Source organism: Alligator mississippiensis, chromosome 2, assembly GCF_030867095.1.
Source record: "Alligator mississippiensis isolate rAllMis1 chromosome 2, rAllMis1, whole genome shotgun sequence".
NCBI lineage: Eukaryota > Metazoa > Chordata > Crocodylia > Alligatoridae > Alligator > Alligator mississippiensis.
The window spans coordinates 21,629,175-21,902,460 of record NC_081825.1 but is presented as its reverse complement, the minus strand read 5'-3'; the positions used below and the strand labels follow the sequence as shown (position 1 = coordinate 21,902,460).

Genomic DNA, 273,286 nt, shown 5'->3' with positions numbered 1-273,286 from the left:
TCTGTATCATAATATGCCTCATGTAGGTAAATTAAGGTGGCAGAGGCTGACCTTAATTTTGAATGTTTACCTCTGAAGCCTTAACTTATTAGATTTTTAATTTAACATAATATTTTACTCTATTCTGAAGCAGTACTATTTATTGAGCAACGGCAGGGGCAGATCCAGAGGGGGCATAATAGCACAGCTCCACCCTCCTTTTGGATTGGACTGCACTGCAGGAGCCTCTTGGGACTTCTTAAAGTTCCTAAAGCAGGCAAAAATACTCTCTCCCTTCCCCTTCCTGCTCAGAGCAATGCCCCCTTTCCCACCATCCCTGCCTCTCCTCCCCCTCTCTCTTCTCCCCTGCCTTCTCACACTGTCCCAAGAGAAAAGAAGCACCAGAGGCATTCCTGCCTGCTGCACAGGGGCTGGGCTTAGCTAGGGATGGGGACATGGTCAGCAGGGATGGACAGGAGTTCCCCTTCCCTGCACTGTGATGGGGCAGGATGGAGGGAACTCTCCAGGACCTCTCTAGTCTCCCTGTTGCCGCTGTCCACTCCCCAGCTGAGCCCAGTCCCCCTGCCCAGCCCAGCTGGCTCTGGAACTTCCCCTGCCAAGTGCCAGATTATAGTTTAGGCTGAGGCCCTAAACTGTGTCCAGCTTAAGAGGCCCCATATGATAAAACTAATCCAGTGTATGTACATTTTTGTTATATTAGAACAAAAATGTCCATATTTAGAGAGTTGTTTTCCCATATCTCCTTTATTTACCATCTGATTATTATAAAACTTGATATTGAGTCAGGTTTTTTTTCTTATTTAGAGGCCCCTCATATTGTGAGGCCCTAAGATGTAGTTAAGTAGTTTAAGCCTAAATCTGGCACTATCCCTATTCCCCAACCATGGAGAATGCAGCAGGGGCAGGCAGGGGTCAGGGTGGAAGGAAAGAGGAGGGGAGAGAGTTGCTTCCGATCAGGAAGTGGAAGGGAGTGGGTATTTTCACCTGCTTTTTAGGACTTTAAACATTTCCCAGAGGCTCCCACAGGCTGGTCTGCCCATACTGATGGTGCAGAAGAGGCTGGGAGCATGGGATGCAGCCACCCCTGCAGTGTAGGTTGCTGCTCCTGCACCCCCTTTGGGGAATCCTAGATCTACCCCTGAGCAATGGAAACATAGGCTTTCTTCCAGAAAAGCCTGAGAAAAGGTCTGAGTCTTTCTTTATATCCTGAATCATGAACAGACAAACAGGGAAAGCAAATGGCAGGTTCAAGAGCATTTCAGTAGCATTGCAATCTTAGCCAGGATTCATTGCAAGGAATGTTACTGCAGTTGTGGTTTCATGGGGATCCAGTTTAGCAGGACTGCTCCTAGCTGTGAATGTCCATACACTGTGAAACCTCAGTGGCTTCTTATCAAGTGAGAGAGCACTAAACCATGGGTGAAATCCACTGGCTTCAGTCCACAGTAGTGAGATTCATCCCATACACTATTTATTCATTTGAAGCATGGCTGAATGATGCTGGACGTAATAATTAAGACCTGATTCTACTCCCACTGCAGCCAGTAAAAAAAAATTTCTAGTGACCTGAGCAACAATAAGCCATGCTATTTAGTAATCAATAATAATCAATAAGATGGCATCTGAAGTAACTCGGCACATTTTTCTACCAGAAACCATCTTGCATACAGTCAGCAAAAGGTTACTTGGAATTGTATTTGATAAACTTGAGCCTGTTTGCAATATAACACACTAGGCTTTTATGATATGTCTTTCTGAAATGACTCTAAGGCAGGGGTCAGCAACCTATGGCTCATGGAAAAGCTTTCAAAGAATATGAATGAACTTGAATATCTCACTATTCATACTTGTTTTGGTTTTATTTTTTCTCTCAGGGACTGGCTTGTGGGGTTAAAATAAGAAAGGACCAGGACTTGAAAAACTTTCCTTGAAAGTTTTTCCGATGATTGACTACCCCGAGATCACCTGACTGCATTACTTTGGACAAACAAATTTCTATCTTTTTAAAATTAAAAACAAGCACAAACACACACGACCAAATACTACCCTTTTTCTTGCCTTCCCTCCCCATCACACATTAATATCCAAATTAATGGACTATGCAGCTCATGGAAACAAAAGTGAAATCTGGTTTTGCCTTCAGATTTGCATCTCAGATGGAAGTTGTCTGCATCTCTCATGAAGTGAGATGAAATAAGATAAAAGATGGGAGCATGGGGATATAAATAGACCATATGTACTTCGATATAAGACAACCCCCTTAATAATTAGATTGTATATATGGAAAATGTATTAATTTATTATAATTTTTCAGGTACAGAATCTAATTATTGTCCCCTGTCCACTGCTACAACAGGGAAAAGAAATCTGGGGCATCAGGTAGCCTCTTGCTCTATCCCCCCACTCCCTAACTTCTTTTCTGCATCCCCTTTTGTGAACACATGGAAATGAGGGGCAAATTTGAAAACACCTTGAAATAAACATACCTGTAGTAATTTGTATATGGACAGTTCATCCAAAATTGAAACAATTTACCTTTTTGAAACTGCTGCAAGTTTTAGCACAGTACTCCATAAACATACTTTTAAGCAGTACTTTCGAACCAACTTATATGCAATATAAACTAAGCACAATTTTAGTCCAAAGCCAAAGGCTCATGATTTACCATATGGTGCATTGGGCTGGGCCCTACCAGGGTCAAGCCATGGTGACCCCACAGCTCAGCACTGCTCAGTATATGTGTGCGTATTCCAGACACCCCCAACAAAGAGTCCATGTACTAATTAGCCCCCCACTCATGACTCGTACCAAGTGTTTTTGTCACAAGTCCTGGGATCCTGCAGCATGGAGGGTGGGGCCACACTAATATGCAACAGGCTGAAAAGAGTGGGCGGCAGAGGGATCCTGGGTGAACTATTTGGGGCCATGTTTGGAGACATTTCCCATACATTTAAGGCTGGTGAAGAAGCAAGAATCATTGGAAATGTGAACAAGACACAGCTCAGCTGTAGAAGTGAAGAAGCCAAAATATAGTCAGCGTAGTAGCTGACCTTGACTTACCAAAAAAATCGAGGGGCACTGAGCACAATGGACACTACCATGTGTCTTATTCGGATAGGCTGCACAAGCATATTCTCATGGTAGAGAAGCCCATTAGGCTCCTCGTGTTTTAAAGTAATGATAACGGTCCTTGCATTTAATCAACTTTAGAGTTGATTTCCACTTTGAAGCACATGCCGCTTTTGGTAGCAGTGTAATGATAGAAAATATGTTTAATAAGCTTTCTTTGTATGTAAATGTAAGATGAGGGGCTTTTTTCCCCATGCTGATAGGGAGAGGAAAAACTTTGTCTTATATTTGAGTAAATAGGGTAGGTGTAGATATATCTACTTTGATTAGTGTACGGGCATGGCTAAAAGTGATGCGTTAATGCGCATTAGCCTAATTTAATGCACATTATGGGCGCACATCTACACATGCACGCCCTTAATGTGCATTAAAAGTGGCAAAATTAGGCTAATCAAGCCTAAATTTGATGCCTGTGAATGCAGGTTTTTTCCATGCTGAATGCCAGTTAGTCTCAACTACATTCCTGGTACAGATGAAACAGCTAGTTGTCCAGTATTTTCTCCAGGTTATGACTGGATAATTTGGTTTTTGCTGGAATAAGGTTTGGGCTGCCACCTGATGGTTAAAGAACATTACTAGTCTCTGTTTTAGCAACTGTCAGCCTCATATCCCTCAAGTAGCAAATACAGAGGTATATTTTCAGTCTGTGGCTGACAGCTTTATTCTTATCTGCTGACACACTGGCAGCAAATTTCACGCAGTGACTGGTGCAATTGGGCCAAATATAGGCAAATATTTGTCTGGGACAGGGGTGATCCATCCTTTTAGCTAGACCTAGATGGTGTCTTGAGGTTCCTGCTAGCTCCCTCCCCTTCCGCCCCCCCAATCAGCAATCCTGACACCAAAGGAGCAGCTTATCTAGACTTTGCTGTTAATGACTTGCAGCCTTTGCTAAACTGAAGGGATTGATATCCTGATACCCTGTTAAGATTTTTGCAGACGTCATGGCAGGATGGCACCTTGTGACCCTCTTGCTCCCCCATACACTTCACCAGGTATTGTCTTTGCTTGAATCGACCTGGCCTTAGAGTTTGAACATCATCAGACAGGCTTGTAGTATTCTCTGTTTAACTGGCGTAGCTTCCTACCAAGATCATAGGTACCTGACACCTGCTGAAACTGTAATCCATTTGAAATCAAGTCCCACTACTGGGACTCTGGTTGATAAGTTTTTTGTATCTTTGACAGCTGGCTGTGGTGTGTCATCCCAGAGCCACAGTATCTATTTTAAACAGTCCATAAAGAGCCTACTTATGTCAGATATGCAAGGGAACTATCATGCAATTGCCATTGCTGCTCTTTTGCCTTGCATCCTCTATGCTAAGTCTATTGCTAACATGACTTCTTTTCCATTGGATAAGGCACTTGGTAGTTTTCTGTTGCTAGAATGTTTTTTAGCAACAGCAACTATATGTTCTTATTAAGAGACTGCAAATTGGCTAGAGGCAATGTCAGAGTCTAATACTCTGCTTTCTGAGCCAACTTGGACTTAACAATACCAATCAAACACAAGCACGTCTTGACTTCTAACACAGGAATGTTATAGATTCTCTCCTTCACTGCATTTTTTTGGTTCCACTCCTTTGTTGATTTATTCTACGCACTGGATCAAATGCTTCTTGCTGGGGGGGTTAGGGAGAGGGGAAAAACTAAGCAGACGCACTAGTTTACAGAGTCAGTGTACAAGCATAGATTGCTAAATGGGTGCACAACATAAGGATCGAACTATTCGCCCTACCAAAAGAAGAGGGGAAGCCTGAAGGAGGTGGCACATATTCCACGTAACACTCTGGGGTTACGTCTACACATGCACGCACATGCGCTTGCAGCAGCTCAAATAGAAGCGGTGCACATTTGAGCCGGGCTTTTTGCTTCAGCGCACATGCTCAGACGCGCACTTTGTTGTGGAGCAAATTGTGCCAGTAGGGGCAAAATAATCCTGCCTGGCTCCTGGATCTTCAGCCAGGGGGAGCTAGAGCCTGGAACCAGCACCTGTGCTGTCCCCAGCAGCGTAAAAAGCTGCCCTGTCCTGGCCCTAGCAGTATAAAAAGCCACCCTGGTAAGTAGTTCAGGGCTATTAGCTCTCAGCAGTTTCTGAGGCCTGGTCAATTGGTACCTGGGGACACTACCCCTTGTGCCAGCTGGACTGGTGAAGCAGCCCTGAGAGTCCCCTGCACCCTCTACCCACTGCAGCAGTCTGGCAGTGGGTGCTGCTGCTTGGCTGTGACCTGCTGTGCACCTGCCAGACCCGGATGGGGACTGCACAGCCAGTAGAGGTATCTACCCCTCTGGGCCAGCTGCCAGTGGACTGCGGTTGCAGGGTTGGCCTTTGTGCGGCACTACTGCCATTTGTGCCCCATGCCTGGCCATCTGGGCAGCTATCACCCGGAAGATGTTCTGGATGTGGTGTCCTGCTTTGAACTGTCAAAGCATGTCCTCCTGGCCCCATTTGGCCAGGAGGTCAGCCACAGCCAGCTGGGTCCAAGGTGCCAGCTCTGAGCAGGCAGGGTCCTGCCACTGGCCTCCCTAGCAGGAATTCTGGTGCTCCCTATTGGAAAACTGAAAAATCCTTGATTAAAAAAAAAAAATCCCACAGTCACTCTGTAACATACCCCCAAATGCATGTTCCTCCACAAGTAAAACAAAGCACCACTATAAAGCAAGAGAGTGAGCCAGAAACAGTGATCAGTTGGACAATGTTTTATTGATATATCTACAGTGTTAAACCAAGTCTCTTATTGCAATAATAAAGTGAACTCTAAATACAGGTTTCATGAACTCATGAATATATATTTTGCTACCCTCCCACAGGGCAATGGCCCCCACACAAGGACTATGGCCCCCCCAACACAGGGTTCAGCCCCCCACACAAGAGCTATGCCCCCCCAACAGGGTGTTCATCCCCCCAATGGGGTTTGTTCCCCTACACAAAGGGTTTGGCCCCCCCAAAAGGGGGTTCAGCCCCCAAAAAGGGGGTCAGCCCCCCAACAGGGGGTTCAGCACTATCACAAGGGGTACAGCCCCCTGACAGGGAGTTCATCCCCCACACAAGGGGTACAGCCCCCACAATGGGTGCCAAATGGCCCTGCAGGGGGTCCCACCCCCCTGCAAGGCCCACCTGCCCCACCCTAGCCCCCCGATTGCTGCCCCACCTGGCCCCATCCCCCACCAGCTGCTGCAGCCCCAAAATGGCTGCCCCACCCGGCCCCACCCCCCAATTTGCACCCCAAGGCTACCCCCACAGCCCCAGGCACCATCACTTAAAAAAAAAAACAAAACCCAGAAAAAGAACAGAAAAAAAATGGGGGAAAAAAGCCTCTGCTTACCTTAGAAGTAGGGGTGGGGGTGGGGGTGCTCCGGGGCCCCCTGAGAGACCACCAGGCAGCACAGGACAGCGCAGGGGCAGGAGGACTCAGGCTGGGGCCACTGGGGCTGTCAGCCTGCCCTGCACTGTGAGGGCGGGGCAGACAGACGGCAGCTTCAACTGACGGTAAGTGCCGGGGGTTTTTAAGCATGGGGGGGCAGGGATAGGGGGATTTGTGGGGGCTGGGGCCAGACAGGGCAGGGGTCCGGGGGCTCAGGGGGGGCTGGCAGGGGGAGGGGCTGACCATGACAGGGGGTGGGGCCTCGGGGGGGCGGGGGCTGGCAGGGGAAGGGGGGCTTGGGGGGGTGGGGACTGGTGGGGGGAGGGTCCATCCCCAGCAGGGCTCGGGGGGGGGGGGGGGCTGGGGGAGTAGGCGGGGCTGGTAGAGGTACCCCCCACAGTCCCCTCCCCCTCCAGCCCTCCTGACCCCTTACTCACCGGAACCAGAGCTCTGGTGCTGAAACGTGTGGCCTGGCCGGCAGCACGGCCACCAGGATGGGGGCAACTGTAGAGATGCTCCGGTAGCCAGAACGGGTCTTTGGAGGACCCAACCTCCGGTTGCCTCAGGGCACTGTCGGGGACCATGCCCTGCCCTGCATTTTTTTTATACTTCGCTTTTTTTAGACCCCAGGGCCTAATTTTTCGCTGAGCTGCAAGTTTGCAGCACAGGGAACAGGTTTTTGTTCCCGCACGTGCCCTTTGTTCTCGCACGTGCCACACAAGGCACGTGTGCACTCGTGTGGCTGCCCCCCAGTGGTGTGTTTCTGTACTATGTTTACCTCAAAGAACCACAAAGCTTTTACACCCCTACACATGATCCTCTGCAGCAGTCCAGCCACTTCTGTGCTGGTATATGGTGCCAAGCCATTAACAGCAACCTAGAAAATAGCTGGGGTTTGTACCGAGGGTCCTAAGGAATTGTGCTGTAGCACAGATGGAACTTGGACTGAAAACCATCCCTGCATCTCGTGTGTGTGTGTGTGTGTGTATTATACATACATATATCTAACAGTTTTTATTTTTTTTTGCTGAGGGTGTGGGGGGGGGAGGGAAGGAGCATCAAAGATTTGCCAGTGTTCACGCTGTCACTCTGACGCCAATCTCATTTAGTCTTCTGAAACCTCAGTGGTTTACATTACTGTTAGACACTGAAGGTGAGCTGCTCATGAGAGACCCGCTTTACCGCTGTTTTCCATCCATCTCTTGGAAAATATATTGCTGCAGGCTGCCTTCCTTGACCAGTAGGAGGCGATCATCATTATGTTGGCTCTGGTTACAAAGATGCAAAGGGATACAGCAAAGGGAGTATGTTGTCTAAAGATGAATCCCGTAGAGCAGGGTTGTCCAATGTCAAAGCATCTGGGGATGGCATGCTACATGGTCACATGCCCAGGGGGTCGCAGCAGTGTGAGCCTCGACTGCTGCATCTCATGCACAGGCAGCACTTGCACTTCCCCCAACTGCTGCACTGCATGCATGGACTGTGCCCCCCGTTTCGGCTCCACAGCAGTGGACTTTCCTGGTACGCTGTGCCATGGGCTGCCCCAGTGCTGCAGGCTGTGCCTGATTGAGAGCAGTCAGAGGAGGAGTTGGGAGACTAGAGAATCTGGCTGCAAAAGCAGGTGCAGTGAAAAGGAGGCTGGTTGGTGAGTAGCAACCTAGGGCTTGCACATTAACCCTTAATTAGCCCCATACAACCCATGAGCTGCTAGTTGAACATCCCTGTCTTTAGAGCAGGGGTTGGCAACATTTTGCAAGGCAGAGGCACTTCAACAGTGTTTAACTCCAAGCACAGGCCATGGTCCAGCCCACATAGTTGCCTCTCCACCTCTCCATTACAACTTCTGGCCACCCCCCCAGGAGAAGTCCTGCACTACTCTAATAGCAGGTGAATTAGAAAACCATGCAGCTCAAAGGAAGCTCACATTTTTCCCTGTGTTTGAATCTTCTCATTTCCTTCAGTGAGCCACAGATGTCTTCATCCATTCAATAGCATAATGATGGGAGGGCAAGCAGGGCATGAACCTTGCGGTGGGGATCCCAGATAAGGATCTTGTCCTCTTGTTCCCCCAGCATCCCCCATTACACCCTTCATTTTTCCAGCACCAGCAAGGAGGGCAGCAGGAGTGAGTGAGGCTTCAGTGAGAGGCATTCTGGGAAATGTAGTTCTAAATGCTGAGCTAGTTCACCAGGGTTTTGTAAGGTGGACTCTGAAACAGGCATAATTGGCAGTGCACTGTGCAGCAGCAATGGCTGCTCTTGTAGGAGAAGTTACCTCCTTTTTACCACCTCCCCTGCTTTTTTTCTTTTTCACCACTGGACACATGTCAATGGCAATAAAAGAAAAGCAGAACACCTCCCATCGCTGCTTCAGCACCACACAATGCTGCCGTTGCTGTGCCCTCCCTCTGCACGGCCAGAGGTGCTGCAGGGAAAGAGGAGGGAGGACAGAGACTTTCCAGGACACAGTGGCAAAAACCTTTCATAGGTCAAAGGTTCAAAATGAGTGCACCAAGGGGACTGAGAGACAGGATACCAGTCAAGATGGACCTGTGGTCTGACCCAGTAAATGGCAGTTCTTAAGTTCTTATAGACTCAAAGAGTTGGAGGGTCCTGTGGAGACACCTAAGCCAACTCCTAGATGCCTACCCAACCTTTTCTTGAACAACTCCAATTCAGATGGGAAATCGTAACTCTCCAACCCTGGTTTTCAAACCAAAAGGAGAAAGCATTAGAAACATTGGGGAGGAGACGTGTAGGGGAGTAGACTGTGATCTTGAAGTCTTTGTTCTTCCTACGCAGTATCAGCAACATTCTGCCCTGAAACAGCAGCCAAGATTAAGTTTATCACTGATTTCACTTGAAACAGATTTTATTTATTGAAAAGGTGGTAACACAAACCTTTAAATAGAAAATAAACAGGATGTGCCTCAAAATAAACCATGTCCCACCTGTAGCTGAGAAACTCAGATCAAATCTACTGTGAGCCTAAAGAAAAGGCAAATGTATTATTTCTGTAAATAAGACTTGAATCAGCATTTTAAAGGGATTTGGGTGCCTAAACTGGCAGATATGCCTACCCTGTAAGCAGTATTGCCAGTTTAAAGCCTCATCCCTAAGTTTCTGCCAGTCACACACTCCTAAACTTTGTTGTCACCCCTGTTAATGTGCTGCTTGGGGAAAGCTGAGGACCCAAAGCAGTTTTTGCCCCAGGCAGGACTCCTGGGGGCAGGAGGTGCCCCAGGCACCTCTAGTATTCTGTAAGCGCAGCCATGACTGGATAATTTTAATTGCGCGCGCGCGCACGCGCGCACACACACACACACACACACACACACACACACACACTTCTCTGTAGGCAGACCAAATTTAGGCCACCAGTATATGGAGAAAGCACAGACGAGCGTGCATGCGTGTGACTCAGTGTGGCGACTGTTTTGGAAAGGGGGTGGGCCCTGGGTTCTAGTTTGGACCCATGTACCTAAGAGGGCAAAATCTTCTGCACTGCACTCCATCCATCGTATCCAACGATTATTAAATGCAAGACTCAGTGGCTCACCTTCAAAAAGAGCACTGGAGAGGGGACTGGATAATGCCCAACCTGTGGAGCTCTGTGTTGGGATGTTAGATAGTTTTAAACCTTCTCTTGGTGCGAAGCCTAGAAGCTGTGCCTCTTGGGTAAGTATACTAAGCATGGAGGTAGCAGGACTACAGATCCCTTCCTAGTGGTAAGGTCACTTTGCTATTTCTAAGTGCTCTTAAGTTTCGGGGACCTGGCAAGCTCTGGGCTGACAAGTCCATAGGCCACAGCCTGTCTGGGGTTCTCAGTTGCTCTTCTAAACTATCAACTGCTCTTTAAACACCCTAAGGTGCTTGGACATAAAGTGCTCTAGGATGGAGATGGGCAGCCACATTTACGTGTAGGCACCATACGTTAATTCCACTAAAGGGACTTGGCCACCACTATCATTTTAGGCACCTGAGTCTAAAACTTAGTTCATATCTCCTCAGCATGGCAGTTCTTTAATATTTGTCTAGACAGCAAAATGAAGGTGTGATAGCATGCATTAGCTCTAGCTAGCATAGGAGACAACAGAAGTGAAGGTGCGGTAGGACAAGTTCTAACATCCACTACTAGTAACAACAATATGAACCCAGGGTCCTTAAAGAAATGTCCTTTGACTACAAACACTGTCTTAAGGGCCATGCTTCTATGTCTTCACTGGCACTGTTACACATACAAGGTAGGTAAACCCAATTCATGCTGTAGGGACACTCATTATGCGGTGCAGATATACCTAGTTTAATTCTTCCTGTGTAGTGTGAAGGGAACCTACACACTACCTTGACACTGTAACTTCTACTTGATGATTAGGTAGCCAAAAGCTAAGCACAGCAAAGCTGATCCTGAATCCACTTTGTAGGTTTAGCTGCCTGGCAGTTACAGTTTTGAGCCAAAAGACAGCTGCAGTCAATGGAAAGACTCTTATTAATGCTACTGTGCTAATATAAAGATCAGGCATTATATTAGCAAATTTAATAAGTAGTACATTTAAGCCATAACAATTTCACAGCACCCCTATACGGGAAGTCCAAAGTCTGTCTCCTCATCCTTCCTGAGTAGAAAATATTTCAGAATTATTAAGACCCCAAACAACTAAAAGATTGAAGTTCTTACTTTTTTAAATGCCTGGCCTCCACAGTGAAATCCAAAATTAGGTTCCCAGTATAATGCATCAGGGAAAGACACAGACCTCTGAGAATGGGAGGCACACAAGGCAGCATGCCAGCTCCCTCAGCTAGCCAAGTAGGAAATGGAGTTCTGGGGTTTATGTTAAATCCTCTCTTGCTCGGTCTCTCACTTGCTCTCTCTGAACTTCAGGTACTGGGGAACGCAAATGTTGAAAACTAGTGGTTTTAGGGAGGTCTAGGTTAGAGAAATTGCATAGCTAAAGTGAAGTTAGGCACTTAAGGTCATCTATTTCCCTTGGTGCATCTAGGATGGAAGTGTCTGGCCATTTTTTGCCCCTCCTTTATATTTGGGACACACAAACCTACGTACAAGGTGCGTCTACATGAGATGCTACTGCACAGTGGTTACTGAGCATTTATTTAGTACTTGTATCAAGGTTGAGCAACTGACTGTGTGGCCCAGCCAGGAGCAGGGAAAAGTAAGTGGGGTCCCAGCCTGGCTGGGTGCTGGGAAGACTGGAGCCCAGGGAGCTCCTCCAGGGGTACGAGTGGGCTCCCCACATCTCTGCAGAGGTGGCAAAGGTGGCTGCCGTTGCACCTCAAGCCCTGCTGCAAGCTGGCCACATGTGGGCATGGCTCAGCTAGCCAGTGGGGACTCATGAGGGGGGCTCCTGCCACTGGGCACAGCCTGGTGGAGGCCCCGGGGGTCCATTCCCCACCCCGACCTGTGCTCCAGGCACAGTGGGCCGCCTGCAGCAGCAGCCACCTCATCCCAAGCACAGGTTGGGGGAGCACAGGCCCCAGGACCTCTGCCAGGTTGCACCCAGCAGCAGGACCACCCCGCTCCACATGCCCCTGAATGACCAGATCTTCCCACACTCAGCAGGGCTGGAGCCCCATCCTGCTTCTGTGCCGCCGCTGCACTGAGTGGTTAGGATGGGCGTCGGGCCCTGGTCTGGCTGGGTCTTGAACTCTCTGCGGTCCAGGGGAACTTGGGCAGGGGGCTCCCACCACTGGGCGTAGCCCTGTAAAGGCACCGGAGGCCTGTGCCCTTCCCAAGTGCTCAGGACAAAGCAGCTGCTGCTGCAGGCTGCCCACTATGCCCGGAGCACAGGTAGAAGAGGGAAATGGACCCCAGGGCCTCCACTGGGCTGTGCCCAGTAGTGGGAGCCACCCCACCTCACCCCCCACACACACTGCTAGATGGGGTGCAACTCAGCACAGCCATGGTACAAAAGTGGGATCAGGCCCCAGACCCCAGCCCAGCCCTGCCAGGTCTGGGCACTCCACGGTCCAGAGGGACAGCAGGGGAGCTCCCACTTGAATGTTAGAGCACTATGCTAGAAAGTTCAAACCTCCCCTGGGATAGGGAAGCCTAGAGCCTGGAGCTCCAGGTCCTTGGGCTAGGGCTCTAACCACTCAGCAGCTGGGGCTAAAATGGGGCACTCTGCCTTCTATTTAACACCTGTTAATAATGGATTCTGGCCATCCACATTTTTTACCTTAGATACCAGTAGGCTTCCGCACTGGGTACATCAGCATAGCCTACTGCTCATGCTGAATCTCCACATACCGATTCACATGTCCTCAGTGCTGGGGAAACAGAATTGCTACCAGCACATTAGTGACATCCTGGGGTCTTAGATAGCTGAGAAACTGTTGTTTAGGTGTGGAAAGGGAAACAGACATCCAACATTAAGCCCTTTTGTGGCTTTGGATGCAAGTGACTTGCCTTAGGCCACAAATTGAGTCGGTCGTAGAGATGGGATTAGTATGCAGAAGGTTCTAGGTCTTCATCAGCCCCAAGTCTAGGACATATATAGCTTTTAGTATGTGATTTATCCAAAGCAAAATTCTATGCTGTACTAAGGACTCAGTACACTGGACAATGCCATCAAAGATAGTACTTCCCACAACTTAGATGTTTTCCATAAAAATATCTACAAGTAGTACAGAGTCAGCACTTAAACTATACGTTTTCCCATACTGTTTACTTTTGATAAAAGCAATGAATAAAAAGGGCATGGAATACAACTCAATTTTATACCTCAATTTTCAATATACAGAGGAAGTCTGTACATCAGAAAACAGGAACGTAACAGCTTAGAGACAAGAGACAAAGGTTGCATTTTACATCACACAGCACCTTGTTGTAACAAAAAGAGTCTAAAGACCCAAAAATCAACATTGCCAAATAAAGAACACAGTCAACATGTATTTCAAGACAGTCATGCGGTGCTCATTCTTCAGTAGAAAAATATTTGTTTGTTCAACTCATATTAATACCAGAAGGAATAAAATAAAGTAGTCATTAAAATCTGTCAGTTCTTGCACATAAAGATACTAGTAAATAGTCACGTAGTCACAATAAAATGTTTTATTCCTTGTAAATATTTCAAGTGTGAACCCTATTCAGAACAGTAACAAATGTAAACCAAATGTATCCATTAATATCCATGTCTAAAATAGCTCTATCTTATATATGCAAATCCATATATATATTATTTACATTTCATCTCATCAATCACAAATCACAAACACTTATCACAATAGGAAACATTATACAAAGAATAATATTTAACATTCAAACATCTACATTTATATGACAGACACATTGAAGTAGAACATAGACATTTGTTCCTTTATCAGTTTCTCCTGCCTTACATGAACACTACAAAAGCTGGTTAAAATAAAACTCAAACAGCCTAAAAATAACAAGGGAGATGAGTGTTAAGTGTCTAAAATTATATTAAACCTCCTGCCTCAATTGAAAAGTGCAAACACTTATTTGGAGATAAAACTTAAAAAATTTAAAAAATGCACTGTATAAAATTTTGGCATTCTACAGTTCTAGGCTAATAATTCTAGGAGGGATAGAAAGTGATTCTAAATAGAGAGGAGTCAGAACTGGAACACCATATTTGAAACCCATACAAGGAAACTTCTGAGAAGTTTGAGTACAACTCACATCTCAGACCTGTAATACTTCTGAACCTGAATACCAACTCCAAAAGTGGAGAGAGTTAAGAGACAGAACCAAATCCAGACCCAAATTCTGAAACTCAACTTCCACCCCCCCTTCCACCGCCCCCACCTCAGTTTAAAACTACCTAGGCTCTAAAAGACTTCCAACTCAAACAAAAATGAGAATAGACTTCATAGATACAGACCCCTGGGATATTTTTTGATCTTGGACTTGGATCTGGAGTAGACAGCTGCCAGAAAGGCAACTCTAGTTTTGTTAGAGTCTAAAAATGAAGCTCTTCATTCAAGAACAGATTCTCAGTGAAAAAATGAGAGAAAATTCTTCTGCCCTACATTCCCCCTCCTTTCAACAATTTCATACTATCTTTGTGATGATGCACCTCCAGTCCAATCTGCTAACATCAGCTTGAGGAACTGGTCATTTTTCTCACTTTGTAGAAGTAGGAGCTGCTGCCAACGCAAGCACTAGGACTGACGGTTAGGGACTCACTCATCATGATTAATGAACTACGGCTCTAGTACTTGAGTGTGATAGGAGGTGTCATTCATACACACCCCTTCCCCCTGCCGAGCTGACTTTAACCACGGAACAGCCCCTAAGCCAACCTCCACAGCCTACTCAACAGGCTAGCATTTTCAATTTAGACCTTGCCCCTAGTGTGTACAAAATTCAAACCATTCAGCATCAATTTGAATGACACCAATACTGTCAGAAACTCACACTCCAGCAGCTCTGTCTAATTTCAGCCTAACTAGACCTGCTCTGGTATACTCAAGCTATCATTGGGCACATCTACACATGCATTAATGCACCATAATTATAGCACATCAAGTTTAGTACCTGTAATAACAGGTACTAAACTTAATGCGCCATAATCGGTGCTACTGCACAGCAGTGCCAATGCACGGTTTTTTACTAATATGCAGTAGACTAATTCTACTGCACATTAGCACGGCTTTCACTGTGACATGTTAATGTGCAGTAGAATTAGTCTACTGTACATATGCTGTAGATGGTTCTTCTGCTAGACCTAGATGGGTGTGTCCCAAAAACCTTACATCTAATTCATTATTTCAGATATTGCTACAGTCCAACTATTGTCCCCTTGCAATTTGCATGTCTGCACAACAAAAATCTCCAGAGATCGCCTCAGAATTCAGAGCAAGGCCCTGATTTTTAAACAAAACATCAAAACATTTTTTTCAAAAACTTAGCTGCTCCAGTTCTTTTGGTTTTTATCCTTGAATTCTTTATAGTTAGAGTGTAAGCTGGGATTTTCAAAGGACATTAGGCCAGGCAGATAGTCAAACCCCACTGAAGCAAAACAGTGATGTGCCTAAAGTGGGTATTGCAATTTTGTGTGTGTTTCTCTCTTCTTTACAAAGCCTGTACAATCCCGAATGCCCACCCCTTGGCCATACATCTGCAATCTAGTATAGGGGTGGCCAACTTGCAGCACAAATGCTACAAGTGGCATGGACAGAAGCTGTTTCTGCTTTCTGTCTGGGGCTCCCAGCCTGATCTCGTTTGGCTTCCTGCTTCCAGCCCTATCTGCTGCTGTGCTGCCTGTCCCCACCTTGATTTGCAACAAGCAAGGAGCACAAAGTAGGAAGCAGAAAGCAGATCAGCAGTTCAGGCAGAGGATGGAGAGCAAAATGGCACTCAAGGAGGGTGTGGGGGTTAATTTGTAGCATGTCTGCCAAAAAGATTCGCCTGTACTGCTCTAATATAAATTCCTTTTGACATGGGACACAGAAGGCTGAGTCATCTGTGAGACCATGCTAAAACTCCCCTCACTGCTACCTGGCAGTGTATAAAATGTCAGGAATAGCTTTTTATACAATGACACTATCTTTCAGGCAGGACTTTGGAAATTCCTCTACTAGAATACTGTAGTATTATTTTTCAAAGGCACCTGCTGTACATTGACTTGTCCTTAATCCTGTTGTCACTATTTGCTGCTCTTGCCTACTAGTCTTCTTCACACCCTCAAAGTCAGCCCCACCTCATCTGTGTGTCAAATTCCCAGTAATAACCCTTCATTAATTTCTAATGTGTGTCTGGTGCTGCCAGCTCCAGGATCCTAGCAGTAAGGGACAAAGTGAGGAAGACCAAGCCAACACAGCCCACTAGCAGAAATAAAGAAGGAATATGGCCCTATCTACTACATAGTGATTCAACTTATTCGTTGCATATTGGAACCTGACATCTCCAGAGGTCGTATCTGCTGAGGAGGACAATCCATTTTGTTTTGTGTTGTTTTGTATAAGATACTCGTTTGGCTTAACTCACAAGAAAGTAAAGTTGAATTGATGATACCATAGCAGAGGCTGGTATTTTCTAGGGATTTCACAACATAACTTGGTATTGGCAGATTGCTTACACATGCAATCTGCTGTCTCGTGTTATTTGTCCTGCCACACTTTCCTCAAAGAATCTGTCATTTATTAGTTTAATAAAATGCTTATATTACATACACATTCATGAATGCAATGGGCTAATGGAGAAGAATTTTTCCTAGAGGCTCTTTATACAGCACTAAAGATGAAGCATGTTACAAATTGAAACTTTCATTATGTTCTCCCTTAGCTTTTCTTATAATCAAAGCTTCCTAAGTGGTGAGCCTAAGTATTCACACAGTTTTAATACATAACATATTATATTATTAGCCTGAATGCAAATTCAACACATTTTTCTTGTCATCAGGTTCCATCAATTCACAGAAAATCCATAGAAGATTTGCTTTCATCTATCAAATCCTGGTCACCGATATTCCAGACCTTTAAAAGACACTGTGCTATGGGAGCAGAGGGAGGTTTGGGGCCAGGGGGGAGGCTTGCAGAGATGAGGGGTATCTGACAGATTAGGCATTATACTAAGTTCATCATCACTTATCACCCCTAAAGGTCCCATGTCACTTTTCATTTATCCTGGTTACTTGAGCTGAAATTTGACCAAGATATCATATTTTTCTTTCTTAGATAGGCCTTGAAATTTCAGTTCAGGAGGGTTTTCTTCTTCATGCCCATATCTTCTGTGCAGTCATGCAGTGTGATGATATGCTGATTCTCCATTTCAACTCAGCGTTGACAGAATTTCAAGTGTGTGTAGAATGATCTATTTGTATAACAGATCATATGGCAGCTGTGACCCTTTCCGTATGAAAGGATTCTAAATGTAAATAAATCTGAGATAATGCCGTAATCTGACAAGTCCCTTGATTTCAGTGGGAGTGAAGTTGCCTAAATGACTTTACAAATCTGGGCCTTTCCACTATAGTCATTTCAGCAAAAGGAAAAAAGGCTTCCATGCATGCATAATCTACAAAATGTATTCATTTAATTGTACTGCAGATGTTTCACAACCTGACCAAACTGGTGTGAATCAAGCATAAGTAAAATAAGAGTCCCTTTCAGCCCTGATTCTCTATGATTCTTTTTTATGAAAAACTGTATGATCTGATGTTGAACAAAAGAGGCTAAATCAATAAAGAAAAGCATAGGGGTCTGCCCAAATTATTGCTAAATCAATAAAGAAAAGCATAGGGGTCTGCCCAAATTATTTCCTTGGGAAAACTCCCAGGATTAAATTTTTCAAAGGTACTTAGGTACTTAAAAGGATTTTTATATATACCTAAACTATTTTCAGTACCTAGATGCTTTAAAAATCAAAAAAGTATCTATTTACAAACCTAGGTTCCTAAATATCTTTGAAAACCTTGCCCAGTGCTACCATATTACAATGTAACTTAGAGACATTCCATTTCCTCTCACCTGAAAGAAGGCCACATAACTCCTTTAAATGCCTAAAAAATGCCATAAAATCCACTGAAGTAGTTATGTTTGAAAGTATCTTACTGAGTAAGACTATCAAAATCAAAGAGGCATGTACACAGCGTACAAAAATTGTGTGTAATGCCATATACTATATTTACTGGCAAATCACATGCACCTTTTCCCCCATAAAATTAGCCTGCCAAAAGTGGGGTGCATGTCTGAAGCAGAGAAACTAACTTTTCTTTCCAGAATAAAAGCATAGAGATGTAACATGGCTGTTGCTTCTCTTTCCTTTCTTCCCACCACACCCACATCAATGGAGGAGTAGGGTATAGCAGGGACAGTCCAAAGTGGGTGCAGATCCTTTGATTCCTGGTCTACACAAAATTTAAAATCAACTATCCAGCAGCAACAGTAGTGGCATTTCTATTCCAGCAGTGCTGAGGGAATCCGTTGACTTCAAGGCACATTACAATCTATCTGATTCCTGATGACTGTTTTTCACTCCATAGCCATCTCTCCTTTTTAATGATCTTGATGTTCCACTGATCAAGCCATCATTTCTTTTGTAATTTTGCCATCTGTTAGTTACTCCTGATCTCACTTCACCTCTTTCACAGCCCTTCATACTGTTCTCAAATATTTTCAAGATCCTAGGTCTAACCACAAAGTCCACTTTTCAGTAGCAGCTAAAGTTTCAGCTTATGATGGAGCAGTCAAGAGCTGCTGACACTTAAAACTGTATCTTTTGTCTGAGTAGGAACAAGAGGTCGAGTGAGGTCAAGATTAGGCTCTGTCCCTGCTCTATGCAACTATAACTCTGGAAAAATCTTTTTTTCTTGATAATTTAAGAATGATATTGTATCCATGATGGTCCAGAAATTATGTGGTAGGCAAGGCTTTCTTAGGGTGAAATCTTTCATTGGACCAACCAGCTGATGAAGGATGTTTTGAAAGCTTGTCTAGCTTTAGCCCAACAACATAGTCAGTTCAAAAAAAGATATCACTAAGAAATCCCCTTTTTTCCTCTTCACCCTGCCTTCCCAAAAAAAAGGTACATATCTCATTCGGAGGTGTGTCGCACATGAGAAAATATGGTATTAGAGTTGAACCAACTATTGCATAGGCTGTCTGACATGCCAGACCACTATTATGCCTAAAAGACCTGGTGAAAGGCAGCAAAGACTAGAATTTTCTCTGGCTTCATCGTCCAAAGCACTGGTCCAAATCTTGCCACTTTCAGTACACAGTCTTAGTGTGATAGTTTTATTCTTGGAAATAGCATTAATTTTCAGCAATGACAAAGCACAAAATTGTCTTGCATCTTGGAGGGTAGATCACCTTATGTATGTTAGGAAGTTTCTGGTAACTCCCACTGAAGTTAATGGAAGTTCCGGATGTATTGAGAATATAGGATCAAAGGACAAATCCTTCAACTGAGTCTCCTAGGACAAATTAAAAAGTTAAATATGTCTGAAAAGGGGGGTTAGGACAGAGCTTTGGTTTGTGGAGACACCATATAATAATCTCAAAGTGCAGTCGAGGTCTCTTGTTCCTTTTTTTGTGCGCAGTGTAGAAAGTATTGCATATTTGTGTGTACCTATAAATCTGTGTGGCAATAGCACTTCTATACATAACAGTAATCTAATCATGGGCTTATAGGTAGGTCTGAACTTGCCTTCGTCCAGCACTGAAAATTCAAGGCCTGGAGATAACATTTTTAATTCAAACTATTAAGAAAAAGGCTGCTCAGTATTTATAATGTTATAAAAAAATAGAAGCTCCCCCTTTCTTTATGCTCCCGTGCTACAGGGAAAACCTCTGCCTCTTAAAATGGAATTATCTAGTTCCATAATGCAAGTGAGGTTAGTATAGTATTTTATAACAAACAATTAAACAATTTACAACACAGCCAAGAGAGGGAGGTTATGATCAGCTACAGTTTAACCTCTGTAGCCAAGTTCTCAGCATAGTAGTGTACGTATGTTTAACATTACTAGGGCAAATTCTGGCCAATATGTAGCTTTTTGAAAACATAAGTTTATGTAAAATGGAAAGCCTGCAGAAAGGTGTGTGATGATACACAAACAGGTTTGTCTTTTCAATAAATATACATTGCATCCTGATCCTAAATGGCTTGCACCATCGTGCTAGTGTATAGAAACATCAAACTGAAGTCAGACAGAAAAGTCACACTGCTCTCCTAGGAAAAGGAAAAATGTCTAGTCTATTTGCATTATCCAAGATGCAAGAAATGCAAATAGGAAATAAAAATAGAAATATTAAAATAAACTAGATTGCATCTGATATTTTTGGAAATGGTATTAGTAACATTTATGAGGGCTATGCAAGGATATTTATTTTGTATTTATGTTACTAATATGGCTGTGGGTATGCACACCTACACAACTATCTAACCTGACAATGTATTGAAAAGTCTAACTCTTCATATTAAAAACACATCAGCTAAAGAATCTAAAGAGCCCAAAAGTTGTTTCTCTGCCCTTGAATAGCCATGCAGCAATGCACAGCGATTACTCTGAGTCATATGTGGGGAGGAAGAGGTCTGTAGGGAACTGTAACCTTTTAGAGGATCTGGAAGATAACTATTCCTGGTAAATGTATTCAAACACAGTGATAAAAGCTAGCAACAGCTACCAGGAAGAAGAGGCTGAATTGATCACTGCACCTAACTCCATGCTATGTAACGCTACTGCAAAAATTACAATTACAATCATACATTAAATTCGACAAATCCAAATGCCACAGTAGCACAGTGTTCTGCCTCAGCTGAACAGGATCAGGGCTTAGCAAATGACTTCCTGTTAGTGCACGATGGCATGGCACCATCCTGTGCTCACACACAATAAGGCAATGTTGCAAAGTGCAAAAAAATTCTTAATGAACCAGGACTTGTGGTAGAGGTGATATCTTTCATTAGACCAATTAGATTTTTGCAAAAAAAAAAAAAATCTTCAATTGCAAGCTTTCAGGCACAAGCACCCTTTAACAGTTCATTTTATATGCAGATTAATCTGTTCCAAACAGGAGATTTTACCACACCTTCAACTCTCCTATGAAATATGAACTTTCATTTCTACCCAGGAGAACTTTTACAATCTTTTCTCCTATGCCTGAAGAAAGGTGCTTATGCACCAGAAGCTTACAATTAAAGACTCCAGGGGTTTTTTGCAAAAATCTACTTGGTCTAATAAAAGATACAACCTCTACCACGAGTTCTGATTCCTTTTGCCTCTAGACCAATATGGCTACAACCTGGATACCTGAAAAAATTCTTAATACAGCTTGTAAAGAACAATTTTTCCAACTATTCAATTAGTCTAATAAAAGATATCATATTTACCCAAATAACCTTGTCTGCCTATGTCCTTAGACCAACACAACTACAACCTACATCCCTTAATACATCATAACAATAGTTCAGCATTAGTGTGACTGTTATTGCGTACAGTGCAGAGAAATACATGCTGCTCAAGTCCAAATACTGGCCCTCTTGTTACATGGTTATTACCACAAGTACCTACAAAGTGCAGAACCACTTTTTTAAAACTGTGATCACACAAGGAAAGAAACATAAGAAAACTTTTCAGTAAATCAGATCATTAATATGCATTTTAAGCATTAAATACAAATAAATATATAACTTAAGAGCCAACCCCATGGAGATCTCTTATCAACTCCACTAGCAGTCCCACACATGCTGAGCTGGTAGAGCTGGGTCTGCCTGAAACCAGCCCAAAGAAGCAGTAAGAATCTGGGGTATCATCATTCTTTTGAATACATATTTACAAGCCAGACTGTAGCTGTCCATCTGTTAATGAACAGCCACTTCATAAAACGGACTGCATATGCTGGATAGACCACTACTGTCCCTGAGGAAATATAAATAACACCAAGGGCAAAATAGTGCCTTGCTATAGCTTCAAAAATGTGACTTCGAGCCCTGTTCAGGACATATGTCAAAGGCTCTCCCCTCCCCTGTGTCAACCCAGCTGTAATGAGCAGCTGTTCATTTGGGCTGGGGAATCAAAAGGTGGCTGGATGTGATGAGCCACACCAGTCCCAGATGTGCACTGGCCACAGAAATGGACGTGTCTTCATCATGTCAACACAAAAGATAGCTAGGGGCAAGTAGCTAGAGCAACCTCTGGCATGAAAGTTAATAGTGGCCACTGTCAGCTCTCAAATGTTTTTTATTTATTTAGGCACTGTTAATGTTAATTGTTAAATCACTACTACGGACACACTAAAATAACTTTAAAGGCCAAATTCTGCTCTCAGATAGACACCTTAGACTCCCACTGAAGCCAGTGGTTAAATTTACACCACTACAAAAAAATCACACAGTTGTGAGTTACAGCACATATCTCCAAGTAGATTTGGCCCTAAGGCTCAGACTTAAAAGAAATTCTGACTGACAAAGAATCTGTCAGTGCCTAAATCATGTAACCAAGTTGTTTCTGACAATCCTTAGAAGCCCCAAACTGAAATATGTTCTTCCTAGCCAACATTTTGGTTTTTCTATAATTCAAGCATATTGGTGTGTTACTGTAGGTTCACTGGCATTGAGTTATGTTTTAAAAAAAGCATTTTGTCCCAAGATAAAAAATATAATGTTACATAGACTAACAATGGACATAAAATAGGTCAAGCTTTTGAAGCATACAGTATCACTTTAACTCTACAAAATCAAAATATCTTAAAATTATGGCTTAAAATATACTCCTATAGTCACAGTACATCCCATTGTGAGACACTAAAGACAGCAGGATTCTACATAGCATAGTTCTGCAATAACAACATAGCATGGAATTCATTTTAATTTTAATTCTAACAGAGTGATTTTGATCCTAACATCAATTTTTATGTATTTTTGGAGGTACAGGCAAAGATCCTGATTTTTCAAAAATGGCCATTAATTTTGGGAAACTGGATTTTGGGGTACTTTGGCATAAGAAACATGGGACCTTGTTTTCAGCTACCTACAACTCCAGCCAAAGTCAATAAGAGATACAGGTACCCAGTGCTTCTGAAAACAAGGACCCATGCATCTGAAATTGGGTTCCCAGAAATAGAAACTCCACAAATTAGTGGGCTCTTGAAAATGTTGGCCTCTGTTCTCCAATTAGTAGGCAAAACCAGATAGTCATATGACTATTGCTCTGACACTGCAAACACATGCACAATTGAGTAACTTTACCACAGATATAGACCCATTGACTTCCAGTGGGCTACTCATATCTGTAAATTAAGCAGGTACATAAGTACTCATCAGGGAGCATGTACTGATACAAGATTATGCTTGTAAAAGAAAGTTTGTAAAATCAGATATGAATTTTCTTGCTTATGCACTTAAGATCCTTAATAATATATTAGTGTAGTTTTTTGCAGTTCTATGCACTTACGTATATACATATATTTGTGTAAATAAATCATGTATGTATTACATGTACACACATACACACACACACACACACATACAACATACATACACTTTTCCACACACATTCAAATTCTTTATCTTTAAATACAATGCCTCATCTCAATAATCACTGGGATTTGGTACCAAGTTCTTCCAGGATTACAGAGCTATAGAAAAAGATACACTTGATATGGAAAAAGAAAGTGAATTTCTGAACATTACAATCAAGCCTTAAAAAACACACCATGCTACCAGCTTTTCCAATTAGGAATCAGAACATTGGAATGAATCTGGTATAAATATGATTAATAATGGCAGCTTTTGGATAAGCATATTTTAAACAAAATGTGTGAATTATTTTAAATTGAAATTAGTACTAACTTAGGGTGAGCACAAAGTCATTTTCCACACAAATCACTGCTGCCCCCCCTTCTTTTTCTGTTCAAGCTCCTGCAGACGTTCCTCCCGGAATTGAGCATGCTGAGTTCCCACTTTGTGGGCCGTCTCCGTGGCTGCAATGTCAATCTGTGCATATCTGGTTGCTCCACTACCTGAAACAAGAAACAAAACCATGAGATCCACTACAGGATCAAGCACTGCTGGGAAAAGCCAGTCCAGGGGCCTTCTGTTCTGCCGAGTGCCACAGCTTTAACAGAAGTTGACAAGACTCCCACCCGACCAAGTCTCTAGCGTGATGATTACAACACTGTCCTGGGAAATTAAAGATGTGGGGTTCAACCCTTCAGGCTGAGGAGAGCAAGAAACCAGTCTCCTACTTCTTGGGGGAGTACTGAAACCACCAGGCAACACCTGCTGGGTATTTACAGAAGGTAGGAAACATTGGCAGGAAGGTAGAAAATGACTGTGGATCCTGAGTGGACAGAAGTGCCTGTCTGCACTCCCAAAGCTCAACAGAAGGGTAGGAATTTCAGAGACACCCCTGTGCTGCGAGCTGCCAGTAAGGCTGCATCCATACGAGCACAGCTGTGCGGTATGTGGTGTGGCAGACACATGTGCAGCGCCACATACCACACGTTCAGTTGTTCTCTGCACTGCAAGGGAGCAGCGTGGAGGGTTTTTTTGACCCCTGGATATTCAGGGGTCAAACGAACAGCCAAGAAAAAAGCAGAGTAGAGTGCACAGCGGCAGCATGCGCCACCCAAAACTGGAGCCTAGCTGGCCAGAGCCACATGCCGTTGCTGGCGGGGCTCCATGCAGCAGAAGTGACATGGCTGCAGCCCTGGGAGGCCTCCAGCAACCCAGGTAAGGCTGCTATGGTCAGCCCAGTGCTGGCCCCAGCTTCCCCTACCCCATCCAGGGTAACTTGCCATGCACCAGAACACGCATAGCATGGGTATTCCCCAGGGACAACCAGCAGGAGCACAAGGTGCACCGCCGCTAGTTGTCCCAAGGGAACCAAATGTCCATGCACATCTGGCCGTGTCCTAAGATACCCTGGATAGCTGCCCACTCATTATACAGGATTTTTTGGATCCTCCATCTGAGAAGCCCAACTTTTCCTGTACACTATAAGTGGGGCCTAGGCACATAATACTGCCATTCCAGAGACAAGGGGCCTTAAGTTAGACATTACAATCCTACCTTGTCTAAGGCTAAGAACATGTGTTGATTTGTCCCTGGAGTTGTACCTATGTTTGTCCTGGAACAAAAATATCCCAGGATTGGCATGTCCACTAATCAGAGTTTAGTGAACAGCTGAATACAGTGCCACTTTTCTGCCACTGATTCAATGACACAATCCTAGGACAACTATACAGACAAACTTTGCAATATCCCGGGATAAACTGTTACAATCTCTTATCTGGGAAGCTCTTTTTAGGATTTACCCAAGGACAACTCATATGGAGATCTGTACAATTGCACTTGATTTATCCCAGAATAAATGTGATGTCTGTTTGCAGTTTAAATCCTTCATTAGCTCAAACCCTAAAACCACTTTGTGGATTAGGGTGCAGATCTAATCAAGGACTCCAGTGCCTAATTTTAAGGGTTTGGCTCCTGGAGTAGAATTTAAAACCCAATGACAGGGCATACAGGACCCAAATTTTGCACTTGTGGCTAAAAACAGACAAGCGGTTTGATTCGTATCAGAGAGTTTTGTGCTGCATCAAATCCAGAATTTATAGGCAGCTAAACTCAGTTCCTGCATTAAGCCTACTGGGTAAATGGCTGGGCCATGTCTGTTTTGATGCCAGTCACATCCTGACCTAATCAGTTGTCTGTTTTTAGTCTGGGGTACCTTCAATTTAGCTTCCACTTCTTTCAAAGGTAGGCTCTCAGAAGAGGTGCTCCTTCTCTACTTGTAAGGCACCTGGATTTTCCACTCTCCCATTGGACAATCTAGGGTCATTCACCAGAGGCTAATCCTATTCTATGCTACGGAAATACATAGCTCTCCCTAGGAAGACCCCTGCACAAATAACTGGGTTCCATTACTCCTGTAGTCAAAAGCTATAGGGAGATGGGATCTAAATATCTTCTCCCCCTCTTGCATGTAGTTTACATCCTTTATTATTAGCAGTGACTGCAGTGAGAGGTTTACCTCTTATGCCTGGGCTAGGTTCTTGAAGCTCTAGTTCCATATAGTGAAGTTGTTTCTTTGATGTAGGGCTGACAGGGATATTAACATAGGTTGCCATCTCACTGCGGGGTCGATCAGATGCAGAAAGATCTGTTGAATAACCTACTGCGCCTCCTAAAGGAAAGGATGCATAATTTTGGATTAAGCTCATAACTATTAAAAATCCATGTTATGAAAGTACATCATTTTCAAGAACGTTTTGTAAGTACTCAGCAAAACAACCAGCCTTCAAGCTGCAATGCTTAACTACTAGGGGACTGGTACATGATAGGGTAGGCCTGGGGAAAATTAGGTATGTAAGGAAAGGAACCTCAGATCAAGAAGCCACCTAAGCTCACCAAAGTGAAATGAAAAGGGACAAAGGTAGTTGCTGGATTTATAGATTGTGAGGCTGGAAGGGACCTCAGAAGATCATCGGGTCCAGCCCCCTGCACTTCCTGGATAGCTAGTACCTCCCTCTACATAGGGTCATCAGCAAGGAGCCCATGCCTAGAATTAGGCCACTAAACCTGTTTTTCCTGCCTATGAAAAAGCAAAGCGAGACTCCAGAATAGCCAGTAGCCTAAAGAGTAAAGGATTCAGCTGGGATATAGGCTCACAGTCACCATACTGGGCTAATGGCTAAGTGACATCAACTCCTACTGTGGGCAATCGAATTGGAGTGTGCCCCACATCCTGAAGGAGGCACCAAACACTCTCAAGATGGAATTAGGAGTTTTGGAGGGGAATTGAGACGTCCTTACCCGGATCGCATCCTATCGGATAGAAGACAACCTCAGCGGTGAGTTATCAATGGAGCGGCGGCGCGGAAGCCACCCACAGCTCCGGGGGCTCAGCGTGGGAATTCCCCGAGCAAGAGGCGGGGAGAAGAGAAAAGAAGAGGCAGGGAGAAAAGGGCGAAGAAGCCCGACATGGTCCTGTAGCCCCGGTAACCCCGAGCTCTCTCTGGAGGGACAAGGGGAAGCAGAGAGACTGCAGAAAGCGAAAGGAAAAGAAATTGACGAAGCCGGGCTTTAGAAGCCGGCACAAGCCGCAGCCGGTTGAAGCCCGATAGCGGCGTCAATCAGCCGTTAATTGCATTGTTAACGGTTGATTATTGCGTAAGGGGAAAGGAAATTGACAAAGCCAGGCTTCCTAAGCCGGCACAAGCCGCAGACAGGGGAATCCCGAGATCGGCGGCAATCAGCCGCTAATGAGCTTGTTAACGACTGATTATTGAGTAACAAGCAAACCAGCGGCCCTGCGTTACTCCCAGACGGCGGATCGTGGGAACCCCGCAGCAAGCCCGAGGAATCCAAGTTTAAAGAGAGAGAGGGAGCCAGACTAACTGTAATAAAGCACTTGCAATGAAGATCTGACCCGCGTGTTTATTACTGGGCTACCGGTATCTAACAACTGTTCCTCCCCCACCACAAATTGTATTTATATCGAGTCATGGCAGGCGGGAATTGGGGGAGCTACCAGAAAAACAGGTACCCAGGACGGGCACATGGTTACACAGTGTATTAGTGTTTTTTATTTTATCTGATAGTGCCTGGAACCCTGTCTCCATGTCAAAATGTTTTTTTGAAAAGCTCATTTTAAAACATTTGAACACTGAATTTGATCACTGAAAGAATTCTTATTGCAAGCACACCTTTAATCCATGCTGTTCTAATTTCTTCTTGCCAATTTGTTTCTAACAATAGTCTTTGTACACTTTACCAAATGATTTAATATCTTATTATCTTGTATGCAGATTTCAGAGCTAGCTTTGTCTAGAACCAGTACAAACTACCGTCATAATAACATTTACATTTTCCACTAAGTCTGTGGGAAAAATATCTTTTGTAGACATACAAATGAATCACAGAAACAAGCACTCTGCTGGCACTAGGCATGCTTGAGAAAAGGATTCGAAATCAAATGAGAGGTAAGAAGATGCTTCGGTATGGTTGCACAGCTGTTCCAGGGGAAGAATTTTGCCCAAAGGATGCCACGTCTGTCATTTCTATAGTCCATCTCAAATGGAAATGTAAAATGCAATACCAAACAAGGAACTGAAAATCATCGCCTGTACATTCTCTGAATTGTTAGAGTGAGCATTCTTTGAATTGTTGGAGTGTTTCAGCATTGGAGGGACAGAGACTGCAACTTACAGATTTACTCCTTCCTAATTCACCATGGTTTTTTTGTTCTCTATCATTTATTGTTCGCAAGAAACTATGTTAAAAAAGCATTATTATGGTTGCAAAGTCAAGCACTCAGAAGTTAGGAATGCTAGAACTGGGGTTCCCAGTACAACTTCAGTTTCTATATATGCATTTGACACACTATTTATATAACCACACATAGGTTTTTAGTGTAGTCCGTGCCCCACAACTCCCAATCTCAGCCTCTCCTTGTGTTTCAAATCCAAGTCTCCATCCCACTCAACTAGCTTCACTTTCTCTCTTCAAGTGCCAAATGCATCATCAGACTCCATACCCAGTCTACTTCTTTCAGTACCCAGCTTTTCTTCTCTTTATATTGTGTGATGCACTGCCTGGGTGCTAGCAGAGGAAGAGAGTGGGGGTGGCTTTTGGAGCAGAGGAGCATTACCAGGAGCAGCTAACAGACAGCAGAACTTCAGAATAAAAGATAGCTCAATTGATAGTTCGCAAATTGGCCGGAGGACCGCACCCAGAGAGTAGCGGTGGACAGATTATTTTCGACCTGGAGGGATGTGGCCAGTGGGGTTCCCCAGGGCCCAGTCCTCAGGCCCACACTGTTCAATACCTTCATCAGCAACTTAGACAAGGGGGTGAAAAGCACCTTGTTCAAGTTCACAGATGACACTAAGATGTGGGGAGAAGTGAGCATGCTAGAAGAGAAGGACAGGCTACAACTAGATCTGGACAGGTTACAGAGATGGGTAGATGAGAATAGGATGGGTTTCAATATGGACAAGTGCAAGGTGTTGCACCTGGGGAGGAAGAACCAGTATCATACCTACAGGCTGGGGAACTCCCTTCTTGTCAGCACAGAAGCAGAAAAGGATCTTGGAGTCACTATTGATTCCAAGATGAACATGGGCCACCAATGTGGAGACAGGAAGGCTAACCGCACCTTGTCATGCATCCATAGCTGCATCTCAAGCAGGTCCAAGGAGGTGATCCTCCCCGTCTATGCAACATTGGTCAGGCTGCAGTTGGAGTACTACGTCCAGTTCTGGGCGCCGCACTTCAGGAGGGATGTGGACGGCATCGAGAGGGTCCAAAGAGGGCCACTTGCATGATCAAGGGGCACCAGGGCAGGCCCTACGAGGAGAGGCTACAGGACCTGAACCTGTTCAGCCTCCACAAGAGAAGGCTGAGAGGGGATCTGGTGGCCATCTATAAACTTGCCAAGGGGGACCAGCAGGCAATGGGAGAGTCCCTGTTCCCCTGAGCGCTACTGGGAGTAACGAGGAATAACGGCCATAAGTTGACTGACAGTAGATTCAGGCTAGACATCAGGAAGCACTACTTCACAGTCAGGGAAGCTAGGATCTGGAACCAACTTCCAAAGGAAGTGGTGCTCGCCCCTACCCTGGGGGTCTTCAAAAGGAGGCTAGACAATCACCTAGCCGGGGTCATTTGACCCCAGCATCCTTTCCTGCCCATGGCAGGGGGTCAGACTTGATGATCTGCTCAGGTCCCTTCCGACCCTACCAACTATGAAACTATGATGGAACATCACGACTATTAAAAAGAAGAGAGAGTTGTTAACACCTGTGAAATGAAGAGTTTAGAAGAGATCCGGTAGATTTATAATGAGCTATGAAGTCAAGTGATTCCCTCAGCCCTGCCTGACTCAAAATGCTGCAATTGGCTTTAAACTTGGGGTGGAGCAGGAATCAAAAACTGCAAGCGCACCACTGCTCCCCCATTGGATCCACCCTTGAGAGCAACCATTACAGAGAAAAGCTAGGCCTCCGTAAGTCTCGGCTGAAACATGCTCAGTGGAGATAGCATGCACACAATCAGGTCACAGATGAGAACCATGAGAAATTCAAATTTAACGTCTCTGAGTAATCTATGAGTTTTCAAAGGCTTATACCGCAACCACATTTTGGCAGATTTTCGCATAAGAAGACACGTCTGACGTGAAACCTATGTCCCTACTCGAAATCATGCAGACACTACAGCTGCTCAAAGGAAGGAAGCTAAAGTGGACAAAACACTGCATTTTCCCCCTTCATCTTATTCTTAGAAATGGCTGAACCAGATGAATGTTTCCAAAAGGGTTTAGTCTGAGCAAAGCAATGGCATGGAAACAGTGAGCCTGAATTGTTAGACCTTGGCAAAGTTGTAAGTGACTGATAACAGGGGCTAATAAAGTGAAGTATTAGACAACCTTAATGATGGACAGTGCTACCAGACTAATTTATAGTACACCCAGAACATAGTACTTCACCTCACTGAACAAACTAAAAAATCAAATACCCTCATATTAAATGTAGACTTGAGACAGTGAATGAGAGCAAGAAATATATGGGAATGGGGACATAAAGTAGTGGAGAGGGCTGTAGTTATTTGAAGAAAGATACCAGTTATGGATTGTCATGAAGAAGTAGAGAATCTTGAACTGCATTATGCATGTATGTGTGTATGAGTGTGAATGTGTGTGCACATACGCAAAACTATATATATATATATATATATATATATATATATATATATATATAGGGACAGTTGTTATACTAGGGGTTTGGGTCAAATCTCAATGAATCTAAAGCGCAGAACCACTGCACTTCAAGATAAATACAAGAAATCATCAAGTTGGAACCAGAAAATAGAAACTATAACAACTACTGCTGAACACAAGTACAGAACAGAAGCTGAGCTATGTCTCCAAAGAGTTTTTCTGAAAACTAACATAGTGAAAGCTAGAACTGGGGCATGAAGATGTAAAGCAGTTTATGCCTGCATGTTTGAGTGAAGCAGTAGAACTATAAGGAGCAAAAAATGTCTAGACTGAGCCAGAGAAGCCCTGATAGTATAAGCCTGAGGAAAAAGCCAGAAAACACTCTCATTCCTTAATTTCTGTTGTGTTCAAGAAAACAGGACTTTATACATTCTTTGTAAATATACATGATGACATCAAAGAAACACAAGACTCCATCATTGATCTGTCTTCCAGTAAACTCCAAAATTAGCTAATTACACAGCAAATGGAGTGAAAATATATAGATTTTCCAAGAAGACAACAAAGGGATTTTAGAAAGTAGGAGTGCATGGTCAGAGCAATGGGTGAGAAAGAAGATTTCAGTATCAGCTTTCTGGGTAGACTGGTGATGGAAGGTCTAGGGAGTAGGGCTTGATGTCATCCTAGCAGAAGATACATTGAACATGACCAAATTGTGAGGAACAGTTGCATTTCAGAGATTCTGTAGAAGAAAAATTGGCAGGATTTATCAATCGCCTGATACAAGGGGAGAAAGAAAACAAAGGTGAAATTTCTGCCTGTGGGTTTTGTGGATGAGAAGAATGGTGTTGTCAACAGTGATGTAGAAAGGGGAAAGTTGGGATGAATTGAAGAAGAAACAATGCATGCCATTGGGTCTTCTATTTCTGAGTTCTGTGAGAACAACACTGTTGGCCTTTTATAAAAGAACTTACTTAAATAAATTTGCTACCTTCTCATACAATTGGTTATAAATCTGTTCACTCACCAGGTTCTTCAATGCCAGAAGGGATTCCAACTTCTGCAGGTAGTGCCATCAATTCATATCCACTTCTAAGACCTAGAGCACAGAACATAATTCTAACAGATCTGGCCCCATTGTAAGTAGTAATTTAAACAGTGATAATAGGCGTATTATTGCTTTCTTTCAGATTTCTAGCACATCCTCTAAATTATAACACTAAAAAAAAACAACTGAAGATCTAAATCTGGGCACTGCACAAATACTGACACTTTCTTGGAGATGTACATGTTTTCTAATGAGCACAGCTGCAAGGAAATCAGTGGTAAGACCATTTGAAAAGTTTTCAAACTGAGGGCCACTGAAGTTCAGCGATTGTTTTGTCATATGTTGGAGCAGGAGCAATGCTGAAATGTAAGTGTATGATTCAGTAGAGGGTGGGTGGATTATCTTGGAAGCCCCTTGTTAAAATTCCACCTCCAGAGTAAGGGATGATTTATCTCTCTATGATGGTGTTCACCTCTTCTCTGGAAATTGCTTAAATCATCTGGCTCAGAAATGGCTTGACTGGCCACGTGCAAATTTGCCATCTTTGGAATAGATATGATTGTTTTAAATATTCACTGTAATATACATTCTTACAGGAAGAATACCACTCTCTCACCCTACAAGGTCCTCACATGCCACAGTTCAAATTAGGCAAGCTGACAGCTACACTAAACTATCGGAATAGGTTTTGGCCACAAATATTTGCAGTTTAAGATGCTTGTTTTGCTGGTGTTGCTATCTCCCGCCTTCATTGTTATGGAGAACTATCATGAAATGGGACCTTTTTAATTTCTCCTCACTCTTGCACATGATTTATCATAGCCTACGGTGGAAATGTTGTGTGAGAGACCACTGTTAAAATACTGGCAGCATTTCAGGGACGTCAATAACACTCCCACCTGTGCTTTGACAGTTATCCCATCTGTCACTGCCTTTTCTAAGAAAATTCTGCACACTGAAAAGAAAAATAAGGCTATATGCAGATATAAAGTCAGAAAATTTCACAGTGTGCTACTTTGAAAAATGATTTTAAGGGAAAATGTGCATACTTTTATGTACACACATAGCTAAACTTATTATACCTACCAGCTTGCAGAGGGTGCCCTTTATGTACTTTGAGAGCCGCAGAAGCTGCCATGACAGAAGAAGCACCTGTTTTTAAAGAAGAGATCTACATATTAATGTTAAATACCCTTAGTTATTATTAGATGTGCTATGCCTGTGAATTATAAGTAAATGTTTCCAAATAAATTACTCTGATAAAAAAAATAATACGGAGGAAACACAAGCCACTGGAGTTTTGCATTCTCATAACATCTTTTTCAAGTTGTTCATTAAAATTTCCATCCTGTAGCCGTGATAATTACTTCTTCTGCTGTCTTTCCTTTGGAACAAAGAAGTTTCTAGGTGCCAGATTCTGCTTTTGTTACCCAGTCAGTGCAAATATTCAGTGAGTGAAGCAGTCAAACATATAAAAGTGGAGGGAGTTTTTCTACACGTCAGCTGTTCTGGGGTAGCTGACTGTCCCACAGTTAGGTGGAAGCTAAACAAATGCAAACTTTTCTTTCATTCATTGAAATCTAAGTTACTGTGGTTTTTCTACGACTTGCCATGGGGTGAAAGGTTGAATATATGCATTTGCTCTGGAGCAGTTCACACAATAAACCTCCAAAACTTCTACCTGGCCGTAAATTGTTCATGTATTCACACAATAAAATATTATTCAACGTAGGTAAGAGTGACAGAATCAAATCCAGAGTTTTGGATTGTTGCTACAACTCATAATGTGTCTGCAATAGTTTAACACAACATTCAGAGAAGTATTTAAGGTTTCACTAGGCCTGATTGAAAACCCGCAAAGGGCAGGCAGAACAGCATTATGCTTCCAGGAACTCACAATCAAATTTTAATGTTGACATAATGAACAAGCAGCTAATAGATGATGGAAAGGGCACATTTATACTTCACTGGGCGCAGCTACACGAGATACTAAAAATGCAGTAGACTAATTCTACTGTGCATTAGCACATCACAGCAAAAGCTGTGCTAATGCACTAATGTGCAGTAGAATTAGTCTACTGCACATTAGTGCCACCTAAAAGACATGCACCAGCACTAATGCGCAATAGCGTTGATTACAGTGCATTAAGTTAGTACCTGTTATTAAAGGTCCTAAACTTACTACACTGTAATTACAGTGCATTAATGCACATGTAGATGAGCCCACTGGTTTTAAAACCAGGCCAGACATTACTCCTGTGCAATATTGCTCAGAGTTTTACTGTCATATTTAACCACAGAAATGTAAGATAACCAAGAAAAGTTAACTAGGCCATCTCTCCACCAGTACATAATAATTCAGCGAGATAAACTATTTTATACAAACATGCCTGAGATTTATACCAATTTGTATAACCTGTCAAGCTAATTATCATCATGGTATCTCTTAAGGCAATTGGGTTTAAGTCTATTTTCTGTGCTATTCTCATTGTAGGCTCCTTTCTCAGTATGAATACAGTACTTCTCATTTATCTGAATCATCACAACAGGACGACTTGTAAGAGCTATTCAAAAGAAGTAACTGAGGAGATTCTGCTCTCTTCTGGATTTATAAACAGTACACCACCAGTTACACAGCAGCTGGGTTGTGTGCTGTGGGGTATTTGGTATCAGTTGTAGAATTACTACTGTCTACACTGATGATAGCTCCCATTAGAGGAGAGATATGTAGTCTCTGAGACACAATTTAAAGATTTCCAGAATAAAAATATATCTTGATTCAACATGAAGACATTGAATAATTAAACAGGGCTCCCAATGTTTACTAATCCATCCAGTCTAGAGAACCAAGGAGATGTGCTAAACTGAAGTATTTCAAAGATGATTTAACTCAAACATGTATACAGATGAGAGATGAGTACAATAAATGAATATTGCACATGTACACATATGGACAAAGACTCAATATTACAGTACTTATGTATCATCTTCTGTATAAGCAGATGATACAAAATTCATTTAAAAATATAATCCTCAGGAACTAATACTTTACATGGGAACACACTGCCATGCCCTTACAGAATCTTCTCTCTCTTATCAGTAGCCAACCTGCAAGTTTACCTGTAATCCAGGAAACAGCATTTAAGGTAGGGGTAGGTGAATATATGACCCATGGGCCAAATCCAGCCATCCAGTTCACAGGCAGGCAGTGTGGATGGTAGCTCCGGCTCCAGTGATGCCATGGGGGATGCTGGGCAGAACCAACCCTGCCCATCCACCTGACTCCACATGGCAGGCCCTGGGTGAGCCACGCTCAGGTGAGCCCACCTTTGGGGTGGAATTTCTTTTCACTTTACATACCCAAAGGTCAGTGGTCCAGCTGGGTAAGTGGCATTCTCAGTACTGGTGTACAGTTTGCAAGTCTGTTATCTGTGCAGTGTGGATAAGTGTCTGCATAGATACTAAGGATGTGCAGTAGGCTATGCAGGTGTGCAGCTATGCATTCATGTACCCAGGGGCAGATCCAGAGGGGGACACTGACACAGTCACACCCCCATTTCAGACTATGCTATGGGAGCAGCAGCCAGGGATTTTTTTTAAGTTCCCAAATCAGGCTGGGCTGGCAGCACACTCCCTACCTGAGGCTAAAGACCCATGGCTGACTTCGATTCTCTGGTTAATGCACATCAAAGGCTTCATTATTCTCATTGAGTGAGTGTATTTGTTTTTCTTTAACCTAATTTTCAATATACAAAAGTCAAACTTTATTTTGAGCTATTATGCAATTGCCTCTATATACATAACTCAAAAAAACCCCACAAATCAGGACAAAAATTATGTTTTGAAATAAAATTACAATATTTTATAGTAGATGTTTGATTTTTAGCATATGATTTGTGTTTTATAATTTGCTAAAAAATCTTCACCATAAATTTTATGTATGCAGCCCTCAACAGATCACCAAAACTTATTAAGTGGCCCTCCAAATAACTGTTGACCCCTAATTTAGGGGCTGATGCTAATTGACTTCTCAGCCACTGCAATTGCTAATGCTAATTGACTGATGATACTGCTAATTGACCTCTCAGGAACTGCAATTGCTAATGTTAATTGACTGATGCTAGTGCGAATTGACTTTTCAGGCATTGCAATTGCTGATGCTAATTGACCTGCTTAGGCATTGCAATGCCTAAAATTTAAGTGCCTTGCCCCAGGAGGTGATCCGAATCAAGAGGTTAAGTACCCAGGCTTAGATGCCTTCAAGGGAAGTCTAGATTGCCTAGACACTCAGTAGGGAGAAGCCTATAACTAGCCCATAGGCATGCTACACATAAAATAGATTTAAAATCTCCACTCCTCCGCCTGTCCTAGGTACCCAACTCAGGGCTGCAAGGTATCACTTCCATTGTATCATTATCCAAATCACTGAAAAGGAGATGCCTATCTGAACCAGAATGCCTTAACTGACAGCAGCACTAGGTTCAGACCTAGGTTTTAGGCCCACATTGCCTGAGGACGTTGATGACATGTAGGGGGTGCGCATGGGTGCACATGCACCCCCTGAGTTTGGCCGCCACCACCACTGCCGGCGGCACCTGTGGGCAGTCGCCACTTGCCACACACCCCCCCTCACCACCGACACTGCCAGTGCCCCCCCAGCTTCGGGAGGCACGCAACGTTCATGCCTGAGGAGATTCAAACCCATACATCATTTACTTCTAAGGGACAGCCCAACCACCAGACAGTAGGCTAAGTTGTTTCTGCCTTCCTCTCCCCACTTCCTGTTGAAACTGACCCACAGTGCAGACAAGAATGTAAGATTTATGGGGCCAGAAAGAAGAAGTGTGTCTCTATAACCTAACAGTTATGGATCTCCCCTGGGAGCAAAGGAGTCTTGAGTTCTGGTCTTAGCTGCCAGAATTATTTCTGTGTTTTAACCAATGACTATCTAAGCTGCATAAACAGTACAGCAATCCAGTAAGATGGCATGTAATTAGACAGTCGCTGATTTAAAAACAGGAATATTCTCCTGTCAGTTGTAAACCTGTGTCCTGCTAATTTCAGTGGGTGTCCCCCTAGTTTCAATCTTCTGGGATTTGGTGAAGAAAAGTTCCCTGCTTACTTTATCCATGCCCTTCATGATTTCATAGACTTCTCTCGTACCCCTTTTTTCAGCCTTTTCCTTTCCAAACTGAAAAGTCCTAGCTTTTAGTCCTAGTCCAGTCATAGCTGGAGTGCTTTTTTAGTCTCTCCTGGTATAGCAGCTGCCCATAACCCTGATCATCCTGGCTGCCCCTCTCTGTACCTGTTCTAATTATATTAAATCCTTTTTGAGATGTGGACACCAGAACAGCACACAGAATCAAAATGTGGATGCGCCATGGACTTGTATACCAGCATGAAAATATGTTCTGTTGTTTTCAATTCCCTTCATAATAATGCCCAACATTTTATTGGCTTTTTTTTTTTTTTGGTTGCTGCTGCACATTGAGTTGATGGTTTTAGAGAACAGTCTGCAATGACTCCAAGGTCTCTTTCCTTCTAACACCTGCTTCAGAACCCAGCACAGTGTACATGTAACTAAGGTTACTTTTTCCCCATGTGCATTACCTTGCACTCATCAACCTTAAATTCCAGCTTCTCTCAACTTTGTGAGATCATTCTGCAGCTCTTCTCCATCAGCCTGGGATATGACTGCCCAGAACAATTCAGCATCATCTGTCCAAGCCAGGATGGGCCTGAGCACTTCTCACCTATGACCTGTTCACCTGGACTCGCAGGCATATTACAAATCCAAAAGATCACTGAACAAGATATGCATGAGGCATCTTTTTGAGATTGTTGTCAAGCTTTCACTCTGGTGTGCTTCTGAGCAGCTGCTGGCATGAGCTGGAACTGGTCTAGTCCTTGGTTGGACCATGTCTGCAGACATGGGCAGGACATGCCTTGGCCTCTCCAGGCCAAGATACACCACCGCAACAGTGCAGGCAAGCCTGTGGAGGTCAGTTAGAATGGGGTCCTTAATCACTCAAACTGTTTGTTTCAATGGGACCTCTCACATGAATAAGCCTTGCATAGCAACTATGGGCTCCACAGTTTTGGCCAGAGTAATTGTCAGATATTTTTGCATTGTGACTGAGCTTTCCTTTTCCTTCTCTCACTTCCCAGAGGCTAAATGTGGCCTCCTGTGCACCCTCAAGACATTGTGATATGCTTTCTGCAGATGGCAGTTCCACTTTTTCAGGAGAGATAGTTACAATTGTAAGTGGTGCCATGATAACTTTCAGTTTCTTCTTCACATCAGAACTGAGTGAGGGTTTTTTTGTCTGGAAGCTTGTGCAATTCAAAAAGAAGTATCCATCAGGAGAGGTGAACTTTGAAACAACATTTTAAGAGCCATGGAAAGAAAAAGTAGACCCTGACATTTTATTAAATTATCAAAGAGAGAAAATAAGCAGTTGCAATATTGAAATCCATTTACAATCAAATTGAGATTGTCCTCTTCTTTGACTATTTTAAAAACAGAAAATAACTTGTGGCATTTCATGTAAATTGCAATCTGATGAATAAGGGACAGATGTGTTGTAGAACCTCACATGGCATTTTCTTGAGACTTTGAACTCCATACTGCCAGAACGTGTGCTACTGGACAATGCTGGCCTACATTCTCCAACCAAACTTGTCCAAAGATGTGATATCCTCCTGCACCTCCTCTTGATTTTTCTTGGTCTTTGTTATTGGACACCATGATACTTCTTGACAAAAACAAATGGGGTTGCTTGACAAGGTAATTTTTTTTGAGAGTTTAAAGCATTCATCTATAACAGAAGCATTTATTTTCTGCCATCAAACTCTACTTCTGAGCAACTGCTGGGGATATATTTAAAATGTCTACTGGCCTGCATTCTAGCCTCACATCAGAAGTCCCTGCTTTATGCCTACTCTTCAATGAGCAGAATATTCTGTGGTGTTTATACTTAAGAGAAAGTGCATAAAAACAGGGAAAAACTGAAGAGAGATGCTGAAAATTAAATATAAATGTTTTCATTGAAAGCATTCCAATGGCATTATCAAATTATGCTACTTATTTTAAGGCCACTCAAAATGCATTTGCACAAGCTACATGTAAACCACCAATTTTTCATTTGCAACTTAGGCAACAAGTTTTAAACACTGAGATTACTAAAATGTCTGAAAAAGTCCTAACATACAGAAAAGAAAAACAGTTGACATTCTAAGATACAAGTTTTTACAACACATGCCTTTAGTACACTTTTATGAATATAGGCAAGTCAAAGACACATGGAAACCAAGGGCTTTTAAATATTATTAATCAATCACCCTGTTCTAATAAACCTTCCTATTTAGTGTGGAAAATACATTCAAAAGACAATCCTTAGTAGCTTCAGTAAAAATATCCTACCATTTACTTTGTCTTCTCTCACCTCAAAAACACTCAGTACATTTGTTGCAATATTTTGGTTGCTTTGTCACAGAATCATAGAAAATTAGGGTTGGAGGTCATCTAGTCCAACCCCCTGCTCAATGAAGGACCATCCCAAACTGGATCATCCCAGCCAAGGCTTTGTCTACCCAGTGTCATAACCAAGTCAGTTAAGTGACCCTGCCACAATAGAACCACCCTAAGCAACTGCCGCTATCTCCAAAATTTGGTCACGTTCCACCTCATTAGCTATTCCCACCTGGCAGTCTGTCATTGGCTACTCTAAACATACAAAAGTCCATGCGGCTTCCTCCCAAGTCGGAGACCTCTGAGCACGCTGCAGAGTGACCTCGGAGAACTCTGGACAAGTGACAGAGTGAATTAGCGGCCTGATCAACCACCAATTTCTCCCCATCATCGACCGGACCTGACATACCCGTTTCCTTTGCATGCTCGTTTTGTCCATGGACTCGTTTCGTCAACTCGTTGCGTTACCTCTGTTATCCGTAACTACGTAAACAACCTCATAGCCTGCATCGTGACCACCAGTGGCATAAGTAAAATAATCTTTGAAACCGATACGCTGTGTCTCGCCTCTCCATCCACCAGCTCGCCTGATGACTGATTAATTCGTACCTGTCAAGTCGGCTCTAGCCGTCTGAGACATGGCGTCACTAACAGGATCCAAGGGCACGGTGGTGGAAATGAATCTAATTAAGTGCTGCCCCTGGCGCACCAGGGGGTGCCGCGTAGATAATGCAGATGAACTCTGGGCACATATCGCCTACCATCATGCGGCTGGAGGGAAAGGAGAGAACCTCCTCGGAAGCTACTTCTCAGTGAAGGGGGAAGAGGCGGTCATCAAGGAGTGGAAAGCGAGCCTGTTCCCCGAGGTGTTTGGCTGCGTAATGGCCAGCGACCGGGTTCACTATAGGCCCCTAGACACAGTAACAACAGTATCCCTCGCCAAAGTCAAACCAGCGGGCGGAGCAGACCCAACTTTTGCCCAGGAGTACGCCCGCTGTATAAGATATGTGCGGGAGGGCGGAGAACCGACACCAACTGACTGGTTCAATCCCCCGACCCTGGTGCTCGGATCGAGGGGCCACGAGCTTCTATTGGATCTTCGAAAAAAGTTGGAGTCGGAGGGCTGCACCACAACACGGTGGGCAGGCCCGAAGTGGGATAAGGGGAAAATGTTAAATATAATGTTCCGCACCATCACAACCCTGCTGCAGGAGAACGCCAATCTGGAGGCCCAACTGCTCACTGCCGCCCAGGCAGCCAAAGAGGCGGTGGTAAAAGAAAGCCCCGAGCCGCTGGAAAACCCCGAGCCGCCGCCATTCCAAGATGGCACCGGGGAAAAAGAGAAGCGCGCGAAAAGTTCAGAGCGCACGAAAAGTCCCGGGGAAGAAGGGGCGGTTACGCAACCTGCAGCCCCGCCCCCCGAGGTGACATCACCTCTGACATTCCCACTCCCTTACGAAGGGGAAAGATTGTATCCACTCCTCCCGCCAGATATGCCTGCTCTCTCAGCAGCTGCTCACCCCATAGCCTTAGTGAAGCAAGTCACCAATGCGCAGGGTGCAACACGCACCACCACCACGTACCGCACCCGCACGTGGGGAAAACTGCAGGAATTGTGCCGGGAATCAAAAATAAAACCTGGAGAACTGCTAGCCATATGGCTAGGACACCTGGTCGTGGAGTTTGGGTCAGACTTGCTGGACTTGGAAGAGGCTAGCTTCCTAACCTGCCAAGCCTCATGGAGTGGGGGGCACGCCACCAACCTGGATGTGGTAGCGGGTAACATTCACTGGCCCATCCCACTTCCAGCACTTGTAGCAGGCCAAGTTAGCCACAAATCCCACGCGTGGCACGACGGCTGCCCACCAAGGGCCAGTGTGGAGCAACTTCTGCTGGCTATAATAGGGGTTTCATACTGCTCCTGGAACCCAAGAGTGTATCAGCTGGGGCTGACAAGCCCACTGCAATGGGGCGTGGCCTCACCGCCACCTGCGAAACCCTGGGACTGTTCCGGCAACTCTCCACAGCGTGGAGGCCTGCATGGAAGTTTATGGGGGGGAGGATGCTATAACGCTCCGGCTTCTCCTCAACCCAGTGGCTGGCCAGCCCGCGGGTAATCTCTTAAGCCAACTCCCACAGCTGTAGGCCCTTATGAAGCCGGCCACAAGAACCTCCAGCGACTCAGAGCATCGACCCACTGCATACCCGATCGAGGCCCAGAACACGAGACGTCACGAATCCGACTCTCGACAAACACCGCGACCATTGCCGCAGAGAACACCGGAGGAGCGGGCCATGTTTGGATTCCTATTAAACCACTCAAAACTTTCGAAACAACAGCTATGCATCCTAGGGGACGAAGGTCAACGTCACTTGGCAAGTGAGCTAGGATTCAAGTTTAATGATAAGCAAACAAACGAGTAGCGGCCGTCGGTCATGCCGGCGGCCTTCACAAACCCGACCCCGCTGACCCCCGACCCTACGTTGAGCTCCTCGTTTGTAATCCTCATGACCCAAGTGACCGCCGCCAAGTATCTTTCCTGCTCGAAACGGGGGCCCAGGTCTACGTTGTCACCAATACCACGCCCCACATAAAAACTGCTAAGACCATCCAAGTACAAGGACTCAACGCCATTGCCGCGACCCCCCGGATTAAGTTTAAAATCCAGGGGCATGTACTAAATGGCATCCTAGGGGGCATCAATATCTTGGTAATTCCGGGAATCAAAGCACTTAACCTCAAAGAACAGGTGCTACAAGCGCTTCCCATTGCTATCCCAGAGCTGGATTGGCACCGACCGACGCTCCGCAACACCTCCACCTGGCAATACCGGCCAATCCCAACCAAGGGCCCCCTTAAAGGGTCCCTCACTGACCTCCTGCGGCAACTTGAGCAACAGGGTTGCATCAAACCAGTAACTGCTAGCACCTACCTGTCACCAGGGTAGGGAGTCGCGAAACCTGGAAAACCCGACGAAGCCCGGCTAGTCGTTGATTACAGGGAGACCAACAAAAGGTGTCAAGTACTTCAGCAACCCAACCCATCCACCCTACCACAATGCATGTCCGAAATGGCCCAATTCCAGCGAGACGAGTGGGTCGGGGTCACCCTAGACTTAAAGAACATGTTCTTCTCGATTCTGATTACTGACCCCGAAGGAGTGTTAAATATGTGCATCGAGGGCACTATGTACAAATGGACGGTCTGCCCGCAGGGGTACTGCAACGCCCCATCACTAGCCACTGGTGCCATGAACAATACCCTAAAGAACTTTCGTGCCACACACGCCCTTCCACCAGAGGAGGAATTAAAAATCTGGAGTTATGTTGACGACATCACTATTATGGGCCGCAACGGCCCCACCGTTACCCGTATAGCCAACCAACTAGTGGCCCACCTTCAAGATGAGGGGTGGACGGTCAACGAGGAAAAGTCGCACCTACATCCTATAGCTGACATCATGTTCCTAGGCACCCGATTCGTTGGCCCCACCCATCACGGAATCTCGCATGATGGCCCTGACATCGACTTATTAAAGGAACCCCTGCCCATAACTAAAAGACATTTTCAGCAGCTTCTGGGTCACTTAAATTGGTACCGGCACTATGTCAACCCCAGCCATCTAACGCTCCTCGCCAAGTTACAGCGACAGATCCATGACAGGTCCCGAAAATCCACGCCTTGGACAGAAGGGGATCAGCGGAACCTGCATCGCCTGTTGGCCACCGTCAAGGGTACGCAGCTCCACACAATCAACCTCGGTGAACCATTAATCGTGACTCTTGGGTTCATCGCTAACCACGTGTGGGCTGTCTCGTACAACTCTCTCAATGACCTGGTATACACCGCTCATAAAACTCTTCAAGCAGTACAACATCGGTATGGGGCCTGTAGGAAAGATCCTTCTAGCTGGACATCTAGTAGAGCCATTAGCAAAGGGGCACGGAATGCTCCGCACTCCCGCTGCCACTTTGTTGCCTTTGCTAGATGGAGAAAAGGTCGATCCGTATTTTCAAGGACAGCCTAAGACGTGAAACACGTTGGTACTCACCCATCATTATAACTGGTGCTGCTGGAAATTTGAAGACATACCACCCGACCCCAGCCCGGCCTGGATGGCCTCGGACGGAACCTCCCGTCACGGCGGAGGCTACAGGTACTATTGTAAGGCCTGCCACGACGTGGAAATACTCTGGGCCCACCCAGACGACAACTCTGCTGAAAAATGCGAACTGCTGGGATTCCTTAAGGTGCTGCAACACTGTCTAATGCACCACAATGATACACTTCCAGTCCCAATCATTGCAATCGACTCACAATACATCTATCTATAAAATCCTTACTGGCACTGCCATCCCCACTGAAAATTTAAATTACTGGGAAGACATCTGGGAAACTTTGACTAAATTTACACGGCTCCCACTGGTTAAGCACACCAAGTCACACCACCCCGACACCGATCCAGTGCACGCAGCCATCGACAAGCTCTTGGAAGATCCACTCCGGACTGACGTAGTTCTGCCCATCACCACTACCCCCGATCCCGAAGTAAGCCCGTTCCTCGCATGGCTTCATGAGAATTGGGGTCACCCAGGACCGCGGGCCAACCATCGACGCTGGCACCAAGCCGCTACAGAGCCCACCTCGTATGGAGTTCTACGCGATTGGGAAAAGGTAGCACAAGCCTGTGAGACATGTGCAAAAGAGAAGTGCCATCGGAAAAGTCTGGCAAATAGACCTGCTCGGGCCCCTCCCGGGGTCCAAACTGCCAAATAAGGGATTAGTCATCGTCGATTTGGGAACGCACCAGTTACAGGTCATTCCCCTACGAAAAAGCAACGCCACGGCCGTCATCTCCGCCTCGACCACTGCATTTGCCGCCTGGCAACCCCCCCATGAAATTCAATCTGACAGAGGACCCCCGTTTAACTCTAACGCTCTGGACAAATTTGCCCATCTTCACAACGTCACATGACATCTCCATTTGCCATACCACCCACAATCCAACAGCGTCGTAGAGTGACACATCGGCTTATACAAAGAACAACTTCGCCTCAGAGGGGGAGGGACGTACAAAATCTGGACTAAGCACAATCATGACGTCCTCATTTCGCTGAACACCGCAAAGCCCCTATGGGACGAGGCCAATCCCAAGAAACCTCTACCCTGGGACCCCAAATTCCAACCCAACGAGTTAGTGTGGGTCTCAATACCTCACCCTCATCAATCTCGTCCACAAGTCTACAAGGGAACAGTTCATCGGTCAGAACGGTATCCCAACACCTATTCCGTCCTATTGCAGGAAAAGCCCGATCGCTCCCCCATTATCGTTCACCACAACTGGCTGACTCGCCGCTCTGCCGGTCACCCAGTTTCCTTATAGCGAACCCATTACGGCTCCCTTTTCTTTTCCTTGTTTCCTTACAGGCCTGGAGGCGATGAAGCGGCAATCTATAGCTGCTCAATCACAAGATCCACTGTAGTACATTCGGGTCGACACAGCGATGGCCGCTTACTCACATGTTGTGAACAGGATTGTCGTCATGCTTCTGCTGTTCCAAACGGGTTCCTCGGCGAACGGAACTGACTTCGCAACCTCTAACTCGGTCCTGTCCCTTTTATCACTCTGGGTGAACATCACAGGAGATAGTAGCGAGTTAGGGCTCACCGCATGCTTACGCCTGCCCCTTTCTGTTAACGACCTGGTGTTAACCCCGTTTGTATACCCTCTTAATGTTGGTAAGTGGTTTAAAGCCCGGAACACCGATCCAAACCCCAATATTACGGTAGCCCAACGTAGTTTTACATACCAAAGACACCAACATGCCGTCTATTACCAGTATTCCTGGCCACGTAACTTGGCCCTACCCAAAATGAACTGCTTTATCTGCAGATCGGAGGCTATGTTTCCGCCTGCCTCCGTCCTGCTCTTCTATAACATTGTGTGTTCAGAGATACCGTGGGGGATTAACCCAGAAGGAGTGAAGTGGTCCAGGGACAATAATTCGTTAACCTGTAACCCCACAGCCATTACTCCAACATGGTACCTAGCCCTTCCCCCAGGCCCGAACAAAACGAGGGCACAAGATGAGTCTGGCCCGGTTCCATCCATCCTTCAGCGGCCCCGATCTCTAGTCTCTTGGAACAGGTCGCTAGCCATCAATGTATCGGATGCCCAAGATTGGCGCTCGTATTTTTACCCCATCTTAAGGGCTGCCAGACTCAGTCAGTGGTGCCATGGCTACGACGCACCCGTCAACACGGTCGATCTCCCTCACGAGGTAGCTTTGATCACATGGAAAGGTCAAAGCTGTGCATTAATTAGTACACCGGCCCCTTTAGGGCTGCTATGGGCTTGCTCGGACGGGCAGCTTTACACTAACCTCCCGGCCGCCCTAACGGGCGTCCAATGCTTTTTGAGTACAGTAATGCTCTGCCCCCCCTTAAGTGTTGACACATCTCACCCGAGTAGTCCAGCCATACTTCGTTGCCATAAGCGATGCGCTCCAGTGTGCAGCGAGTTAACAGACGACGAGAAATTCAACCAAAAATTTGTGTGGGCGCTTGAAGGTTATTTTGCGTGGGGAATAGGGATAGGCAAGGTGAGAGTCGCTATCGCCAAGTTAGCTGAACAAGTTGAGCTTCTAGCCAAGGGTACCGAAACATCCCTGTGGTTATTAAACCATCAATTACAGGCTACATCGCACATGACCATGCAAAACCGCTTAGCCCTCGACGCGATGTTACTACATCTGGGAGGCGTGTGTCAATTCCTTAACCTGTCTAGGGAACACTGTTGTATTAGCATACCTAATGTTACTATTCCACTAGAAGATCAACTCGACCGCATAAAACAAATTGCCGCAGACACCAACAACGTCGCTGGGATCGGGAAGGGATGGTTAGCCGAAATTTTCAGCTGGCTGGGATGGAACACGTCATCTTGGTTAATGCATTTACTAACTCCCCTCATTACCTTGTGTTTACCATTAATTGTAATAGCCATTGTTGTATGTATGGGTTGTTGTATTTTACAGTTTGTTAAAAAGCGATTCATTAAGCTATCTGCTTATGTATATACTCGCTTGCCGCCTGAATCCTGTAATAATGACGAGTTCCTGGACGAAAATTATCTATAACTTGAGCTCTTAATCTATTGTGTCATGGCCAAGGGGGCATGTCATAACCAAGTCAGTTAAGTGACCCTGCCACAATAGAACCACCCTAAGCAACTGCCGCTATCTCCAAAATTTAGTCACGTTCTGCCTCATTAGCTATTCCCACCTGGCAGTCTGTCATTGGCTACTCTAAACATACAAAAGTCCATGCGGCTTCTGCCCAAGTCGGAGACCTCTGAGCACGCTGCAGAGTGACCTCGGAGAACTCTGGACACGTGACAGAGTGAATTGGCGGCCTGATCAACCACCAATTTCTCCCCATCATCGACCGGCCCTGACGTACCCCTTTCCTTTACATGCTCGTTTCGTCCACGGACTCGTCTCGTCGACTCGTTGTGTTACCTCTGTTATCCGTAACTACGTAAACAACCTCATAGCCTGCATCGTGACCACCAGCGGCATAAGTAAAATAATCTTTGAAACCAATACGCTGTGTCTAGCCTCTCCATCCACCAGCCCACCTGACGACCGATTAATTCGTACCCCTCAAGTCGGCTCTAGCCGTCTGAGACACCCAGGTCTTAAAAACCTCCAAGGATGGAGAATCCACAACCTCTCTGGGTAACCTGTTCCAGTTGTTTACTACTGTTCTAGTAAGGAAGATTTTCCTAATATCAAACTTAAACTTCTCTTGCTGCAACTTGAGACCATTGCTTCTCGTTCTGTGTCATCTTCCACCACTGAGAACAGTCTACCTCCATCCCCCTTGTAATCATCCTTCAGGTAGTTGAAGGAGGGTAACTAAAACAGTATAGACCTGATGCATCTCTGACTTTTATGTAAATAAGGACTAACTCCTTAGTAAATGGAATTACCCCAGAAGCTAAGTTTTGAAAGAGAATTAGAGTGAACTATTTGTTAGCAAAAATATGTGTTCCAGAAATCCTCTTCTTCCATCATAAAAGCTAAGTTGCCAGACAATGCTACTAATTTACAGCACTCATTCCCACTGTTGTATCTTTTATCTGCCTTAGATTTCTCTCTCTTAGTTTCCTTATCTACATAAGAACAATTTAACCAAGATACCACGTTCATAATTAGCATCCTGACATTTCCGTTCAGTTCCACTCCATCGCATTGTTTTGTCCTTACTCACTTGTTCAGCCTCCCGGAACATTTTAAGTCAAGTGTTGTGTAGGTGTTGAATAAAAAGCAAAGGAGTTGTCATATGGTGGGAATCTCTATACCTGATGACTTTTCTCACTTGAAAGACGGAAAAAAGACAGCTGCACACACAAGAACTAGAAAAGCTGTAACAATCACCAAGTCTAATTATATTCAGGTTCGTTTCTCCCAGGCAAGGGTGTTATCTGCTAATATTCCAGTTAAGCTCCTCATTTTGCAAAGTGAGGGTAAGATTCTGGCTGGCTCTTCTGAATAAAAAAGGTGGGAGTATTATAGATAAGCCTCCACAATTTTGTGCCCAAACATAGGTCCTAGTCAAAAGGTACTGCATGCTGATCCTTCTTCAAAACTGGTTCACTGCCTACCCTCCCAAGAGACTCCTAATTGGTCATTTAGGCATCTCCACTTACCTTCCCAAGGGACTCTTGAGGCCCAGATCCTAATTGGTTATTTAGGCATCTCCACTTGGCTTTGAGACATCTAACAGTTAGGTGCTTGAAGGAAAATGATCCAAATAGAGAGGGCTGAGCACCCACAAGCTCCATATTATCAACAGAGACTTGAGTGCCTAGGCTCTCTATACCAAGGACAGGAAGTTGTAGATGCCTCCAAAGAGTAATTCACGCAGATTGTAAGTGGTCAAAAGGAAATGCACAGTAATGCCTGACATCCTGGTCCCCAAGTTAAACATAGCCTACTTGAGATCCAGGCTGTCTAGTCCCTCTTCTCAGGGAAGGTACCTAACTGATTGCTAGTAATGATGTCACCCAACTTTTGCCTGAAAGATAAATGATTAAAGCACTTACCTGGGAATTGGGAGACCTAGACTCTTCTAAACCTGAAGGAGTTGAGACCCGCATCTGCCACTTTGCAAGTCAGTGTCTTAACCACCAGTCTATAGGCTAGGCTGGGGGAAGATATTCTGCACCTTTCTTGTTGAAACTGGGACACTGTAGGCTTGTCTACATGACTGTGAGTCCTAGCACTGCAGTGTTTGAGTGTACCCTGCCCACTGGAAGCCATAGGCACTTTCCAAACCAGAAATACAACAGTGATGCTATTCCACACATTACCCTCCCCTGCATCCATTCTCAAGCCCTCAGTCTCAGGCAGGACCACCACCACTATCTTGCAAGTGAATGGATCAGTTCCCTGTGGACATTTAGGCAACCTTTGGGGTGGAATTCAATTTCACTTTACATACACAAAGGTCAATGGTCCACTTGGGTAAGTGGCATTCTCAGTACTGGTTTACAGTTTGCAAGTCTGTTATCTGTGCAGCTTGGATAAGTGTCTGCACAGCTACTAAGGATGTGCAGTAGGCTATGCAGGTGTGCAGCTATGCATGCATGTACCCAGGGGAAGATCCAGAGGCGGGGGCACTGACACAGTCCCACCCCCATTTAAGACCATGCCATGGGAGCAGCAGCCAGGGACTTTTTAAAGTTTCCAGATCAGGTAATAATTGCCCTCTCCTCTGCTCTGTACTGAGTGCCACATCCCCTCCCCCCTCCCTCTAATTCCACCCCTCCCTTGCTCACTGCCCCCACTGTTTATGACTGCCCCAGGGGCAGGGTAGCTCCAGGACTGCTGCTCCTGCCGCACTTCAGCCAGGCTGCATGGGAAGCCAGGCTCAGCCTGGGACAGTGGTAGCAGTGGGGGTGAGTGGGGTCCTCCTCCCTGCCCATTCCCCACAAGTGCTTCCCTCCAGTCCAGGAGCAGAAGCACCTCTTGCAGCACTGACCACTGCTCCTGCACCCCCATTACAAAATCCTAGATTCATCCATGCATGTACCGGAGAGTAAGTGTAATTCAGTCTCTCTACTCAACATAGGTAATGTTTAGTTTGTTTTTTAAGAGAAATGCAAGAAACAATTTCAAAATAGTCTTATTCTCACTGCAGTATTTTTCACTATGTAACACAATTAGGAATGACATTTAAACAAAAGTTTTATGCATTGAGATATTGTGAACAATTTTTCAGGATCGAGTTTGACTGTGTCATTGGAATAAGACATTTCTTTTAAGCATCTGAGTTTACTATTCAGGGTATGTAACCAAATAGTAGGAAGGGAGCATTACCTCTTACATGCACTAGCAATTAACTAACAAATGCTTAATTGATTGTGTTTATACAACTGATTCTTGAATATGTAACTCCAGTTGTTGATTCAAATGGTAAGTGCTCAATAGTTTATAGCATGTATGCATTTACAGCACTGCCAGGATGTCTACATTCAAAGAATTTACATGGACAATTACCTAAATTCTCTATGGGTATCTTAATTCTCAAGTTACAAAGTAACAGGCATGTGACTAACTGAATTGTTACATCTGTAGGTAACAGATTGCATATCCAATTGCTCAGGATGTGTACCTATTTTAGCATGTATCTCTGCAAACCAATGCATGAGTACTTGCCTCTAATTAGGTTATTTTCTCTACACTCCAGGGGTCAGAGGCAGCTTGAGTTTGGCACCAAGAAATGAAAGGCAGGGGATGAAAACAGAGCTAAAGACATTAGAATAAAGAAATAGAGACAAGCTCTAATGAGACTCCCTAAGCTTGTTAGAGTTAGAATTCTTTGAATTACTGTTGGGTAACAACAGACTTCCAGCACATGACCTGAATTAAAGATGAAGAAAGCAAGGTAGCTGGATGCCACCGTATTTCTTTTCAAAGCACTGCAACACCTCAAATTCAGTTACATTTGATGCAAATACAAAGACAGTACAGTTAAAAGAAACCTTTTTCTGAAGATGATAAAGGTGAGACACTAAGAAAGAAAATGTGTGGGTTTCTTCTTTCATGAAGAGGAAAATAATATGGAATTTAAGAAGAAATTCATTAAAGATGTGCTTATAAAAAAAGTTGAAGGGATGAAGGCATCACAAGAGAGGCTTAAAAAAGGGAGATGAAGGAACAAAAACAAGAAAGAGATTCTGTGTGGACTTTAGGAATGTCCTTACCTTCCTTTGCTACTCTTGGCTGTTTGGTTCTCCATGAGACATTCTTTATCTTTCTCTCTAGTTAAATTCAAGTCACCATGTTTCTTTACCTTGCTGATTTCGTCTTCTTTCTGTCAGATGATGAGTTATATGGATCTATTTTCAATTAATTTTCTTGTTGTGTATCTGTGCTTGGGTCAGTGACTTCCAAATCTTCTGCGCCTTTAAAGAAAGGTTCCATTTTCTTACTAAGTGAAAGTTTAATTGCTGTTTTTAAGAGAGCTTTGCATCTATTTCTCCTTTTCCTTGTGTTCAGACTGATAACAGGGAAAAAAAACTATGAGTTACTCTTAATGATGCATTTATAATAAAGCTGAATGACTCTGCTGTTTGCAAACTCCAGCAAGGTTTTTCTTTAGGAAGACAGTTCTTTTAATTGTAGCAGAACGCTTCATTTCACAGACAGGTTGAACTCCTGAACTGCAGCAATGAGTTTATATAATGTACAGTTAGATCTGCTTTCTTTACATGAAGAAGCATTTCCTGTAGAACTAGCCATTTCTACTTTCATTAATGCATTTTCTTTGCAAAAAGACAACATTTCTATATATTTATAGACTACAGTATGCTCTAACTTTTGGCAGCTTCACTGTTTGTATTTACGTTTTATGGTCCCATTAACCATTTTACCAGGTTAAATCATATTTGTACTGTTGAATTTCTCATTTGCCTATACAAGGCTTTTCAAAATTTCTTGGGACTAAATGGTGATATCCTCACTCATGCTAAGTAGTACTTTATATTCTGAATGCCCCTATTAATTTTAATGCGTCTCTTCATGGAGAGCAGTTCTACTTATCAAGAGTAAGAATGAAAGGATTTGGCTTTTGCTGTTACATCAACGAATTATTCCATAACTTCATAATATCTTCACTGTAAGAACAGGCTTTCTACATAACCTTTTTCAGTACATACTAATACAAAAAAAGCCAAAATTAATGATGCCTTTTCCAGGAGGTGGCCTCTTTTTGGCTGATACAAAATGTGTTTCTGCATGCATCTACAAATTAACTGAGAGCACAGTTCTGTGTATATGTACCTCCAGCTACTTGATAGCAGGCACACATCAAACAGTTTGAGGTACTAATAGTTGCTAAATGAAAACTTGCACAGCAAAGTTCAAGTTGCCACCAATAAATAATCTTTTCCAAAGGTTCCTTTTAAGCCAACTTGTTCACCTGTAACATACTGAAGGTACAAATATTAGCTCTTAGCTAACTCATTCCCCTGCATGGGAAATCGCAGAGACAGTAATCTGTGTACCATCATTTGCACCAACAGTTCTTTTGTTATGGGAAATAATACAGACCCAAATACTACAACTACATATTTGCAATGAACTCTAGAAAGCAGTGCAGTAAAAGGAAAGACAGCAAAGTTAAAAACAACACTCCAAATCCTGCTTTCAGTAATAGTTGTATACATTTAGAGCAACTCCATGAACTTCAGAGGAGTAATGGAAAAAAAGTTTTGCCTTGTAAATGCATTTCTCTTCCTAACACAATGCAAGTGATTTTCTCCAGAAAGATTTTTCTGATATTAGGAACCCCATTTGATTTGCTCATAGTATAAGTTTATTATTATCACACTATAGAATTCAATAGGTCCTATTAACACTTTATAAGACAAGTTTCCTTTTATATTTCCAGAGCTATTTAAAACTGATTAAGAGACATAAATGTGTTATAAATTGTTAGAAACAGCAAACTTGTTATGAGTCCACTAGTCTCCCAAGGAAGTAAAGGGAATAACCAGAGGATAAGGATGGTGCAGATGTTAAACAGCCTTTTTGCACCAATCTGCAGAAGAGATCAGTGTACAGACATTCTTTATTCCTTACAAAGAATAAAAGTGCGGTCCCAGCAGGAACTGAAAGGGGGAATAGAAGGAAGCTAGGGCAATATGGTAAATTAGACAGAGCTAGTTTACTGACAGAGAGACTTTCAGTGAAAAAGTATATGTTGTTACCTAAATACTGTCATGTGTCATTTATCATCCCTTAAAGAATCTAAGGACACAGTCAATCTTAAGTGTCATATTTTACCTACTTTTCCAGATTTTGTAAACCAATATAGTATCTTTGCCATCAATGAAGCTGCATGCTTTGCAATAGTTGAAGATCTACCCTGGGTTTGTGCATGTGTTAAACAACCTGGATGTGTATATTATCAATAGCAGCATGTGTAGAGTGAAAGGAAGTGTGTGTGGGTTTGGGAAATCTTGGGTGGGTGGCAAGTGACTTAGCTGCTAAAAGGCTTAACTGGTGAGGTGTTTGACTTTTCTGATTGTGTTGGTAGTAAATGTATTCAAGCAACCTTACCACTGTAGGGATAATACCAAGCTTGTGAATTCCTTAGCTGCGGTAAGTAGCAACTGAAGTCCCTATAGATTTTAATATACTTTACAGAAATATTAAATCATATGGTAAAAGACCCAACTGCAGAGGTTCCTTTTCAACAAGAGCCATGATGCTGCAGCCCTCTATCTGCCCTTTTAGCAAATTGGTATTACAAATGTTACTTTTATTAAAATAAATCATTACTGGCTCCTACCTGGAATTGCTGGTAAGACTCCAGACTGTAAAAGTGATGTTCCCTAAAGAAAACATAAAAGTTTAGAATTAAAATCCTCTTCATGAGGAACAAAGGCAACAGAAAAGTACAATCAGTATTGTATATGGTTTAACAAGTGTTTCAGAATCCCGATCAGAAGCAATAATTCTTTTGAAAATGTGTAAAAAAGTATAATGTGTTTAAAATGTAATTTTAAGCCTAACTTACTTTACTTTGACTGCTTTGCAAGATCAATTGATCTGACTGCTTTGCAAGATCAATTGATCTATCTATCTAGCTAGCTAGCTAAAAGCAGGGCCAACACTATTCTTTATCCAAACCAAAGGAAGATTTTTTTTTTACTGTCTCATCCCTTAGTTTTTAAATGTTTATTCAGTGCTTTGAAACCCACTGTATACATGTTACTTATTTATTGTTGCCTTCTTCCAATAACATTCCAAAACTTCAAAGTAATACATCCAATTTTAATATCAGTACAGTGGTTAACTTTTAATAGACAATGGGTACATCTACACATTTAATTATGGCAAAGCAATAAACTCTGGTGCCAGCAGCCAGCCCCCAAACTGAAGCACCCTCGTGCCCCAGCTAGCTGTCAGCATCTACATATGCATTGCTCCAGAATAAAAAACTCCACAGCAGGATAGTACTTTTATTTATAAGCAATACTTTGCTGCAGCGTTTATTAGTTTACTCCAGGCTAATAGCCTAGTACATGTAGATGAGAGATGTTTACTGCAGAACTAATTAGTTTACTCTGCAGTAAACATCTGATGTAGACAAGCCTAGTATTTTCCAACAGCCGATACATAGTTGTACAGGAGATGCCCCAGTAATCTCCTATTCCAAGAAAGAGAGCTATTGTGTAATCTCAGATAGCACTGTGTATTGTCAGCAAATATTTATTTTTTAATTATAACTATTTCATAGATACTTGAGTCACTCCATATAGAATAGAACACATCGCATATGCACAGTGTTAGACTTTCCCAAAATATCTGATATATCTTTTTTCAATCAGTAAAAACCAAAACATACTGTCAAAGCATTATCTATATTACAGTAAAAGCTGTGTTATCCGGCACTTTACCAACCGGAATGCTCTATTAACCGGCGTCTATCCCACCGTGGCACTTCCAGTTTCGCCACCATGAGCCGAGTCCCACTTCTTCCTCATGGGCCACGGCCTGGGACAAAGCAGCCTGTGCGTGGACCCCCTCCCTGTCCCCCGGCACACTGATGCCAGGGAGTGAAAGCCCTGGTGCACCGGACTCGGCAGCGGCCCGAACAGATAAAGACTCCTCCAACCCACCAGGCTGGAGATAAGTATAACTCTCAGATAACCAGCGTATTTGATTAACTGGCACCCCCCCCACTTCCCATGGATGCCGGATAACAGAGCTTTTACTGTACATTCAAGTCATACTAAAGTCCTGAAAAATTATGCACAAAGAAGATACCGTATTTAAACAAAAATTTAAATGCTGCAATATTTACATGCTTTTTTCAGCGCAAGGTGAACTCTAAGCACTGGACAATGAATAATAAACTCTAAGAAGTGGACAAAAATGTATGGGATTCATTTTCAATGAATGCTCTCAGCACTGTAGCATGGTAGGATGGCTTAGTCAGGGATGATCCTGCCTTGAGTAGGAGGCTGGACTAGATATCCCTGCAAGGTCTTTTCCAGCCCTACTTTCCTATGATCCTATGAGCTCAACTTCCTCATATGCAAGTTGAGGTTTTTGTGGTAACCAGACTGTCAGAGTACCTTAAAAACCCTGATATAATGTTACCCTGGCATCTTTATATTCTTTACAATGTATGTGTTATAGTAGCCTTTGTTTATGGAAGAACTGGGGGACGGAGGTTGTTTGTTGTATTTTGAGGGGGGGGGTTTACTTAACTAACACAGTTATGGGAGACATGCTTGCAATAAATGTCTTAAAGTTATTTAGGGGTGTAGGTTGTAGTCGTGTTGGTCTAAGTACATAGGCAGACAAGTTTCTTTGGGTAAATCCGGTATCTTTTATTAGACCAACTCAAATAGTTGGAAAAATCCTTCATTGCAAGTTTTCAGGTACAAGTACCCTTCAACAGGCTGAGGAAGCATCTGCACTTGGTTTGTGCTCTTCCTGGATGGCATGGCTTCTTTATTATTCCATCCAGGAAAAGCACAGACCAACAGCAGACACTTCCTCAGCCTGATGAAGGGTACTTGTACCTGAAAGCTTGCAAAGAAGAATTTCTCCAACTATTTGAGTTGGTCTAATAAAAGATACCGGATTTACCCAAAGAAACTTGTCTGCCTATGTCCTTAGACCAACATGGCTACAAACTATACCCTTGAAGTTATTTACTTCTTTTGGGTCCTTACTTTTAGCTGCCTCCTGCTTTACATACATTATATACATAAGAGTCAGTAAAATAAACTACAGTACTAAAGACCTGACCCAATGTCCCTTAAAGTCAATGGAAAGATTGTTATTGGCTTTGATGAGAGTTGCATTGAATAATACAGGTATGAAGACAATACTGATCCAGTGTCAAGAAAGATACATTCGAAAAATCTGATCAAGATCTTTTAAGGTGCTAAAGAAACAGTATTTAGATTTGCAATACAAAATAACATCAAAGTGTAGGTAGAGCACAGAGGGGACAGTGTGCTCTTGACTGGTTTCATTATAGAAATGAAATCTCACTTGTATGATCAGACTAGCTGTGTCTCTTAATATTTGGGAGGTGGATTATGAGTAACTGTTTACACTTGAAGTGAAGAGAAAAGTATCAGTAAAAAGAAGCAAAGCCAAGATGTCATCCCTGAAAGCATATACAATTGAATTCAATGCAAGTGTTGCTATGTTTTTGTATATTTACTGCAGGACCAACACACAAAGTTCCTGCTTTCACTTGTAAGGGAAAAGATGTCTATATAAATATGCCTATAAGGTGCTTTGGGATCCTTTGGAAGGAAAGGAAGACACTCATATAAGGAAAGCAAGGATATTTATGTAGCTTTTTACTTTTTGTTGTAATGGATTCTTGTAACCACTTTTGGAAACTGTGATATACATATTGTTTATAGCAGTGCTTTTGAAATTCTGAATCTCCTACAGCTGAAGCCATGCTTTTTATTTGTCCCCATGATTTTATGTGCGTTTTGCTGACAGAATCCTATGGAAAAAAAAATGCAATTTCCATACTATCCTGTCCCTTAACAAATTTTTTGCCTGGACTGATGATAAGCCTGTACAACCGAAAAAGCAGGAGGTACCAATAGCTCAAGTCTGAATTGCAATGGTGAATGACATATGGTTCAAGCTCCACTCATAATGAAGGTTTTGTATATAATATAATTTGGTTTTACATTTCTTTTAAACATCCCCAGAATGAGAGGTAGCAAACAAGTATGAAAGTATAAAACTGAAAATAGGCTATAAACTGTTTGAAGCAAAGACTGTCTTTCTGTTCTACATTTATTCAGCACCTGACACAGTGTGACTTAGGTTCATGCTGCACAGTTATTAGATGCTGTAGTTATATGCATAAATTAGCACAAGTATCTAAATAATTAATAGTAACTGATTAGTTATATTTTATATTTAAATTGAGGTCATTATCTGAAAAGTGTCTTTGGCACTTTCTTACTAAATAGGTTTGCTCTCCTGCACATTTAAATCATAGCCGTTCACTTTCCTAATGAAAAAAAGTTTTGTCATGTTTAATCCCTGGCAGCACTGCAGAGGCTTAGTGCTTCCAGAAGAATAAGCAGGAGTCTTTGACGAATGAGCCAGCTGAAATTTGTTCACTAAATTTCAGTTGTAAAACAATCGCCTTTTGTTGTTGTGTGATAATGTGCGAGTCAGAAAGAATACATCTTGACTTTCTGATCTCTGGATGAGTTTGCAAGTTCTAGATGCCAGAAAAACACCTTTTATTTTTTAACCTGTATACTAAGCAAAATTGATGGGGAAATTTTGGAAAACTTCAAAAATGTACTGTTTTATAAGCTTGTGCAATTCCTACAGCAATGGTGTCCTACTTTGTGGCTGGGCTCCTACTTAATATTACCACAGAATGTCTAAATAAAAAAATAATGTTATAGATATATTAATATGAACGCACCCACCTTTATATATTTACTTAAATGTAGAGAAGAGGGGTGTGTGTCTAAACACATAACATGGAGATGCTTGGCTACCATGATGCTAAGTTTGTGACATAAATGGTCAGGTTAGGTAGGTAAGATTTGGTAGATAGGTCAAGTAAAATTACTTATGTAATACTAAAAATACAAGATCGAACAACTCTATTAAAAATATGTTAGTTAGATTAGCCTAGATAGTAAAAAGATAGAAATGGTTCTCCCTCTGATCTCACAGGCCTTGAAGGCCTATTACCACCTTAACTACAGCCTTCCATCTCTTTCTATTCTGTGCAATCTTCTTCCATCCTGTTGCAAATTTGCTTATCCCTTCCAGGTCAGTTTTTATGTTATCTTCCCATTGTTGCCTTGGTCCACCTCAAGCTCTGACACCTCAGCTTCTGAAACCTGCCTCACCTGCCTTGTCTCATCAGTTCTCACAATATGCCCTGCCCGTTTAACTTTCTGCCCTTATCTTGCTCTTGATTATGTCTTCTCCTCCATACTCCTTTTGCTTGTACTATACCAAATATTTTTCTTAGCACTTAGTTTTTAAACACTGCTTTTGTCAGCATCAGGACTGACATCCATACAAAGACGCAGGTTGAACAATTTTGTCATAAAGATGGATTTTAAGGTTTCTTAATATTTTCTTTGATACCATTTTATTTATCCAGGCTCAACAGCAATATATATTAGCATGGTAAATTCTTGTCTTGATTTCTTCAGTGATTTGATTGTTCTTAGTTATTATTGCTCCTAAATATTTAAATTTCCACACTGCCATTCCTTATCCTTATCTTCCTATGATCTTGACTTATTTCGGGATATGCCATGTATTTAGTCTTGCTGACAATGACAGCAAGTCCAACTTCTTTGACTATTGACTCTGTGATCTCTGTATTCATTTCCTCTCCTACTAAGCAGATATCATCTGCATATGCAAATACCTGGTACAGTCCATTCAGCCGCAGATTGTTTCATTCTTCTTCAACCATTCTCAGAACCTCCTCAAGCTTCAAAATGAAAAGCATCAATGACACGTATCCCCTTGTTTGAGCCCACTATTGATTTCTTTTGGGTCTTATAGCAATCCCTCAATTCTCACATAACTCCTTGATCCTTCACTACACATCTTTGTGAGGGGTGCCAGTTTTGGGGAATTCCAAAACCCCACCATGATTGATCATAGTGAGTCTCTTCTAATACTGTCGTAAGATTTGGCAAAGTCTATGTAAATTCGATGTACATCTTTTACAATTTCCCATTTCTTTTTCAGCAATAATCTCATTGAAAATAAGGTACCAGGGTTACATAATCTTCCAGCCAGATGCCTGAAATTTGGATTTGAATCATTAAATTACCATCTTTACAAGATAATTAAAAGATCTGAAGAGAAGAAAAAATGCTTCAACAATGGAAGCAGGCAATAATATATCCAATTGACAGCAACGACGATTGAAGAGAGCATAATGACTAAGAGGAATGTAAGTTATGCACTCCTTGCTGTGCACAATGTACAAAGTTTTCTCTCACCTGCTGCTAAACTGATTGCTTCCACAGGCACAGTAAAACTATGGGAGATTACCAGTGCAGGTTCAAGAAAGATTAAAATGGTTATGTAGAAAGAAAAGATTAGACGGGTAAAATTAGATCAGTGTTCAGATATAATATATTAAATTAGAATAAATAAAATAGAATAAGATTAATAGGATTAGATTTTTACTGTATCCCTACTCCAAAAAATGAGAACATTGTGGGGGAAAAGTTTTTTAAGATAAATGTGATTTAATTTTAGTCAACCTTTATGAATATGTTCATGAATACTTCAGTAAAATATTGTTCATTATGTATATATTTACAACAACCTAAGGCTACAACAGGCTTTACAGTTGTTTAGAGCAGAGGTGTCAAACTCACCTTGTGCCTCAGACCAGACCCAGACCATGGTCACAGTGTGGCTCTACCCCAGGGCACACAGTGATAACTTTAGTTCTGACATGGGGCAGGTGGCAGTGGCAGCACCTCCAGCTGCTGCTGTGCACCCTATGCTGGTGCTGAAGCTACCACATTCCCTGTGCCAAAGTAGTAGCTCTAGCTGTAGCATGGCCAGGGCACATGGTGGTGGCTGTAGCGTGAGGCAGCAGTGAGATAGAGTAGCTCCACAGGCCAGATTTGGCCTGCAAGCCATACATTTGACACTCCTGGCTTAGAGTAAGTTTTCTTATCTTCAGTATCATGGTGGTCAGTATTTCATAGCTCATCACTAAATCCACAAAAGTCACTTTCATTTCACTTTCACAGCCACTGAAGCCACAAGTCTTCCTGTTCAGAACAGTAGCTCTAATTTTTATTTGCTTCATCCAATGTGCCGTTCTCATTGCCATCAAGGGGTCTGGCGATGCAGCCAAGAGCAGCCAGTGGGCAAGCAAGAAAGTGGGGAAATGGCAGCTACAGGTCAGGAGGAGTAGCAGTGAGTGGGCACACGGGAGGGGGCCAGTGGGGCCCAGGGTGAGGCGGCAGGAGCGTGGGGCCCAACTGGCAGTGGCTCTATGGAGCTGGGCTGGCTCTCCCCCTCCCTGCTGGTGCATCCTGGCCTGGCTCCATAAACCCCTGCCAGCCCCAACCCCGCTCTCCTGCCACCCCACTCTGGGTCCCTGCTGTCCCTGGCCCCAGGGCTCTGTGCTCCTGCCCAGCTGTGACTGCATGCCCATGCGCCTAGCTGCCTGCAGCCACTTTCACTGCTTTGCTGCCTGCAGCCATGGCACTCTGGCACTGCATGGTTCCTGGCTGCATGGCTGCAACCACAGGACTCAGCAGGAACTGGCCTGGCCCTGAGGACTGGGGTGATCATCCACGGTCCTTCCCTGCCCCCTCCCCCCCCCCACTCTTACTTGAATTTCCCTCTCTGGCAGAGGGAGTAGGGAATAGCCCCAGGGTCCCAGGCCAGAAGCCTTTGCTAGGCAGAGGCTTCCAGTTGGGAGGATGGGGGTGGAAGGGGGCTGGAAGGGCAGGGTTAGGTGGGCCTTGCTGTTAGGCTGCTGGGTCCTGCTACCAGCTTCCCCTGGGTCCTACTGCCCCTGGTCCTGTCATCTTTGACAGGCAGCCAGGAGCAGATAAATATTAATTTTCTAAATTTTGTAGGGGCTCCGTGGGCCAGATCTGGCCCACAGGCCATATTTTTCCCACCCCTGTTCTAGAGCAGGGTTGGCAATGTACAGCCCTCGGGTCAGAGTGTGGCCTGCAAAGCAATTGGATCCAGCCCATAGTAGCATGGGGGATCAGAGACAGAGAGATCAGTCCAGCAAATCACTTCTCCACCCTGCGCCATGCTGGTGATCCCCTCTGCAGGGCCCCCCTCTCTCTCTTGCTCGCTATGGCAGTTACTACTTCTGTTGCCACCAAATGTGCCCCTCCCTACTGCAGCTGGGCATGGGAAACAGTGATATGTGGCACATGGGGTGGAGGCAGCGGTACAAGGTGGAGGTGGCAGCAGGTAATTTGGATGCTGCTGAGGGGAATAATGGTCCTCAGTGGTATGGGGGGATCGCTGGCTTGTGACAGCCACCCTGCAAGCAGCAGCCTGCTTCTCTAAAAGGTTGCCAACCCCTGTTCTAGAGGGTACCGGTATTTGTAATAATGCAATTCCAAATAAACTACTTTCTGCATTCATCATGTTGTTCTCATATGCCAATCCACAGTAACCACCAGGATGAGATTACAGTATCTTCTTCAAGTTATTAGTATATGATTTCAATTATTTTTCATCATACAGCTTCAGTGTATAAGATGCACCTGACTTTTACATCTCATTTTTTTAAGGAAAAAACAAATCTTGTATGTTGGAAAATGTGGTAGATATCATTAGGTATAATTCAATAAAATTAGAAAGAGAGATAATTATAATTAAACAAATACCAAACAATGGTGTGTTCACTGGGTAACTTCAGAATATAGTCATACTCAAATAGAATCATATATAGCATCCATTCCTTTCCTTTCAGTTCACTGTGGTCTACCATTTCTACAGCTGTTTTCCTTATTCCTACAACCCATGCTTAGGAAGAAGTCTCACTAAGTCTCTGCGACTTCTGTCACAGGAACTACTGTGGGCAAGACCTTTATGGAGACATAAAAAGATTATTTTTTTTGACCCACACAAAATGTTTTACTGTCTGCAGAAGGATGTTTTTAATGTTTTCTTGCATAACATGCAAATGTTCTCAGCTACAACAGCAAAAATATAGAGATGCATAGTATGAACCTGCAGTCTATAGTTAGGTCAAAGAAGAAAGAGGATAATTTAGCTCACTCAAATGATATGCATCTTTGTTATTTCTGGTATGAAGCTTGGACAATGAGTGACATCATGTATATGTAAATCTGACAACTCTGCTATTAGTCATGAAATAATTTAGGTAAAGTATCTTTCTAATGTAGGCTTTTTTATCTATGATCCAGGAGCCGAGTACTGAAATATGTAATGCATGGACTTCGTTCAAACAACCTCACCATTACAACACCCACAGTAAATGGATATGTGTCATTTGTATATTGCACATCATGAACTCCATGTCCAAGGCTATTTTAACTCTGGTAGTGATCTGGTTGCTGTCAGATGACATTCATTTTTGATGTCCTACTTTCAAATATTTTGGGTAGCGTTCAATGATAGACATTAGGAGAACCCACTAGGTTGATATATGGGGTCAATATTCACAGATTAGCTCTGTTATGTTCACTAACTAAACATAACCTAAACTTTGGCATGCATTTCCATGTTCGCAAATAGGGAACATTGTGCACAACCTTTTTATAGTAAAAAAGGGAGGTTTTTTCATGTGTATATTCAGAAAAAAACATCTTTGTGTGGTTAATTTTAACCCAGTATTTGACCAATTTAAATCCTGTTAAATGGAGGATTTACTTAACTGGTTATCTTTTAGAACAACAAGACCAAGATAGGGTCACCTATAGAATATGAAGACTTTCTTTTTTTTTTTTTTTTTAAACAGGCCTATAGCATCTTTTACATACTACTGAAAAACGAAAATACCACAATTGATCTCCTTACACATGGGAATTCACATGGCTATCATACCTAACATCTCACAAAGTAGGTTGTTGCCTACAAAAGCCCATGCTTCTCTGAGCCAATTAGTACATCCTTCCCTACCTTTCACTTGACTTCAAACTAACATGACTATCCATCTCTCTCAATTCTGCGCTGATACACTTACTGGGAGCTCTGCTTTTGACATCACTAGTTGAAAGATCAGGCCCAAAGGCCCACAATTTCCAACCCATTAAATTACACAATGTAAAGAAAACTGAAATCAACCTGAGAATTCTACCGAAAAAATCCTCTGTGTTGGAGAGTTTATGCTGTCAGAGGTAGCATTGCTATTCCCTTAAACATCTGCCTAATCCCTCAGTGTAAAGGGGAATTGAAAGCCTGTTGGGAGCTCTGTGGGCTGGCAGGTCACTAGGGAAAGGTCAGAAACGAGAGGAGAGCCAACTTCCATTATGCCTAATCCTCACTTGTAAAAGGTTTTTGATGACAGATGAATTTGGAATAGGCACCCTGTTCCTCTAGTGCTCACAAGGGGCAGGTAGCCAAACATAAGGGGTACCATACCATTTCCCTGCTGCCATTATTCTCTACTACCTCCCATCACTGCTCACACATCTAAACTAGAGCCAAAGTCCCTAACTTAGAGCATAGGATACAACATACTGGTTCAGTCTAATAGTACATATATTCAAGGTTCTGAGCTCTGAGAGTAGCCAGTACCAAAAGCTTCAGTGAAAGGCATAAGAATAGCCTGTCCGTCAGAAAACTTTCTTCTCAATCCCATCATTCATACGAGATATATAAAGCATGCACAGTATGAAGATGTTTCTAGCAATCTAAATATAAAATTGATGTCAGAGGCCACCAAATAGAAGCTAGTAACTACAAAGTAGAATGCAGCCAAGCCAGAGCTTCATCCTGCGTGGTGCATGTACCAGGTATCATGCCCATACCTCAAAGTAAGATTGTTAAACAGAACAAAGATTGCAATTATATCCAGTTCACCATCCACTAGGGCTGCTGAATACCTACCAGGTTTCTGCTTACTTCTCCATAGCTAAAGGGTGGCAATGGAGGTAATATATGACCATTAGTCAAACCTCATAGCTGCATGCATCAATCAAATCTAGTCACCAATACCAGGGTTAGAGAGAGCTTCATTTGCGAGCTAATTTTTTTTTTAAAGAATAGTTGTTGAATATCATATTGATACTAATTATTATGATTATTTGTTATAATTATTGTAGTTGAGTCAGTCCTCTGATAACTCATGGTTTGCTTTTGACAGCCTAGAACAAGGGATAGGTCTCTGATGGTCTGGGCTACTTGAAGTCCTTCCCTTTCCTCTGCTCTATCAGTTGGTAAGGCTGAAGGTCTCTCCTGCAGCGCTGGTTCTTCTCTTCCCTGGCTGGAATAGGTTTCAGGAAACAGAGTCTCCCCGGGAAGCATAATTCTGTTGCTTGGATAAAGCACATCTGTCAGTTCTTCTCTCACTTTTTCTACAGCCAGGCTAGCTGCTTCCATATATCTTTCATGACAGCTACTGATCCTCTTTTCTCTATGCATGAATACTTCTGGGCCCCGTTCTTTATAGAGATCTGGGATTGATCCAGTCACCTGCCTTGCCTCTGGGGCTGACTACCAAGACCATTTAATTGGTTTTTCTCTTCCCATGTGCTGCTTCATGGCAGGAGGTGGTCCTGGTTCTTCAACTTCCCTTGATAGCCTCTGCTTCTACACCAGGGGTGTCCAACCTTTTTGAAAGTGGGCTGGATCACAAACTTTTTATCACCCAGTGGACCAGCGAGCCATATTCCAAGACCTCACAGCAAGTGTTATCACATCAGGATGTGATGTCACGTGACCTTTGACACCAATGAAGTTGTAGGAAGTGACACTGAAATGGGTCTGGAAATGTGGTTTAAAATCCAAAATAAAAACAATATAAAAGCAACAATGAAATAATACCAAACACTTGACTAAAATAAACACTTAGGTTAAAGCAGCAAGTTATTTTGGCATTCCTCCCTTGTTGGCCTGGCAACTTTGCAGGGAAAGGGGCCAGGCCGGGGGTGCTACTTGGTGCCGCAGCCACGTTTTGCCCAAACCCATCCTCCCAGACACTCACTGCTTGGAAAGAAGCAGGTTGGAATCAGGGGCTCAGCAGGCCATACCCAACCCCCTTCTGGCTGCCTTAGCCTGAGTTCCTCAGAGTTTTGCATCCTATTATTATTTTTTAAAGGTGGAGGTGGCTGAGACCTCTCACCCGTACCACACAAGGCGTCTGAGACAGAAGGGTGCTCGTTCTGCTGCCCTGGTGGCCTTATTAGAAGTGCTCAAATCCAGACATGTGCAGAATGGGTCAGTGGTAATCAAGCACTGTGTCAACACATGAGCTAGCCATCCTCAGTTAGCAAATGGAGAAACACTTTTCTGCATTTGCTTTGACTGACATCTTTTCTAACCTTGAACTTTTTCTTCTTTATATGCAAGAGAAACACTGCTGAGCACATCCATTTTCTCACCCAGCCCGGCCCCACAGGGGTAAGCAGCTCCCCCTCCCCTCGCTGCCAGCTGGGGCCCGTGGGCCGGCCCTGCCCATCTCACTTCGCCTCACTGCTGCCCCACCGCCGTGGCTCCATGCTCCACGGCAGCGGCTCCGTGCTCCGCAGCGGCACCACCGCAGCTCTGCACTCTGCACTGCCACCACAGCTCCGCTCCGCAGCGGCAGCTCCATGCTTTGCAGCAGCAGCTCTGTGCTCCACAACACCGCCACCACAGCTCCACACTCTGTGGCTCCATGCTCAGCGGCGCCACCACCACAGCTCTGCGCCACCACCGTGGCTCCGCTCTCCACAGTGGCAGCTCCATGCTTCATGGTGGCGGCTCCATGCTCTGCGGTGCCACCACTGCAGCTCTGCGCTCCGTGACTCCGCGCTCCACGGTGGCAGCTCCATGCTTCACAGTGGCGGCGCCGCGGAGCACACCACAGCTCCGTGCTCTGCGGCACCGCCACTGCAGCTCTGTGCTCCACGGCAGTGCCACGGCTCCACGCTCCACAGTGACGGCTCCATGCTCCACACCGCCACCACTGTGGCTCTGCGCTCGGTGGCAGCAGTGCTGCCACTGCAGGCCAGATAAAATGGCTTGGCAGGCCGCATGGCGTCCCGCGGGCTGTATGTTGGGCAAGCCTGTTCTAGACCCAGGGGTTAATTCCTGCTCCACCCAAAATTTAAAACTAACTGCCTGCAATGACAGCAGCATTTCTAGTCAGGCAATGCTGAGGGAGTCACTTGACTTCATGATCCATTATAAGCTATCAGATCCTTTCTAAACCACTTCATTCCACAGTGGTTAACGACCCACTCTTATTTGTAAGTCTTGGCATTCCACCAATCAAACTATCCTTTCTTCTGCAATTCTGCTGTCTGTTAGCTGTTTCTGGTAATGAACCTCCTATTTCACAGCCCTGCAGATTGTTTATAACTCATTCCAGTTAATTTATATTTGGTTTTGCTACAATCTTAAATTGAATAATTCTATGCTAAGCAAGCCCCCTAGCATATTAGCAAAGCTTCTAGTTGACTTTAAACTGGAGAAAACTCTGTGTTGTTTTACATGTTTTACATGCAGTGATGCACCTCACCATCTGCACCCTCCTTTTCAAAATTCTAGATCCACCCATGTCCAGAACTATCATGTCTGAGAGTCAAAGGGCCTCCTACTGTTTGTTTATTTGTTAGTTTTTTTCCTTTTCAAAGTGCCTGCTTGACCTTTATGCAAGCAAAACAAGAAGGCAAAAAAACTGTCCAAAAATTGGTTGTTTTCCTGCGCAATCAACAAATCAGGTGTAGGTTGTCCACTTTCTTCATTTGGCCACAGTCTAGATGGTTCTATAAACAACACAATGGCTACATAAAACCCAAAAGTCTAGATAAATGTTTGCCTGCCACATAGTAGTGCATGCAGTTTTCACTTCTGCAGTCTCATGTCATTTTTACTGAGTAATTCATAGATTCATAGATGTTAGGGTTGGAAGGGACCTCAATAGATCATCGAGTCCGACCCCTGCATAGGCAGGAAAGAGTGCTGGGTCTAGATGACCCCAGCTAGATGCTTATCTAACCTCCTCTTGAAGACCCCCAGGGTAGGGGAGAGCACCACCTCCCTTGGGAGCCCGTTCCAGACCTTGGCCACTCGAACTGTGAAGAAGTTCTTCCTAATGTCCAATCTAAATCTGCTCTCTGCTAGCTTGTGGCCATTGTTTCTTGTAACCCCCAGGGGCGCCTTGGTGAATAAAACCTCACCAATTCCCTTCTGTGCCCCCGTGATGAACTTATAGGCAGCCACAAGGTCGCCTCTCAACCTTCTCTTGTGGAGGCTGAAAAGGTCCAGCTTCTCTAGTCTCTCCTCGTAGGGCTTGGTCTGCAGGCCTTTAACCATACAAGTGGCCCTTCTCCGGACCCTCTCCAAGTTATCCGCATCCCTCTTGAAGTGCGGTGCCCAGAATTGCACGCAGTACTCCAACTGCGGTCTGACCAGCGCCCGATAGAGGGGAAGTATCACCTCCTTGGATCTATTCGCCATGCATCTGCTGATGCATGATAAAGTGCCGTTGGCTTTTCTGATGGCTTCATCACACTGCCGACTCATTTTCATCTTGGAGTCCACTAGGACTCCAAGATCCCTTTCCACCTCTGTGCCACCCAGCAGGTCATTCCCTAGGCTGTAGGTGTGCTGGACATTTTTCCTCCCTAGGTGCAGCACTTTGAATTTTCCTTGTTGAACTGCATTCTGTTGTTTTCTGCTCACTTGTCCAACCTGTCCAGGTCTGCCTGCAGCTGTTCCCTGCCCTCCGGCGTGTCCACTTCTCCCCATAGCTTTGTGTCATCTGCAAACTTGGACAGAGTACATTTCACTCCCTCATCCAAGTCGCTGATGAAGACATTAAAGAGTATCGGTCCAAGGACCGAGCCCTGCGGGACCCCACTGCCCACACCCTTCCAGGTCAAGACCGACCCATCCATCAAGACTCTCTGGGTGTGACCCTCCAGCCAATTTGCCACCCACTGGACTGTGTAGTCATCCAAGTCACAGCCTCTTAACTTGTTCACCAGTATGGGGTGGGATACCGTATCGAAGGCCTTCCTGAAGTCTAAGTATATGACATCCACCCCTCCTCCTGTGTCCAGGTGTTTCATAACCTGGTCATAAAAAGAGACCACATTAGTCAGGCACGATCTGCCTGCTACGAACCCGTGCTGGTTTCCCCTCAGCATAATTTGTCCTGCTGGGCTCTCGCATATGTGAGCCTTGATAATTTTTTCAAAGATTTTGCCAAGGATGGAGGTGAGACTGACTGGCCTATAGTTGCCCAGGTCCTCCTTCCTCCCCTTCTTGAAAATGGGGACCACATTGGCCCTTTTCCAGTCCTCTGGGACTTTGCCCGCGCGCCACGAGCGTTCAAATATTCCTGCCAGTGGCTCTGCAATAATGTCAGCCAGTGCCTTCAGCACCCTTGGATGGAGCTCATCTGGGCCTGCCAACTTACAGGCATCCAGTTCTTCCAAGTGACTCTGCACCATCTCAGGGTCTACGCATGGTAGTCTGGTGCCTTGCTGCTGCCTCTCTACAACCCCAGTGAGAGACTTGTCGTGCCCCTCGCTTAGGAACACTGAGGCAAAGAACTCATTGAGGAGTTCAGCCTTGTCCCCCTTGTCCGTCACCAATTGCTTCTGCCCATTTAGCAGGGGTCCTATTCCACCCTGGGCCTTCCTTTTACTCCCTATATATCTAAAAAACAATTTTTTGTTATCCTTATTTTGGGATGCCATCCTCAGCTCCATGGTAGCTTTGGCCCATCTAACTACCTCCCTACAAGCACGACCAGAGGAGGTATACTCCTCTTTGGTAATCTCTCCCTGTTTCCACTTTTTGTATGCTCCCCTTTTAGCCCGTAGGCTGCCCTGGATCTCTCTGGTCAGCCAAGGAAGCCTCCTGGCCCCTTTCCCTCTTTTTCCTCACATCGGGATCGTCTCGCTTTGTGCCTGAAGGATCGTTTCCTTAAGGCACAGCCACACTTCTTGGGCTCCCATCACTTCAAAACTCCTACTCTGCAGTGCGTCCTTGACTAATCACCTGAGTTCATTGAAATCAGCTTTTCTAAAATCTAGCACTTTCACCCTACTAGTTACCTTACCCACTCGACGTCTTATGGTGAATTCTATTATTAGGTGATCACTGTCCCCCAGATGGCTACCGATCTGTAGGTCCCGTACCATGTCATCCCCCGTTGCCAATACCAGATCCAGTATGGCATTCCCCCTAGTGGGACCGTGTACCTCCTGTGTCAGGTGGAGGTCCTGTACACAGGTTAGAAACCTGCGTGAATGGTGGGACTTTGCTGTCTGTGTCTCCCAGCAGATGTCTGGGTAGTTTAGGTCCCCCATAACTACCGCCTCTTTAGCTTTTATGGTCTCCAAGAGCTGCCTCAGGAGCCCCGAATCTATTTCTTCCCCTTGGTGTGGGGGTCTGTAGCAGACCCCTACCACCAAATCCCTTTCTTCTTGCCCCCCATGTAACCTAACCCACAATCCTTTTACTTCCTCATCCTTGGATTCCGTCTTGATGAGGGTTGATGTATATTGCTCATTGACATAGAGCACAACCCGTCCCCCTTTTTTCCCCACCCTGTCCTTTCTGTACAATCTATAACCCTCAATATGTACCGCCCAGTCGTGGGACGAATGAAAGAATGTAGTATAGAACAATGGGTACATATTCAAGGCCATCAACTAAAATCACTTAGAATGGGGCTCAGATTCAGGATGTTACAGGCAGAATCCTGGACCTCATTTGACCCTCGGACCAGTACCCCATGGTCCTAATCCACGTGGGAACAAATGACGCAGCAGGGAGCAGACCAGACCGCATCATGAAGGACTACAAGGCCCTGGGGGCCAAGCTCAAGGAGACAGGGGTGCAGGTGGTATTCTCCTCTATTCTCCTGGTAAGTAGACATGGACAGTGCCATGAGGCCTGCATCAGTGGTCAACTGGCAGCTTCAGAGTTGGTGCTACCAGGCAGGCCTCGAGTTCCTTTATAACGACCCACATTTTCACGCAGGGGGCATGCTCGGGTGGGATGGGCTTCACCTCTCCCCTAAAGGCAAGCATGTCTTCTCTTCCAAGTTAGCTGATCTCATATGGTGTGCTTTAAGCTAGCTTCACCAAGGGATGGGGCCACAGGGGGACACTTCCCAGCCAAGATAGGTGATGAGCACAAGAAGAACCCAGGTAAGTGACAGGGGTCCAGACAGTCCTGGGATCAGGGGGGAGGTGCATGCACTCATAGGAAGCCTTAAATGCCTCTACACTAATGCTCATAGTATGGGGAACAAGCAGGAGGAACTTGCCCCCCTGCTAACTAACACAAACCCGGACATAGTGGGGTTCACTGAAACCTGGTGGGATTCAACCCATGATCGGGTGGTAAACATCAAGTGCTACAGACTGTTCAGGCGGGATACAATGGGGAGGAAAAGTGGGGGTGTGGCACTCTACATCAAAGAACAATACATGTCCCCAACAAACAGCACGGGGTCAAAGGAGCGGAAGACTGAAGTGCTCTGGGTTAGAATCCAAAGGGGTCGGGGGGAAAGGGACTTAACGGTGGGTGTCTACTATCAACCATCCAACCAGGGGGGATAAGCTGCACCGGGAATTCTCAGGTCAGCTTGCGGAGGCAGTTAGGTCAAGGGACATGGTCATCATGGCTGGCCTAAACTACCCGGACATCTGCTGGGAAGAGCAGTCAGCCAGGTCTGACTGCTCACGTAGGTTCCTAGCCAAGATACAGGACCTCCACCTAAAACAGGAGGTGCACAGTCCCACCAGGGGAAATGCCTTGCTGGACCTGGTCCTGGCCACAGGCGATGACCTGATGAGGGGACTATGGGTTCTTGACCACCTGGGTGATAGCAATCATCGCCTACTCGAATTCACCATCCAGCGCAGGGTGTCAAAGGCCTGCAGCAAGGCAGCAGTCTTTGGCTTCAGAAGAGCCGATTTCAATGAGTTAAGGAGATTAGTTGGGGAGGCACTGAAGTCCCAGAGGGTAGGGAAGTTGGGAGTCCAAGATGAGTGGTCGTTCCTTAAGGAGACGATCCTCCGAGCCCAAAGGGTGACAGTTCCATGCAAGTCAAATGGGGCAAGAGTGCTCAAAAGCCCCCATGGCTCACCAAAGGCATTTAGGAACTTCTGAAAGCTAAAACGGAGGTGTACACCCGATGGAAGGGAGGGGCCATCACCAAGGAGGATTATACTTCCATTGCTCAGGACTGTAGGGGGGCTGTTAGGAAGGCTAAGGCAGAGACAGAACTAGGACTAGCGACCAGGATCAAAGATAACAAGAAGTCTTTTTTAAATACATTGGGAGGAAAAAGAAGGCACTCAGAAATGTGGGGCCCCTGCAGGACACGCTTGGCAATCTGGTGGTTGCACCAAACAATAAAGCTGACCTCTTTAACATATTCTTTGCCTCCATTTTTCTGAGCAGAGACCGGGACATCCCTGCCCAACAAGGATTCTGGACAGACTCAGAGGCACCACCAGGCCTAGGGTCAGTGAGGACCAAGTTAGGGAACTTCTGGTGGGGCTGGACGTGTTCAAGCCAGCAGGTCCAGATGATCTCCATCCCAGGGTGCTGAGGGAATTGGCAGAAGTCATTGCGGGACCCCTGGCATGGTTTTACAAGCACTCATGGTACTTTGGACTGGTGCCAGAGGACTGGAAAAGGGCCAATGTGGTCCCAATTTTCAAAAAGGGGAGCAAGGAAGACCCGAGGAACTATAGGCCTGTTAGTCTTACCTCGGTCCTGGGGAAACCCTTTGAGAAAATTATCCAGGAGCACATCTGCGAAGGACCAGCAGGGAAGATTATGCTTAGGGGCAACCAACATGGGTTCATTGGGGGCAGGTCCTGTCAGACCAAACTGGTTGCCTTCTATGACCAGGTCACAAAATGCTTAGATGCAGGTGTTGCGGTGGACATAGTCTTTCTGGACTTTAGGAAGGCCTTTGACACCGTCTCTCACCCCATTCTCATTAAGAAAGTAGGTGACTGTGGCATCGATGCCTACACAGTCAGGTGGGTCGCAAATTGGCTGGAGGGCCACACCCAAAGAGTGATGATGGATGGGTCATTTTCAACCTAGAGGGATGTGGGCAGTGGGGTCCCCCAGGGCTCAGTCCTCAGGCCTGCACTGTTCAACATCTTCATCAGCGACTTGGACAAGGGGGTGAAAAGCACCTTGTTCAAGTTCACAGATGACACTAAGATGTGGGGAGAGGTGGGCACACTAGAAGGGAGGGACAGGCTACAACTAGATCTGGACAGGTTACAGGGGTGAGTTGATGAGAATAGGATGGGATTCAATACTGACAAGTGCAAGGTCCTGCACCTAGAGAGAAAGAACCAGCAGCATACCTACAGGCTGGGGAACTCCCTTCTCATCAGCACATAGGCAGAAAATGATCTTGGAGTCATTATTGACTCCAAGATGAATATGAGCTGCCAATGTGGGGACGTGGTCAGGAAAGCCAATGGCACTTTGTCATGCATCCACAGATGCATCACAAGCAGGACCAAGGAGGTGATCCTCCCCCTCTATGCGACACTGGTCAGGCTGCAGTTGGAGTACTGCGTCCAGTTCTGGGTGCCGCACTTCAGGAGGGATGTGGACAGGAGGGTCCAGAGGAGGGCCACTCGCATGGTCAGGGGATAGCAGGGCAGGCCCTATGAGAAAAGGCTACGGTTCCTGAACCTGTTCAGCCTCCGCAAGAAAAGGCTGAGAGGGGATCGGTGGCCACCTATAAACTTACCAGGGGAGACCAGAGGGAATGGAAGAGTCCCTGTTCCCCCAAGCACTACCAGGAATAATGGCCACAAGTTGACTGAGAGTAGGTTCAGGCTAGACATCAGGAAGCACTACTTCACAGTCAGGGTGGTTAGGATCTGGGACCAACTTCCAAGGGAGGTGGTGCTCGCTCCTACCCTGGGTGTCTTCAAAAGGAGGCTACATAGACGCCTAGCCCAGCATCCTTTCCTACCCAGGGCAGGGGGTCGGACTTGATGATTTGCTCAGGTCCCTTTCGACCCTACCAACTATGAAACTATGAATGCTTGACTAAAAAGGAGGAAGTAAACTTTCCAACAAGTAGATGAACTTTTGTTTATTGTAATACTAATCTCTCTCTACCATCACCTAGAACAGGAACCAAACATCAGTTGCCTTGTAACTGTTAAAACTTCAGACTCCTTTTCAAACATGCCCAAAGCCTTTGTAAAAGTTTGGATAGCAAAGCTGATTTTTTTGCTAATCCTGGTTTGATCATTTTCAATGGCTCTATTTTTCTGAACCTGGTGGCAGTATGCTCAGTTTCCACCGCTGTACAGCATTTAGATGCCATCTATTTTTCACAAGTATATACATGAAGCTCTTATACAGTCTTAATTCTGACATTGACAAAATGCTCAAGACAATGCTGAGGCAAAAACATCTTTGTTGACCTAAAAAAGTTTATATTATTCACAAGACCACAAAGGATACTGGTGACAGTACTCTCAGAAGGAAGAAAAAAACCAAAAAGATCTTAATGAAAATACTTTTTAAGCTGCATATGTTTCCTTGCCAGGCAGATGACTGTGAAGTCACTAAACTGAACATTTTGTTGCAAAGGATGGAAGACAAACATCCAAAAGAAAGTGTTTGATCTGGTGGCAGAGCAGCTTGAAATGGAAAAGTTTAACTTCCTCTTTGGAAATGAATTAGGTTAAAAAATTCTAAACCTGGTAGATAATCTATCCAAGGCACTGCCAGCATAAAGCCAGTCTCTTACAGAAATGATACAATGACTTCAGGCCTCCAGTCAAATGAAGGCTATAATTTGTTTCTGCAGCAAATCCACCAGAAAAGGTGAAAGCTGAAGTTAGCCCAAAAGCATAAGTTTCCATAGAAGAAAAAGCCCTTAAGACAATGCAAAGAGGGACAGGTGAACCCGACTACCCAAATTTGGCAAATAGGTTAGATAACGACATAGCTCTGAAGTAACTGACGTTAGTTTCTAGGATTCCTTCAAGATTTAAACAAAAAGACAACAACATTACTCAAAATCTTAAATCTCGCACAACACCACCAAAGGTAACAGAACCCCGAGTCTGAGACATGCTTCAGGTGCGTAGCTCAGATACCAACCTTGAACCTCTGCTTACTCAGCTTCACGTCTTGCAAACCAGCTGTCCCATTACAGAAAAATTGTTGAAGTCAGTTCAGGAATATTTCAGTTTGCTCAGCCAAACAATGTCAGCTGTTTTCTGAAGTGATGAAGTTGATAATGATTTTAGTGGTACTGGCAAGCCAAGGCTGTCAAATGAACTTTGTTTCCCCACTTTGCATTATATTAAACCACAATTTAATCACTGCTCAAATGATGTAAGATTTGACATGGGCACAAAGTACAATCTCAATGACCTACAACTTGAAGACATTGCAGAAGAAATTGCCTAAAATAGGACTTTTCTTTGCAAATCTGTAAAAATTAACGTTTTTACAGATTTGCAAGGAAGTAATTTTTTTATTTTAAAAAGTAATGCTTTTGTAAGTTATTTTGTACTCTGATTCGAGCTGTAGACTTTTAATAAAAATGAGCTAAAACAGAAATATGTTTGAAGCTCAGTGTTTATCCTCCCCCCATCCCCAAAATTTAGGACTTATGGTAATAAATAAAAGAAACACTGAGCTTCAAGCATATGCCTAGCTTTATTTAGCTTTATTAAAAGTCCTCCATGTCCCTGATTGTCTTTGCTAAGGAAATGGCAGATCTCAAATCATATCCTCTTCCTATTCTATTCTGGACAAGCGAAAGAAAGCAAGGAAAAAATGCAAGCAAGCAAGCAAGAATGCAAGAAAGAGACTGGGTTCCAGAACCGCTGCCAAAGCCAGTACCCAGATCCAGCAGTCCATCCCCCATTCTGAGATGAAAGCCGTCTCCTGCTGCCAGCTAATACTGTAGTTCTGCAACTCAAGTGGTAGCAGTCTGTTGCAATACTGAAGGTTCAGATTTCAAGTCCTGCTAATGCAGCTTAATGGAGGAGAGGGGCCACAGTGACACAAAATAGAAAGTATTTTTTTCCTTTTAAAGAGACAAAAGTTATTACAAAAAATATTAAAATGTTTGCATAATTTAAAGCTGCACCATAATACATTTGCATGATCATATAATATTTGTCCGGAGGCTCCCTGCCTCATTCATTGTACACTTATTTGGACAGACTTATGGATGTCCAAGCAACTACAGACCCATTATTACCTAATTTTCCATGGTTTGACTTTGCAACTTAATTAACAGTTTTTAGCATATGTTATTGAGTGTAATTATGTGCTAAATACGTTAATATAGCTATAAAGAAACTTGCTGGGCAAGCTTATTGGTGGTGAATACATACAATATACCTGACAATTCAGGAGTGAGCCCAGGCTTGTCTGTGCTTGTTCCTAACCAACAATATGCATCCAGCTCCAGACAACCAATCAGGCTCTTCAGCACTTGCATCCACCTACTCATTCTGGTCCCAAAATCAGTCAAATCTGAATGCAGCCAGTCCCAATCAATCATTAACTTTTTTGCTGTAACACTAATAATCTTACATTATTATAACATTCCAGTATGAAGAAAAGCAAACTACTCCACTAGCATGCAACTCCCTAGCAAACTTTGTGCCAAACAGCATCCGTGAATGAAATGAAGTATAAATAAAGGAACATTTCAGCTAGAGCCAAAACTCAGAGACTTCCTTTTAAAAATGTAAATGAAAAATACACAGAATACATTATACTGGCTAGGGACAAAAATTACACATAAACTGGTCTAAGTGATCAGATGCTGGTTTGAAAAAGTAACAGAACAGATATTCACTGCACATAAACCAGTTTGAAAATGGCTGAAACTGGCTGAATGTAGTATTAGACTTAACTGATTTGGCTCAAACTGGTTTACGTAATGTCTGTCCCAGACCCCTTGTTAGTTTAAGATAAACCAGAATCCCCTGCATCCCATCATGCTCTCTGGGATAGGCAGGGCTCTCTGTTCCACAGCAGAGCTGGCCCTGCCCTCCTGCTCCCTGGCCAGTGCTCCAGCAGACTGCAGACACAGCAGGGTCTGCCTGACTTCCCCCTGCCCACCCCTTGCTGCTCAAGCAGAGATTCCCCCCTCCCTCCCTACCATCTCCCACAGCACTGACCCCAGTCCCACGAACCCTAGGCATGTGGTATTCTAGCTAATGCTGAGAGGTGTCTGTGTGTTTGCCTCTAATTTCACTGGGACAGGCAGAAAGGACAGCGTCCACTTAGGGCTTTTTGAAGCTAATCAACAAGTCAGCTGGTAAAGTCCCTCCTTCCTTCCTTGGAAAAAGCTGTTTAAGAACAGCTGAAAGAGGCTATTGTTTTGCTGATGGGGTGATAAATACTGTTATCATCCACCTGCTGGCTTGCTCACCTGTCAGTTTGCTGCAGACAGTATAAAGAAGCAGGGAGAGGGAGACTGAAAAGCTCCATATCATCACTGTACACCTCAACCTTGCCTCAGAGTGGTAACCGGGGGCTGGCAACACTCCTTCCCCTTAAGCAATGAGAGGGGAAAAGCCGGGGATGGTGCAGGCAGACCTTCCTAATCAGAGCGTCCTACCAGAGCCTGGCCATGCCACCCCCCTCAGCTCAGCACTGTGGAAGGGAAGGGAGAGCTGCTCTAGCACCCCCCAGCTTCTAGCCTTAGCCACTACTGACATGTGCCTGCATTTCTTCAATCCAGAGGGGATGTCTGGATGCCTACAAACCAGTTTAGCCTAGCCAGATTAGACTAACTTGAAAAGATTGAATCAATTCAGGCTCAGGCTTTTTGAATGTCTGCCCCTAGCCATTATGTCCAGCTCCAGTTACACTACTTCACTGGTCTCAAAGGACATGCAGATTACCATGCTTTACCATAACTTTAGATTGGTAATTCTCAACCAGGGTGCCACAACTGTTGGGTTAGGATTGTAAACATGATTCACAAAGTAAACCCAGAGGGCATATTTACACGTGTTCTGAGGGCTCCAAGAGCCGCTCTAATTAAACCAGCCACAGCGTCTCATGTATTCAGCAGCCCGCACTTCAAAATGGTGGCATGGGTACTTTAACTAAAGCTTGTTTGACGAACTTTAGATAAAGTGCCCCCACTGCCATTTTGAAGTGTGGTGACGCTGAATACATGAGACATGGAAGCTGCTGGAGTGCACTAATTAATTAGCATGCCATGGCAGACTGGATTAATGGAGTCTGCTCTAACACGTTGTAATTACAGCAAATCAGAGTAGTGTCCCCACACATCTACAGGCACCCAGAGATTTCAAATAGAAATCTATAGCTGTTGTCTGACTTAGTTCTCTGCAACAGGAAAACTGCTCTATAAATTTCCATAGTCAAAAAAGAGTGAAAACTAAGAGGTAGCATTTTCTTCGAATCTATCCAGGGGTGCCCCAAGTCTCCAAATAATCACTGTCTAAGAAGATTGATAACCATGGCTTTAGACAGGAAACTTGTTGAGACTATAGATTAGCAGCAGTGTTTGTGCGAAGTATGTCTTAGCCAAATTTGCTGCCTGGTCTTAGAACATAAAGCCTATGAAGCAGGCAACAGCATAACCAAGGGAGAGATGAATGGGGCAGCTCCCCCAGGCACCACCTTTATGAAAGGGCACAAAAATAGCCATGACGTCAGTGGAAGCTAATCATGCTGTTGTGATCAGCATCATGGCAGCTAGCACTGCCAGATGTCACACAACTGCCTCAGGCATTGCGTTGCCCAGCTATGCCTCAGACAGGGAACGGGTAGAATACCTTACAGTCCCTATATCCAGCAAGACAGGGCTTTCACAGCAGGAGCTGTGACTGGAAAAGAGTAGTAGGGCTATGGTAGAGTAGGACACTAAAATGCCTAATAAAATCAGTTATTTTTATTGACTTTCTAGCATGCCCAGCAACAGATCCTGTAGTGAGGAATGGAGATAAATATATTTTCCCATTAAAAATGCTATATGACCATAGAAGAATGCATACTAATCAAATATGAAAATTGGAGTGTGTCATTTGCATAAAATCTCCAGATTTCTGGACAACCAGTCTTGGACGCTTATCTGCATGGTACACTATATTATCAGGTGCCTGTCTCCTTTCTTCGCACTGCTTCCTTCTTCCCGTTGCTCTATGTCATCAGGGAATTATTCTAACATTCTGGATCCACATTACATCACACAGTACATCAATCTATGTTTCTGTCATCTAAAAAAAAAATATTACAAGTCCAAAAAAAATCTGGCTCCTCCACACTCTACATGGCACATTCCCTTCCACAGTTCCTCAGACTAAAATCCAAAATGGGAAATAATCAGTCCTTGCTTGAAGCACAGTTTTAAAGTGAGATATATCCTGACTCCTTAGGGGCAGAAAAATAAGACCAGCTTCTCAACTGATGAAACATGGTATATCTGACTGTATTTCTGCAGAGCTATACTAAATTACAGCAGCAAAAGATGACCAGGAATTTTAAATCAATGCAAAGGAAAAATTCCTCAGCATAGCGGTAGGGCACAGAGTACATTTTCTAAATCAAGATGCTATCATATCAAACTGCAAGGCTGTGACATTTTGATATGGAGAAAAGCTATTTTGGACATTCTCTTTTTCTGTATGCAAAATCCTCTTCAACTAGACTTCTGGAAAATAAGCATCTAGCCTTTCAGATGGAGATATCCAAACAACAATATCAACATTTTTAAAGCCATTAAAATCTTTCTAAATGAAATCCATGTAGCTCTAGGTGATAGAAACAAAATATGTCAACAAAACTGGTATGTTAACTCCCTAAACATATTCACAGATCCATCAGGAATGGGAAGCGGGCAAAAGCAAACAGGAAGAACAGGGGAGAATTAACGCACAAGAATATCAAAACAGCAAAGATGGTTTTTCTTCATCCCCAGCACACCATGGAAGACATAGCTTCTATGAGGCAATATAATTAGATATTTTAGATTGTGTTTTTTGAGAAATAATGCGTGACCTTGCAAACACCATCTGTGAGGCCATGAATCAATGAAATATTACATGGGCATTTAAGTTTGCTTAATAATGTGTATATAAACTGGTTGAATTATGCATTTTCCCAGATTCTTAAATGCTCAGCTACACATTCATAACATCACTCTATTTCCATTTTCATAGAGGATAAGGATTCATGAAAGAGGTTCATTTTTTTAAATGATTAACAAACCACATACATCCATTTCCTATTAATAATTCATAAAATAGCAAAACCCAGTTGTCTCCTATGTTCTCAGTAGTGACAGTCTTTGCTATAAATCATTTATCTCTTAGAAATGATGAAGGCTTTTGGCTAGAGACACAGGAATACTAAAATCAGTGTTCACTATCCACCACGCAAATACATTACCTGTTTGTGTAGGTACATTGCAGAAATATATAGAAGCAAATACATTTCAGCAAATCCAGAAGCAGTACATTAGACAATACTTGCACATGAAAATAGACTTTTTCAAAACAAATCAATTTGTGAGAGCGCAAAAATTCTACTTTTGCCTAAATAACCTTTAATTATTGCTAATAACTAATTAACAGAGCATGGCACCAATCTGAATATATAGGCCCCATAAAACTCAATGGAAATTCTTGAGATGAAAGCAAAGTAGAATTTGGCCCTTTCTCCACTGAAAAAGATGTATACTGCAGTTTCCAACAGGGGGAAGCATCACACTATGCAAGTATTTTAGCTGTCTTTAAAAAATGCTCAATTTCCTATATTTATCAGATCAGAGAAGCCTATTTCAATAAATCTGCTAATTCACACTCAGACAGTATTGGATGAAATTCATCTCAGTCAGTAGGCTTATTTATACAGCATTTTCCCATTTAAATCTTACATTGTCTCTTTAAAAAGGACTTAAATGACCCTGGCAGGGTTTTATGTGAGCCCTCTAAACAGAATTGAATATAACTATTCTCAGCTTTCCTGATAATGGAGACCTTCCATAGAGTTTAGTGGACGTTAAGGATGCATGTACCTTCACAAGGATCACTCAACACCTTGCACAACTTTGTTTGTCCAAATACTTAATCACAGGCCTAATTGGGCCAACCTGACTCAGTGTAGAAGTAGCGTCTCTGAAATTCATGGCACTATCTCAATACTGAGGTGCTATTCAGTGCAAGTATGAGTGATACAAATAAGTAGAGAAAAAAAACAAGTAATTCTCTGCTTCTAGGGCTAAGAAGAGACCGTAAAAAAGCCAGAGGCTGAATCAATTAAATCTTCACAGGTTAACCAAAGCTGTATAGATTGAACTGATAATCAAGTGAACAAACATCCACTTTTGATTCTGGAAATGCAGCCACATACCTGCAGTGGCCCAGGTCAGAAGCCAGGGGGCACTAGAACATGCCTCCCTGCTCAGCTAAAGCAAACAGCTTGGGCCAAAGCTAGCTCACCCACCCTGTGAGGGCAGTTTGCAGGGGAGGTACAAAGCATACTGGGATGCTGGGGGCTTGTGAGTTAACTTGAATCTGAAGGGGATCTGGGACAGAAGTTGAATAAACCAGTATAACATAAATCAGTTAAGTCCAATATTACATCTATCCAGGTTTATCTTAAGCCAGTTTCAACCATTTTGGAAGCAGTTTATGTGTAATCTCTGTCCCTAGCCTAGATGACTAGCACAGAGTTTCAAGAATTAAAGAAAACCAATGACAATGTACTATATAGTAGAGTTATAAAGTGTTAGTTAATATTTCAGAATATTCAATATGTTGGAATATCCTGTAAGGATCCCTAGACTTATTTGTTATATATAAAAAACAATTTTTAAAGCTATACTAAAAGATATAGATGTTTCAACCTAATTGATTACTAAGGTCATAATCAGGGGCAGATCCAGAGAGGGTGCAGTGGCACAGTTGCATCTCCCTTTTGGACCGGACCATGCCACGGGAGCCTCTGGCAACTTTTTTAAAGGCCCCAAAGCAGGTAAGACCCCCCCACTTCCCTCCTTAAAGATACATTCCCCTCCCATCCCCTTGTCCTGTTCCTTCACCTGCCACTGCTGCGCTCCTTGCTGTCCCTAGGGCAGGGAAAGATTTAAAGCCACTTCTGCCCACTCCAGCTGGGATGCATGCAGCCTGGGCTCAGCTTGGAACAGCAACAGAGGCAGCAGAGGAGATGAGTGAGGGAGTTCCCCCTCCCTGAACCTGTTCCAGAGAGAGTGGGGGAACTTCCCCCACCCATTGCTACTGCTGCTGCTGCCACCACCACTGTTACTGTTACTGCTGAGCCTAGCCCCCGACACAGCCTGGCAGGAGAGGCTTAGAAGTTTCTCCCACCCCAGGAACATTCGCAAAAGCAGCAGTGGCAAGCAGGGGAAAGGGAAGGGAGGGGACATGCCTTGAGCACAGAGGGAAAGTGGGGGATTCTTACCTGCTTTGGAGACTTCTAAAAAGTCCCCAAAGTTTCCCACAGTGCAGTCTATCCACACTGATAGGTTCAAGGGAGAAGGCTGGGAGCACGGGTGCAGACATCCATGCAGCCTGGGTGGCTGCTCCCATATTTCCCTTTGCCAAATCCTGAATCTGCCCTTGGTCAAGAGCTGGACCAGGAATTTACCAGGGAATTGGCTGAGGCTGCACGCTCTCGGTGCATGGTTGTCATAGGAGACTTTAACTACCCGGATATCTCATGGGAAGAGCACTTGGTCAAATTCAATCGGTCACAAAGCTACCTCACATCTTGGACGAGCTCTACCTGACTCAAGAAGTTGACAAGAAATAAAGCATTGCTGGACCTAGTACTGGCCAAAGGGGATGACATAGTGACCTAAGAATCAATGGAAAGCTGGGTGATAGTGACTATGAGCTGATCACCTTTACTATCCATCACAAAGCTGGCAAGTCAGTCAGCAATACAGAAGTCCTCGACTTCAGGAAAAATTACTTTGACAAGCTCAGGAGGCTCATTGTTGAGGCCCTAAGGAACAGCGACTCGACAGGAAGAGAGGTTCAAGACAAGTGGTTACTCCTCAAGGGAACGATCCTGACAGCACAAGGGATGGCTATCCCATCTTGGAGGAAGGGTAGTAAAAGGGCTCAGCAACCCCGTTGGCTCAGCAGGGAACTTGAGGACCTCCTACGCCTCAAAAGAGAGACTTATAAAAGATGGAAGGCTGGAATCACCACCAAGAAGGAGTACTCAGCACTGGTCTGTACCTGCAGGGAGTGGATCAGGAAAGCCCAGGCTGCAACCAAGCTCCATCTGACTTCACATATCAAGGATAACAAAAAGTCCTTTTTCAGATATGTAGGGAGTCAGAAAAAAAGCAAGGGTAACATTGGACCCCTTCTGAACCAAACAGGACAGCTGATAACCGACACCCAGGAAGAGGCCAGCCTGCTTAATGGGTACTTCACGTCAGTCTTTCATCAGTCCAATGGGACTGCCCGGCCTAGCAAGATGTGGGACGGCAAGGGTGAGGGCATATTTATACCCAGCATCGGTGTTGATCTAGTAAAGGATCACCTTGAGAGGCTGGGCACCTTCAAGTCAGCTGGTCCTGACAGATCACACCCTAAGGTACTCAAGGAGCCAGCAGGTGTCATAGCCCAACCATTGGCAAAAATATTCAAAAACTTGTGGCACTCAGGTGAAGTACTTGAAGACTAGAAGAAAGCCAATGTGGTACCCATCTTCAAGAAAGGGCAGAAAGTAGATCCCGGGAATTACAGGCGAATCAGCTCGACCTCAATCTCTGGTAAGATTCTTGAGAAAATTATCAAGGAGACCCTTCTGGATAAGCTGGCTGAGGGCAACATCCTGAGCGACAGCCAGCACAGGTTTGTCACAGGTAGGTCTTGCCTGACCAATCTCATCTCCTTCTATAACCAGGAGACGTATCACCTGGATAAGGGAGAACAGAAGAGCTTGATGTCATCATATATCTGGACTTTAAAAAAGCCTTTGATCTGGTGTCCCATGACCTCCTCATAGATAAATTGGCCAACTGCAGCCTCGGCCACACCACAGTCCAATGGCTGGGAAATTGGCTCCGAGGTTGGACCCAGAGAGTAGTGGTCAATGGTAGCAAATCATTATGGTGCTCCATGACCAGTGGCGTCCCCCAAGGCTCTGTCCTTGAACTGATTCCCTTTAACATCTTTATCAGCGATGTGGACATTGGTGTCAGAAGTGTACTGGCTAAGTTTGCCAATGACACTAGACTTTGGGGCATAGTGCCCACACCTGAAGACAGGCTATTGATCCAGGCTGACTTGGATAAACTTAGTAAGTGGGCGGACACAAACCTGATGACGTTCAATGACGATAAATGTAAGGTACTCCACCCCGGGGAAGAAAAACCCGCAGCATACTTATAGGCTTGGCAGTGCTACACTCGCTAGCACCACTGCTGAAAGAGACTTGGGGGTCATGATTGACTACAAGATGAACATGACCCACCAATGCAATGTCACAGTTGGTAAAGCAAACAAAATCCTGGCTTGCATCTATAGATGCTTCTCAAGCAATTCCCAGGATGTCATCCTCCTGCTGTACTCAGCCTTGGTGAGGCCACAGATGGAGTACTGCATCCAATTCTGGGCTCCACAATTCAAGAAGGATGTGGAGAAGCTTGAGAGAGTCCAGAGGAGAGCCACAAGCACGATCAGAGGGCAAGAGAATAGGCCTTATGAAGAGAGGCTGAGAGCCATGGGACTCTTCAGTCTAGAAAAGCACAGGCTTAGCGGGGGGCTGCTGGCTGCTTATATGTACATAAGGGGTGTACATCAGGATCTGGGAGAATGTCTGTTCACCAGAGCGCCTCAAGGAAAAACAAGGACCAACAGTCATAAACTCCTACAAGACCATTTTAGGCTGGACATAAGAAAAAATTTCTTTATGGTCTGAGCCCCCAAGACCTGGAATAGACTCCCTTCAGAAGTGGTGCAGGCACCTACTCTGGACTCATTCAAGAAATGCTTGGATGCTTATTTTACTGGGATTCATTGACCCTGGCTGACTTCCTGCCCCTGGGGCAGGGGGCTGGACTTGATGATCTTTGAGGTCTTTTCCAGCCCTAACATCTATGAAATCTATTCCAGGTTTAATTCTTGTTAGAGCACTGCATACAGTAAATGGGTGAAATTCATGACAAATTAGGAAACCTGCACACAGCCCAAAAATCCATTAATTTCCTAGTACAGGCCTTCAGTGGACCATATCTCTTTTGTCAGGGAGATGGGATGAATTTCAGCCAAAGGGCATTGCAGAAATTCTTAGGAAGATTCATTGTAAAGTAGTTGTTGTGCATGCAAACCCCCCCTTAACTTATCCCACTTAGAACTCCTGTTCTCAAATATCAGGAACCTAAAATCAGTTCAAACAAATATAAAACAAAGATAACAACAATTTTTTCTGCGTGCTAGTTTTCTGCTTTCAACAAGCACTGCCCCATAGAAAGGGGGAACCTCTATAAATAAGAGAACTACAGGCACTCTGCTATTGGAGCACTATTATAACAACACACATATCGAGTACAGCCAGAAGGGATCAAATGTGGACTTGTTCCAAAAAGCTGGCAACCAAGTGAACCTCTGTGTCTCAAATGAGGAGAGGATAGCAAAGCTAACAACGATTTCTGGGCCTCAGAGTCTGTAGTAATTACAACTTTAAAACTTTCAGCTGGGGACTGTCTGAGTAAGGGCGTGCCATTTCCACTAAGAGTGTTCTTTCGAAGTGACAGATTAGCTTCTGCTTCCCCGAGGACTAAAAATATACTTGAGCCAGGTTCTCAGTCAATGGAGCAATGCCAGCTTATATTACATGAGGATCTGACTCCTTCCTTTTAGTCCATCCCACATAAGGGCAGGAAGGAAAAACCTTGTTATAATCCATGCACCTTGCTCCAAATAAACAGATTACTTCAGTGGGCCTCAACACAATACACATGATCCAAATCCAAATCAATACACAAACCATTCAAGAAAATTAGAGGCAATAGAACAATAATTAAGAAAAAATCATAATATCTGGAGAACCCTGCAGGCCCTTAAAAATGCATTGACACATAACCAAGTACAGGTTCTGCCTTGTTCGGTGCCTCTGCTTATGACAAGTATTGTTCTAAACTGTGATTAGGAGAAGATTCCCCAGAGCACCGCAGCATGTGCGCTCTGCTACAGCCCTTAAACTCATGGAATGAGTTTGTGAACTTCATCTGGAAGCATTTTTCCAGTGCTGCACAAGACATACATAGGCAGCTGCTAAGCCCCCAGGCAATGATGGTACTTTTCTGCTCTTGCAGTAAAGTCAGAATGTAACTGGCAGAATCTAAAATTGTCTATATTCTTCTGTTTCTCTAACACTTCTGGCCTCGGCTCTCTGTTATGTTGGCAGTTGTTCAATCCTGGCATCTAACCAGTGAAGGATTCCACTGCATACAGGGCGAATTCTAGGGTGGCACAGACCTATCAGAGTAACCAGTGCAGACAACATGGCTAAGGGACTCCGGTCCAGGTGTTGGAACAATCCCTTTGGATTCACTGACAACTGGTTCCTCTAAATTTTAGCTGTAACCAGCCTGATTCCAGATGCACATAGGCCTTGGGACTTTAAACTACTTTTCCCTCCACCCCCTAGATTTGTGCTAGATTACATCATACCAGATAATCAAAACCTCCTCATACAGTGCTTTTTCTGCACGTAAGTTGTATTACTACTCTCCTCCTTCTTCTCCCCTCTTGTCCTGTCTAAATAGGATTGCTGTTGCGGATCCTGGCTCTCCGCCTGTTACTTCTACTTTTCATTTTTCAGATTAAGAACACACAAAGCAGAGACCAGCTGCTGTGCCCCCATGAATTTATATATAGACCTTTGCATTGAATCCAGCAGACACCCTATTCCAGTGTTTCCCAACCAGTGTGCCATGGCACAGAAGTGTGCTGTCCAAAATGAACAGGTGTACCATGGAAGTTTGCCATGGCAATGAGCTACAGTAGGCATGTGGATGGGGAATGCTTTAACAGGTATGTCACAGAAAATTTTTATTAATGTAAGTAAGTGTGCCTTGGGCTGGAAAAGTTTGGGACACACTGCCCTATTCTAACGCTACTTCCATTTGGTGGCATTACTGGCCACTGACAGGTGTGGAAAACAAAACCCGGTGCTTGCCTTTCAGTTTAGCGTACCCTTGGACTGAGCACAGCACATGCCCAGAAGAGGAGCAGCGTCAGTTTGACCTGGCTGGCCCAGCATCTGTATAGATTGTGTGCTTCAGCTGGGCTTTGTGGCACTTTTATCTAACAGCTCATTGAATAAGCTATTGGACAATAGTGCCAAAAAGCCCCACTAAAGCACGTGATCTATACAGACACTGGGGAGCCAGGTCAAACTGATGCTATTCCTTTTCCAATAAAGTGCTGGGGGGCGGTTCCCACATCTGGCAGTGGCCATTATTATTACAATATGCATTATGGTGTCCTCTATCATTTATTCACATCATGAAATGCAAAGAGCTTACAATCTCAAAACCATTTTGTGGGAGCTAAACGGATGGGATTAATTTAGGGCCACGCATGGACCACTACTGCTTAATCTCCACCAGAGCAGAATTCTGAGCGCCTGTGGCAGAAGGAAGGAAGGAAGGAACAAGTTTAGCTCTAAGTTCCTCTCCCGTGCCCCTCAAATTGTAAAGCTGGTTTTGAGCCAAAGAGCCCCCAAGAGTGCATTAGAGTGCCTTAAAGTCTCCTTCAATTTGTACTGACTTGTAAAAGCTACCAAGATGTTGTTCAATTGATAAAGGTGACCAGACTAGTGAGTTCCTGTCATATCCCCTTCCCTCTGCAACATGTGCTTAAACTGGAGCAGAGGTGTAGCTTTACAGCAGACATCAATCTCCGCAGCCTGACAATCTCCAGCTTTCATCGGAGACAACTTCATATAGTCTCTTTTTGCTACCACAGGCCAAGGTCTGACCCAGAGATCCTATGTCCTCCCTGTTGAAGTAGCTAAAACTAAGATATTTCACAATAAAGAAAATCCAACCATAAGTATATAATTGGCTTGTAAGGGTCCTGCTTGATTAAAGGTAGGCTCTGACTGCAGGCTCTAGAGTCTCTTTAAGGTCAACTGCTCTTAGGAATGCCACTATAAGCCAAAACTTGAAATCCAGGCAAAACTGCAGTTGAGCTCGAAGAGAATTTGCCTGTGTAAGGAGTGAGGGAAAAGATAGTAAAGGAGCTTGACTTAACATGTGGATTCTCTACACCTCTTTGTTGGGATGAACTACACGTGCCTTTAGGGTCTGGACTCTGAGAAATACACTTGTGCAGAAATTCTATTATGGTGGGAATGGCATTGCCTACTCTTCCCTGTTACTGCACCCGCATTTGAATTTGAGCCATATCCTTGAGTGCATTCTTGATACGGCTGTCCTTCTAAATGCTAAAGGCATGTTCACCCCCTGATGTGAAGACCTCTATTTAGAAAGAATCGACTTTCAATTTCCATGTCATCAGGTGTTGGCTATCAAGATCTCCAGGGAGAAAAGGTCCCTATACTAATAAACATTTCTTGAGAAGAACTGCTCTTCCAGTAACTTCACGGGAATTTTGACAAACATTGCTAATCTTCGTGCTTTGTTTATGAAAAATTGTATTAGTGAAATCAGAAGAAATAAAGTTTTATGTTATATTCAGTGGCATTGCTGTGAGGTCTCTGGTTTAACAGACAGATATTTTTTACATTATTTGTTAAAGTCATGAAACCTATTGATAGATTTTCCATCTTTCCTGTTATCTTTTAAAAAAACTCTGGCAGTAGCATCTGCTTGGATCCATCTGGCTTGCAGAGTTACTTGTTCAGCATCTCTGCCACTGTGATCCGAGTTCCTTTTATATCCAAAGCTCATAGCTAGAAACAAATGATTTTCTAGCTTTCTCATGGTCTCAGTGGGACTTTTGTAAAGTGCAACATTTAGCAACAGATTTAGTATTTATACAGCACTTTTTCACATTCAAAGTGCTATACAAACACTACCTAACTTAATCCAGACAAAAGTACTTCCAAGGTAGTAAATATTAGAATCCTCATTTTACAGATAGGAAAACGGAGGCATGAGTGACTTGTCCAGGGCTACAAAGAGATGACCGTGGCAGGGCCAGGACTGGAATTCAGGAAGCCCTGAGATGAGCCTCAAATCATACACATCTCTAATAATGTGTGGGCTGCTTGTTGTTTGCAATTAGAACAGCTGACCAACTTCACCATCACAGTTTGCTGCTTGACATGAGGCTGGCTTCTCAAAATAGTGTGGTGTTTAAGGCCCTGTGTTCAAGGAAGCTAGATCTTGGCCACTCGCACCATGTCATCTGCACTGATCTATGCAGGGAAAGAAATGTTAAAGCTGTTAAAAACTGCTACCATTAGTCTCCATGGCAGTAAACGTAAACACAGTAATCGGCAGGCTCCTTGCGCTCTCTCTTATGTAGAGTGTGCAGATTAACCTGAGGTTGGTTTTTCTCAGATGCCTTCTCTACAGTCCAGCGGTAACATCTGCAGCAGTCAGGGTGGACACTGATGCATCCCCAGAATACAGGACATCCCCTTGATGAGGAGCAGGACCACTGCCCCCATTAGCCAATCAGCAGTGAGGGGGGGAGCCACCCGGCTCCTTGGCCAATCAACATCAAGAGCCGGGGCCACCACAAAAAGGCCACCCCCTCCCTTCCTGAACTCTGCTCCTCCTGACTGGGCACCACCCTACCTCTAGGCACAGCCAATAGGATCACGAGGACAAATGATTGACATATATTTCCACCAATGAACTGAAAAACAGGACTTTTTGTAGTCTGTTCCTCATTCAGAAACAGACAGGGGACAAAGGGTTTAAAAACAGGACTGTCTGGATAGGAAACAGGACCACTGGCCACCCTAGCTAGCAGTACTGTGTAGAGTGGCCTGAGAGAGCTGTTTTTGCAGGACAGCTTTAATATTGGCAAAACTGTTTGGCAGGTGCCTATTCATTTTTCATCCACACCATTTTCTACACCTGCTTTCCATGAGAAATATTCACCCTATTCTGAATATTCCCCAAGTCAGTTTGGATTTGCTTTTTGCAGAAGTGATGACAAAACCATACTTCTTTAGTACATCAATCACCCCGTCTATTGCTATATCTGTTACGTAACTCTAAATTAGCTCTGAGCAGCGTATAAACCACATTAGGGTAAGAATGCGCTACTCGTGTTGTTTGACTTGCTGTACTAGCACCACAACAGGACTGTAACCAATGCTGTAAACGCCCTCTTTGATGCTGATAGACCAACGGGTTGAGCTTTGCAACAGTCAGGTAGGTGAATCCTAGTTATTTTCTATATTTTAGACCTATTTTGGTTAAAAAGCCCCTCTGAGCTATTGTTAGCAAGACTGATAACAACTTTCATATAAGATCAGGTGGATTCATCCAACACCTGTACTTCCAAAACTGCTTTTCACTCCATCTGTCGCCTTAGGCATTACAGAGGAATTTAAGCATAGTCTACAGCAATATACTTGTATTGGAACATAGCTGATTAGGCTAATTTGCACAAATTGTGAACTTATAGTGTCCCTGACTGCAACTGTAGGCAGTTCAATGGGAAAGGTTTAGTGGGAAAGATCTGAGCTCTGTTGAGTATCCACTTACTATCACCTCTAGAACCCATCTGTCCACAGTGGATTGTTTGCCAAATCTCCAAACATCTCATACATGTCACTCCTATCCTGTTGGTATTTGCAGAGTCCTTTTCTGACTCAGGCAATTACTCTGGTATTGGTACCTGATAACCAAATAATGATGTCATATAGTTTCATTTATGCTGAGATCTTAAAACACAAGGTAAGTAAATGTTATGCCCATTTTACAGATGGGCAAATCAAGGGGGAAAAAAGAATTCTAAGGGCTTTAGGACCATATAATAAGACGATGGCAAATTTTTCCTGGCTCCCATTGTCAGATTCCTCCTCCTACTTTAAAATAACTAATTCTCTCTCTTCTGAAAAGCTATTGCTCCCAGATAAGGAAGAGAAAGGAAGTCATTTCTTGTAATTTCTAGTTGTTATCAATCCTATTTGTTCAAGTTGCCTTTTCCTTTTGGGAGTACAAATAGAATTTTTCAAATGCTTGTTCTAACTAGGTACAATTGATCAATACTCCAGCTGTCAAATCCTTACCAGCTCACCACAACAGAGGAACAATCGGGCAAAATTGCCTGCTTAAACAACAGGAATAAGCTGCTGAGTTGTGCCAAAGCATTCTAATCAATTAATTAATTACAGGGAATTAATATATTAAAATAACACTCCATTTTTACCTCTCTCCAAGTGTTTGATGCCTTTTACTTACCAGTGCTTTGTGCCAGAAGTTCCTTTCCCTTCGTAGATCTGTGGGCATCTGTTTTTTTAGGGCCTTAGTCAAAGAAGAGTAAGTTTTATAACCCTTAAGTAGTGTTAACCCCTCTACTCTCATGATAAGGGCCAAGTGAGCTTTCACAGCAGATGGTCTGTATCTCTGATTTACATCTAATCTAAACAATAGCCCCTGGCTGACAGCAGTGATCAAATCTGGAATCTTCACCCCTAAATGCATAAGCCACTCAAGCCAAAGATTTGACCCCATTAGCTAGAAGGTCCAGCAGACTCAGAGACTTTAATGTGGAGCAGCCACTAGAGAGAAATAGAATCATCTTCCTTAGTGCAGGTTGTAGCATGTTATGACTTAGGGAGGGAGTTTGTCAGCATCATTTTCTACAGCACATTTATATATATCTTTGTCTCTCATCTAGCCTGGACTGTCTTGACCCTATTTGGATCCCTTGCTCCAAGCCAGCAGAAAATGGCATGTCTAGGCTTGTCTAGAAAACTTGACAAGTCAGTGGACTTTGCTCAGCCTCAGAGGAAATTTAAAGTATTCTCTAGCAAAGCATGTAGAAACTGGGCTTTATATGGCTTGTTATACAGCTGGGAGCTATGCATTATAGCACTGACAAGGTGGCAGACAAAAAACACCGCAGGAAACATAGGGCACAGTACAAGTCATGCTCCCTCTTTGGAACAGCAATTAACCAATGTGCTCGCAAATGCTTTGTCTTTGTATGTGCTGTCTTTTAGCTGAGATGTAAAAAGGAGGTTCTAGCCCCAGAAAGGATCAAATTACACTTTCAACAAGAGTAAGGATGTTAACCCTGGGGTCCTGGCCAAATCCCAGCGCCAACTGTCACTCTCTGCCTATCTACTTTGTAGTACATTTTTTTCCTATCCACTTTTTTTGGAAAAAGTGTTCTTCCCTTCCTGTCTTACACTTGTATGTTGCTGCCATGTGCTGCTGTCAACCAATTCAGCCCCCTTTACAGTGGCTGCATTTCTGCGGTGTCAAGAGTAATTCCTTCTGTATTTCAGAGGGCCATTGAGAGGTAACAGTTAAGATTTTATTATGCACAATATTATTGTAAAATATAATTAACATTGTTATTCTCACCACAATAGTTTCCTAGTGTTAGGAAATTAATTATGATACCCATACTCGCCCTTACACTAGGAGTAGCCATATCTCCATCAATGGGAATATTTGTGAAACAAAGTACCACTCTGTGTGAGTAAAGGTATCATAGACCAGCCCTAAACTAGAGATTATTAATAAAGGGAAAGAAATCGAAACACTGAAAGCTGTACAAATTTACAAGATGCCAAGAGCATCATGGCAGCACGTGCTGGCAGTAAGAGCCAGTCAAGAGTAAGAAAATCCTAGACAGTCCCTCTTTACCCAACTGAATAGCATTCCCAAAGCTGGGATTTATTGGCAGAGTCATTAGGTACCCTGCTATGGCTCTGTAGAGCGTGAGCTCACAGCCTCACCCTGGGCTTGTGCTGAACGCTAACCTTAGCTAACCTAGCTGTCAATGGGTCCCTTGTCATTCAAGCTGGAGCCAGCCATATCACTCCCTTGCATACTGTTGGCTATAGAAACCAATGCACTTTAACCACACTGGTCCAATGGGCTGCTTAGAAGTGGGTGGACCTTGGTGTTTAATTTTTTTCAACATATCTTTGGGGTGTCTCAGTCTCTCCTCTCCTTTCGAAACTGTGTTTAAATGTGTTGTATGTGAAACATGGGTTTATTGCTTTGGCTTTCATGGTTTGTCTGTATTACCAGAGTTTTTAAACCATTCAGGCTTGAAGGCTTCCTTGCTGCAGGTATGAGAAAGAACTGGTGTCAAGTGAAGCTTTGCCCAGTGCATTAAGGTGTTTCTAATACAAAGAGAAACAAAAGAACCTAGTTAGAAATAAAGAAATCCACAGCTCCCTCCCTCTCACTCCAGTTGAAGTCAATGATGAGTCTTTCACTAATTTAAAATGATGCAAGACCTGGGACTACCGTATTTACTGAATTAACATAGGGAAAAAAGCCCCTCACCTTACACTCAAGCACCAAGCAGTGGAGGAACAGGAAATTGCTGTAGCTCTATCCCCAGCCAAGGGCTGGAGCCAGAGCCGGAGCCACAGCTGCTGCCTGCCTCCCCACTTCCCTCCCAAACTGCCTCTGCACACTTTGCCACTCCTGCCCCTGCCACCCCAGTCTCCCCCCACCCACCATTTCTCCTTCCCTCTCTCCTTCTCTGCTGCACTCCTCCTTACCTTTGCTCCATGCCAGCAGTCTCTTTCCCTGCTGCAGCCCAGGGCATGGAGCATGGCTCCAACCTGGCCCTTTAGCAGCAGCACAGAGCCAGCACTGCTGTGCCAGCCTGCCCCATTGCAGCAGCACTAGCTCCCCACTGCTGCTGCTTTGGGGCTGGGCTGGAACAGCAGTGCCAGCTCCGCATCACTGTTATGGGGTCAGACTGGAGCCATGCTCTGTGCCCTGGGCTGCAGCAGTGATGGAGCCTGCCAGCAGGAACAAAAGTAAGGAGGGGCTGGAAGGGGAGGCAGGGGGTGGGGGTGGAATAGAAGGAAGGAGGGCAGGGACCCGAGGGTGCAGGTAGCAGAAGTGGCATGGAGAGGGGAGGAGAGGGAAACGGGGAGGGAGAATTAGGGCAGCCTGAGGCTGTAGGAAGCAAGGCAGGAACAATGTGGGGATAAGTGGGGGAAGGACAGGCAGCAAGGGGAAGCTGTCCGCATCTCTTGCTGCCTCCTTCCTACCCCCTGACCCCTAATGCCAGCCCCATTATTACCCCCCTCATCACCTTTCCTCCCACTACCTGCAATGGTGGAAGGGGGACATAAATTGAAGATGATTCACCAATAATTAGAATCCGTACATGGAAAATTATAATAAATTTATAATAAATTTATAAATTTTCCATGTGTAGAATCTAATTACTGGGGGGGAGGGGGTCATCTTACATTTAGGATCATCTTGTATTTGAGTAAATACAGTATTTGGAAAGGAAGGATTCTATTAGCTAAGGTACTTAGGAGCTGCCTCCAGCTCTGACCATGCAACAGTGGTATTGGCAGGAAGAAGGTCTGTCTGTTAGCTATAAAAATGACAGACTGGCCATTCAAAATTGCCCCTGAGTTTTAAAGGGAAAGAACATAATGCTTTTATTAAGGTTCAATGGACATGTTCCAAGGAGGGGAAAAAGGCTATGAAAAGTGGTGAGTGTCGGGAACTGGAAGACAAAGCTGTCTGTTACTGTCTCATAGAGCAGCTCTAGCCCTGTCCTCTTCGTTTCAATATTTGTAAAATGTTTAATTAAGGTCTTCAAGGACCTCAGGTGACAAGTAGGAGAATTTAAAAGTGCAAAGTATTCACAGTAATTTTAATAAGCAAGTCATTCACAAACAGAAATAACTTGTATTATTTTTTAAATCTCAGAGCACATTGACCAATGCCAAGGGCTTAATGCTTGCAAAATTTAAGATTTTTTTTATAAGCAACTATCTAACTAAGGCTGAACAAAAAAACCAAAAGTGTGTGTTTAAAACAAAGTTTACTTAGATTAGACAATAAGAAAATGCACGTGCAACTTAAGTGGCATGTTCCTTATTTGAGCTACGTTACAAAACTGAAAAAACCCCAGCTATTATACAAAAGTTATAGGCAGGTCAGCATTTTATCATGAGGTACAAGGAGACTAAGATTTACTACGCACTAGCTGCTCTGCAGTTATTGCTCGTGTGCACGCTCTTATCCCAGGGCGGATGGAAGCTGAGTAGCAGATGAGTTTGGGCAAATGGGCAATTACTCTCGAGCAGTTGATGCAAGGTAAATCCTAGTCCCCTTTTACCCTCGCGGTGAATAGTTAATCTGCTCATAGTCTAGGATATGTATTTACAATGCCAATGGCCACGTTCTTTTACATTTGAAAAATCAGCAGAATAAATGCATGACAAAGCAAAAACGAGCAATTCAGCAGTATATGAGAAGATATGGTGATAATACTGGTGTATGTGGTAATACTGTATAGTATAATGCACTTCTGTGATTTCTTTAGAACCTAGTCTTTCTTTGCTAATGAAAACTTTAATTTAAACAAAACACCTGACAAAATTACCTTCACAGAAGTGAAAATGGAAAATTGTGGACAGCATAACCATTGCACAAACGCTACCTCTGCTAGACCTGCCCACCTTACAGTAGTGGGTCTATGAAGGCCTGGAGAGCGGCACTCTAGCTTGGGTTGGTCCAAGCCTAGTATAGGAATGTGAAGGCCCTGTTCTGTTACAGACTTCCTGTGTGACCTTGGGCATGTAACTTAGGCCTAGATACACAGAAGGACTGAGATGCTTACTGGTTTTTAGAATTCAAATCCCTCCTCTGTCTGGGGGAACTTGAGCCCAAACTTTTCATTAAACTAGTCATATACTCATTCTCTTGCTCTCTCTCTCCCTATGACCCCTATTTAATTGTGTCCAAATAAAATGAAACTCTCTCACAAGAAACTGGGAAAGGTTTCATACCTTATAGCTTGAGGTTGGAACACTTTCCTGGAAGACGGCAGATATAGGTTTAAGTCTCCTTAGGCAGAGGAAGGATTTGAATGTAAGCCCCAGGTGAGCGCTCAAGGCTGCTGGATAAAAGAAAGGACTTCATCTCCTTGGGTTTTGCTTAGGCCCATAGAGGAAGTTCCCCACTCAATATGCAGTTCCACAATTTCTTTCCCCTTTATACTTTTGCATTAAATAGTGAGCCCAAGTACCCAATTCAGGGTTATGGATTCCACTGGAGAGCAAAGTCAACCAAGTCCTTTGGTGGACTTATCCCTTACTTTCGCTGTACCTTGTCTCTTCCACTGTAAAACAGTATAATTCCCATTCTCCCTACTGCTAGGATGCTGTGAGAGTAAATCTATTGAAACATTAGGAGGCATTTAAATATTATGGTAGTGAAGCTCTCTCTCCTTTTCATTCAGTCGAGGTCCTGCAGTCTCTCTTTATGTGGTGCTTGACTACAGGTAGGAATTTGATGCAAGTGAACCAATTAAAGATGAATTTGGACAAGACAGAGGTAATGATGGTGGGCAGGCCTCATGCAGGGATAAGGACACCCATTGTTGATGGGGTTCAGCTGCCCCTTCTCACTCACATCCACAGGCTTGGGATACCCCTGGATCCCTAGCTGCGCTTAAGATTCTCAGATTGCAGCAGTGGCAAGGAGCACTTTTCACCATCTCCATCTGGTGGGAAGGCTGCAACCTTTTGCTTTAGATTCAGATCTGGCCACCATCTTCCATGCTTTCATAACCTCAAGATTACACTACTACAGTGTGCTCTACATAGGGCTGCCCTTGAGGACCATCCAAAAGCTGCAGTTGGTACAGAATAGCGGCCTGCTTTCTGCCTGGGGGCCAAGAGCACATTACTCCAGTGCTCCAGAGTGTGCACTAGGTTTCAAAAGCTTTCTGGGCACAAGCCAAGGTGCTAGTCTTGATCTGTAAAGCCCTGTATAGCCTAAGTCATAGGTACCTCTTTCCTTACACTCCATCACGATCCCTAAGGTCAGCCAAGAGCAACCTCCCACAACTACCATCTATGCACCAGCTTCACTTAGCCAAACACATGGGAGGTTGTTCTGGGTTGTAGCTCCTCAGCCCTTGAGCTCCCCCATCCTGCTTGAGGCTGGCCACAGCCCGAGCCTGACCCTGGTTATCTTTATTTGGGAAGGCTTTTAGCAAGTGTGGTTAAAATCTGGGTATTCTTTGGGGTCATTTTATTAGTTTGTCTGCTTTTATTGTAAACCGCTGAACCTTTTTGAAGAGGGCAGTATAAAAATCAAATAAATAAATAAACTTAAGAAAAGAATTTGGGTCCTTGGCTGTGGAGAGATGTAACTTTCAACGAGTTTAAAAAGGGAGAGGAAGTTGCTAGTCAAGTGCCAGCTGTTCCAGTGTAATTGCTGGGTCTGCGTGTTCCTACAGCAGTGACCTAAACTCTGTAACCTTTAGTCAGGCTGAGATAGTTCTTAAGGGGTCTTTGTTGTTTTATATTGATAGTCTAGTTCCCTTTTAAGCGGTTTTGTCCTCTGGTCATTCTCTTGTTTTGTGAATTATTCTGTTCTCTTAGGCCCCCACTACCTGTTACAGGTGCTGTGCAATGAACTGGGTAATTGCACAATTACCTTAAGACCAGCTGCACATGTAAATAGCTATCATGCTACAAAGCTTCAACCAGCTACAAAGTTAGACCTCAAAAATGTGTACTAACTTTATAGCTAGTTGCTATCCAGCTGTAATTTGCACATGTAGCAGGGTCTCTCAGCTAACAGGGCTCCCAGCCGAAGGCGTGCCCTTTGCTTAACCTGAAATGCTCAAGCCCTGGGGATTGGAGTGCCATGATCCCAAGGGTTGGGGGTGCATGTAGCCCCCAGCTCACATGGGGCTCTCGATCCCAGCTGCGCCTCAAGCAGCCGGGGCAGAAACCTCCTCAATTGATGGGGCTCCCAGGCCCAGCTGCACCTCACGTATACCACGGCAGGAGGCGCGATTGTGTGGATCACACATTGTATCCAATCGTGCCTTTACCCACACATGTAGCGGAGGCCTCAGTGTAAGCTGCCCTGAGCCTTTGTTGCAAGTGGCATATAAAGTGAATAAATAATATATGAAACTCAGGTTAAAGTTACAACACTTTACACCTTCATTCCATCCCAGTGCAACTGCTTATACCTATATCATTCCAACCCAATGCAACCATGTCTTTATCTCCAAAAGGGTACTGGTATCCTCAAGCAGAATATCTGGCTGAATATTTGCAAGTGTTTTATGATAAAGAAATCATTGCAAATCAATGCCATCTTTTCTTATGCTGACTGAGTCACAGCCCATTAAATAAAAAACCTATACTTTTTACACACAGAAAAAAAACCCCTTTTAAATAAATGAGACTATGGAGTGATGCAGGAATTGAGGATTGGAGCTATCATTTCCACCATTAGACACATTTCCTACTGCTATCACTGATTTTGGCACACCACAGGGAAGTAAATAAAAACAGACATATCCACTCCATATTCATTCAAAATATCAGAGGATGAGGGTTTGGGCAGAAAAAAGAGTATTTGCCAGATGGACAAAAACAGTTGGAAAAGATAATTTTATTTTCAGGCTTCTAAGAAATGTTACAAACAATGGAGGTGTAAAAAATACCTATAAAAATGTTGACATTGTTTTTTAAACTGTAGAATAAATGAAGTTACAGAACCAAATATGTACAGTGAAATGTTTTTCCCCATTCTAATATGGAGTGGGTTGAAAATGGCATAAATATGGCCCAGTAATAAATCTGCAAACCTTGTAAACCCCCAAACAATCCAAGATGCATAGCCTAGCATATTTATACTGTACAAGGATCTCGAATCAACATGTATCTGTATCACTGAAATCACCAATATGAAAATACTGTGATTAGTGCACACTTCATGCAGTTTGTAGTGCAGAAAATCTTGTAGACACTGTACAGTACAATGTACAACAGAATAGAAAACAGCGTGCACATCTACTGCCTCGTCTATGGTGTCCAATAAGCTTCTAGTCACTCTACTCCCTCTATGTTTTATATTAATATGCTATGGAGTTCTCTCTCAGTGTTTTTTTTCTTTTCTTCTCAAGTAAAATAGGATGAAATTTCTGCTATCGTTTCTGCCCTGACTTTAAAGTTACTTAATTCACAGATCCAATCTTGATGCCCTATATTATGGTCACTATCCTTCTACTTGCAAGGAGAGTGGAAGAGCAGTAAAGCAGCCTTGTAAATGCTAGCTACTGGGGTCACTCGATCAAAAAAGGCAACCATTAACTTTCACACTCCATCCGCCACCTCCTCCAGTCCTTCTAACTCGCTGACAAAATGGAGAGGCCAACTCCCCCAGCACATTGTGAAATCCTGCCTCCATCTGGACACTGATGCATCACTAGTTCTGTTGACAGGGGACACTGCACACTGCTACATGATTTGCCCCAGTCTTTCTTATTCCTTCCTTTTCTGCTAAAATTACTATTGAAATAAAGGAAAAACTTCAGCCTGAGGGAGGACTTTATGATCTTCAACAATTCTATGCAGAGCTGAACACAGAAACCTGCTTCTGTCCTTTCTGATTGCTGTATAATGTGTTCTCTCTTTGTAATAAATATTGGGCATTTAAAAATATGAGCACAATCTAATTAATGGTTTAAGTGAAACTGCAAAGCACTGAAAGCATTAGCACACCAAAGTTTTTCTGAACACCTTCAAATAAATTTGGAGAATTCATATCTTAGGTGGTCCATGAGTCAGTTCCACCTGGCTATAACAGTATGTAAAATGTATCCCACTTACACCATGCGAAACAGTAGGGCTGGGGCCAGGGTATGGGGAAGGCAGGGTGGCTCCCGCTGCTATGCACATTCCAGGATGCATTGGGGGGGTGGGGCGGGCTGCCGCTGCGGGCTGGGGTGGCGCTGGGCTCTACCTGGTGGAGGCTGGGCGAGGCTGGACTCAGGATGGGCGACAGCACTGGGAAGAGGACTGGGAGAGGCTGCAGCCACCCCAAAATTCACTATAGCCCCCCCAAAGCCTCCTCCCAGCTCTGCCACCCACCCTGCCCCAAGCACAGCCCAGCCCAGCCCCCTCCAGGAAGTGCCTGGCACAGCCCCAGCCCACAGCAGTATCCTGCCCCACCCTGAGCAGATCCAGGGGGGCACATATTCCCCCATGCACTCTCTGGGTAAGTGCAGCAGTGGGAGCTGCCCCCTCCCCCCCACCCCCAGCATCCCCCAGGTGAGCCTTGACTCCATCCTGCATCCTGCCCTGCACCAGCCCCACTTCCTCCCTCACCTCCGGGGCCTTGATCTGCCCCCGCTCCCCCTACACCTCTTCCTTCCCCACTCCCCTTCCATCACAAGACTTACCAGCTAGACACAGCTCTCCAAGCTGTTGGGCTGTGCTGCTCGCCACCTACACGCTGTACTGCAGCTGCGCACATGCACACAGCATTTAATCAGCCACATCAGGTAAAAAAAAAGCCAATTTCAATACAGTTTTCTTTATAGCAGTGCTGATCTGATATCAGAATGATGTATCGGTCGATGCACCTCTAGAATAATAGTCCCAGGTCCCAAACATATTAGTAAAGCTTCTAATTTACTTTTAACTGGAGAAAGCTATGTGTTGTGTTATATGTAGCGATGTACCTCACAATCTGCACCCTCCTTTTCAAAATTCTAGATCCACCCATGGACAAATATTTCTCAGAGTGAGACAATTTTATCCAAATTCCATTTTTATACCACTCTCCTCAAGTTGAACAGTCTCTCTTCCTTTCAAGTTTTTTCCAACACCTCCAGAACATGAACAGATTTCTCTCATTCCAGTTTAGCAACTACATTCGAAACAACAAAAGTCTTCTCTGAAACTGGCAGGAGGAAATATTTCCTTTATACAATGCACAAACAGCTTGTGCAAGCTATTTGCCATAAGATTTCTTTGAGGCTAAGAACCTAACTTGTTTCAAAAAGAGATTAGCCAATTATACAGATGAAAAAACTGACAGTGAATATTAAGAACTAAACTTGGGATGGGGAAGGGATGTAAATCCTCCTCTTTCAGGTCCAAAGCCAGTCTCTGCTGGCTGGTAGTAAAGATCTTTCCCCATGGGCAGGTTTCCCTGTAACTGGTTCTTGAATCTTGCCAAAGCCTTTGGTACTAGCCACTGTTAATGGCAAGATGCTAGACTAGCTCTGACTAGGTCTGATTCTGTGTAGGAGTTCCTTTGTTAGGCTGCCACTGAGAAGCTCTGCCACTCTGTCTTCTCCAGCCACAAGACATGGTTGCAAACTAGTCATGAGCACAGGAGGTATATCCACTAGTAAAGGTAAAGACATAATTTTAAATTACAGCTCATAGCTAAGGACATGTCTTGTTCAACCTCCCTTCACCCTTCTCAAAAAAAAAAAGAAAGAAAGAAAAACCAACATCAAGGCAGACCAGTCTCCTTTGTACTTAGTTATTACAGGACAAATTCAACTCCAGTGTGCCTCTGCAATTTCCACTGAAGACAATGTGAGCCACTCATGTCCATCCAAAGAGAGAATATGGCCTATTAAAAGGTAACACCCAAAAGTCTATCTCTTTAAATGTTTTCTTGTTCCAGGCATGGATTTTAAAGACAGAATAGTGAGCCATGTACTGAACTTCTTAACTTATCCATAAAGAGTACAAAAGCTATTATCCAAAAAAAAAGAATAGGCTGCAATTCACAACTGTTTATAGTTACTTAAAAGAAAGTTATTAAATAAGGTACAGAAACCTTTGTTAGCATCTGCTCAGCATTAGGTATTTACCTTTAGTCCACCACAGATTGGACAAGCTGAAAAGAGAGCTCTTGCCATCCCAGGGTGGGGGCTATATATTTCACAGGGGTCAGCTGGGACTCCACTAGGTGGTGCCAACTCACTACCTTTCGAGTCTGACACCTGTCCTTGTGGTTTTACATCTGACCATCTGGAAACAAATTCCGCATATGTCTCCTCACTTGAGTCCTTGGTGCTTTCTGGGAGTGCGGATGCTTGCCTTCCCCGGTCTTGGCTTTGCTCAGGTGCCATCTGTGCTTCCAAGTGTGGTACCAGCAGTTTAGGGTCACTAATGCCTTGGGGTGCCTGGGCCTGGTCCTTGGGTAATGTGGAATCTGCACTCTTGTGTTGCACGTCTTTAGCAGCTGCCTGTAATAAACTCCTGGGTGTGTCATAAATATGTCTGAGAGAGCTGGGAACCTGATACTCTGAGCCTGCACTCCTCTGGGGCTCACCATGAGGGCAAGTACATAAATTTTGATCTGAAGGAAGGGTCAATGGCAGGCTTAACAACGATCCAAACTCCTCACCATGGCAAATATCCAGGCTTCCAGCATAGGAAGAGAAACTTCCAGAGTAAGAAGAGTGGCTACCCGTAGCTATCCCACTGTCAGAGGAACTCTGACGACCGATTTCCTGCAGCTGTCTGGACCGAAGAGGCTTAGGAGGTGGTTTGGCAGTGCCACGTGCCCCTTCTGCATGGGCTTTTTCTTCCCCCAGATGAATGCCTTTTGCTGCTCCCAATCCATGACTCTCTTGAGAAGTGCTGGCTGAAGACTGTTCAGGCCAAATCGTTAACCTGCTCCCAACACTAACGTCCGAGTGGCTGGTATCTGAAGATGAACTCGACAGACTTCTGTCATCTCCTGGAATAAAAGAAACCAGATCACTCTCACATTCAAAATCTAGTTGATTAAACTAAGAACGTAGTTAGAACTAAAGACATAAAAAACAGATTATGAAGTTCTGTTTCTCTTGAGGAAGGGGCCATTCTGCCATAACAATGCAATGCATGTTCTGAATTGTACCTTTAGAAAAAAAATATATATATATAAAGCAATGTGGCTACCTTTATTGTGAACCTGCTTTCTTCAGAAAATATACTGAATTTTATGCAAAGTTTAAAGAAATTGTACCTGATCCTATTCCTTGTCTAGGACATATTCTACCCCTGTATAGTCTTTTTCATTCAGCTATTCCTGATCCACACTGCAAGAGAGTCAGAGTAGCTGGGAATTTTCCTTAAAGTTTAAACTTTTGATTCCTAATTTCACCAACCTGCGGACTAGATTTCAGTGTTGGACTGGAAGCAGCTAAATGAACAATCTCAGTGTCTGCTGCTTTTTCTGTTATGTAATCTGAATGAAAAAATAGCATAATGAACCTTTAAAAGAAGCAGTAAAAATAAAATCAATTATTAAGATCCTAATTATCTTTGACCCCAAAAGAGCCTACAATAAATACAATAAACTCCACAGCTGTACATCACATGGGCAAACAAAAAATGGACTGCTATTGTTAATGATGATACTTTTGTAACCCAATACAGAATGTTCTGTATATACCTCCCATGACACATTTGGACTAAAAATTGAATTATTTTAATTAGCAAATGAAATTACAGAAATAATTTTAATGGTGTGCATACATATTGTAAGAATTCACAATGGCAGTGGAACAGATAGGATTTGAATTGTTATGGTAAGGACAGCAAAACACTACTATCATGTCTAAAGACCTTCTCCCTGCTGTTACAGGCGTGTAGGTTGTAGCCGTGTTGGTCTAAGGACATCCAGAAATGTAATATACCTCATCCAATGCACCAAATGCCCTGATGGAAAATACGTAGGAGAGACCAAACAACAACTGCGCACCGGAATGAATGCACACCGGAAATCTATCAAAGACAGAAATACCCAATTGCCTGTGGGGGCACATTTCTCACAAGAAAACCACTCTCTCTCCAATCTCTCAGTCCTGATCCTCAAAGGAAACTTACAAAACACTTCCCAGAGACGAGCCTATGAACTCCACTTCATCGACCTCCTGGATACTAAAAATCATGGACTAAATATAGACATTGTATTTATGAAACATTATAACCTGCCTGACATCTGACTCCCCAGGTATCTCTCCACTTTCATCCCCCTTCTCTCTCTCCTCCCCCCCCACCGCCTGTCTCTCACCCATTGACTCCTCAATCTACATTTCACTGTCTTGTATGCATAGCAGCCCAGCCGCTGGCTTCTTTACTTTTCATTCCATCCAGGAAGAGCACACACCTACTGCTGAAACTTCCTTAGCCTGACGAAGTGTTTTTGAACCCAAAAGCTTGCTTAATAATTATTTACCAACTATTTGGGTTGGTCTAATAAAAGATATCAGATTCACCCAAGGAACCTTGTCTACCTATATTCTCCCTGTTGTAGCACAAGTGGAAGAGGAAACTATTTTTCCCTTATGTAAGAACTGAAATTCAAGGTGGGGGAGGAGAAAAAGGGCACACCACTGTTTGGTTGATATGAATAATAGGCCCCCATGCATCAGATCCTCTGCAATGTATATGGGTGTATTCTGCTTGACACCTAAAGACCTGGTCCTAAAAGTCAAATTCTGATCTCAATTACAGTGGTTAGTGCACCTTCCAAGGTGGAAAACATGGATGTGGGAGTCCCCTCAGACAAAAGAATATGTACCCAAGTCTCCCTTCTCTGAGATGTTCTAACTACTAAGTTATGGGATAGTAAACTGGGGCAATATCATCTCCTCAGCCTGTGTTGTACTGGCCCACTCTCACAGATATGCTCTGAGAATGCCTTCCAGACTGGGCCCTGCAGGTGAGACAGGCAGGGAAATGCCTACTTTGTGAATCCCAGTGAACTTCAGCTATTAGCCAAGTGTCTAACTGCTCACCACCATCAAAACTGAGGTGGTCCTAAACATACTCAGAAGCAGACATTTAAGGCATGTCTATGCTGCTAATTAGAGCTGACCTTAAAGTCACCCTCAAACACACACTCACCAAACAACAATCCTGTATGACTTATAGTTTTGACCCCTGCCAAAAATCGAGCCCAGTCCTTGCAATTCTGCTGAACTTTAATGCCAGTGGTCAACCCTGCCCCTGCTCATCTTCTAACCTGTCCCCTGTTGTAGTGTGTTCAGAACTCACCTGGGTGCTACAGGCCACAAGTATGGGAAAACTGCATCTGCCAGAGACACACTGAACTTCAAACGTCACTTTATTGCATAAGTAGGAACTTAGCCAAATTGTAATTGTGCAGATTTTGCCGAAATCACAAAATCAGGTGATCTCTGCAAAATCTGCAGGGCAAAAAAATATAGTTACTAAAAATAAAATCCTGGCTCCCCAGTAGGAGCCAGCAGTTCTCCCAGCTGCGCAGCCCTCCCAGGGTAAGGGCAGAGCAGACAAGCTGGCTGCCACCCCCACCCTTCACCTCTGATTTGCTGAGAGGGCTGCCTGTTGTGTGGCCCCATTCCTCTCCACCAATCAGTGGCAAGGAGCAGGGCCACCAGTGCCCCTCAGCCAATCAGTCCCATGGGAACGGGGGCCCAGCCATGATAAGCCCTTGAAAATTGCAGCTGGCCTTGCAATCTGCCTGCAAAATCAGCCAGCTGCCTCCTTGAGTAGACCCCTACTCATAGGTCCTGACTGGACTACTTGGAATGATCTAGTTAAGGATGGTCCTGTTCTGAGCAGGCAGTTGAACTAAATGACCTCCTGAGGTCCCTTCCAACCCTCATTTTCTATGATTCTATGATTTACTTACTACTCATATGCTGACACCTTCTTGTATAGGCACTCAAGAACCTAATCCAAGACCCAGTGAAATATTGCCATCATTTCCAAACAAGCTTTAATTAATGCCCTTAGAGCAGTGGCAACATAATGAACCAGCATGTCCAATTTTTAAAAAGGTTCAACAATTTAAAATGATACCATTTTCTCATTTCTGAAGCCTCTCTGGTTTGTAATATAGCTTATTTTTCTTACCTCCACTGCCCTGACGACTTGTATGGGATAGTAAGCTCAAGCGTTTCTCTAACTGCAATGCTTCATGGACCAATTTCTCTTCTGAATAGGTTGGATTTGTGCTTGGGTCTTAAAAAAAAGAAATAAACACATTAGAATGTATAAGAAAAAAAAATGAAAGTATTTGAAGAAAATACCAATAAACCCTCCCACATTCTCCGTTATCTACTGCTGTCCTGTATTTTCTACCAGAGGACTTCAGCAAACACTGGCATATGTTTGAGGTATCACTGTTCCCTAAAATACTTGATTTTTGCTACCACATGTGTTGACTGAGGCCAGCTATTTAAAAAGATACCCTGTATCTAACCTCATAGAAGTTACAGGTAGAAAAAACCAAATAGGTCATCTAGGACATCTCCCTGCCAGTACAGGACCATTCCCTGTAGTATATTATCTAGTTTTGGTCATTCTAGCATAAATGTTTTGATGAAAGAGGCTCCTGCCATCTTACTGGAGAAAAAATACTGAATGCTTCACAAACATGTGTGTGATCCTTTCGTAGGGAACATGCCACTTTTCTCTATACTGTTTTATTTTCCAGCCATGCACCACAATGGAACCAGATGTTGGAAGCAATCATTACTATAGTCCTGAGAGCAATTTGACAGATTATTGTAAACAGCTTTAAAATGTGTGTCATGTTGAGCAGCTGCAATGGATATGGTCTGCTAACTCATTTTATCACTTCTGTTTCAGTAGCTCTTGTAATTCAATAGGAAAAGAAGTGAATGCGAGTTACAATAGACATTAGCTTCTGTACAACTGCACTTTCAGTGTTCCTGCTCATACTGGTTGTAATATCATCTGTAACAAGACTACATGGAAACATTTAATAAAGAGACAAAGAAAAATTGGAAATAACTTACTGTTAATGAACTGGCTGAATTAACAAGCAATTTCAAACTGGAGAAGCCAAGGTTTCCACATCATTACATTCTGTTTATCTATTCTCAAAGACTTGGGCTTAATTCACTCCCTCAGTTGTCAATATATCCGTACAGAGATTCACTTCCACAAATAACGGACAAACGGTAAGTTTAACAATTCAGCTGAGGTTACTTAGGAACCCCTACAACAAAGGCTACCCAGGAAATTAGCTGAATCAGAACATCTCCCATGCTCCATGCCCTGACACAATTTTTTAACTGCATGTGATAACACTAAATTTTTCAGTAAAAAAGTTGTAATTCTGAACCTCACCTAGGTGGGCTTTCCATCCCTTCTGATCTGCATCTTTGGTGCTAATGAGAGAATAATTTGGCCACACTACATATTGTCCGTTTTTACAGTGAACTCTAACGTTGCTATAAAAGGGCCAGGGCTTAAAGCATTCACAAAGAAGTGATCAGTCTATCAAGGCCCCTCTCCATGTGCAGATAAAGGTAAAATGGATCTAATGCACAATCCTCACAATCATACCTCCTGCCATGCTGCATGTGCACAGCAGAAGGAATGATTGTGGGATCACGCATTAGATCCCATCAGGCCAAGCCAGGCTCCCCCTGCACCAGCAAGAAGCAAGCTCCTGTAGCTAGGAGCCCCCTTAGTTAAGGATCTTCCAGCTATGGGTGCACGCACACACTTGCGGCTGGGAGATGCAGCTTCTGTGAGCTCAGGGCTGGGAGATCACAGCTGCCAGCGTCTCCCAGCCTCAGGGGTTTCGTGCAGCCCCAAGGCCAGGAGACAACAGCAGCCACAATCTCCCAGCCCTTGGAGTTTCACACACCCCTAGGGATGGGAGGCCACAGCAGCTGTCATCTCTCAGCCCCAGGGGCTCCATGTGCCCCTAGAGCTAGATCACAGCCATGCCCCGTGGCTGCCAGAACACATCTGCAGGTGTGGGACTCTAGGCCCTAGCAGCCACAGGGCACTGCCAGGACCCAGAGTTGGCAGCTGCCAGGGCCAAGAGTCCTCTCAGCTGCAGAACTCCCAGCCCTGGCAGGGCAAGGTGCACCCCCCACAACTGGGAGTCCAGTCAGCTGACAGCTCCCAGCCACAGGGGAGACCCTGCTGTACATGCAGATTAAAGCTGGATACCTACCAGTTATAAAATGAGTACACATTTTTGAGGTCTAACTTGATAGCTGGTTGCAGCTTTTTAAGGTATGACAGGCACTTTGCACATGTACCTGCTTTCAGTGAACTGCACAGTTAACCAGCTAATTGTGCAATACCTTTAACATGTGGAGGGGGCCTCAGGGTGCCTACAGATGTTCAGGGCCTCCCTCTAACTCACAGTGCTTTACAAAAAGTGCCATGAGTTAGAGTTCCCCCCCATCCTACCCCAACAGACCCTTGCCTCATGGGCCCCAACAGCTAACCCAGCTGGGGATTGTGGGGAGCTGAGCCAGGCCTGCGAGGCAAGGGGGGCTCCCTTCCCTTCCCCCCCATCCAGGCCTCTTGACAGTGGCAGCACAAAGCGGACAGATGCTTTTGAATGGCCAGAGCTGGGGGTGGGGAGCAGGATGGAATGGAGCCCCCTTGCCGGATCAGTTCTCCCCAGTACCCTAGCCAGAGTAGCTAGGGGGCCAATGAGGCAAAAATTTCACCCTGCCCCCTCCCCCCACATCAGTTCTGGGCCTTCAAAAGCAGCTGGCAGCTCTGCGTTGCTGCTCCCTCTCTCTCCCACTGACAACCCTGGGGTACACATGCACCAGCCCAGCCCCACCCTCACATGAAAATTAACCCTGGAGGGAACACAAGTTACCTAAGGCACTCTGCTTTAGAGCACCTTAATCTAATATTTCATTTGACCACAGCTAATTTTTTGCATGATCAGCCATTTTAAAAGCACTCTGCAACCATGCATGTGTGTTAAGTCACAGCTGCAGAGTGCTTTCAGAGGCCCAATCATGTAAAAAATGTCACTTGTGTAAGCAACCTCAGGGTCACTCTCTGGAGAAAGTTTATGTCACGTCTCAACCCCACGCCATCCTCACATACACTAACATTACAATTTCTTCTTGCCAGTGACTGACATATCTCAGATATATCTCCAAAGGTTTTTTCATACCATATCTTGGGTAGCTCTATGATCCCACCCCACTCTCCTGAAAACTCAGCCCTTTTTGGACCTCAGCGAGTCCTTGCTAAGGCTTATACTTATACTGAAAAAGAACCTGATCATTTCTAAAGAAAAATGGTCTAAAGAAGGTTGGTTTCCTTCCTGAAACCTTCCCCTACCACTCCTTTCCCATTCAGTTAGGCAGGGGTTACATGAAGGTTAAACTGACTGAGATGCCTCTGATGAAAGGGATTTTATTTTTATCATTAGTGTTGGTGGACACTCATTAGACCCAGCTGAGTTGTCTATTGTGGGCTATTTTAAATACTTTGATACTACACAAATGTATTCATGTATTTCAAAGCTCAAAAAGCATGGAATAAGCACCTACAGATTGGAATATTATGAATTAAAATAAATCTGGAGCTACTGGAGATGTTCTTGCATTGTGGGCTTCATAAAAAGTATTACTATGTTATGTTGCTTTTTTTACACAATTAGTCAAGGACGGAACCAAAGACTAAATCTCTTCCTTCCTTTGCAAATTTAAGTCAGATTTTTACTCTTATGAGATCCTCTCTCCCACTCTGGTCCCTTTGTATCATGTGTAGAGGACCAGAGAGAATTACAAGAGAGCCAACAGCTGATGGATAATTCCCCTGGATATAGTACCCTGTAGCTATGTGCCTACTGACACATGCATTTAGACTTTCACTTTTAGAAACTGGACACTTTTTAATTAGTCAAATTAACACTTCCACAAATAAAAATTAGGAAAATGGGGCAGTTTCCCAATTTATCTCTTTCGGTGTGTCCTTCAACTTTCTTCATGTTAACTTTTAATTACAGAGTTCCATTTAGAAAAAGGTTAAGTGAACTTTCAGCAGATATAAGATTAGCGACACATTCATCAATTCATCAAAAGACCTCCTGTTGCTCATTCAAATTTCTACTTAAAATGCAGAACTCTTAAAAGATTAACGTTTAGTCTTCCACCATCTCATCCATTTATTGTTATTTAGCACCTCATGCCCGTTAGGAAGTGTTGCTTCACTGACGACTACCCACACTGCTAACAGAGTTACCCCAGAAATAATGTGGTCAAATAACTTCTGAAAGCTTTTTTGCCTCATTAAAAAGCTACAGGCTGAAGCTGCTTGGTTTTCTTTGCTATTTGACTAGATTTTTTTCTTTCAAACGTACATGATGCGAGGCAAAAATTGCCTTTCATGCTTATGCTGTGCTGATAACAAATATCAAAGCTCTAGAAATAAAAGTTACGTGATGATAGTTAATAAAAATGAAGTATTGCATCTTTTCTTTCTAAATATTTATTTGAATTTATGGGCAAGAGGTTAATTATATTTGTCTGGATGTTCCATTTGGAAGCATTTCAGTAGTTATTCAAGCACAGTGTATGCTTAATATCACCTGTCTGGGGTCTTGTGAACCCAGCATTCATTCCTGACTGTGGCAGGGGGTCAGGCTAGATGATCTGTTCAGGTCCCTCCTGAACCTAGCTACTATGAAACTATGAAACAATTCTATACACAAAGGTATGCAACTGGGAAATACAGTTGTACCAAAATGACATCGATTTTTCTACTAATAAACTACAATTTCCAGAACTGGATGGCTAAACTATACATAGAGCTCCTGCATTTGAGCTACCAAAGTATATGTGTACACCTCTTTACTGCACCCCTTTAAATGCCAACATGGGGCAAAAATATTCCACCCACACACTTGACTCCTCACTGTGTCAAACCAAAAACTGAGGTACAAAAACCCCTGTGGAGACATCTACCACTGCTACCCCTCAGCACAACAAAGACACAGAGCTCAATGGTAGCAACACAGGCTACCTCTAGATCGGTTTCAGCATTTTCTGATCATACATGTACAGGGGGAGTGGGTAGGTAGGACATGCTCTTCAGCTGAAGCTTCAAGAGTGAAGGGGAAGTAGTATGGGAAGCTCAAACCAGTTGCCTGGGCATGCAATGGTCATTTCAGTGTAGCTATGTGCCTGCTGGCATCTGCAGTTTAGACTTACATTTTTAGAAATTGGACACTTGTTAATCAATCACTTTAGCACTACCACAAATAAAAAACAGGAAAATGGGGCAGTTTTAGAATAAGTTTTGTTCCTTGTGTCCTTGAAGTTTCCTCATGTTAATATTCAATTATATAGTTCCCCTTAGAAAAGGGTTATGTGAACTTTCTGCAAATACAAGGTTAGCAGACGTTCATCACCCTTCCTTCTTTCCAAACACACACTGGAAAGACAGTTTGAGCAAACTTACTGTGTAGCTTCCCCAGACAATACATGCTCTGTAGAGAGAAGAATGCAGTCTCAGCCCGTGCTGTCAATCTACCTCCTTTTACTGCACCAAGTTCTGCACTAAATTTGTAAAAATGTGCCCTTTGTAACACGTACGAACATTAAAGGGTCTATTTGCCTTCTTCTTGAAGGTATTGAGGAGTCTTCCAAACATGTTTTTAAGTTTTCAGTGGTCAGAGGTGTTGCCAAATGCAAGAATTCAAAATTCAAATTAGAAGACAGAAATCTGGTTCACATCTAAGTTTCTAAAACAACCAAATTCTGGAAATCAGATTTCAGAAACAGGGCACTTAGGAAGACTGTATTGAGCATGATTTGCACTACTTAATTTTAATGCAGATATTAACAACCTGGGGAAGATTTAGGAGGGATTAGATAACAGTTTTCAAATATCTGAAGGGAAATTAGAAAACAGGATCAAAAGAGCCTTTTAGCTGAGGTCCTAGGGGATAGGACTATGAGTGATAGCCTCAAACTGCAGCAGAGGATATGTAGGCTGGAGATTAGGAAGAACTTTCTGAGTGAGGATAGTCAAGCACTGGAACAGGCTACCTAGAGAAGTTGTGAAGTGTCCATCCCTGGAAGTTTTCAGAAGCAGGTTAGACAGACACCTGACGAGGATAGTTTAGTCAAGGATGATCCTGCCTTGAGCAAGGGACTGGACTAAATGACCTTGTGAGGTCTTTTTCAGCCCTACTTTCCTATAATCCTATGAACATTGGCAAGGAAGTTCTGATCTAGTAAACTGAGGTGTAGGGATGATTAATTCTTTTAATTTATCCCTTTCAACAGATTTGGTAGATTTTGATACTCTTGCCAGATACAGAATGCAGCTGGTGATGACTTGACCTTTCCAAGTAATACAGTATATTCTGTGTAATGGAATAGTCGATTAAGAAATTTAGTTTGCAGCTGAATCACTGGCACTGTGCACAGCGTAGTGTTGTTATGTCAGTATAATATATACTATATATATTAAGCAGTTCTATACAAAATTCCAAATGACATGATAAATACAGGACTGAAATGTAAATTTATGCAAAGTTATGTTTCCTATAAGACAAAATAAGAGACCACAATCAGGTTGCTTCACGTAGAATATGTTTCATATCTCTTTTTAGACATTGGAAGTGGGGGGGAAAGGTTGCTTTTTTTATTTAGTTATACCAGCAAAGGGTCTAGCTAGAGTTTTGCTGGATGATGGACTTTATCTGTCACTTTTTTTCACGAAGACTGAGAATGTTCCATCCATTCTCAGACATGGTTTTTCAAGCACCTGAGAAGACCTGCTGGACAACACTGTCACAAGCAAGCTAAGGAAGTACGGGTTGGATGAATGGACTGTATGGTGGACAGAAAACTGGCTAGATCCTCAGGCTCAGAGGGTAGTAATCAGTGGCTTGAAGTCTAGTGGAGTGCCCCAGGGGGCAGTACTGGGATCAGTTTTCCTCAGTATATTCATCAATGACCTGGGAGAGGTGATGGAGTGTACCCTCAGCACGTCCACAGATGAGACCAAGCTGGGGGGAGTAGTAGATACACTGGAGGGTAGGGCTGGGATTCAGAAAGACTTCAACATATTGGAGTATTGGACAAACAGAAATCTCATGAAGTTTAATAAGGACAAGTGCAAAGTCCTGCATTAAGGGTGAAACAATCCCACACAGGCTGGGGACCAACTGGCTAAGCAGCAGCTCTGCAGAAAAGTACCTGCGGGTTGCAATGGACAATAAGCTGAATATGAGCCAACAGCATGCCATTGTCATGAACAAGGCTAATAGCATACTGGGCTACATTAGTAGGAGCATTGCCAGCAGATTGAGATAAGTGATTCTTCCCCTCTATTCGGCACTAGTGAGGCCACATCTGGAGTACTGTGTCCAATTTTGGGCCCCCAGTACAGAAAGGATGTAGACAAATTGGAGAGTCCAGTGGAGGGCAACAAAGAGGCTGGAACAGATGACTTATGAAAAATGGAGGGAACTGGGTTTATTTAGTCTGGAGAATAGAAGACTGAGGGGAGATTTAATAGCAGTCTTGAACTACCTGAAGGGTGGTTCCAAAGAGAGTGGTGCTAAAATGTTCTCAGTGGTGGCAGGACTGATCTCAGTGGATGACAGAACAAGGAGCAACGGCCTCAATCTGCAGCAAGGTTAGATATTAGGAAAAACTCTTCCATTATTAGGGTAGTAAAGCATTGAAACAGGTTAACCAGAGAAGTTGTGGAATCTCCATCCTTGGAGGTTTATAAGACCCAGCTTGATAAAGCTTTGGCTGGGGTGATCTAGTTGAGGATGGTCCTTGTTTGAACAGGGGGAAGGACTAGATGACTTCCTATGGTCCCTTACAACCTTAATTTCCTATGATTTTCTATAATTCTATGATCAGGAATGTGGCTGGCTCTAAAAGTTATGTCTTTTCATACAGTCTCCTACCAAAACATGCAGGAGGAGCTGACAAACATTCCTTTTTACTATTGGGAAAACAACATTTATTGGTAAGAACAGCAGATTCAATATCACATTTCTCCCACTTCTGCTTAGTCTTAATTATACTATGGCTTTTTTATATATATTACAATTCTTTGACTTGTATGAGTTTAATGAAAACTGCACCCCAAAAACTTTCACAGGTGCAAGGGGTAGGCTTGGGTCCCTGCCTCCAGCATTATTTCAGATTCATCCAAAAGATCATATAATGCAAAACACACAGAGAGTCCTGGGATCAGGGCCTAAAATCCTGGGCTTCCTGCTCTCATATGAGTGCTCCAGATACTGAGCTGCAGAATTGTCCTCCCTCTGACACGGTCTCTTCCTGGCTCTGTGGATTCTGCATTTCTTACTGCAAAGTGGTATAGCTTCAACAGAAACAGCTTCAGAGAAACAGCAGAACCTTTCCCCATAACACCCAGATAACAGCCTGGTAGTTTGGGCACTCTGGTTGGAGATTTACACTCTCAGGCTCAGGAGGACTTACAACCCAGGCCTCCCACTTCAGGAGACCCCATCACAGTGTGGGCTAACCAATAGGCTATTGTACAAAAGACAAACAGCAGTAGCACCTCCTCCTCATGCCTAAGTGCCTAAGCTTTTCAAGGGAAACCGTGAGCCCTGCCCTATTCTTTGAGCCTAGGAACACACAAACCACTTCAAATCTGTAACACAACAGAAGTTCAGTGCACATAAACTGCTTCAAAATGGTCAAAATCGATTTAAAATAAACCTGGATGCATGTAGTATCAGATTTAACCGGTTCAAATTAAATTGGTTTATTGAACTTCTGTCCCAGAACCCCGCCAGATTCAAGTTACCTCACAGTCCTCCAGCTTCCCAGGATGCTTTGCGCCTCCCCCTCAAGATCCCCCTCACAGTGTGGGCAGGCTAACTTTGGCCCAAGCTATCTCCTCCAGCTGAGCAGGAAGCCAGGCTCTAGCACTCCCTGCCTTCTGATCTGAGCTACTGCAGGCATGTGGCTGCATTTCCAGAATCAAAAGTGAATGTCTGTTCACTTGCTTATCAGCTCAATCTACACACCTTAGACTAACCTGCAAAGACTGAATTGATTTAGCCTTGGGCTTTTTTTTGACTATCTGTACTTAGCCTGAAGGAGCAATTATAGGTGTTTGCCCCTCAGAACCTGTCACGGGCAGGTTTTGGGTCACACTTCTGAAGTACCTGATTGACCCGATGTCCTATGCAAGAAGCCCAAAACCTAATTCTGGGCTTTGGATTCTCAGGGCCCAGGAGCCTAAGATTTAGATGTCACAATGCCTACCCTGTATGCACCCAAGATTTTTATTAAAGTAGTCCTAAGCTAGTTTGTGTGCTTGCAGCAGTGACTAAATCCTGTAAAAGCACTCTTATGATGAAAACACTAAAATACATTTTACCATGGAAGTGCAAAGAACATTTGCTTCAAATGTGAAATTGTATCTTGCCTCCCACCATTCTAAATGCTCCCTCTCCCCCCAGGGACACTTCACAGCCATTTTTCTATAGTTTCATTTTCCACCTTCCTGCCCTGCTTAATGCACTCCTTCCAACTGTATATTACATTTCCTCAACCACTAAAACCAAAAGGCAATAGGATTCCCTACGATCACATCTGATTTCCTCTCTGAACATTACAGTGCAGGCAGCATTTACCATGAAATAGAAAAAAAGGCATTTAATCTTTACACACCAGAGAAGATGCCACACTGTAAAATTCAGATTAAGTCTAGGGGCCTGGTCAAAAGCCCTCTAAAGTCAATTCAAGTGTTTTTTTTCCCCAGTGATTACAGAGGGATTTGAAATAGGCTCCAAACTTTAAATGCTGCGAAGTTGGTGCTCCAGGGCTTGGATTCAGTAAATTGCTAATAAAACAATGCTTTGCCAGATAAAGATGGGGGTCCAGGCTTGAACTGTGAGTATTTAAACACCAGGTCTGGTTTGGGTTCATCTCTATTCAAAATATTATATTTTAATACAAATAGATAAGACATGGCAAAGGCCAGCAGCCACAGAAGTATGAATGAGCCAGAGCAGCAGGGGAAACTGGGTACATTCAACTGATAAATCTGCACTGTGACATTTCAGAATGAAAACCACTTTGCACTTTCCATGCCCTTGGTGTCTGCAAGCTGTAATTCCAATCAGAGCAATAAGTGCTAGACATAGCAAGTTCCTACTTTGCATGGTTACTCTATACTTCCTATATTAACCTGGTAGGACTGGACGCAACCCAAAAGGGCCTTTCGTCGGGGAGATGCCACGAACGATACAGTCGAACAGAAAGCTGATCTGCTCCCCTTCAGCACAAGAAAGGAAAAAAACACCAGCCCCTGCAAGAAAGCATAACATTAATACAGACTTTCCATTTAAACAAGAGAGGTATATTTATAAGAAACATTTGTAATAGTGATCAAAAGAATGTGTTGGCCACAAGAAAAAAAAAAACCTAACGAAACATGTTGGGGGGGGGGGTAAAAGGAACAAATTGAAGGTCAACACACTCTGGGCTGTAAAACCAAAAGCAAATTCAATAACTATCTAATCATTTCTACCGCCTGTGTTAACCTTCTGAGACATGTGCAATTAAACAAAGTCAAAATGCAAGCAGTGGGCAACGACAGCTGCCTGAGTCTTCTAATCTTATTTGCAAATTAAAATTCTCAGATCAAAGCTTTGTCAGATTTTTGCTTTAGAACTCAGGAGATTTATTTTAGGGTAGCTCAAGACTCAGGATTCCCATTGCATAGGACATGTCTGAAAATTTAAATAAAAGTCATTCCACATTGAAATTAAATCATAAAGTTTTCATATTTCTTGCAGAAGAAAAGTCACAAAAATGCTTTTAAAAATAGAAATATTTATTTCTGCTTTTTAAAAAAAATTTTTCCACGTGAAACTGGTAGCACTAAAGTACTCAGAAACACAGCAGTTTTTCTGCAGAGCTGGGAGCCAAAAAGCCATGAGGAACCTTGGTCTCCTAAGTTCTATGGCAACCTACCTAGTGGACTGAGGGAGGTGGGCCACCTGCAAGGAAACCATGCAGATGTCACTCTCAGAAGATTAAATGCATTTCAATTTCATTGGATCAGCATTTTTCAACAGGAAAAAGTTCCACCAAAAAATTTCTGACCAGCTCTTATTGATTTACATATTCAGATATGAACTGCAGAAATCAAACTCTTTGAGACTGGGCTAAATGTTCCATTTCAGATCTGAATCTTCAATTTCATATTTAGGAACTTCTATCCTAGGTAAAACCCAAAATCCATCTAATCCCAGGTCCTATTCCCAACTGTATAGTAAAGCCAGATCTTTAGAGAAGGGTATAAGAACTACACAATAGGTATAAATGAGATAATCTGCCCTGCACATTAGCTCTAATCTTGATCCCTAAAATACAGTAAAAGCTTTGTTATCTGGCATGAGTGGGGTAAGGGGGTGCTGGTTATCTAAAAATTCTGGTTATCTGAGAGTTATGCAAGCCCCAGCCCACAGCAGCAGCCCACCCTGCCCCACGCAGATCCCTTTCTCCTCCCCCCACCCCTTCCCCTGCAGACTTTCCTGCCTGGAGGACTGTACACGCACACGCGTGCTCAGCCCCGCGTGCGCGCGCGCACACAGTTTTTTCTCCCTCCACCTATGCAGCTATCAACTAGAAGGGCTCCCAGAAGCTCCTCTATCAGCAGCATCACTAACTAATGCAAACAACAGAAATACTTGATGCACGTGCTGGATAGACTCGGCAAAGATTCTGGTTGCTAAAGTGAGGATTTGTATTGGGGGATATTGGAAATTCTGGTTAATAGAGTATTCCAGTTAGTAAAATGCCAGTTAACACAGCTTTTACTGTAGTGAGAAATGGTTTAACCATGAAATTAAGTTTCCCTTCCAGTTTTAATGCTAAAAACTGTATTAGCATTAGAGTTTCCAATTCAGGCCTTACATTCAGAATCATAAATTTTGGATCTGAATTTGCCTGTAGTTTGTAAAGATTTGTCTAGTTGTTATCTACTACAGCTCCTAGATATACTGGTGATTAGTGGTCTATATGGACCAGACCGGTTTATCTTTCTTCAAGCTCATAAATTATCATAATCAAAGTGCAATTAAGGTAGATGCATTTGCTACACAGTATGATCTAGTTGTGCAAGAACAGAAACTTGCTCAGTATCTGTTGAGTCGGCCACAGGACACCATGAAGGAAGAGGAAGCAGAGATGTCTGCTCAGATGTGTGGGTTACAATCCAGCCCTGCACTTCCACCTATTTAGATTCCCGCTGTCTGAGAACTATCGGTTCAAAGAAAATATGGTCTCCACACAACAAAATCATTTTGAGAAGCTTAAAAAATATTAAAAACATCAAAAGTTTTATGATCAACCAGAGCCAAATCCTGATTCCAACAAGGTCAATAGCAAAGCTTCCATTCACTTCTCATTTCTGTTCTCAATTATTCCAGTGTTATGCATAGCCAATGTAATTTCAATTAAATTAAATTAAAGTAACTCCACATTAACATCACTATAGCAAAGACAATAATTTAGCCTACTGTTGTCAACAGAAACAAGATTTGATCCTTTCAGAATTATTCTTATACAGTATAAGAAGTTAATAAACAGTGTACTCATTTCCCTCCTTACCAAACAACTAGGACCTGTCATGCGTGCCTATTATTAACAGTGTAATGTGATTCTATGAGTTGTCATCAGATCTTTACCCTTCATTCTGTTCTGATACTTTGCTTTCCATTCATTAAGAATAGCACCAAACAAAATTAGAATGAGAATCATTAGATAAATAAATCAAACAGGCAAGCACTGAACTGCACAAGTTATAGCAGACTGGATGGCTCAGGAGATTTGCAACTACCCTATAAAACCTTTTATTTGTAGGCTGCCATTTGAATTCAGCTCAAGTAAAAAATGACTTCAGCTCACATCCCAAAAGCCTCTGCCATAATTGGCAGGCTCAGGACAAAGTGCAATGAGTGAGTGGGAATGGAGACAGAACTATTGCAGGTCCCTGCAAGGTAAACCAGAAGCATACTAAAAGGGCAAGCTGCAGAAGCTTGTCCCCCACAGTGTGGATATGCAAACTAGCACTAGGCAAACGTTGATCCCTCTAGATCATGGTCTATGCATGAGAGGTCACCCAGACCTTCGGCATGTATGTCTAGGCAAGAGCACGGAGGAGTGGAGGCTGCCCAGAATTTCCATTCCCTCTTTAGGCCACTGAGACAGAATCCAAATGTCAGGGTCCAGACGCTCGGTGCTTCAATGGCTGTAGTTACGTGCGTGTCCAGGAATCAAAGCCAGGTCTCTCATGTGACGGACACAGAGTCTACCACTGAACCACAACTACTATGGCCTGTTATTTATTCACAATTAGAAGTCTTGCCCAACAGCTCACTAGTGACTTCGCTGGGGACAGTGCTAAGCTATACTAGCCTAGGGAATGCAGTGAAAAGGAGGATGCTTTAGGGTAAAGGTGTCAAAGATATGGCCTGACCTGCAAAGCCCCTGGTGCTGCCCCTGGGTCTGAATTGACCCATAGGGTGAATGCCAGACGGGCCTTGTGTGCAGGGCCCTGGATACACACCACACACAGCATCCTCTCCAGGATGCATTCTATGCACAGTGCCTGCCGCTGCTGGTCCAGAATTATACCTGTTCTGGCAAGTCTGGGATCTGTGCTGCAAGCAGCACCCTGCCTAGCCAGTCCCAGGCAAACACCACATACAGCATTCACTCCAGCCTGTCTGTGATCCACACTGTACACATCACCCATGGGTGCCACTTGCAACATGGATCCCAGATTGACTACAGTAGTCGCCACATGGATGCAGTCCTGGACCAGCAACTCAGGTGCCATGTGCAGCATAGGTCACAGACCAGCTGGAGCAGGTGACATGTGCAGCACTATCTGGGTTGGGGGAGAGAGGTCTGTGGGCCTGATCCAGTCTGTGGACTGGCCCCACTGCACTCCATCCAGCCCACGGGAACAGATAAGTCTGACACCCTTGCTTTAGGGAGCAGGGGGCATTCTCCCTCTGCATGCTATCCTGATTTGTGCAAGGCTGGTGCGATTCAGAGGGCAAGAATACTCTTTGCCTACTCTAACAAACCCTGCACTCATGTAAGGGCCAAAACAGCCCAAATCTAAATTAGCATCTCCACAGCCATATGACCAAAAACCTTCTAGCAGAGACAAAGCCCCAAAGACCTTAGTCATGACTCAGGTTAGAAAACTACTAATACTCTAACCTATGTTTCAGTAACATAAATGTTTATACACAGGTTAGAGCAGCAAAGGCAATCCAAAATCAAAACTACTCTCCTTGGGGCAACAATGATATTTTATTATTTGTCTTATTCCTGCAAGCAAGCCTGTTGCATTCTCTTTGGCTGCATGTACAGACATGGAGACTCAAGCATCAGAGTCAATCTAAAGAGACTAAAACATTCTGATCACATTATGCTGAAAAATACTAATGCCCCATTGTAAAGGGTCTTGAGTAAAGCCATCAAAAAGCAACATAAATGGGCATATTAAAGTGTTGGTTTGTGCCCAAGAGTATGAGTATCTGAAGTCTACTATGCAGATATGATTCCCACTGTTGGGGGTGGAAGAGCGGCCTCTGTCCTACCAAGCTTACCCTGTCAGTCTTTCCAGCACTGTTCCTTGTAAGGCAGGTAAGTACAATGCCTCCTCCCCTGCATAAACAGGGTTTGTTCTGGATTCTTTCTGAAAACTGTGCCCACAAAATGCCCTGTGATGCCACAAAGGCATGCACAGGGCACCCTGACGTGGATGGCTTTCTGAAGATAGGTGAATTTCAATCAAATTATGTAAAATTAGATACAGCAACTTAAAGCTTTCTTTAAAAAATCAGTTGCCTGCTTGACCTTCCAAGTGCTTTGTTACAACAGTTGCTAAATGAACCTTGTGACTGTTGAAATTAAAAGCAACGAACTGGGTGTATTCAGCCATCCTCAGTGAAGTCACATTAATAGCAGCACACCCACACAGAGTAAACAGAAAGGCAACTCCTGCAGCTGTAAAGTGAAATTTCTCCTTTATGTGCCCCATAATGAAAATATCTGACCACCTCTCATAAGAGGTGACTGCAACCATTGAAACACAGGATTCAAAGAGAACTCCAGGGTCATTAAAACCAACTGTCCACATAGATGCAGGATTCACTATTCCTAAACCATCTCATCATATATATGACTCTCCAGTCTCTGCATGGAAGCCTTCAATGAAGCAGAGCACATAGCTTCCACTGTTCCACTGCCACACTGTTCTTAGAGATAGCAAGCTATTTTTCTGAAATTTGATCTAAATCTGACTTGATCAAGCCCATTGCCATAATATCCTTTCTCTTACTTTACCAATAGGAAAAACAGCAGCTATGAGTCTGGTAAAATGTTACAGGATGAATGAATGTATATGCAGATTTCTGGAATACTGTTTCTAAACACTGAATACAGTCCATGCATTTGCAAACCTCTTTCTTTCTAGAGTGTGCTATATCTCTAATTGAGAAGTTCTCTGCTACTAGAAATTTATACATCCCAGTCATGTGTTGGAACACAGTTCACAGCACAAGCATTTGGAAGCTAAGGAATATGTGGTATGCATCACTGTAATACCATGCAGCTGTTTACTAGATTGAAGAGCTCTCTCTCCATGGATAAGGGACGAAGTGAAAAGCAGGCTGCAACCAATCACATAAGACTGAAACATTAAGCCAGGAGTTAGTGACAGTTGGCAGTAAGGTAATGTACAATCAGTCCCCCAAATGTTAAAATTACCAAACTTGCAAAACTGCATGTGTCTTACTGAACTGTGCCTGGGCTTTTTTTAAACCTGTGTACAACCCTCCCCATTCCCAACAAAAGTTGCTCCATAAACCCACCATCAAAATGCATCGCACCAGGAAATAACTTACATGAACACTCCAGAATAAGCAAGACTTTCTGCCTGTCTGCATAAAAGGGAAAGTTAGTAAAGTGTTTGGTAAACTTATCTGGGAAAGGAGCCACTTAGACAACCATGGGGACTGAAGTCCTGTAGCTACAGAATTGTACTTCGCTGCACTTGCATTGTACTTGCATTATACTCATGCAAGTTTTTCAGACTGTTCCAACAGTCTGCTTTAATCCCGACCTTGAAGGACCCCCTGCAGAGGTGACATGATACTCAGCCCACGTGGCTCAGTCAGGCCTTTGCCTCCCTGCTGAAACTGCCAACTGGGGCTCCCATTAGTGCCAATCCTGACGTGAACACGTGTCCATTAAAAACAGCTAGTCAGCTTGTTCCCATATTGCACCAAGTGTATGTGAAAACTCCAGAGCCTGCTGTGTATAGGGCATTTGCAAAAGCTGGTAGTAGAATAATCCCTGCAAGTTGGGATCCACAGAAAACAGAAACTCTAAGCACAGACCAGGCCTCAACACTCACCTTCTTACCAAACAACTTCATGAGGCCCTGTGACTTGCACATGCTGGTGAGCTCTTCTGGTTACATGGGTCACTCTGAGTCACCCACTAAAGAGTCTTCTGGTAGCAGACACAAAATTTTCCTGCTCTCCCTTTCCTCAAAACAACAGAGAGACCATGACAAGCACAACTGATGCTGCTGTCAGCTACTCCTCAGTCTAGTAGCCTGGAGTTCAAGGGGCTGCTTCCTCAGAATGGAGATACTGGCAGAGAAGGTAGGGGCAACTGCAAAGACTCAAGAATCTTTTCCCAGTTGTGGGCTGAAATACATGAATGTAAGAGATCTTGATCCCATGCTGAATTTGAGTGGGTATTTTTGCACTTATAAGTATTCTAACACAGCTCTCTAGGCCAAGAATCTTCCTGCAAACACTCAATTTTGGTTGGTACTGACCTCGCTATCACATGAACCTACAGGCAATCTACAGGCTTCTCATTCCAGTCATTACAGACCCTGTGAGCAATCTACTTTCTCTCCAGTCTCTAGCGCTAAAGATTACTTGTGCCATTCAGGGTAACAGAAAAAGAAATTGAGAAAGGAACATTTTTTTCAGTTTCAGAAACAATCAGCTACTCACATAAAAATGCTTTTGATTTAAAATCTGTAACAACAGCATCGTCTCAGATGTTTTCCTACCTAGCTGAACAAGGTTCATAAATCCTTATTAATCATGTTGACAGTTTAGTTGTGCTAAGCCAGCTGTATTCAAACTACATTCTGAATCAATAATATTTATTAAAGTGCATTCACTCTTATGTTCATTTTTGGCCGTCATAGTTTATGACTACCTTGCATATATTAATTTATCCTCATAACATACCTGTAAGGGAAAATATTTTGAACAGGTAAGACACAAAGTGTCTGTGGAAGTATTCAGGCCTTATATGACTCTTCTACAGTAATGATAAAAAATTAATTCACTTCTCATGTAAAAATCAACCTAGTTCCCTAGCCACACAACTATCAATTCCATCCAACAACAATATAATCTGCCTGACAACTGACTCCCCAGCCCAGCCCCTGGCTTCTTTACTTTTCATTCCATCCAGGAAGAGCACGCACCAAGTGCTGAAACTTCCTTAGCCTGACGAAGGGTTTTTGAACCCGAAAGCTTGCTTAATAACTATCCTCCAACTATTTGGGTTGGTCTAATAAAAGATATCAGATTCACCCAAAGAACCTTGTCTGCCTATGTCCTTAGACCAACACGGCTACAACCTACACCCATCCAACAACAAATGCATTTGTATAGAGTCTGTCAAAAAATACAGTTAGTCTTCCTCTCCAGTCAGAACTTTAGCTTGGGAGAAAAGTGATGAATTAAAACAAGACAAAGAATATACTAAAAGACACCACACTGTATACCACTTAGGATGTTATAAAGAAATTAAACGCAGACAACAATCATACTTCCCAATATTCTACCTAATACAGGATTTTAGAAGGCAGACAAAATATTTGAATGTAGACTATCAATCTATGCTTTTTATAAAGAAATGTTTTGTTCCATAAAGTTACCCTAGGTAATTACTTAACAGGAGAAACAAGCCCAGACTTGCCACTACATGGGCAGAAAGAGAAATGGAATGATGAGGGAAAGGAGAATGAATTAAGTATATATGAAAAGATGCTTACTTCTGTCCCATCACCTTTTCCATGATTAATCAGAGTAGCATTTTACTTAGGTTCTGATTATAAAAAAAGGATCCCTGTTCAAGATAGCACTTAAACACATGAAACTAACTATATGCTTAAGTAAACCTACATGACAGCACTTAAGTGCTGTTTGAATCAGGAAACTAATGGGTGTGTAACACACACGTTAAGTCGACTTATAATAAGGCAATTTAAATTGACTTAACTAAATTGATTTAAGCTAAGCCACGTTGGAGTGTACACATGAACAGCTCCTTGACACAGTGGCAGCCATCTTGTGAGCCAAGTCAAGTTAACTAATGAGACTCAAGGTAATACACCTCAGAGGTGTGTAATCTTGTACCACATTTAAGTCGACTCTGCTCCACATATGTGCGTACGTTCCGACAGTTAAGTCAACTTTAAAAGGTTAAGCCGGCTTAGCTATCAAAAAGCGAATGTGTGTGTATACATCAAATGAGTGCAAATTTGAACTTTGTTCTGAAGACCCTTTTTAGACAGGAGTGCATTTTCATCTCCTTACTTTAGACATCCTTTTACATTTTTTTTATATATTTCTAATAGTTTATTACAGCAATATGATTTTTTCTTTACTTAGGTAGGTTTTTTGTGAAACCTGAATGTACACATTTTTGCTTTTTTGTAGTGTTTATCGTTTGCTGCAAGTTGCACATCTTAACCGTAGAAGTTAAAGAAACCAAGCAATACAACATAATGGGAGAGGTGTTTCTAGAGTTAATATAAAAATAATGTTATTGTTCAAGATACTGGTGAGACTTATCTGGAATATTGTACATAATTCCAGTCAACTGTTCCACTAAAGATGAATTCAGGTGCAGAAAAGTGCTACTAGAATGACAATATTTCATGCAATCTATCTTGCAAGAAAAGACTAAAGAGGTAGGCTTATTTTACCTAGCAAAATAAAGGTTGAGAGGAGATATAATTGCTATCTATAAAGACATTGTCAGGGATACACATAGGAGAGGGAGAAGAACTATTTAAGCTAAAGGACAACATTGGCACAAGCACAAATATGTATAAACTGACCATTAATAAATCTAAGCTGAAAATTAAAAGGTTCCCAACCACAGGGCAGTGAGGTTCTTAACAGCTTTCCTGTAGGAATACTGAGGGCAAGAACCCTAAATACTTTCAGCACATAGTTTGATTTTTTTTTTTAAAGTACTGTATGACATGGCTGCCTGAAACCACAGGATACTGGACTCAGTGACCGAGGAGTTCCCCCTCCAGTCCACAGTTCCTATATATTAGCTGAACATAAAGCAGAAACTCCAAAATACAAGCACATAAACCTTATATTTAAATATAAAAATAAAAGATAACTGTGTTCTTCTAGTTTTGTCTTATAGTATTTCTATTATTTTCTAACATGTTCAGTAAATATGGAAACTGCACATAACATATGCATTATGACATGTCAACGTACAGACAACATACTGTACATTCATATACATCTATAAACTCAGACTATAGTATAGCTAATAAATACCCTGATTTTTTTAAATGTTTTCTTAATTTATATTCTGCTTTTCAAAATGCAGTAAATAATGTGAATGAGATAGCTCCTATGTATTACTGAATAAAAAAAAAGTATATATAATCTATATAGTCTAGTATCCTGATGATCACCCCCTGATTGCTAAAAAATGTCTGAACAAGTCCTATATATTCTCACTACAATACTAACATACACTTCAACATTACTCACTAAAAAAACCCTCAAAACCCTACCACTATGCAAGATAATTAATTATGTAAAAATGACTAAGCTTATAAGGTCTATGTTCACTTATATGGTCACATGTTTCAATATCATTTAATCAGTACTTCTTGTAGTATCAACCATATCAGTTGTTCCAGTTCTATTCTTGAAAATGTCCCTTTCCTTGCAGAAAAAGACAATTTTCTTGCCATTTTCCAGTTGGTCTAATAAAAGGTATCATTTTGGAACCAAGAGTTCTAGTTTTTTATGTCTTTTTGTCTCAGACCAACACAGCTACCAAGTGCACCCCTTTTCCTCCAATATCACACTGTATTTTGAGAAAATATGTTAAACTATCAGATAAATGTACCCTAAGACTATATCCCTTTCCAAATCATAGCTACAGATCATTAATACACCAGATATAATCAAAAAAATGCATCAATTTCTATTACAGAATCAAAGCAAGGAGGCAAAGATAACGCCAGGTGAACACAACAGTATCAGGTGAGGGGATCATATAGTAGTGCTTGCTGTACCATATGACATTTCCAGAATGTTTAATGTTTAGATTGCTTTTTCTTAAGAGCTATGGAATGCTTGTAAATAAATGAAGGTATTTGGTGTGAGGGCTGGGCACTAGTGAAACGCACATTAACCCCTCACTCTTCTACAGCTAACTACTTTGATTGTGAATAGTCAGTTTCTGGTTCAATTTGTAGCAGCCCCTGTATGGACAAATCCTACCATGACTGCAAAGATTCCTGCAAATCAGAGCAGCTAAACTGGACAGAAGTATTAAAGTCAAGATTTGGAGAGGCTAATTGAGAGGAACAACAGATATGTTTAATACAAAAAGTACTGATTAAATAATATTGAAACATGTGACTATATAAGTGAATGTAGGCCAGGGGTGGGCAAAATATGGCCTGCGGGCCAGATGCGGCCCGCAAGGCCCCTAAAAAATTTAGAACATTAATATTTATTTGCCTTTGGTTCCTGTTAAAAATGACAGGAGCCAGGGGCAGTAGGACCCAGGGGAAGCCCCGGTGGGCCACAACAGCAGGGCCCCCCCAGCCCCGCCCTCCCCCAGCCAGAAGCCCCAGCCCAGGGTTCTGGCCTGGGATCACATGCCTGCCCCAGCTGGAAACTCAGGTAAGGGTTGGGCAGAGGGCAGGGGAGGACCCCGGTCAGGGAATGAGCCCAGGAAAAATCTGAGAGCAGGAAAAGCAGCCCCTTGCCCACCCCATGGCCGGCGCCCCACACTGCAGCCATTCACAGCCCGCCTGGAGCTACCTGTGCCTCCTGCGAGCGGCTGTAGAGTGGGGTGCTGGTCATGGGGCAGGTGAGGGGCTTTTCCCCGCCCCACACTCAGCACCAGCTTCTAACCTGCCCCCTCTGCCAGCCTGAGCTCCGCGCTGGCTCCGGGCTTGCCCAGCGGGGCTGCACGCAGCGGCGGCAGCTGTGGCCCCCCCACTTGCCGAGCTGGGCAGTGCTTCCCACCTCCGCCTGTGGGCTGCTCAGCGCGCAAGCTCCAGGAGGGCAGCAGCAGCAAACACTGCCCACCGTGGCAAGCAAGGGGGCCACAGCTTCTGCCGCCATGTGCAGCCCTGAAGAGCAAGCCCGGAGCCAGCGTAGGGCCCAGGCTTGTAGCAGGGTGGGTTACAAGCTGGTGCTGAGCGCGGGGAAAAGCAGACCCTCGCCCGCCCCATAGCTGGTGCCCCACACTGCAGCCGCTTGCAGCCCACGTGCAGCTGCCTATGCCTGCTCAGGACAGCACCATGTGGGCTGAAAGCACCTACAGCAGAGAGCACCGACCACGGGGTGAGCAAGGGACCGCTTTTACCCATGCTCAGCACCAGCTGCTTCCCTGCGAGCGAGCAGGGGAATCAGTGCTGCACGCTGCCCCCCACCTGTACCGCAGCACTGGCAGGGCACTGCGAGTGAGCAGGTGAGGGAGCCAGCAGGAGCACAGGGCTTGCACCAGTGTCCTGAGGCCAGTGCCGGCGGGGCCTAGAGCAGGGTGGCAGAAGCATGGGGTCCCAACAGGCAGGGGCTCTATGGAGCCGAGCCAGCTCGCCTCTCTCCCTGCTGGTGCAGCCCAGGCCAGCTCCACAGACCCCTGCCAGCCTCTGCCCCACTTTGGGCCCCACCAGTGCTGGCCCTGGGACACTGGTCCCAAGACAGTGGTCTCAAGATAGTGACCAGGGGGTGGGGCACCTGTCAAGGGGCTACCCATGCTTGTCAAAACTGGGTAAGCAGCCCTCCACCCGAAATAATTGCCTGCCCCTAATATTATAAAAGCCTAAGTCTGTGTGTTTGTTTGTCCATAACACTTTATTTGGAAACAGCCAATCAGAGTGCTCCAAGAGTAGGGGAGTGCCGCCATGATTCAAAAGCTGTACTGAGGACCTGACAGAGGGCATGATGTACAATCAATTATCTCCAAAGCAAGATAATTCAGGAAGATCCAAAGAGCACTAACATTTGAAAGAATAACTATCTTTCAGTGGTGATTAAATGATTTTATGTAGTCTGTACGCCCTCTCTCATATGCATGAATGCACTTGAAGGTACATATTCAGTTATACTTCAGAAGGCGAATGTAGTAGCAGAGGACAGTGCGATTCCATGGTGGTATTTGACTGAGGTACTAAAGTTCTAGACGGTGATCAAAGTATTTGCAATTTATAGAAAAGTGATCAGACATGAAGGATAAAATAATTACATTTGTATTCCTACATTTTCATAGAATCATTGTGATAAATATGATAATTTTGAGGTCCAATATATTTCCATTTTTCAAATCTGTCAAACACTGGTTGGAAGGAACTTCACAAATCATCTAATCTAAACCCCTACCCAGATGAAGAATGCACTATTCCTAAACCATCTAAGATAAATGCCAATCCAAAATCTTCTTGAAAATATCCAGTGCAGGATATTCCACAACTTCCCCACGTGACTTGGTTCCACTGTTCTACTGTTCCTATGGTTTGGAAAGCAAGGCACAGGAATGTATGTCCACTTTCTTTTATGTCAGCCTTGATTTCAAGTACATTCAGGTACAGTGTATTTTGAAAATGTTTATGTCCTCCCATTCTCTCATAGAAGTAAACCTGCCCAGTTCCTTCAACTTTCTTCATATAGCTTTCATTCTAACCGCTTTCTTACCTTTGTCATTTTCCTCTGAATCCTCTCCAGTTCCTTTACATATGTTTTAAAAGGCACTCCACCAAACTGGACTCCTGCTTTTTTCTTTCCATGCTTTGTGTACAATGCTTCACTTGCCATAAAACAAAATTTCATATGCCTTCTTTTTTTAAAAAAACACAGTACCTAGGCTCCTATTGAGTATGTGATCCATCATAATCTTCATATCCCTTTGGCAGTAATCCTGCCTAGATCGTTATTCTTGATTCTATATTTGCACTTTGAGCTTTTTCCTGTACATATAATACTTCACATTTGTCTCTGTTAAACTTCAGTTTGTGGTCTATTTCCCAGTTCTCCAATTTATAAGGGCACTTCTGAGGTTTAATTCTACCCTTTAAAGCAGTGGCAGGCAATTATTTTGGGCAGAGAGCCGCTTACCCAGTTTTGGCAGGCTGTCAAGAGCTGCATGGGTAGCCCCGCCCCCTGACAGGTGCCCCGCCCCCGGTCATTATCTTGGGACCAATGTCCCAATGTCTTTGGTCCCAAGACATTGGGACATTGGTCCCATGTCCCAGGGCCAGCACCAGTGGGGCCCAAAACAGGGCACAGGCTGGCAGGGGTCTGTGGAGCCAGGCTGGGCTGCACCAGCAGGGAGAGACGGGAGCCGGCCTGGCTCCATAGAGCCCTGCCAGCTGGGACCCCATGCTCCTGCCACCCTGCTCTGGGCCCACTTGCACTGGCCCTAGGACACCGGTGCAGGCCCCGTGCTCCCGCTGGCTCCCCGCCCACTTACTTCCAGTGCCCCCCAGCCCCACAGTAAAGGTGGGGGAAAGTGCACAGCCCCAACCCCCTGCTCACCGGTAGGGAAGAACCTGGTGCCGAGCACAGGGAAAAGCGGCCCCTCGCCTGTCCCGTAGCCAGCGCTCCCTGCTGCAGGCACTCGCAGCCCACGTGGGGCTGCCCTGAGCAGGCACAGGCAGCTCCATGTGGGCTGCAAGCGGCTGCAGTGCAGGGCACCGGCCACAGGGTAAGTGAGAGGTTGCTTTCGTAACCTGGCCCTGCTGCCAGCCTGGGGTCTGCACCGGCCCCAGGCTCGCCCGTGGGGGCTGCACGCAGCAGCAGCAGCTGTGGCTCCCCTGCATGCCTTGCTGGGCAGTGTTGGCTGCTGCTGCCCACCCGGAGCTCAAATGCTGGGCAGCACAGAGTCAGTGGTGGCAAGTCACGGCACGCAAGCAGGGGGGTCGCAGCTGCTGTCGCCATGGGCAGCCCCAGTGGGCGAGCCCAGAGCCACGTGGGGCCTAGGCTGGTAGTGGGGCTGGGTTACAAGGTGGTGCTGAGCACGGAGGGGGGGAGGAAGTGGCCCCTCACTCGCCCCGTGCCCAGCGCCCCACGCTGCAGCCACTCGCAGCCCACCTGGGGCTGCCTGTGCCTGCTCCCTACGTGGGCTGCGAGCGGCTGCAGCAGGGAGCACCAGCCACAGGGTGAGGAAGGGCCACTTTCCTCCGTGCCGCGAAGGAGCAGGGAAGGAACCCGGGGAAATGCTGAGCACGGAGGGGGGAAACGCGGCCCCTCCGCCGCCCTATGGCCAGCATTCCCTACTGCAGCCGCTCACAGCCTATGCGGGGCTGTCCGGAGCAGGCACAGGCAGCCCCAGGCGGGCTGTGAGAAGCTGCAGTGAGGGGTGCTGGGCACGGGGCGGGGGGAGGGCCGCTTCCCCCCCCCAGCACTCAGCTTTTCCCCAGGCCACTTTGCCCCGGGCTCCTTCCCTGCCCAGGGTCCTCCACTGCCCTTCCCCACCCCTTCCCCCTTACCTGAGGTTCCGGCACAGGGCAGCTGCATAGTCCCAGCCCAGAAGCCCCCGCTGCAGCTTCTGGCTGGGGGGGGCAGGGGAGCCTTGCTGTTGTGGGAGCCCGCAGGGACTTCCCCTAGGTCCTACTGCCCTTGATTCCTGTCATTTTTTTTTACAGGAACCAAGGGCAGAGAAATATTAATTTTCTAAATTTTTTAGGGGCCCCACAGGCCAAATAGAATGGCCTCACAGGCTGGATGTGGCCTGCGGGCCGTATTTGCCCACCCCTGCTTTAAAGTATCTGCAGTCCCTCCCAATTCTGTGCTGTCTGCAGATGTGATTGGTTTGCTCTCTATTCCGGCTTTCAAGACATTAACAAAAATGCAAAACAGCAGTGGACCTTAAGGAAATGCCTGTGAAATCCCACACAAGGACTTTCTGCTAGTCTGACATCAGTCCATTAATAGTTATTTTTTTCTTGCAGTTATTCAATCAACTATGTATCTACTACCTAAAGGTAATTCTATCTAGTACACATTTCCCCAGCTTATTTGTCAGCATGGCACATGGGACTGAGTTAAAACTTTACTGAAGTCAACGTCTATTATGTCCATAACATTCCCCTAGCTACCAAAAAAGGTAATCAAGTTTGACAAGATTTGTTCCTAAACAAATCCATACTGGGTGACAAGAGATCACCTGTTCGTCTTCCACATATGTTAAAATTGAATATTTTATCATTTCCTTTAGTAATCCCTAAATACCGAAGTCAAGCCAACTGGTTTATAATTTCCCAGGTAATTCTTTTCCCCTTCTTTTTAAAGATCGTTACTCTGTTAGCCTTGTCTGTCACCCATGACTCCATGTATTGCCAGTGGCTTTAAGATTTCTTCACTTAGTACATTCAGCTCCCAGACAGGGGGAGGGAGTCCAGAAAGCCCTGCTGGCTTAAATTCAGCCAATTGTGTCAAAATGTCCCTGGTGCACACGCTAGTTATTATGACTTGAACTCCTTCTTCATCTATATTATTTTGCTAAGGAAGCTCAATATAATTTATTTTCTTTGTGTAACTGAAACAACTAAGTACATGACCAGCTCCATCTTCTTTGTATCTTGCTTAACTGCTCACCTTCTCTGCTGAGCGGTGCATCTACCATTTTCCTGGTCTTTCTTTTCTAAGAAACCCCTTCTTATTATCTCTAAGATCTCCTGTCCACCGTAAATCATTTTTTGGTTTTGCTTCATGACTTTGTCCCTGTACCACCATTCTATGTTTATATATACTTCCTTAATATGTACTTAGTTCATGTACACTTCCTTCAAAATGGTGGCAGGGGGCACTTCAACTAAAGGTCATGGAACAAGCTTTAGTTAATTTTACAGCATGGGATGCTGAATACACGAGATGCTGCAGGCATTTTAATTACACTGGCTCCCAAGCCACTCCAATTAAAGCGCCCCTCTCCCCACCCTGGAGCACGTGTAAAGATGCCCTTGCTGTTCTTATTCTTTCCCTACTTCGGCATAGCTTGATGTTTAACGTCAAATATTAGAATCATAGAAAATGAGGGTTGGAAGGGACCTCAGGAGGTCATCTAGTCCTACCCCCTGCTCAAAACAGGACCATCCCCAACTAGATCATCCCAGCAAAGGCTTTGTTGAGCCAGGCCTTAAAAAGCTTAAAGGATGGAGATTCCACCACCTCTCTAGGAAACCTGTTCCAGGGCTTCACCACCCTCCTAGTGAGAAAGTTTTTCCTAATATCCAACCTAAACCTCCCTTGCTGCAAGTTGAGACCAGACCATTGCTCCTTGTTCTGTCATCTGCCACCACTGAGAACAGTTCAGCTCCATCTTCTTTGGAACCACCTTTCAGGTAGTTAAAGGCTGCTATCAAATCTCCTCTCAGTCTTCTCTTCCACAGACTATATCAACCCAGTTCCTTCAACCTCTCCTCCTAAGTCACATGCCCCAGCCCCCCTAACCATTTTTGTTGCCTTCTGCTGGACTCTCTCCAACTTGTCCACATCCCTCCTATAGTGGGGGGCCCAAAACTGGACACAGTACCACGGATGTGGCCTCACCACTGCTGAATAGAGGGGAATAATTACTTCCCTCGATCTGCTGGCAATGCTCCTACCAATGCAGCCCCATATGCCATTAGCCTTCCTGACAACAAGGGCACACTGCTGACTCATATCCAGTTTACTGTCCACAGTAACCTCCAGGTCCTTTTTTGCAGAGCTGCTGTCCAGCCAATCAGCCTCCAGCCTATACTGGTGCATGGGATTGTTCCGTCCTAAGCACAGGACTTTGCACTTGTCCTTATTAAACATCATGAGATTTCTTTTGGCCAATCCTCCAATTTGTCTAGGTCATTCTGAATCCTAGGCCTACTCTCCGGTCTACCTATCCCCAGCTTGGTGTCATCTGCAAACTAGCAGAGGGTGCAATCCACCCCATATTCCTGATCATTAATAAAGATATTGAATAAAACCGGCCCCAGGACCGACCCCTGGGGCACTCCACTTGATAGTGGCTGTCAACTAGACATTGAGCCATTGATTATGACCCACAATCCAGCCAGCTTTCTGTTCACCTTACAGTCCATTCATCCAACCCATACTTCCGCAGCTTGCTTGCAAGAATGCTGTGGGAGACAGTATCAAAAGCCTTGCTAAAGTTAATGTGTATCCCATCCACTGCTTTCCCCACACCCATAGAACCAGTCATCTCATCACAGAAGACAATCAGGTTGGTCAGGCATGACTTGCCCTTGTTGAATCCACTCTGCAATCATATTGGCCAGTGCCCTCAGCACCATCAGGTGTATTGCATCTGACCCCATGGACCTTCTCATCCAAGTGCTCAGAAATGAATTCTTTGAGGATCTACTCCATGATTTGTCCAGGGACTGAGGTGAAGCTCACTAGTCTGTAGTTCCTTGGATCCTCCTTTTTCCCCTTCTTAAAGATGGGCACTATATTTGCCCTTTTCCAGTCATCCAGGACCTCCCCCAATCACCCCACAAGTTTTCAAAGATAAGGTGGCTCTGCAATCATATTGGCCAACTTCCTCAGCACCCTCAGGTATACTGCATGCAGCCCCATGGAGTTGTACACATCCAGCTTTTCTAAACAGTTCCCAACCTGTTTTTTCACCATTGAGGGCTTGCCATATTTGCTATTCTTCCACACATCGGGACGGTTTGTTCCTGTGTTTCAGTAAGGTTTCAGTAAGGTTTCTTTGAAATACAACCAGCTCTCCTGAACTCCCTCCCCAGTCTCTGCTCTCCCACTTCCCCCCAGCTTCTGCTTCCCCCTCTCAAAAGCCTCTCCTCTCCCCACTTCTGAAAACCCAAGAATTTGCTCATCAAACCAACATTTAAAGCCCCCATTAGTAAGGAAGGAAAATAAATATCTGCCCTTCTAGTGCCTGCATAAAAATCTATAGAAAATACTGTAGGCAAAGCATCATTGAACTACTTGTAAACTTTATCAAGAGTTTACACAGTTCTTTTCACAACAGTTCTTATCTTACAGAGAGCCCCAGTACTACGTGAATATTCAAACAAAAGAAGTTGCACTTTCTCCTATAAGAAACATATGATGATGCAAATCAATGCTGGATTTAATCTATTACGTTTACTTGACTGTAAGATGACCCCGAATTTAAGATGACACCCCTCCCCCCAGTGATTAGATTCAACATATGGAAAACCTATAAATTTGTTGTAATATTCTATATATAGAATCAAATTATTGAAGGGTTGTCTTTAATTCATCCCTCCCACCACTGCAGAGGGGATAAGCAGTGGGGAAGCAGGTGGTATGGGAAGGTCAAGCAGCTTGCCCCCTGCTTATGCTGTCTCTTTGCCACCTCTGCCCCCTGCCTATCCCTTCACAGCCTCACTTTCTATCAATTGCTAGGTTTGATAGCACAAATTTACATTACAAATTCATCTAATAAAATAAGGATACGCTGAGCCTCGTCTCAGAGAGACCTTCTGATACTCTTAGAAGCAATCAACTGTAGTAAAAAAACCCCTAAAGAATGTAACTGTAAAACCTTATTCCCATTAAAATGTAGTCACTTCCCGTTTCCTTCTTTGGTTTCATGCACTCATTTTGTCTCATCTCAAATTAGACTGAAAACTCTTTACAGCAGCAATTATAACTCAGGGTATAGCTTAGGGTATGGCCACACTGCCAACTTACTGCTGAATAAAAGGAGGATGGCCTTTGCCCCAGTCAGCTGCTCCGCATGCTTTTACTCCATAGTAAATGGAAATCATGCCACAATAACTAACCATCTTTCACGGAGAGCAAAGTTATTGAAGTCTGGTTTCCACTTACTGTAAGGGAAGAGCATGCAAGGAAAGCAGTGAACATACAGTAAAGTTCCACTCCTTTTCATCACATGGTAAACTATTTCTGGGTACTATATTTTTTCATATATAGCACACCCCCAATTATGGGATGCACCTCAATTTGGAAGGTGAGCCTGAAGAAACAAAATATCTTTGATCGAGGTTAGTGGCAGCAGCAAGGGAGCCGAGCCTGCTCCTGAGACTGCTGCCAGCTCTGCATGGTGGTTGGGCCCACAGACTAACCTAACACACCAGATCCAGGGCTTTGTGCTGAGTCCAACCCTTCATGCTGGCTCTGGAGCTCCAACCCCATGCGCTGCCTGGGACCACCAGATCCAGGGCTTTGTGCTGAGTCCAACCCTTCATGCTGGCTCTGGAGCTCCAACCCCATGCGCTGCCTGGGACCATGCGCACTAGCTCTTGAGCTCCATGTGGGATCTGACTCAATTTGCTGCCTCTAGGGCTGCATGCCGAACCTGGAACTGTGTGCGCACTGGGGTAACTCTCAGAGTTTGCCCTGGTGCATGGCTCTAGAGCCAACTCGTGGTCCCAGGCTCAGCGCACAGACCCGGACCCAGCACATAGAGTCAGACCTAGCATGTGGTTCCAGAGCCAGCATGCAGTCCCGGACTTGACACACTGGGTCTGACCCAGTATGTGGCTCCAGAGCCTCTATGCAAGGTACACCTTGCACACCAGGGCCATGTAAGATTCAGTGCACTGTGTCTAGCTCCATACCAACCCCACGTACCAACCCAATTTGGTATGCAGCTGGGGATGGAAACTCCCCACGGGTCCAGACATCTGGTGACACCGCCACTGCTCCACTTCCCCACCACTCTGCCATATTTCCAGAGCCTATACATCTCTTTTCCTTGTATATAATATACAGTCCTATTATCCCTAGACAGTTTTCAGGAAAAAGCGCAGCTTATATGTGAGAAAATACAATATATATTGTGAGTGTTTGCACAGATCCTTACACAACAGAGCCTTGACTCTTATTACATCTTATTGGTCTCCACACAATTCTCTTCTTCCACAGCACAACTGAAAATAGTTTAATCATCCTTCTGTGTTAAGGCCAAAAGAGACCACCAAATCATCTGTTCCGACCTCCCATAGAACCCATTTAGAGCGATCCATAACTCCTGTCAGACTGAAGCAGATCTTCCAAAAAAGGCATCCAGCAATGTTCACACAGCATGCACCTCAGCAATACTGTTTTTGTCTCAATAATAGTGCTGAAGCCTCCAGGATCTGACTCACAAAAGGCTCACTGAAATCAGTACAACTGCTCACATGGAACAAGTGCTTCAGAATCAGGTCCATGACAGACACGCTGACCAGACCAGCATTTATCTATCTGTAAAACAGATTGATAAAAAGCCTGGAACTTTTAAGTGAAGAAAATGTACTTACAAAAGCCACACCTGGTGCCCCCTTCAAAGATGAATCCGTTAGGAACAGCTCCATATCGGCGAAGGTCTGAGAGTTTCCACTGTCCCATGACTGTGGGTGGAACGTCTTTTACAAGGACTAGAATGTCATTGCAGAAGTGTAGGGTAGCAGGTCCACTCTCCAGTTTAGTTCCAGGGGCTACAGAAACATGAAACCTATGAACTATTAAGGGAAAAAAACCCAGAAAAAAAATGATTAATTACTGGAGCAAACAGAAGTAGGCAAGGATGTCTGTAACAAAAATCTCTGTATTTACTTCTTCTATATAAACCAGTTGCGCCCAGTCTTTTTCACTGTTGGACCAGATGGAAGGTGCTCAGTTCAGTGAGGCGGATCCAGCCAGAGGGCCCAATCTAGTGCTTGAGGTAGCAAGACAGGGTCTGATCTGGGCATGTGGGGGGTTGGGGAGTGGCCCAGCCCCAATCAGGCCCCACGGGGGAAGGAGACATGGCCCAGTCCCATAGTGCTTGGGAATTTGACAATAAGGGAGGATGGCAGTATAGCTTGCCACTGCTCCCATGCCACCAAATTTCCCAACCCATAGAGAGCCCCACAGACCAGATGCCATGGGTCTATGGGCTGCACTTGGCCCACAGGCCAGAGGGTGAGCATCTCTAGTATAGATCATGCCATAGCAACTAGGTCGTTTAGATCCATCATTATCCGATAAAGAACTCAGAGCACTTTTTTCCCCTATGGTTTTTGTTGATGCCCATATAGTTCTGAAATGGCAGCCATGAATGAGTTGCTCAAGGACTAGTCCAGGAGCCAGCAACCCCCAGCACACCTGCCAGAGAATGGCACATGAGGCCATTATGCTCGGCATACCACAGCCAGCCTGGGTTGTAGGCAGCTAACACCAGACATGGAGCCTGGGCTGCTTGCAGCAGGTGGCCAGGAGGCTGCCAGCCCTGATGCAAGCAGCCTGGGCTCCCCAGCAGGCAGCAGCTGCCCAGAGCCTGGGCTAGCTGTGGCAGGCAACTGGGAGGCTACAAATAGTTGTGCTGGGCTCTGTGGTGGCAGCAGTTGCGTGTGCACCACAGGGCACAGAGCTAGGAAGGGAACTGGGGCAGAGCAACCCTGACCCCTGTCTATCTGTGCACCCCAAGGCGTGTGTACAGCTACCACCACCACGGAGCTTGGCTGGGGCGCTAGAGCCCAGTACAGCTGTTTGCAGCCTCCTGGCTACCTACTGCAGCTACCCAGAACCCAGGCTAGCTGTGGCAGGCAGCCAGAAGCATGCAAACAGCTGCACAGGGTTCTGGAGCCCTGGCCAGGCTCCTTGGTAGTGGTATCTATGCATACACGTTGGCGCACACAGCTGGAATGGGGCTGTGCAGAAGCACATGCAGATGTGGGCAACATGGAGCTGGAAGAGTTAGGTGCCTGCAAGGAGTGTAGCATGTTACATGGAGCTACACGTCATCACATTGAGGCTCATGGGGCTGCAGCACTGGTGAGCAAGACAGGGCGCGAGCAGTGCAGCCCAGGATCCCCCACAGCAGAAGGCAGAGGCAGCTGCGGATGCTGCCCCCTACCAGCTGCAGCCCTGGCAGAAAGACTGGCCCCCCTTGACAGCCCACCTGGGTGGCCTCGGGGCTGTATCATCTCCATGCCTCAGGACTTGTCCTCACCACATGCACAGCCTGGGAGCTGCACCCAGATCAGTGAAATGGCACTTCAGGTTGCGAGGGGCAAAAGCAGGTGGCTGGAAGCTCCAGGTTAGTTGGGGTTTGTTGTGCTTCCCCTGGCCCCTTCCCCACCCTGCTCCCCAAGGCACGTACGCAGCCACTGCTAGCAATGAGCTGGGCCAGGGGTCCCTGGTGCAGCCGCTTGCAGCTGCCTGCTGTGAGCAGCCCGGTCTCCATGACGGGCCTGCCCAGAGTCTGGGCTGCTCAGAGCTGGCAGGGGTCCAGAGCCCTGGCCCAGCTCATTGCTGGCAGTAGCGGCACATGCACTTCAGCAAGCACAGCAGGAAAGGGGCAGAGACTGCCCCTTCCCTGGCAAGGATTGGGCCTGTTGCAGTTCCCCTGCCATCCGTCACTGGTGCACCAACATCTTTAAAGTCCAAGATGCAGGATTTTTGGCACTTGGCCCAAAAATATTACCAACCCCTGGACTAGTCCAACTTAGCTACACAAGCAATACTGCCCCAGCACTGAATCACAATTCAGAAGTACATCAATTAAAGACAAATTCTTGGTGCAGGCCCAGCTACAGTGTAAGCATAAAAAGTAGCATTTTCTCTACCTGAACTCTAACATTTCAGCATATTTCTCAAGCCTTCACTTGTACTCAAGAACTACAAAAACTACTCAGTTCCTTAGCGCTCTCTGTTCAGATACAAATAGGCACTTACTTCCTTTAACTCTGCTAACTCTCCTTCTTATGAAAATTCTTTCCTTCTTCTCAACTTGGTTTTCTCATCTGCCAAATGCCATGAGCTTATACTAGGCCTGACTCTTGCTTCTCATCCAAAAGCTCTGCTGTATTCTTAGACAAACGACCCTCTAGCTACAAGTCAATTCCTCACCCGTGATCTGCATTTGGTAACTTTCTAAGGTTCTATCAGAATTAGCCACGAAGTCATACAAGAGAAATGCATGAGGGGCCAGGGATAGATCTCGCTACAGCTCTTCTTACAGCCCTGACTCTAATAATGCTGGGGAGCAAGTTTATATTCATGTGATGTTCTATCTCTAATATGCAATTGTTCGCCCCACTTTCCAATAAAAATCTACTAATGCTCCCAAAACAAATCCTTAATTAAATCCTTATTACAGGAAATCCCTTGCTCAACCCTTAAATCTTTGAACACTCATCGCAGGAGTTGTACTGGGAGGTATTTTACTGGTAAGCTACAAGACTTTAAGTTTGGGAGAGCTATTCTTCCACCAAATATGGTGTAAATGGTGAAAGCCAATAACTGGTCATGCCACAATTGCATAAACCAAAGATCAGCAACTAGTGTTCCACCCCTATACCAACAACCCTGGATCTATACACCTCCAAATCTGGGAGAATTTCAGACCTGGAGTCAAACTTTTTGGTACAGTACAATTTAACCACAGAAAGCAGCAGTTTCCATATTGAACTGTAATGTTTTCAATGGGTTTCCCAAGGCTTCACTCCTACTCTGCACAAAACCATCGAACTTGCTCTTATAGATTCATAGATGTTAGGGTCGGAAGGGACCTCAATAGATCATCGAGTCCGACCCCCTGCATATGCAGGAAAGAGTGCTGGGTCTAGATGACCCCATCTAGATGCTTATCTAACCTCCTCTTGAAGACCCCCAGGGTAGGGGAGAGGACCACCTCCCTTGGGAGCCCATTCCAGACCCTGGCCACTTGAACTGTGAAGAAGTTCTTCCTAATGTCCAATCTAAATCTGCTCTCTGCTAGCTTGTGGCCATTATTTCTTGTAACCCCTGGGGGCGCCTTGGTGAATAAATACTCACCAATTCCCTTCTATGCCCCCGTGATGAACTTACAGGCAGCCACAAGGTCGCCTCTCAAACTTCTCTTGTGGAGGCTGAAAAGGTCCAGTTTCTCTAGTCTCTCCTCGTAGGGCTTGGTCTGCAGGCCCTTGACCATACGAGTGGCCCTTCTCTGGACCCTCTCCAGGTTATCTGCATCCCTCTTGAATTGCGGCGCCCAGAATTGCACGCAGTACTCCAACTGCGGTCTGACCAGCGCCCGATAGAGGGGAAGTATCACCTCCTTGGTTCTGTTCGTCATGCATCTGCTGATGCACGATAAAGTGCCATTAGCTTTTCTGATGGCTTCGTCACACTGCCGACTCATGTTCATCTTGGAGTCCACTAGGACTCCAAGACCCCTTTCCACTTCCATTCCACCAAGCAGGTCATTCCCTAGGCTGTAGGTGTGCTGGACATTTTTCCTCCCTAGGTGCAGCACTTTGAATTTTCCTTGTTGAACGGCATTCTGTTGTTTTCTGCCCACTTGTCCAACCTGTCCAGGTCTGCCTGCAGCTGTTCCCTGCCCTCCGGCGTGTCCACTTCTCCCCATAGCTTTGTGTCATCTGCAGACTTGGACAGAGTACATTTCACTCCCTCGTCCAAGTCGCTGATGAAGACATTAAAGAGTATCGGTCCAAGGACCGAACCCTGCGGGACCCCACTGCCCACACCCTTCCAGGTCGAAACCGACCCATCCACCACGACTTTCTGGGTGCGACCCTCTAGCCAATTCACCACCCACCAGACTGTGTAGTCATCCAAGTCACAGCCTCTTAACTTGTTCACCAGTATGGGGTGGGATACCGTATCGAAGGCCTTCCTGAAGTCTAAGTATACGACATCCACCCCTCCTCCTGTGTCCAGGCGTTTCGTAACCTGGTCATAAAAAGAGACTAGATTGGTCAGGCACGATCTGCCTGCTACAAACCCGTGCTGGTTTCCCCTCAGCAGAATTTGTCCTGCCGGGCTCTCGCAAATGTGAGCCTTGATAATTTTTTTTGCTCTGTTACTTAGTGCACTCCCTTTAGGATTCCCAATTTCTCTTAATTCTACAAATTTATTTTCTAACCTCAGCTCATCCTATGAGCTCCAGTCCATCGAGGTCCTGTTATCACTGTCCTGTTGCTCACATTCTCATCTCTCAGCCCCCTCAAATTTATAACTGATTTCCTTAATTCCACTGTCTCTGCTCTGCTTGACTCTTGCCCAGCTCTATTATCTAGCCCATGAACCATGTTGTACCGGCTCCTACTAAAGAAAACCAGCTCTCTCTATTTTAAATTTACTGCCCACCTCCATCCTTGCACAATAGTGCCACTTCTCATCCCTAAATCACATCCAATATCTACCTCCCAATACACTGTAACTGCCTCAAGCCCTTGACCTTCGTTCTTCTTCCCTCTCAGCCCGGAATCTCCCTAACTTCAAGAAGACTGCCAAGATTTAGTGCGAATTGCCTCTATCCCTTCTCATTTTCCCCACCTTCCAGTATCTTTTTCTCTTTTATATCAGTTAAAACAGTGGTTGTTAAGCTTTTTAGAGTCAAGATACCCCATTGAAAATGCCAGCTCTTATTTTTCACTCGGTTTGTAACAACAGAAAAATAATACAGCAATTCTTCTGTTGCAGAGAACTCAGAAGGACCACAACAGGGCAGAATGTTTTGAACCTACTGATTCCTATTTGAAATCCCTGGGTACAACTTGTGAATCATGTTTGCTCACCTAACAATGCTAATATTGCATAGCATCCCACAGCACCCCTAAAAGGATCTCAAGGCACCCCAAGATACTACAGCACCCTGACTGAAAATCACTGCAGTAGAGTCATATCAAGAAACCTACCAAACTCTGCTGACTGCACTTTCCTAAAGGTCTCTTATTGTGCTTAAATCTTATTTTCACCTATCCTCAAAGTTTCTCAGGAAAGGGCTGCATTTCTATTTATACTGTGTTTAGCAAAAGCCCATTACCATTAACAGATACATTATATATAAATAGATTACTATCATCATGATCATCAGCAATAATAAATGTCTGTCATCCTAAACTTTGCAATATACTAAAATCCAAATACTCTGGATTATCTCTATGAGAACACTATTACTACTTTTTGGTCACAACAACACAAGTTAGAATCACAGAACAGAAAATTAAGGACACCTAGAAGTTAAGAGGAAAAGGTATTTCCAAGAATGGTATCTTTTCTGTGGGATTTTGCTATTATATGGATACAAGAGCAGATGTTACCAGAGCAGCACACTCTACAGACTGGACAGGGAACTGGGAGCTAAAACCTTAGAAACCAGGGATAAAAGGGACCTCAAGAATTCAACTAGTCTGTCTCCTTGTCACAAGGAAAGATCAAGTGTAACTAATTTAGCCACTCTCAAATTCTAATCATGGCTCTGCCTTTTAGAGTTCTTGACCTCTCTGAGCCCATGGACTCATAATAAATCCAAAAACTAATGACACAAGTAATTTATAACTCTCACAGCTACTTGAAAGGGTAGGAATAAAACTCTGGCCTTTTAACCGATGCTTTCACTATCTGACCCAAATGTAACAGTAAAACCCAACTGCCAGTACTAATATGTACCTACTAGTGAGACACTCCTAGTATACAGTATCACCCATATGACCTACTGCCCGTGGCACCTAATCTGGGTCTTGTGGAAAAGGTCTTTTTACTCTGGGACCAGCAATAATCTTCTCCTGAACTGTACCCAGATTTTTGTATGTCAGCTCTGATTTAGTTTGGTTTTTCCAAGAGGGGAAAAAAAAGTAGAAGACAAAGTTTACCTTCTCCCAAACTGTAGCGGATCCGGACATCCCACGCATACATAGTTTCCTTGTTTTCAAATCCCAGCATCACAACTTGAGACAGACAGATGATGGCAAGTGTGTGATTCAAGCCCTCATAGGAGAGCCCAGGATCCAGGCCACAGATGTCCTCCAAGGTCACACTACTCCTCTCCTTATGCCCTTTCACTCTCTCAGATTTATCCTTGTACACCAACATGAGTAAGCAATCTGAAAGAAGCAACATTGTCAGAAAACATGAAGCAGAACAGCTATAATTCTCAGGACTCAGCTTCAACAGTTAATGCTTTTGGCAACAGCATGGTTGCAGTCTGAGCTCACCTTTTTAAGGTACATTTCTAACACCTGTTTAAATAAAGAAAGCTTGACGATATATCTCAAGTCTAACTTACAGGCTCAGAAATAAGAAGGCAATTAAAAAGATCTCCAAACTGGTCATTTGCTTTCAAAATCTAATCATTTGTGAGACAACCTGATAATTTGGGGGGCTTGACTTGTGATTTTTGAATGTTTCCAGTTGGCATTACTGTAATGTAAGCTTTTACTTCAGGAAGGCTAGAGTTAGCAGTATTGTCAAATCCTCTTCCTGTAGAAGGCAGCGAACCTGAATGAACTTCTTATAGTAGTTCCCAGATTACTCAACTATTAAATGGTGAATGGACTATATTGCCAGAAAGGCTGTTGGTCTCAGCTCAGGTCACCTCGTAAAATATTCCGCAGGGTATATTACTGCGTAATCATTATGTGCTGTGCACCTTTATTTGCTCTCTATTCAGTCGCAGTCGCCATTTTTTTAACCCATTCCTAAAGTTTATTTATTGCTTCATAACTAGGCAAAGCGATGAAACTATCACAGCATGAGGGGTGCGCTGGAGGCAAGCTTTTCACAGCTATCCAGATCAATAAGGAAAAGCACCACGGGTTGTATCCTTCTTTGATACAGCAAGGACACCAGTTCCACACAGGCTGCAGCTCCCCTTCTCACCCTGTTGTGCTCCGTACAGAGGGAAATAAATGCAAAAAGCTCAAGCCAAGACTTTTCCCCTGTAACTTCCATTGCTCACACCTAGTCCCAAGCTACAGACAAGGCAGCTGCCCGTGTTCCATTTGATGAATGTTAGGTGGGGCACTCCGAGGCCTGGCAAGCTGCCAATATGGCTCACATTTGGGCAAAGCATGGGCACCCCTCCAAAGAGGTGAAAAACAACTGAAAAATGCACTGTACGTTAATTAAAGGGAAACTTTGCAGACATGCTGGATTGTAATATTGCACCTGTTACCAGAAACAGCTGCAAATACAAAGTTTAAGGGTGCTTTTTTAGACACACATTGCATAGCCCCAAGACACTTAAAGGAACAGCACGCTGATTTTAGACAAAAACGCTCAATTTTGCTATAATAAATTCCATTTGAAAGTAGAATAAGTTTCACAGAGTAACAATATGCAGGGTTTGGAAGAATCAAGGTTTCAAATTTGGGTTCAAGAAGTTGGGATGCAGATGAGTAAATATCAATGTTAGGAACTCCCGTCTTTACAAACCATAGACTCGATCAGCAGAGGTATTGAGGATACTGAATATTTAACACTTCCAATTATGCAAAATTAATCCTACACCAAAGTAACAGAGAAATATAAATCTACATCTGAACATAGAAGTAATTAATCACGATTCTAACATCCGTTTTTAGGTAAAGCAGACTCACAAAACATATACATAGGAGATAAAACCAGGAATAGAGCTAGAAGTAATTTTCTGTGCAACATTTCCCCACAGGAAAACTTTGGATGTGCTGTCAAAACTTCAATCCTCCATAGGAAAATATCATTTCTGAGGAAAAATTTCAAATTTCTATCCAGGAAACATGGAAAGGAAATTGTTTGTTTCAGTTTAACTTACAGTATTTTAGTTGGGTCTTTTTAAAAAACTGAACTGACTTGATATTTAATGTCAATATGTTGATTAAATACTACCCCAGGTCCAACTACTACTAGTACTATGAGTGGATTCAATAAAAAAAATCACGCAACTTAAAAAAAGGGCAAGCTTTACAAACAAACAAAAATAGACTAAAATGCCATTTTGGCATAAACTAAAAAATAACAGTTGCTTTGAAATGCAAGTTTTAAGCAAGAAAACACTGGTATTTGGAAGTCGGTTCACAACGAGTGATATAAAAGAAATATTTTTGTAATTGCAATGTGGATTTTTTTTAATGTCATATGTAATGTCCACCCCCCCAACCCCATTGAGCTGCACCCGACCTCAGCCTCCACATCTATTGCAAGCAGGGGGGGAGCCCTGTGGCTGAGGGGCAGCCTTAGAGCAGCCGGGCGCCTGTGACCAGCTTTGGACTTAACGAATGCAGACTTTTTGCCAACTTTGCTGACAGCTTCCCATGGGCACTGCCAGGGGGTCAAGGCCAGGGCTGAGGCCACACCGATGGCCGTATTCGGGGTCAGGACAGGATTTCCCTCCCTGGTGAGAAGTGTGGGGGCTGGGGGGGGGTTCTATACTGGGCCTGACCCTCTCTCCGGGAGCCTGCAGTGACAACAGGGGCGACACCGCCAGGGGGTCGGGGCCAGGGCTGAGGCTGCACCGACGGCCGTGTTAGGGGTCAGGACACATCCCGCACGGTGAGAAGTGTCAGGGCTGGGGGGTTTCTGTTGCGGGGCCTGACCCCGTTTCCCCGTAGTGACAACAGGGGGACGGGCGACGCTGCCAGGAGTGGGGGCCAGGGCCGAGGCCGCGCCGATGGCCATGTGAGGGGTGAGCACCGATGCCCCCTGGTTTCTGCCTCGGGGGCCCGTACTGACACCGGGTCCCAGAGGCAGGAGGTGGCTCCCCGGGTCCCCCGCGGGCTGGCAGGCCGGGGGGCGCTTCCAGCCCGACTCCGCCACGGCGGTCGGGTCAGGGCCGGCCCCACGCCCCCACGCGGGCCCCGCGCGCCGCCCTTACCTGCCACGGGCGAGGGCTTGCGCAGCACCAGCCACCTGCTCTTCCACTGCAACGAGAGCACAGAGTTAGCCCGGGACGGGACTGGGGGGACGGGGCGGGGCGGGGGGGGGGATCCCTGGGGAGAGGCAAAGCGGGGACCTTTTTTCCATCCCTCCAGCGGACGTGCCCCTCCACCACCACGGCATCCGTCATCTTCAGGCATGGTTCCCCTCCCCGCCCGCCGGGGTCACTGCCAGCGCGCCCGGCCCGGGGCTGCCGCCGCCCCGCGCAATGGCTGCGGCCCGGCCCGGCCCGGCCCCCGGCGCTGGGGGGGGGAGGCTCCGCTGCCGCCTCCCGGGCGCCGCTGGGGGCTCGCGCTGCCCCGGGCCGCGGGGGGGTGGGGTGGGGTGGGGCGGGACCCCCGGGGAAGCGGCGGTTTGTGGGGAGGGGTTGTTAACTTCTTGATGACGTCGGCATCGGTCGGAGTCACGTGCGAGGTGTGCCGCCGGGCCCGGCGCGCGGCGGGAGCCGGTGTCAGCGGCCACTTGTGCGGCGGCCGCGGGGGGCGAGGGCGCTCCGCAGACCGCGCTCTTGCCGCGGCCGTGCCGCCTTGCGGGCAGGCTCCCGAAAGCGGGAAGAAACGGGTGAGCAGCCCCCGGTTTACTTCACGCCTGGGACGCAGGGCTGGCTGCAAGGGGCCGGGCGCTTGGTCAGGCAGGATCCTCTGTCCAGTCTGCCCTTGAAAATGCCCACGACTTGCCCACAGGCCTCTGGGGAGCGGGGTTCAGGATACACCAGGTAGCCAGCCTGCGTGCTAGGTGTTGGGTCCCAACCCTTTTTTGCACTTTGTTCACATCGATGGCCAGTGCCAGCCCAATAGATAAGTAGAAAACAGCCTCCCGCCCGGCCAGTGCCAGTCGCTCCAGACCCGCTGCCCCCATGGATGACCACAACAACTGGACCAGTGCTGCTGGTGCGTCTCACTCCCGCCCTGCTGCCCCACCGCCCGACACGGCCTCCCAGTGTGTGGGGCAAGGGGGACCTGTGGGGCCTGGCAGCCACGTGCCACTCCCAGGTTTGTGCTCCCACAGCAGGCACGGGCTGCAGCCTGGCCCAATGCGGGAGAGCAGAGCAGGGCGGCAAGATTTGTTGCTGCCACCACTGCTGCTGGGACTCCCACGCCAGCCGTGCTGCCAGCAGCACGAGGAGTAATGTGGTGGGCGCTGCCCCCATCTTCTCCTGCCACCAGCCATTTGTGCACTGGGCTTTGGCTCTACCCCACTGCCATGAGCCAGCCACCACTGCTGCTTTCTTCTGCAGCAAATGGAAAACCCAGATTCCTGTTTATTAATATGCACAGAATTAACAAATGGTGAAGCACCAGTAGCATGTAAAATATGCTCCATTTTTCAAATTTATTCATAATCTTTTCATAATATTCTTGCAACCCGCTTTGAGAAACGCTGTGTTAAAGCACAAAGGCAGAAATGGTTGGTAGGTTTGACAGGATCCCAGGGCACCCCCCGGTTCCACCGCACTGACTGCGAATCACTGCCTTAGAGCAGCCACAGGTCCAAAGTCCGACAGAGCCAGATTTGAGTAATGGCGTGTGCCAGAGCCTCAAACCCAAACACCCAGAAAGGATCCACTACAACAGAGAAGTCCAGGTGTAACTAAGCACTTGGTAACTGCATTGGTTTCATTGAAGCCCTTGTGTATATAAAACAGTACATTTGATTTTCTGGTTTGTTTGCTGGATGGAAAACTTGGAACTGAACACTGTAATTTGCACAAATTTTCTGTTCTTTTTATGCTGAAGACCAGACTAAAAGACAATAGAGAGGCAGTTAGGGTTAGTCTGAAGTCAGATAAGAGCAGAGCCGGCCTTAAGGGCACCCTGGTTGGGGGGGTGCCACACACACACACAAACACACACGTGGGCAGCCCACACTCACAGAAGCACTATCTCCCCATCCCTCCCAAGCAGATCCCCACCCCAGGCAAGAGGAATGGTGCCCAGCCCACCTCTCACCTCCAGCGGCTGCTTAGGAGGAGCTGGAACGGGCAGCATGGGTGGCAGCAGTGGTGCCTGCCTGCCTGGCACACCATGCTGCTCCACCTCCTCGCTGGACTGCATCCAGCGCTTCTGCCTGCCTGCCTCTGCCCATGGGGGGAGAGGTGGCAGCAGGGACGGGACGCCAAAATACAAGCTCGCCCAGAGTGCCATTTTCCCTAAAGCCTGCTCTGGGCAAGAGGCAGGGTAGATATGCACACTGCAGATTAACTAAATCAGAGATGTATAAGTTTTTGTAAGCGGCTGATCACCGCATCTGATTAAGTAAGCTGTTGCTTATGAAACCTTCTGATTTAGTTAATCTATAAGCTACAAGTCTACCCTGCTTTCCAGAAGACAATAATTAGGATGATCCCATAATTCTAATATTATAAAAGCCTTAGTCTGTCTGTCTGTCTGTCCATAACGCTTTATGCGTGCTCTGATTGGCTGATGGAAACATCCCAGCAAAGTGTGAATGCAGCATTCAAACAGGAGGTGGTGGCGTGGAGGAGTGCCACCATGATGGTGGGGACACGGGATGGAGCAGGGGAGGGCAAGGCCAGCCCTGCTCCCTGGAGGTGACAGCAATGGAGCAGACAGCAGAGCACCCTCCTTGCTCCTTTGAGGTGGCACCACTGGCCTCGCCCCCTCTCTGTCCTGCACTGCTCCCTCCCAACATGGCGGGGGAGCAGCAGACCCGGGCCAATGCGGCGGGGGTGAGGGAGCCTGGCCTGGCCCTGAAACAGAGGTGGGAAGGATGAGGGGGCACGGGCCTGGCCTCAAAATGGAGGATGGGGGGGTGGAGCTGGGCCATGCAATGGCAGCAGGGAGGGTGAGAGGACCAGACCCAGCCCCTGGCAGAGTGGGGCAAAGGGGGAGTGGCCCCCTCCCCCCTGCTCCATGGAGGAGGTGGTGGCACGAGGGGGGAATGGGGGTGGGGCCGCCACGGCGATGGGGGACAGGGGAAGCGGCCCTAAACCCAAACTGCTGGGGGGGAATGGGATCAGGCCCGAAGCGATGGGGGGGATGCTGGAAAACAAATTGGGGGGGTGGGGACAAGGGGAGTGGGAGTACAGGACCGGATGCTGGGCTCTGTCCCCAGCAGCCCCCTGGGTGGGGGTGGAGGGAGTGGCCCCGGCCCCAAAGCGGCAGGGTCGAGGGTGGGGGGAGTGAGCCTGGCCCAGGGCCTCTATCCCCACCCACCCCCCAGTCGGCAACAGAGTGAATGGGCTGGTGGCACTGGCCCCGCCCCCCTGCAGCAAGGCCAGCACTGCTGGCCCCGGCCCCCCAACCCTGCAGGTGACAGTGACAGAGCAGATAGAGGGGTGGCAGGGCCAGCAGCGCTGGCCTTCTCCCTCCTGCTCCCTGCAGGCCACGAAAACGGAGAGGACAGGGGGCAGGGCAAGGCCAGAGTCACTGGCCAGGCCCCCCAGTATTGCAGGTAGCAGCAACAGAGCAGACGAGGGAGGCAGCCTGGCCCCGGCCCTGAAGTGGCCAGTGGGGGGAGGGGAACGGCCTGGTCCTGAAGGCTGGGGGGAGGAGCAGTGCCAGATGCAGGCCGCTGTCCCTGGCCGCTTCCCCCCCCCCCCCCCCAATCATTTTTGATCAGCAGTTGGCTAGTGTATAACTAAAGACATACATTATATCATGAGTTGGCAAGGTTTTTATACTGATAACCAGCTTGCACTGTCACCTCCACACTTCCAAACTTTGTCAAATTAATTTCATTGGGGAACTAAAGCTTCTTATGCTCCTGCTGAATTTGGAGGTGATTTTTTGGTGGAAAGTCTAAGCAGACGTATTAATGTAGGAGGTGATGTGCGTGGCAGCCTGCAAATACTATCTTAATTATTTACAGAGGAGGAGATTTTTGAAAGGTACAAAATAGCAGTTTAAACACCTAACTAACTTGGGAGTCAGTTTAAGTAGTTAAGTGTCATTTGTGCTTCTGAATAAGGCCCCCATCAATCCCCTACCCCCCCCCCCCCCGGCCCCAAAAAAACATGCTAGGTACTTTAAATTCTTAGGAGGAGACATGAGGGAAGCAAATCTCAAAGAGCTTAATATGCTCAAATTGGACAAAATAATCTCCATCCCAAGGTACTGTGAAAGAATTGTCACATGAAATTGCTAGTCTGGTAACAAACATTTTCAATACGCTGACAAATCAGGGGTGGCACTGAACCACAAGAGAACAGTAAATTTAGTAGCTATACTTAAGAAAGGGGGGAAAAGTGATTTGGGCAACCCCACCCCTGTTACTCTGACCTCTCAAGCAAGCTTTACAACAAAGTTCAAAGGAAGGGAAATTAATATAGAGGTAAATGGAAAATGTGATGAACGTGAGGTTACCAAAAGTAAACGGTACCAGATTAACCCAAGATCTTTCATTATTATGGAAAATTATTAGTTAAAATGAGGAAGATGGAAAATCAGTACCAGAACTGTAACCTGGGTGAGGAACTGGCAAAGAGGAAACTAATGGCAGGTTGAGCCAAAAAGAAAACTTGCCAGGCTGGAGGGAAACTTCTAGAGATGCTCCTTAAGAATTGTTCTTGAAAATTATCTTACTTAATAGTTTTATTAATAACCTTGGCACTAAATGCTGCTGTGATGATGAAAACGGGAGGGAGGGGCATTTTCAATACAAAGGAAATTGAGAATATGTTATAAAAATGGATGACCCTAATAACTGCAGAAACAGAAAATGAGTGGCATGTAATCATTCAACAAGGTACTACTAACAAGAATTTCTAGCATAATCTAAAGCAAGGAAGGGCAAAATAGGGCCTGTGTGCCAAATCTGGACTGTGGAGGGATTTTGTCTGGCCTGCAGCTTGTCCTTCGGCAGGTCCCTCCCAGCTCAGGATGCCCCACAGCGCTAGACATGCCTGTCAAGAGAATGAAGGTAGCTGCTGGCTTCGGAGTCACAGCTCCAGCACCAAGACAGCCACTACTGCCCCGGCGATCAAAGGGAGTATCAGTGCCTGACAGACAGCAGGACAAGACCTTGCGCCAGGCACCACGGGACAGGAGCCCAGCAGTGACTGGCTGCATTCATGGAGCTGCTATTCCCAATCATCCATACTGTGTGGCATCTACAGCACACCCCCTTTGGCTACCACCCGGCACTTGCCACCTGACGTGCCCCACGCAGCCCTGCCCAGCTCCTCCACCTCCCAAGCCTCAACATGGTGCCAAGCTCTGCTTCCACCCAGCCAGCCCTTTGTTGCCATCCCCTGCTCATTCTAGCCACACCCAGGGTTGCAAATGGCTGCAAAAGCCCACATAGGTCTCCCTCCCAGAGCCATTCAGACTAGGCTAATGCTAGCCTAGCATCAGCTGAGATAATGCTCAGCACCAGGAGTCAGGGAATCCACAGAAAGAGCCTGATCCCCTGCCAGGACTGCAAAGTTGGCAGGAGCCCTTTGCATTCTGCTGGCTCTGGGGCCCTTCAGCTCCCAACACCTAGTCCCATCAACCACGAAATTGCCGCTTACTGTTTGGGTTCTGCGGGCTGCCGCCTCTTAGCCAGGAATCCCAGCCCTGCCTGCCGGTCTGTGGCCCTGTCATGACCAAGCATGAAACAGAGCCAAAATCTGCTCCCTGCACGCCCCTCCAATGGGCACTGGTTTCATAGGCAGGAATGTGCGGCGAGCACAGCTCTGCCCTGGGCCGTGGCCCGTGAAATTGGTGCCTGTCACAAGGACATGTTAGGAACAGATTGTGACTGCTCTGCGTTCAGCCATGATGGGGCTGCAGATGGGCAGGGAGTGGTATCCAAGAGCGAGATGGGCATACAGGGCCGAGGCTGGAATCCCTGGCTAAGTGGCAGCAGCCCACAGAACCCAAACAGTAAGTGGCAGCCAGGACCCACGTGGGCAGGGCATGGGCAGATGGATGGAATCAGCTGTTTAGGGCATTTTGGTGAGCCGTTATGGGGTGCAGGTGCTTTCCCAGCCCATGACAGCTCGTCAAAACTCCTTATGTGGCCTGTGGGCCCAAGTAATTGTCCACTTTTGATCTAACAGCTGATCAGTTGGAAATGACAGAGAAAGTAAAAGATCTGATTGTATTAACTGATCACAAGATCAATTAATTTTGAGCCACCAATGTAATGCAGCCTTGCAAAAGCAAAAGTGATCCTAGGATTTATCATGCAACTTATTTCCATTAGAGAGATAAGTATTACCTTCTTTATATAAGGCCTTGGAATACAATGGAGTCATAACTGCATAAACACACCTTCCCCAAATAGACAAGAACTCAACATTCCTGCATGGAAACTTTAAAAATGGCATTAAACAAATTACTGATGACTCAAGACAAAAAAACCAAAGATACAATCCTCTCTTCCTTACAAAGGATCTACCATAACATAATGAAGAGGAAAAGCCCACTTAATTTTAACCGCTGGCAGCTACAATTAATAAACTAAGTTATGCTACTGATTTTCTTAGATTTAGTTCAATAATCAGTGTATTAATTAGGGTCTATTATACACTACATGGTTAGCAGACAGAATTTAAGTTCTGCTGACAAAACTAGACGTGTCCATACTCATAGTTCGTTCCCCTGTGGCCACAGAAACCCTTCCTTCTGATGGCGGAGCAACACCAGCCTCACAAACATCAGGTTTCTGCTGCCACTCAGCCCACTGAGAGAAGGCACTGGCTGGGCCCAGGGGGTGCAGCAGTGCAGTTGCATTCCTCCTTCTATTGTGCCACACATGAGCTCTTGGCATGGCATCTGACTGGAGTGCCTGCTTTCATGGGCAAATATTGAACAATTTACAACACTCATCTTGCTTAAATATTTGCATTTTTATACCGGTACAAAATTATATTTCTTGGATGGGAGGATTTCCATACAAAGTATCCTTCTGATTTAAAAAAAAAAAAAAAAAATTCCTGGATCTAAGAAACCCATTCTAGTACTGTCAGAACCATCAAACTGAATATGAAATAGATTATTTTTATGGTCAATAACATGCATATATCCAATCACCATGTTAAAGTTCCAGATTATGAAAAACATCCTTGCTAGAAACAAGACGGAAAAAAAAACCTCAGAAAATATTTACTGCCACAGCCAAAAGCTTTCTAACAACTGTTTGATTTAGCATTCAGGATTTCAGAGTTGATATAACTAACATGACAAAAAGTTCCATTTATAAAAAACCATAATTTGCCATTCAGATGACTGTTCAGAGAATTACAGTTCTCTAATGTCAAATCAAATTCTGCCTTTTGTTAGGATAGCAGAGTAAACAGTCATTGCTCTGGCTGTATATTATAATAATTTAATTGATGGCTCCAGTGATCATTCATATGGTATGACAGTGAAGCGTAAGTGGTTTATGATTATGGTATTAAATCCCAAGGCAATTTCTATGAGACTCATGACAAGCCATCTGTTGGGTTATTTTAAATAAAATATAGTACCATCTTTAACTTAAGTACCAAAACAATGGAATATTCATTGGTACAACAACGTGAGATCATTAAAAAAACTACCAAGCAAAAAGTGCACAGGACGTTAGCATTCTTCATTGGTCACTGAACTGAGATGTTTACACCATAAGATTCAGCATAGAGCAGCAAGTGACATGGTCTCCCCAAAATTTCTAGTCAATGAAAGCAGCCTGATTGATTTTTCATTTTCTAATAGTAAATGTGTTGCTCGTAAGAGCTGTTAGACTAAACAATTAAGGCCCTACTTCAGTAAGCCTGGAATTGTGCTTAATTTAAGCACATACTTAAATCCATCATTAGTAAGCAAAGCACTGAAGCATGTGCTTAACTGTAAAACAACTAGTATGTAAACATGTGCCTTAAACACTTTGCCCTAATGGAACCCAAGTCTTTTTCCACAGAACAGTTGGGAGCCAAAAGCTGCAGTTCAATGTAATGGTCTGCCAGCTAGCAAGCACATGGAGCGAGGGAACCACCTCAAAAAGGTGTGTGGGTATTTCAGTCCCTATACTCATTTGGTCCCTATACTCCAAAACCCTATCCTGTGACTAACAAGGATGCCAACTGTGATGGTGGGTTTTGAGCCATCATGCTCTTCCAGCAGGAACTGGACAGAAACCAACCCAACTTGGTCATTTCATATAGACCCAATCAAGCAGATAGCACATTGTCATGTTTTGGGATACACCAAACTGGATATATTAAACTAACGAGTTAAAGGTGAAAGGATCTGCATCTCATTATCAAAGCTATCCATTGTCATGAAATTTGAGTTAAAAAAATACAGTTTATTGACATCAGATCTGTTAGGCTTATTTATTAATAGTACAGTTTATAATTGCTAAGAATTATTAGGACCATTCATACATTACTGTAGGTCACAATATTCATGGCATTACAACAACATTCAAAACACTTTTGGGATCTGTGATGTACAACACGAAAGTTCTGCTATTGAGGTTTTGGGGGTCTTATCCACTCATTTATCCAGTCCACGTATTTGGTCACTCGGGTATAAACTCCAGGCTTGTTGAACTTGGCACATCCTTCTCCCCAGCTGATAATTCCATAGAGGTAAGTGATTTCATTTTTTTCGCAGGCCAGAGCTCCACCAGAATCTCCCTGTGTAAAAATTAAGGAAAATGCTAAAAACATGGTAGATAATGGTTTTTAATGTTATGAAGTAGGGATATCCCTAAAGAGTGACTCACTTGTGAGAATGAAAGATTCAGTTTCTGTAAACCAGGGGTTTCAAATGTCCCTTCCAGCCCCAAACAACTATGAAACTATAGAGCCTGCGGAGTAGATCTCGCCCAGCTGGGCTACTGACAGGTCGGGGGATTTGGAGGCATGGCTGCAAGGGACTGGGGCCTGCTGCAACATCTAGGACCCAGCTGGATATGGCTCTCAGCAGCACACAGGCGAGGGAGGGCTGTGCCATGGGCATGGCCTCTTGCCCCACCACTTCTGGTGGGTACAGGGGGAATTTGACACCCCTGCTCTAAACTTCAATAATATTTTCTAAATAGGATGGAATTCAATGCAGACAAGTGCAAAGTACTGCATCTAGGGAGAAGGAACCAGCAACACACCTATAGGCTGGGGAACACCTTTCTTGTCAACATGGTGGCAGAAAGGGATCTTGGAGTCATTGTTGGCTCCAGGATGAACATTAGCCACCAATGCAAGGAAGCGGTCAGTAAGGCTAACCGCACCTTGTCGTGCATCTACAGATGCATTGCAAGCAGGTCCAGGGAGGTGATCCTTCCCCTCTATGCCATGTTGGTCAGGCTACAGTTGGAGTACTGCATCCAGTTCTGGGCGCCACACTTCAAGAGGGATGTGGCTAGGATTGAGAGGGTCCAGAGGAGGTTGTGACTATGTGAGGCCACTCACATAGTCAAGGGGCAGAGGGGCAGGCCCTTTGAAGAGAGGCTAAATTGCCTGAACCTGTTCAGCCTCCACAAGAGAGGGCTGAGAGGGGATCTGGTGGCCATTTACAAACTCACCAGGGGAGACCAGCAGGAATTGGGGGAGTCTCTGTGCCCCCAGGCACCACCCGGGGTTACTAGGAATAACAACCACAAATAGAAGGTTCAGGCTGGATATCAGGCGACATTACAGTCAGAGCTGCCAGGCTCTCAAATGGACTCCCAAGTGAGGTGGAGCTCTCTCCTCCTTGGGGGTCTTCAAGAGGAGACTGGACAGATATTTGGCTGGGGTGATATGACCCCAGCACCCGTTCCTGCCCGGGGCAGGGGGTCGGACCTGATGATCTGTTTAGGTCCCTTCCGACCCTAAGTACTATCATACTATGAATGATAAATATTTTCACTTCACTCAAAACTGTACTGCATACCATGTACTTCCTGTGCTGAAAATTTTATATAGTTCTGGTAGCAAAAGCTAAGTAAACACTGGTTAAAAAGATAAATACAATAGATTGCAAATTTAGTAAATTCAGTGCTTCTGTAAAGAACATTTTTTAAAACAACCTTTTGAAATATAAATCTGTATGTTAAAATTCAGCATTTTAATATTAATTTTACTCAGTAATAACCAGAGAGTGTCAAAAATACTTGGCAGTGGATGCTTTTGAAATCCCAACCTGAAGGCACAAGTGCCCAATCTGGTTCCCACTAAAGACAGTGGAAGCTTTGTCATCAGTGGGAGCAGACTCAAGTCAACATTTTTCAAATGACCTCTATTATAGCAACATTTCTGGATGCAAGCGAGCTAGTTGTACACTCAAATCATACCTGTAGGTATGCAGAAATCTGCTTTATGCAAATATGATTTTGAAGTTCTATATCTTGCTCTCAAATTTTGGATATCCCATTTGAAGATGTGGAACTGTATATCTTATTTTTATTTTGCCTATAAGGGTCTTTAAACATTTTCAAAAACAATATGCTAATAGTATGTCTGCTGTGACATTACTCCAGGCATGTTATGAAGTATTCAAAATTTGCAATCATCCAGTAAGAATATCAGTTTTTAAAAAGAAAGAAAAAACCTCTGCTATTTCTATTGTCAGAACTGAAAATAAAACCTTATATCTTCTTGGTCAGTAGTATTGATGAAAAGAACCATCATTCCTTGGCAATTTGAAACCAAATATAAGAAACAAGAAATATATATTTTTCCATCAGCAAATCCTCTGAGATCAAAGTGAAGAGGAAAAGTTTTGAGGTTGTTACATGAAAATGTTTCAGTGACCAACAGTGCATCAAATGAAGTTCAAGTTCTGAGAAGATTAATTTACTTCTCAAAACCTTGTTCATTACTCTTTACATCTAAGAAATATAAAGAAAAAAAAAAGCATCTCCAAGAAAAATTAAAGTCAAGCAGAACATGCTGTTTGCCTGGTCTCTTGGGGTGGAATTCATTTAATCTTTGTGCACCTTGGCTGATTGCAGATGTTAAAAAAAAAACAAAAAACACTTTACCAGAAGCAGCAGCATGTTACTTCAACCCAGCTCACCCAACATCTGTAAAGATCTGGTGTATTAGTAGGGCTTTTTGACACTTCTAGCTAGTTGATTCAATCAGCTGTTAGATAAAAGCACCAAAAAGCCCCGCTAAAGCACTAGATCTTTATAGATGTCAGACGAGCTGGGTTGAAGCAACACTCTTCTGGGCCTGTGTGGAGCTCAGCGCTGGAACACCCTGAGTTTAAAGTGCTGTTTTGGGGGGGGTTACATCTGTAAGCACCCCTTAATGGCAGTTTTCTAGCCATGTAAGTGGTGTTCAGCCTCTAATACACAGTTTATAATGTTGTTACCCCTGCAGTGTGTCCACGTAAGCTTGTATGTGTATCTTGTGCATACTCATAGGTTATGCACTGTCCAGGCAACTAATTATGTATGCTACAGACCCCCACACCAAGGGGAAGAGCTAGATTTGGAACTCTTGAGGCAGCTCTCGGAGACCATAAAGACTAGGGAGGTGGTAGTCATGGGGGACTTAAACTACCCTAACATCTGCTGGGAGACACAGACAGCGAAGTCCCTCCGTTCACGCAGGTTTCTATCCTGTGTACAGGACCTCCACCTGACACAGGAGGTCCATAATCTCACTAGGGGGAATGCCTTACTGGACCTGGTATTGGCAACAGGAGATGACATGGTAGGGGACCTACAGATCAGTTGTCACCTGGGGGACGGTGACTGTAAGGTTCGACCTAGAAACTACTATGCAGAGCCTAAGCAAAAGTGAATGTTATGTGACGAATGCCCATCTGCAATGATAAGGAGCAGACAGTCTTACATAGAGGAAGCTTGAAAACAAAAACAGAATCAGAGGTACTGGAACAAAGAGCTCATTAAAATACTAAAAATCACACCCTTAGGCGGGGAAGATATATGCTAATGAAACATATATGTATGTTAATGAGATACATAGCTAAAACACAGGTATAGAGACATGCTCAGTAAAGAACTCCTTGCGTCACTCCTTTATAACCAATTAGCAAACAAGGACGCTTATGAAGATTCAAACTCTTGTATATAAGGGGCTTAGTATTGCATATCTGCTGTGCTTGTTTTGTGAAATTATTCCGCTTGCACCTTTTATTGCTAGCAATAAATCTTTTTTATACTTTCACCCCTGGTATCTTTATTGGCCTTTGCATACCGGGCACGAACCCAGACTTGAGCTGGGGCCTAACATGACCACCAAATAATAGAATTCATCATAAGGCATAGAGTGGGTAAGGTAACTAGTACGGTGGAAGTGCTAGACTTTAGGAAGGCTGACTTCAGCAAACTCAGGCGTTTAGTCAATGACGCACTGCAGAGTACGAGATTTGTTGAGATGGGAGCCCAGGAAGGGTGGCTGTGCCTTACGGAAACGATCCTTCAGGCACAGAGGGAGACTATCCCGACACAGGAGGAAAGGGGTCAAGAGGCTTCCTTGGCTGACCAGAGAAATCCAGAGCAGCCTATGGGCAAAAAAGGGGGGCAGATAAGCAGTGGAAACAGGGAGAGATTACTAAAGAGGAGTATACCTCCTCAGCTCACAGTTGCAGGGAGGCAGTTAGAAAGACCAAAGCTACCATGGAGCTGAGGATGGCATCCCAAGTTAAGGATAACAAAAAATTGTTTTTCAGATATATAGGAAGTAAAAGGAAGGCCCAGGGTGGCATAGGACCCCTACTAAATGGGCAGAAGCAATTGGTGACAGACAGAGGGGACAAGGCTGAACTCCTCAATGAGTTCTTTGCCTCAGTGTTCCTAAACGAGGGGCAAGACAAGACTCACAATGGGATTGTTAGAGAGGCAATAGCAGAGTGCCAGACTACAAAGTGTTGACCCTGACATGTTGCAGAGTCACTTGGAAGGACTGGATGCGTTTAAGCCGGCAGGCCCGGATGAGCTCCATCCGAGGGTACTGAAGGCACTGGCTGACATCATTGCACAACCACTGGCAAGAATATTTGAGCACTTGTGGCACACAGGCCAGGTCCCAGAGGACTGGAAAAGGGCCAGTGTGGTCCCTATTTTCAAGAAGGGGAGGAAGGAGGATCCAGGCAACTATAGACCAGTCAGTCTCACCTCCATCCTTGGCAAAGTCTTTGAAAAGATTATCAAGGCTCATATATGCAAGAGCCCAGCAGGAAAAATTATGCTGAGGGGAAACCAGCACGGGTTTGTAGCAGGTAGATCATGCCTGACTAATCTAATCTCTTTTTATGACCAGGTTACAAAACACCTGGACGCAGGAGTAGGGGTGGGCATCATTTATTTAGACTTCAGGAAGGCCTTCGATACAGTATCCCACCCCATTCTGGTGAACAAGTTAAGAGGCTGTGACTTGGATGACTACACAGTCCAGTGGGTGGCAAATTGGCTGGAGGGTCGCACCCAGAGAGTCGTAGTGGATGGGTCGGTATTGACCTGGAAGGGCATGGGCAGTGGGGTCCCGCAGGTCTTGATCCTTGGACCAATACTCTTCAATGTCTTCATCAGTGACTTGGACAAGGGAGTGAAGTGTACTCTGTCCAAGTTTGTGGATGATACAAAACTGTGGGGAGAAGTGGACACACTGGAGGGCAGGGAACAACTACAGGCAGACCTGGACAGGTTGGACAAACGGGCAGAAAATAATTAATGCAATTTAACAAGGAGAAATGCAAAGTACTGCACCTAGAGAGGAAAAATGTCCAGCATACCTACTGCCTAGGGAATGACCTGCTCGGTAGCACAGAAGTGGAAAGAGCTCTCGGAGTCCTAGTGGACTCCAGGATGAACATGAGTCATCATCATGACGAAGTCATCAGAAAAGCTAATGGCACTTTATCGTGCATCAGCAGATGCTTGACTAACAGAGCCAGGGAGGTGATACTTCCCCTCTATCGGGCGTTGGTCAGACCGCAGTTGGAATACTGCATGCAATTTTGGGTGCCACACTTCAAGAGGGATGTGGATAACCTGGAGAGGGTCCAGAGAAGGGCCACTCGTATGGTTAAGGGCTTGCAGGCCAAGCCCTATGAGGAGAGACTAGGGCACCTGGACCTCTTCAGCCTCCGCAAGAGAAGGTTGAGAGGCGACCTTGTGGCTGCCTATAAGTTCATCATGGGGGCGCAGAAGGGAATTGGTGAGGCTCTACTCACCAAGGCACCCCTGGGGGTCACAAGAAATAATGGCCATAAGCTAGCAGAGAGCAGATTTAGACTAGACATTAGGAAGAACGTCTTCACAGTTCGAGTGGCCAAGGTCTGGAACGGGCTCCCAAGGGAGGTGGTGCTCTCCCCTACCCTGGGGGTCCTCAAGAGGAGGTTGGATGGGCATCTGGCTGGGGTCACCTGAACACAGCACTCTTTCCTGCCTATGCAGGGGGTCGGACTCGATGATCTATTGAGGTCCCTTCCGACCCTAACGTCTATGTATCTATGAATCATATGGCTATGTAAGCATATACATATAAGTCTTGGTAAAAAAAGGAGATGGAGGTAGGCATATTCAAATTGAGTAGTTAGACATTACTCAGTTACCTCTCCAACTCTTCCTTTGAACTCAATGATTGCACCCTGAATTTACTTGGATAGAAAGGATGGAGAGAATTACAGCAGGTAAGTTTCTATCCCACTGGGAACAAGGATCCAGGCTCAACAACAGGCCTTGTCCCTTCTAAAACAGCATCCATCTAAGACATGCAACCTCTAGGGCAGTGGTTTCTAGCCTTGGGGTTGTGACCCCATTTGGACTTGCAATGAGGTCACAAAGATGTTTGACAGTGTTGACCAATTATGATGAATATTCTTCCTGTTTATAAATACACAAATACGAATATGATGCATTTCTTTTCTTTTCTTGGTTTGTATTGCTTTATTTTCAGTGGGAGTTTAGAGAGATGGTTGTATTGAGCAAGCATAGCAACATGAACAGTGAACATTAATGACAGTCTAGTTTCCTGTATAATTTCTGTGTATTATATACTTTTAAGTCTCAATTCAGCAACCATGACATCTAAGGTTGTTTAACTGTATGGCAGCACAGTAAATATAATCCACAGTTAAAGCAATTGAAATAAATGTCAAATAAACGCATGTAATAGCTTTTTTAGACTTTGTATTCAATGTTGTTTTTTAAATCTAAAAAGAAGTTTAAATAATTTTAAATATTTTAAATGATAAATATAAAGACCACAAACATTGTAATGCCATATTTATGACTTGTTGATCTTGTCTGAATCATTTTGGGGTCACAAAAAATTTCCAATGTTTAAGTGTGGTCATGCTGAGGAAAAAGTTAGGAAGCTCTACTCTAGGGTATTTGTTTCCTTCTGGCCCCAGGTACCTCCCTCTTTTAGATGCCCAGGTGTCAGCCTCAAAAGAAAGGCTGGAGAGAGCATTAGACAATGCTTAACATGTGGCATGGTGGCTAGTGCACTGTGCTAGAAAGTCAGGGGAACACAGCTTCAAAGGCTCCCTGAGTAAAGGGGTCTATAAACCCAGTTTATAGGTAAGTGCTTATTTGGTAAGTACCCCAACCATTCAGCTGCTGGGGCTAAAATATGGGTGGACCCTCTGTAGTCATGGGTACAATTTTACAACTTACATGCACAAGTTATAAAAGGCAGGCAAACTTACATATATCTGCCTAGCCTACTAAGCATGCAAAGAAGCTGAATGGAGGCTTACATATCCATGCTGCAAAGATATTAGAATTACAAACTGTGCTTATATGCCAAAAAGACCACTTATGCAGCTGAAAAATTTCATAAACGGTAACTGAATTCTGCCCTTACTCCAGAAGTCTTAATAGATACCAAGAGATAAACTTGATAAAAGAAACACAACATGTATTATGGAAAAACTAAGGCTAACTAGAGTTTTTGCAGTAATAAGTAGCTATCACAATTTCTACTTGGACCACACAGTGCTGTATTATAAAGCAAGCAAGGAAAAAAATGAGCAATTGATTTACTGATAAGGACTTCAACTTATGAATGCAGTATAGCACTAGAATCCATGTCTCTAGAACAGTGGTTTTCAACCTTTTTTCATCTGCAGACCCCTAAAAAATTTTGAATGGTAGTACAGACCACATTGGAGATTTCAAATGGAGGTTCAGACCCTTTTGAATTGTAAGTGTAGGTATTCACGTACTTTTGATTGATCATAGTCAACTTTTGTGGATCCCTTAGACCAGCGGTTCTCAACCATTTTTTGTACTGGGACTCATTTGCAGTCCCGAACCACACCTCCCTGGCCCTGCCAGTGCCTGAGCTACAGTCCCCCACCTTCCCTGCTCTCTCTTCTGCCCTGCCACAACCTTGGCACCCAGCCAACTTTGCCCAGTGCCAGCAGGTATCTGCCCTGCCAGAACACCTATCCCCTCCCCACACACACTGCACTGCCCCCCCTCCCCCTCCAACAGTCCCCAAGCCCTAGCCCTCCAACCCCCGCTCCCCATACACTTACCTTCATCCAGCTGCTGGGGCTGCTCCCATGACCCTGCTCCCCAGGCTGTATGCTGGCCACACCCCAAGCAGCCACTTGCAGGCTGGAACTCTGCCAGCCTGCAAGGGGAAACCCATGCTTTCATGCATTTTTCTGGCACTTGCTCACAACCCTTTGAAATATTCTTGCAACCCACTTTTGGGTTGCAACCCATGGGCTGCCTTAGACATAGCCTGCAGATCCCCAGAGCTCCATGGACCATAGGTTGAAAACCACTGCTCCAGATGTTTCCTGCCACTAAGCTTACTGTCAAAGGTGGGCAGGTTGCCAACTGCCCCCAAAATGGTCTCCTAGAAGGGCAGCAAACTGTTTCATCAAAATGAATAGATAAGAAGAAAATTCAGTCTTCTATCCAGGAATATATACTTTAATTTTTAAAATGGGTTGGTCTGTTACTATAGCAAATCTATAACTTTACCCACAGCCAAGATGTCATAGAACCAAAAGAGCAAGCTTGATAAAATAAAGCACACAAAAATGATTATTAACACTGAAAATTCTGCTAATGTAACATTTCTTACACATACATCCATGCACATAAATCACATTCAAGCAGTCAGTCATAGTATTACCTGACAGGCATCGGATTTGCTATCAAAGTAACCTGCACAGAACATATTTTCAGTGATTTCAGTTCCATAAATTTCAGCACTTCGGCACTTGTCCTCAGGCAGAATTGGAATCAATGCTTCTTGCAAAACATCTGAATAATTGGATGCATCTTTAAAGAAATATAGAGATAGAGGAAAATCCTTTAGGTGTGAAGTAACTTATGTGGAAGTATTCTTTACAATAAACTGTAAAGTGAATTTATTGCGGATCTCTTCTGAAGACAGTGATTATTCTGCTATACTACATGACCTAATCTCTGCAATCAGATTGCACATTTTCCTCAGAAGTCAGAAAAAACAAATTAAAGACCACACTTTTTCAAAATTTGTTGTTGGTTGTAGGAGTCTCAAGTTTTAGGCACCTGATACGATAAAGCATGTGCTTTCTGAATTATTAGACCAATATTTGAACAGCTAGAGACACCATCAAAATATATTTGAGTTAGTGCAATAGCTGTAGGTGCATGGTAATAATCTCTCACGCTTTGTATTTGCATTTCCCGTCCTTTAATGCAGGAATTTGCACTTATTGCTATCACATGTCTCAACACCATCTCCAGTGGCCACCACTGGTTTAATTACTTCTGCTCAATTTGCAGGTTGGCTTTAGCCTTCTGAATCTTTTTTAACCATCCAAATTCAGTGCCACCTGCAAATATGAATACGACTGAGTTTTTATTTAAAAAATGAAGTCATGTAATACTGGTGGTAGGATACAGTGTTCAATGTGTTCTGTTTGATTTTCAATATAATTAGTCAAATGGATCAGTCTAGAGACCCTAGTCTGGTTTCCCTAGGGGTTGGCTGCTTGCAGTCTGAAATAGAGGACACACCTGCACCACAGGCCATGTGCAGGTGTTACATTCCTCTCAGGAGAATTATTGTTCTCCCAGTAGACACCAAAAGTGTACAAAAATTCACGCTTTTCTCCTGGACCAAAAATGGCAGTTCTGGGAGAAAAGTCTCCCAACTCTAACCCCATAGAAGTGGCTCCAGAGAGAGTTTCTCCCTGGAGAATGACCATTTGTACACTAACCCTCAGGTTAATGGCCCCCAGGGACCAGGAGTCCTCAAGTTGTGGGAAAAGACTCCAGAAAAGACTCCCATCCCTTCCAAACACCCAGGTCCCCCCTGGCTCCTCACATACCTGTGACTCCAGTGTGAGACATGGGCAGGGGGCTTGCAGCACTGCTCCTGCTCAGTTCCCAGGCACTGGGAGCACCAAGAGCCGAACAGAAAAAGTAGCAGCACAAATTTTCTGCCTGCTCCTCACACCAGAGACTCTAGTGTGAGGTGCGGATGGGGGCTTTGCTCTACTGCGCCAGGCTCCCCAGGAATGGGACAACTGGAAAAGCTGCTGTTCCCAACACTTTCCCTAGACTGGAATCACTCTAGTCTCAGGAAGATGCAAGAAACAGGGGAGAAGGGTAGGCTGAATACCTGCAAAGCTGCCTCTCCCAAAATCATTTCAAGCAATGAAAATTTTCTCACAACCAGAGTCCCCAGACTGAGAAACAGGCAAGGCCTTTGCTGCACTGCTGCATCTGCTTGCACACAACCAGAGTCAACTTCAAGAAACAGTTACATAAGCTATGGCCCCTGGTCCACGGTCTGCCGACTAAGAACTGAAACAGTGTAAAAAATCCTTACGTCACTATATTTTAGTTGTGATTAATTTATACATCAGATCTGTCATTTAACTCACTCTCATGCCTGTGTCCCCATCCAGCAATCTGACATCTGTGTTGATCAGGGAAGGTCATGCTGCTTTCTGGCAAGCAGATGGGCTGCACAAACTGAGACTTGACAGCACAGCGCTGGTTATTCTTTTTCAGCTTGATCAAAACTGCAGGAGAGAGAATACAACAGCAATAAGATGAACACTGTCTCTTTTGAATGGAACTGGCAGCAGTAGGTCCCAGGTACAATTCTAATTATCTACTAAGTCCCTCTTAATTAAGATATTTCAATCAAACAAAAAAGCCTCATCCCAAAGCATTTGATTTCACAGCAAAATGAAAACTGATATAGTTATCTATTCCCATTGTGAAAGGAATACACAACAAAAATGTTACATTCACATAGGACACTTTGCACATAGTTTTCTGCACTTCCTTTGTGGAAAGGAGAAGAGTGTGTGAATGATTAAATATGAACTCCCATGTTTAGGGGTTGTAACCATGTTGGTCTAAGGACATAGGCAGACAAGGTTCTTTGGGTAAATCTGATATATGTTATTAAACCAACTCAATCAACTGAATGCCTTATGCTCGGGGTGGGGGGGGGGGGGTTCCACATTTTTTTGACCCCTGGATAGACAGGGTTAAAAAAAAAACCTGAAAAAAAACTGGAGCAGCCCACACATGGGCAGCACGCATGGCTGAAAAGCCGAGCTGGGCTACCCAGAGATGCGCTCCAGCTGCGCTCCAGCTGCCAGCCATGCTCCACACAGCAAGATCAACACAGTGCTGGCGCCAGCCTTCTCTACAGCCCCTAGGGATAAACTGCCATGTGCCAAAGCACTCATGATGCAAGATGTGCCGCTGCTACCTGTCCCCAGGGAACCAAACATTCATGCTCATCTGGACGTGGCCAAAGGGGTTATCAGAGGTATGAAATGACCCACCTCCCTGTGTTGCTCTCAACTGAATGAGAACATCCTGGGGAGCTAAACTAAGCCTAAGAGGTTTGACTGCTTCATTTATCACATTCGGTTTTCTCATCCCTGTTTCCCAGTTCCAGTGCTTGAGAACTGAGTGGTTGGTCCATGCTTCCAACATGCCTGTTCTCATCTCTTCAAAACGCAAGGCAGGACTTTAGCAGACGATGGCTCACATAACTGCTGGGAGATGGACTCTAACAGGGAACCTTAACCCTGTCACCAGAAAGCAGGTCTGCCTCTTTAAGGCCAGAGATGGCAGCTGCACCACAGCAAGGACTGTAGCCGATGGAAGGAGGAGGCCTCATTTTGGGGACCCACTATGGAGTGGGGACCCCGGTGCCAACAAGAGCATAGCTTGGGGGGGAGGGGGTGGGCACAGACCCTGGTGCCAGAGAGGGCATGGCTTTTGGGGGGGTACAGACCCCAGCGCCAGCGAGGGCGCAACCTTAAAAAGGCCAGGGAGGTCTGGCACACCTGGGGTGCAATTTTATTTTGTGAGGGTTTTTTTATTGTTTTGGACTGAAAGGGTGGGAGTTCGGGGTCGTCCCCCAGTTTTGAACTTGCGATCCCCCCCGGCTGTAGGGCCAGCACCTGGACCTGTGGGCCGGGGGGGCTGGGCTCCGGATTGGAGCAGGAAAGGGGGCCATGAGCCTCAAGACACTGGAAAAGGCTAGAGCCTCTGAGTCAAACCCTGCTTAGTGGGTTTAGATGGGGAGGAAAACAGCTAGAGAAAAACAGGGGTTAGGCCCATGTAGGTGAAAGGCCCCAACGTACACAATACAATAGGTAGTCTCCCGCTCGCAAGAACATCATCATAATAATTTCCATCAAGACGTGGCAGACGAGTACAGGGCAGAACATAAGAACTGCCAAGAAGAATCTGAGGGTGCCCCACATAAAGCGGGGATTACCAGGAAAGATGGTGCTGGGGAGGGTGATCTATTACAGACTCAAATCCTCTTCTCTTGAGAAACAGCAATCTTCCCCCGAGTTTATATGAGCTTATATGGACAGCAAGAAGCTCATATGAAGGGCAGCCTATAAGAAGTTCCATATTGGATCAAATTAATCACAGAATCATAGAAAATGAGGGTGTCATAACCAAATGAGTTGAGTGCCTATGTCACAGTGGAAGGTTTCATTGATTTGATGTCCATAACGCTGTGGGGTTTCCCGCCACAGTGGAATTTTCCGCCGCGGTAGAAAACCCCGGTGCAGTGAAAAGTTCCCGCCAGCTTTATGCAAACACGCACACCACCATTGGCCAGTTCTAAATTATTCATATTTGGCGACTAGTGATTGGCTTGTTAGTCATATAAAAGTTAAAGCAGTTTCCACCCAAGTCAGAGAACTCCGCGCACATCTTGGAGTGAACTTGGCGGACTGATCACCCACCAACGACTCCCCGTCACACGACCCTCCTGACGTACCCCCGACCCCGGTACCGCTGTAAGCCGGTTACAGAAATTTCTTCTCGTTTCATCTCGTTTCTCTCGCATCTTTGAGAGTGTCTTTTCTACATTTGTAACTGCAACTAAGCTAGTCAACTCTTCCTACACTGTATACACTGATGGCGTAAGTAAACAATCTCTTTGTTCAACCAGTACGCTTCAGTGCCTAATTCCGCTCCATCGGTAAAAGTACCCGCCTGCCGTTTCGGGGCTACTGGCCACAGCCCAGCCTACCACTCGACCACCACAGAGGGTTGGAAAGGACATCAGGAGTTCATCTAGTCCAACCCCTGCTCAAAGTAGGACCATCCCCCATTAGATCATCCCAGCCAAAGCTTTGTCTAGCCAGATCTTGAAAACCTCCAAGATTGGAGCTCCCACCACCTCTCTGGGTAAACTGTTCCAGTGTTTTACTACCCTCCTAGTGAGAAAATTCTTCCTAATATCTAACCTAAACTTCCCTGATGGCAACTTGAGACTGTTGCTCTTTGTTCTATCGTCTGCCACCACTAAGAAGAGTCTTGCTCCATCCTCTTTTGAACCCCCCTTCAGGTACTTGAAGGCTGTTATTAAATCCCCCTTCAGTCTTCTCTTCTCCACACTAAATAAACCCACTTCCCTCAGCCTCTCCTCCTAAACCATGTGCCCCAGCCCCCTCACCATTTTTGTTCCCTCTGCTGGACTCTTTCCAATTTGTGCACATCGTTTCTGTAGTGGGGGCCCCAAAACTGAACACAGTACTCCAGATGTGGCCTCACCAGTGCTGAATAGAGGGGAAGAATCACCTATATTCACCTACTGGCAACACACCTACCAATACAGTCCAGCATATCATTAGCCTTATTGGCAACAAGGGCACGCAGAAGGCTCATTCATCTTCTTGTCCACTGTAACCCACAGGTCCTTTTCTGCAGAGCTGCTGCCCAGCCTGTCAGCCCCCAGGCTGTACTAGTGCATGGGATTGTTGTGTCCTAAGTGCAGGATTTTGCACTTGTCGTTGTTGAACCTCATGAGATTCCTTTTGACCCAATCTTCCAATTTCTCAAGTCTCTCCGAATCCTAGCCCTACCCTCTGGCATATCTACTACTCCCTCCCCCCCCGCCAGCTTGGTTGCAACTGCAAACCTGCTGGGGGTGCACTTTAAGCCAACATCCAAGTCGTTGATGAAGACATTGAACAAAACTGGCCTTAGGACTAATCCCTGGGGCACTGAACCTGATACCAGTTGCCAACTAGACATTGAACCATTGATTACTACCCTGTGAGCCCGATGCTTCACCCAGTTTTCTATCCACCTGACAGTCCATTCATCCAGCCCATACTTCCATAGCTTGCCTGCAAGAAAGTTCTCAGAGACCATATAAGCCTTGCTAAAGTCAAGGTATACCACATCCACCCGTCTTCCTCACATCCACAGAGCCAGTCACCTCATCGTCGAAGGCAATCAGGTTGATCAGGCATGACCTGCCCCTGGTGAATCCATGCTGACTGCTCCTAATTACCTTCTCCAAGTGCTTAGAAATGGATTCCTTGAGGATCTTCCCCATGATTTTTCCAGGGACTGTGGTGAGGCTGACTGGTCTGTAGTTCCATGGTTTTTCCTTTCTCCCTTTCTTAAATATGGGCACTATGTTTGCCCTTTTCCAATCATTTGGGACCTCTCCTGATTGCCATGATTTTTCAAAAACAATAGCCAGTGGCTCTGCAAACACATCAGCCAACTCCCTAAGCACCCTTGGGTGCATCCCATCTGACTCCATGGACTTGTACACATCCAGCTTTTTCTAAATAGTCCCTAACCTGATCTTTCATCACTGAGGGCGGCTCACGTCCTCCACTAACTGTGCTGCCCAGTGTATTAGTCTGGAAGCTGACCTTGCCTATGAAGACTGGGGCAAAAAAGGCACTGAGCACTTCAGCCTCTTCCTCTGTCACAAGGGTTCCTCCCCCATTCAGTAAGGGACCCACACTTTCCCTGATCCTCCTCTTGCTACGGACATACTTATAGAAACCCTTCTTGTTCCCCTTCACATCTCTTGGTAGCTGCAACTCCAGTTCTGCTTTGATCTTTCTGACTTCATCCCTGCATGCCTGCAACTCCTCCCTAGTTGTTTGTCCAAATTTCCACTTCTTAGAAGCTTCCTTTTTGTGATTTTAGTTTACTGAAGAGTTCCCTGCTAAGCCAAGCTTGTCTTCTGCCATACTTGCTAGTCTTCCTGCACATCAGGATGGTTTGTTCCTGCATTCTCAGTAAGGTTTCTTTAAAGCACAGCCAGCTTTCTTGGACTCCTCTCCCCCTCAAACTGGCTTCCCAGGGGATCCTGCCCATGGGTTTTCTAAGCAAGGCAACATCTGTTTTTCTGAAGTCCAGGTTCCTTACTCTGCTGCTCTCCATCCTTCCTTTCCTCAGGATCCTGAACTCAATCTTGTGGTTGTGCAGGCCAGGAGCGGTCCGAGGCCCTCGGGGGCGCGTGACGGGCTGTGGCCAGCAGCCCGGGCACGCGTGGGTCGGAGAAAGCAGGCGGCGCTGGAATTAGTTACGGACGCTTAGTGGTTAATTCAAGATTGTTTACTTACACCGAAGATGGCCGCGGTGTAGGCTGGACAGTTTCCCAGGCACAGCTCAGCTTAAATCCTCGTTTGAGGACTCAGACAATATTCGGATCTCTCCCACGGAGTTGTCGAGGCTCCGTGGATCCTTTTGCACGCAGGGAAGAGGGATACGTTGAGGATTGTGCTCGGTGACGGGGAGAGGCTAGAGGCTGATCAGACCCCTGTTGTCTGCTTGAAATGCGCTGGGTCCGATAGGCTCCGCAGCACTTAGAGATCTTCACACAGTGTGAAGTCTCCTCCTCCTGGTGTTCGTGGAGTCCTCCAACTTGGGCGGAAACCACTCAAGCTTTTTATACGGCTAGCAATCACTAGCCGCCACGTGTGAATAATTTAACGCAAGCCAATAATGGGGCTCAAATTATAATACAAATGGCGGGAACTCTTTGCAAAGTGCATTTCTGTGCTGCAAAGAAGAAATGCACACTGCAAAGAAAGCTACAAATTGGCGGGAATATAATTCAGTGGTGCCAAAGCACACACAAAACAAAAATCACACCCTTGGGTTGTGACAGTGGTCACTGCTGCCTAAGTTGCCATCCACTACTACATTCCCCACCAATTCTTCCCTGTTTGTGAGCAGCACATCAAGAAAAGCATTGTCCCTAGTTGACCGCTCCAGCACTTCCACTAGGAAGTTGTCTCCGTCACTTGCCAAAAACTTCCTGGACTGCCTGTGCACTGCTGTGTTGTTCTCCCAGTACATGTTAGGGTGATTGAAGTCCCCCATGAGAACCAGGCCTTGTGATTGGGAAACTTCCACTTGCTGTTTTGAAGAAAGCCTCATCCACCAGTTTCTCCTGATCTGGTGGTAAATAGCAGACCCCCACCACCCTTCTTGCTCTCCCCTCTGACTCTACCCCAGAGACTCTTAACAAGCCTATCTCCAGTTTCATACTGGAGCTCTGAGCAATCAAATGGCTCTTTTACATGAAGTGCAATTCCTCCTCCTCTTCTCCCCTGCCTGTCCCTCCTGCACAGTTTGTACCCATCCACAGCAGTGCTCCAGTCATTTGAGCTCCCACCACGTCTGTTATTCCAGTCACATCATAGTGCCATGGCTGTGCAAGGACTTCCAGTTCTTCCTGCTTGTTTCCCAGGCTCTGTGCATTTGTGTACAGATACCCAAGGTAACTAGTTGATTGCCCTGATTTCTAAGGAAGTATGAGAGCACTTTCCCTATTGCACCTTACTGCTTACTCTTCCTCTAGGTCTCCTGCTACCACACTTACCTCAGGGCTTAGGTTTGTCAGGGAATGGAGACCAAGTTTAAAGCCCTCCTCACTAGGTTAGCAAGCCTGTCTGCCCATCTCTTCCCAACAATTCTTCTTCTGGGAAGACCATCCATGGTTGAAGAAGCCAGAGCCCTGCTGGTGACACCACCTGTGCAGCCAGGTGTTTGATCTGCAGGATCCACCTGCTCCCCAGGCCCTTTTCCTTGACTGGAAGGATCAACAAGAACACAACCTGATCCCCAGACCCCCCTCACCCTTGGACCCAGAGCCCTGTAGTCATTTTTATAAGCTCAGGGTTTCCCCTGGCATTATCATGGGCGTCCACATCGATAAGCAGCATGTGGTAGTAGTCAGAGACCTGGATGAGCCTTGGTAGTCCTTCTGTGACATCTCATATCCAGGCTCTGAGTAAGCAGCAGACTTCCTGAGACAACAGGTTAGGTCAGTAGATGGCTCCTGCCATCCCCTGCAGAAGGGAGTCTCCAACCACCAACACCTGTCGCTTCCTCTTGGTGGCAGTCATCTCAATCCTTCCCACCTTGGTGAGGCCTGGACTGTCTTGCTCCACTAATGAAATGTGGTTCTCCCTCTGCTGCTAGGGCTGCACATCTGTTCTCCAGACAAACCACTACAGGTGAGGGTAAAAATCTTTGCTTGCTGCCAGAAATCACAAGCCTCCACCCTCTTGAGTGTCCATGTCCACCCTCTTCTCTAGCACTGCCTCTGGCATTTCTTCCTCCAGAGTCCCAGAGGTTTCCTCCAGCACTGAACTGATGAACTCCTCATGGCAGAGGAGGCGTTAGAGCCTTGTCACCTCCTCCTGTATTTCTCTTGCCTGTTCCCACACCTCATGCGCACCCTGACCTGGCTGTCACTGGAAGAAACCTGCAAGTCGCAGTCCCCACAGCACCAAGCCTGGACCTGGGTGGAAGGGTTGCTGATGAGCGGTCCTGCCTGGATGGTAACCTCACAAGTGCAAGCAGCAACAGTGGCTCTAGCATTACAATGGCCTCTAGCCATTTCCCTGGGTCTCTTAATCTGCCTTCTCTCTCTTACTGCTCTTCTTCCAAGCACACCTTCCCTAGTGAACCCGCATGAAAGCTGGCCTATTTATTGCTTGTTGGCCTCAAAGGTTCCTTTTTTTTCCTGCTTCCTCATGCCAAGATGAAAGGCTTGTGCCTCAAAAAGGGGCAAGGAGGAGGGGGCCCATGAACTGCCCTAGGAACTGGCCAGTGAACTGCCTTCAAACTACCTACTCTGTTTACAGCCCCCAGTCACTGGCTCCCTGGTTGTCTGGGGAGTCTCCTTTTATACCCTGCTGGGCCTGAACTGGTTCCACCCCCTCGTTACGGCTTCTGCCAGGCCCAGGAAGCAATCATTCAGCAATCACTCAGTCAGCAAAACACTGCCAGCTTCTCAGGCAGGGGACTGGATTAGGTGAGCTCTGGAGGTCCCTTCCAGTCCAATTTCTCTATGATTCTCAGAGCACATGCCCCCCACACACACAGACCACCAACCAAACACTCAGCAAACCAAAGGCATAGGCAGCTCTGGATCCCTTACCTTCCCTGGGCAGGATTTGGTGCCTGGCTTCTCTTCCCCTTCCTCCTCTTGTCCCCAGCAACTGCCTGAAAAACTGCTTACCCTGTTTACAGCCCCTGGTCACTGGCTTTCAGCTGAATGAGAACATGGTGCATCCAGTCCAGTACCCTGTCTCCAATAGTGGCAAGTAATAGATGCTTTAAAGGAACGTAAATGTGTGAAGGGCTTGCCAACAGCCACCCAGCTGCTGGCTCGGAAAGGGCTTCAAAGGATTGGTGGGGAGTTCTCATAAATCAGGTGATGGCAAGGGAAGAGCTTGCTCCACCCCTACCCCAGGGTGAGGTGAAGAGCCAGACCTGGTTGAGGACTCTGCAGGAAACAAAAGAGCAGTGTGCCCAGCACACAGGGGCTCCAACAGGGTATACAGAAGAGAGCTGGTAAGAGCTGGCTAGTGGGGTGAAACAGTTGCCCTGAAGAGCCTGAAGACCTCTTTGCCTGGATAGAAGCAGCAAGCGGCCGCATCCCCAGCCCTACCGCTGACAAGCATGCCATTTGTGCACAGAGCAGGACCCTGAGAGCTGCACAAGGCAGCTCGGTTCACGACCTTTCTGTGGACTGGGACCCTGGGAGCCGCTTGAAGGTGGCTCAGGTCTCCAACCCCTGGCACAAGGCCAGGCACTAGGTGCACGAGATGTGCACGGAGCAAGACCCTGGGAGCTGCACGAAGTAGTTTGGGTCTACAGCTCAGTGCATGAGCGATGCACAGACTGGGACCCTGGGAGCTGCTTAGAGGTGGCTCAGGTCTGCAACACCTGGCACGAGGCCAGGCAGTGGTGTATGGCAGGTGCACAGAGTCTGAGCAGGACCTGGACCCTGGGAGCCATTCAGAGGCGGATTGGGTCTCCAACCCCTGGCATGAGGCCAGGAAATCTGGTGCAGACAGCGCTGCACAAAGGGTCTCGGAGCAGACCAGGGCCCTAGGAGCCACTTAGGGTGTCTTGGGTTTGCAACCCCCTGGCACAAGACCAGGAACCCAGTGCACGGGCCCATGGCCAGAGTGTCTGGAAACAGACAGAGACCCCAGCACCACACAAGGTAGCATGAGTCTCTTACCCTGAGAGAAAGGCAGTGCCCTCAGGGCACATGATGGGGCACAGGGCCTCAAGTGGAGCAGACAGCTTGGAAAGCCCAGGAAAGCTGTGGGGCCTCACCCTGGAGTCATGCAGTACCAGGGAAAGGGATTCCCAGAGAGGAAAAGGGATCTTCCTCCCCATCTGGGAGACTAGCCTCTTGGGAGAAAGCCCTGAAGGGGTGGGGCTTCCCAGGTTTTGGAGGTTTTCTTCTTCAGGTAATATTCTGATAGGGGCAAGGAAGGCCAGAACAGCACTAGGGACCTTCTCCTTCTCCCCCCCCCTCTTCTTACTGGGACACAGCCACTGCTCCAGAACAGCCTGGACCTTGGTGTCCCTTAAAGAGTTTAATTTGCACCTTCATGCACCTTTATATTTTGTGAGTCAGCGCCTCATTTTGTGGTTTTTGCATTTTATGGTTGTGAGTTGTTATTTTAATAGAGTTTAATATTGCCTGATCTTTATCCTTGTTCTGGTTTACTTACCTGTGTCCTGACTGGGGGGAGGTAAAGAAATGTCCATATATTGGATATAGTTCCATGTTTTGTGTGTGTATCTAAATCTATCTATTCCTTCCTATGGTTTATTGTATTAATACATTTGTATATAGTTAAGTTCACAGAGTGTCCTGGCTTGGCTGTATAGGGGAAGGAGGAGCCAGCAGTTGCACCCCACAGCTCACATGCCCTGCTAACCTTTCCCTTCGATTGGAGAGGGGAGTACATAACCATGTGCTACCTGGGTTATAAATGGGGTATGTCTGCAGTGATCCATCCCCTGTCATTCTTCCCAGATCAACTCTCTCAATCTACTACTCCTCCTCTCCCAGTCCCCAAATCTCTACCCTCTCCCCTGGCCTGAACCCTCCTTGCCCCCCTCTCTTTTATCTTACCACTAAGGCCCATAACCTCTCTGCTTGCCACACTCCTAAACCATTATCTTCTCCATACCTCCCTCTTCCTAATCTCTCTTCCCTTCCAGCAAACATCCATTTATTTATGGAGATTTCTGTTAGTGATCCAATTCAAATTGACACTAGCTGGCTGTAAGTCAGGCTTACTATCTCCCTCCTATCATTCAACCACTCAGCACCTGTGAGAACTGGCAAGTTAGGATGCCCTTTTGACCATGCAGTTCTCATATACATCATGTAATCATTTGGCTTGTAAGCATTTTTTAACTCACTCCAAATTTTGTTTCCCTTAGCAGGTAGTGGGTGTCATTCCTTTGCTGTAGTGGAAGTCAAGCAACTGAGACTACTGTGGGAATGATCAGAGCCAAGACTTGATCCCAAGGTGCACAAAGCAAGCTTTCAAACTTAAGGAAGGCTGTTTACCCTCTGCTCCCAGTGGGTTATATCTCATAAACCCCTGGTTCAAATGACTCCAGATATGGAACACTGACTCTAAGCTACATGCCCATCAAGCATACCAAACTGAAAAGCAATCTCAGCGCTAAGAGAAGAAAGCTCTACTATTCTTGGAGCTAAGATTTCCCTTGTGCCAGCCCATTAAATAGTATCATGGCCAGAAGTCTCTCACAAGTTGATTGTTAATGAGGAATTCCCAGGTTCCTAGATCAGAAAATATTACAGTTCTATTCTACTTTCATTCTGACTGAAATGCCCTTTGAAATGACCTGCAGTTCAACTATCAACTTACTGTCAACTGACTGTTGACTGGCTCCAGGACCCCACCAAGGCTCAAACCAGGTCTGGTGTGGTCCTTGGGGCTGGCCAACAGTCAGGTGATCATTGGGTACCCAGCTTTCAACGTGCTAGTTCAAGTGTTGGTGCAATCTGGGAGGCAGCCAACAGCCTGCTGACTGTCATCCGACATGCAAAATTTAAAGCATGATGGAAACTAGCCACAAAAATATTGCACTTTTTTTGTAATATCTTTGTGGCTGGTTTCTGTTTTTGTGGTGCCGTTAATTCCCTGATCATGTGGCCGGGTTACTATTTAAGACACAATTAACAGACTGTCACGGCGGGGTCCTATAGGAGGGCCGTGATCTCCTTAAGGCCCTCTCGCCATGCCAATTCGGCCCAAGGGCACCCTCGATTCTCGCCTGCCACGTCTTTGCTGTTTAGTATATGTTGGGAGGCTGCCGTATGACTCCCTGGGCATGGATAGCTGGGACCACTGTCCCCGTGTGTTCCTGGACCCCCTGGGGGTCTCCCGGTATGATGGGTGCTCCCCAGGCACCCTAGCCTTATGGGCTATGTGTGGCTCCTACCAACCCCTAATACCACGCCCTAAGCCTCGCAGATGTCCTAGACGTTGGTCTGTCAAGACACCCGCTTCCCCGGGCCTCCTCTGTAATCTAACCCACTCTGGGCCTTCTCTAAAATAATCTAGCCAGCTCCAGGACTTGCTCCCGAGTCCCTGGTCCTCTAGGCCCACCGCCCTGCTACCCTCTCTTATGCGGGCTCACCGCACTGCTATCCCCTTTTGCCGGAGACCACCGCAGTACCTTGCCCGTCTCCTGGGTTGCTGTGCTGCTAACCCCTTTTGTCAGGGTCCACCGCAGCACTCTACCCATGTCTGGGGTCTACTGCCGTGCTAGCCTATAACCGGGCTCGCTATGCCCGTCCTGGGCTTCTCAATCTGGCCCCTCTTGGGCCTCTCACATATTGCCCCCTTGGGCCTCTCAAGCATTGCCCCTCTTGGGCCTCGCAATGGTCCCCCTTCTCTGGGACCTTCTGGGCCCCGCTGGGCTCCTTAATAATACCACCCCCTGTTTGGGGCTCTCTATGCCCACCCTGGGCTTCTTAATAAAATCGCCCCTCTCTTGGGACTTGCTGTGCCCACACTGGGCTCTTTAAATGCCCCTCTCTGGGCTGGGGTCTACACACCCCGCAAGTTGCGCCCTTACTGGCATCGGGGTCCTCACACTCCTGTGAGCCCCCCTATGAGTACTGCGCCCTCACTGGCACTGGGGCCCCCACACCACTGTGGGGTCCCTATGAGGATAATGCACCCTCTTGGCGCTAGGGCCCCACCCCCTCTGGGGTCCCTATGAGGCCTCCTCCAACCCCTATAGCCTCACCCAAACCACCGGTGTAATAGCAACAACGCCTGAACATAAACTCGAGCCTCCTGGCTATAACTCAAACATAAGGCACTAGGCCATAACAACATAAGCCTCCTAGCTATAACTCAATATCATTGCTCCAGCCTCTGGAGCTCTCGCGAACTATACTTGCTGTTAGGCTTGTCCTCCCATCCTAACTGCCAGAGCTCCTGCCCCTCTGGCTGCTGGCAGAGAACTGCTAGCCTGGCCTTGGCTCTAGGCTTTATAGGGGCCAGGCCCTGCCCCCTCAGGATCAGCTGACTCTCATTAGTTGCCCTAGCAACCTGCAGCTGTGCTCATTATCCCTGCTGAGGCTTTTCCCCAGCAGTTTCTCCTCTCTAGGAGCAGGAGCACCGAGGTGCACCGCGACACAGACTAATCGTGTCTTAAGGCCCCTGGCAGATGTTCCACTTAAAGACATCATGAAATGGCAAATCTGCTTCAATGGTTAATCACCTTCACTGCTAAAAGTCTGAACCTTATTTCTAGTCTTAATTTGTCTAACTTTAGCTTACAGTAATTAGATACAGTTTGGCCTTTCTCAGCCAGAATGAAGTGCTCCCTTCTGTGAGAAATCATGTCCCCATATTCTCCTAATCTCTTACTAAAGACCATAAAACCAATTCATCTTTTTCACAGGTAAACCAAGATTGAGATTCTTATTTTTCCCACTCTATGGAACTGTGATGAAATATATTTTCACCAAACCAGCTACATTTTACCCTATATGAAATAAAGTTTTTAAAAAAATTAAAATACTCACCAATATCATGATCACTTTGGTCAAAAACTGAGAACTCAGGATGAAAGATATACTTCTCTATTTCAAATGTTTGTGTTACATCTGTTGTCTTATTAAATCTGTGCTGACCCAAAACAACCTTTACAGAGGAAATTGGTGGACTAAATAAAAGGAAAAAACACAATTACAAGAGAAAAGAGGTTGCCTTTCTGTAGAAAAATAAATCCACATGCTTAAAGTCAAGAGTCCACACACAAAAATTACTATAAAATAATAATATGAGAGTCGTGTATCTGCCTAAGAATTAAGTATGTCTCTACACATGCTTCGAGGGCAGAGGGTGCTTTAATTAGAGTGGTGCTAATTAAAGCGGTGCCCAGAGCATCTCATATATCAGCATCCCCACACTTCAAAATGGTGGCAGAGGTGCTTTATCTGAGTTGGTTCAATTAGCTTTAGATAAAGCACCCCCACCACCATTTTGAAGTGCAAGGACGCTGATACATGAGATGTGGAGGCTGGCTGGAGTGTAGTACTTGCCAAACTCCAGCAGACTTGATTAATCAAGTCTGCTCCGATGCGCTGTAATTACAAGAGCAGCCTCCACACTCATGTACAGGCACCCTAGGGGCCCAATTCAACTTCCACAATAGCCAAAGAAAAGATTTCAGTGGGACTTGGAGATTAATTTCAAATTAATCACTACAGAAACTGAAAATGGCTCCATACAAATGGCATGGCGGAGCGCCATCTTTCTTTCCCTCTGATTAAAATGTGCTCATTTCCAAAATAAACAGGTGACAGACATGTCTTGCAATGTACCCCAGGATCTAAATCAGAATAGGTTTTCTCATTTTATAGGAAAAGAACCCAGCCTGATATTCAGCTTCCACATCCTTTTGCAGAAACATCCTTTTACCTGACACATTTCAGTAGAATTCATAAGCACTAACTTTTATTTTTGCCAGGGAAGAGGGGGAGGGACATAAGATAATGGACATGTGGAAAGTGTTATGCATTTCAGGTAACAGCCCGCTTCCTGACGGGAGCCAAAGCCCTCAGGCCCCCACATACTCGGCAGCTCTAGCTGAAGTTAAAGTCAGCTGGAATCACATACTAATTTTACAATCATTTGTTAGTAGAGAGCCCTTCTTTCTGGTGTTTTACTTCATGATCACATAGGGACAGCAAAATCTTAAGAAAATTATGCCAATCTTTCAGGGCTGGGTATTATAAGGCTGAGGCCCACGCCTGCCTGACACCTTACTTGCGTGCACCGTTGGGGAGAACCAGATGGTCTCAACACTGTCCATCACAGATGTTGTTCTCTCACCCGCCATGTCCTGATGTATATATTTTAACATTTGGGAACTGGGTGTAAGCTGAGTGATGAGTCTTCCTGGTTCTCCCCTGAAGGGGTTTCTTCGTAGGGCTCCTCGTCCCCTTACACGCCGCCCTTACCACATCCCTGATGACCTGCATCTAGGCTAGGATCTTGTTTTGCCTAAATATGCTGCTGGTAATTGTAGGCTGGCTTACCAAATAAGGCTCATGAGTTAAGTCCACTTAGGCTCCCTGAGACCAGCCTTCAATTAATTCCTTATAGGCCCGAGGGTCCCTAAGTGAAGATAAGTTCATTCTAAAGCTAATAAGACAAACCTCTTATCAGGTCATGCCCCAGGTTCGGGGGTCCATCAAAATGAAATCATTGCACCTAGGGTCCACCAGACACTTGGGAAAAAGAGGGCAATTATGAAATCAATTCATTCCCAGTTCCTGGGTCATTGAAATTAAATCGCACCTCCATGGATGCCTCAAACAATCAATTAGAGTTACATCCTCCCTCCAGTTCTCACGCTAATCCACTCAAAAATCAATTTCACCAGGGTAGTTACCCTGTCTCATTTTGTAAGGACCAGGGTCAATGAACATTTGCAGGGAGTGGATCTTGGCTTCCTGCTGCTGTCCCAGCCCAAGGAAAGAAAGAAATACCATCCAAAAAAACAAACAAACAAAGAATCATAGAAAGTTAGGATTGGAAGGGACCTCTGGATGTCATCTGGTTCAACCCCCTGATCAAAGCAGGGCCATCACCAACTAGATCAGCCAAAGCTTTGTCTAGCTGGGTCTGGAAAACCTCAAATGATAGAGATTCTATCACCTCTCTGGGTAACCTGTTCCAGTTTTTACTACCCACCTAGTGAGACAGTTCTTCCTAATATCTAACCCAAATTTAACTTGCTTCAACTTGAGACCATTGTTCCTTGTTCTGTCATCTGCCACCACTGAGAACAGTCTAGCTCCATCCTCTTTTGAACCCCCTTCAGGTACTTGGAGGCTGCTATTAAGTGCCGTCTCAGTCTCTTCTTCCGTAGACTAAATAAGCCCAGTTCCCTCCGTCTTCCTCAAAAGTCATCTCCCCCAGGTCCCACATCATTTTTGTTGCCCACCGCTGAACTCTCCAATTTGTCCAAATCCTTTCTGTAGTGGGGGGCCCAAAACAGAACACAGCACTCCAGATGTGGCCTAACCAGTGCTGAATAGAGGGGAATAATCACTTCCCTTGACCTACTGGCAACACACTTACCAATGCCGCCTCGTATGCTGTTAGCCTTCTTAGCAACAAGGGCACACTGCAGGCTCATATTCAGCTTATTGTCCACTGTAACCCCCAGGTCCTTTTCTGCAGGGGTGCTGCCCAGCCAGTCAGCCTCCACCCTGCTCTGGTGCATGGGATTCTTCTGTTCGAAATGCAGGACTTTGCACTTGTCTTTGTTGAACCGTATGAGATTCATTTGGGCCCAATCCTCCAAATTGTCTAGGTCCCTATGAATCCTAGCCCTACCACTCTCCACAGCTTGGGGTCATCTGCAAACTTGCTGAGGGGCGACTCTATGCCATCTTCCAGGTCACTGATGAAGACATTGAACAAAACATTGAACAAAACCAGCCCCAGGACCGACCCCTGAGACAGTCCACTTGATACTGGCTGCCAACTAGACATCAAGCTATTAATTACACTCTCTGAGCCCAAAGTTCCAGCCAGTTTTCTATCCACCTTACAGTGCATTCATCCAGCCCACACTTCCTTGCCTTGCCTACAAGAATGCTGTGGGAGACTGTATCAAAAGCCTTGCTAAAGTCAAGGTAACCCTCATCCATCCATTTCCCCACATCCACAGAGCCAGTTTGCCCTTTTCCAGTTACCTAGTATCTCTCCTGATTGCCAGGAGTTTTCAAAAATGATAGCCAGTGGCTCTGCAATCACATCAGCCAATTCCCTCAGCACTCTTGGGTGCATCCCATCCACCCCATGGACTTGCATATGTCTATTTTTTCTAAGTAGTCCCTAATCTGTTCTTTCACCACTGAAGTCTGCTCACCTCCTTCCCAAACTGTGCTACCCAGTGCAGTAGTCTTGGAGCTGACCTTGCCTTTGAAGACTGAGGCAAAAAGGGTATTGAGCACTCCAGCTTTTTCTGCACCCTCTGTCACAATGGTGCCTCCCCCATTCAGTAAGGCACCCACATTTTTCCTGGTCCTCCTCTTGCTACAGACATACTTATAGAAACCCTTCTTGCTCCCCTTCACATCCCTTGGTAGCTGCAACTCCAGTTGTGCTTTGATCTTCATGACTTCATCCCTGCATGCCTGAGCAATGCTCTTATAATCCTCCCTAGTTGTTTGTCCAAATTTCCACTTCTTAAAAGCTTCCTTTTTGTGATTTAGTTTACTGAAGCATTCCCTGCTATCCAAGCTGGTCTTCTGCCATACTTGCTAGTCTTCCTGCACTCTCAATAAGGCTTCTCTAAAGTACAGCCAGCTCTCCTGGACTCCTCTCCCCCTCAGACTGGCTTCCATGTGGATCTTGCCCATGAGTTCCCTGAGTCAAAGTCTGCTTTTCTGAAGTCCAAGGTCCTTACTCTGCTGCTCTCCATCCTTCTTTTCCTAAGGTTCCTGAACTCGATCATCTCATGGTCACTGCTGCCCAAGTTGCCATCCACTACTACATTCCCTATCAATTCTTCCCTATTTGTGAGAAGCACGTCAAGAAGAGCACAGCCCCTAGTTGTCTGCTCCAGCATTGGTACCATGAAGTTGTCCCCAACACTCTCTGAAAACATCCTGGATTGCCTGTGCACTGCTGTATTGCCCTCCCAACAGATGTCAGGGTGACTGAAGTCTCCAATGGGAACCAGGGCCTGTGACTGGGAAACTTCCACTAGCTGTTTGATGAAAGAAGAGGAGCAAGAATTTTAAAAAAGAGGCCGTGTTCCTGAAAACTCATGTACCCACATGTGGTGGCTGCACCCTCACTCTCCTTTTCTGTGCCATCTACTGGTTTTTGTCTCTGCCACTTCCATCCTTCCCTAGCTGTTCTAGGCAGTCCCCCTATGCAGCCCATCCAAGGCTCTGTTGGTGGTCCTCCAACCACTGTTGCCAGTAGGCTTACCCATTTCCTTCACAGTTGGCCACTTGCCTCTGTCAGCTGAAAAGGCCTCCAGAATCTCCCCTCTCTGCCAGCTGCAGCCCTCTCTGGGGTCAGAAATGCTCCTCATCATGCTCCACCTGCCATTCTGGAGGGAGCAAGTGCTGCAGAAGCACAATGGCCTGCTCATGGCTCTAGCTGGGTTTTCCTCGGCACCTGCAGTAAGTATTTCCCATGCAAATTCCTCAGAGCTTATCCCCTGCTCTGGGCTCTTCCCCTCACACTATCCACAGATGTAAATTCTTGGGTGAGGATCAGGCTAACAGAAGTATTGGCAAATTTGTACTTTAGAAACACTTGGACAGGCCTCAAGCAGTATCTTGCACTATATCAAGGTATTCCATCTATATTGTAGATGCATACAGGAATCTATCAGGATAAATCCATGAGGGCACTGAACTAACTGTAAATGCTATATCCCAACAGATTTTCCTGCTATTTATTGTGACTCCTACCTTCCTTTTCAGCTACCAACCTCTTTAATCACAAAAAACCATAAGTCTCATGTTCACATATACCCAAGCAAGGACAATAAGCAGGAACTACCCGGGGAACTGAAAGGATAGAACTGCCTTTTTGAAGTTGCTGGGAAATGTCCATACGCTAACTAAAATCTTTGAGGTTAAAAACAATGAGTTTTAAACTCACTATTGCTGAAAGGCCCATTGGAGCTCCATGCAGGTAAGTCAGCAGTGAATTTAACCAGTAGTGGTTTCAACATCAAAGAATCTGCATGCTTCAAAACATTCGATTGTACAGCACAGCAACAAAGAAATGCCCAATTACCAGGTACTGTGCAAAAATAGACAGTAGACCCTCATAGCAAGTTTTCCTTATCATTTTCATATTAATAACTAGTTCTTTCCAGCATAGATGCATACTGCCTTCTCCTCTGGTACAGAAGAACAAGAACTAATGTATTAAGTGGAAAGAGGTGTAATTATCTGGTTGGTGACCTAGAGTATACAGTTTTCATAAAGCAAGTATTATTCTTCAAGGATGAAGATTAGAGATGTCATTTTAAGAAGAAGGAAGAGAAAACAAGATATCAAAGGACTCTTGGAGGAACAGGCAAGGCAGGGGATTTTTTCTTGTTCTTTCCTATTCAATATGCTCGCTTTCATAGAATTTTGTGGCATACAAAGCAAACCAGAAGCTTTCCACATCCAAGACATGCATCTTAAAACATCTTATATATGTTAAACTAACATATTGCAACTTGCACATGCACTGGTATTTTATTCATTAAGGGTCAGGGGAAAAAAGGAGGATTATGCAAAAAATGAGCTACACAGGTATCTATTGTCGCCTAGCGGTGAACTGCTGAAACTGTAGTAAGCTTGTATGCACTAACCATACAGAAGAGTGTAGAATAGGACAAAGTTATTATTTAAAATTTCTATGCAACAAGCCACCAGCTGGAAGTGGGTGGAAATGTCCTGAATAGCTGCCAAAGTTAATAGCTATTTCACAACATTTGGAAAACAAAGGCATTGTGGCTAGAGCTCCACATGCTTAACCACAACATTCATGATGATATTATTACCTCTTCAAACCGTTGGCATATGTATTCTGGTGTAAGGTTTTCTGATGCTCTTGGCTTCCTCACTATGCAAGGAACAAGGGGTACAAAATTATGTCATACTTTTCCTAGTCTGATCAACTTGATATTAGGAAACAAAAGTATCTACGTTTTATAGAAAATAGAATATTTAAAATGAAATGTGTGCATCTAATATACAACATTTCCCCAATCTATTTAATATGGAAGTAAATACTATCAAGTCCTTGTTACAGACAAGAGCAGTGAAGTACAGAAATGAATGAAAGGTGACTTACAAATCCTGTGACTGGGCCTTCTGACTCCCAATTTTGAGTTCTATCCAACAGACAGTGCTGCCTCCCCTCAAAAGCTCCAGAAAATGCATCCCTAACATCTAATATTGCCCACGTAAGTACTAAGGGGCCCAAAGGGCATCAGGACAGTGGGGTACCAAGGGCACCAACTGGGGGGCTCAAGTGTCTCTGTACTAATGCTAGGAGCATGGGGAACAAGCAGGAGGAACTTGCAGTCCTGCTTGCAAACAAGAACTTTGACTTAGGCTAACTGAAACTTGGTGGGACCCTACCCACGATTGGGCAGTAAGCATTGAGGGCTATAGGCTGTACAGAAGTGATAGAGTAGGGAGAAAATGGAGGGGGGGGGAAGGTTGATGCTCTCTATGTTGAGGAGCAATATACATCTTCCATAATCAAGATGGGACCAGAGGAGGGGCAAATTGAGGTATTGAGGGTCAGAATGCAAGGGGGTCGGGGGGAAAGGAATTTGGTAGTGGGAGTCTACTACAGACTGCCACAGCAGGAGGATGAATTGGACCTGGAGTTCTCCAGACAGCTCTCAGAGCCCGTATGGTCAAGGGACATGGTTGTCATGGGTGACCTAAACTACCATGACATCTGCTGGGAGGAGCAGTCAGCTAGATCCAACCATTCACATAGATTCTTAACCTGCGTGCAGGACCTTCATCTAACACAGGAGGTATACGGTCCCACTAGGGGAAATGCCTTACTGGACTTGGTCCTGGCTATAGGGGATGACTTGGTGGGGGATCTACGGATACAGGGTAACCTAGGGGACACTGACCATCACTTGATTGAATTCACCATCCGGCATAGAGTGGGAAAGATAACCAGTAGGGCAGAAGTACTAGACTTCAGAAGGGCTAACTTCAGTGTGCTCAGGAGATTAGTTAGTGAGGCACTGAAGAACAGGAGCATTGGTGAGATGGGAGTCCAGGAAAGGTGGTCATTCCTAAAGGGAGCAATCCTACAGGCACAGAAGGAGACAATCCCATTGCACAGGAAAGGGGGAAAAGGGGCCAAGAAACACCCTTGGCTGAACAGGGAAATCCAGGAAACTCTAAGGGCAAAAAAAAGAGGTATAAAAGAGGTAGAAGCAGGGAGTATCTACCAAGATGGAGTATACCTACTTGGCCCACACTTGCAGGGAGGCAGTCAGAAACACCAAAGCAGAAATGGAACTTAGGCTGGCAACAAAAATTAAAGACAACAAAAAGTCGTTCTTCAGGTATACAGGGAGTAAAAAGGTGTAGGACCCCTACAGTACAAACTAGGGCAAATAGTGGCAGATAGTGGGGACAAGGCTGAGTTCTTCAATGAGTTTTTTGCCTCTGTATTCCTGAATACAGATCAGGACAAATCTCCCAGTTGGATCATAGACAGGCACAAAAAGGAAACCAGCCCACCAACTTCCAAGAGAAGTGGTGCTGGCTCCTACCCTGGGGGTCTTTAAGAGGAGGCTGGATGAACGCTTTGCTGGGGTCCTTTGACCCCAGTACTCTTTCCTGCCATGACAGGGGGTCAGACTTGATGATCTGCTTAGGTCCCTTCCAACCCTACAAACAATGAAACTATGTCAATGCATGATAGAGTGCGGTTAGCTTTACAGATCGCTTCGTCACGTTGACAACTCATGTTTATCTTGGTGTCAACAATGACTCCGAGATCCCTTTCCACTGCTGTGCTGCTGAAAAGGTCCTCCCCAAGCCTGTAAGCATGCTAGTGATTCCTTCTCCTTAGGTGCAGCACCTTGCACCCCTTATATACCCCATATATTTTAAAATTATTCCTCTATATAATTTTTTCTTCTAAAGATCAGGACTTGTACATGTACATGCTCATTCATCAGCTGATTCATTCACTGAAAGTCTTTTATTTGAGACACCTTTCACAGATTTTTTTTTGTCACTTCTTTTGCTTTCTGCCTTGTTTACTGTTCTCCCTTTACCCAGATTATCAACATTATCATTTTACTAATGTGAAAGAATACCTAGTTGTCTACCTAAATATAGTTATATAATCATGTGAGGCAGGGCACCTTTGGTGCCCACCACTTTAAGGGGCTGGAGCAGGCTGTAGAGCAGCCAACAGTTGCAGCCTGGCCCAATTAGTCAGTCACATGACTGCAAGAGGGATCCTGGATTGGAGAAGGGCTGGGCAGCCTCAGCATAAGCCCAGGCCTTAGGAGCTGAGCCAGCAGTTACATCTAGGGAGCCAGAGGAACAACATAATTCAGCGTGCAGACTGCAGCTCCCAGAACACCTGGAGGTCAGGGTAAGAACTATGGGGAAAGAGGAGGTTCCTGGTCCTGGGACATAACCTGAAATTAAAATGCTCCATTTGGGGAGAAATAATCCACAACACATTTATAGGCTCAGCAGTGCTATGCTTGCTAGCACCACATTTGAACAAGACATGGGTGTTGTGATAGACAACAAAATGAACATGAGCCATCAGTGCTATGCTGTAGCTGGCAAAGCTAATCAAACACTGGCTTGCATCTACTGAGGTATCTCAAGCAAGGCTAAGAATGTCATCCTCCCCCTCTACTCAGCCTTGGTGAGACCACAGTTAGAGTTCTGCATCCAGTTCTTGGCATCACACTTCAGGAAGGATGTGGAGAAGCTCAAGAGAGTCCAAAGGAGGGCCACACACATGATTAGAGACAAGGTCATGTGACGTGAGGCTGAAGGACTTGGGACTGTTCAGCCTGGAGAAGAGAAAACTCAGAGGGGACTTGGTGGCAGCCTATAAGTATATCAAGGGTGTACATCAGGGCCTGGGGAGCGTCTGTTCGCCAAGGCCCCCCAGGGGAGGGCAAGAAATAATGGGCAAAAGCTGATTGGGGATCACTTCAGGATAGACATAAAGAAAAACTTCTTTACAAGTTGGGTGCCAAGGATTTGGAACAGGCTCCCCCTCAGACATGGTACAGTCATCCACCCTGGTGCTCTTCAAAAAGCATCTTGATGCCCATCTTGCTGGGGTCATCTGATCTCAACAGTCTTTCCTGCGCAAGCGCAGAAGGGATGGACCTAGTGATCTATAAGGTCCCTTCCAGACCCTAATAACTATGAAACTATGAAACTACACCCTGCTAGGGTTAGATGGTGTGGTGGGGCTGGCTGTGGTGGAGCAGTCTCCAGGAAATGTCATACCTGTGCCTCCCCAGTAAAAGGCAAGGATGGGGTGCCAGAAAGCCTCAGTTCCTACTGCCTTGGGTAACCTGTGGAGTGGAAAAGCTAGGGGAGCACACCCCGACAGAAAAGCACAGGGCCCAGGTCCATTGAATGGGGTCTGAGGCAAGGTCCAGACATGTTGACAAACATCTGAGGACCAAGGGGCATAACGGCCAGGAGCCTAGTGAGGGGCAGAGCAGTGGCCCCAGTGAGGCATGGAGTAGTGCCCCAGAGAGGGTCCAGAGACCAAGTTCAGCCCAGTGTGGAACAGAGAGCCAGAGGCCGCATCGACTCGGGTCTGTGGGGGCCTGAAGGACTGTGCATAGACTGACTGGAGTAGAGGTAGCCAGAGGCTGCATACAGTAGGGTCCATGGGGGCCTGAAGGACTGAGTGTAGGCTGGCCAGAGTAGAGGCTCCAGTGGGGAGGCTTGTGGCCCAGGTATGTCTGAGGATGCCTGAGGCCAAGTTTGGGCCAGAGGCTGAGTGCAGGCCACCTAAGGAGCCAGGGGAGTAATAGTGGATCTGGATGCCATCTGCAACGCATGGGACATGGTGTAAGGGGAGGTTCAGAGCCATGTATTTGGCCCTTGGCATCAGGGAAATAAAATGGGCAGCCTCCCACATTTTCTATCTATTTGATACATCAAGGCATGGCAGGAAAGGCAGGGCAGACTGCCCTAGACAGGTGGGTAGACCAATGTCGTAATTGGCCTTGAGTCGGCCCCATCACATAATGTCAGACCAAAAACATGCCCTTGAGACTTTTGCATTTGGAGCTGTTTGGCAGGACGTCTACCATCTTCTCATACTATAATATCAAGTTAATTCCTTGAGATCCATACACTGTAACTATTTAATATAGAAAAATCTAATAGAGCAAGAACAGTTGCTTCATTAAAACAAAGAGAAAATTAGGTCTCACTCTCACAGACAAAGGACTTCAAACATTTCCTTGGCTCAGTCTAATTCCCAAGTTACTTCCCTTTTTATATTCATAACACTAATGAGATATGTAATCAGATAAAAGTAATCAACCTCTTGAATAAATGACAGTTGTACTCATATTCTTTGCTATACCTTCAGGATTATTCCCTCAGTCCATCAGCATAACCTAACTGGATGAAGCTTTCCTTTTCACTTCCTCTCTGAAGCTGATGTGTATTATTGTTGTCTTAACTTTAGGAACTACTCCATTCATCTCTTGAGCAGGATATTTCAAGGCTATATAATCTGTTTAGTAGTAATTTTTTATGAAGGTTTCTTTTAGCAAAAAGTAGCTCTGATATACAAGGCATTCTAGAAATAAGACATTATTAATGCACTAAACTTACCTGTTATGAAAGCAATGTGCAGCTGACACTACCCAACAAGAATGAATTAGGCTCCCAGAACAGAAGCTATTTCCTATATATAAGGCTGCTAGCCATGGGTGAGACCCTGGCAAAGAGGAAGATCCCCCAATAATCCTAGGTCTTATAAAAATTCGCTTTTTGTGTCTTCTCCCACAAGCTCTTCTGACAACTGCAAAAGTCTCCACATTATCTGCAGGTGACGGCATCCTTCCCTTGCTTCCTGAAATATAAAATGATATTGTAAGTATCACACTGCATATATTTAGGATATCTAAAACTGACATTTTCATAGAAGCCTAAAGGAATTTATGACCTATTCTACCTATTAGGCAACTAATGAACAGACAGATATCACATTTGTCCCAGGAGAAATATGTCAGCTCAGGACAAATAGGGTGGAATGAGGATCACACTTAGTCACCTAAGTTCAACAGCCTTTAGTGTCCTCTTCCTTTTCACTTTCTGTCTGAATTTCATGCAGAGAAACTGCATGATTGAGGACTTCATTCCAATTCCAGACCCTTCATTGCTGGGAGAGACTGGTGATGATTCATAAGACAGAAATACTGTATCATAGAATCACAGAAAATTAGGGTTGGAAGGGATCTCAGGAGGTCATCTAGTCCAACCCCCTCCTCAAAGCTGGGCCACCCCAAATACATCACTCCAGCCAGGGCTTTGTCAAGCCAGGTCTTAAAAACCTCCAACGATGGAGATTTCACCACCTCTTTAGGTAACCTGGTTCCACAGCTTCACCACCCTCCTAGCGAGAGAGTTCTTACCTAACCAACCTAAACTTCCTTTATTGCAATTTGAGACCATTGCTTCTTATTCTGTTATTTGCCACCACTGAGAACAGTCTAGGCTTCATACTCTTTTAATCACCCTTCAGGTAGTTAAAGTTTGCTATCAAATCCCACCTCAGTCTTCTCTTCTACAGTCTAAATGAACCCAGGTCCCTCATCCTCTCATAAATCATGTGCCCCAGCCCCCTAACCATTTAACCATTTTCATTGCCCTTAATTTTCAGATATCAAGCAGAGTATGTAGCTTTAACAGGGTGAAAAAAAAAAAACCTGCTTCAATTTTTTTAGTCAGTGGAAACTATTTAAATAACTGAAAGGTCATTTTACATCTTGTCTTTCCAGATTACCCACTATTTAAATGCACCTTCATATCAAGTAATATTCATGGTAATTAAATAAGAATTGATAGAAAGAACAGACTCTTGATTTTTCAAATTCATTTACTATAGAGCAATGTTTAGTTTAAACTACTGGAAGAAGAGTCAATGAGTGCAAGGATGTGCTAATTTAGGGTCTGATCCTGCTACCTTTACTTTTACACACAGTCCCATTGACTTGTAAGGACTTGCTTGGGTAAGGATTATTTGTGTAAATATGTAGACAAATGCTTATCAAGGATGATAAGCATTAGAAAGCAATTTAGAAGAAATTACAAGATTACATTTACCTACCACAGGATGGAATGTTACAATATTCCCAAGACAAAGTATTGTCCTTCAGGATGTAGCACCAGGGCCTCTCATCATTATCTGGATTCCTGATAAGAGAATACACCAAAATCATCATCCAGAACTGTACTTAATGCTAAACTAACATCAACTGTTTCACTCTTGCTTCATCCATAGGATTGATTCTGCAAGGATCTGAGCAACTTGAACTTGATCCACCAAAGTGTGCAAGCATGTGTTTTCACAATGATTTCAACATGGCTACTCCTGTGCTTTAAGTTAAGTGTATGCTGAAGGCAGATTTTTAACATTATCTAGAGGTCTAAACAATTTTCAATCTGACCTCAAGTACTTTGCTGGATAAGAACACTCAGGTAGTTTAATTTGGTTGGACAAGGTTCTTTGGGTAAATCCGATATCTTTTATTAGACCAGCTCAAATAGTTGGAAAAATTCTTCTTTGCAAGCTTTCAGGTACAAATACCCTTTGTCAGCTTTAGTTGCACACTTGGGCCAGAGGGCTTAACTCTTTGCTTTAGCAAGCCCTCAAGTAAGCCCGTTGAGTTCATTATGTAAATGGAAAACTCAGACTTGCATGTTGCTTCAGTCCAAAAGTTGGACACCAAGGGCCAGTGGACTTAGGCAACCAGGTGTGATCCCTTCCTATCCACTCAAGACCCTGAAAACACAGTGAGTGTATGGATCCTCCTGCTCACTGCTTTTTGTGACTTAGTCTTAAGCCGCAAAGCTGTGGCTCACCAACCTGATTAAGGGCACGTACAAATCAGTAGCAAAACAACCAGCAATTAAGAATTAGATGGGCCAGCTTATATTCAGACCATTGGACCACCCTGTCAGCAAGAAAAGGATGGAACTATGCAGATGAATCTAGGCCTCAATTACACCACTGTTAATCTGGAGTCTAAAGAACTATAGTATTAATATTTTGTCCATCCTGCAGAAGTAACTAGAAATATGCCTGATTTACCGATTCTATAATAGAAATTCTGTTTGTGTTTTAAGTTGTTTAAAAATTCTCTGTATAAATCATATAAATAAATAAAAGATCAACTTTCAAAGCTTCAAAAAGGTCTTCATGATAATCAGCAACAAAGATGTGTGACTCAGGTAAACAAGGACCATAGATGGTGGAAGGTTGGAGCTAACAGGGCTTAGCCCCCACCAAACGCAGGCAGCCCAGGTTCAGGCACAGGCTCTGGGCAGCTGCAGCAGGGTGGGGAGGTGCACACAGACAGAGATGAGCAGCCAGAGCCTGCAGGTGGCCAGGAACTCAATCTGACCCGGCCACATGTGGAGCAGTGCCCCGCAAGTAAATGTGTGGGTGGGAAGGGGCGCAGAGAAGGGAAGAGGAATGGGGGGCACGTGAATGGGGCCCTGGGGCAGGTTGTGGAGTGTTTGCTGCCTGGGCAGCTCATCCAAGGGCATGGGGGGGCAGAAAGGGGGGCTCCCGCCTGCTGCCCGCATCCCCAAGGCAAGCACAGAGGAGATGTGCCCCCCCAATCTGTGCTGTGAGTCAGCAGAGGGGGGCTGCCACTGTGGGCTGCACTCTTTACCCCACTGCTAGTGGCCCAGCAGCTACATGATGCCATGCAATTCCTACCACTGGGCAGACAGTATAGCCAGTGCTCAGGAGGCATGTGGCATTGCACTGCTCCTGGAGCACCAGCAGTGGGGTGCAGACCCCAGCCCGCAGCAGCAGCCTGCCTCCATCCCGCACTCAGATCAGGGGACACGTGCCCCTGTGCCTACCCCAGGGTTGCCCGCAGTGGTGGAACCCCCCCGCCCCCCCCCCAGACAAGCCTCCCAGGCAGTGAGCGTCCCACAACCCACTCCGGCCCCCGGGGCCCCATTCACCCTAGCCCTTGACCCTGTCTCTGCACCACTCCCTCCCTCACCTCAGGGACCTCAATCTGCCCCCCCCCCCCAAAAAAAACGCTCCTTCCCTGAACAGACTTCCTTGCTGGAGGGGAGGGGAGGGGGTTGTGCTTACACACACAGTCCTCCCAAAATCATGTTTTCTTCTTCCACCTATGACAAGGGCTGTAGCCCAGACATGATTTATCAAAAGCTACATGCATTCTTTTTAAGGTTCTTCCATCTTGCTACAACCTGTAAGGCCTCAGGTATTTTTAAATTCTTACAACAGAAGCAGCACCATGGGTTGAGTCATCTCCCCACGACAGATTAGAGTGTTTGAACAAGATATCTGTGGTTTTACATTGTGCTGGTGATGCCCATCAACATATTTAAAAAAATAATAAAACTGTGAAAAGGGGACTTCACGGTTTCTTGTTTGCACTATAATGAACATGATCAGACGAGCTCCTACACTGATACATAGTTTTTCTCTTGTGTTTAAATCTTTATGTCAATATTGTACTTAAAGGGGACAAATGAAGAAAGTCTGAACTCAGCAAAGCACTTAAGCACGCTTATGTCTCACTAAAGTCAAATTGGTTTGATTTCTAGAGCTGGACCCTGATTCACTGAAGTGTTTAATAAAGGCTTTGCTGAATAGGGACGCTTCCAAGCTAATTTTAAGTGTATGCTGAATCTGGGCCCAGCTCTGGATACCAAATCCATTTGGATAAAAAAAAAGAGTGTTTGTCTGGGTTTTTTTGGAAGTTCCAACCCAGTTGCTTCTATTTACTTATGTGCTTACTTATTTATTCTATATGCTTACAGGCTTTGTGCAAGAGAGCTAGGCTAAGAAAGGATGCTTTCATATTTCCCAACATATCAGAGTGATCTGGAAATCCAGGAGGAACCCTAATACTGAAGCTTATTAACCTGATCTATAAATGCAAATACCCATGGGAAAGCAACCAGCATGCTTTGGTTAAGCATCTGACCTAAAGCTTTGAAACTTCTGTTTAATCTTTCATACTATTTGTCCTAAAGTGGGACAATGAGATCGATCCAAATCAACTTTGTAAGAGGACTTGGGTAGAATTTAGGCACATAAGGGTATAGACTAGCGGTACACCAATACATCAGACCATATTGTATCGGCACCAATAAAAGGAAAATTGACGTCATCAACAATCAGCCTTTTTTGGCTGATGGGGCCAATAATGTCACTAATAAATGCCACGTGCATGTGCAGCTACAGCATGTATGCAGCCAACCTGGCAGCTTGGAGAGCAGTGTCCAATTGGCAAGTCTGTTAAGGGAAAGGGGTGGAGGGAGGGAAGAAGTATGGGGAGGCAGATTGAGGCCCCTGAGGTGAGGGAGGGAGTGGGGCTGGGGCAGGTGCTGCCCAGCCAGGGTGCGGTGGGGTGCAGGATGACGCCGTGAAGCTCATCTGAGGGGGCGTGGGGAGGCAGGGGCGTGGATCCTGCCGCTACACACATCCCCGGGGGAGCCATAGGGGTCATGTGCCCCCCAGATCTGTGCACAGAGCAAGGGTGGGCTGCCACTGCAAGCTGGAGTTGAAGGCAGTGCTGGGCTCTTCCCGGCAGTGGGGGCTGGGCCAGGGCTATGCTTGGGGCAGGCAGCAGCAGCAGTGCTGGGGTGGGGGGATATGGAGTGGGCTGAATTTTCCACAGCCCCTTGTAACCCCTCATCCTAGTGAAGCCACCACCTGACCCAAGCACAGCCCCACCCCTGCCGAAAAGAACCCAGCTCTGGCCCCACCCCAAGCCTTCAGCAGCAGCCCAGCCTCACCCCATGCACAGATTCGGGGGTCACATGCCCCCATGGCTCCCCAGGGGGTGTGCATAGTGGTGGAATCCACCCCGTCCTGTGCCCCCCCAGAGGAGCTGTGCAGCTCCATCCCATACCCCACCCTGGCAGGGCAGCTCCTGCCCTAGCCCCAGCCCCACTCCCTCCCTCACCACAGGGGCCTTAATCTGGCCCCCCCCATCCCCCTTCTCTCCCTTCCACCCCTTCCCCTCTGTCACAACCCAAAGTTGTGATTTTCTGTTTGTGTGTGCTTCGGCATCGCTAAATTATTTTCCCGCTAAATTGCAGCTTCTTTACACGGTAGAGCTCTCTGCTGCAGAGGAGAACTCTGGTGCAACAAAGTATTTCCCACCAATTTGTAGCTTTCTTTGCAGGGTGCATTTCTCTGCTGCAGAGGAGAAATACTCGTTGCAAAGAGTTCCTGCCATTCGTATTATAATTTGAGCCCCATTATTGGCTTGTGCTAAATTATTCATACGTGGCGGCTAGTGATTGGCTTGCTAGCTGTATAAGAAGCTTGAGTGGTTTCCGCCCAAGCTGGAGATCTCTGAGAATCTCAGGAGGATCCTGAGAACCCCAATTCCGAGAATTCCGGGAGAAATCCGAGAGAATTCCGGCAAGGAATCCACGATTACCTCGTGGATTTCTACGTAAATCTCGGACCAAATGGTGGTTTAATCAGCCATCAAGAGCCTCTCCCCGTCGCCGATAAATTCCTAGACGTATCCCTTCCTGTATACTAAAGATTTAAACCCAAGCTGGACCCACGGAGCCTTAACAACTCCATGGTTGAGGGAACCGAACCAAACCTGCGGAGCTTTAACTCCGGTGGAGAGTATTATCATACGAACCCACGGAGATTCAGCCACTCCGGGGGAACCGAGCCCACGGAGCCTTAACAACTCCGAGGGAATTAAATCCACAGAGCTTCGACAACTCCGGGGAAAGAGCTGACTTGTCGTAATCCTCCAACGGGGATTCAAGCGGAGCTGTGCCTGGAAAGCTGTCCAGCCTACACCACTACTATCTTTGGTGTAAGTAAATAATCTTTTAATCAACCACTATGCGTCCGTGACTGATTCTAGCTCACCGCCTGCTCTCTTCGACCCCGCATGCCCGGGCTGCTGGTCACAGCCTGCGTGTGCAAAGATGGGCCCCGGCTCACCCGCGCCCGGCCCGCACACCCTCAACAGACTTACCAGCTGCACACTGCTCTCCAAGCTGCTGGGCTGCATATTGGCAATCAGATCAGTATCAGCCGATATGGCTCAGTAATAATCGGTCACTGGTATTGGCCAAAAAAACTTTATCAGTCCACCTCTAGTATGGACACACAGAATGTTTATACCGGTGTAATCTGCTTTTACAATAGCATAAATGTGCAATGGACACACAGAACATACCCTCCACCAGTGTATGTCACCACTCCTGGGTAGAGCTATCCCATAGAAAGTAAGAAATAACTATATATTTCTGTTAACTCTACCAGTGTACAGTTTAAATGCCTGCAGCTTGTGAAGCTCACCCCGGAGTAGCCCTTGCCCAATACAAACAGGCTACATGTGAGGTGCTATAATAGTTTTCTCACCTGCAATATGAAAAGGGTCCCAAGCCTAACTGCACCGCTTCTTCAACAGTGTCAACATGAAGCTCTTGGTAAAGCAAATCTGAATTCCAGGAAATGCAACTGTGTCCAGAAATGGTCTTCTTCATAATGCCCCTGTACTCCGTACCATTGCCCGTGTAACATGGATGCCTAGGAACTGAACAAAGCATGATACAGTAAAAGCTGTGTTTTCCGGCACTTTACCATCCAGAATGCTCTATTAACCAGCATCTATCCCACTGTGGCATTTCCGGTTTCGCCGCTGTGAGCCAAGTCCCACTTCTTCCTCGTGGACCACGGCCCAGGGCAAAGCAGCCCGTGCGGGGCCCCCTCCCTGTCCCTGGCACACTGATGCCAGGGAGTGAAAGCCCTGGCGCACCAGACGCAGCAGGAGGGGTGGCAGCTGAACAGGCAAAGACGCCTCCAACCCACTGGGCAGAAGATAAGTATAACTCTCAGATAACCAGCACATTTGATTAACCAGCACCCCCCCACTTCCCATGGATGCCGGATAACAGAGCTTTTACTGTGTATTGATCAGAAAGCAGGACAAATCAAGTGCTAAGAAAATGCTTATTTCATCCCAATGTTCCAAATTACATTTTCATGCACTAAAAGTCAATGAAGGCAGTTCTCCAGTGCTTTTGCAATAAAGGTATAAAATATGGATATAAACCAGCACAAATAAAATGAACCGTGCGTTACGCTTACTTTGCCCAGGCATAAATGTTTACACAAAGTGCAAGTTAGTGGCCTCATGTGTTCAACTTAAATGACAGCCAGTAACGAGGAAGCTGCTGGAGAGCATTAACTCTTGCTAAAGCATTTAAAGGGCCTGATTACAAAAGGGTCTTGAAAACCTTTAACATGTGCAGATTACCACACTCAAACAAACATGCATTTTGCAAATACTAACATAGCTGACTGAATTTTCACATGCAAAACTGATTTACTGTCACCTGTGCACTAAACAATTGTCCAAATGGGTTTGGCACATATATATTCTACCACCTGTACAGGCAGCTGTTAAAATCTATCAATAGCATACACCAACAACAGCACTTGAAAAGCATATGGGGAGAGTTCTGTACATACCAAACTGCACTAAATGAAAAAGCAGTCTCTGAAAATCCAGCTCATAGTATGCTTCTATTAAAGTAAATGCAGAACCATTCCATGTACAAGCAGGACTAACTGTAAATAGAAGCTACACAGTACTTCTCTTCCTGGAGATTTCTGGGAGTATTATTTATTAGGCCTGTGCAAAGCAGCCAGTATTCGCTTCAGATTCAGATTTGGGCAATTCTAATCACTGTCTTGAATCGATTTGACTGAATCTGATTCAGAGATTCGGCTGCTGCTCTCCCAGCCCCAGCGATGGCTACCCCACCCGCCCCAGCTCCTGGCACTTTGAAAGAAAAGCCCCGAATCACCGGGTGCTGCTAGGTGGGGGGTGATCCCCACTGCCCCACGCCATATGGGGGGCTCTTCCATGAGCCCCTCAAAGCCCTGAGCCCATTGCAGGAGCTGGTGAATTTGTGGGGTTTTTTGGTTTTATTTTTCTTAAAGGACCAGAGCTGGGGCAGGTGGGGCAGCCATGGTGGGGGCTGGGTGTCCGGGGGGGCGGGGGGCTAATGGCAGAGCTCCCCATCCAGTGTGGGGCAGCGGCGGGGCAGTAGGGATCACCCCCCCACCAGGCAGCACCTGGTGAGTTTGGGCTTTTTTTTACAGCACTGGGAGCTGGGGTGGGTGGGGCAGTCATGGGGGGGCTGGGGGAGCAGGTGGGGGATGGGGCCTAGTAGGGGTCCCTCCATGGTCCCCTCCTCCATGCTCCAGTCTCCCCCCCGCCCACCCCCTACTTACCAGCTCCAAGTCCGACTCCAGCTCCTTGCAGTGGGCAGGGACTGCCCAAATCATCGAAGCTCTCTGAATCTTTTCCAAATCAATTCAGAGAGCTTCAAACTGATTTGGCCCTTTTTATTGGTCCCCTGATTCATTTTGGATTTGGAGTTCAGCACCTGAATCAGCACCAAATCAGAACAGCCCTATTATTTATCCTTGACATTTGCAGGATTGAACTCATTTCTCACCATATTTATATAATGGATTTAAACATATAACACCACCGATTGAGGAGCTCCTGACAAATGTACAACCAGGCACCTCTATTACAGCACGTGTCACAGGCAGATACCTGCCAAGGTTCTGTGGATTTTGAGAAAACACAGTCACATGGGAACCAAGGCAGAGTATCAGGAATGAATGAGCTACTAATAATGGTAGCTATTCTTCAGGTTACCACTGCAATGTTTCAAAGTGTTTGGCTCCAAGACTGCACTATAGCCCATTATAAAAGACTTTTGCAAAACTGGATCTGTGGCAAAGTTTGGATTCCAAATGGTACCAAGATGTTCTAATACAGAGTTTTGAATTGGATGTGTTTCTATTTATATTCTGCTTGCCCCAGAATTTTTAATATGACTTATTGGAAATGAACTGCATACATTTTAAAAACAATTACAACATTATATAAAGAGCTCATTTAGAATAAATAAGCTTATCAGTCATTTGATTATTCTAGCAACATTGTTCTAGTCTTCAGAATAATAATTTCAGGGCAACACAACTTTTTATATATACATGAAGGCTGCAGGATAATAAAAGATTATCTCTGTTGACCAAAAGAGCCAGGTTTGTTCACTATATACTGAGAACCCCCAGCTCCATTTAGTGAGGGATGCAGGTGTAAGTTTTAATTATACTGCATGTGAACATGAATTAGAAGGAAAGAGGAGAGAGGGACACTTGATAGTCCAGTTTCTGTAAGGTTCTAAGTATTGAGAACCCTCAAACTTCACTAGCCCCTCAAAGAATTGAACTCTAATACATTTACTTTTCTGAACTTCTGTCTATCCATACACAAATCATTGAAGGAGACACCTGGAAGTGCTGGACTGCCTAGACGCCTTTCTGAATTTTCCATGGTGTTCTGCTGAAAGGTATAAAAAAAATGACCCCAGTAAAGTGGGTGAGTTCAACAATAATAACTTTCTGACAATATTTTTTAAGATTATTACAGAAAGAAAGTTAAGGGTCACTTAGCCTGTAATATCCTGTAGAAGTAAACCCAGTTTCACAAAGCTATCCTATTTTTTAAATCAGACTTCCAATTTTCTGCCCTCTATTTCAACAGGGTCATACACTACTAAACCAATTTCTAGCAGTGCCATGGTTCACAGAGGCTCTTAATGGGACACCTCATCACATACACCGAACCCAACAGGAAAAAACTACCAAAGACTAACACGTAAACAGCAAATGTTTTGAAACCAGGGAAATATCATCACTCTAATTCTGACCCAAAACAAATTTTTGTGGACCCTCAAACAGTTTTGACTCTTTATTCACTATTCCTTCTTCTCTTGTGCTCTCAGGGTATACATGTGCCCAACACTGGCTCTGACACTTTCTAATTAGAACGAATCAGAGCAGATTTGATTAAGCGAGTCTGTTGAAGCGTTCTAATTTGAACAAGCTTTAATTAAAGCACCCCTGCCACCATTTTGAAGTGCAGGATGCTGAATACACAACACACAGTACTAAGAGCCGCTCTAATTAACCCCCACCCTGGAGCACGTGAAAAGATGCCCTCAGTTTCTGCATGCTGGAACAGCTTTTTAAGCCGCTCTCTTGAAATCCCATCAATTTGTTCATGCACCTTTCTGAAATCCATTTCAAACACTACCTTTGTTGTAGTCTCCTTACGTTGGTCACAGTTTCTTTCACATGCTATTACTGTCTGCATTTTCTTTTGGTCTAAAGCAGGCATGTGCTGGCAATTTTTCCACTTTCATTTTTTCCAGTGCAATGCAGTTCTTACAGGCTATGAGATGGAGGTTATATCACCTTCCTCTGCTTCAAGAATATTTTCTCCATTGCCTGATTGACCTGTATGTAGTATTTGGCCCCTAACAGTCCAGGTACTTTGCCCTCAGGGGATGAATTTCTCTTTTTCCAACATGTTTGAACTCTCTCATCTAGGCTAGACATTGTTCCATCTAGGATGATAGGGGAAAAAACATTAGGGTCTGATGGGCTCTGGAATCACCAAATCTTTCTCCCTATGTATTACCTTACTGTTTTTCCAGATGTAGATACAACCTTGCTGCTACTGTATCTGTGTGACAATCTCTCCATGGTGCTTATTTGCATACCGCCATTGGGATGCAAGGTTGGATTATGAGGACTCTCTCTTATCTGCATATCCTCTATTGGTATGGACAAGGGAGTAAAACCACTTTGTGCTTCTTTGGACTGTGATAAAATGTATTAACTGCTTTTAATATTCTGAATATGAAAGGTCAAGAAAGCCAGGTTTGTGTGCACTGGCCCTGCCTTCTAAAATGTTAAACTTCATAAAGGGACTGATGTTGTAAGAGATAGTTGAATAAATGTAGGTAAAGAGTCAGTGCTCACCATGACTTACGTAGAAGTCTAAGGTGAAAGGACCCCCAGCTAAGGTGAAGGGACCCCCCCCCCCCCCAGCTCACTATGACTTGTATAGAAGTCTCAGGTGAAGGGAATCACCAGAAGAGGGAGGAGAGGGGCTCCAGATTGGGGGCATGGTGTTATATTTCAAATATACATCCAAACATAAAGGGATAAGTACCAGTGACGTACAAATCTCTTCAGTGGGTTCAGTCTAAGCCTGTTACATACTTGGTCCTAAAGAGCTGTAATCCTTAGGGTATTAGCAAATAGAAGCCTGTACCTGCCAGGTCCTGAAAGAGCTGAGACTGCATCTAAAAGAGCTAAGTTGCTTCTGCAACAAGAATAGCAGTAGCACCCCCCCGCAGCAGTGAAGAGCAGCAAGGAGCAGCGCCCCAGGAGTAGCACCCCATCAGCAACAGCAAGGAGCAGCGCCCCAGTAGTGGTAAGGCAAGGAAAACCTTGGGCTAAGACAGAGGCAGGCAATTAGTCAGGCCCACAGGCCACATAGGCAGTTCTGAGGAACTGCCACAGGCCAATCAACATCCCTTTCCCACCCCCCACCCCCAAACTTGCTGCCACTGCCAACGATGCACAGCCCCAGCCCCAACTCTAGCCTGCCTCATGCCTGCTCTGGGCTCACCCCAGTCGGAGCAGGCCAGGAGGAACCCGCGCACACAGCCCTGACCCTGGCCTACCCCAGAAGCAGCGGTAGCAGCTGGGCAGCTGTTGCTCTGCAAGGGGGAAAAGCGGCCCCTCTCCCTCACCACTGCTGGGCCCTTCTTACTGCAGCCACCTGGAGCTCACATCTGGGCTGCCCTGTGGCTCCTCTCTGCCACCATCACTGCTGCCTCCAGGCCACCCAGTGGGGCAGTGCAGAGGAGCCACAGGGCAGCCTGGGTACAGGCTCTGGGCAGCTACAGCAAGAAGGACCTAGCAGTGGCAAAAAGGAGGGGCTACTTTTCCCCCATGCTGAGCAGCAGCTTCTGCCTGGCCACTGCTGCCACTGCTCAGCGTGGGCAAGTGAGTGTGGAGCAGGCACAGGGTGGGCTGGGGTCAGGGCTGTGCACATAGGTCCCTGCCAGTACCATGGGGATGAAGCCAGCAGCAGCAGCAGCCAGAAGGAGCCACCACCACCTGGGCTGCCTAAAAAGGCATTCCAGCTGTGGAGCCAACCCAGCCCCACTGTGTGCCCAGTGGATGGTGGGACATGCCACAGGCCAGCGCCTGGGCCAGGTGGGACCAAGGGACCACACAGGCCATATTTTGCCTACCCTGGGCTAAGAGCTACACCAGCTCTACTGACTATACTGTGTGGGACTAAGCAAGGACTCTGAACCCATCGACTGTGCTGAGGGCTACTGATTATTAAGAGGTTCGTTGCATATGAAAGTATAAACCAAACAGAAGTCCTGGTAGAACAAGGAGACTTCCTCTATCATGGCCCCGCTCTGTTAATAGCTGCCACAAAACTTAGGCATAACATGACTGGAATCTACTAAAGGTGAAACAATCTTCCATCTCAGGCATTCTCATGTACTGACAGCTCCAGAGACTTCCAGAGAAGAAGGTAAAACTGCTACAGCTAAAGAGTCAAGGGGCTGTAACAAATCTTATTCACTGTGGATAGGCACAGAGAAAGACTTTTAATACCCATTCTCTGCTAGATCACAACTGGACTATTTATAAATTGGGAGGGCACTTTGTGTTATTTTTAATGTGCCTACCAACTTGAGTATTCAACTGATTCTCTTCCATCTAATGACAGTGAAGAAAGGGCTGTTATAAACAAGGTTTGGCTCTTTTCTTCTTTCTCTGCTTTATATGACATAACCACTTGCCTGCCTTGTCTGACTATGGCACAACCTGCTGTTCTCTGAGGGATTCATTATATGTGGGCATGTCCGGCTTTGCTCCAATATCAGCCTTGCAGAAGAAATGGCTCAAATGTTTCTCCTTGATTCAGCTACCAGTTCATTGACCTCCTTTCTTAGAAAATGGATGGGTATCTGGTGAGACAAGAGTTCTCTTGATGTCTGAGGGATTTAAAAGCTCTTTAATTCACTTAGCTGCTCTTTAAATAACTTAACTTATTCAAGTTGTGCTCTGTTACTCAAAGGGGCATGGGCAAACAGCAGAGTAGCCTGCAGGTGGCTGTACTCCCAATCAGGCACAACTGCCTGATTGGGAACAGGGCCCAGCTGCTTGTTATAAGAACAGGCTCTGAGCAGTGCAGCCAGCAGTTTGCTGCAAGCAGCTGTAGAGAGTCACCTGGCTGGAGTTGCTGCTCATGTAACATTTTAGAGGTACAGGGCAGGAGCTATGGGGATGGTGGAGGATCCTAGTCCTAGGGCATGACCTAAAACTACACCCTGCTGGAGCTGGATGGTGTGGTGGGGTTTGCAGTGGCAGGGCAGTCTCCAGGAAATGTCACACCTGTGCCACCCCAGTGAAGGGTAAGTATGAAGCACCAGAAAGCCTCAGCCCCCACTGCTTTGTGGGTTACCCCATGGAGGGGAAAGGCTAGGGGAGCACACTCTGAAGACAAAGCAAGGGCCCAGGTTAACTGTAGATCCTGAGGTGGGGTCCAGGTCATGAAGGGGTGGGTCTGAGACAGCCCAGGTCCACAGCGAGGCCTGAGGCATATAAAGGGAGCCGGGTGTGAGGCTCTGAGGGTGGGGGCAATTCTAAGCCCCAAGAAGGACCTGAGTGTGAAGCTCCAGGGGCAAAAGAATTGAGGCCCAGTGTTGGGCAAGGGGATTGAGGCCCCAGTATGGGGGCATGAGGGGACCAAGAGGATCCAAAGCTGGGCAGGGAGCCTGAGGAAAAGGGAGGGCCTGAGGAAAAGTGGGGGTGATTGAAAGCCCAGTGCGAGGACATGGGGATCGAGAGTTCTGATGTGAAGGCACAGAGATTGTGAGTTCCAGTGTGAGGGCATGGAAGTGAGAATCTTGACATGAGGCAATGGAGTGAGGGTCCTGGTGTGAGGGATCGGGAATGAGAACCCTAGTATGGGGGCACTGGATCATCGGACATATGTTAGGACATGGATGCCATCTACAAGGCATGGAACACAGTATAAGGGAAGGTTTGAAGCTGTGTATAGGCCCTTCGCATCAGGGCAAGTAAATGAGCAGCCTCCCACCTTGTTAACAACTTTACATTGGTTTCATCAAAGGCATGGCAGGCAAGATAGGCAGGTGGTTAGCCCTGAGACAAGTGGGCAGGCCAGTAACTCAACTGGCCCCAAGATGCCCACTTGTTACACTGTCCTTTCTCTCTGAATTTAAACTAACATGACTAACCACCTCTGTGCAGTAGTATAATAACCGGGGGGCGGGCAACAAGCAGGCATCCGCCTTGGGCACCTACTTGTGGGGGCAGCAGAGGGGAGTGCAAAAATAGCAGCTCTTGCTGCTCTCCAGGCTACTGCCAACAGTCCAGCTGTGGCCACCAGGGGTAGATCAAGGATCATGGCAAGGAGTGGGGTACAATCAAGCCCTGCTTTGTGGTGTGGCACATGTGAAGCGAAAAGAACTCACTGCACATACAATGCATACTGGGGGTATGAAAAGCTTCAGTGGCCAATTTGATTCGGAGAAGATTCAGCCTGATTCAGAGGCCAAGTCACCAAATCCAAATTGAACCGGGAAACTAAAAAACCCTCCAAATCGATTTGGAGAAGATTTGGAAAAAGATTCAGAGATTTGGAAGACAGCCTTTCAGGGGGATAGAAACTGAGAAGAGGAAGAGGGAGCAGGGGGGGAAAAAAATGACATCTGTAGCTGACCAGTGACTGTGATCTTTCCCCGAGTCCCCTTCCAATCACAGTGCTCTGGGGGAGGGATGTAGAAACAGCACATACACCTCTCCCTGCAGCCTTTCTGTCCCTTTTGTGAGCTGTTTCTGCCTCAGCACTGGGAAGGCTCCCTGTTACAGGCTACCATCCCTGCTGGTTTCACACACGCAAAGTCGCACGTCACAAGTTTTGATTGTCAGCACCTTAAGGTACAGTTTCCCAGAAACCCCTGCACCTATCTCCTTGAAATTTGGCAGCCCTCATGCCCACAGAAGGGGGCTTCCATCTCTGCTGTTTTTATCCAAATCTGCCAAAAAATAGCAATGTTATAGGTATTTCAGTGATTCTCCATTATAGATTATGACCGAGTCTCCGAATCTCTCCGAATCAGCGTCGAATCTTCCGAAGCTGCTTCGGCCAAATCAGTTTGGGACAGTGATCCAAATCGAATCACTGTCCTCTGAATTGGCCAAATCCAAATCAAATACTTCCTTATTTGTACAGGCCTAACGCACACAACCCTTGCCATAAACCTGGATGCCAGTGATCTATTTCAGAGTTCGGCATATGCCATGCACTCTGCATTCATGAGCTGGCTGGCATGAGATCTGACCAGAGTCTCTGGTTTTGCAGGACTCCAGAGCCCTGGGGGTGAGTGCTGCTACAGTTTTCCTCCCCCAGATTCAGCAGCAGGGGGAAAGAGGAAACAGGTGGCAGTGTTGCTCAGTCCCTGTTTTGACACAGCTCTGGAGACCAGGGTTGAGTTGCTCTTCCCCTCTTTTCCCTTGCTGCTGAATTCAGTTTGGAGAGCAGGGGAGGAGGGAGAGAAAGAGCAGTGGCTCTCAGCCCCTGGGCTCTAAAGGTGCATGAAAGCAGGGGCCGTGGCCAGACCCCACACTGACCAGCTAGTGAGCTCAGAGCTCCTAGCACATGCAGAGCTCTGACAGCAGCTGCACTGTACAACCAAAAGGGGATGAGACTGCATCACCATAACCCCTGAATCTGCCCTTGGTGGCCACTGCCACCACCACCCAGGGCACAGAAATGCCCAGTTATGCCTCTGACTCTAGGCCCATTTTCCTGAATAATTTAGTACATTTTCATAAAATGTTGCACATGAATGCACCTGTTAATAGATGCCAACTTTTGACAGGTCATAGGTTCATGCAAAGTAGGTCTGGAAGGAAACTAATCCAGTTCCCTGCTCAGGACAGAATCATCCCTGGCTAAACCATCCCAGCCAAGTGTCTGTCTCACCTGCTGTAAACACAGACACTCCCACACAAAAGGGAATATTTTGGAGGAGTATTTTTCATGTGTGGTTCCTTCTAGTATTGTATGAAGGAGACTATTACAGGCAGACTTTTTCACATTTTGTTGAGGAGGAAATGTTGTCTACTGTGTATTGGATGGACCTGGAAGTCAGGAATGGTGATCTTTGCTCTTGGTTTTACTATTCGCTTTCTGTGTGATCCCAGGAAAGCCACTTGCACATTTCTGTGTACTAAATTTCCTCTTTCTGGAAAAAGTGTTCTGCAGCACATATGTGGAATTCTGAGAGCTCACAGATTAAAGTTTGATGTTTGTAAAATGCTTTTAAATTGTTGGATGAAAATAATAAAAAAAAGCACAAAGAATGATTATTTTCTAAGAGTCAATCATTTGTTTACAATTAATATTCCTGCTTGGGCACATAGAGTTATGATTTTATACAACTGCGAACAGCCTAATTACCCAGTTTATGAGAAATAATTGGTTCATCTAGCATTCTGCTTTCCACTTGGCAAAAGGCAACACAACACCCAGCCTGACTGAGCTGAACAGTGAAACAAATTCCCACTGAAAGGGTAGTTTCAATACAAAATACACAAACAAACTATTTGTGCAGGCCAAAAGCCATGAAGAATTGGCAGCTCCTTGTAATGAATTAAATCTAATAGCAAGTTGATATGTAAAATAGGAATGCTTCTAGTCACAGGAGGAAAGCTAATTCATAATATAAAAAGAAGCTTCTTAATTGCAAAGTTATTCAGAATTGTCTACTGCATTCATTGCAATTAGCATGTGATAGATAACACCTTTTTACTGGAAAATACCTAAAAGCTCAGCTGAACGAAGTCAGCAGGTTTGTGTTGATCATAAAAGCTATTATATAAACCCATCCATTGTGTAAACTAAATACTTTTATATATGAGTTTAAATCCAGAGTCTGTAAATTCCACCAGGAGCTCATCACAGTCTGAAGAAATAATTACCTACATTCCACAGACAACAGGACAGAGGGATTCATTTATCTGCTGTTTGATTCTTCTGGTGACATTTTACAGTTCCAAGGCAACTGATAATCTACAGAGTAGTTGTGTACAATATAAATGATCCTGCAGATATACAAAGAGTTTAGTTTAATCGTTGGTGGTGATTCCTCATGGTTGAGGATGATCACTCCCATGGGTCAAGAACAGGGTTGTAGATGAATCTGTTGATGGCTAAGAAGGCCAATCCTAGAGCCGCAGACTCTCTAGTAAAATCACAAGTGGTGGTTAAAGGGAGGGTTGGATGGCGAGTTTCTTGATCTTGTTTCCTTTCCTTCTGTTTCTGTCATTTTTCTGCCTCCCAGGTGAGGTGGTTTTTCTCAAAGTACAATATACCTTGTCCCAGGCTAGTTTTTCCCAATTTGTTCAGTCAATATCACACTTTTTAATGTTTGCCTTGAGGGTGCCCTTAAAGCATTTCTTCTGGCCACTGCATGTCCTTTGTCCTTGACTGAGTTGGGAGTATAGCAGTTGTTTTAGCAAACGTACAGCAGGCATGTGCACACAATGCCATGTCTACCATAGTTGACGATATATAATCAATACGTCGATACTGCTGGTCTGAGTCATTGAGGACACTGGCATTTGTGTGACAGTCCTCCCACTTTATGCCAAAGATCTTCCAGAGATATCGCTGATGATGGAATTCCAGGCTTTTCAGGTAGTCCCTATAGGTCATCCAAGCTTCACAGTCGTAGAGAAGAGTTGGGGTTACTACAGCCTATAAAGTAGAAGCTTTGTTCAAGTCCTGATGTTATGATCATTGAGCACACAATGATCCAGTCTTCTTAAAGCAGAGCTGACACATTGGATCCTATACTGGATCTCTTCATCAACGTTGACCTTCTTTGAAAGACGGCTGCCAAAGTATGCAAAGTGTTCAACATTCTCTGGCTCTTGACTGTCAACAAGGATCTTTGCTGGTAGGAGCTGATTGACCCAGAGCAGGATGGTACATTTTTACCTCACTTGTGGGATCAGAACTCCAAGCTTGACTGTCAGTGGACCTGAGATGCATTATATGGAATGTTTATTCTTTCTCCCAAAATATGAAGGAGGTATGAGCCATCAAAAACCACTGGAAGGAGCACTACCAAAAGCACCAGGATAAACAGAGATGGATGAAACCATCAAATACATCCTTCATCATCCAGTAAGGGAAGCACTTGCCAGCCTACCAACCTCTGAAGAAGTCCACCAGGCAGCAAGACAGATGAAGAACAAGAAACCAGCGGCCCTGATGGCACTCCAGCGGAGGTCTTCAAAGTTGATGATGAAACTATGAACAACAAGCTCCACACACTGTTTCTTAACATTTGGAACACCAAGGAAATTCCTGATGAAGTAAGTAATGCCAATATTGTCACCATTGTTAAAAAGGGAGATAATTCTGACTGGAAACTATCGAGGTATTGCCTTCCTCTCTGTCACTAGGAAGATCCTCACTCACATTCTACTGAACCAACTCCTCCTTCTTGTCAAAAAAATCCTACCCAAGTCTCAATGTAGATTAATACCATCAAGAGGCATTATGGACATGATTTCTGCAGCCCAGCAGGTCCAGGAAAAAGGCTGAGAACAACACTCGGAACTGTGTATGGCTTTTATCAATTTGGCCAATGCCTTTGATTCTGTTAACCATGAGGCTCTATCAAAGTTTGGCTGCCCAGGAAAATGTATCACCATCCTAAGACTCCTTGACAACCAGATGACTGCCTCCATCCTATGCAGTGGCACTGCTACAAAGCCCTTTGCCATTCAAACTAGCATCAAGCAGGGCTGCGTGATCATACCAATTCTGTTTTCCATCTTACTTGCAGTTATCAAGATGCTCATCCATGACCATCTGCCACATGGCATCAGCATGGCATCAGCATTGAGTACAGGATGGATGGGAATATTTTTAATCTCTCCTACCTTTTAATCTCATGGAAGACTACAAGGCCTTTGGACACCAACTCAAGAAGATGAGAGCTCAAGTGGTATTTTCCTCCATTCTCCCAGTAAGTGGACAGGGTAGGCGTCATGAAGCCTGCATTGATATAGTTAACCAACGGCTTCGGAGCTGGTGCCACGAGCCGGGCTTTGGGTTTTTTGACAATGACCTGTGTTCTGTATGGAAGGCACGCTAGGGTGGGATGAGGTTCATCTCTCCTTTAAGGATAAATGTATTTTTTCTTCTAGGTTGGCTGATCTTGTATGGCAGGCTTTAAACTAGCTTCGCCGTGGGAAGGGGCCGCTCCGAGTGGAGAGGATGCTCGCCAGCATGCAGGGTGACAAGAGAAAGGGATGCCCAGGTAAGCAACAATGTCCTGGGAGTAGGGGGGAGGCGCATGCACTCTCAGGAGGCCTCAAGTGCCTCTACCCCAATGCTCACAGTATGGGGAGCAAGCAGGAGGAATTGTGCCTCCTGAGTGCCAGTAAGAATCCAGACTTAGTAGGGCTCACAGAAACCAGGTGGGTCCCTACCCATGACTGGGTGGTGGGCTTTTGGGGATACACCCTATATAGAAGGGACAGGACAGAGAGGAAAGGGTGGGGGGGTTGCACTCTATGTCAAAGAGCAACTCACATCATCAAGGATTAGCTTCAGGTTAGAGGAGGGTTGGGTGGAGACACTGTGGGTCAAACTACAAGTGGAGCATGGCGAAAGGGACCTTACAGTGGGTGTCTACTACAGACAACCCAACCAGGGGGAAGAGCTGGACCAGGACTTCTCCGGTCAGCTTATGGAGGCGGTTAGGTCAGGGGATGTCATTGTCATGGGTGACCTAAACTACCCAGACATTTGCTGGGAGGAGCAGACAGCCAGCTCTGACTGCTCACGTAGGTTCCTGGCTGTATTACAGGACCTTCACCTTATAGATGCACAGCCCCACTAGGGGTAACGCCTTGCTGGACCTGGTCCTGGCCACAGGGGATGACCTAGTGAGGGGACTGCAGGTCCTCAACCACCTGGACAATAGCAATCATCACCTGCTGGAATTCACTATCCAGCACAAGGTGTCAAGGGCTTATAGCAAGGATAAAGCCCTTGACTTCAGAAGGGCCAACTTCAATGAGCTTTGGAGATTAGTGGGGGAGGCATCAAGGGCCCAGAAGATAGAGGAGAAGGGAGTCCATGAGGGATGGTCGTACCTTAAGGGGGCGATCCTCCAGGCCCAAAGGATAACAGTCCCTGAGAGAAGCAAGGTGGGTAAGAGTGCTCAGAAACCCCCTTGGCTCTGCAAGGGCATTCAGGAATGCCTGAGGACTAAAAGGGGGGTGTGCAACCAATGGAAGGGAGGGGCTATCACCAAGAAGGAGTACTCCTCCTCGGCCCATGAGTGTAGGAGGGCTATTAGAAAGGCCAAGGCAGAGATGGAACTCAGGCTAGCGTACAGGACTAAGGACAACAAAGTCCTTTTTCAAGTACATTGGGAGCAAGAAGAGGGCACCAGGCAATGTAGGGCCCTTGCAAGACTCAAATGGTAACCTTGTGGCTATGCCAGACAAGAAAGCTGATATTTTTAACAGTTTCTTTGCCTCTGTTTTCTTGAACAGGGACAGGGACATCTCTCCTGCCAGAGGTAGGGACAATCTCGGGGATAGTTCTGTCAGGCCTTGGGTCAGCACAGATGTAGTTAGGGATCTTCTGGAAGGTCTGGACATTTTTAAATCTGCAGGTCCAGATGCCCTCCACCCAAGGGTGTTGAGGAAGCTGGCAGGGGTCATTGTTGAGCCCTTGGCCCAGCTGTATGAGCATTCATGGTCATCTGGCCAGGTGTTGGGGGACTGGAAACTAGTTAATGTGGTCCCTATTTTCAAGAAAGGGAGGAAGGAGGACCCAAGTAACTATAGGCCCATAAGCCTCACCTTGGTTCTTGGGAAGATCTTGGAGAAAATCATCAAGGAGCACATCTGTGGGGGGCCAGCAGGGGAGATCATGCTCAGGAGCAACCAGCATGTTTTCATCAAAGGCAGGTCCTGCTTGATCAGCCTGATTGCCTTTTATGACCAGGTAACTAAATCCTTGGATGATGGTGTCGCCATGGACGTAGTCTTTCTAGACTTTAAGAAGACCTTTGACACTCTCTCTCACCCCATTCTCATTAATAAATTAAGCAACTGTGGCATTGATGCCTACACAGTAGGATGGGTAAAAAACTGGCTGATGGGGTGTACTCAGAGAATAGTGGTGGACAGGTTGTACTCAACCTGGTAAGATGTGAGCAGTGGGGTACTCCAAGGCTCGGTCCTCGGCCTGCACTGTTTAACATCTTCATCAGCGACTTGGACAAGTGGGTGGAAACCACATTGTCCAAGTTTGCTGATGACACTAAGATGTGGGGCGAGGTGGGCACACTTGAAAGGAGAGAGAGGCTGCAACTAGATTTAGACACATGACAAAAGTGGGCAGACGAGAATAGGATGGGGTTCAACGTAGATAAATGCAGGGTGCTGCACCTTGGGAGAAGGAATCCATAGCATACATACAGGCTGGGGAGTTCCCTTCTTGAAAGTAGAGGCGGAAAGGGATGGAGTCATTATTGACTCCAAGATGAACATGAGCCGCCAATGCCAGACAGCAGCCAGCAAGGCCAGCCATACCTTGTCATGCATCCCAAGATGCATCTCAAGCTGGTCCAGAGAGGTGATCCTCCCCCTCTATGCAACATTGGTCAGGCCGCAATTGGAGTACTACACCCGTTTGGTGAGAGGACAGCAGGACAGGCCCTGTGAGGAGAAACTGAGGGACCTGAACCTGTTCAGCCTCAGCAAGAGGAGGCTGAAGGGGAACCTGGTGGCTGCCTACAAACTCATCAGGGGAGATCATCAGCAAACAGGAAATGCCCTTTTCTCCCCAGCACCACTTGGAGTGATGAGGAACAATGGTAAATAAGCTGATGGAGAATAGGTTTAGGTTGGAAATCAGGAGGCAATATTTTACAGTTAGAGTGGCCAGAATCTGGAACCGACTTCCTAGGGAAGTGGTCCTCACCCCTACCTTGGGTAAATTCAAAAAAACGTTAGATGATCACCTGTCTGGGGTCTTGTGAACCCAGCATTCATTCCTGCCTGTGGCAGGGGGTCAGGCTAGATGATCTGTTCAGGTCCCTCCTGACCCTAGGTACTATGAAACTATGAAACCTCTGTGCCAAAACCAAAGTTACATCATCCTCAATTGTGGAACTTCAGTATGCCGATAATTGTGCTGTCACTGCACATACTGAGGAGGACCTACAAATGGCCCTTAACTGCTTCTCTCAAGTATACGAATTCCTGGGACTGACCCTTTAGCTTAATTACACCTACAGCAAATAGGTTGTTATTAGGCAGGTACAGGAGACACAGAAGCTTGGTACAAAAATAAATAAGATCTCAATATTTCTATACTATGTTAATAAAAGGATGCATATGCATTTGCCACATTACAAATTTCAGGCATTACCCAATCAGCTCATTACTGGTATCCAGCTTAATCAGTTCTTCCTCACCCCCTACCACCATCACCGAGAGCTAGATTTGTAAAAGTTTTTGGTGTTAAACAGGCAGGTAGACTAATAGGATTTTCAAAAGCACCTGGGTACCCATCTACTCATAAGTTTAGGTCCTATTTAAAATATCACCAAGTGTCTATCTGATTCTTTATCTGATACCTTTAACCCTCTGGCCCAAAATCAGTTTGCTCCTGTTCTCCATATTAAATCAACTCACCATGATTCTCTTGATCAGTTCATTCCTACCCACCTGCCTAGTTGATGTACCTTTCCTAACCACCAAATGAGATTATCCAATCCTCCTGTATAGTAAATCAGTTCATTCCCACTACTAAATCAATTCACCTATCAGCTCATCTCCACCCTACTTTGTCATTTCACACCCCCCCAATTTCCATTCAGCTTGTTTGTACATAGCTGTCTTTGCAACCAGTAGGAGCATAGGAGACATTTATGAAGATAATGTTCAGATTTTTTTTAACTTGAACCAGCACATAACCAGCCTAGGAGTTGCCATATGCAGTCATGTAGTCTTCATGTACCAAAGCCAGGCTCTGCTTGGAAAGCAAACTCATGCCAAAGGAAGTCCAGAAAGGTTTAGGTTCATGAATAGCATTAATATTCAGTAAGCCAGGTGTACTCAGAGAGAAGTAACAGAATTTCTCTTCTACTTTTTTCTTTTACATATCCATTGAACTGCAGTGTCCACACACAGAATGAAAGGTTTGTTTGCTCGTTATCACCATTATTGCAATTCATTAGCTATGTAACAGAACTACACATAACAGCAGGCTAGGCACTGCAAAAGCATATAAGAAGGCACAGTCCCTGCCTTAAAGAGTTTTGCATTTAAAAAGACAAAGCGATGAAAGGACGGGGGTGGGAGAGAAACTGAATGACAAAGTGGCTGGCTCTGGGCCCTGTCTGCAAATCTCTAATACAAATTATATAAGTCACCAGGCAAGAATCACTGCTTGTAGCTCCATAAGGAAGGCTGAATTTTGCACTTAAAACAGGGATTCACAACTTTGTCATACACAAATCTCCTCCAGAATTTAGACACTTACAGAGACTTTATAATAGGTTTATTATTTTTAGCAATTGAAATGAATTGAAAATGGGTCCTTCAAGAATTTAGCAACAATACCAGACTGTTTCTTGTTCTGATGTGATATTAATTGCTTAGGGGGGTCTCTGTTTTTTGTTGATATTCTAATTCCCTTTTAAGCTTTGTTGTTGTTTTAGCGTTCTCCTGTTTTATTCTATTTTCTTACTGAAAGCTGCCCTGAGCCTTTGTTAGGAAGAGCAGTATATCAATTGAATAATACCTTCCTCAATACTGAGAGTTTCTTTTTTACCAGTAAAAGCTGCTGACAAATAATATTCTGTTACAAAGAATTTCACATAGATTTGCTTTCTTTCAAAAAATGGCTAATAACTACAACTTTTTTGGGGGGGGGGCAATAACCTACTAACGGTCTGTGTACCATTTTAGGAGGGGTTCTCTTTCCCGTTGTTCTCGGTAGAAGTAAGGTTTCATTCTTAAAGATGGTAGCTACACTGTCAAATGAGGGAAGTTCTTCCCTCAGCTGTACTGAAAACAAAGGGAAATGGTAGCCATTTTAAAAGCTGGCACTCTTTCAGAAGCATCTAGGAAAAACGTTTTTATTAACAAGCCCCTGAAGATAAGCAACTTTCAATGAGGAAAGTTAATGGTAAAAAAGAGCCCTGAATCCTGGTTATTTTCGAATGCTAGGTGTTACATCAGTTTGACTCCACAGAGGGTGAGTGGTAGGGAGGTAGGGATACTTAAGGTGGAAGGAGGATAAGAAAACAACACAGGTTATATGCATATTCAGTAGGGTTGTCAACCCTTCAGGACTGCCCTAGAGTTTACAGGAATTAGAGATAAATCTCCAGGAGATTTCTGAGAGTCTCCCAGGAGATAAATGATAAGGTATTCATTAAAATAAATATTAACTGTTGAATTTGAATTATACAGTTGTCCAGTAGGTTTTTTAAACATAATAGTCATGTGCATTTGCCTTCCTGATGTAAAGTCGTTAATGTCGTTACATCATGTGACGAAACCTCCCTGAATAGATTCAGAGTTGGCAACCTTAATATTCAGGAATCTATAAAGCATGCTAGAGGGGGGAAAGTGGTAATAGGTGTATGTAGGGGAAAGTAAAAATGCAGCTGGGAGGATGGATTTCAGGTGCGAGTACAAGGGAATGTAAGAAAGACAAAGAATTTAGAAGAATTTGGTGGGGACAGGAAGCCAAAGGGATCTGTATATACTCTGCAATGATGTAAACTAGCTCAGCTGACCAGCCAGAAAACACACAGTAAACAGGGTAACACAAGTTAAAATTACAAAAATAATAATATATAAAATCACTATCTTTTTCATAGGTTTCAAGGCTAGAGAGGACTATTATGATCTTGAAATTATTAGTAACTTTCTCATTAAGTTTATTGTTTACTGTTCAGGTATCATTTTTTTTTTTTTTTATTTAAAAAAAGAAATTTCCAAGCCAAAATTAAGTGTGGGTGAAATTGATCTTGAGACTACAGTTCATCACTATATGGTAAAATAAAAGACATCATAATTAGTGCCAAACCAAGCATTATAAAACCAACATATTAAAATTTAAGATTGAACTCAGGAACCTAAACATTTTAAGCTACAGAAATACATGAAACTTTCCAAACACCCTGAATGCCCTGCCTGATAACAACAGAAGACTAACATAATCTAATGTGTCTGTAAAAATCATTCTCATAAACTGGGATCACAAATCCCACAAAACAGTTTAATCATAATCCTATTGTTGTTGTCTGGTGTCACAATAGGGTTAGGAGGATCTAGCATTAACTCATTATTCCTAGTTTTAGTTGTATACATCCTGGCAAAGGGTTTTCATTTTTAAACCTGTTTGCAAGGCCTTGACAGATAACAGGATCTCTCACTTTACTTGGTGTGTGTGGGTGCCACACAGTCACATACAGATGGATTACAGGCAGCTAAGTCACTTCTTTAGCAAGCCAAATGTTTTATTGTTTTCAAGTAATCAGACAGCACCTGCTTGCTTCTTGTTCTGAGCCAGTCAGACACAAACCAGCATTATAGTTACAACACTGTCACTGTGGTATTTATAATCAAGGCCATACTGTAGGGATGTGTTCCAACCTTGGATGTTGGAAAATGGCAGGCAAAAAGAAACAGTAAAACTGTTCCTGCTACGATATCATTTTGCAATCAAGGGTTAGGGACAGACATTCAAAAAGCCTGAGCCTGAATTGATTTAATCTTTGCAGGTTAGTCTAACCTGCAAAGCTTGAACTGATTTGGAGGTGGAAAGACCTTCCCTTTTTATTCCAGAAATGCAGGTACATGCCTGCGGTGGGTCAGGCTAGAAGCCGGGGGGTGCTAGATCAGCCCTCCCTCCCCTTCCACAATGCTGAGCTGACAGGGGCATGACCAGGCCCTGGCAGGATGTTCTGATTATTATCCCCCCTGCTGAGCAGCCCAACAGGGAATGTTTATCACCCCTAGCTCAGTGTTTATCATCCCATTAAGAAAACAAAGCGTCTCTCCAAGCTCTTTTTAATCAGGTTTTCCAAGGAAGGACATTAAGCTACTTGTTGATAATCTCCAAAAGCCTGTCTGTGTTTGTCGTCTCCCACAGCATGGACTGTAGCCAGCATGTGGTCTGCTAGCTAATGCTGAGGTGTCTGTGTACAGCAGAGGGGCAGGGAGAATAATCCTCGCTTAGCAAGGAGAAGCCAGGCAGATACACTGTGCCTGCAAGTCTCTACTGGAGCTCTGGCCAGGAAGCAGAGGGAAGGGGCCAGCCCTGCTATGGATCAGAGAGCCCTGCCCAGCCCAGAGAGCATGCCAGGATGCTGGGGGAGTCTGGTTTATCTTAAACCAGCAAGGGGTTTGGAACAGACATTGCATAAACTGGTTTGACCCAAACCAGTTAAGTCTGATACTACATTTAACCACGTTTATCTCAAACCAGTTTCAGCCATTTTCAAACTGGTTTATGTGCACTGAACATCTGTTCTTTTACAGGGTTAAACCAGTTTCAGATCACTTACACTGGTTTATGTGTAATGTCTGTCCCTAGCCAAGGAGTTACAGTGTCATGTTGCCTCTGGAGGAGTTCTGGAAAACAGTGCACAGCTCCTCCTACGGCTTCAAGGAATGCCTGGAAGAGCATGCATGGAATTGCAAAGCAAGCTCCCCTTCTTTTGGCCAGGCAACCTCACTGGCTCGCAGGCAGGTGATGATCTTACTGAATTGATGACCTAGCCCTCTGAAGATCCACAGGGTCAACTAACAAACCTGGAGGACTTCCCTTTTTGGATATTTTTCTAAGCTTTTTCTTTTTTAATCATGTGGATTGATACTATAAATGGCTTTCAGGAATGTATGATTATCCACTGATGCCACATAACCCCTGGTAAGACTTCCCTTCCAGCAGAGTTAATACTGCAGGATCAGGAAAAAGGCTTACTTCTCTGTACAGTACTCCAGCACTTGCCTTTCTAGGTGAGCTGTTGCCTGCCTCCCACTCCTGTTTTCTTCATCTTCCTTCCATGCCTACCTCAGAATTCAGCACATACTGCACTCACTGCAAGACTCCTTGAAACCAAAGACTAAATCCGTCTTTAACCCTCTCCTTTGCATTGTGTTTCACACACTCAGTGGCTATAAAACATCAGTCGTGGCTGCCCAGAGAATGCTGCCAGGGATAATATTTTAGTAAGACAAAGAGCAGGATGATTCTTGTAAACCGACTGCTAGCCCATCCTAAAGGTCAGAGAAGTAGAGCTGTAAGATTAGTCACCGCAGGCTTATCTGTTTTCTTGTTACACACTGAAATCCTCTCCAGGTTGCAGACATTTATTTGTTATTCATGTTTGATCACTGGACAATCTGCATAAATATCTTTCAGGCTTTAGGTTGTTCACAAGCTGTTTCATTTGACTTTCCACACTGTTTTTCATTACCCACAGTGTACTGTTGGTCATTTAAACTGCCTAAGATTAGTTCTGATGGATTATTACACCTCTTCCTCTGATGGAAAAAGAGAACAATAATGAACAATGACAAGTGTAAGCATTCTTCAGAGGTTTCTTATCCAAGCATTCATCTAGCTGGGTCCAGCATTAGCTACAGTTAATAAGAGTCTCTCAAGTGACTCTTGGTTCCCTAGGATTCACATACACTGCTTAGGCTATGAGATGACAGGATCATAGTGTGATACGGCTGAAAGCTGACAGTAATTTATGCACAACAACTGCTATATTTGAAAGATAGCCATTGGCATTGCTTGGAAGTGAAGATTTAGTGAACAGATAAACTTTTAAATATATTTAATCCACACACTGACAAACAACAAAGCTCCTGTGAGAAAGTTACCTCAAACATTATACCACTTTGAAGCTCAAACAAGAAGCAACAAAGCACTAACATAACAGGTCACATCAAGGGCCAGAGCCCATTCTCACTCTCACCTATAGAAATCAGGAGTATCAGTGGAGTTACATTGGTGCAAATCTAGAGAAAATGAGAGGCCCAAGATGACTAAAAGGAAACGCATACATTTTTTACTGGAGTCTACACCTATTAACTGCATTTAGCTAACAAGTTACGACACACCTTGTTAAAATAAAATCTGTTTATGTTGAAACAATACAATATGCATGGTTTTGTGAGGGAGCATTTGAGCTCTAACTATAATACATGCCTTGGGCCCCAATCCAGCCAATACCCAAGCAAATGCACAAGTTTATACACCTAAGTAATGCAATTAGACTATTGGTGTGCATAAAGTTCAGATCATACATAAGTGTTTGTAATATCAAGACCCAGGGAAAGATTACAATATGTTTTACCCAGAATAAATATGTTAAATGACTTAAATAGAAAGTGCTTGTAAGGTATTTTGGTAGAATAATCATACGAAGTATGCAGAAACTTTGAATAGAATATGCTGATTCACCTGCTTATTGAGGAAATAAACAATCAATAACATTTTTTCCTCCCTGGCATGTTGTTATACTTACCAATATTGCAGTATTTTCCTACATAATCTCCTCTGCAACTACATACAGTTTGCCCAGTAAAGGAAATCTTCTTACAGGAACTGTTATGGAAGCAGGGGTCATGGATACAATCTATGATTACAAATGGAAGATTAAAACTAAATGAAATACAAGTAAATGCTGCCTACTTAAACTTGCATTTCACAGAATATCTTATGTGATGGTATATGCACCAAACTGTAATACGAATTAAGACATCTTCTCTCTGTATATGCATCATAGGGCTGTGCAAAATCTCAACAGCCATTTTGTCTTGATGCTGTTTTGACTCATTTCAAAGTCGAAACAGAAAAATCTAAATGAAACAAAGGTCATTGAAATAGCCTCAAAACAAAATGAAGGTAGTCGAAACATTTTGAAAGTGGAAACATTTCGACCATAGCACTGGGAATGGGAAGTCAGTCCAGCTGGGCTGACTTCCCATCCCCAGTGCAAGATCCGACAGGGGGCAGGAAGGCAGCCCACCTGGGCTGCCTCTCCACCCCCGGCACTAGATCGTGGGGGGCAGGAAAGCAGCCCAGCTGGGCTGCCTCGCCATTCCCTATACTAGATCATGGGGGGCGGGAAAGCAACCCAGCAGGGCTGCCTTGCCATCCTCTGCACTAGATTGTGGGGGGGCAGGGAAGCAGCCCAGCTGGACTGCCTCTCCATCCCGCGCACTAGATGGTATCTAATGTGGGGGATGGCAAGGCAATCTAACATGCAGGGATGGTGAGGCAGCCCAGCTGAGCTGCCTTTCCACCCTGGGTGCGATCTGGGAAGTCAGCCCAGCTGAGCTGACTTCCCACCCTCAGCTGGGCTTGAGAACTCAGCCCAGCTGGGCTGAGTTCCTTTCCCCAGCCCCATCGTCCCAGGAAACTGTCAAAACAGGGTTGAAACAGCCTCACTGTTGAAACAGCCTCACCTCAAACTGAAGTTGGAATGGAACAGTGCCATTTTGCACAGCCCTATCATTAGTATCTTTTAGCCTGTTCTCATACAGGACAAGACTTTCAGCTGATGTAAATCAAAAATAGTTATGATAATTTATAACAGTTGAGGTCTGACCTACTGTTCTTACTTTTACTGTCTGTGTGAGCACTGTTGCAAATTATCATCAATTAACCACAAGCAGGAATTATTAGCAGTGGTAGTGTTTATAGAGGTGCTTCCCCACCACTGCTAAGATTTTCAGAGAGTTGTGTAATAATTTATAATAAACTAGCTAGGAGGGACCTCATTCAAGAAGTTAGAACTTGTAACTGGGAGTCAGGATTTTTGTAGCCAAAACTATACCAATAGGCTCCTTGGAAAGTCATATAACTTCTCTGTGCCTTAGCTTCCCCATCTTCAGAGTGGACACAACACTTACCTAACTCAGAGTGGTGTTGTGAAGCCTAATTAATACCGTAAATTGCTTTCAGACTGTGGAAGTAAACATCAGGATATGTTACTATAATTATTATATGATTTATTGCTCATTATGTATTGCTGTTATATAGTATTATATAATATATTGCTTGTCCAAATTTAGGATGGCATCCCTATATAAGGAAGCACTTTAATGAGTGCTAAAAATGCAACACATACTTAAGTGCTGCCCTTAAGAAGGATGGACTTATGCACGCACTTTAAATGATATCCTGATTATCAGAACCCCTACAGTCCTATGTAAGTGGAAGGAGAAATTAAGCCATTTTCTTTTGGAGTGTGTATGTGTTGCAAGAACCTAGTCATTGTTAGGAATATAGCACATTTTCAATGACACTATTTGCACTTAGCCCCACACTTAATATTTAATAATGCTTATGGTATGGACAGTCATACCACACACTACCTGTGTATCGTGCAGCATGGCATTCAATTTGGCCATTAACGCACATGCACTGCTCCACTGCTCCTCGGTGGACTCTTGCCCAGCTTTCACCAAGGTCAAAGTGCTCATAGAGACTCTCATCAAAGCATTTCCCTAAAAAAATTTTAAAAAAGAAAAGATTTTGAAGGTTAGTCAGTACAAAGAATGACTCCAAATGATTCAATTTTCCTTTTCCCTGAAGGGCCCTGCTCCTGGCATGTGCTTATCAAACAATTTGGCTTTAGCCTTTGTAATGCAAATACTTGGGCACTATGGTAAAGCACACTATGGGAATTACAGAATAAATTAAAGAATAAATTAAAAATAAAAAAATATTTCTTGGGCCAGATGACTTTTCCCTATATGTCTTATGTCCTCTGACCATCACAGTGACACCTTGCTGCAGACCCTACTCACAAAGAAAAAAGTGAGAAATATAATTTAGAGTAAAATACACAGACATTTATCCCACTTGTATGCATTGTTCATAGGTGATGACTGAATGGAGGTGAAAGGTGTGATGGAGCCAGCTACTCTTGGACATTGCAGCAAACCTAGCCTCAGTGAGCAGTAACAATGCTCCCAGCACAGGGATGGGAAAAATACAGCTTGTGGGCCAGATCCAGCCCCCCAGGCCATTCTATTCAGCCTTCAGAGCCCCTAAAAATTTTATAAAATTAATTTTTATCTGTCCTTGTCTGCCTGTCATCTTTGACAGCGGTAGCAGGGCACAGGGGGAGCCAGTGGTAGGACCCAGCAGCTGAGCAGCAAGGCCCACCTGGCTGTACCCTGCCCCCACCATCCTCCCCTCCCCCATCCCCAATCCGGAAGCCTCTGTGGCTTCTGATATCATGACCCTGGAGCTGTTCCCCATCCTCCCTCCATCTGAAAGTAAGATAAGATCAGTAAGTAAGATAAGTAAGATAAGATCAGACAGAGAGAGGGGGAGGAAAACAGCTGCAAACCACCCGCATATGCTTGGGCTGGGAGCCCCATGGTGCTGGCCTGGCTGGGCTGGGCTGGGCTGGAACCAGAGCAGGAAACAGTGGGTGAGGGGCTGCAACAAGTGGCAGCAGTGAAGGGGCATGGGAAGCAGTGGCAGTGCAGGGAGCAGTGGAGAGAGTGGCGGGGGTTGCAAGAAGCAGCAGTGATGAGGGAAATTGTGAGGGCTGCAGTAAGCAGCAGCGGCCCTGGGAATTGGCAATGGCAGTGGGAAGTGGCAGCAACAGCAGTGGCAGGCAGGCATGTGGGAAGGAAAATAGGGAAACAATGGGGGACTGGTGGTGGTGAGTGGGAGCATACAGCCTGTGCAGCCCACCCCACCCCACCCACCATAAACCCACACCCACTCACAGCCCCCACCCCAACCACATACCCCACACCCACTCACCATACTCACACCCACTCACCAACCACACACCCCCACATACACCCAGTTACCACCCACACACAATAGGAGTAGGGCTGTATGTTGATCTATTATGCAATCATCTCTTGATACACTTCATAAACACATAAATCAGTATAAAAATATTTTAAAATATAATTAAAATAAGTTATAGTAGATGTTTTAATTCTATTTGTATATGTTTTGGGGGATTTTTCCAGTTTGAAGATTGCAGTACCCTCCCCCCAAAAGGAGTACTTCCAGGGCAAGGGGAGGGATTTCCGGTGGCAAAGGTCAGGGGTTGGGGTTAAGACTAATGGTCCCAATATGGTGACCGAGGACAAGGGAACTGTCAAGGGGTGGGGCTACCCATGCAGCCCTTGAGAGCTCACCAAAACTTGTTAAGTGGCCCTTCACCCGAAAAAATTGCTCACCCTTGCCCTAGCTAGCCTGCCTCACCCCAGCTCCTCTGTACCGCCACCTGGTGTCTCACTTGCCACACCTGGATAGAATAAATAGTCCTGCAGGAGGCATCCAGTGCCATGGGATGGCATTTTTTACATGCTATCTTGATCCAGGTTATTTATTTGGTTAGACTGGCAAAATTTCAGCAATCTCAACCAGCCCCAGCTTCAGCCCAGATGGTGCTAATTTGCCTCAAAGTATATTTGTGGCTCCAGACTCCTCAACAGTCACACCCATGCCTCATGGGTATCAATCTGTTATAATCCTCTCTTAGACCTGTTCAATAAGTCACATCTATCTAGGCACCAATTCTGTGGGTTTGGCCTATTTGCTTTTGCTGCCATCTTCAACCCAGGCCCTCTTATTCTGGCCTTGGCTCTTGTGATGACAGCCACTGTGCTGAGACTCTCAGCACCCGCCTAGGTTCCATCTGGGCCCCCTGTACTCCATGTCTCTCCTCCCTGTCCTCTGACTCTCACTGGTCTAATTTCTCCCTCTCTGGCCTTTGGGCCATGGAAGAGCTAAGCCCTTTGCAACTGGGCTGTCCCAGCCATGGGAATGCTCACCTCTCCCTCACTGCCAGTTAAAACATCACAGGATGCTTTAAGGCTCCTGCATTGCAGCCTCTACGCCTCCCCTCGCAGCTGCTCCTGGCCCTTCAGTTTTAGTATCCTAACCACAACATAAAGTACAGCCTGTCTGGGTATTCATAAAACAAAGAACAACCTGAACTCATGTCATCCTCACCAGAGTGAACTCAGAACTCAAAAGAGGCTTTGCAAGCAAGAGCTCCCCTTACTGTTACTCCAAGCTCAACAGCAGCCTGCCTGGGAGCTGCTCATCCTTCCCCAGCCAGGGTGCCACTCTTATATCAGGAACTCCCTCCCCTTGTAGCCAACCCATCCTATCCCTTGGCCAGAGCACAAGGGGTCTCGGTCCTTTCAGCCCTGCTTGGTTTCAGTGTGGCTGTGGCAGGGCCGTTGGTGATTGTTGGTACATGTCACTTTTCCTCTTTTGGCTGCTTGCCTCCTGGGGCTTTTCCCTAGTGACATTCTTGACTGTCTTGCCTACTATATTGTCTTTTCCTGATTCATATCTCTTTGGGCCACAAAGACCCAAGCCTTAAAGGGTCCTCACAAGTTTTGTTTGTCCCACAGCCTTCTCCCAGTAACAGGGCAGGGGTTCCCTCTTACAGGCTCCAGGACTGTACAGGGCACATGCCATTCCCCCAGCAGCAGCAGGACTTCTTTATCAAACACCAGAGAGGCCTGAGTCATGTTCCAAAGAGCACTCATGTAATATCAGAAGCTGCTCTCAAACTGGAGTCAGGCAGAAAGCCAGGCCGAGTGGCATCTTATAGCCTGCCACTCTGCCCTGCCTCCTGCCTGACTTCAGATTAACATGGCTAACTACCTTGAACTGTAGTCAACCAGAGGCAACACCACTGGAGTGGCAGTAAAACTGGTGGTAAAGCACAATAAGAACCGGATAACCAGCCTCTCTCTCCACTTGCCCTGGCATAAATCAGATGCAGCTTAGCTAAAGTCAGTAGTATTATACTGGTGTTAAATCACCGAAACTGAAAGCACAGTAAGAGCTTTCATGGGCAGGTGTGCAATACAGCACTTCAAATAAAATCCTGGTGTTTTTCATGTCTCCCTCCCCTAAATGCTATATGTGTATGAGAATACATTTACAACTGTGCAAATTATATTTACATTTCAAAAATGGTGGTGGAAGGGATTTACTGTATTTCTCTTAGCTAAATACTTCACTGGTGGTTCAGATCAGGTGTGGATTTATAACGGTATAATCAAGCTATTTGCAGCTGTCCTGTCAGTAATGGATTGCCTGTCATAACCACTTGGAAACCTGCCTACACAAACATTTGTGCTTGAGCAGTCTAACATCACAATGGCAGTACCTTTTCATGACGCAAACCTTAAGAAGTTCCCTGCTTATGTAATTTCACATGCTTACCAAAGGGTGCACTTACCGATCTCACAGTCTCTTCCTGTGAATTCCTCAGGACATGTGCAGTGATAATAACTACGATCATACGCAGTGAAACAGGTCCCTCCATTTTTGCATGGGTTCTTCGCACAATAATCTAAAGAGTTTATAAAATAAATTATTGCTCATAGTTGCCAGATAAATCAATCTTTGGCGAGTCAGATATTACCTCGTTACGCAGAATATTAAAAATGTGTGTTCAATTGCATTGTGGATGTAATTTTATTTCAATATTTATTCATTTAATGCTCTTTTTAAATTGTATAGTCACTGCATTTATCCAACTCTATGAAACTGCATCATAAAACAGTGAGATCTAGTGCAGTCCAACCGAATGAAATGGATGCGCGCTTTATAACCAAGGCAGAATCTGACACATTATCACTGCTCACAATATCAATAAAGTTAAACCAAAGGTAATGAAGTAAGGCTACAGAACAAATGTCCACAAGATGGAGCTATTCCTTTACACGAGGGATTAAAAAATAAAGCTGCAGTTTTCATTTACCCAGACAAATACCCTGCTTATTTTACACTGAAGCATAACTGGTGGGATCATGTACCCCTCTTGAATTTTACACAGATCGTACTTTCCTGGCAGGCACAGAATATCTGGGCTGCTCTGTGCCCAAGAGATTTTTTTTTTTTAATTATGGAAAGCCTGGGTCTCTTTTGTCAGCATCGTGCCCCATGCCCACAGGGCCAAGTATAGATAGAGACTTTATGTGACAGATTACCACAGATTGTGACATTTTAGTGGGATGTCATATTGAGCCGCCCATCAGCTACTGTGAACTAATGAAAGCCAAATGAACCATGCTAGTTTACACCAACTTAGCAGCTAATGCAATGGTTTGCTTGCATTTGCAATTGCCCCTGTCCCCATCCATCACCTCTCTCTGCCTTGGTGACAGCACAGCCCAAGATTACAGAGTTGTTATCATCACCTCCCAAGTAGGCAAGGGAGCATGAATTGGCTTGCAAGGGCTCCCGCCAATGCCCTTGATGGACCCCAATGAAAAATCTCTGGCAACTGCTAATTTTGCTCTGAGCTGTTCTGTTGGGCGCTCTGCATCCCCACCATTCCCCTGGGGGAGAACTGAGAACCTGGCAAAGAATACATAGCCCCCTGGCACAGCGTGCTGCTGTGCCCGTGGACGCGTAGAGAGCCATGGCGGCAGCAGGGATGGAACCCAGGCACGGCTCAGCCCTGGCGTTTGCCACTCCTAATCAAGGAGAAATGCTGTCAGCTGGGAGCAGTGTCAGGGCCCCTGCGTGCAGCCCTGAACCATGCCCTGGAAAGGCTGGTGCTATGGAACAGCTGGGCCATTCCAAGCCCTGGACTTGAACAGTAATGAACTGTGAAGCCACAGTACAGAGATGTGCTTTGAGCAGGTACTGTGCTTCCAACTTAGTGGTTCTCCCAAACAGATGACCCGAAAGGTAAAAAGCATGGCCGCACATTAAAGACAAAGAAGCAACCCAAAACACATACTGAAGGATAGATCGTGAACTTCATTGTGCCAAAAAATCTAGACTAGCTCCCTCGAAGTCCAGTGATTTCCTCTAGATGACAATAGTGAAACCATGTTCCAGTCCTGAATGGATTCACTGGTAGGCACACCCACAGAAACATCAAAAGGACATGTACAGATGATGACTAAGCTGCTTCGTCTGCCATTTTATAGTTGTGAAACACTGACATTGTGCAATGTTTCTTCAAAGGCAATGTCCTCAAGACTTTTTTCCTGTAACAGTCAAACTCTTGCTTTCTCACAGGGCTGTCCTTCAGGGTAGTGAAGCAGCAGACAAATCATTTTTGATGCCATCCCCAAGCCAACAAAGCAGGACCCCAGCTCTTTCCTTCTCCCTCCAACTAGAAGCCCTCGCTGCATTCCTTTCCACTAATACTGAGTCATTTCCCTGTCTGTCTCCCCTGCGGCATCCTCATCTGACTTCCCCTCATTTATTGTGGCACACCAAGCAGCTGCCGTGCCAGACCGCACCTCAGGCTGTCCTGTGCTAGTGACCCGTCACTGAGAGAAGCTCTCATACAACTGCTTTCACATTTGCCAACAACCATCATAGCATCAAATTCTCCAAACCGTGTTGAAGAAAGGAGTCATCTTTTCTCACACTTCTACTTTTTTCTCCACCTTGCAGTTTCCCAGAATACTTTCCATTTGAATGAGACACTTTTCACAGAACTGAGACTGCTCTTCAGACATGTTTCCGGTCTGATGGCTTCTCCCTCTAGATAGTCATCTTACGTGACCATAGTTCTTTTTTTCACACACTTCTGTCTTTATGTGCCTCAGAAAAATATGGTATATGGCACTCTTCCCTCTTAAGACCTAAACAAAATCCTACTGAGGTAAAACTGCCACTGACTTCAATGGAATTTCCATCAACCTCTTAAGGCCTGGTCTTGCGGAGTACTTTGGCTCCTGACAAGTATAGTACTAGCCCCTCAATTCAGCCAAGTGCTTAGAAGGGCTGTGCGAGGTTTTGGACCATGCTTTGGATCTAGAGAAGCTTTGGACACTTTGGCATCCAAAGCAGCATGTCCGGATTTAAGTGTTGGCTTCGTTAGGCTTTCCAAACTGCTACAGAAAAGCTTCGGAGCCGCCTCGGAAATCCAGCCATAGGGTATAATGGGGAATCAATGAAATATCTATAACTTTGTTGGGTTTTTTGTCTGATTTGGATGAAACTTGCAGGGCGGTAGCCTCTGCTGAAAGCATGAAGTCTGCCAAGTTTCAAGATCGGTGCAGAAGTTTCAGGGGAAACTGCACCCCAAATTCTTGAAAACAAAATTCATATCACGTGTATGTGTTACACCACAGGGGGGGTAGCTCCTGATGAGGCCACGGAGCCTGCCAAGTTTCAAGAAGATCGGTGTGGGGGCTTGGGGGGAACTGCACCTCAGACTGCTGACCAGCAAAACTCGTGCCATGGGTGACACTGCACGTGTTCAGGTGCAGCAGGCTGAAAACTGGAGGGGTGGTGGCCCCTGCTGAGGCCATGAAGCCTGCCAGCTGTCAAGGAAATTGGTGCAGGGGTTCTGGGTTCCTGCACCTCTGGCTGCTGACAGGCAAAACTCGTGACACGGGTGCTTGTACAACTGACTGTCTCTGTCTTGGGGCAGTTGATTGTCTGTATTGATTATTTCCTCTCCTTAGTCTGTGAAATCAAGTCACATTTCTCTCCTTAGTCTGTGGTTTTGTAGAGGTTCCATTTCTCTCATATAACTAGGAGAAACTGAATTTGCATATTGTACATCTACCCTAAAAATACAATGAAAGCAGGGGAAATGCACACCTGTAAATTTAAAAGAAGCTTCAAACCTAAAGAAGATGCAGTAGCCACATTCAGAAGCAACAATCACTGCCACTCAAAATGAAAATTACAGGAAAACTATTGAGAGAAAAATAAATGTAGTACAAATTTTGGCAGGATTCAAATTAAACTGGTAATTCCTGTTGGCAGAACTTACCAGCTATTCTGAGTGTGATAATCCCTTGTTCATTCTCTAGAGGGAGCTACATATCCTGAGCAAGGCTAGAGCCAGCAAAAGAGTAAGGGCCTTGTTACACAGTAAGTTTAGGCTGCCTATGGAGCTCTTAGCCCCTGGACTGGCTACAAATTAACACCTTTAATGGCTTAAGGCACTTTTTATGCATTTTTAAATTGTGCCATTTCAGGACAGGGTTATATCTAATCCACTCCTGTTCCATGAAGGTGTGGCCACTCCCTACACCTATTCCACCCAAGTTGAAGTCCTCCAGCATCCCAGGATGCAGTGGCCCCACCAGAGTCAGGGTGAGCAGGGATGCCAGAGTGCAGTGAGGCTGGGCATGGCGCCTCACTCCCCAAAGACATCAGACAGAGCAAGAGCTGCAGCCCCAGAGTGCCCAGCAGCTGTGGTGTCTCCCGCCGCCACCCAGACCAGCTCACTGCTCTCACTAATGGTGACATGGGTGGGGTGAGCTCCGGAGAAAAAAGGATCTAGCTCCTTAGAGTTCACACAGTGCCCAACCAGCCAGCAGCCCAGGTAGGGGCAGTGTAGGGGGGTGAAGCTGCCAGCTGGCTGGGCACTGCCTGAGCTCTGAGGGGCCTGATACTTTTTTCCCCAGAGCTTGCCCCCTGCACTGCTTGCAGCTGTCCAGACACTGCCTGATTTCCAAGAGGCCTGATCCTTTTCAGAGCTCAGACAGTGCCCAGTGGGGGCAGTGTGGGAGGCCGGGCTCCAGAGAGAAAAAGATTGAACCCCTATTTAAAGTTAAATATGGTAGGGGGCACTGCATAACAGTTCAACCCTGCTGACCTCTTAGTACTAAATTACAGCAGGGGACACTAAACTACAGCTCGCATAATGTGCAGATTAGTGACAGCTGTTTAGTTTTATTAATTCACATATTTTACTTAAGTATAATTTCAGTATCTCTATTCCTGTCATAATGAAGGTACTGATTTTCATGAATGTGGCTGTTCCCCTGTGCTCCTGGGTGCCTGGTTTAGTCCAAGCACCCCGGTCTTCAACACACTGACACGGATATCTGTGGGGAGGAGCAGTCAGCTAGATCCAACCATTCATGTAGGTTCTTAACCTGCACACCGGACCTTCACCTAACACAGGAGGTATATGGTCCCACTAGGGGAAACGCCTTACTGGACTTGGTCCTGGCTACAGGGGATGATTTGGTGGGGGGATCTACTGATACAAGGTAGCCTAGGGGACAGTGACCATCACTTGACTGAATTCACTATCCAGTGTAGGGTGGGAAATATAACCAGTAGGGCAGAAGTGCTAGACTTCAGAAAGGCTAACGTCACTGTGCTCAGGCGATTAGCTAGTGAATGCAAGGTGCTGCACCTAGGGAGAAGGAATCACCAGCACTCTTACAACCTGGGGAAAGACCTTCTCAGCAGCAAAGCAGCAGAAAGGGATATTGGAGTCACTGTTGACTCTAAGATGAACGTGAGTAGTCAGTGTGACAAAGTGATCGGTAAAGCTAACTGCACTTTATCATGCATTAGCAGGTGCATGACAAACAGATCCAAGGAGGTGATACTTTCCCTTTATGCGGCATTGGTCAGGCCACAGTTGGAGTACTGCGTCCAGTTTTGGGCCCCGCACTTCAAGAGGGATGTGGACAACCTCGAGAGGGTTCAGAGGAGGCCACTTATATGGTTAGGGTCTTGTAGGCAAAGCCCTACGAGGAGAGATTGAGGGCCCTGGATCTCTTTAGCCTCCACAAGAGAAGGCTGAAAGGTGAGGCTGAGAGGTGATCTTGTAGCTGCCTACAAATTCATCATGGGGGGACAGCAAGGTATAGGAGATGCTCTATTTACCAGGGCACCCCTTGGAATAATTAGGAACAACGGCCACAAACTGATGGAGAGCAGATTTAGATTAGACATCAGGAAGAATTTCTTGACGGTAAGGGTTGCCAAAATCTGGAATGGGCTTCCAAGGGAGATGGTGCTCTCCACTGCCTTGGGGGTCTTTAAGAGGAGGCTAGATATATACCTGGCTGGGGTCAGCTGACCCCAGTCCTCTTTTCTGTGGAGGGCAGGGGGTTGGACTTGATGATCTGCTAAGGTCCCTTCCAACCCAATCATCTATGAATCTATGACACCCTCTAGCTGTCAATAGACTGAATTTGGAAACTACTAACACAAAAAGGTTTATTTTCAATAATTATTTAATTTAATTAATGAAATTAAAAAGGGAGGTCAGCAGAAGATTGATCCATGTTGGGCTCTGCAGCTACACCTGGTGTTCTAAAATATTAATTACACAAAAAACCTGGAAAGTACCAGTGAATTGTAGTGGCACCTGGTGGCCAAGAGGGCTTAGGACATACAATTTGGAGATCTGACATGTATGTGACACATACACGTGACAGATTTTTTGTCCACAATGGGACAATTTGCCATGATCAAACTAAAGTACTTCGGAGGTAGTCTAAGTTGCCACGCTCCAAGTCAGTTTGACATGACAAAACCTCATGCACATGTACATAGTGATGCCATTATGCTAGCCAAATGGTTAGTTCACATTTCATCATGTGTACATGGGCAAAACATCACATGTACAAGTGCCCTAAAGTGGCTCCACTAAACTGAACAACACTAAGTCAATTAACATTTGTTTGGCTTACAGTGTAAGGTGTAACAAGGCCCTAAGGACGCCTGCTAGGAGGCGAGGGGGCTGCTATACTGCAGAGAAGCTGGCAGCTCCAGAAGAACTCAGACATGCTGAAGCATGACAAGCAGAACAAGGGAAATAAAACACACTTGGCACTGGGAGAAGTGGGGCAGGTAGAGACATAGGTCTGAATAACCATGTCTCCAAAGAGCAGCAAGCAGCAAGAGAGAATCTATCAGCACTGAAGCCAATAGTGTTCTACATACAAATTACTCTCAAGATCAATAACATTCAATCAAGCATGAGTCATTTCCTATGGGGTTTTTTTTTACCATTTTATCAAATTCTGCATTTGGTAGCAGGGAAGGATGAGCCAGAAGTGAATTCCAGGCTGGTCTCATTTCACTAATGCACCCTGTGGAGGCCAGAAAGCCAAAGAGATATGTTCTGGGCCAGTTCAGGCCCTGGCTGGCATGAATCACAAACTCTAGGGATTAAGCCTAGGATGTAAGAGGCAGGCACAGTACGCAAGAAAGACAGGAAGCATGATGTTAGTGTGAAGACAGGGTCAAATGCGGAGGCAAGGAAAGGAGACAAACAAGGAACTTCGGAAAGGAGGAAAATGAGGAAGGAGCAGTAAGATGTAAGAATCCAGAGAGAGGAAATCACTGCAGGATCCTGGCCAGAAAAGAAAAAAGATGGAGAGAACAGAAAAAACTTAAAGAGGCAGAGAGAAAAAGAGGAAAGGAGTAAGGTCAAGAAGATGTAAAGAGAGAAAGTCGAAAAAATGGACCACAAATAAAAGAGCAAGTAAATGCAAGGAGAAAGAAAGGAAGCAAGAACCTCCTTCTCAATTCAATTTACACCTAAAACCAAGAGTGAGAATTTTCAGGATTATTAAGAATCACAAATGGCCCCGTACCCCAAATCAAAGCAGTGTTTTGGGAAGGAAAATATAAATTATTTGATTATCCTGCACCTGCCTCCCAGCACACAGCAGCTGACACTGGATTCTTGAAAGGAGAGAAATTTAACAGCAGCCTTAGAAGTCTCCTTCCAACACATAAGAAAGGGAATCCTCTTTAAAAGTGAATTATCAGCTAGGCTTCACCCTGACAGTGAGAGGCTTTTTGAAGGGTTTGCAGCTATTATTGTGTGTCGCTTCCAACATTTTAAAACCAGGGAGCAATAAAAATACTTGATAATAAATAAGCAGCATATGAAACTGTCATAGCTTGGCTCCTTTAAGTATGAACTTTTTATGTCTGTCTCTGTCTGACAAATGCATGACAAATAAATGTATGTTATTATTCATTTTGTTTAAAGTCACAAGTATTTGCCTCCAATTCATCATGAACCCGCTTCAAAGCCAGTTTGGGAAATATTTTAAAGCTGTTAAATTCCAGGTGCCACTGTTGCCCTCCACTTAATTTCAGACTCAGTCTGTGATTCAACCAGAGTTTTGTTTTTTTCTAGCATGTTGATGCACTGCAAGCTGTTTGGGCGGTAAAATCCCTGACAGGGTGGAGGGCTGTTTGCTAGCAGGCAGCTGAACCTACAAACAAACCATGTAACTCGTTCAAAGGTCCATAAATTCAAACAGGGAGAGAACATCTAAGATATGACAGTGTCTGGCTTGAATTCTGCAGTGTAAACAAGGCAGGTTATGTCACAAAATAATACAGGAGAGGAAGAAAAGCATTTTTTTCTCCACAAGCACTTAGGCTCTGATCCAAACAAGGATACAGGCACTACAGTGCTGAGCACTGCAATACCTAACTGGAAGGTATGTGGCCTCCATAGTGGAATCCAGAGCACAGAGGATTGTTTATACCTAGGGTACCGTCCATCCCAGTTTAGCTGAGACAATCCTGGATTTCAGAGGCCAGTTTCTGACAGCTGGTGAGAATTAAAATGAGCATCCTGGAAACACAAGGGCGCATGGCGCAGTCTGGCAGAGAGGCAGAGCAGCATGGCATGCCAGGCAAGCCCTACAGCTACCCACCTGCCTAAGGTGCCATGCCACCCACCCCTGCCTCTGCCTCTGCCTGCAGCAGCACAGTTGACTTGGGAGGGGGAGGGGGGGAAGCAGTGTCCCAAGTTTCCCATTAGTCCTTATGGTCATCCTACCACAGCAGCAGTATGTCCCAAATGACAAGTACACCAGTGCACTTCAGAGCCAGCAAGCCACTAGTGCACCTGTTTTCTATTTTCCAAAGGCCTTGCAAGAGTGGTTATTGAGGACAAGCTTAGAGCATCCCCACTGGTAAACATCTGGCTGTGGATTACATCAGCAAACTCAAGTGGGCAGGGTATGCTCAGCCCAGAGCTCCCTGGGACCCACTGCTGATGGGGAATGAACAAGCCCTGCCTTCAGCCCCTGAGCTCCCTTAGGAACCACAAAAATCCACGTTTAGTGTGGTGCTGCCAAGAGCTAACCAACAAACACTGAGGACAAGAGTGTGCCTTAAGCCTTCACTACTGTTACAAGGTACCTCCCTCCCCTGAGGTCTCATGGCCCAGAGCTCTCTCCTGATGCTAAAGGCCCGTGTTATTTAAGACTGATTGAGGTGATCTCTTCCATGGGAAAATCCAGGATTTTCAAAAGTGAGGTGTAGGTGGTGTGGTGCATCATCACATACTGCATGACATGTTTTTCCCCAGTTAAGGAGAAACCAGAAGCTTTACTAATATGCTAGCAGCATCGACCCATATTATTCAGTTTCAGATCAAAGCAAAAACCAATATACCTATTGGAAAATGAACTCGTTTCCTAGATTATATATTAAGTTTTAAAAAATACAATCAAGTAGGCAAAAAATAGTCAAAAGATATTGTGTCATTAGTCCTTTAGTCATTAGTTAAATGTACCTCTCTCATTTAAATCTGTAAAACAAAATCTAGTATTCTTGAGTGTCTTGATCATGCCTCCAACACTTTGGTATCAGCCCTTTTTACACCTGAGTTAATATTACCACATCTCAGTTAAGGTTTTAGCTAAAGCTAAAAAAAAGTCTGCAGGGCTGTGAAATACATGAGCAATGTTACCAAGAATGGCTAATAGAAAGCAAAACTGCAGGAAAAAGGATATTTTCAATAGTGGAACATGAAGACCTGCCAGCTGTGGAGGAGATCGGTGCAGGGGGAGTCCGGGACCCTGCACCCCCAGCTGCTGACAGGCAAAACTGGTGCCAAGACTTTCTCTGTCTTGGGGCAGTGGATTGTCTGTATTGATTCTTTCCTCTCCTTAGCCTGGTTTTGTAGGTGCTAATTGATGCTCGTTATGTCCTTATGTAGTAGCTAGGTCCTGTGTATTGAGCCGGCCCCTGAGTGAATCATGATTGATTGACTGGTAACTGGTAACACAGTAGCTTAGCAGCCAGGCCTGCAGTAGTGTCTCCCCTCCCCACACCAAGACAGACAGTCAATCCTACAAGCACCCATGGCACGAGTTTTGCTTGTCCGCAGCTTGAGGGGCAGTTCCCCCCAAACCCCACACCAATCTTCTTGAAACTTGGCAGGCTTTGTGGCCTCAGTAAGAGCTACCACCCCTGCAGTTTTCACCCCACTATGTTGTAACGCCTAGACGTGACATGAGTTTTGCTTTCAAGAATTTGGGGTGCAGTTCCCCCAAGCCCCTACACCTATCTTCTTGAAACTGAGTAGGCTTCATCCTCTCTGCAGAGTCTACCACCCCTGAAAATTTCATCCAAATCAGACATAAAACAACAAAGTTATAGATATTTTATTGCTTCCCCATTAGACCCTACGGCCAGATCTCCGAGGCAGCTCCGAAGCTCTTCAAAAGCTCTGAACCACTTTGGGAAGCTGAACAAGGCCAGCGCTTTGACCCAGATGTGTTGCTTTGGACCCCAAAGCATCCAAAGCTTCTCTGGATCCGAAGCTCTGTCCGAAGCCTTGCACAGTACTATCAGGAACTACATGTGGCCCTGCTACCAGCAAGTATCCTCCATCCCAGTCTGGAGCTTCAGATATTTTCAAATCCTTTGGCAGGCATCCTACGTGCATGCCCAAGCCCAGAGGCTTGGGGTTCAGATGCCCCCAGGTTTTGCTTGCCTTCAACCATATGGCTGCAGGAACAAGCTAGGAAGGAGTCTCCCATTTCCATAAAGTCAGCGTGTAGCCAAGATCCTCCCACTGGAAGCTGGCCAGTGGGAAGCTAACTATGAGGCTCTTGTAGGGAGTCCTATCTACAAGCAGACAAAGGTGCACCCTTCACTACACAAAGCCATTGGTAAGGCACCTACGTGGTCAGGGTACTACCCTCTGCCACCTTCGTGGTCATGCTATTTCCTCTGCCAGATGACAATAAACTGATGTGCTGCCTATATAGAAATGCTGCTGCCCCTCTCAGGCAGCTGGCTTTAAAGTTTGGATAATGCAGGGATCAAAGGGGGTGCAACTTCACTACTGTACCTTTCTCTTCCCCTCTCCCCCCACACTCCCTATACCACCTTGGATCAAGTTCTGCTGTCTTCTTTTAAAGACCAGCTGAATGAGGAAGTGAGAGTGAGCTCACCTTTTATAACAGTTCAGTGATTAAGGCACTCACCCAGGACACAGGAGAGTCAGGATTCAATACCCTCCCTTGTCTAAGAGTGTTCATACCCTCCCACCTCTTCCGACTCGCAGGGGACTGACAGAACCACCAGCCCACGTTGGAGATGGACCACTGGAAATAAAAGAATTCAAGATTCACTGAGCCAGAGAGACAGAGGAAGGGAGAACCTGGCTATAACTGAGTGATTAGGATAGGCATTGGTGCCAGAGAGAGTCCTGGCCCCACCCCCTGCTCCGGTGACTGTTAATTTATGTTATCCAATGACTAGTTTATGTAAATTGTGTAAACAGTCTTTGGAGCAGGAACTGAAATAGTAACAATTGATGCCCATGTGGCAGAACAGACCCTAGGGCAACCATGGCAACCCCTAGGGACACCCTAATTCTGCCTTCACTCCCAGTCCTCTATATAACCTCCCCTGTTCATTTTTCCTGCCATGCCTTGATGTTCCTATGATATTGATTGGGAGGCTGTCCCTGAGTCCGAGTGTGCTCTCACTGTCATCTACCAATCTCTTAGGGTCTGTGGGTCCTCAGCTCACTAACTGAAATATACTCAGCTCCCTGTGAGTGTCTCTCTCTGCCCCAGCAGACCTCCTGGTGCCTGGCTGGTACTGTGAGCTGGTGGTCACCACCTGTGGCCCAAATGGCCCTTTTTTAAGCCTTAGGGCTCTCAATCATGTCCCGCTTCTGTCCCCAGTAGAAATGCCCATGTCTCACAGATGTCACTCTGTCACCATTTTACCTTCCTGAATAGGCTTTGGCCTTCTTAGCACCAACTGGGTCCAAAGCAACTTCTGTCTAAAGAGAGAGCTAGCCATGGATCTTTATCTCCTATTGTATACAGACAATAACAATTAAGTGTGGTACAGTATTGTGGCTCAACGTTATATAAAATCTGTGTGGAAACCTTGACACTATTCAGTTAACTACCTCTTTCATTGTTTCTAGCTATGTGTTCAATAAATACTTCTAGTTCCTTGTCTTTGAAGCTGTCAGAAGAACACTACCTTTTTCTTCACAAATGAATTCTTCATAAGAAATTCTACTGTGAAGGTTTACTGTTTCTGTGAGGTATAGAGGAAGGGCAGCTAACAGCGGAAGATCTACATGTCTAAGATGATGAGGAAAATATTTCTGTGCCTTTAAAAAGCATAACTGTTTGAAGAAAATCTGGAAAAGCAGAGGCAAACCAAAGCCTGCTTTATAATCCTGCCCAGCTGTAATGGAGGGAAACAGGACCAGCTTGCAGTTCAGTGAGAAGAGTCCAAACAAAAGGGCCTATAAGTACATAAGGGGTGTGCGTCAGGAACTGGAAGAACATCTGTTCACCAGGGCACTCCAAGGAAAGACAAGATCTAACAGTCAAAAACTTCGGGAAACCCGTTTTAGGCTTGACATAAGAAAAAACATCTTTACCATCCGAGTCCCCAGAGCCTGGAATAGACTTCCCCCTGAAGTGGTGCAAGCACCTACTCTGGACACTTTTAAGAAACACTTGGATGCCTATCTTGCTGGGATAATTTAACCCCAGCTGTCTTCCTGCCCCTTGGGCAGGGGGTTGGACACAATGATCTTACGAGGTTTCTTCCAGCCCTAATGTCTATGAAATCTATGAAAATCTATTAAAAGAGCTTGGGAGCCCTGGGTTCAAGTCCCTGCTTTACCACAGAGGTCCTTGGTGACCTTCAACACATAGGCTTGGCTTCTGATCTATAAAATGTGGATGTCTCCCATTTGTTTTGAGGATAAATACATTAAAGATCGTGAGGTGCTCAGGTCTTCAGTGCTAAAGGTCATATGAGCATCAGAACTAGGGACCCCAAAAACAGACACTTCTTTTGCAGAAGCCAGTCCTTGGCACATCACATGAAATTAATGTATTCCTCTAAAAGCACAAGATACTGTTCCTTCCTCCAAATGGCAAAGTAGTTGCCTTGTGTCAATTGTCTGTATGGAAAAAATAGTCAAGCAACACTGACAGATTTGTTTGATATGGTTTAATTTGCCCCCTGCTAGACATTTAGAATATTGTTTAACCCCATAAATCATCAAATGACACAAAATAGCATGAAGGAAACTCAGCATGCAATGCTTACCTTTAGTGCTCTTATGGCAGGGCTTTCAATTGAGAATCATTAAACTCATGGCTTTAACTTGTCAAGACTGTTTCTTGTGTGCACACAAGAGCACCACTCCTGAAGACACTTTGGCTATAAACAGATATCACTCTTGTCCTGGGAAAAAGCATTTTGTCCCAGGATAATACAGATGTACATGTCCATTGTCCTGCTTCAATTCCCTCTGACATATACCAAGTAAATGCATTACACCTTTTCCCAATGCTAGAGTGATGGGCAAATGGCAAGCTTTGCTTTTTAACAGTGATTTATACATTTAAAAGTCTTAAGTGTAACAGTATAGCATTATTTAACATCTTAATGTCTTATTACATATGGTTATGTTTATATATAATATATACATATTATATCTTATTTATCAGCTGCTGTAAATTGGCATAGACAGCCTCCATGGAGGTACACCAGTATAGACTGGTAAAGGATCAACCCCATTGTATTCTCATTGAAAACTAAATGACCAAAAGACCTTATTCTGTGTAATCCACATCCTTTCCCATACCATGTCCAAGTTCAAGTACAAGATCCTCAGAATAGGGCACTTGTCTGTTTGCTTGTCTGCAAAGCAACTTCCACATCTCCCATACAGAAAATAAATCACCATAATCTAAGAACAGTGGGCGTGTCCACACAAAATGTTTAATGCACAGAAAACTAATTCTGCTGCGCATCAGTGCAGCTGGCAAAAACCATGCTAATGTGTAGTAGACTTAGTCATAATGTACATTAACAGCACAAAAAAAACTCATTCATCTGCACAAAGTGTAGTAGCACCAATTATGGCACATTAAGTCAGTACCTGTTCCTACAGGTAATAAACTTAATGCCCCGTAATACCGCACATTAATGAATGTGTGTACATACTGAATAAGCAAATGCTATACATCATCAGGCAACCACATTTTTCTAGAGGCCTGTTGTTAAAGTCCTTAATTACTTGCCTTACCTATTTGCTTTCTAGCTGCAGAGGCACAATAGCCCCAGGTCCTGTCACGATCATAGTTGTGTGTAGTTGAACACCTGAAAGAACAGAAAGTGCTTTAAACAACATATGGGATCAGTTGAAACAAGAATGTCCTTCAAACCTGATCAGCACGAACTAATAACACATACTTTTCCATTTATTTTAATTTCAGCTGTAGCAAGAACAATAACAGGTGTAATCTGCAGAATGGATTTGTAAAAATAGCCCATGTTTGTGATCTACTATTATTATTTATTATTTATTATTATTAGCAACTATCTGTAAAAAAAATACTACAGAAAAAGATGGCTATGTTAAAATTGCAGTGCCCCACCTCTTTTCAGTTAAAGATAAATTGAGAAAGAGATGTGGATCTGAACTGAGATCCAAAAAATTCCTCCAGCAAAACCAGGAAAACTCTGATTTGATTTTCCTGATATTTCTGAGGTAAAAAAAGGACATAACTAAAAGTCTAGGGAAAAAGTAGGTCTCCCTTTATTCCTTGTAAAGGAATCGGAACCTAACACATTTTTGCTTTTCGTAGGTCACCTTTAATAAACTGGGGGACCAGAAAAGATGCCTAACAAAGGGACTTTCCCTTGATTTCTGTGGCAAATGTGTCTTATTTCCTGTTCCTTAATAGTATTTCTAGTTTTTAGTTTGCCTGACAAAAATAATTATAAATGAGGAAATAAACTGCACAAGGGTGATTTCCAGTTAACCTCAAACCTTTGCATCATGATAGTCCTGTTCACTGGAGCTCAGCACAGGATTCCTGATGAAGTCAGAAGGACTACATAAGAAACCAAGATTTGCCCGAAAGAAACATAAGACTAGAAGAAGATTTGTAGGTCTTCAAATCCTGTCTTCTGCATTCATGGGCAAAAATTGTCCATAAGTATCCACAGGATCATTCACTCTTCCCATACTACAGCCACAAAGTAGCTTATGAAATATTTTTTTTAAACTACAATGTGTTACAGATAAAGTTCAAGGAAGACCTTTAATGACATACCATTTGTTAGATTAATCTAGCATTAGATGATCATAGGTAGGGACCTACTTAGTTTGCAATTTCACAGAAACTGCAAAATTGGGTATTGTCTGTGAAATCCGTGGAGTCAAAAAAAAAACCTTACTAAAAATAAGATGCTGGCTCCCCAGTGGGAGCCAGTGGTCATCAAGGTCACTGCCATCCAGCCTTGCAACCCACCAGAGGTGAGGAGAGGGGTAAAGGAGAGTAGCCAAGATGGTGGCCAACCCTCCCCCGCCCGGCCACTGCTCATCACTGATTGGTTGAGAGGGCTGCCCATTGTATGGCCCCACACCTTTCAGCCAATCATCAGTGAGCAGCGGGACTGCACAATGGATGGTCCTCTCAGCCAATCAGCAATGAAGAATGGAGCCAGTGGGGCTCCTTGGCCAATCAGCAGTGAAGGGTGAGATTGCTGAGACTTGGGTAGATCCCTAGTCACAGGAAGAGAACCACATCTTACACCAGAGAGAAAGGCAATAAAGCTCATGGTCCCTTCCAGTCTGATTAAAGGAAAAAAAAAATGCTGACTGTAAATCTGGCAGCTGGTTTAACCCCTAGTGCCTGAGCAAAACCTCACCCCAAGTACCTGAGAGTCTTCCAAGTGCTGGCTCATATAGCAACAGGAGGGCAATAAATCCCTTCCAGCCCCACGTGGTAATAGAAGATAGGCATAGCTATTCCTAGATTACCCCTGACCATTGCTTGTCCAACCTCTTTTTGAGCACCTCCAATGATGGAAATTCCACAGCTGCCCTGGGCAGGCTATTCCATTGCCTCACTGGTCAATCAATGACATTTTTCCTGATACCCAATCTAAATCTACTTTTCTGTAGCTTCAAGCCATTGGTTCGCTTTCTGCTCTCTGCAGCAAGAGAAACAATGTGTTCTCCCTTTTCTTTATAGCAGCTCTTCAGATATTTGAAGACTGCTATCATGTCTGCTCTTAAATGCCTTTTCCACAAGCTGAACATGCCTATTTCCTTCAGCCTCTCCTCATAGGACTTGCTTTCCAAGCCCTTTAACACTTTTGCTGCCCAGCTCTGGACATTCTCTAACTGGTCCATGTCCTTTTTAAAATGTGGAGCCCAAAATTGCACAGTATTGGTGCTGCATAAAAAGGCACCATCACCTCCCGTGTCTTGCACCTAGTGCTTCTATTGATGCAGCCCAAGACTGCATTCACCCTACATCACAATGCAGACTACACTGAGTTTGTGATCCACCAAGACTCCTAGATCCTTCTTCATCGTGCTGATGTCTAGCCAGGTGTCACCCATTTGTACTTGTGTTTTTGATTATTCTTCCCGAGTTGTGGCACCTTGCATTTGTCTGCACTGACCTCCATCTTGTTAGGTCCAACCCAGCTTTCCAATCTGTCAAGAGCCTTCTGAATTGCGTTCCTATCCTCCAACATGTTCACAATCTTTCTCAGTTTGCTCAAGAAGCTTTGCCAGCAGCCAGTTTGCCAGCATCCAAATCATTAATAAACACAAACAGCACTGGGCCCAGGACAGACTTCTGTGGGAGTCATAGAATTAGGGTTGGAAGGGACCTCAGGAGGTCCCTGGGAACCTCCTGCCATCCTGACATGGATCCATTTATAATTACCCTTCGCTTTCGGCTGTCTAGCCATTTGTCTGTCTACCTTGTAGCAGTCTTGTCCAGCCCACGTTTCTCCAATTTGTTTATGAGAAGGTCGTGTTAGCACCTTTGCCCTCAATTCTACTGAGACTAGCAGAACAGCTACTCCACTTGTCTGTCTGTATTCACATCTTGTCTCTGACCTTTAACCTAGCTTGTAACCTGAGAGCGAGGCCTTTTTCTGATTATCTGCACACTGCCTTGTGTAATGGCCATGACACTTCTGTCAGAAAAATACTGGTGATGGTAGCAGACTTGATTATAAAGCTCACTCTATTGAGTCTATATATAACACAGCCTGTTATTTGTGCCCACTTGCAGGACCAAAAAGGAGTCTTGACAGATAGTGTGAGGGATGGTACTTAAAGGCCCTGAATATGAAACGTGGCTAACTACCTCTTTCTAATTGATATGATACAGTAAGAAAGAGAAGCCAGCCAAGGGAGCAATAACAAGCCCAATAATTCTAATGGTACACAGTATTTAAAGGGGGAGGGTTAATATTAAAGGTGTTTAGCATCTATCTACTAAACAGGACAGATTTGAAAGATTTTTACATTTGTGGTTTTATTCCAATGAGCCTATAAAATTTGGTTATTTAAAGTAATTGCGCAAAACATTTGTGTAGCTCTGTTATCTTTAGCTAGCTGTTCAGAGCCTTTTGCATTACACAACATTACAAGCTAGTCAGAGTAATGTTGCTTTTTTAAGTGCAGTGTTGCTTTATTAAGCCAGGAATCATCCAGTTGAGAAACTGTAGACTCTTCTTTTCCTCTCATTACTGACATACGTCAGTCTGAGACTTTTCTGAAACAATGTTATCAGCACTACACTATTGGTGACAACTTCAAACTTAATGCTCAATTTAAGTCTCATGTTACAACTGTGGAACAATCATAGACTTTAAGAAAAAACGTCATCCAACTACAATTATAAACCATGAAGAAACTCTCATTAATGTCATTTTAAGACCCAATCTAAAGCCCAGTTTTGGAATCTTATTTCAGTGAGTTTTGGATCAGATACTTTTTAAAAAAAATGTTTTTAGTTCTGCTTTGAATTTTACTATAAGTTTGGGACTTTGGGCTGTGAGGCCAGAACAGCTCCCATTGATGTCTGTTTTATTATTTGTATTCATAGATTTATAGATGTTTGGGTCAGAAGGGACCTCAGTAGATCATTGAGTCCGACCCCCTGCCCTGGGCAGGAAAGAGTGCTGGGGTCAGATGAACCCAGCCAGGTGCATGTTTAGCTTCACCTTAAAGACCTCCAAGGTAGGGGAGAGCGCCACCTCCCTTGGAAACCCATTCCAGATTCTGGCAACCCTAACTGTGAAGAAGTTCTTCCTGATGTCTAAACTGAATCTGCTCTCTGTCAGTCTGTGGCCATTGTTCCTAGTTACTCCAAGGGGAGCCCTGGTTAACAGAGCATCTCCTATTCCTTGCTGCGCCTCGCTAATGAATTTGTAGGCAGCCACAAGATCACCTCTCAGTCTTTTCTTGTGGAGGCTGAAGCAATTCAGGTCCCTCAATACTGGTAGCACCACTCATCTTTCCTGCCAGCTATTAGAATCGGAAAGCTTTGGGAACAGGCAAAGTATCTCAAATGCTTTAAAAGAAGAGAATGTTCCTAACTCACCTCTTTTACTTTGTCAAGTGAAATAGAAGAACTGAGGTTGAGTTTTAGCTGTTGTGCAAGGACAGGCCACCAACACCTCCTATGACAGGCCCTGGAAAAAGATGCTACTGCCAAAAGGACCAGAGTCCTCCTCCTGTCCGCCTCCCCAGCTGTCAACAGTGTCCCTTGGAATTTGTTATTCTACACTCACTGGCAATCACAGTCAAGGATGATTGTCTTCCATCACTGTCACATCTGTTGGTCCAAAGATGCCTGACAAAGCCTATCTGGGATCAACAGCCTCTGCTACAGCTCAAGCACATGTTTCTGTGTGGGATGGGTATCTCAAATGTCTTGATTCAGTCTGTGACATGCTGTTTCTGCCACTTCCACTTTTCCACCTCCTGTTTTCATCATAAGGTTTAAAAGTACTGAGATCCTTGCACCAGACTCTTTCTTCATTTGGGGCAGTCCTGAGGGATAGTCTCCCATGAGTTGATATCAATGTTACATTTTTCAAGTTGGCCTTGAGGACATCCTTGAAGTGCTTTCTCTGCCTGCCTCTGGAGAGTATGCCTTGACTGAGTCTGGAGAATAAAACTTGCTTTGGGAGTCTGGAGTCAGACAACCAGATGATGTGGCTGGCCACTGGTGATGTGTAAGGGGTGCACGCAGTTGCACGTGCACCCCCTGAACGTGGCGGTGCACCCCCTATGAAAAGGCACCACTGACACTGCCAGTGGTGCCTGCAAGCGGTCACCACTCACCACCACCACCCTCACCATGCCCCCCACAGCTGCTGGGGGCATGCGGCGTTCATATGGCTGGCCCAGCAAAGTTGATGTTGGATGATCATTGCCTCAATGTTCATGGTGTTTGCTTGCAAGAGGAAGCTAATGTCAGTGTGCCCGTCTTCCCACTGGATTCAAAGCATCTTCCGCAAGCAGCATGCTGGTACTTTGGGGGGTCGAACCTGATGATCTGTTTAGGTCCCTTCCGACCCTAAGTACTAAGTACTTCTCCAGCAATTTGAGGTCTCTGCTGTACATTGCCCATGTCTCAGTTCCATGCAGCAAGGTAGGGATCACACCTGCTTGATAAACCATGAGCTTGATTTATTCTACACTCATCCTGTGCTGTTTAGCAACTATTGCTAAAGAATACACAAGGCAGCTCTCTTGTTCATTTTGCAGTCCTAATTTTCTGGCACCAGGATATCTGAAAGTAAGTGCCAGGTATTTTAGCTGAGGAGAAGAGTAAATGTTGACCAAAAGGTCAGAGCCTGCAGTGAAACAGATGAGCCTTGTCAAAATGAGGCAGCTTCAGCTATTCCCCTATGAATATACTTTGGTTAATCTGTGAGGTTCAAAATCTACCTTTCCTTCTTCCTGTCTTATCCCCCAACCTGTAAATTGTTCTTTAAAATAGAAAGCACAACTGAAAATTGTCTCAGGTCTATGCTAACGACACACTGGGAGCATCTACACATGCACTTACATCATATTAAATTTAGCGGGTTTAGGCCAGTATCTACACATGCAGGCATTAAAGCGCAGTAACAGTGTGTGTGGACTGATTTGGGATTAAAGTTAGTCCCAAGTCGGTCCACATACCCAGCGCTACTGCACAGTAAAGCATCTACAAGTATGTTATTGCGCAGTTGCTAAGTTGTGTAAGTTGGTTACAAGTCTGTGTAAGTCACCAATTTATTGTGCAAGTTGCCATTTTTACTGCAACATATTTACTGACCTACAGACGCCACCCAAACTCAGAGCAATTTTCTGTTACTGCACAGTAAATGTGCATGTGTAGATGCACCCACAGAGAATTACATCTATAATTAGAAATCCTCCTGAACGTGAAATTAAATCAAATGCATCTGAAGGTCAGTTTCCAATGGCTTCTGCTCATTTGGATGTGGGATTTCAGCAAGAAATCACTCTTATTCCAATCATTCTATTGGGATATTTCTGAAGAATCTTGACACTTTCATTGACACTTTCCCTATCAGGTATTTCAGTGCTGTTGAAAGACATCAGAAGTGATTTCCAAGCTCAGCTTGCCCATTGCCTAGTATATGTTGCCTATCCTACATTAGCTCAAAAGGCGAAGAAACATGATGCAGAACATAAAAAGAATCACTTGTCAAAGATAAAATCAAAGGACTTAATCTGGCATTCCACTACACACACATTTAAACATGTCAGATCTACCTACACCTTTACATCAGCCATTTACAAATCATTTAATGAGCTAACGAATGCAAAACATTGGTTATATCACTAATGTCATATCATTAGTGCCAATGCATTAGTGATATGACATATCACCTGTGTCACTGCATTAGTGTCATATCACTAATAGCCCCGTACTTTCCATTTCAATCGCTCTGTTTTATTTCTTGTACCTGCTGCATTTGGGAGTAAACTTAGGCTGTCTCTTCCCTGTATTTATATACTTTAACACAGTGGGGGCCTTCTCTGACAAGGACTTCCCAAAGCTATTATAACATAAATAATGATGAACATTTATAACAACTTCCACATGCATGGAAGGGGAGAATTTGGCTAAAAGGAAGGAATCCAGATTAAATTATATAGTTAAATAAACCATCATCTAAAGTTCAGTGATAGCACATCCCTTCTTAGTACTGCACTGTCCAAGATAAACCTGGTGGCAGTCTCAAAAGTTTAAAATTCATACAGGAATCAGGAATGTTTATCTAAAAGAATGGTCTGGCTTTACTGCAGTAACCTGAGTTCTTACCCATGCAAAATTCAACTGCTTTTTTCACCAGGAATTCTGCCTAGTGCATTACAGATCATTATCCTCTGATTCCTTCTCTGTCCAGAGGTTTACTAAAAGAGAACTCAAGGAACTGTCAATGACCTGAATGGGAATTCCCATGATTGAATCAAGGAAAGAAGACGACCTGTGATACGTGGGTATTCGCCATTACTTTGTGCCTTTCTTATGCCTGGAGACAATAATATAATCCCCATCACTTTCTCTATACATGGTCTGATAGTGTCATGGGAGTTGATACTGCATCTCTACTCAGCCCTGGCTAGGCCTGATCTGGAGTAGTGTGTGCGTAATTCTGGTCTCGACATTTTAAAAAGGACTTGGAGAAGTTAAAGAATGTCCAGAGTCAGGCAACAAAGAAGAAAAAGGGCCTGGAAAGTAAGTCCTACAAAGAGAAGCTGAAGGAAGTAGGCATGTTCATGTTGCTGAAAAGGCATTTAAGAGGGAACATGATAGCAGTTTTCAAATATTTGAACAGCTGCCAAAAAGGAGGAGGAAAGCACCCTTGCTACTGAGACGAGGATGCCAACCAGTGGTTTGAAGTTGCAGCAAAGTAGGTTAGATTGGACATCTAGAAAAACATCTTCGCTGTTAGAACAGTGAGGCAGTGAAATAAGTGTGGACTCGCTGTCACTGGAGGTATTCAAGAAGGAGATTGGACAGCCACTGGCTGGGGATGATTTGGTGTAGCTATGCCTATATTCTATGATGGGTATTTCCCATGCTAGTTACCTCAACCTCCTCTTTCTGTTACATGTGTCTGGGCATTTTTAAGCCTTCCTCAGAGACATTGGGTGTTGACTACAGCCAAGGCTGCAGACTTTGACCAGGGTTTGCCAATGTTCCTGCTGGGGCCAAAGCTGGAGGTTCCTGGCTAGAGGGTCTTGTCCCTCCATTCAGGGTCAGAATGATCACCATATTTGAAGTCAGGAAGGAATTTTACCCCATAGGCTGATAGATATGAACTGTGGGATTTTTTGCCTTACTCTGTAGCAGGGGGCATGGTCTTCTACTGAGGATCTCTTGAGCATATATTAACAACATATCACAGAAGCACTACAGTGGCTGCTGTGATTCTCCTGCTTTACCTATGACAGGTTAGGGTGTTAGGTCTGTGTGTTTTCCGGGTTGACAAAATCCTTATGTAGAGTTTAGATTAGGACTTGCATGGGATGGTTTGGATAGGGATGATCCTGCTTCAGGCAGGGAGTTGGACTAGATAACTTCTGGAGGTCCCTTCCAGCCCTACTTCTCTATGATTCTATGATCTAACATCCAATGACATCAGAGGGAGTCATTCTGTTGACTTCATTGATGTTACAGCAAGTCCCCAAGGTTTAAGTCTGGATTGGATTGGATTAGCTCATTCAAAATAAATGCTCTAACAGCAAACATTCACTGTTATTTGAACAGGAACCTGAATATTTCTAGCCTTACCATTTCTTTAGAGAAAACAGATTTGATAGACATGAATGGTACATCCTCCCAGCATACCGAAAGGGAAACTTACACAGCTTTCCATCCTCAGTAAACACTGAAATACAATAGTAAATATACAATTAGATGCTGACAAGATAGTTACTTGTGTATCAGTCATGCTAAATAAAAGGGAAAATTCATCAGCTATTTCAATAGCACTGGCACCCCCCACTTAGCGCTCTTAATTGGTTCCAGAAAAACCAAGTGTTAAGCAGAACCGCACTAAGCGAAACCTATTTCCCCATAAGATTTAATGTAAATAAAAATAATTCGTTACTGCCACTTCTCACTGCTTCTGCCACCACTTCAGCCACGTGCCAGCCCAGGCCCTGCACTCCTGCCACCCCGCCCTGGGCCCCACCAGCTCTGGCTCCTGGCACTGGTGCTGGCCTCATGCACACAGCTGTGTGCCCACTCACCATTCCTCTTCACTGCCTCCTCTGCCACCCCACCCGCACACTCAGCACTATAGCAAAACTAGCTGAGTGGAATGAGATATGTATTTAAAATGAGCGCTATAGCGAAACAGTGCTCAGCAAAACGGCATTAAGCAGGGGTTGCCTGTACATTAAATCCTATTTGTTGTGAACTCTGGTATAGTAAGAGAGAACTGAAATCTCATTTACAGACTATTGCCCTATAGCTGAAACTACAGAATTAAAATAAGTCTTAGCAACAGACTAAAGAACTCTTCATTTCAGCTCAGTGCATATAGCAATTTCAAGAACAGCAAACCATAATTAATAATAATGATATATATTCATACTATAAAGGTGACTTCTGAAATTACCTACTTGAGTTCTGCAGCACATTATAAATACCCTTTCAAGTGTCAGTTTGCACACGCATAACTAGACATAAATAGTAAAGGGATGAGAGAACTGTTAAGGTTAGGGAAGATAGTCCATGTGAGGCAGATGTTGTGGAGACTGTCATCACTTTTTGAATAAATGTGAGTTTATAAGTGGAGAGTGTCACAACCCAAGGGTGTGATTTTTGTTTGTCTGTGCTTCAGCACTGCTAAATTATTTCCCGCCACTTGTAGCTTTCTTTGCAGGGTGCATTTCTTCGTTGCAACATAGAAATGCACGTTGCAAGGAGTTCCCACCATTTGTATTCAGATTCGTGCCCCACTATTGGTCAGTTCTAAATTATTCCTACGTGGCGGCTAGCGATTGGCTTGCTAGCCATATAAGAGGCTTGAGTGGTTTCCACCCAAGTTGGAGATCTCCGGAGGATAACCCTGCAAGGGGGGACTCTGTAATCATCTTGAGGAGAACTCTAGGCACACTGCGGAGCCTATCGGACCCAACGCGTGTGCCTTAGAGCTGGCTATAGAGGTCTGATCAACCTCTGGCCTCTCCCTGTCGCCAAACGATCCCTCGACGAACCCCTTCCCTGCGCGCAAGTTCCACGGAGCCTAGCAAACTTCGTGAGAGTGAATCCAGAGCTCTACCCGGGTCCGAGTCCTTGAAACTGGGACTTAAGCGAAGCTTTTCCTGGAAGTCTTTCCAGCCTACACCGCGACCATCTACGGTGTAAGTAAACAATCTTAAACACCACTAAGCGTCCGTGCCTAATTCTAGCGTGCCGCCTGTCTTCCCCGACCCACATGTCCGGGCTGCTGGCCACAGCCCGCCGCATGAAAAAACCCCCAAGGGCCTCGGACTGCTCCCGGCCCACACATGGTGATGAGGATGGGATCAGGGGAAGGCACGCTGGAGCTAGAATTAGTTAAGAACTGCCCTTGGCGCAGTGGAAAACACCAAGTAGAAAGCTTTATGGAACTGGAGGCTCATATCGCTTACCACCAGGCAGGCGGGACGAGTGAGAGGTTTATCAGTGGACATCTTTCACTGAAGGGAGAAGAGGGAGCTTCCGAAGACGGAGCCCCGAAAGAGAGGGAAGTGTATTTTCACCCCGCGGCATTCGGGTGTACAATGGGTGATGAGCGGGTCCTGTTCAGGCCCCTCAACACTGTGTCCCTCGCCAGAGTCAACCCGGTGGGCGAAGTAAACCTGACCCTCACCCGGGAGTGTGCCCGTTGCCTAAGACGGGCTCGGGAGAGTGAGGAACCGGTGCCAATCGACCGGTTCGCCCCCTTTATGCTGGCATCTAGATTAAGGGGTCACGAGCTTCCATCCGAGCTCCGCAAAGATCTGGAGACGGAGGAACGCGCCGTGGATTAGAGGGTGGCCCCACAATACGACAAGGGGGGAGTGTTAACTGCAACTTTTCGCACTGTAACCGATCTAATGCAGAAGAATTTAAGTTTGAAAGCCCAGCTGCGTATGGCCATTCGAGCAGTCAAAGAAGCGGCTGCGAAAGAGAATCCTGAAACGCCACGACAAGATGGCGCCGAGCAAGAGGGAGACCGTGTGGAAGAACCAGAAGAGAAGGGTGGAGCTTCGGAGGAACACGCAAGAGTTCGGTCAGCAATTCCACCCACCGACACAGCGTCGTTTCCGGCAACCCCGCCCACCGATGCAGCGTTGCTTTCGATGACCCCGCCTTCATGTCGACGGAAGGGAGAATCGAGCGGAGGATTGCATCCGCCCCTCCTGCCTGAAGCAATAACAGCAGCAGTGACTCCTGCAGCAGTAGTTCAGCCTGTAACAACAACTAACCAAGTTGCTACTGCCTACTATGCTCGCACCAGAACTGAATTGCAAGATTTATGCAGAGAATCAAGAATCCAACCTGAAGAAACTCTAGCTGCGTGGTTGGGATGTTTGGTCGTGGAACTTGGATCCGACCTGCTGAACCAGGACAAAGCAAGCTTCTTGGTCAGACAAGCTTCATGGAGTAGAGGACATGTCACTGACATCGACATGGTAGCAGTTAACGTTCACTGGCCTATTCCACTGCCAGCGCTTGTTGCAGGACTGATCGGTCAGAAAGACCACACGTGGCATGACGGACGGCCAGAACATACTGGCGCAGAGCAACTCATGCTAGCGATCATCAGAGTCTCGTACTGTGCCTGGAACCCCAGAGCATGTGCGCTGGGACTGACATCACTCCAGTGAATAAGACCATGGCCTCACCATCATCTATGAGACCCTGGAACCGTTCCAGTGACCGTTCACAGCATAGATAGTTGTCTTGAGGTTTATGGGCGAAAGAACATCGTCATCCTCCAGATTCTGCTTAACCCAATGGTAAACCAACCCGTGAGTAACCTCCTTCGTCAGTTGTCCCAACTGCGTATCCTGATGGAGCCAAGATTATCCGGTGATCGGGAACGTCGACACCCGACCGAGATTCAAGGCACAAGACACCGCGAATCTGATCTTCCATCATTGCCACAGAGAACACCAGAGGAGTGATACATGTTTGGATTCCTCCTACAGCGTTCTGGACTCAATAAAGGGCAACTTTGTATTTTAGGGGACACAGGCCAATGGCAACTGGCCTATGAGTTAGGTTTCCGTTACCTAGAAGAATTAGACGACGGCTCCTCGACGATTTCATCTAGTTGAGTGTGCAAGAGAGGGTAGTTCAAAGTAGCAAACACCTGTATTATATGTTTTAGAATTAATAGTATAGTTCCATAAAAATTTTGTGAATATTTTGAGATACGTTAACTTATTTTTTAAGAGTTTTGTTTACAGATCCGGAATTCAGAGTGCGTGGTAAAGAGAAGCCCCAAGAAGGATAACGTCATCGAAAGAAGTGAGGGCCTGATGCGCGACTTCTCTATGATGCCCACTGAAGCCCTGATCATGCAGTTCTTTGTTATGAATCTAAATATGTGTATATGTATTTGTGCTGGTTATTATTTGATTCGATCCTTAGAGGACGAACTTCTTATGTTAAATAATTTTATGTTTACCAGCTTAGTTCAACAACCCGTGGTAAGAGCTCTTGATTACCCGAGTGACGAGCGTGCAGCATAATTTAGCTGTGCCTTCAGCAAGGGGGGATGTCACAACCCAAGGGTGTGATTTTTCTTTGTGTGCACTTCGGCACTGCTAAATTATTTCCCGCCACTTGTAGCTTTCTTTGCAGGGTGCATTTCTTCGTTGCAACACAGAAATGCACGTTGCAAGGACTTCCCGCCATTTGTATTCAGATTCGTGCCCCACTATCGGTCAGTTCTAAATTATTCCTACGTGGCGGCTAGCGATTGGCTTGCTAGCCGTATAAGAGGTTTGAGTGGTTTCCGCCCAAGTTGGAGATCTCCGGAGGATAACCCTGCAAGGGGGGACTCTGTAAACATCTTGAGGAGAACTCTAGGTGCGCTGCGGAGACTATCGGACCCAACGCGTGTGCCTTAGAGCTGGCTATAGAGGTCTGATCAACCTCTGGCCTCTCCCCGTCGCCGAACGATCCCTCAACGAACCCCTTCCCTGCACACAAGTTCCACGGAGCCTAGCAAACTTCGTGTGAGTGAATCCAGAGCTCTACCCGGGTCCGAGTCCTTGAAACTGGGACTTAAGCGAAGCTTTTCCTGGAAGTCTTTCCAGCCTACACCGCGACCATCTACGGTGTAAGTAAACAATCTTAAACACCACTAAGCGTCCGTGCCTAATTCTAGCGTGCCGCCTGCCTTCCCCGACCCGGCGTGTCCGGGCGGCTGGCCACAGCCCACCGCGTGAAAAACCCCCCGAGGGCCTCGGACTGCTCCCGGCCCGCACAGAGAGAAATGGACTGAGAGGGGTGTCTGGCAGGGGTAAATTCTACATGCCCCAAATGAATGTTATAATAACCCATAGAGGGATGGTTGGATTCCTAATAGGCAGGCAGTTTCTAAACAGAAATACTGCTCAGGATGTGGCTTGAGGAGGAAGGAGGATGGCAATAAAAAAAAAGACCTTGAACACAATCTTCTATTATTATGAGTTTGAAAAAAGGGTATGAGCTTAAAGTAAGCCACATCTTTGTACACAACAAACAGGTAGGACACACACCTTATTTCAGACCCCTGCGTGACATCCAATTATCCTTTCTTGCTAGTTTATTCCTATCTTTTAATTATGACTAGCACTCCTGGAGGGCTTGTGTACACATACTTGCAGCATCCATTAGTCATCAAAGCAAAAAGTCAAGACTGATCCTGTCAAGAGGTGCTGTATTCATCCGTTCTCATTTATGAAAACAGCTCCTGCTGGAGTCCACTGCTTTCCTGACTGAGGAGTTTCATAAACGACAAATACTGCTGAAATAACTCCTCTCCACTGTAAATCATAGCAGCCAGGTGGATAAAGCAGGGACAGGACACTGCATAACAGCAGAGGCTGTTTGGGAGGGCATATTTTGACCAGGGTCACCAAAACATGCTCTTACAAAAAATAAAATCTACACTAGGATCTGTAACGTCCACATAAAGTGACACCAAGGGTGGTTTTAAGGCCTCATTAGAATAAGCCTGATAAAGCAAGTCACATGAAATTCAAACCATCCCAAGTGCTGAGAGGACTGAAGGGAATTCAATCCGTCTCACGGGTGTTCACAGTTCGGCAGGAATATTAAAGCAGCTCTGTAGATCAGGAAGCACGTCCCAGCTCCTAACAAAATGATTCAGTAAAAGCCGTATTTCCACATTTTACATCTACTCTGCAAGCTTATTTAACTATTGATTTTGACACAAAATCAGACTTGCTGTAAGGTTACAGAGAACAGATGGACATTTGGTTATACTGTCTAACAGAACGGATTTCATACCTTGGGGGGGAAAGAATTCCTCCTCTGAGCCTCTTCCTTCCACAGAACTGTGGTTCTACAAAGAAAGATAACAGGGATTGGGAATGCACGAATTCATTGCATAAAACACTCCATAAATGCACATGCACGTTCAAAGGGAAACTCCCACGGTTGTGTGAGATGTTGAAAGGGGATAAACAAACATTGGCTGCTGAAAGGTCACTGCTGGCTTATCCCCCAAAAAACAAAGCCTGAGAATGGAGAAAATCAGCTTTATTTTATCTCTGCTACCTAGGGACAACACATCTTCCTATTTTCCGTGGTGAGGAACATGCTATTTGGAGCTAATTCATAGTTATAAATAAGGAGCCAACCTTTGACTGTACACACACTGTAACAGAGTTTTCCATTAAATGAGTTGCAAGGGAATCTCTACTGTATTTGGGTTCACAAGAAGTGAACAGTGATGAAAATAAGTAAGTTAACTCCAGAATATTTTTACACCCGCATCCACACTTATTAGATATCACAATCAACATCAAGAATGATACCCTGTGAAGAACCATATATAAAAATCCACAAACCACCAAACTTCCCATCACAAAACCAGGAACCATTCCAAACACACCAAGAAAACCAGAAAATACTACCACATCTGTACCGTACAGAATACTTACCCACCTCTCCAATCTAAAACTGCCTTCACCCAACAAGGACTCCACTAGAAAAATAGATTACATCTTTAAATGAACCAGCTACATACCCAACAGAAAATTTCCACAATGCAAAAAGAACATACCCGGGGATGTGTGTTTGGTGGAGGTTTCCTTTCTGTGAAGAGCTGTTACTCTTGACACAGAAAATCATCGCACTACAGAAAGGAAATCCCCACAAACCACAAATCCCTGGGTGTCACATACCGTCACCCAGTAGAACCCACAAGAAAGATCATCAACTAGGTACAATCTACACTAAGAAAGTTCATAGGAGAGTATAGGTTCATAAGAAAGTACGACTAGAAGGGATCTCACAAGGTCATCTACTCCAGCCCCCTGTTCAAAGCAGGATCATACCTGATTAAACTAATCTCAGCCAAATGTCTATCTAACCTGGTCTTCAAAACTTCCAAGGATGGAGATTCCACTATGTCTCTAGGCTGCCTTTTCCAATGCTTGACCACCCTCATAGTCAGAAAGTTCCTCCTAATCTCCAACCTATATTTCCAACTAAAATCATATAATGAAAGAAATTTTCCCTGTCCCCTGTCCCCTTGGCTTTCAAGTAACCTCTTAATCTCATCATTGTGAGCAAACTTCTCCAGTGGCCAACAAATATCTTGCCAAAACACAACACACAAAACGTTCCCACTTACCGACACTGCTACTATGATCAATACATCACACAACAAAGTCATCAAAGCCAATGGATACTAACTGTGCTCATTCCAACACATGATATACTTCAACCAATCCATCAAATACCCTCACAAAAACCACATGGGCAAAATCAAACAACCAGTGGGCTCCAGAATGAACTCCCAAATAAAAATGATAAAGGACAGATGCATTCAATTCCTAGTGGGAGAACACTAGACAAACCCATGACTACATCTCCAACCTCACCATCCTTTTCCTCAAAGAAAACTTACCTCCAGAAGATTGGGCCTGGCAAGAGAAATTATAATTTTACTGGGCATCTGAAAACAGGGACTCAACAAAGTCAGCGGTTTCATGGCTTGTTACAACTGTCACCTCTACCTCTGCTAACTGCTCTTTGCCCCACAGGTAATAGCACTTCCCTTTCAAGTGCTAATCAAGTTAAACAACAGCATTTGTTCTAACTTGTATTTTCCTTGGACTGTGACTGCTTCTTTCTCAGGCTAAAAGTAGATTTTGCCATAGAAAGAGGATCAGCTGTTCTGGGATGTCCCCCAACCCAGCTGATACACTTCATTGGGCAAAACACATTGCCCATTGTCCCATCCATTGATGCTTCAGGGCAACAGGCAACATGTCCTCCTGGGGTCTGAGGGACCTAGTCCTGATCACCCCAGAAATTCCTGCAGGATACATCTCGGGGAGAGGGGGGCATCTCTGTAAATGGGGAAGCCGGGCTTAAGGGACACAATCCTGTGTGGGAATTCCCAGGGTGAGCAAGACTGTGCGCCTCAAGCCCCCAGGGTTCCTGTCCAAGGTGCCTGAAGAGTGCAGGCAGCTCTGGGCCTTCCCATGCTCTTGCACCATAAAGTAAGCTAATGTCTGAGGCTAATTGATGACACAAATTGATGCTGCCTTCATCACGGCCACAATCTGTGGCACCACAAGGGGTACAGACATCTGTTTCCTTGGCCTTTGTGCTGCCATAAGAATTTTTATGGCAGCACAAAGGCAATGAAAGGCGATTCCTGTTTCCATTCTCAGAGTTGCTGAAGGATGCTTCAAACCCCAAAGCCTTCTATATCTCCCATCTATACAAGTTGATCCAATACAATACATTATTTCACCTCAAATCTAATTTCTTTCCAGGCCTTTCCAACTTCAAAGTGGCCAGGGGAAACATGTCCCCCAGGCTGCATCAGTAGGGATGGTACATGGGGCTACAGGTCCCCAGACTGCACACCCCACTTGTAGGTGGCTACTCCCCCCCAGCTGCACTGTGTACACAGATGGGCACTCCCCCACCCCGCTGCATGCCATAGTCTCTCCCACTACACTGTACCCTGCCTCACCTTCACCTCCCGTGGGCTCCCAAGTGGTACTATGCTGCACGGGTGCTCCTAGGGTGTAAACATGCCACAAAAGCAGGGGAAGAGAGGAAGGGCACCAAGATCCTGGCTGCAACAGCAGCCAGAGCAACAGAGGCAATGGCAGTCAGGTAGGAACCTGAGGCCCACATGTTAACCCCTTGCAGGCCACAGGCAGCTTGTGGGCTGCCAGTTAGACAGCCTTGTTGCAGCATCCCAAGCCCATGATTCCACAGTAGTAGCACTTGCCACTAGAGCGTAAAAAGTCAGGATAGGTAAAACTCCACTCCCCCTCCCCACCTGCTCTCCAGGGGTTGGCAAAACCCCACTTCCTCCCTGCTCAGGGCACTGAGGGAGCTTGCTATGCTCTTGATTAAAATACAATTAAAATATGGAGATGCTATCAAGGGATGCAATACATAAGAAAGGGGCTGCAATGGATAGAGGGAAGAAAGAAATAAGATACCAACAATCATTCTACCATAAAGCAGCCTGAGGCCTTTCTATGTTACAAAGAGGAGCTTAGATGGATGTGAGGAAGAATCCAGTTCCACATTCTGGAGCCTCTGTCACAAGCCATCCTAAGGCCAGATGTAGCAACTAGAGACCCTGACCAGGATGAAAACCCCCTAGTTCTTGGGCAGTTTAGAAACACAGGAAGAGACGTTGCTTGCTTCAAAGTACTTACATCAAAAGATGCCTACCAGGAACCATGACTGAAGCACAAGTAAGCGTATCTAGCTAGCTTTAATGTAGCCAGCTCAAATAATGACAGTAGTTCAGTCATGGTGGCATGGGCTCCACTTGGGCAGGTTTCCTATGCTGAATTCCATGTCACCATCTGAAATCTGTTGGTGTTGATAACCAATCCAGGGCTGTTAAAGTTGGCTAGACACATACCAGTGCTACAGTGATATATCACATCTGAAATACCAGAACTGTACCATTTCAAACCCTAGCAGGAGAACTTTTGGTATGGCTCCATGAAGTTTGATGAATGAGTGTGACCCTTACAGCTGAAAACCTTAAAATCTGAGCACAGATTTTACAAGCTTAAAATCATGAGCACAAGTCTATGTGTGGCAAGTGTGCCCTCAGGAACAGTGCAATACATATTGACTGATCTATGTGCCGTTCCAGTCCACTACTGGATGAAAGGAATTCTGTACATACAAAAGTGGCAGAACTATTGACTGGACGTGAAAACTGATTTTCCAAAAGGTTGTTAAGTACACTCTCTGGCCGCTGACCAACCATTCTAAATCACAAGCAAATCACACTTACCATCCTAGCACAGCCACTGCCCAAAGTCAAAGCCAGGACAACCACAGTGAATGGAGTACAGGTTTTCATCTTTGCTTTCCTTTTCAAAAGGACCTCTTGCCTGAGAGCTGTAGTTTCCCAGGCACAGGGCTGAACTGTTTGGCTGCCCAATGGTCTGACCTGGGAGGTAAACCAGCCACACGCTTTCGCAAGAGACCCAGATATGCTGAATCTCCCAGTGGCCCATTTGACTGAAGAGTATTTTTGCTTTAAGTAATCAGAGCTGTTATCAATGTTAATCATTAAAAGCTTTGTGTACAGATGTGAATGCCATTTATCAAGATAGTTTTCAAAACCACAGGGACTGAAGAGCTTGCAAAGCCTGACCCTATGTGATGAATGCCCTTGGCTCCCCTTGAACTCAATGGACGTGTCTACACATGCATTCATATCAGCTTAAATTTACTGTGCACTAAGCGGGAATAGGCCAGCATCTACACATGTAGGTGTTAAAATATATTAATGCTGTGTGTGGCCTTTAGTCCCAAGTCAGTCCACACACACAGTGTTACTACACAGTAAGGCATCTACATGTGTGTTACTGTACAGTAACAAATTGGGTGTAAATTTGATACCTGTATGATGCAGGTATCAAATTTACATTCAAGTCAGTGTAAGTTGCCATATTTACTGTGCAATATGGGTGTGCACATGTAGATGCGTGCCCATACAGCGCAGTAATTTTGGTTACTGTGCAGTAAATGCGCATATGTAGACACACCCAATGCGTATCATACATTCAGCACATCCACAGGATTCAGTGCAACATTAGATATAATCAGAAAATCATTTGGAATGTAAGCATTTCCTCTTTTTTTTCCCTTGATATGTAATTATGAGCATGATACAGTAATTATGAAGAGCTCCAAACAAGCCACTCAGGAAACTACGTTATGTTGCAAAATATGGAACAGATCAATGCCAGTACCAAACACAAGAATTACTCATTAACAGATGGCTACCTGCCCAGGAGTTGCTTATAATAATGATGCTTGAGCAACAAGCTATAAAAATATATTTAAAAGGGAAAATATAACTTATTCTAATTAATCCAACACAGGGAATGGTAAATAACTCCATTCTGTAACCAACAAACTAAGGATGGGCCTACTCTAGGAGTGCTACTTTGGCATAGTTATAATGTTATATTAGACTGGAAATGTTCTCCCCAATAAAGTGCAGTGTTCACCTCCCAGCAAAATAAGCTATGCTGAGAAAAGCACAATTTGGTAATCTTTATGAAGGACTTTTGCTGCTTGGCTATCTCAGTCAGGAATCACAATTCATAGCATCCGTGACCAACAGATATGCTAACAAAAGGTTCAGCACATACTAAGCCTAAGGCCTGGTTTACATTAAAAATTTTACCAGCTTAGCTATGTTGGTTAGGAGTGAGAATGCTTACCCATGTAGATATAACAGTAACAGATGTTGTTTTGGGGCAGTTATACCAGCAAAATTGACCTTGCTGGTATTGCTTCCACTATATGGGAGTGGCAGTATACATTATCCCAAGATAATCCAAGCCAGGCAGGGCTGTCATAGAGCCCCAGCCAGCTGAAAAGGGCCCCATGGGGCCGGCCCTGGGGGCACTGCCCTTCCCAGCCTGCTGTGGCTGTGTGACAGCCCAGCCTGGCAACACGGGTGGCGGCTGGCTGGGGAGTGGGCTTCCCAGGCCAGCTTGGAGGCACCAGTGGGCCCCAAGCCTGGCAGCCACCACCATACCCCATCCCGCACAACCAGCTGCAGGCTGACCAGAGCCAGGGGGACTGTTCTGCCCCCCTCACCTCCACCTGCCGCTGCCACGGCTATGCCATGTCACTCTGGGTTTGGGGGGTGGGAAGTTTCAGTCCTATCATGCGTGGATGACCTCTACCTGACTCAAGAAGTCTATGGGCCAACGAGAAGTAAAGCGCTGCTCAACCTGGTACTGGCTACTGGGGATTATAGGCTCGGCTACCTAGTGATCGATGGGAAGCTGGGTGACAGCGACCATAAGCTGATCACCTTCACCATCTGCTGTAAAGCCAGCAAGTCAGTCAGCAACACAGAAGTCTTTGACTTAAGGAAAGCTGACTTTGACAAGCTCAGGAGGCTTGTCAGTGAGGCCCTAAGGGACCACGACCCCAGGGAGAAGGGAGTCCAGGAAGAATGGTTGCTCCTCAAAGGAGCAATCCTCAATGCACAAGCTAAGTCTATTCCATCTCAGAGGAAAGGCAGCAAGAGGGCACTGCAGCCCCCTTGGCTCTCCAGGGATCTAGCAGACCTCCTGAGGCTAAAAAGAAAGGCCTACAAAGGATGGAGAACGGGATTCACCTCCAAGGAGGAATATTCTGCACTGGTCCGGTCCTGCAGGGAGCAAACCAGGAAAGCCAAGACTACAACTGAACTCCAACTAGCTTCAAGCATCAAGGACAATAAAAAGTCCTTTTTCAGATATGTGGGGAGCCAGAGGAAAAGCAAGGGCAACATTGGACCCCTGCTGAACCAGATGGGACAACTGACAACTGACGCCCAGGAAAAAGCCAACCTATTAAATAGGTACTTTGCGTCGGTCTTTCATCAGTCCCATGGGAAGCCCATGCCCGCTACAGGACAGGGAGGTCTGGGTGAGGGAGATCCCCTGCCGTCCTTCATGCTGACCTCATAAAGGAACACCTTGAGAGGCTGGATACCTTCAAGTCAGCTGGCCCTGACAATCTACACCCCGAAGTACTCAAGGAGCAGGTGAGCATCATAGCTCAGCCTCTGGCACGGATCTTTGAGAACTCCTGGTGCTCTGGTGTAGTGCCCGAAGACTGGAAGAAGGCCAATGTGGTGCCTATCTTCAAGAAAGGGAGGAAACTGGATCTGGCAAACTATTGGCCAATCAGCCTAACTTTTATCCCAGGGAAGATCTTAGAAAAGTTTATTAAAGAGGCCATCCTTAATGGACTGGCTGACGCCAACATCCTGAGGGATAGCCAGCATGGGTTTGTTGTGGGTAGGTCTTGCTTGACAAATCTCATTTCCTTTTATGACCAGGTGACCTATCACCTGGACAAGGGAGAAGAGATTGATGTCATATATCTTGACTTCCAAAAAGCCTTCTATCTGGTATCCCATGATCACCTCTTGGCGAAACTGGCCAATTGTGGCCTTGGGCCCACCACAATCCACTGGCTGGAAAATTGGCTCCGTGCTCAGACCCAGAGGGTGGTAATGGATGGAAGTCAATCGTCATGCTGCCCTGTGACCAGTGGGGTCCCCCAAGGCTCTGTCCTTGGACCCATATTATTCAACATCTTCATTAATGATGTGGACATTGGAGTCAGAAGCGGACTGGCCAAGTTCACCGATGACACCAAACTTTGGGGCAAAGCATGCACACCTGAAGACAGGAGGCCAATCCAGGCTGACCTGGACAGGCTCAGCAAATGGGCAGACGAGAACCTGATGGTGTTTAACACTGAAAAATGCAAGGTTCTCCACCTTGGGAGGAAAAACCTGCAGCATCCTTATAGGCTCGGCAGTGCTACACTGACTAGTACTATGGAAGAAAGAGACTTGGGGGTCATCATTGACCACAAGATGAACATGAGCCTGCAATGTGATGCTGCGGCTAGTAAAGTGACCAAAATGCTGGCTTGCATCCATAGATACTTCTCAAGCAAATCCCGGGACGTCATTCTTCCCTTGTACTCGGCCTTAGTGAGGCCGCAGCTGGAGTACTGTGTCCAGTTTTGGGCCCCACAATTCAAAAAGGATGTGGAGAAGCTTGAGGGAGTCCAGAGGAGAGCCATGCGCATGATCAGAGGTCAGGAAAACAGACCTTACAACGACAGGCTGAGAGCTATGGGGCTCTTTAGCCTGGAAAAGCGCAGGCTCAGGGGTGATTTGATGGCCACCTATAAGTTTATCAGGGTGACCACCTGTATCTGGGGGAACGTTTGTTCACCAGAGCGCCCCAAGGGATGACGAGGTCGAATGGTCACAAACTACTTCAAGATCATTTCAGGCTGGACATAAGGAAGAATTTCTTTACTGTCCGAGCCCCCAAGGTCTGGAATAGCCTGCCATTGGAGGTGGTTCAAGTACCTATATTGAACACCTTTGTCTGTACTTAGTAATTAAAAGTGCCTCGACACAGCAGAATTCTTAGCACGATACGCGTACTCAGTGCAAGGGATGCCTCGCTACGGCGGGAAAAGCCTTGGTGCAGTAATCAGCTCCCACCAAAATTGCAGCCGCACTGTTTGGATGCATGCTACCGATTGGCTCATTGTAAATTATTCATACCCGGTGGCTAGCAATTGGCTCACTAGCCGTATAAAAGCTGGGGTAGTTTCTGCCCAAGCCGGAGAACTCCACGTGTACGCTGGGAACGAGTTCCTTGTGTACCTTGGAGCAAAATTGGAGGCCTGATCAACCACCAACCACTCCCCATCGCTGACCGTCCTGATGTACCACTGCAACCTGCATGCTCGGAAAACATCAGTGTGCCACCCGGTTTCTTTCTTTTGCTTGTAACCTGTAACGGAGCGTGCCTACACTGTGTGCATCGACGCAAGTCCCTGTACGTCAGTTTGTAAGTAAAGTTCTTTTTCAATTCAACCAGTATGCGTTTGTGCCTAATTCCACTCCATCGGTGCGGCCCCAATTCCGGCTATACTCAGCTCCCACAACCTTCAAGAGAAAATTGGATGTTTATCTTGATGGGATCCTATGACCCAAGCTGACTTCCTGCCCTTCGGGCGAGGGGCTGTACTTGATGATCTTCTGAGGTCCCTTTCAGCCCTAACGTCTATGAAATCTATTAAAAAAAGTCCCATGACTTCTACCCAGCACATGATGCTCTGGCTCTAGCTCCCAGATGCCTTGGAAGGTGGAAAGCATCCAGGGGCTTCAGCTGGAGCTCAACACACTGAGAGAAGCCATCGGGCCTGGCAGCGCTGTTTTTCTCCCCTCACCTCCAGCTGCAGCTCCTGCTCCTGTCACACTGTGCAGCATTGCTTAGGGCAGGGGGAAACTTGGAAGGCGGAAAGTGTCCGGGAGCTGGAGCCAGACCTCCACACACTGGGCAGAAGCCACAGGGATGAAGCTTCCCATTTCCCTGCCCAGAGTGGTGTGGTGCAGCCACGGCAGTGGCAGCTGGAGGCAAGGTGGGCAGAACAGCTCACCTGGCCCCAGCCAACCTGCAGGTGGTTGTGCCCCTGCAGCCCCGGGTGCTCCATGAAATGGGGCACGGTGATGGCTGCCAGGCTCAGGATCTGCCGGTGCCTCCAAGCTGGCCCAGGAATCCCACTCCCCAGCCAGCCCCTGCCCGTGCTGGGCCAGGCTGTCATGCAGCCACAGTAGGCTGGAAAGGGAGGTGCCCCCATGGACCAGCTGGGCTCCATGACAGCCCTGTCCAGCTTGGGCCTAGGGATCTGGGAATCATTTGGCCACACAACCTCCATGGCCCCAGCCTAGGCTTCCCCTCTGCCTCCACCCTCAGCAACACCTGCAGGCCAGCTGGCAGCTGTGCAACTGCAGTCTCAGCCCTGGGCAGATTACAAGGCCATGCCAGCTGGGTCTGGCCAGGCCCCCTGCCACCCAAGCAAGAGCAGGAGGGAAAGCTGGGAAGACCCTGACTGGGGTCCCATGCCCATCCAGAGACAGGGGAGTTTAATCCCCACCCCCGCCCCCTTTTTCCTGAGGCACTCCCCCAGCCAGTGTCTGGCCCCAGGGACAAGCCTGGCAAGGGCTGCTTCCCCCCTACCCTTCCAGGCACAGTATGGCTGGGATCCCTATAGGCCAGGGTGCGGGTTTAAACCCCCGCCGCAATCCTACTTAGCCCCTGCCAGCATGGCCTAGCCACAACCTCCAGGTCAGCTTCCCTCCAGCCTTGGGGCTGCTGCAAAGGGAGGAAGGGCTGCTCTAGCACCCCCTGGCTTCTAGCCAGAGCCATTGAAAGCATGTGCCTGCATTTCCCAAATTAAACATGAATGTCTGTGCACTTGAAAATCAGTTCAATCTTTGTAGGTTAGGCTAACCTGCAAAGATTGAATCAATTCAGGCTCCAGCTTTTTGAATGTCTGTCCCTAGCCACAGTCTCTGCTCAAATAGAGGCATTCAGCCAGCAGACTCCAGCAGGTGATTTAGGGTGTCCATGTGTCCACAATTTCAAATTAGTTCCAGGTGGGCAGGATTGCCCCTTCTTCCAACACCAGCATCCAATTCTGACTCTGGCAGTGCTGTACTGCAAAGCCATGGCAAATGCCTGGGGCATTGCAAGTCAGCTTCCCAGTGAAGGGGGAATCAGCCAAGCAGAATCTAGGTATTTTTTAAAAACAACCTGTTTTATTTAGTCACAGCCCATCTTGGGACAAGAGATGTTCAAGCAGCTTCCAGCCGCCTGCTCTTTTAGGATTACCAGCCCAGCACCAATGTCTGATTCCCAGAAATCAGCCCCATCTCAAGGGACCAAGGCAGAGAACAAACTCTTGTAGCTGAAGAGTTCCCATGTAAAATCTGGAACAATCCAGGACCAATTACAACATGGCATGGGTATTAGAGGACTACCTGCCATTCATATAACCCAGGGCCCAAGGAGTAGCTATTATATTTCATTAGGATCGCTATGGGTCTAAACTTTCTCACTTATTTCTCAATTTATGAAAGACCAGGTGTGAGGTTCAATCTAGGGAAAATCTCTATGATGGACAGAGAGTTTAGAAAGCTGAATGTGGGAGGGCAGATTCTTTAGCCTTAGGAAAATGTTTCATTAATACAGCCATGATTCACTATTTCTCATATAAGAAATTTTCAGTAAAAAAAAAGGTGAGAAAACAGTTTGAGGACAAAAATAAACATAGATGAACAACTGAAAAGTTAGAGGCATCCCTCTCAGAATCTAGATGTGCTAAGGCACCTCATAATGGATTTCAGTGCCCAAAATAAATTATTGGATACTGGAAAATACACTAAAGGGAATAATCTGGGCTCTTACAGGAAGAGACGACATGGCTGAAGAGTTCTCTACTGTTTCTGACTGCTGCAAGCCTCAGACCCTAAAGTAAAACTGACCAGAATCTGGCCCATGGCCTTTAAGAAACACTTTCATTTTTTTTTCTCGGTTCTAGACTTCTATACCTACATTGCAGTTGCAAGTCACTTCTGAATGGACAGATCCAGTCTCATTTTCTGTCCGAGTGCCAGAGAGCCAGAAAGAGCTTGGCCTACAGCATCAATATTTTGCAAACACTGTTGATGATTTCAGGCCTGTACCACAATGTGATTCCAACCAGTCCATGCCAGTCTCTCAAGCCCAGAAACAACATAGGACACAGTGGTGTTCAGATGGTCAGCGAATATGGTTACTGACTGCTTTCTTCATATGGGAGACTCTAGCCATTCAAAAAAAAGGCCATGCAGAATAATAGGGAGAGACAAGGGGATGGAGAGAAAAGCCTCCCCAATTCCCCCAGCATGGCATCAGCCTCCCAGGAAACCATTCCTGTGTCACGTGCTGCATTGAATCAGGGAAGTGCCACAGCAGTCACTACCTACGGTGATCTCCACTTACAGCAAACACAGCTGCTAGCAGTAAGGACACCGTGCCAGCACAAGCACTGAGGTTTCCACACACAGCTCTATAGTCTCAGCTGCTGTAAGCTCCCAAACTTCTGCTGAGAAATCTTTCCAGCATGGAAATAGTCAGTCAGTCCACAGCATTAAACATTCAGTAACTATTTATCCCACCCACCAATACAAAATAAATGGATAATGTATGTACATGCACACACACACGTTTCTGTCATATTTAAATCCTCCAGAAACCAGGTCAAATGCCTGAAAGTTAATTTATATGTTTTATTATATACATACATTTGTGCTGTCACACAGAAGCTATCAGTCATTTACTGAAAACCTAAGGGTAAATAATGAAAAACTCTTCCTAATGAATATCTGATGCTTTATTTTTGTAAACTGCTTTAATATTTACATTTATTTAGGTAGATAATTAGGACTTTCTTCTTTTGAAGCCAATCCCTCCTTCCCCTTGAGAATGAATATATGTTAGTTGACTAGTGAAGAATTGCTGGCTCCTAAAAGTGATGTTAGTAACAGACTAGTTGATATCCACACTAGAGTACCAAATCCAACTTACTAGATAAGAAGATAATTTGAGGGGTTAGAACGATTAACAAATGGTATGGTATCAGACTTAACTTAAAAATTCTTTTCAGTCTGTTTTGCTTTTATGCAGAAAAAAGTGTGCTATCACTAACATAAGCATATTTTCCCATGGTTTACACACTCTGAAATCTATTTCTAATGTGAAGGGATTGAAAATGTAATTATGATGAGAAAAATGATTTTTTATTCAATATACCTGCTCTGAATGGACAAAATTTGTTCTGAACCTAACTATTCCCTAACTACTGACTGCCTGGAAAGTAGGGCTGGAAGGAACCTTGTAGGGTCATCTAGTCTGCTCAAGGTAGGATCACCACTGCCAACCATCCTAGTCAAGTATCTATCTAGCCAGCTTTTAAAAGTTTCCAAGCCTGGAGATTTCACAACTCCTCTAGGTAGTCTGTTCCAATGTCAGGCCCCTCTCATAGTCAGAAAGTTCCTCCTAATCTCCAGTCTTAATTTCCCCTGCAGCAGCTTGAGGCCACTGCTCCTAGTCCTATCCCCTACAGCCACTGAAAAAAGCCCATCTCCATCCTCTCTATAAATGCCTTCAGATATTTGAAGACTTATCAAATCTCCCCTCAGTTTTCTCTTCTCTAAGCTAAATAACCCTAGTTCTTTTAGCCTTTCCTGATAAGGCTTGCCTGCTGGGCCCTAATCATGTTGGTTGCTCTGTGCTGGAATCTTTCCAAACTGTCCACATCCTTCATAAAGTGTGGGACCCAAAACTGGACACAGTCATCCAAGTGAGGCTTCATCAGTGCTGAATAGAGTGGAAGAATCACTTCCCTTCACTTGCAAGTAACATTTCTGTCAATATAACCCAGGATGCTGTTGCCTTTCTTTGCAACAAGAGCACACTGTTACAGGCTCATATTCAGCTGATGGTCCACTGTAACCCACTAGGTCCTTCTCTGAAGCGCTGCAATGGTCATTTCCCTGGTCAGTTTGTATTATGCATACAGTTATTCTGTCCCAAGTGCAGGACTTTGCGCTTGTCTTTGTTGAACCTTTGTTGAAGGGTCGGGAGGAGGGATGCAGTGCCGCCCGTTGGCTGCTCCTGGGGATGCAGCAGGGAGCAAAGCAGAGGAAACTGTGAGTGGGTGCGGGGCACGGCTCTTGCTGCTACATGCACCACAGGAGGGCTGCAGGCTAGGGGGCTGTGCTGGGCTCTTCTGCACGTGCCATCTGATCTGCGCACAGGAGGAAAGCAGGCTGCCACTGCTGGCTGGAGCCAATGGTGACACCGGGCTCTTCCCGGTGCTCAGGGCAGGCTACAGTGATGGAAGGGAGGCTGCTGCCACCACAAATTCACCATAGTCCCCCCCAACCTGCCCTCCCAGCACCTCCGCCAAGCGCTGGGAAGGCCCTGGTGCCACAACCAGCCCCAGCCAGCAGTAGCAGCCAGCTCTCCCGTGAGCAGATCCGGGGGCATGTGCCCCCCAGGAAGAGCCCAGTGCAGTCCCCCAGCCCACAGCCCTCCCGGGGTGCACGTAACAGCAAAAGCTGCACTTCCCCTTCCCTGTCCCACACCCCGCACCCACTCACAGTTTTCTCTTCTTTGCTCCCTGCTGCAGCCCTGGAAGCAGCCAACGGGCTGTGCTGCGCCCCTCCCTTGCCCCTTCCCTAGTCCCAGCCTTACTCCCTCCCTCCCTCACCACCATGGGAACATATTTTTATTTCTTTCATTGTAAAATGGGTTCCCTTTATGCAAATTTGATTTACGCACAGTTTTCCAGGAACTCATGTACTGCATAAATTGAGGGAAACCTGTACTGTTTCCACAGAAAAGTGATAATTGGATGGGCTGTGTCCAAAATTGGCTGGTATTTTGAGAACCTGTTTATGTAGAAAACATTCTGATTAAGAAACGCTTATAGTGAAGATTATAGCTACATGAGCTGTGATATATGAGCTCTGATAGATGACTGAGTGAAGGCAGCAGCAGGAGTGTCACAATTAGGGTTGGGCGATTTTTTTTTTAATTAACATTTTATTTCCTGAGAAAATGCAGTTTTGTCTGACCTGAAACTTCAAGAAAATCTTCAGCTGAAAAAAATCTGGGTGCTAGAGTTACAAAAGCAAGGGTGCTGCTCCATTAACCCAATAGGGCACTCACCTAGGATGTGAGACCAACACAGATCCTACTTACTCTGGTGCATGGGTGTCTGGTGTCTCTTGAATGGGGGGGAGGTCATGTGCCCCCCCGACACCAGTCAGCAATGGGGAGGGTCCCCCAGCGACCAATCCTGCTGGCTAGCGGGTAGGTCCCCCAGCAGCCGATCCTGCTGGCCGGGGACGGGGGGCACTCCCGCCTGCCCCCCTGCCCACCAGCTAAACAGGGAGTGTGGCCTGACAGGGGGTGCACCAGTGCTCTCAGGGGGTGCATGGGCACCCCTGTGCACTCCCTATGCATCGCCCCTTCTCTGGTGACTGAGGGGATTTGAAATCATAGTTTCCTTGGCCCAGTAAAGTGTCTGTAGGACGGCTACAGGCTATTTCAAGATGAGGCACTCTCAATTTCACTGGTTTATGCTGTTCAACTTGCATAAAGTATACAGATATCCACTTCCTGGCAAGTATCCTAATTCTTGAGCTAAAGTGTCTAGTGTTCTCTCTCTCTCTAGTTCAGAGAATATCTAAATATAATACAAAGTAGAAGAGCCTCAAGAAAGTGAATTGGAAGGATAAAAAACCCCTTCCTCACCCCCCACCCCTCCAATATTGTTGTCTGATGGACAGGGCACTCTCCTGCAAGACTGGAGATTCTGGTTTAAGTAGGTTTGAATCTGAGCTGCAAAGTACCTTACCTGATGGGCAAAATGGGAACACAAACCCGTTTTGCACCAGGTTCTGTAAGCAGGAGTTGAACCCAGCCATGAACTTCGCTGCTGAGCACTTGATGATGGTGCCTAAAATGGAAGCAAAGGGAAAAAACATTTCATTTTCATTAAGATCAAGTTGATTTTCCCCCGTCCCCCCACAATTTTTGGCTCAGAAACAACCCAAAGTGGTTATTTTCAGAACCCTTAACACAGGAGCATACCAATAGAAAACCTGATTTTAATTATAGGGGTCCATAAACCAGACCCAGGCACCTATACACATGCTCTGACATGTTCCAATTAGAACAAGTTGGAGAAGACTCAATTAATCGAGTCTGCTGGAGTGTACTAATCAGAATGTTCCAGCGTGCCATAGCGTCTCCTGTATTTACTGTCCCCATATTTCAAAATGGCAGTGGGGGAACATAAATTAAAGCTCATCAAATGACACCACACCCATTTTGAAATGCGGGACGCTGAATACATGAGACACTGGGGGTGTTTAAAATAGAGCGGCTCCGAAGAGCCACCTCCCACCCCCAGAGCACATGTAAAAATGTCCTGAGACTTAATATGGTCTTATAGAGAGAGAGCGTAGAGGGCTTTTGGAGTGCCTCTAGGTCTTGGAAACACACTTCTCTTTGAAAAGGAGCAGAGGGAAAGACACAGGACATGTGCCCCTAGGTCATTTGAGTGTTTTTGACAATCCCACCTACTAGCAGGATGGCATCTCAGTGCACAGCTGCAGCAAATGAAGATAACTGCAGAGTACCAGGTAGTGGGAATTCAGTATGCACAAACTCAGTGCTGCTGCATTTTAGCAGATAATCCTGGAACTGAAGCATATAAGTGCACCCACATGCTAGCTTCTCCTCCGCAATCCTCTCACCTCCCACATTTCTCCAGCACTGCTGACAACTCCTCTAGCTTTCCTGTCAGGCTTACAACATAAGGGTTATCCACAACTCCTTCCTTGTCTTCTCTCTTCTCACTTCAAGCTGTTTCCCAGTCTCACTGCTTCTCCCTTCACTAGGCTTTTAAAATCTGTCCTTCCTACACCATCTTTATGGGTAAAACCCCAGTCAACACTATGGTTCTCTTTTGCCTGGATTGTAGCATCCCTGCCAGTCTCACCAAAGAATGACTGTGAAATGACTTTCCTCTCTCTGGATGACCAAGTCTCCTCATCTCTTCAAGTCCTTCTGTGGGCTCTGCCACTCTCTCCAATTGAAGACCTCTTCCTAGTTCATGCATCTCCTATTAGTCTTCACCTTGCCCTTGGGCTCTGCTCCCTTTGCCTCCTCCTCCCACATTTGTATTTAGAGCTTTAATTGCACTGTATTCTTTGCCTGGAACAGCATCCTCCATCCTGTGCCTGCACTTTCATCCTTCAGACCCACAACCCTTATCTTGCTTTCTCCCAGTGGCTTCTCTTCCTTCATGTCTTGTTCTCTTCTTGTCCTACTTAACAATATCCTATGTCATGACTCTCACTCTCTAGCAGGACTCACATCCCTGTTCATTTCAAACCTCCTTTCACATAACGCTTCCCAGGCTCTCTCACATAGCAACTGCATATATGAAGACAAAAAAAAAGTTGCGGATCTCCAATCCCAGGGGTTTCTGGAACCCCCTTGAATTTAGCCAAAAAACCATCAGGAGGCAAGTCATCACTGCCACTCATGGTTTGCACAGATATCTGGAACCCACATCATGAGAAGTCCTTCCTATCCTCCTACAAGGTCTATCTTTCATGTTACTCTTTACATTATAGTAATACAAGGAGGTATATAACATACTTTTCACTACGGGCATTTTTAGACATGCTCCAGGTGGTGGTGGGGAAGCACATTAATTAGCGAGCCGTACTAATTAAAAGCCCCTGAGCATCATGTATATCAGCATCCCTGTGCTGAAAAAATGGCAACAGACACTTGGAACTAAAGTTCATTCAATGCGTTCCAGCAGACTCGATCCACCGGTAGATTTTGGAGCCTCTTGTGGTAGATCTCGGAGTCTCTTGGAGTCGATCCGAGGCTGGGGGCTGAGTGCCTGCGTGCATGCACACGCATGCCCCAGCCCAGCAGGTCAGTCTGTGGGGAGGGAAGGGGCAGGGGCTAGATTAAGGCCCCCACGGTAAGGGACAGTGCCACAGAGGCAGGAGCAGGGGTAAGTTGAGTGGGGCCCTGGCCAGGTGGGACTTACCTGTTGGGGAAGTGCACTCCCAAATAATTTTTTCTTCCTCTGCTTTGATCTGCCCCTCCCCCTTCCCTCCCCACAAACTTAACCTGCTTGGCAGGGGAGTGGGGGCAGCAGTGCATGGTAGATTTTGGGTTGCTTTTAAATGCCAAAGGTGCTCTTCCCTACTTAAAAAAGTTGGAGACCACTGATCTAGTGCATTGGAGCAGCCTCCCTGCATGTGTGTAAGTGCCCTGTGTGACCCTATGCATCACAGTCTCAATTTGCTTCTGTTTCTTTGTGATACGCTTCTTTGCAGTGGAGGAATACGGTGTTAACATGTTAAGCTATCTAGGGCTCCATTTTCATATGATCAAGCCCAATTTTTCCCTTGTACGCATTAACTCATACACCCCATTCTTTCCAATGCCATCTTCTCTATGAGATCATAAACCCTCACCACATTTTGCAATTGCTGTTCTCTTGTAAATTTATTACAAGAGCTGTACCTACATTCTAGTCACTGTATAGGAGGTGTGGCCCACTGTATCAGTCATCAATCATCTGTCAAAGGAAAGTTAGTTAGTGCAAGTCTGAAAAAGGAAAGGAAAGAAAAACGCATAAAAAGGACAGCAGAATGGAGGGCTCAGGCTGCAGAATTCAGATCTTGAATTCAAATCTGAGTTGTTCGTAATTCAGGCTTTTGGCCTCAGCCATGTGCCCGTGCTAGCATTGGATCCAGCATTCTAAGTCTGGAGATATCCAGATCCAATATTTTAGAAGAGACCCATCTCAAGACAGCAATAAATACTGAGTACTATGAATAGCTGGAGATGCAATTAAATATTTAAGACAGTATGGACAAACTTAAACTTGAACACAGACTTCTTTATACTCTGTGACGTCAAGCTTCAGCCCTCTTTTCTGCCATATAAAAAGAAAGAGAAATTTGTGAAGCTTCATTTTCAGAACCTCTGATATGAACATTTACCCATGTCCTTAACTGAAATGCTAGGCACATACAGAGAAACACAGGAATTGTTACCCTTAGCACAAGAGCAATGACTGTCCTGAAAACTTTCAGAAAGTGAGGTTTATATGTGAATTTCTAGAGGTAAATGTACCCACCCTTTAACAACTGTCAGCTGAGTTAGGTGACTTCAGCACAAGCAATTTGCAATTGTTAGGCATTGACATTTTTAGATGTGTTCAAATTCCTGCTGTTCCACCCACTTTCTTCATTAGCATATTAGACGCCCCCATGGCATGTTTTAAAATGGTCTGTTAAGTCAGATGTGTGTGAAGGGAAGATGGCTCTGCCTCTGTAACCCTCCTGAGGCTATAGCCTTCTCTTGCCACCTGGGAAAATGTATTTCATTAGCAAGAGAGAGCCCCACAAGAGTCAGTCAGTCAGCCCCATACATCCAATTGGACCTCAGCAGGTTATTATCCAGGATTGCAGAGTCTGAAAGAGATTATTCTAATTATTCTAATTGCAACCCTGGTAGCATTCTGCATGGAAACCACCCAATATCCTCAGGTGCCTCATTAAACACCCACTCACAGCTTGCAGTTGATGGATGTATAACACATGGGTAAGTACCAGACTACACACTCTGACCCACCTCCTGCTGGGACTTTTAGATTTAGTCACCCTAGGAAAAATCTCAGGATTTGGTGGCCCTCTGCTCAAAGTGCATTACTAAATAGAGAGACTTGCTGACACAATCAGTGTGCTTTCCTGGCATGTGTACTGCAGGGATTACACCAGAAAGTAGGCTCAAAGGGAAAGAGGGGCTATTTTGAACACCCGGATTTGTAGCAATTTCACCACTAGTGAAACAAAATATACTTTAAATCATCACTAGGCCATTTATACCTGAGCTCTGGCTTCACCTCATTTTTGTCTGGGGATTTCCCTGAGGTTTTTAAATGATAAACTTCACACAATTCCAAGAGAACGCCCCCACGGGATAGTTCGGTGGATCAGCACCGTGGGTAATGTTATGTAACACCTGTATCTTGAACTTTGGTTATAAATTTACCTCTCGCTGTTCTGCCCTACACTGACAGGCCCAGGGCAGGTAGGTGCAGCCCTATATGCCAGATAAACTTGCCTTCTCTCTTTTCCCTTCCCTTTTTTTTCCCCTTTTGTTCCTCCTTCTACAACCCGTCCCCTTCTCCCTTGCCTTCTCCAACATTCCTACTCTCGCTTCTTTCCTTTCACCATTCCTCCTCCCCATCCCCTACTCATTTTCTCACCTCCTTTCCTTCTCCTCCACTTTCCCTTTCTTCTTTCCCCTCCCTCGTGTTCCTTCCTCTATGCACGTAAGTTTGCAGTGCAGTTAGAGCAGTGACTTCAGCATATCATGTTTTTTTCCAAATCAGTTTAATTTAAAGCTAGCTCAGCATATTGTATAGGTACCTCTAAATTATTTTTAAAGTATCTATCACCCTAGTATCTAAGCATTTCCTAAGTTAGTTAGATTTACATGGCAAGGGTCCTAGCTAACTCCAAGGATTCTTTAGCTCTTGTCCAGTCTCCAGTTATAGGAAGCTGTTTGACATGTATAACATGGCTTTTCCCTGCCTGCATGCCAATAAACTATTTCTGTTCAATGTGAGAAATATTGATGAGGAGGGATCTCACAAGGCCAAAAAAAGAGGGCTAAATCTAAATTAGTCTAGTCTTCTCCAGTAATTCATTCCAGGACTACCCATTTCTCCTTTACTTAAAATGCTTTATCCCTCTCTCTCATACATTTTATCCTCTTCTCATACACCCCAGTAAAATTATTCCCATCAATCCCCAGGTTATATCCTCTTACTTTCCTCTGTCAACATCCCAAGTGACATACATATCCCCTGGCTCCAAGCATATTCCCCTAGCAGATCCAACCCCTCAGGCTCTTGATGTGATGTATGTGCTGTTCTCTAGGGCTGTACAAAGCTTCAGGTGCTGATTCGATTCGGAGGAGATTCAGCCCAATTCGGTGGCCAAATCTCCAGATCTGAATCGCAACCAATGAAAAGGTCCAAATCAATTCGAAGCTCTCCGAATCTTCGGAAAAGATTCTGGGAGCTTTGATGATTCGGGCAGTCCCTGCCTGCTGCAGCAGGGAGCTGGAGCCTGACTCAGAGTCGGTAAGTAGGGGGCGGGGGGGGGCTAGAGGAGGGGGGAGGGGACCATGGGGGGAACCCTACCAGGCCCCATCCCCTGCCTGCTCCCCGAGCCCCCATGACCCCCACCCACCCATAGCTGCCCCACCTGCCTCAGCTCCCAGGGCTTAAAAAAAGCCATGACTCACCAGTTGCTGCCTGTCAGGGGGGGCAATCCCTGCTGCCCCATGCTGTATGGGATGGGCCTGCGTGATTCAGAGATTCAGCAGCAGCCAAACATCTGAATCAGATAAGGCCAAATCGATTTGGGACAGCGATTCGAATCACTGAATTGAATCACTGTCCCCTGAATCGGCCAAATCTGAATCTGAAGTGAATACTAGCTGCTTTGCACAGGCCTACTGTTCTCCACTACTGACAACCTTAAAAGTATGGTGTTGGATTTAAGTTATTTAAATATATTTGACTACCTCTAGTGTACCTCTCTGTTTTACCTTCAGCTAGCTTCTCATCAACTACAAGCATGGAGGTGGGTATGTCTCTTCCAGCTCCTCAGTCAGTTGTTTTGGAGTTATTTGTGGTCCTGTCTCTCCTCTGATCTAGTGCAACATCTCAGTCCTGCTCCTTAGCGTTGCTGATGTTGCCGATTTTGGAATCAGCAATAGCCAGTGTCTTTGCAGTCCCATGCTGCTGATATACAAGCAAATGTCAGCAGAGGAGACACAGCTTCTTAAGAAAAGGCCCCAGAACAGTGTGGGTACATGTAGGTGAAGAGAGATCTCATGCCTTTCTTTGGCTTTCTCATTCCTTTAGCCCTGGCATTAGATGGGTCTGCACAAGCCTATCCTATTCTATTCTAAGTTTGTAAAGTACACTTACCATTGTAGCATCTGAACATCTCCCACTAATACAATAAGGACTGCGACCACACAAATGTCACATGTTTCATAGTTTCATAGATTTCATAGACATTAGGGCTGGAAGGGACCTCGGAAGTTCATCGAGGGGAAGGAAGTCAGCTGGTGTCATGGGTTCCCAGCAAGATAAATGTCCAATTGACTCTTAAAGGAATCCAGAGTAGGTGCTTGCACCACCTCTGGTGGCAGTCTGTTTTAGGCCTTGGGGGCTCAGACTGTAAAGAAGTTCTTCCTTATGTCCAGCCTGAAACGGTCTTGGAGAAGTTTGTGACCGTTTGACCTTGTCATCCCATGGGGCACTCTGGTGAACAGGCATTCCCCCAGATCCTGATGTACACCCCTTATATACTTATAGTCAGCCACCAGGTCCACCCTGAGCCTGCGCTTTTCTAGACTGAAGAGTCCCATAGCTCTCAGCCTCTCATCATAAGGCCTGTTTTCATGCCCTCTGATCATGCGTGTGGCTCTCCTCTGGACTCTCTCAAGCTTCTCCACATCCTTTTTAAAATGTGGAGTCCAGAATTGGATACAGTACTCCAGCTGTGGCCTCACTAAGGCCGAGTACAGCGGGAGGATAACATCCTCGGATTTGCTAGAGAAGTATCTATGGATGCAAGGCAGAGTTTTGCTTGCTTTGCCAGCTGCAACATCACATTGGTGGCTCATATTCATCTTGTGGTCAATCATGACCCCCAAGTTCCTTTCGGCTGTGGTGCTAGCAAGCGTAGCACTGCCGAGTCTATAAGCATGTTGTGGGTTTTTCTTCCCAAGGTGGAGTACCTTGCATTTTTCGGCGTTGAAGACCATCAGGTTTTCATCCACCCATTTTCTGAGCCAGTAAAGGTCGACCTGGATCACCATCCTCTCCTCAGGTGTGGACGCTTTTCCCCAAAGTTTGGTGTCATCAGCAAACTTGGCCAGTCCACTTCTGACACCAATGTCAACATCATTAATGAAGATGTTGAAAAGCATAGGCCCAAGAACGGAGCCTTGGGGGACCCCACTGGTCATGGCGCACCACAGTGATTGACTTCCATCAGCTACCACTCTCTGGATCTGACCTTGAAGCCAATTCCACAGCCAGTGGACTGTGATGTAGCCAAGGCCGTAATTGGCCAGCTTTTCTATAAGACAATCATGAAATACCAGATCAAAAGTTTTTTTAAAGTCAAGATATATGATGTCAATCTCCTCTCCTTTGTCCAGGTGATATGTCACCTGGTCATAGAAGGAGATGAGATTGGTCAGGCAAGACCTACCTGCAACAAACCCATGCTGGCTATCCCTCAAGAAGTTGCCTTCAGCCAGTTTATCAAGAATGGTCTCTGATGATTTTCTCCAAGATCTTCCCAGGGATGGAGGTCAAGCTGATGGGCCTATAGTTCCCTGGATCTACTAGTTTGTTGCTAGTGTTGTTGGTTATAGCCATGTTGGTCTGAGGACATAGGCAAGCAAGGTTCTTTGGGGAGATGAGATATCTTTTATTAGACCAACTAAATAGTTGGAAAAAAGTTCTTTCCAAGCTTCTGGGCACAAACCCCCTTCTTCAGGCATTGGGAGACCCTGTTGCTGTTCTAAGTTCTGAACTCAAAACAGGAACAGTCTCCTGATACCTGAATAAGGGTGTTTATGTCCAAAAGCTTGCAAAGAATGTTTTTTCCAACTATTTAGTTGGTCTAATAAGAGACATCACATGTTGCTAGTTCTTTCATCCTTGCCTCACAGAGAGAAAGAAGTGCATGTAGTAGACTGCCTTGTTTGGGTAGGGTTTTACTCTTTTGTCTTTAAATAGATATGTTGCTGTGGAGGGTAAGATCAAAGAAATGTATCTTTCACTTGGAGAAGGTGAAGGGAATTTGCTCTTTTGAGAGAGTTGATTCCATAGTTCAGACTGGCTCCCAAGAACATTTCTTCCCACACAGGAATTAATTTTAACCAATTCCTGCAAGATATCAGGCACTATACAGTTGTAGTGGTCTCATAATGGAGGTGCTGATGGACAACTCTTTTGGAATCATCCTTTCAGGAGGGATTCTGATCTGAATCCTGCTGCCTCTTACAGGTCAAACAGCAGTATCTCATTGATCAACAGAGACAATGCCGCCGAGGCGATCCAGGGATAGGAAGATAGATGTCTACCTTGTATCCACTGAAAGGACAAGATCATCCACCAATGCCACTAAAGTGGTTTCAATTCCAGGGGCTTGCTTAAATCCAGATTGTACCAGGTCAGAGAGATCAGCTTCAGTTCAATGAACTTGTAGCTGGCCTTTGGCTAACTTATCTTGAATTTGCACAGGAATATGAGGTTGGAACTGGATAGCAGTTGACAAAAACCAGAGTACCCAAAAGAGATTTCTTCAATGTTTGTCAAATTATTGATTGCATTTTTTAAAAGGAGGGGAAATTCTTTGTTGAAAGATACATTGGCTGCTTTGGGAATAAGTAGTACCAGTGGTCAATGTTTCCTTTCACAAGTCAGGAAGGGCCTGGATTACTTTTGAAAGTGTTAGACACTCTTAGGTGTCCAGAACCTCTAGTCAAGTGAATGTACTGAATTCTGGGAAGGCAGCTGGGCTGCTGTTTGGTGGGTACAGGCAACGCAAATCCAGAGATTTCTTCTTAAATCTGCACGAAATAGAATAATGGTTCTTCTGATAATGGGTCCTGTTGAAGCTTGCAGTCATATATTGATAACAGATTTTACAAACCAGGATAACTGCTTGGACCAGAATTTCAGCAGAGGCTGATAGGAAATTTCTCTTAGTCTGTAATGCAGGCCTTATGGTAGGCTTGGAAGATTTCACTATTTTTCAACCTGTCTGTATTAGCCTTTAT

The 273,286-nt window shown here is 45.2% G+C and overlaps 2 protein-coding genes and 1 non-coding gene across 4 annotated transcripts; all 3 read right to left on the bottom strand.

Moving 5' to 3' along the window:
* Positions 1 to 96,958: 96,958 nt before the first annotated feature.
* Positions 96,959 to 144,419, bottom strand: DOK7 (docking protein 7). Of its 2 annotated transcripts, XM_006262643.4 has the most exons (7): positions 144,164 to 144,417; positions 144,026 to 144,071; positions 141,048 to 141,278; positions 134,727 to 134,927; positions 114,315 to 114,434; positions 104,226 to 104,333; positions 96,959 to 101,076 (listed from the first exon to the last, which is right to left on the bottom strand). In XM_006262643.4, the coding sequence occupies exons 1-7, from the start codon at positions 144,215 to 144,217 to the stop codon at positions 100,190 to 100,192; spliced, it is 1,647 nt and encodes a 548-aa protein (XP_006262705.1). In that variant the 5' UTR covers positions 144,218 to 144,417; the 3' UTR covers positions 96,959 to 100,189. The 2 variants fall into 2 exon arrangements, with proteins under 2 accessions (XP_006262705.1, XP_019334686.1); XM_019479141.2 differs by lacking the exon at positions 104,226 to 104,333 and having other exon boundaries at positions 144,164 to 144,419.
* Positions 104,725 to 104,827, bottom strand: LOC132248928 (U6 spliceosomal RNA). The gene has a single exon (XR_009460399.1). It is a non-coding gene; the product is annotated as a U6 spliceosomal RNA (small nuclear RNA).
* A 7,882-nt stretch (positions 144,420 to 152,301) lies between the features above and the next one.
* On the bottom strand, positions 152,302 to 253,404 carry HGFAC (HGF activator). Its single transcript, XM_006262648.4, has 14 exons — positions 253,210 to 253,404; positions 249,204 to 249,258; positions 243,495 to 243,591; positions 234,941 to 235,014; positions 221,105 to 221,218; positions 217,239 to 217,370; positions 215,384 to 215,494; positions 193,206 to 193,380; positions 187,917 to 188,002; positions 186,419 to 186,659; positions 175,580 to 175,719; positions 162,816 to 162,956; positions 161,072 to 161,220; positions 152,302 to 152,656 (listed from the first exon to the last, which is right to left on the bottom strand). Exons 1-14 carry the CDS (start codon positions 253,276 to 253,278, stop codon positions 152,486 to 152,488), a joined length of 1,755 nt encoding a protein of 584 aa, XP_006262710.1. The 5' UTR covers positions 253,279 to 253,404; the 3' UTR covers positions 152,302 to 152,485.
* Between the last annotated feature and the right edge of the window lie 19,882 nt (positions 253,405 to 273,286).

What these genes read in the sequence shown, in the direction of transcription:
- DOK7 (XM_006262643.4), bottom strand. Translation starts at nt 144,217, where the DNA reads ATGACGGATGCCGTGGTGGTGGAGGGGCACGTCCGCTGGAGGGATGGA. An exon ending in GCTGGAGGGATGGAAAAAAG is followed by an intron (nt 144,072 to 144,163) that starts GTCCCCGCTTTG and finishes CTCTCGTTGCAG; the next exon opens with TGGAAGAGCAGGTGGCTGGT. An exon ending in AAGTCGTCAGGGCAGTGGAG is followed by an intron (nt 101,077 to 104,225) that starts GTAAGAAAAATA and finishes CTTTTATTCCAG; the next exon opens with GAGATGACAGAAGTCTGTCG.
- HGFAC (XM_006262648.4), bottom strand. Translation starts at nt 253,278, where the DNA reads ATGAAAACCTGTACTCCATTCACTGTGGTTGTCCTGGCTTTGACTTTG. An exon ending in GGAATTCTTTCCCCCCCAAG is followed by an intron (nt 243,592 to 249,203) that starts GTATGAAATCCG and finishes ATTGTATTTCAG; the next exon opens with TGTTTACTGAGGATGGAAAG. An exon ending in TTGTAACATTCCATCCTGTG is followed by an intron (nt 186,660 to 187,916) that starts GTAGGTAAATGT and finishes TTTATATTTCAG; the next exon opens with GAAGCAAGGGAAGGATGCCG.